The sequence below is a fragment of the Somniosus microcephalus genome, chromosome 27, assembly GCF_052327205.1.
Source record: "Somniosus microcephalus isolate GS21.2 chromosome 27, FLI_Smic_1.0, whole genome shotgun sequence".
NCBI lineage: Eukaryota > Metazoa > Chordata > Chondrichthyes > Squaliformes > Somniosidae > Somniosus > Somniosus microcephalus.
Window position 1 is genome coordinate 30384093 of NC_141013.1, and position 288358 is coordinate 30672450.

General features: G+C 45.8%; 1 protein-coding gene across 2 annotated transcripts; it reads left to right on the forward strand.

Annotated features, from left to right (window-relative positions):
- The first annotated feature begins 33477 nt into the window (after positions 1–33477).
- Positions 33478–158463, forward strand: LOC147100108 (uncharacterized). Of its 2 annotated transcripts, XM_085968818.1 has the most exons (5): positions 33478–33588; positions 58619–58707; positions 66925–67037; positions 94282–94500; positions 153057–158463. In XM_085968818.1, exon 5 carries the CDS (start codon positions 156908–156910, stop codon positions 157988–157990), a length of 1083 nt encoding a protein of 360 aa, XP_085824944.1. In that variant the 5' UTR covers positions 33478–33588; positions 58619–58707; positions 66925–67037; positions 94282–94500; positions 153057–156907; the 3' UTR covers positions 157991–158463. The 2 variants fall into 2 exon arrangements, with proteins under 2 accessions (XP_085824944.1, XP_085824945.1); XM_085968819.1 differs by lacking the exons at positions 33478–33588; positions 58619–58707; positions 66925–67037; positions 94282–94500 and adding an exon at positions 150244–150342.
- Positions 158464–288358: the final 129895 nt, after the last annotated feature.

The window sequence follows — 288358 nt, forward strand, 5'->3', positions numbered from 1 at the left end:
GAGGGGCCGAATGGCCTACTCCTGCTCCTATCTTCTATGTTTCTATACGCTGAAAACCGGCATTTTCAATCTGTCAAGAATCCACTTGACAGATCGGACGCCTGCCCTGGAGAAGGGCCTCTGCAGCGGGGGGAGGGGGAGAGTTCTGCTTTCTGCAGAACCTTCGCCCGCTGAAATCCCTTAAAAATCTTACGCCTGGTATAAGCAGCATAAGAGTTTTAAAAAGTTTTTTAAAAATTTCACTCATTTATAATTTTAAAATACTTTTAAAAAAGGTAAGTTTATTTTTAGCCCCGTAAAAAACTTTAATTATTTTTTTCAAAAAATTACATTTTTGTTTAAAATATTTAATTTAATGTAATTTTAACTCATTTTAAAAACATGATGGTTTTTTAAAAAATATATTTAATGTTTTAGTTTCTTTTTGGGGTGATCTCCATTCATATATTTGACAGGTCTGTCTGTCAAAAGTATGAAGGGAGATTCCTCTTCTCCCATTGGCTGGCCTGACCCACGTGATCCCAGGGACGCTTGCGAACCGCCTGCGCCCCTGGGATATCTGGGCCCTGCGCATTTCGACTGTGGAGAGGCCCAGCATCGGAAATGTCCGGACCTCGGGAGCCCTCAGTTAAGGGCGTAGATGTTTTTTCTGATAGGAGGCCTCCGCACGCATGAAATTACGGGCCCTTGTTGAAGAAAAGAAAAGCTTTCTCCTCAATACCGTCCGGTTTAGAATACAGGGGGTTAGATCTTGACTTTGTGCTATAGTGTAAAACAGGTGAGTCGGCAGCCCGTATTACAGCTCTCCCCGTTTTTTTACTTCCACTGACTTTCAACGAGGAGAGATGTAAAACAGGCTGCCAACTCACTGTCACCCGTTTTGCACTATTGCGCAAAGTTTACTCCAGGGACTTAAAAATTCCAGTCTGTTCCTACCACTCTCAGCCATCTGCGTTTTTGTCACATGACTTAAATTCACAATGTCTTGGTCAATTTCCTGAAGAGCAGTTAACTGTAAGGTGAGAAGGGCTGGAAAACCGATACAGCCCCTCATAAAACAATTTTCATTCCGATTAATAACGTTTCTTTTACCCATTTCTGTAATTGGACGATTTAACCAGAACAGAAGGAAGTTTTCAGATACCATTACTGCATAAATATTTGAGGTACTTTTGGTTTTAACAAGCATTTACGGTGTAACAGCGCAGCTAAATCATTTAGCCTGCCAGCTTCACTTTGTTTTAAACGCATTTTCGAATTCAGAAACTACAGCCGTGCTTTTGTCGCATGTGAAACCTGATCAAAATTCCACCTTAATAAACAGAAACAGTTCAGAGTAAGAGGATCCAGCATGACGGAAGCAGAAGTGAAAGAAAATGCAGGTGCTCAGGATTCCGTGTCAGAGGAATATTTTTTCAGTGTCCCAGGAGAGGAAAGGCGGGGCTACAAGGGTGTTTGACCCACTGAGTAGAAAGCCATAGGTTAGCAACAGCAAGCTCTTAATTCTTGTACAGGGAGTTTGAGAAATGTGTTATTGTACTCCAAGTTTAATTTACATGACAGCCAGACTTGCCTCAGCAGCTGCTTGTAGGAACTGAAACAGTTGCTGAATTTGTCCTCAAGGTACTTACTGAGGGTTTTAATATAGAATTGAATTGCGCTTATCTGAAATCTTTTTCGTTTGCTATTTCTATTGAATTGTATTATCTAGATGATGTTTGCATGTACTATGAAGTTCTTTAACCACTTTCATAATTAGCTGCTTCACTAAACTCTAACTCGTGGCCTGCCTGTATAAAGGCCGCATGTCCATTTTGAGCACTGACTCCAGGGCCAGTTCACTTGTGTCAGCTGTGGCTCATTAGGAGCGCTCTTGCCTCTGAGTCAGAAGGTTGTGGGTTTAAGTCCCACTCCAGAGACTTCAGCACAAAATCTCAGCAAGTACTGAGGGCGTGCTGCGTTGTTGGAGGGTCCGTCTTTCGGTTGAGATGTTAAACGGAAGCCCCGTCTGGCGGACATAAAAGATCCCATGGCACTATTCATAGAAGGCACAAGTAAGGAGTGTGAGGGAATACTCTCCACTTGCCTGGACAAGTGCAGCTGCAACAACACTCAAGAAGCTCGACACCATCCAGGACAAAGCAGCCCGCTTGATTTGCACTCCATTCACCACCTTCAACATTCTCTCCCTCCACCACCGATGTACCGTGGCTGCAGTGTGTACCATCTACAAGATGCACTGCAGCAACTCGCCAAGGCTTCTTCGGCAGCACCTCCCAAACCCGCTACTACTTCCACCTGGAAGGACAAGGGCAGCAGGTGCAAGGGAACACCACCACCTCCAAGTTCCCCTCCAAGTCACACTCCATCCTGACTGAGAAGTATATCGCCCATCCTGACTGAGAAGTATATCGCCGATCCTTCGTCGCTGAGTCAAAATCCAGGAACTCCCTATCTAACAGCACTGTGGGAGCACCTTTACCACATCGACTGCAGCAGTTCAAGGCGACGGCTCACCACCGCCTTCTCAAGGGCAACTAGGGATGGGCAATAAATGCTGGCCTTGCCAGCGACACCCAGATCCCATAAGCGAATAAAAAAAACTATTCATAGAAGAGCAGAGGAGTTCTCCCCAGTGTCCAAGACAATATTTATCCCTCAATCAACACCATTAAAACAGATTAACCGGTCGTTATCGCATTGCTGTTTGTGGGGCGTTGCTGTGCGCAAATTGGCTGCTGTGTTTCCTACATTACAACAGTGACTACACTTCAAAAAGTACTTAATTGGCTGTAAAGTGCTTTGGACATTCTGAGGTTGTGAAAGGCACTATATAAATGCAAGCCTTTCTTTTTCAAAAGCACAATACTATGGATGCTGGAAATCTGAAATAAAAACAGAAAATGCTGGGAACAGTCAGCAGGTCAGGCAGCATCTGTGGAAACAGAAACAGAGTTAATGGGCAGGATTTTCATTGGGCCGTGGAGGCGGGATTGGAGGCGTGTGGGGGGTTAAAATCCCAAAATCGGGGGGCACGAATCCATTCCGCCCCCAACCTGCCTCCATGCCAGTTTCAAAGGAGGTGGGTACCCGACCCGCACTAAGACCCACCTCTCCGATGCGGGAAGGGGATTAGTGCCAATTAACTGCCTGTTAACAGGTAGTTAATAGGCAGTTTTTAGCCTAATCCCTGTTTTCATTCTTGAAGTGTGGGATTCCCGACAGCTCCAAACCACGCCAAGTTAGCGAGGCGGGCCGTCAGGCTGAAGGGCTTGAAGGGGTCGACATGTCCGGTGTTCAGGTGAGTGCAGAGTGCAGAGTGCATGAGTGCAGAGGTAAGTGTGTTTGGTGTGTTCAAAGCGTTTAAAGTTTTACTTACCTTTACAGCCTTCCTTCCTTCTGGTCTCGGGAGCCCCTCATCTCACCGGCACAGAAAGCAAAATGGCTGCGATCTGACAAAAATTGCAGCATTCAGCTTTCTGTTCCGGAGAGATCTCTAAATCATCCTGAGAGGAAGGAATTAACTTAGAGTACAGATTGTCCGTGTTTGACAGCTTCAAACAGCTGTCAAACACTGATATTTCATCTGTCAAAAGGTCTTGACAGATGAAATATCAATCTGTGACGTCACCTGTTGCCGGGTGGCCCTTAATTGGCCTGCTGAGCCCGCTGGGCGGGCTCAACAAGGTCAATCAAGTCAAAATCGCGTGGGTTGGCTACAACTCGATGGAGGCGTGACTACAACCCCGAAAGTTGTAGTCCCGCCTCAATGAAAATCCAGCCCAATGTTTCAGGTCAATGAACTTTCATCAGAACTCGAAAAAGTTAGAGATGTAACAGGTTTTAAGCAAGTACAGAGGCAGGGAAAGGAGGGAGGGGAGGAAAGAACAAAAAGGCAGGTCTGTGATAGGATGGAAGGCAGGAGAGATTAAATGACAAAATGGATGATGTGCAAGGTGAAAGGAGATGGTAATGGGACAAGTAATGAAGCAAGAGATGGGTCTAGAGGAGGAGAAAATGGGAATGGCAGAATCATCAGCAACAGCTGGCGTCCGAAAAAATGGGGGTAGAGGTCATGATCTGAAATTGTTGAACTCAGAGTTGAGTCTGGAAGGCTGTAAAGTGCCAAATAGAAAGATGGGGTGCTGTTCCTCGAGCTTACATTGAGCTTCATTGGAACAGTGTAGGAGTCAAGGACAGAGAGGTCAGAGTGGGAGTGGGACAGAGAATTTAAATGACAGGTGGCCGGAATCTCAGCAGACAGAACCGAGGTGTTCTGCAAAGCTGCGCAACAATCTCCACTCCGACGATCCCCATCCTTCCGACCCCCTTGGATGATCCCTGGCCCCCGATCGCTCCAGCCTCTCCATCTGGCTGGCTGCGGGCAGGTGGGAAACAGCGAAGGAAAATGTTAATCAGGCCATGCCGTTAAATTTGCCTGAGGGAAACCCATTCTCCCGACTGCATTCCAGACCCCCGGCTTCCTACCTGTCTCCAAGTTAAAATTCCGGCCATTATTTCAGTACCACAACAGCAAGACATGCCAGAGAAGAGGTGAGAACATTAAAAGATGCAAATGGGCTTGAAACTGCACAAAATAATAAATATAAGCTGAATGATTACTCCCTCCGAGTATTCAGAAGGGAAGACATGAATAACATGTCCTCCCCGCAAGAAAGAATACAAAGGCATAATTCAAGGCTTTGATATAAATTAAATTGAATTCCTAAACAAGCTGAAAGGGCGTAAAAGAAATAAATCCACAGGGCTAGCTAAATGATATCCTAGAGTGTAGAAAGGCATGAACATGGATAAAGGCATCGATAGTCATCATGAAGGAGTGAATGGACACTGGTAAAGTACCAGTGGATTGGAAAACAGGCTAATGTGGTCCCCATATTCAAAAAAGGTAGCAAAACAGACAAGGGCAACTACAGATCCATTAATCTTACTTTAATTCCATGTTCAATCATGATCTTATGGAGGTATATAAGATAGTAAATGGCATGGAAAACATTAGCCTGGAATACTACTTTAAATTAATCAGTAGGAGAAGAACAGGGGCCTGCAGGTTCAAACTAGTATAAGGTAACTTTCAGAACGTTCTTGTTCATGCAGAGAGTGATCAACACTTGGCATGGATGCCCGAACAGAATGGTGGAGGCAAAAACCTTGGAATCATTTAAGAAACAACCAGATACAGCAACCGGGGAGAGCGTAGGCTTGTTCTGGACGGACGCAGAAAGATGGGCCGAATGCCCTTACTCATCCACAAGTATCTTGCGAGCTTGTGACTCGGCCCTTAAGCAAGAGGTGCTGTCAGTCACGTGTGTGTGTACCAGTTTGAAAAGTCAGGGTTAAGGATCAGCAATCGTCTAAGCTGATTAAAATCGCAATCCTTCATTTGATTATTTTGTTTGGGATGTGTGAGCCCAAACACAGAAGTTTTTTTGTGTGACTTACATATTTACCACAAAATTGCAGATGTCAGGTAGCCTGTAAGCTGGGACCAAAAGTGTACATTCTGACCTTTATGTATTGAGGATGAGCAATTGAATTCATTCTCATTTTTAATTTGAGTTTAAGACATTTAAAAATCAGATGGTCTGAATTTGAATTCAATAAGAGACCATTGTAAGTACACAGTGAGCAGGAATACACTTCCTGCATTGTCAGTGAACTTCTCCCATTAGATTTCAAGCAAAATCAGATGTATTCTCACCACGAGACCACCAGGGGTTTTCGACACACTCCCTCCCACTAGGCCACCAGCAACATCAGATGTATCCCTCTGCACATAACCACCTGAGAACTCTGAAAGTTCCCTTTCTGGACCACCAGCAAAACTAAAAGCCTTCCCCCACATTAAATCACCAGCCAAAATCAGATGTGCTCCTCTGTGTCAGACCGCAAGGGAACTCAGACTCTGGACCACCAGTATAATGGATGCAACTCTCTCCAATTAGGCTGCTGAAGGATTCAGAGAAAAATATGCGAGATTACAAGGGTAAATTTTATGGTTGCCAGATCAAAACATGCATTTGAATTTAGGGAAGCTGGGTGGAGATCCAACTCCCAAGATCCCCGACCATTGTGCATGCATTACACGTCGATAAAGCCGGCAATGAGGGGCAGGCACTAAATGCACTTCCAGGAAGTCAGCATTTACATGGGAATCGGCTATTGTTTGAATTCCAGTAAATGTGAAAGTGAACTTTTTTTTAATCTTTCACATTTGCTTGTTTTTTTTTTACTTTTCTGTCAGAGGTTTGAAAGTTTTCAGCTTACTCCAATTAAAATTTTAGAAATTTGGAGAAGGAAGAAAGGGATGAGGGAAAGGACGTGAGGCAGGTTAGTATGTTCTTATCAAGGGATATAGGAATCGGGCAGGAAGGTGGAGTTGAGGTTGAAGATCAGCCATGATCTTATTGAATGGCAGAACAGGCTTGAAGTGCCATATGGCCTACTCCTGCTCCTATTTCTTATGTTCTTAGTTCAGGTACACCTACCTGGGAATGTCTAAGGAAAACTCTCTTTGCAGGCTCCATATTGTCATGGAGGCAGTGACAGAGCTATGTCACCTGTTTGATTTTGACCTGTAGACCACCGCAGGGACTGCCAATGGTAGGGAAAGTCCCTTCGATCTTGAACTTTCCAAGCTAGCCTCATTCTGAGTTACCAATGGGGACATTGGCTATATCAGTCAACCGGCAGGTCACAGATATGTCAAGCAGGTGACTGATGCATTGTTTGGCTGGGCAAAAAAAAGGCAATCACTTTCCCCCACGGGAAGCTGACACGCGAATGATGCACCACCTGATTTTCTTCCCTTTGTAGGATTTTCCAATGCCCAGGGTATCATTGGCCAAGTGTCTGCCTATATCCTAAGTTGTGTGTGAGTTAGTGAATATGCATCATACAGGTAGGCTGTATTTTGAGCCTGCTTTGTGGGCTCATCTTTCCAGGTGGCTCTCTTCCAGTTTGAAGCGGCAGTAACGTGTACCCTGCTGCAGTATGAGCACGGATGTGAGGCTGGGAAACGGCTGATTTCTGAAGGCATGGTTCGCAACTTCAGGCTGAGTCTAGCAGGACGACCGGAAACTCTTAACAGCAAACTTAGTTTGCCATTTACTTGGTATAGTGAAATACTGTTCAACCTAACCTTGGCAGGCATCCTAAAGCTACTAAATTTCTTCTTGTATGTCGACACTTCCTCTGTACGTTTGAAACTGCATTTGCTCTGTGAGTCTTCTCTTGTCAAGCTGCACGGGCTAGATTTTACAAATTACTTATAATCAACAGAAAATCGTGCAACTCTGACAGCCCTCATTCATAAAATCTACCCCCAAATTTTTTCGATAGAGCGGTGCCCTGCGATTCTTCGGAGGGCAACTTTTCTTTGAAGCACCTCCTCCATCAGCACCTCCAAAAACACACTCTGAACAGGGAGCTGCTCTGCCTCTTTGTCCGGCCTAGGTCCTGTGCCCAGCAACAATGAAGCGGCTCCTTTAAATAGCAGCTGCAGTCTGTAAGTGGTTGCTTTACAAAACCCCTTAAGGTTGGCCCAGCGTTGATAATGGCTAAGCTCATTGCTCCATGGTCTTGCCGTTTCAGTGCCCATTATTGCAAAATTCACCCCAATTTCCTAAAATGTGTTTTTTTTTAAACTGATCTCCACACACTTAATTCCAGCTGGAGTCTCCTGATACCACACCCACGGCAGGAGGGAAACTCGGCAGTCTGGCTGCAAGCAATATTTTTGTTTGGCTGACTTGCCACGCAACACAGGATTCCATCTCGGCATCAATATTTTTTTATTGCTTTGGGGAAACTGCACGCCTTGAATATTAGTAGCACAGCAATATCATTGTAGGTGACCCCCCCCTTCTGACAACTGAAATCCAGGACACAAAGTTCACCTCACCAGTGCCCCGACTTTTCCAACGCTCAGAATACAGAATACTAATGCGTTTGTAGTTACTGCACACAAAGCACTTCTGGCTGAATCAGTGTAAGGCAGCAGAGGTGATGACAGTTTTAATACTATAAGCTGCTTTTATATTACACTAATGCCCATCGTGATTTTCATTCATTCTCGGGATATGGGCATTGCTGACAAGGCTGGTGTTTATTGCCCATCCCTAGTTGCCCTGAGAAGGTGGTGGTCCTGAACCTCTGACAGTAGTCTGATACAACTGGTGGCTTGCTAGACCACTTCAGAGGGCAGGTAAGAGTCAACCACGTTGGTGTGGGGCTGGAGTCACATATAGGCCAGACCGAGTACGGGCAGCAAGTTTCCTTCGCTGAGGGACACTAGTGAACCAGTTGGGACTTTTCCGACAATCCGACAGCTTCATGATCACTTTTACTGATGCCAGCTTTTTATTTCCAGATTATTACTTTTTGAAACTGAGTTCACATTCTCAAACTGTCGTGGTGGGATTTGAACTCACCTTCTCTGGATTACATAAGAATTAGGAGCAGGAGTAGGCCATACTGCTTCTCGAGCCTGCTCCGCCATTCAATAAGATCATGACTGATCTTCAACCTCAACTCCACTTTCCCGCCCGATCCCCATATCCCTTGATTCCCGAAGGGGGCAATTTTGTTAATGGGGGCGCGTTGGAGGCGGGGCTGCTGCTTATCGGGTCGATGTCCCGCCTCCATCGATTTGTGGCCAACCCACGCTATTTTCCCTTGATTGACATTGTTAAGCCTGCCCAGCGGGCTCAGCAGGCCAATTAAGGGAAAGCTGGTTGCAGAGAACGTCAACGTATGACGTTTCATCTGTCAAAAATATTTGACAGATGAATTGTCATCTTTTGACAGCTCTGTGAAGCTGTCAAACAGTGACATTCTCTGCAGTTTGATGAAGTCTTGAATTCAAGACCTCATCAAACTTCTTTCTTTTACAGAAATGAGATAGTTGTTGCATTGGAGAATGCAACGTCCATCTGTCATCTGCAACACGGAGGTCCGAGGCCTTCGGGCAGCCTGCACTTGTGAGGGCAAAAAGGGGATAATCCTATTTTCTGCCTGTTAACTGCCTGTTAACTACCTGTTAACAGGCAGTTAATAGGCTTTAATCCCTTCCCGCCTCCTGGCAAGATGGCATGGAGGCGGGTTGGGGGCGGAATTCTGCCATTTTCCCGCCTCCCCAGGGCTGGCAAAATCGCCCCCTTAGAGTTCAAAAAATCTATCTAAGGAGACAATTTAAGGAAATCTGTTCTTAGTCCAGGCTGCTGGATTACTAGCCCAGTAACATAACCAATATCAGCTGCAATCCAAAGGTAAACTTGATGAGATTTTCCAGGGTGGTAGCCAAGAGCTCCCAGTTTTCCACCAGCCTTGGCAAAACCTGGCCAGTTTATTTTCAGGTTGTAGCCGGTTACACAAGGAGTGGTGTCAGGAACCGGTGTCACTGGCGCAGGCCTTGCACAAGATTGAAGCAGCTATATTTGCGATGAGTCTTGAACATGGATGCTTTTTAGTATTCTTAAAATTTGCTCTCAGGATGTGGGCAACACTGGTGTTTTTTTTGCCTATCCCTACATGTGAGAAGGTGGGGTAATAAAAGTAGTGCTGGAGTCACGTGTAAAATATTAATGAACCAGGTAGAATTTAACATCAAACCAAGAACATTCTTTTTTTTGTCCCAACCCATAACGGGGTAATTTTAACCTAAGTCGGTGGCGGGAATCCCATGGGATCGGGTGGAACGCTGGTTTCAGAATCTGCCCAATATCATCTCTCTTGACTTCAGTGGAGAGTAAAATTGGGTGGTGTATAAAATCAGCATTGCACCCGATCTCGACAGTTTCCCGATGGGTGGGTGAGGTTAAAATTGCCCCCTTTAGTTCAATTTCACAACTTGTTATGATGAGATTTAAACTTAAGATCGAAACTTAAGATCGAAACTTATAAAATTCTAACAGGACTAGACAGACTAGATGCTGGAAGGATGTTCCCGATGGTCGGGGAGTCCAGAACCAGGGGTCACAGTCTAAGGATAAGGGTTAAGCCATTTAGGACTGAAATGAGGAGGAATTTCTTCACCCAGAGAGTGGTGAACCTGTGGAATTCTCTACCAAAGAAGGCAGTGGAGGCCAATTCATTAAATATGTTCAAGAAGGAGTTGGATATATTTCTTAAGGCTAAAGGGATCAAGGGATATGGGGAGAAGGCAGGGACAGGGTACTGAATTTGGATGATCAGCCATGATCTTATTGAATGGCGGAGCGGACTCGAGGGGCCGAATGGCCTACTCCTGCTCCTATCTTCTATGTTTCTATGTAACTCGCAACCTTTAAGCTGCTGGTCTGGCACCATCAACCACCACACTGCCAAACCTGCCAATGATCACTGATAATCTGCTTTAATTTAAAATGAGGGAGGATAGGTTCGGTGGCTGTTATGGTTTTATGTATTAGACCAATGCAATGTCAGCAGTGTCTCCTCTTCTTCTTAGGCAGTCCCTCGGAACCAAGGATGACTTGCTTCCACATTACAAATGAGTTCTCAGGTGACTGATGAGTCCAATGCGGGACCTACAGTCTCTGTCACAGGTGAGGCAGATGGTGGTTGAAGGGGCGGGTGGGTGGGGTACTTGGGTTAATGTGCGCTCCTTGCGCTGCCTGCGCTTGACTTCCGCTTGCTCCCGGCGAAGAGACTCGAGGTGTTCGGCGCCTTCCCGGATGCTTCTCCTCCACTTTGTGCGGTCTTGGGCCAGGGATTCACAGCTGTCGGTGAAGATGTTGCACTTTTTCAAGGAGGCTTTGAGGGTGTCCTTGAAGCGTTTTCTCTGCCCACCTGGGGCTCTCTTGCCCCAGCAGTGTGATGTTACATTCACGCATGGCAATAAAAGAAATGTTCTTTAACACTGGAATTTCGGACCATATGTTGGGACTCTGGTGTGTATACCCGCATCAAACATTACAATACACTATGGACAATTATATTCAGACAATGATCGTGGAAGTTTTCCTTAACATTTTCACTGTGCAGAACATTAGAAGACAAAGCTCTTTATGTCATTTGCTGGATTGTGTTGGCTATCACCCTGACTCCATTGAATAATCTACCTACACTAAAGTTTTAAATTTAAAAAATCACTACGCTGATGGGAAGGTTCTGCCATTTCTCAGAACTTTCATTGCTTAATCCCCCTGTGATAAATTTATATAAGTTTAAACCGGATGAAAGATGAATGACTAAGCCATGAGTAAATTAAGTCTGGTACAACAGAGTATAGGCCCAATTTTCTGGTTGGCATGCCGACTCCTGCCGGCAGGATTTGGGCATGTTGGGACCAGAAAATTGCGCGTCTGGCAATAACACGCAAACCGCTCACCCCCTTCGGCCCCCAAGAACTTTTGATGGGGTTTTATGTCCTTGTAATTCTGCATGAGACCTTTATTCGGCTTGTGTCCTCCGTGCAGATAAGGGGCTTTTAGTGTCCCAGAGCATTTTCCAATCATCGGGTGGAATTGCCACTCAGCAGTACTTCTACCCATTCACAGCAGGCCTTAAAGTTAAACTCCAAGTGGCAGGCAGCTGTTAATGGGACACAGACTATTTGATGTACATTTTTTTTACTTGGATTTTTGTCCTTTTTTTTGAAGCAAAACATGATGGATTTGGGGGGTTTTTTGTAGGCAAGCTGCCCAGTCATTGTTTCCAATGCCGCAGAGAAACCAATTGTGAAGAAACCCTTTCCAAGAATTCAGCAGAACAAGAACATCCTTAAAGAAGAAGGGATCTGCAAAGGTGTCTCATAAATTACCAATGTGCATACCACCTCAGAGAGCCCCAGGGCATCTAGCAGAAAGTTTCAGTCCTGTTCAGCAAGTAAATATGAAATTAATGCTGGGAATTGCTTTGATTGAGGCTATGGTTGCCAAAGCTCTCTATCACTGGGTTTTTTCTCATGTAATTTCATGGGTCTGTTGTAGGCTAATTGATAGAGATTGATTGCTGTGATTAGTCAACAGCTCCATTATCATTGTATCCAGGATGCTGGAAGGCGAACAAGATGGACGTTGGTCTTTTTTCGTCTAGCCATTCCTATGCTCCTGTGTTCCAGTGTCAGTATTTCACGCTTTATGTGGTAGAAGATGAAAGATATCAGTTACTGGCACCTTGCTCTGCACTGCGAGAAAAAACCTCTCTGGTATAAATGGAAATAAATTAAATCCAATGTATTGCCACAAGTGGTCAGTGTATGTTGTACTCGGTGTTTTTTACACATGTGTTTCCTTAGTAATAATAGGTGTTTGGCACGTTCTATATCCTAACCTTGTGCTTCTTCTAGGTTCTTCCCAAGTGACAGGAGTAAGTGAGGTGAGCCTTTTATGACTCAGGAGACTTTGTACTTTTTTATACTCGATCATGAGATGGTGTTGTGACTGGTGGCGCCATGTCTAATTCTAGGATGGTCGGCTGGCCGTGGCTGCTTTCTGGCATACTTGAAGGAGACGAGGAGGCTGGAGGGACCAGATGTGACATTGCTCCAAAGGCAGGAGCCTCACCTATCTCTCTATACCACCCCTGCCTAGGCTGCTGGACACCCCATCAGCATATCCTCTGATCTGCATGGCAGCAGACCTCAGGCGGCTGTGAGGTCAGTGAGACCGTGCACAATGGCTCTCTGTATCTGATCCCTCCAGCGTGTTGAAACTAGGCACGGCATTCCGTCTTCGACTGAAGCTCGGCAGTTCTACAGCAGCAGTCTGAGCATTTCTGAGCTTAGTATGTCAGGGTCATTTGCCTATGGGGCAGCCGAAGAGGACAGTGTCAACTTTTTTTGGAAACTGCATTTCATGGAGTGGGAGAGTTGAATCGATCACTCTACAATCGGTTCAATTTCCAGCGGACCTTACAGCCCATTCCCATAGCAACGTCGGATGTCGGGTACACAGGCGTTCCTGAAACCCAGTGCTGTTAGGGGACAAAATACCAGAAAGTATGTTGGAAGACATGTTCCCATCAGTTGCATGCTCGTTAAATACCCACGCCCATATTTGGACATCCATATTCGCCACCCCCATTACTTCTCTCGGGAAATTCTGGAGAGCAGCACCGAAGAATTTCCTGCCTGCTGTTTCACAATACATAATTCTGGGCTTAGTCAATGCAAGGCAGAGGATGTGGAGACTCCTACTCAGAGATTGCAAATCCCTACTGCACTACACCCCTCCCCAAAATATGCACTCCACAGATGATCATTTTCTCTTCATTCTGAGAACTTCATAATTGATACTGCCAAATTAGGTGCTGAATTTGGAATAGTTTGTACTCCAGACTCATACTTACAGGAAGCTGGTCTAATATTGGCAGAGCCTGTCTTGCTTGTAACTCTTCATAGCCACCAGCACTCGCCTTGAGTTAAACTCTTCAGGACAGGCCTGCAGAGATGGGGCAGAGTGACTGGACGAATTGTTATTCCTTCCTCTCATGATTTGTTACTTTCTATATTTTGATGAAGTACCCATGGCATTTACTTCAAGGTGAAAAATCTTGGAAGGGAATGTGTAGTCTAACAAAATTGGAAAAGGAGGAAAATTGAATTCATGACAGTTATAGACAATGTTCCTGCGAATCGTTTTTGGGTGCACGGCCCCTTTAAGGGGCGTTTTTGTCCTTAGAACACCGTTGAGCGGCCTGCGCGGGAGCTGCGTCCGCGCAGCTAAAGGGCAACATTGGTTATAGAGCAATTCTGGAATTCTGCAACACATTCTTATTAGAGCCAAGGGGGGAAAAAATTGAGTCGCACCCCCTTTGGGATGCTAACTTCGCCGGGGCGCTAACCCGCGGACGAAATTGAATGGTAGCACCCCAAGAGGGAAGCGGGGTGAGGGAATGTCGTGCCACAGTACTGCAGGCCTTCCTCCCCTTCTTAAAGGGGAACGGCCTTGTGCAGTGTGACCCGGGCCCCAGCTCGGCCACCAGGAATCGGAAAGCCGGCAAAAGAGCCCAGCCTGAAGAGAAGTGCCGGGCTCACATGAAGCGCAGCTGACACCCCGCGGTGGCGGCGGGGGGGGGGTGCTGCAGAGGAGGCCAGGGACAGCAGAGGGGGCAGGTGCTGGCAGGCGGCCAGCAACAAAAATGGCCACCTGGCATCTCGCCTTTAATTAGCGCCGCCCCAGCCACAGGTAGGCCCCCCTGACCCTGTCGGACATAACGTCCGGCGGTATGTCGGGGCGCTACCGAAGATCGTGGTCGGGGTGTGAGCGGAGCACTGCGCAGTGGCGCAGCGCCACAGGGCGCTAACGGTTACCGCTGTCGCTAACCTCCAGCTGAATTTTGCGGGAGGCATTGGCGCTAATGGGAGGCGCAAAGCAACCAAATTTTTCCCCCAAGGTCTTTCTCACTTATGATTCCAGGTACGGCAGGGTGAGGGAGGAGGGTGGGTTGGAAGTCGCACTTGTAAGGTACAACACTGTACCCCAATTCTGCAAACTATGCCCCCTTCTACTGGGAATGCAGTATAGTGGAGTCAGCTCTATAGTCATCACTGCTCCTGTTCACAGGTACAATCAATGGCTTCTGATAAAATTCCTATATTCTGAGATTGAAGGGGCAGATTTTTCTGTGTCATGGTGTAGCGACCGCTACGCAGTGCTTGCGCAATAGCACTGGGCCAAACTCCCATGATTCCCCAAGGCTGGCCTCGTTAAGTATTCACAGTGATTTCCTGGTTCAGAATAGGCCTGCCAGTGGGAGCTTACTATCAACGGTGACTGGAAAATTGCTTGCAGTTGTAATGATATCAGCAAATAGAGATGGTATTTGCCTGTTCGATTATGATGCCTTAACAGCATGTTTGCATGTATTGATTACTTATGCCTGACCAGCAGAGGTCATGTGAGAGACAAGCAGTTTAGTTTCAGTTTCATTCTAGATGCATCACTAGCATCGTGTCTCCTGTAAATGCTGTATAAAGAGTTGAACAGACTTAGATTAAAAGACATCTTCTTTCATAAATGTCTCGTCATTGAACCCACAAAGAAATCAATACAGCATTCGCAGCTCTTCAAGGGTTGCAGCTGCTATTTGATTGTTGCTGGGCAGAAATTTGAAAATGGCTGACCAATAGCATAAAAGTATCTCGATTTTCAGATACGGCTTCTGCAAGAAATGCAAAAAATTGTTGAGGCTGGGGGTCAATGGAAAATTTCAAAACTGAGATTGATAGATTTTTGTTCGGCAAGTGTTAGGGAACCCAGGCGGGTAGATGGAGTTACGATACAGATCAGCCATGATCTGATTGAATGGCGGAACAGGCTCGAGGGGCTGAATGACCTACTCCTGTTCCTATGTTCCTAAGGGTTACTCGGTTTTGGGGACCACGGCCCTTCTCCTAACAGGAAAACTCGGTTTTCCTTGGCAGGAGGTGGGAGACAGAGTTAATATGTGTGTCAGAGGTTATGGGAGTAGATGGGGATAAAAGGTTAATAGCCTTAAGAAGTATAGTCAGGTGAGGCTGGCCAATATTTCACAATACCAAATGACCCCCCTACCTCTCTTCTTGTAGGACAAGGTGGTGCATAACAAGTGAGTGAACCTTCAATTTGAACAAGCCTTGATCAACATCCTTGGGCTTAAATACTTTGAGGGAGTGTTTCAGGATAAAGCTGGAGATGTCCTTGAATCTCAGAGTTAATGCCATCCTTCCCTGTTGTTCGTCCACTCACTCACTCACAAACACATATATGTTCCATAGCACTGCCATGAGACACATTATTAGCTGTGTAAGCTCTGTTTGAAGGTTGTTTTGCTGTCCGTATTCAAACACACGTTTCTTTTTCACTTCTGTAGATGAAGCTCAAGAACCAGGTGCAGGTGTCAATGGCACCCAAGAAACCAACATATTATGGCACTCTGGGTCACTCACTCCTTCCGTAGCAAGCACCAGCACAGGTACACACATTCCAGGGTATTTAGAAAGTTTGTATACACTGCACTGGGTGATACAGGGCGCAGCAGCAGGTAGTGGTGGCAGAGCAAGAGAAGGAACCTGTTGGCCCAATGCCAACTCACCTCTTTGCTCGCCGTGGAGATTTAGACCTCATGGAGACAGCATTAGAAAGTGTGCCAAGCTGCCTGCAAGGTCTGGTGCTGACTGTGGAGGAGCTCACTACCCACGTGTTCAGTCGTGCATAACCACTTAACAACTGCAGTCCAGAATGGAGCACTGAGGCATTTGCAGCACAGTACCCGGTAACTGTGGTCCCAAGGTCAGTTGAGTATTTTTCATGAATGCGCAGGTCTGCTGCCACAGAGGTCTTGTGCTCCGATCTACAACAGAGTTACATATCTGGTTTGATTAGATGGCTTTACTGTCCTGATAGCAAATCAGTAGATAAGTTGAGGGTGTGCTCAGCAGTAAGGACAAGGATGGAGTAAATGTGAATGAGGCTGCTGTCTCTCAGGACAATGACAGATGTGGCCCACCCAATGATGAAAGATATGCCAGAAAGTGGGCAGACCAGTCAGCCACCACAATAGATATGATGGCTTCAGTTGCAGAACCACCTCATGACCCAGCACAAGAATGCACAGGACCACCTCAACCCAAGAGGCTCCCACCCACACCCAACAACTAGCTATCTCACTTACTCCTGACGTCAGAGAAGCACCTAAAAGGAGAACGAGGTTAGAATATAGATCAAACATACGCTATCACTGAGAGGAAATATTGGAGGAAAAAATACCAGCTACATATATGCTCCAAATAAAAGCTACTTCCTCTTTAAACACTGACCCTCATCATCTGTTTTTACAGGGCCTATCTGACCTCACAGTACATGCCCACTGCAAAATGGAATAATCACGCCTGCACTGATTGCCATCTCATTACCATTGAGTGTAATGTTAAGAGGAAGTGGGCCCATGTTTTATGCTTGAGCGCTTTATACTAGTCCAAAAGTGCAACTATAAGTTTGTGCACAATGGTTAGAGATCTGGCATGAAAAATCCCCACCTAATTCCCCTCCTCCACCCCCCCACCACCCTCCACCCCGCCCCCCCCACGACAGCCCATTCTATTCTAGTACTGCCAGCCACAACGATTAGAAAATCAACCTAAAATCTTTCTAATGCCGTTTGTCTTTAACATGTGTCATGACGAGCGTGCAACTTGATATCGTTCTTGGCAAGCACCACATGTAAACAGATTGTACAGTCAGCACATCCACTTAAAATAAAGGCATTCTGCATGCACCATAATTGAAATACTGTACGCAGCACGTAGTGCCAGGCAACCACTGCAAATATCACCGCTGAGCAATGTTAAGATTTATTCCATGTGATTTCTGTTATTGAGATAGTTTAATTCTCTTTGAAGCATCAGATTGTCATATTTACCTCGCGTTTCTCAAAGCTCTTCTACCATTAAGTACAACCAAAACATTGAAGCTTAAACTGAATACCCATCATTCTTGAATTTAAACACCCTCCAAATGACACCTAAAGTAAGAGCAGAGGAATTCGCTATGTTTTCTTCAGTCCGGTCAAATCGAGCTGCTCTGCAACTTTCGGGCCGGAATTTTCACCTTTGCGTCGGATTGCGTGCGTGCGGGGCGGCGTAGCGGGTCGGGAACGCGATGCTCTGAGCAACGGCTGCTCTGAGCGACTTTTTCTGAATGGCCCCAATTGAAAGAGTCACGTGCGTTTCCCGGCCCTATTAAATGGTGCGGGTCTGATGACATCATCGATGACTCGTTTCATATTTAAAGCAGCCTTGCACTGAACTCACTTGAAGGTTTCCAGAGGAGGTTGGAAGGTGTGAAAGAAAGGCCACAGTACAGCTAAAACTTTTCAAACATGGATAGCCTAAGGCAGAGGGCTGCACCCCGGTTCTCTGATTCTTCGCTGCATACTCTTGTGGAGGCTGTCAGAGCACGCAGGGAGGTCCTCTTGCCTGCTGACAGGCAAAGGAGACCTCCACAAGGAACAAAGAGAGTCTGGCTGGATATTGCTGAGGAGATCAGCAGCAGGGCTGTGGTGAGGAGGACCTGGATACAATGCAGGAAGGGCTTCAATGATCTCAAGAGGTCAGGAAAGGTGAGTGCAATGCCACACTCATCCTCATCCTGAAGTGCCTGTCAACACATTCCCATCACTCTGCCTTCCCAAGCCTACTCCTGCACACCATTTCTCACACCAACATACCTTGCACATCCACCCACCCCTCTCTATGTACATACTCACATCCCCCTCTGATATACCACCCTCATTGTATTGCAGTCATAGCAAGTAACACCACAGAAGGGGGCCATTTGGCATTGGCACCCCACTCCCTCATGGTCTCCCTCTACATATGTAACCCATCCATTCCTTGCACTCATTCCATCATGCTCACTCAAACTTCTCTTCTTTCCCTCCTTGCAGAAGAGAGCCCACAACAACTGGGAGAGGCAGAAAACCGGAAGTGGCCCTCCGGTGACTGTGCATCTCACAGCAGCAGAGGAGGCGACTCTGGAAATTTCAGGAGCTCGAGAGATGCTGGCGGTGGGATATGGAGAGAGGGGCACATCCCAGCAACGTGGTGACAGAATCACATCTCATAAAGCCACATGGCATACAACAGTCACTCATATTGTGACTGATGTCAGCAGCCAGTGAAATTTCATCATGTGCATAATGGTAACATTACCCATTCTTATTATAACACTTCTAATTCATCTCTTTACTCTCCCACAGGTCCATCAACTGCCCCCTACCACTGTCTAGCCGGAGAAGGAAGACTATTCCTCAGAGGAACCTGCACCGACTGAGGGTACAGTGTCAGCAGACCCAAGCGCATCCAGCACCAGCATAGATACTCACATCTTTGCCCCAAAGAGTAGAGTTATCACCTGGTGTCTTACAATTCACAAGTGAGCAAGGGCAGGTGGTGTTGACAGGGACAGCAGTGGAGACTCGCCAGTGGGCGCATGACGCTCCAAGCTCTGCTGAACTGCATGCAGAAGCTGAGCCTCGGGGGCTATCGAGCACAAGGGTAACCTTGGAGGGGCAGCAACAATTGCATGAGGCTCTGGCAGCTTTTGCAGCCGCGATGTCTCCAGATGTGCAGAGAATGGAGGAGTCCATCTCTAACATGAGCACCACCATGTCGCAGGTGATGACGACGATGTGCTCTTCTATGGAAAGGATGGCCACCTGCATGGAGCAGCAAATGCGCCAGTCCAACGAGAACGTGCTAGCTGTGGACAACAGATGGCAGGTGCTCGTAGACTTCCTCTCAAGGAGGGATGTAAACATTGACTTGGGCCTTCATCGCCCCACTGCTGTGCAGCAAGTTGCTCGCCAGCTCCTTGCTAGCAGGGAGGTGTGGGTGGCCCATGAGAGGGATGATGGTCAGAGGGGACATGGAAGTGGGGGCTCTTCTCAAAGTGCTCCCACTTCTCTCCCATTGCCTCCCACTCAGTCAGAGCCCCAGATGCTTCCTCGGATCGCGATGGCTGAATCTGCCCTTGCACAGTCACAGGAGGAGCAGACTTTAGCAGGACCATGACAGGCTCCAAAACCCAGAGGATATCTGCCAAGTGTCTAACCAGTCGCAGCAGGGAAGTGAGCAGCCTGCAACTAACTCTGCTGAAGCCACAGGGGTTGCACCTCGTAGAAGCGCTCGCAAAAGAAAAATGACACAAAAGTAGATGCACAAGGCTATGCACATGGGTGTATCAACAAATGTTAGTGCTAAGTTTCAGTTGTTTTGACTGAAACATAGAAACATAGGAGATAGGAGCAGGAGTAGGCCATTCGGCCCCTCGAGCCTGCTCCGCCATTCAATGAGATCATGGCTGATCATCCAAATTCAGTACTCTGTTCCTGCCTTCTCTCCAGATCCCTTGATCCCTTTAGCCTTAAGAAATATATCCAACTCCTTCTTGAATATATTTAATGAATTGGCCTCTACTGCCTTCTTTGGCAGAGAATTCCACAGGTTCACCACTCTCTGGGTGAAGAAATTCCTCCTCATCTCTGTCCTAAATGGCTTACCCCTTATCCTTAGACTGTGACCCCTGGTTCTGGACTCCCCGACCATCGGGAACATCCTTCCAGCATCTAGTCTGTCTAGTCCTGTTAGAATTTTATAAGTTTCGATGAGATCCCCTCTCATTCTTCTAAACTCCAGCGAGTACAAGCCTAATTGACCCAATTTCTCCTCATACGTCATTCCTGCCATCCCAGGTATCAGCCTGGTGAATCTTCGCTGCACTCCTTCCATGGCAAGAACATCCTTCCTCAGATAAGGCGACCAAAACTGCACACAATACTCAAAATGTGGCCTCACCAAGGCCCTGTACAACTGCAGCAAGACATCCTTGTTCCTGTACTCAAACCCTCTCACTACAAAGGCCAACATACCATTTGCCTTCTTAACAGCCTGCTGCACCTGCATGCTTACTTTCAGCGACTGGTGCACAAGGACGCCCAGGTCTTGTTGCACTTCCCCTTCTCCCAATCTATTGCCATTTAGATAATAATCTGCCTTCCTGTTTTTGACACCAAAGTGGATAACCTCACATTTATCCACGTTATATTGCATCTGCCATGCTTCTGCCCAATCACCCAACCTGTCCAAATGTACACATAAATGTTTTCTTTGCATCACTTTCGGGTCTTGTCCATTTTTACCTTAAATCATGGAAGTGGCTTTGTCACTTGGAGTGAATGGTGTCACATTATTTAACCTCGAGTATTGGGGCTTTGGGTGAGAGCAATGGATTGGTCATTGTAGAGTTGCTTTATGGTGTTGTTGGCGGAGGGAGCTCAGTAGGGAGCTGAATTGGAGCAAGTTAAGTAAATCTGGCCATGATCAGGCCATCCCAGTCCTCCCGGGCAGCAATGTGCGCCACTGCTAGTGGCATCAGCATCTCAGCTTCCTCTTCCTCCTCCTCCTCCTCCTCGTCTTCTACCTGCTCGTCCTCCTCCTCCTCTGAAGAGTCTGTGTGATGTGCGCCACGTTCCTCCTGCAGCTCCAATCCTCGCTGCTGTGCTATGTTGTGCAGCGCACAGCAGATGACTATGATTCTGGAGACCCTGGCTGGTGCTTACTCCAGATCTGTCAAGGTATCTGAAGTGCATCTTCAGCTTGCCTATTGCTTGCTCTATGACACATCTGGTGGAGATGTGGCTTTTATTATAACGCTCCTTGGCTTCAGAACTTGGCCTCCTCAGGGGTGTCATGAACCACGTCTTCAGTGGATAGCCCTTGTCTCCAAGCAGCCAGCCGGAAAGTCTGTTTGGAGGTGCGAAGAGCTGAGGGAGGATGGACTGGTGCAGCACGGAAGAATCATGACAGCTGCCAGGGAATCTGGTGCACACATGCATGATCATCTTTTTATGGTTGCAGACAAGCTGCACATTGAGTGGAAGCTTTTGTGGTTGACAAACACTCCTGGGTGATGATGGGGTGCCTTCATGGCCACATGTGTGCAGTTGATGATGCCCTGCACCTGTGAGAAGCCAACCAGAGCCGCAAAACTGAGCTCCTGCTCAGTAACACTGGCATCATCAGTGGCAAAGTTGATATAATTGGCTGACTTGTCAAACAGGGCATCGGTCACCTCGATGATGCATCTGTGGGTGGCCGACTGCGAGATCCTGCAAATGTCTGCTGCAGATCCCTGGAAGGAGCCTGCAGCGAAGAAGTTGAGAGCGGTGGTGACTTTGACAGCCATTGGCAAGAAGAGTCCACCAGGGCCTCTGGGCAGCAGGTCTTGTTCCAGCAAGCTACAAATGTCTGCAATGACTTGGTGCAATAGCCTGAGTCTCCTGAAGTACTGCTGTTTAGTCATGTTGAGGAAGCTTATCCTCTGCCTGTATACCCTGTGTTAGGGGTATTGCCTCCAGCGTGCTGCAGCCTTGTGGTGCCCCCCTCTCCCCTGTAGAGCATCAGGTCATTGAGGAGAAGGCTGCTGTTGTGGTTGCTGGTGCTGCTGCTGGTGTGGTTGGTGGTGGAGCTCATCTTGGTCCGATTCTGAGGACCAAGGTGAGACAGTATAAGTGGTACCCATGCTGATGTTGTAGATGGCAGGTCAAATAGCGATCAGAGGGCTAATCCCTCAATGTTGTGATAGTGACTAGCAATGTGCTGAGAGTGGCTTCCGAGGCTGCAGAAATGACCTGCAAACTCCAGAAACCTAAATCTGTGCACAAAATGGAGTCAGCAATAGTCTTTCCCTTAGGCAACTAATGAGGTGTAAGGTGTGTGTATTTATCTGCTATTTCCAGCTGTCAATTAATGCCCTCGCACAATGGCCACTGAACTTCCGCCTCCACTTCACAGGCGAGGTTCCTGAGCTGCGTGCTTCCCGTGCTCATGCCGTTAAAAACCCTGTTAAGGGTGTGATAACTCGCATTTAATGAGCTTAATTAGGGTGCCCACCTCTCCCGATTGGGTCCGTGGCACTCTGGGAAACGCGCCCGAGTTAAAGGCGCAAGAAGGTGGGATGACAGCAGGTTCCCGACACGCTGCCTATTTTCGCAACTTTTACAGCCAGCCCGCCTCCATTGAGGGGGCAAAGCCCATGATATCCCATCCATTAAAATTAACGGACGGAAAATTGCAGACTGTGCTACTGCATTGCCCTGCCCTTGGGAACTGCTCCTCACTAGGAGTGCGGGATTAGCCCTAGAGTCTCCTCATCAAGGCGTCCGAGTGTCTTTTAAGTGACTCCAAGGCTTTTGCCTCCTCTTACCCACCTGGAAGTCCATTCCAAGTGCTCATTATTCTTTGCATCAAGGACTTCCTGACATTAGGCCTAAATTTCCCTTTCACCAGTTTGTAGAGTTCAACGGTAATTGAAACATTGGTGATAATCCTCAATGAAATGAGGCACAAGGAGTCAGTCACTAAGCCACAAAAAGCCAAGGCTCAGGGGGGTTAGGACAAGGTAATGACTCACTATAAAAGATATTTCTCAGCTGATTAAGCTTATTCAGAGTCAGATGTCTGGAACACCAGTGGAGAAAGTATTCTTTCAAATACTTGCTTGTTTTGTCCTCATTAAACTGTAGCATCTTTATTTTAAATATTATTATAGTTGGTTGTCTGATGTTCGATACTGTCTTAGGCAGGATTAGGTATTACTGTTAATGCTGTTGGGAGTTAAGATGATAAATTTAGTTGGTATTAGTTTGAGAGCTGAGTTAGATTTGGGGCTAATGTTTCAGGTTCTGTTTTTAATTTTCGGAGGTAATATTTATGGAGAATTGTTAGAGTGCAGTTATAACTTTAAATAAACCATGGGGTAAATTCACTGATTCGACACATGCTCAAAGGGAGCACAGGTCAAAGTTAGGAATACAACACTCCCTTCAAGTGTAGCTCCCCGCTGGGAGTCTGGGATTGGTGAATTCACCCTTATATTTCAATAGGATTACATTTATAACTGAGAATGTACGCATATATTAAAATGTGAATGTGATTCACTGAATGACTTCTGTTGCAATTCACTTTGCTAAGAATTTTGAATAATGAAAATACAACAATGCAATGTTGAAATTACTGCAAGGGAGTTGGGGAAAAATTTGATAATTACTTCTTTTTTGTACTTGCGTCTCTAACTAAATACTGGGGCCATGCCAAAGGTCAAATGCAAACGAGGGTTAGTGAAGGGAAGGAAAAAGAACAATGAGCAAGTAACTGGGTCAAGAGGCAATATCCCTAATAATTCAAGTCTAGACAGTAATGAATAGTCTTATAATTTGCGTTTGATGACTTTATAATGTCTAACCTTTGCTACCACAATAAAAGCACCTGGTCCGTGCTGGACTTCCCATTTCCTCATGAGCAGAAGCAGCAGCAGCAGCTCTGTCCATTGTTCACGTAGGCTGACAATGTTTGCCTGTGGAACGAGAGCCAAATGCCTCACAATGCTCACATACAAAAAACTAATCCCCAGACAGCATTTCAAACAAGTGTTATTTTATTTACTCAGATTCATCTCTACAGGAAAGTAATGGTGGTTAATCCATACTCTAACACAATATTGATCTACATGCATGCCAGTATTAATCTGAGTGCATTTTATTCATACTAAGGTTATCAATAATTGTATTGTGCCTTTTAGAGGGCAGGGGGGTTGCTTTGGGAATGTTTACACACTAAGATGTGTTTCTTTAATGCAAATCTTTTCACTATGGTCCATTTAAGTGAAGCTTAATTTCTTTTCATTGCCAGTCACTTTTTTACCTAGATTTATTTAGTGTCAGAATTTAAAACATTTTAAGCATATAGGCCCCACATTTAGAGTTTGTGGTAGTGCCTACCCATTTATTTTAAGTAGATTAAATGCTTTCACAAATTATTCACCTAATTGCTAAAGGGAAGTCAGTGTAAACACTGCTCCAGAATCTTGTGTAGTTCTTAGGTGTCCTACGATTTAAATTCTGATTTAAAAGAAAAATAAATTGAGTTCTTATACTTCGGCATACTTGATATGCCCTCCTCTTAACTGCATATTCCAGATAAGCGTATATGACATTATGGGAGATTGGGCTTGCGTATAACAAAAGGGAACCTTCTAGAAGTACATAAGCTACTAAGTGCAATAGAAAAAATTAATCCTGAGCACTATTTCAAGTTAAACCAAGGCTGCAGAGCAAGTGGACATGGGTAAAAGCTGGCAAAAGGCAAGTTCAGGGCTGATGTCAGGAGGCACTTCACATGAAGCGAGCTTAATACCTGGAACAGTCCTGTGGGTAACAAAGACGGCTCATTGGGTGAGGCAAGTAAGGCAACTGACTCACCTGGGATCCTGCACAGACTGCCAGATGGAAAGTTGCAGGTATTTCAATCTAGATATATTTAAATTTATCGGCCACCCGCTTTTCTTTTCCCGACTTACCGTGGCAATGTGAAGGCGGATGTCCCGCTGGAAAGTTCCCGGCCCTGCTATTAAATTAAAGCCTGCTGGCCCGCCTGATTTTCTTTTCCTGACTAAAGGACAATGTGATGGAGGACTCCCCGCAGGAAAGTTCCCAGGATGGATTTATTGGTCACTGTACATTAGACAACCCTGAGCCTCATTTAGTTTACAAGGTTGGTGGTGGGATTCCACAGGAAGGGCCCGTTGCCATGGTAATGCACTGGCTTGGTTAGGCTATCAAAAAGGTCACCAGTCGCCACAGTTGGGGAAGGTAGTGGAGGGAAAAGCTCAGAAGTCATCCAAGAGGCAGTTGGATAATGTGATGGGGTAATTTATATTTCTATGGAACAATGAATCTTTGTTAGTTCACTGCTTACAACATTCACTACGATTGTGTGGTTTATCAGTATGCTGTTTCCTGTATGTGCTTCCCTCCATAAAACAATCTGATGTGAAAATATAATCCTTCAGTAAAAATTACATAAACTCCCATTCTTAGAAGTTAGAGAAAAAGATTGCAAAACGCAACAGAAGAAAGAAAGACTTGCATTTAGACAGCACCTTTCACAACCACCGGACGTCACAAAGCACTTTACAGCCAATGAAATACTTTTTGATGTGTAGTCACTGTTGCAATGTAGGAAACACGGCAGCCAATTTGCGCACAGCAAGCTCCCACAAACAGCAATGTGATAATGACCAGATAATCTGTTCTGGTGTTGTTGATTGAGGGATAAATATTGGCCAGGACACCAGGGATAACTCCCCTGCTCTTCTTCAAAATAGCGCCATGGAATCTTTTACGTCCACCTGAGAGAGCAGACGGGGCCTCAGTTTAACGTCTCATCCAAAAGGCAGCACCTCTGACTGTTCAGCAATCCCTTAGTGTGGCACTGGACTGTCAGCCTAAATTTTTGTGCTCAAATCTCCTGGAGTGGGACTTGAACCCACAACCTTCTGACGCAGAGGCGTGGCCACCCACTGAGCCACAGCTGACACTGTCAGCTAACTTCTTCAAGGTAAGTACAGATAAATTTTGCTTCTGCATTTTCCAGCCTGCAATCTCCCACTGCTTCACTTTTTAATTAATTAACAATAATTACCTTACAAGCATCACAAGTAACAGTTGGGTCTAGTCTTGTAGGCAGGCAAGTAGGATTCAGTTTGGAGTGAAGTAATGGGCATGGTAGCCTCCTGGTTATGGTGCTGGACTAGTAAACCAGAAGTTGTGTGTTTAAATCAAACCATAGGAAATTGTGAAATCAAATTGAATAAATCTGGTAATCTGTAGGTTAGCACCAGAAAAATAATCATGAAAAATTCTGGATTGTCATAAAAACTCATTATTGGCTTTCACGGAAGGAGCCTGCCACTCCCACCTGAGCTAGCCTACATGGGATTCCAGTCCCACACTAGGTAGTTGACTCTCAATGCCCTCAGGCAAATTGGGATGGCCAATAATTGCTGCGATGCCAGTGTTGCCCGCATTCCAAGAACAAATTCAAAAATAAATAAATAGAAGTCAAAATGTTAGATAAAACGAGTGGCAAAAAAATAGAAAGCAGGGAGTTAGGGGTAAAGGGTAGTTATTCAGATTACAGGACGGTAGAAAGTGGTGTTCCACAAGGATCAGTGCTGGGACCACTATTATTCATAACTTACATTAATGATTTGGACTTAGTAATAAATAATTCAAAATCAAAATTTGCAGATGATACCAAACTGGGAGGTACAACTAAAACTGAGGAAGAATGCAACATTATACAATAAGACATTAGGGCCTAGAAATTGGCCTGAGGCGCCCAAACGGCGCAAAGTTCGCCTGGATGCTGGAATTTGCGCCACGATCGCCGCATTAGTGATCGCCGCAAATTCAGTTGAAGTGCCCCTAGAGGGAGACGGGGCGCGGCTCGAGGCGCTCTGCGTCCCTCTTAGGGCGCTGAAAGTGAATTTCGCAGCACTACGTGCCGCAGCGCCACATGCTGCGGCACGGCACGCTGCGGTACTGCAGGCCTTCCTCCCATTGTTAAGGGGGAGGGGCCTGCAACAGCGCGAGCCCCGATCGCGAGTGCCGGCAAAAGAGCCCGGCACCAAGGAGAAGTGCCGGGCTCTTGGGAAACAGTCGGCAATGCCACGGGGGGGGGTCGGAGACCAGGAGGCCGGGGACGGAGGTGCTGGCAGGCGGCCGCCCCGTACCTCCACCTTAACTTGCGCCTCTGCCGGCGCAGCAAGGCCCCGTGAACCGGGCGCGGGTAGCGAACAGCGCTACAGCAGCGTTCGCTACCAAATATCGCGATCGGGGCGCGAATGGGGCGCTACGCACACCGATGACGTCATTGGTGGCGGCGCAGCGCAAAAGGCTAATGCCACCATTAGCGCCCCTGCTGAATATTGCGGGAGGCGCAGCCAGTGGCGCTACAGCCACTGACTGCCTCTTTAGGTGCTAACAGGTGGCGCTACTCACCCAATTTTTCCCCCTAGAAAACTTGCAGACTGGGCCGTTAGGTGGCAAATGAACTTTAACATAGATAATTGTGAGCTGATGCACTTTGGTAGGAAAAACAGAAACATCACCTACACCTTAGAAAATAAGAAACTGAATGGGGTAGAAGTGCAAAGGGATCGAGGGATACAGTTGAGCAAATCATTAAAAGCAGCATCGCAAGTCAGCAAAGCACTGGGATTTATTTCTAGGGGTATAGAAATCAAGAGTAGTGAAGTTACGTTAAACCTATATAGGACCCTGGTTCTGGTCTGCATACTATAAAAAGGTCATAGAAGCACTGGAGAAAGTGCAAAAAAGATTTACAAGGGTGGTACTAGAATTGAGAGATTACAGCTATCGGGAAAGATTGAACAGATTGGGGCTTTTTCCTTTAGAAAAGAGAAGACTTAAAGGAGACCTGATAGAGTTCTTTAAAATTATGAATGGGTTGGATGGGGTAGATGTGAAGAGAATGTTTCCATTTGTGGGATATCCAAAGCTAGGGGCCATAAATACAAGATAATTAATAATAAATCCAATAGGGAAATAAGGAGAAATGTCTTTACTCAGAGAGTGGTTAGAATGTGGAAGTGGTTGAGACAAATAGCTTAGATGCTTTCAAAAGGAAATTAGATGAGTATGTGAGAGAAAAGGGACTAGAAAGATCTGCTGAATGGCTGAGATGAGGTAGATGGAATGGGAGGAGACCCGTGTGGAGTATAACCACCAGCACAGACTGGTTGGGCCGTATGACCTGTTACTGTGCTGTATATTCTATGTAATATACAGTACTCTCACGTATTTGGAGGTATAGGTAGTATCCCAATGAGTTTCATCCACACTAGTATGCATAACAATATTTCATAATGCACTTATTAAACATATGGAGAACAATATATACTTTTGTAGCAACTGGAGTTAAGAAATTGCTTAAGTAGTCCAGCCACACATTTTACGTATGTAAACAGGTTTGAACCATTTCCACAAAGGTTGCATTTCAGATTGTGAGCTTTGTGGAGAAATCGAGACACAAGCGGTGAGTTTAACTTTGCCTGCATGGCGGAAACTGGGCGGGCAGGTGAAATGGCTGTACTGAGTGACCCACCCTTATCAATCCCGCTGCCTTCTCGCAGATTGCAATTTTAAATGCCTCTCCCCTGCTATTCTTCAAAATAATGCCATGGAATCTTTTACATACAACTAAGAGGGCAGATGGGGCCTCGGATTAACGTCACATCTAAAAGACGGCACCTCTGACAGTGCAGCACTCCTCTGGAATGTCAGCCGAGATTATGTGCTCAGGTCCCTGAAGTGGGACTTGAACCCACAACCTTCTGACTCAGAGGCAAGAGTGCTACTTCAGTAAGGCTTTTGACAAAGTCCCGCATGGGAGACTGGTCAAGAAGGTAAGAGCCCATGGGATCCAGGGCAATTTGGCACATTGGATCCAAAATTGGCTTAGTGGCAGGAGGCAGAGGGTGATGGTCGAAGGTTGTTTTTGTGGCTGGAAGCCTGTGTCCAGTGGTGTGCTGCAGGGATCGTTGCTGGGTCCCTTGCTGTTTGTAGTGTACATTAATGATTTAGATATGAATGTAGGGGGTATGATCAGTAAGTTCGCAGATGACACAAAAATTGGTGGAGTGGTAAATAGCAAGGAGGGAAGCCTCAGGCTAGAGGACGATATAGATGGGTTGGTCAGATGGGCAGAACAGTGGCAAATGGAATTTAACCCTGAAAAGTGTGAGGTGATGCATTTTGGGAGGACTAACAAGGCAAGGGAATACACAATGAATGGTATGATCCTAGGAAGGACAGAGGATCAGAGGGACTTTGCTGTGCATGTACATAGATCCCTAAAGGCAGCAGGACAGGTAGATAAGGTGGTTAAGAAGGCATATGGGATACTTGCCTTCATTAGCCAAGGCATAGAATATAAGAGCAGGGAGGTTATGATGGAGCTGTACAAAACGCTGGTTAGGCCACAGCTGGAATACTGTGTGCAGCTCTGGTCGGCACTCTATAGGAAGGATGTGATTGCATTAGAGAGGGTGCCGAGGAGATTCACCAGGATGTTACCTGGGCTGGAGCACTTCAGCTATGAAGAAAGACTGGACAGGCTGGGGTTGATTTCCTTAGAGCAGAGAAGGCTGAGGGGGGACCTGATTGAGGTGTACAAAATTATGAGGGGCATAGATAGGGTAGATAGAAAGGAACTTTTCCCCTTAGTAAAGGGGCCAATAACCAGGGGGCATAGCTTCAAGGTAAGGGGCAGGAGGTTTAGAGGGTATTTGAGGAAAAACTTTTTCACCCAGAGTGTGGTTGGAATCTGGAACTCACTGCCTGAAAGGAACCCTCACAACATTCGAGAATCATTTAGATGAGCACTTGAAATGCAATAGCATACAAGGCTACGGACCAAGTGCTGGAAAATGGGATTAGAATAGATAGGGCTTGATGGCCGGCGCGGACACGATGTGCCGAAGGGCCTCTTTCTGCACTCGATAACTCTATGGGGGAGAAATTCAGTATCGCCCCATTTGGGGCGCAATTATCGGGCGGGCGCAAAGATTAGCGCCTGTCGCTAATTATCGCCTCTGACAGCAAACTTGGCTTTTATCACCCCTGGAGGTGATTGGAGCGCTAAATCGGGTGCTACACACCTCTCTTAAGGCGCAAAGGCCGAGGAACAAGGCGCTACCTCACAGCGCTGGCGAAGCTCTTGTGATGTCAGTCAGCAATGGAACACCGACACAGTGGCACCAGCCAGTTCTTAAAGGGGAGTTCTGACGAAAGGTCATCGACTTGAAACGTTAACTCTGTTTCTCTCTTCTCAGATGCTGCTTGACCTGCTGAGTTTCTCCAGCATTTTTCAGTTTTTATCTTAAAGGGGAGGATTGATTTTGCACTCCATCCACATCCTGCTCATTGCAGCCTTGAATCTCGGCCTGAATCTCAGCCTGGAGAGACCTGTACATCAAATCTGCTGGAAAGAACAATGGAGAGAACCAGGGAAAGAGCTCAGAGTGCAGCCCCCACAGTCTCTTCTAAATCGATACAAGGAAGGGCAAATCAAAATCAACCTGCAAAGTGCTGCTCAGTACCCAAAACTCCTTCACACAGCGTTGAATCTCTCCAGAAGTTTCTCTCTCTCTCTCAGAATGCGTAGTGGTAAAATGTCACCGACAAAAAAAGGCAGGAAGCGGTCGCCTTTAAATAGCGCTCCCCTAGTCCCTTTCTGACAGCATAATGCTCCCCTCAACCTGTCGTTGCTAGTGGCAGGCGGTAAGGCAGGGGGCGCCACTCAATTTCCGGTCCGGGGCGCTAACAGGGTGTTGCGCACTCGACTGACATCACAATCTGCCGGCGCAGGAGATCGTGGCGGTAGTGTTTAGCGCCGCTGCAAAATATCTAGTTAATTTCGCGAGCGGTGCAAACATCGCAGCGCCCTCTTAAGGCGCTAACGGGAGGCGCAAACAACTGAATTTTTCCCCATGACTCTATGGGCAGGATTTTCATTGGGCCATGGAGGCAGGATTGGAGGCGTGTGGGGGGTTAAAATCGTGAAATCGGGGGGTAGTTAACAGGCAGTTTTTAGCCTAATCCCTATTTTTATTGCTGAAGTGTGGGACTCCCGACGGCTCCAAACCACGCCAAGAGGCGGACTGTCGGGCTGAAGGGCTTGGAGGGTTTGAGATGTCCGGTGTTCAGGTGAGTGATGTGTGCATGAGTGGAGAAGTAAGTGTGTTTGGTGTGTGTAAAGTGTTTAAAGAAGTTTAATTACCTTTACTTACCTTTACAGCCTTCCTTCCTTCAGGTCTCGGGAGTCCCTCATCTCACTGGCACAGAAAGCAGAATGGCCGCGAGCTGTCAAAAGTTGCAGCATTCAGCTTTCTGTTCTGGAGAGATCTCTAAAGCAGCCTGAGAGGAAAGAATTAACTTAGTGTACAGATTGTTTGTGTTTGACAGCTTCAAAGAGCTGTCAAACGCTGATATTTAATCTGCCAAAAGCTCTTGACAGATGAAATGTCAATCTGTGACATCACCTGTTGCCAGGTGGCCCTTAATTGGCCTGCTGAGCCTGCTGGGTGGGCTCAACAAGATCAATCAAGTGAAAATCGCATGGGTTGACCACAACTCGATGGAGACGGGACTACAACCCCAAAAGTTGTAGTCCCGCCTCCTACACGCCTCCAGTATCAAAATCCAGCCCTATGACTCTACCCACTGAAGGTTAAGGGGTGATCTGATCGAAGTTTTCAAGATATTAAGGAGAAGTGATAGGGTAGATAGAGAGAAACTATTTCTGCTGGTTGGGGATTCTAGGACTAGGGAACATAGTCTAAAAATTAGAGCCAGGCCTTTCAGGAGTGAAATTAGGAAACACTTCTACACACAAAGGGTGGTAGAAGTTTGGAACTCCCTTCAGCAACCAGCAATTGATGCTAGATCAATTCTTAATTTTAAATCTGAGATTGATTGCTTTTTGCTAAGAGATATAGGCCAAAGGCGGGTATAGGGAGTTGGGTCGCAGATCAGCCATGATCTCATTGAATGGCAGAACAGGCTCGAGGGGCTGAATGGCCTACTCCTGTTCCTATGAGCCAAAGAAACAGATCGGGGTCGATTTTCCTGGAGCTGTCAGGTGGGGTTTCAGGCATGTGGGGGTGAAAATCCCGAATTCGGGGGTCCCGACACCATCCCGCCCAAAACCCCGCTCCACGCAAGTTTCAGAGGCGGCGGGTACCCGCCCCGCACTGGGACCCGCCAACCCCAGGCGGGAAGGGATTAGTGCCAATTAACTGCCTGTTAACAGGTAGTTAACAGGCAGTTTTTAGCCTAATCCCTATTTTGAGGGGTGTCGTGTGGGATTCCCGACGGCTCCACACCACGCCAGGTTAGAGCAGGCGGGCCGTCGGGTTGAAGGAGTTGGAGGGGTCACGATGTCGGTGTTCAGGTGAGTGATGGGTGCAGGAGTGCAAAGGTAAGTGTGTTTGGTGTGTCTAAAGTGTGTAAAGAACTTTTACTTACCTGTATTTACCTTAACGGCCTTTCTTCCTGTAGGCGTCGGGAGCGTGTCACTCAGCCGGCACTTAAAGCTGAATGGCTGCGATCTGTGAAAAGTGACAGCCTTCAGCTTGAGTGCTGCTGAGAGTTCTAACTGAGTCTGCGTTGAAGGACTCATGTTAGAACTCAGACTGTCAGTGTTTGGCAGCTTCAAACAGCTGTGAAACACTGATATTTCATCTGTCAAGAACTCTTGACAGATGAAATTGCAGTCTGCGACGTCACCTGTTGCCGAGTGGCCCTTAATTGGCCTGCTGAGCCCGCTGGGCGGGCTCAACAAGGTCAATCAAGTTAAAATCGCGTGGGTTGGCCACAACTCGATGGAGGCGGGACTACAACCCGAAAGCTGTAGTCCCCTCTTCTTCCTGACAGCTTCGGGAAAATCGACCCCATCATCTCTGCAGTCCACTTTTTTGTGTATTCTTCTGAAAATACATGTTAAAAATATAAGAAAATACAACATTTAAGTGGTGGAAATAATTTTTCCAATGCAACTGGCAGACGATAAGATACCCTCTACTTGGATATCTAGATGACAGCAGGAGCAGCAGGTTTAAAGAGCATGACATGTGATGGAACATTGCAGAAATCATTACAGTAACACCCAGGAGAGTGAACATGCTGAAAGCTTTGTAGTACATAAAAACAGGAATTGAAAACTTATATGGTGAGGTAAAACAAACAGTGCTGGAACCATAAGTGAGAAGAATAAATAAATGTAACGTTGAACATGGAGACCTTTGCACTGTCTAGATCGCTGTGTTTTTATATTTTTTTCTGCTACCAGTGTACAACTGAGCTAAAGCAGCTTGTTACTACTCACCAAGGTGGTATGTTCATGCTAACTCCTGATTTAAGGAGGTTTTATTTCCTCTGGTAGTACCGGTTAAATCTGCCCATGTAAAATTCTGCTGTGCGCTATTTTAACACAGCTATTAAACCTGTTGCACGCAGTATTGGGGGGGAAGTTAAACCCCTCGTTGTCTTAGTTTCTTACCAACAGTTGAAAATAATATAGCAGAACCTCAGTTGTCTTCTCTGCAGAGTCTGGGGCACTTCATCGTACTGGCCACCACATGAACTTTACAAACAAAAAGGGATTCTTGAAGGTGCGCTAGAATGGGCTCTCGCAACATTCAGCTTTGGGACAGATATGTGGTGAGTGAATGTCTGTCGGGTTGCTAAGCCTGAGCTCTGTGTGAATTTTATTGCTGGCTACAATGAGCCAAAAAACTGAGGTGGACTTCCGTCACATTTATCCTGTTTAATATGGCAGCGTCTCAAAAGTCAGGAGATGGAACAAGAAGGAAAGGTCGGGATAATAATGCCCCGCACCTCACTAGCCTTTGATCATAACACCACGACCATTTGATGGACTGGGTTAATACAGTACCTGTCATTTATTCTATGGTGCTTAAGCACCGTCTAACGTGTCCCACACTGTCTGACCCAGCACAGGCTTTCAAATAAACTCACTCATGGATGGAGTTCCAAACAATTTGCCTTCATTTATTTCTCTCACAAGTGTCCGTGGATAATATGTCTTCAATATTAGTTGTAAAAATAAATGGGAGACCCAGAGAAAGTTTGTTATCTCAACAGATTGTAACTTTATCCTATGCTCTTGCAGTTATCACAATATTTCATTCAGTTTGAAATTTGTGCTAACTTTAGGCTGACTTTATTATTAGGCACAAGGTTTTAAACCTAAGTGGTTTATGGAGGATAACGTACAATACAGTACCGTCTTAAAGTTACAGACAGTGCAGTTTAATGAACACCATCTTCTGTCATCATGTTTTCAAGTTTTTCATCTATAATGCTCGATTACCCCGTCTCCAACCTCTTTCCTCTCCAAAGTCCTTTGAATGTGCTGTCACCTCCTAAATCCGCGCCCATCTTTTCCGCAACTTCATGTTTGACCCTTCCAATCAAGCTTCCGCCCCTGCCACAACACTGAAACGACCCGTATCAAAGTCACAAATGACATCCTGTGTGATTGTGGCCATGGTACACTATCCCTCCTCGACCTGTCTGCAGCCTTTGACCTGGTTGACCACCTTTCTCCTCCAATGCCTCTCCCCCGTTGTCCAGCTGGGTGGGACTGCCCTCGCCTGGTTCCATTCCTATCTACCCAATCGTAGCCAGAGAATCACCTACAAGGGTTTCTCTTCCTGCTCCCGCACCATTACCTCTGGAGTTCCCCAAGGATCTATCCTTGGCCCCCTCCTATTTCTCATCTACATGCTGCCCCTCGGTGACATCATCCGAAAACACAATGTCAGGTTCCACATGTACGCTGATGACACCCAGCTCTACCTCACCACCACCTCTCTCGGCCCCTCCACTGCCTCTGATTTGTCATGCTGCTTTGGTGACGTTCAGTACTGAAATTTCTCCAACTAAATATTGGAAAGACCGAAGCCATTTCCGTTGGTCCCCAACGCAAGGTAATTTCCCTAGCCACCAACTCCATCCCTCTGACTGGCCACTGTCTGAGGTTGAACCTGATTGTTCGCAGCCTTGGCATCCTATTTGACCCCAAGATGTGCTTCTGGCCACATACCTGTGGCATAACTAAGACGCCTGTTTCCACCTCCATAACATTGCCCATCTCCGCCCCGCCTCGGTTCATCGGTTGCTGAAACCCTCATCCATGCCTTTGTTACCTCTAGACTTGACAATGCTCACCTGTCTCACCGCCCATCTTCCACCCTCCATAAACTTGAGCTCATCCAAACCTCTGCTGCCCGTGTCCTAACTCGCACCAAGTTCCGTTCACCCATCACCCCCTGTGCTCGCTGGCCTACTTTGGCTCCCAGTCCAGCAACGCCTCAAATTTAAAATTCTCATCCTTGTTTACAAATCCCTCCATGGCCTCCCCCCTCCCTATCTCTGTAACCACCTCCAGTCCCACAACCCTCCGAAATCTCTGCACTCCTCCTATTCTGGCCTCTTGTGCATCCTTGATTTTAGATATCTCCACCATTGGCGGCCATGCCTTCAGATGCCCATGTCCTAAGCTCTGGAATTCCCTCCTTAAACATCCTGCCTCTCTGCTTCTCTCTTCTCCTTGAAGACACTCCTTAAAACCTACCTTTTTGACCAAGCATTTTGTCACCTGTCCTAATATCACCTATGTGGTTTAGTGTCAAATTTTGTTTGATAATGCTCCGGTGAAGCACCTTGGGATGTTTTATTACGTTAAAGGCGCTATATAAATATAAGTTGTTATTGATTTCAGTGCTTCTTGCAGTGGGCTATATTTTCTCTTTCCTTTGTTAAGTTTGGACGTATCTAAAAATGTTGTGCTTTACAGAAATAAAATGGTATCATATTGATTTTCTTCAAATCTACCCTGGGGTTGACATTCCCCTGCTCAATACCCTTACATCAGAGCCAATGACCTACCACCCCACTAAGCACAATGTAAAAGCAGCTAACGTGTGATCTTAAACCTGCCCACCTAAATACAGTGCCCTATATCATTTTAACCTTCATCAATGAATATTCTTCTAAAAACCTATTACCCATTGACGGAATTGAATTCCTTCTTGAGCCAATTCTACTGCTTTAAACTATGTTAATTTGGCACTAATTGGACCTAATTTGACAATCTTACTCCGAAAGCCAATAACTATTGATGGTCTGAGAAGTAGTAATGTTGCAGGGCTGGAGGAGGGGATGTTCCGAGGTTGAGTGCGAGTATATTGGATTCAATTTCTATCCTTCCCCTGTACTAACATTAATCTTGGTATAATGTTAATGGTATTATGAATGAATTTGTGTGATGAAGCTAAGGATTCCCCTTCTTCCCCCCCTCCCCGCTCCCCCCACCCCCCACCACAGTTTGGAAATAATAACCCTCGTGTTATTTTATGCAAATTTACACGTATGAAAATGACAAAAAGGTAGATTTTTCAATTGGAGTTCTTTAACGCCATGGCCGATTGGAAAATCTAGGCTTGAGTGTTTCAGGTCTGCTCGCTGTAGCAGAAATACATTTTCAAAACTGCAGATTCTGCAATGACAACACATGGTACAAATGACATATAGGGGGAAAAATTCAGTTGTTTGCGCCTCCTGTTAGTGCCTTAAGAGGGCGCTAATGGGGCGCTAAGCAATTAGTGCCTGGGCGTGGCGATGTTTGCGCCACTCGCGAAATTAACTAGACATTTTGCGGCGGCGCTAAACACTACCGCCACGATCTCCTGCGCCGGCAGATCGTGACGTCAGTCGAGTGCGCAATGCCCCGGTAGCGCCCCGGACCGGATGTTGAGTGGCGCCCCCTGCCTTACCGCCTGCTGGTAGCAACGACAGGTTGAGGGTTTTGCAGTCAGGAAGGGACTGGGGGAGCGCTATTTAAAGGCGACCACTTCCTGCCTTTTTTTGTTGGTGACATTTTCGCACCACGCATTCAGAGAGAGAGAAAGAGAGACTTCTGGAGAGATTCAACACTGTGTGAAGGAGTTTTGCATACTGAGCAGCACTTTGCAGGTTCATTTTGATTTGCCCTTCCTTGTATCTATTTAGAAGAGACTGTGGGGGCTGCACTCTGAGCTCTTTCCCTGGGTCTCTCCATTGTTCTTTTCAGCAGATTTGATGTACAGGTCTCTCCAGGCCGAGATTCAAGGCTGCAATGAGCAGGATGTGGATGGAGAGCAAGATCGACCCTCCCCTTTAAGATAAAAACAGAAAAATGCTGGTCAAGCAGCATCTGTGAAGAGAGAAACAGAGTTAATGTTTCAGGTCGATGACCTTTCGTCAGAACTCCCCTTTAAGAACTGGCCGGCGCCAGTGTGTCTGTGTTCCATTGCCGACTGACATCACATGAGCTTCGCCAGCGTTCTGAGGTAGCGCCTCGCTCCTCGGCCTTTGCGCCTTAAGACAGGTGTGAAGCGCCTGATTTAGCGCTCCAATTACCTCCAGGGGCGATAAAAGCCAAGTTTGCCGTCGGAGGTGATAATTAGCGCCAGGCGCTAAACTTTGCGCATGGCCGCTAATAGCGCCCCAAACGGGGCGATACTGAATTTTTCCCCCATAGTATGTAATGTAGTAGAAATGACTTTTTAAGAATTCTGGTCAGTTTATTAACTGAAGTACATCACTACAAAAGGAAATGATTCACACTCACCATTCCCACAAGCCTCCAAGCACTCGCAAACTAATGCCATATTTTAGCTCCAGAGGGACAAAGAGGACTCTCAAATGAACTTTGGTGCTAATTGTAAGTGTATCGATGTAAAACAACTATTACCAAGCACTGCATAAATGGTGGGCCTAGTTGAACAAAGAACCAAATTGCCATCGAATGGACAGAGCTGAACTGGGGCAATGGATCCTTTAGAAAAATGGTCCAGTAGTACATAATTGACTTTAGTATTTCTATCTTTAAAACAAAGACAATTGTTGTGTTTGCTACCAATTTTGATTTTAAATTGTACAAACATGAATTATCTAGAAGAATTAAAACTTTTTTTGGAGAGGAGAATTAACACCCTTAAAATGGAATGTGGTAGATTTGTTCCTGTGAAGTTGTAAATTGGTCAGAGTGTAATTGAACAATGCCAGATCATCATTTCTGAGTCATTTTCTCTGTTTATATTAACAGTTGGCAAAGGTTACACTTCAGTTAAGAGACTGCGTCCTATTGTTTAGTAATTCTAGTGTGGAAGAATTACTTGATTTTTCCCTAAGAGGGATTGATTTAATTAGGATTTCACCAGATGGCCTATTCTCTGCACTGCCAGTGACTCATTTTAGTAATGCCCCCTCCTTCCAATAACACTGTCTAAATAGGGTTAGTTGCCTAAACACATTCAACCTGCAGGCAAAGATGAGGAGGAAGATTGTGGAGAAGTCTGCTTGTGGGATACTGGGGGGAATTTAAACATGAAAGAGTGCGTGGGTTTGGGAGGTGGTGGGTGATTAAATGCGCTGAAATTGACGGCGCGTCAGGAAGCTGGCTCCATCCCGCTGACTTCCGCATTTCACTCAAGCGCGTTTGGCTGTGTGTGAGAAACCCCCTTGGGAGAGGCGGGTTACCAATTTAAAGCTATTAAGAGGTATTTAAGAGATAATTAACAGCTTTTTTAACAGGGGTTTAAACTTTCACTGTGGGCGCACGGGTTTCCCGGGCTTTCTGGATCTTGTCAGTGAAAGCAAGGCGAGAGCACTGTGGTAGTTGACAGGGCGGAAGAAATGGCAGGCAAAAAAACGTATAAGCACTGAGACCTCACACCTGCTTCCTTGTTCAGAGAGTTTGCTTTCAGTACTTTGCAGGTGATTTCTACAACTTTGGAGGTGGGTTCCAATAATTCGGCGGTGACTTTCACTACATTCCTATGGCCCTGTTCCTGGGACTAGGGACAGGGTCACTGGCAAGGCTTGGAAGCTAAGACAGAGCCAGGCCTGGTTAGTACCTGGAGGGGTGACCATCAGGGAAGACCAGGTGCAGAAGGTCACGGGAGGGGTGGTTGGTGAGAAGGTCACGGAAGGAGCCACGGGAGGAGCGGCTGGTGAGCAGGCCCGGGCGGTGGGCTGAAGATTGTCGGACAGGAGGAATGGTGGAAATGGAATGGCGGCGCGCACTGACGCAGCGGCTTCGCTTCTCCCAGTCATGAGAGCTTGCAAGATCACATTTCGTTGTTCATGTACTTGTGCAATGACATTAATTATTATTATTGGAGGTCACTCTCACTACTTTGGAGCTTTGTGCGTCTGATCTCCACTTTACATCTGTCGTATGTCAGATCAGCATGGGTGCCGCTTATGCCGTTTCACCTTGGACCTCAGATGAGCACCAGCAGCAACACCACCAGCAGCAACAGACCTGCCACTGCACAGGAGAGAGGGGATGAACACAGAGATGCAGCTTGCAGGAGGCGATACCCACAACACAGGGTATGCAGGCAGAGGATCAGCTTACTTGACGAGTCCGAACACCAGTGCCTCAGGAGGCTCAGGGTATGGCGCCAGGTCATGGCAGACATTTGCATCCTGCTGGAATAAGACCTGCTGCCAACTGGACCTGATGGTCACGCTTTACCAGTGGCTGTCAAAGTGTCCACCGCCCTCAACCTCTTCGCCTCCGGCTCCTTCCAGGAATCTGCAGGAGACATTTGCAGGATTTCACGGTCGGCCTGCCCACAAATGCATTGCACAGGTGACCAATGCCATCTTTGCCAGGGCAGGCTATTATGTACACTTTGCCACCGATTAAGCCAATCAGAGTGAGCGTGCGCTTGGGTTTTCAGCTCTGGCTGGCTTCTCACAGGTACAGGGCATCATCGACTGCACACATGTGACAATCACGGCATCCCTAGATCACCCAGGAGTGTTTGTGAACCGCTTCCACTCCATCAATGTGCAGCTCGTCAGTAATCACAAAAAGATCGTTATGCAGGTGTGTGCAAGATTCCCAGGAAGCTGCCATGATGCATTCGTCCTGCGCCAGTCCACTCTCCCTGATCTCTTCGCACCTCCGAGTAGACTTACTGGCTGGCTGCTTGGAGACAAAGGCTATCCACTTAAGACATGGCTGATGACACCAGTGAGGAGCCCAAGCAATGAGGCCCAAGAGCACTACAATCAAAGCCATATGATGATGAGATGTGTCACTGAGCAAGCAATCAGCATGCTGAAGATGCGCTTCAGGTGCCTCGACAGATCTGAAGGTGCCCTTCAGTACGCATCAGCCAGGGTCTCCAGAATGATCACGGTTTGCTGAGCTCTGCACAACAGCACAGTAACGAGGATTGGAGCTGCAGGACGAGCAAGGCACAGAGCATATTGCCTCTTCAGAGTAGGAAGATGAGGAGGAGGAGGAGGTGGAACAACATCATGTGGCCATGGCACTAGCAGCGGCGCACGTTGCTGTCCGGGATGGATCATCATGGCAAGATTTAGTTAGGTTGCACCACTGTACCCATCTGGCAGCCACATGCTGAACCCACTTGCGCACTCCCCTCCCCTCACTCCCCCAGCACAAAGCAGTCCTGCAATCAACAAAGCATCCCTTTCACAGACACCCATTGCTCAGTTTTAAGTCTTGTCTTACCTTTCATCAGAACTGAGAAGGCCAGCTGCCAGGCTGCAGACAAACATGGGCAAGACTTGAAAGTGGTGCAAAGAAATAATTTTATATGTGCCTCAAAACTTATACATTAATTTATCATTGTAGCATGTCTAACAAACCCATGTGAATACCCTTGTGCAACTACTAATCTTTCATCTTTTTTCTACAACTCCTACATTGTGCAACCCATGTGGCTTCAGCAACGGTAGAGGCAGGCTGCTCACGTCCCTCATCTGACTGCTGAGATGCTCTTGGCCGACGTTCTCTGGATTTTGGAGCCTGTGAGGGTCCCGCCAAAGACTGCTCCATCTGCACCTGTGCAGGGGCAGACTCGGCCATTGGGACACAAGGCAGTATGTGGGGCACTGACTGGGGGGTGGGGGGGCAACGGGTGAGAAGTGGAAGCGCTTTGAGCAGAGTGCCCCACTTCTGTGTCCCCCATCTCCGTGTTCCCCCTCATGGCCCACCCGCACTTCCCTGCTAGCAATCAGCCGGAGAGCACTTTGCTGCACATCAGTGAGGTGCTGAACGGCCAAGGCTAGGTTTTTATCTATCCTAGTTAAGGTGGCATTCAGCGTGTGCAAGCCATTGGCGAGAGCAAGCATGCACTTATTTGACTGCCACATTTGATGCTCCGTGCAGGTGGCCATGAATGAAACCTTCATAGCGAAGGCCTGTGACATCACGCCACTCATGATTGAGATGGACTCCTCCATTATCTCTGCAAGTGTGCACATTGCGGCTGGAAATCCTGCCAGAGCCTCAGACATTTTTTGCTGCTGCTCCAGAATTATCCTCTTTGTCGATGGCCCCCGGGGTCCAGCCTCTGCCTCCAGCTGAGCAGAGCTGGGAGCATCCTGTGCCCTCCAACGAGGACTCTCCACTGCTGTCCCTGTCTCCACCATCTGCTTCTGCTCACATGTGATGTCATGGTGTGGAGATGCCGGTGTTGGACTGGGGTGGACAAATGTAAGAAGTCACACAACACCAGGTTATAGTCCAACAGCTTTATTTGAAATCACAAGCTTTCGGAGCGCTCCTGACGAAGGAGCAGCGCTCCGAAAGCTTGTGATTTCAAACAAAGCTGTTGGACTATAACCTGGTGTGTGACTTCTTACATTTGTCCACATGTGATGTGTGAGATACCAGGTAACAACACAACTATCTGTCTTGCTGCTTCGACCGATGTGTGTGTATCTGTGCTGGTGCATGGTGTGCATGAGTCCTGTGACGGTGCTCCCTCAGAGTTAACTACCTCTTCTGAGGAGACATCTTCCTCCCTCTGGCTCCACCGCCTGTTGGACACTTGATGGGCCTGTGGGAGATTAAAGACATGAATTAGAACTGTCATGGTAAGAGTGTTTTAAGTTAACATTATGCACATGATCATATTTCACTGGCTGCTGACATCAAATCAACATGTGTGACAGTTGTATCCAATGTGGCTGTGTGATATTTAATTCTGTCACCAGTTAGCTGGGAGGTCTCCATCTCCCACCGCCAGGCATGCTGACACTTAGCTTATCTCAAGTGCATCCTTCTCTGCAGCTGTTAGCGTGGCGATGACTAGAGGGCCACCTCCGGTTCTCTGCCTGTCCCCGGTGTTCTGTGCTCTCTTCTCCTGCAAGGAAGGAAATAAGAGACCTTTGAGTGAGAGTCGTGCAATGAGTGGAACAAATGGATGGACAACATCTGTTGAGGGTGCAAATGCAGTGGCTGGGTTAAAATGCAACTGATAGATGTGCTGCTGCTATTGCTGGTTTCCCGCGTGCAACTGGACCTGCCCCTCCGCCCCCCACCCCACCCACTCCCAACAGCCACTCCCAACACATCGCCCAGTAAATATTCCAGACACTGTGTTATGTTTAAACTCATGGCAAACTCTGCAGGGTCGAATTTGTGAGGTAGACAATCTGAGCACGTTATACTGGGACAGCTGCTCATTTCCATTTCCCATTCCCATTCCAGGAAAAGGGGATTGAGTGCAGCTGTATTCAGATTAAATGGGGCTGTGAAATTCTATCCAGTTTACAGTGGAGGGAACTTGGATCCTAGATCTCTTTCCAAGCTGAATTTAATCTTCCACGGGGCTCCAACCAGACACCATCTGAGCACCTTCTGGCTTCAGTCCAGCCAGGATTTGCAGAACTATGCAGGCATGTGGCCGGATTGAGTCAGCACTTTGCTACTTTTGTTAATGTGTTGTCTCCGATCCAAGCACACGTTCTGCTAATTCTGCCCAAGCCATCGAAAAATCTTGCCAAACCTTGCCCAAGGACATCCAACGACCACAAAATGAAAGGGATTGTCCACCCAGCCTGGAGATGTTTTACAGCTGCCTGCAATGCCAAGTTGCCAGTAAGTATGTTATCAATTTTGAGTCTATTCCAAGTCTAAAGCACCCACTCTGAGCTGACCAATTGAGCATGTTACCAAGAAGGAGGTTAGAGCTCCTTAATTGAAGGATCTGCATATAGAATAAAAGGCAAAACTGAAGCCTTCCAATTACATTGTGTCGATCTTGGCATCCAAACACATAATGCATTCGCATGAGATTCCTTTGTTATTTTAGCAAAGGCATTAACCTATTTGAAATAAATTTTTAATACGTCTGTTAAAGAAAGAACTTGCATTTATATAGCAGCTTTCACAACCTCAGGGCGTCGCAAAGCGCTTTCAGCCAATGACGTACGTTTGAAGTGCTTTCACTGTTAAGATAGTGAACAAAGGCATTTCATACAAACTTGTTCAACATTCATATGCTTCTGTTTGTGCAGCATTATTTCAAGGCCTAAGTACATGAGGCAATATTTTGAAATGCAAATATTAAAAGTTTTCAACTACATTCCCGTATCACTTTGCATAAAATTAAGGAGTCAATAAGCGTATTGTAAAATAAAATAAGTGTGATTTACCAACTAGGCGAAACAAACATTTTCTAAGGTCCCATTGATTCCCAGAGGAAGCCAAGCATTATTCAAATCTGAAGCTAACATTGAGCCAAAAGAACATATCCATGAATGTTTTACCCGCGACATTGGTTGTAGACTGGCTTAAACATTTGTTCCTTCGGTCCTTTGCAACAGCTGTCCTGCATGAGTCAAGCATCTCCAAGAGTTTATTTGGCTGTTCACTGAAGTTACTGTGGAAATTTCTGTGTATTGTGGACAATGTTCCCTGTAAGCTGCACTTTGTTCCGGGTGGCCTGTTTCTTTTAATGCGCCGTCCCTTTAAATTTCTGCGCATGCACCGTGTTTACAATGGAAAAGCCGGTGAGCGGCTTGCGCGGGACCTTTGAGATTACTGCGCGGCCACGCACCTTAGCAGGAACATTGATTACAGATATCTCTGATGGAACCTAATGAGCAGTACGCACTGAAACTCTGATAACATCGGGTGAGCACAATTAGTGTATGCATGGCTATATCGAGAACAAAGTTTCATCCTACGGTTCGAATTGCTTCTTGCAATGATGCTAAATACAAATGCTATTATAATGTAGTTTGCTCAGTGTTGGTACCAACACCTGTCAGAACCATGAATGGTTCATGGTTCACAGTCTCAGGATAAGGGGTCGGCCATTGAGGACTGAGATGAGGAGAAATTTCTTCACTCAGAGTGTTGTGAATCTTTGGAATTCTCTACCCCAGATAGCTGTGAATGCTCAGTCGTTGAGTGTTTTCAAGACAGAGATCGATAGATTTTTGGATATTAAGGGAATAAAGGGATATGGGAATAGTGCGGGAAGGTGGAGTTGATGTAGAGATCTTATTGAACGGCAGAGCAGTCTCGAAGGGCTGAAAGGCCTACTCCTGCTGCTATTTCTTATATTCTTATTAGGGTAGAATAGCTGACAATGATCAATGTAATTAAGGAGTTAAATCTTTCCCTATTTTACTTGTTACATTTCTATTGCAGCAGAGGGCTTTTACTAATCTAATATTTAAAATCCTGGAAATGATTATTCAATGTTATCATGTAATTATTTTACACAGGCTTAATTAGTAATAACGATTTGTAGTATCTTTATATCATGACCCTTCAATTCTACTACAGGTGCAATTGACAGTATTGGTGCTAAAACTAAATAACATAACAGGTATATAAATATTCTCATAGAATATTTTTTTGTCTGTAACCAGTACAGAGTACAATTGGAGTAGGGTCCTTGTTGTGGTATTCTAGAGGGAATCTGGAACTGCATCTAACTTATGTTGTACCTGATTTGGGAGTGCTTGATCGTAGCAAAGAAGCAAATGTTTCACTTCCTCCAGCACTTTCTCTTATCTTAATGAGCATGAAATTCAAAAACCCAAAGAGGAACGGTTGACTTGTTTGGGCCTCTTTGTTTGGATGCCAGCCACGGCTCAGTAGTAGCACCTCCGTTTCTGAGTCAGAATGGGCGTGGGTTCAAGTCCCGCTCCAGAGACCTAAGCACATAATCTAGGTTGACTCTCCAGTGCGAATGCTGCACTATAGGAGGAGGTGTGCCACCTTTTGGATGAGACATTAAATTGAGGCCCTGTCTGCCCTTTCAGGTGGACGATAACGATCCCGTGGCATTATTTCGAAGATCAGCAGTGAAATTTCTCCTGGCGTCCTGGACAATGTGGCACTTTCTCTTACTACTGTTCGGACCTCGAGAAATACGAATTAGCTTAACAATGACAGACAAGGATGTGATCAATAAAATTGGTCTTTTAATCAGACTATAGTTCAAAATTCAAGTGTACATAGAAGCACCTTTGGCAATAAATTCAAAGAACTCCTGGCAATAAATATGCCGGCAACTTATCAATTCAAAGTATATAAACATGTCCCTTTAATGATTCAATTGTACATAAAAGTACCCCCTTTAACAATATCTAAGCCCATGTCCAATTTTCACACATACTCCTTCATTTCTGGGTGATCGGTCAAAGGAAACTATAAGTCGAAACATAAACTGGCTGGCCACTTTTCTCAATTCAATCTTCCTCCTGCTTTTTCTTCTCTGTTCTTCTTCTTATCTCTGAAAACTCCCGCCACTGGGTTATAAGGCCTCGTTGATCATAAATTACTCTCTGTCTCCCTTGGATAGGTCTGTCCCACTCCAAATCTTCCCTAATTGGAGTTCCATCCGCATGACAAATTCCTGTTCCTGTGAGCTGTATGTTCTCCCCTTCTTGTCCATGTGGCCTCTCAAACAAAGAACACATACTGACCGCCATTTTGTGTCTTCACTGTAAAGTCTGTGTGTTCTAATTGTAATTAATAACACACAGACTACAAGATTAAAGTTCAACAGGTCTTTACTGGTTGGAGGTCAGGACTATACTAAATACAATCTTACTACATACACAGTGCTTATATACCGGTGGTCACCACCAGTATTACGTATACAGCAGCCAGAGAAAGTAGTACATCTCTTAAGGTGGAACAGGCTTAAGTTCTCTTAAGGTGGAACAGGTTACATACACCACATTCACAAACAAAGAACACATACTGACCACCATTTTGTGTCTTCACAAACAAAGAACACACACTGACCACCATTTTGTGTCTTCACAAACAAAGAACACACACTGACCACCATTTTGTGTCTTCACAAACAAAGAACACGTACTGACCACCATTTTGTGTCTTCACAAATAAAGAACACACACTGACCACCATTTTGTGTCTTCACAAACAAAGAACACGTACTGACCACCATTTTGTGTCTTCACAAACAAAGAACACATACTGACCACCATTTTGTGTCTTCACAAACAAAGAACACATGCTGATTTCTTACATTTTAAATCCGTCTGTTATCATCTTACAATTCGTTCGCAATTTCGATCTCGGTTTTATTACACTTTTCAGAACCTTACAACAATATTTATCCCACAACCAACATTGCCAAAACAGATTATCCGATCATTATCGCATTGCTGTTTACCGCAAATTAGCTGCCGCGTTTCCTACGTTACAGCAGTGACGACACTTCACAAAGTACTTCATTGGCTGTAAAGCTCTTTAGGATGTCCTGAGGTTGTGAAAGGTGCTATATAAATGCTTTCTTTCAACCTCTGAAGCAGGTATTATAATATATATAGTTGGATACCAGCAAAACAAAATCCCAATCACCCGGAGGAAAATGAACAGTTTTGATTTCTGTGCCTGCTTCAACAACAGTGAAGATACAATGAGAATGGTGTGTTGCCTGAAGATAGTGAAAATTCAGTAGGATTTACTACTTACTGAAAATTTAGTAGGGTAAACTAATGAAAGGATTACCTCAGGATTTGTTAAATATTTAATGATGAGTTATCGCTATATTAAATGTCATTGTATTAATGAGACAAATCTTTGTGCTTGAATCCACCAACTTTGCAGTTGCTATCTGTTTTATTCTGCCTATGTGCTAAAGCCACTTATCTATACCTGAACCCTTGAAATACCGACTCCCCTGGACATTCTAAGTCTTGTTAATATTGCTTGTTAAATGGTTTTTTTTCTTGTTAGGATTGTGTTTGGGGTTATTACAATGGCCACTGCTGTGACCACCTCAGAGAGCTTTAGTCAGAGCTGTCTGATGCCAGAAATCAATAACCTTGTGATTTACGCCCTTTGACACCACTCAGTAAGGGCCATTGTCCACTGGAGGTGAAATGGCAATCAACAGTGAAAATTGTTTTAAATGACACGAGCACTTTTGAGCCAGTCATGTCCAATATCGTAGCCCAAGGGTCTCAGTCAGCCTGCAGCTTACAAGCAAGCTTGTCACCTGATTTGCATGCCTGCACTAAACTGTAGAAGAGAAACACAAAACAATTCGTGAATGAATCTGAAACATTATCCTGCGGGGCAAGGCCAGACTTATTATACTAAAACAATCAGTGCAGCGAAGGTAGGTCTTGACAGATGTACACTTTTGTGGTGCAGATCTATTACACTGGAAGCTGTCCTTTCAAAAATTGTAATGTAATGTACATGGGAAATCCCACGGAGCACTGAAAGTTAAGGCCCTGTCATCTACTGTATTACTTCGCTGACTTTACATCACAAATGCCATTCTCATTGCTTTTGTTCAAATTCTGGCTTACTTAATTTATCTAGATGGATTGAATGGCATTTTCTCAATCCCGCTTTCTTATGCTCTCCTTGTTCTAAAAGAATGAAGAGCGTCCCAGCCCTATTTCAAGCTTCCTGATACTTACTGACCCAGATCTCTTAAAATAGCTGAGCTGTTTTTAAGGTAGTGGAAAACTAGACATGATTATACCCATTTAAAGATACTTAATCATAAAATTACAGCATCTTACAGCACAGAAGGAGGCCATTCGGCCCGTCGTGCCTGTGCCCGTTCTTTGAAAGAGCTCTCCAATTATTCCCACTCCTGCTCTTTTCCCCAATGGCCCTGCAATTTTCTCCCCTTCAAGTGTTTATCCAATTCCCTTTAGAAAGTTACTATTGAATCTGCTTCCACCGCTCTTTCAGGCAGCGCATTCCAGATCAAAACAACTCGCTGGGTAAAAATAAATTCTCCTCATCTCGCCTCTGGCTCTTTTGCCGATTACCATAAATCGGTGCCCTCTGGTTACCAACCCTTCTGCCACTGGAAACAGTTTCTCCTTATTTACTCGAGCAAAACCCTTTATGATTTTGAACGCCTCTCTTTACATGTAAAATTTCTCTTTAAATATTATCAGTTAAACTTGGTTAACATTCAACAATAAGATCCGCTTCAATAAACACAGTTACGGTGGAGAACATGTGTGGACTGCAGCCCATACAGCAGCTGTTATTTTAATTCTAGTACTAGCCCCACCATCCCTTGTTAGCAAGAGCATTACATTTCTGTGGATTGCATATTTCAGTGCCCCAGAGTCGGAGCATGCAGAACCAGGATAATTTGACACATTCCATTAAGCTGGGCAACTCTTCAAAACTGACACTAAACCTCATATTTGGATTTACCAAACACAACTCATTTTGGTCAGGTAATTTCCACCAGTAGCTCGATTCGATCTGAGAGCACACGGTCAATTTAGTAAAAATCCAAACTACCGCTGCGGAATTAACACCGGAAATCCTACAGTTTACGCCGGCTCTTGCTGTATACAGACAGTGGCACTTATCATCTTGAGCCTGAATATGATTTTTTGCATACAGGCCGAGTTTGGAACCTGGCAAAAAGCTGACCAATGGCTTCAAAAAGGCTAATAGAGTCTCCACAAACTGACAACACAAAAACAGCCCTGTTTATAGGCCTTAAGACATGCGAAAACAAAGGGGGGAATTTTCCCAGCCCTGGGGAGGCGGGTATGGAGGCTGGACTGTCAGGAAAATGGCAGAAACTGGGAGCGGGTACCGAACTCGCTCCCAACCCACCTCTGTGCCATCTTCTCGGGAGGTGGGTCCCCAACTTGCGCAGGGCGGGCTTAACAAGGTCAATCAAGGGAAAATAGCATAGGTTGGCCGGACGTCATTGGGGGCGAGTAGTCCCGCCCCCAACGCGTCCCCATTGACAAAATCCAGCCCAAAGAGACTGAAAGTGCCTTCAGTGTCTAGGTCCTAAAATTTGGAAGTTCCTCCCTAAACTGCTTGCCCTCTCTCCCCTCCTTTAAGAGGTTCCTTGAAACCTACCTCTTTGACCGAGCTTTTGGTCACCTGTCCTAATATCTTCTTATGTGGCTCAGTGTCAAATTTTGTCTGCTAACGCTCCTGTGAAGTGCTTTGGGATGTTTTACTGTGCTAAAGGTGCTATATAAATGCAGGTTCTTGTTGTTGAAAGTGCACTGGGGCACTGAGTTGTCAGAACTTAACCTGCAGGTGTACTCAACGTTCCATCAACTTTACTGCAGGGGAAAGCCTAAAAACCTAAAAAGTGCCGTGTGCAGCAGTGGTGTATTTAGACATTACTGAAGGGGGAGGCGAGTCGTGAAAGCTTGAGGTTTATTTTCAATCAGCTCTGGGGACACGTCCTCCCCGAAAAGTTTGATTTTTAACTCTTTATCCGGTGCATTTCTGGCTGCAATTCTGCCTTTCAAGCCAATATATAATTTCTCCTGGAAGGAGTTGAGATATTTTAAGTATCAAAAGAAAATTAGCCGTAGGGATCTCAATACAAATTTACGGGGTCCCATTCCTTTCATTGCCAACCTAACCCGCAAACACATGATGTTAACCTACGAACTAGAACCTCTTGCAGCGCAATGGTCTCACCTGGCAGTGTATGCTACGTCCGCAAGATGAATAAAATAGCTGGATATTGCATTTGTCCCTGTTTTAAACCCGACTGCAGCCCAGAGGCAGTTGAGGGATTACCTGGGCTGAAGGTATACCGTTTAAACTCTTTCAAATCATTTTTGCTGAGCTTCAGAAGGGATGAGGGTGAGTCAGTAGCACCAAAATGAAACTTTAGAACAGGAATCTGTCTTTCCCTCTTTTTAGATGCTGATGGACTTGGCTTTAAAACCTTAAAACACGCAAGACTAGAAACTACTGCTGACAGTGGATGAATGCTTAACATTTATGGCATTCCATTCACCGCTATTATTATGAAGACATTTACTTATTTAAAATAAACAGCGTAATGCCTCAGTTAAAATAGCAAACAGCGTAATGCCATACTAACATATTAAATGTTTATCCGCCCCTATTGCTCTTTTGACCCTGTCTAAAAGGTTTATTTTCTTGTACTGGAAATAAACAGTCTTGCACATCGCAGTCATTAAACAAATAACTGAAGTGCAGGAACCGCCAAAGGGTGCTGAATTTTGCATTCTTAAGTAGGGCTGACTGCTTTTGACTCCAGATTGGAGTTTGCAATCTTATACTCTTATTGATTATTAATGTCACTCATCACATTTCCCCGTTGATGTTAACTACTCCAATACAGATGGTGTAGGGCTCCCTGCATGGTAACAAAGGGACCTCCACTACCAGCTCGTAAACAGACTGAAAACAGCTTTCAAAGTTACCAATCATCACTGGGCATTGGACTCACACATAGCAGACCAATGGTCCACATCGCACACCACAATAATATTGAGTGCAACGACAAGAATGTTCAAATCAAGCCAGTTAATACATTCACATGGTACGCATGGGGGTTAGAAAACAGGTTTACTCCCAATAGTAGCCCCGTTTGTTTTTTGATATGCAAAGCCCCAGAATATAGACACTGAGGCAAGTTCCCCTCTGGTTCCTGCCAGTGTAACTCCGACATGTTGAGGAGCAATTCAAACAGGGAGCTGTTCCACCAGGTTCATGTGACCTGTCTCCACTTGCAGAATCTGCCACTGGACATAATGTCAGTGTTGAATATGTCCATCAAAATATGCATGGCAGTATTAAATTAATGCCTTAATGATGGAACATAGGCAATTGAGCCACTCGAGCCTGTTCCACCATTCAATTAGATCACTGCTGATCTGTTCCTCAACTCCATTCACCCACCTTTCTCAGTCTTGAAAGCTCCAATTGTCCCAGTATCCACTGTTTTTTGGGGGAGGGAATTCCAGATTACCACTACCCTTGGTGTGAAAAAACGCTTCCTGATTGCATTCCTGAATGGCCTATCTCAAATTTTAAGTTTGTTCCCCCTTTTTCTGGATTTCCCCACCTGAAGAAATAGCTTCTCTGCGTCCTATTCTAGCGAATCCTTTTTACATTTCAAACACTTCAATAGATCGCCTCTCAACCTTCTAAACTCCAGGGAATACAAGCCAAGTTTATGCAACTGTCCTCATAACTTAACCCTTTAAGTCCTGGTCTAATTCTGATGACTCTGCGCTATAACCCCATCAAGGCTAATATATCTTTCCTGAGGTGTGATGCCCAAAACGGAACACAACACTCCAGACAGGGTCTGACCAAAGCTCAATACAGCTGAAACATAAGTTCCTTTCCTTTATATTCCAATCCCCTTGAGATAAAGACCAACATTCCAGTAGCCTTTTTGATTACTTTTGTACCTGTGTATTAGCTTTTATTGATGTTTGTACCTGGACATCCAAATCCCTTTGCTCCTTCACAGTTCTTAGTCTCTCTCCATTAAGAGGATAGTGTGATTTGTCTTTCTTGGATCGTGAAGTGAATGGCCTCACACCGTCCCACACTGTACACCATCTACCATTGTTTTGCCCCCTCACTTAATCTGTTGATGTCCCTTTATGACTTCCTGCTCACATTTATACAACTTACTGTGCTTCCTAACTTATTGTCATCTGCAAACTTGAATATACAACTCTCTATTTCTTGATCCAAATCATTGATAAATATGGTGACAAGCTCAGGCCCCAGTATAGATCCCTAGGGAAGACCACTTGTCACATCACACCAATTAAAGTACACTCCCTTTAGCCCGATTCTCTGTCTCCTACCTACCAACCAATTATTAACCCTTGTCACAAGGTTACCTCCAATTCCATGTTCTTTTATTTTTGCTAATAATTTCTTGTGCAGAACCTTATGGAATGCCTTCTGGAAGTCCAAATAGACAAGATCCATAGACCCTTCCCTTTCCACCATGTTAGTGACCTTAAAAAATTCAGCTGAATTAGGCAGGCATGGTCTACCCTTCATAAATCCAAAAGCAAAATACTACAGATGCTGGAAATCTGAAATGAAAACAGAAAATGCTGGAAACACTCAGCAGGTCAGGCAGCATCTGTGGAGAGAGAAACAGCGTTAACGGGTTGGATTTTTCAAACCTCGGCAGGTCCGTGGCGGGTTCCGACCCCACTGCTGGCTCCATCCCAGCCTCTGAAGTGAATATCCCGAGATTGGGCTTGTTAAGTCCGCCCAGCACGTTTCCCGGCCAATTAGAGGAAGCGGGTCTGGTGACATCATTTGATGACGCGTCATCAGCTGGTTTCCTTAAAGGGACCATGGCCAACTTTCTTTTGACATTTGTGCTGTCAGTGCAAACACTGACGAGCACTGCACAGAGATGCAGGACTGCACCCAGGCTCTTCCATTACTTCCTCCATATCCTCTTGAGCGTCAGGCTGTTTTCCAGGCACCCCGCTCCTCGGTGGTCGAGCAGGGCCCTGGTGTGCGCTGTGCTAGGCCCCTCCCCTTTACTCAGGGGAGGGAGGCCTGTAATACCGTGGCGCTGCTGCACGTAGCACCGTGATATTGAATGGTAGCGCCCCAGGAAGGTGGGGGAGCGCTTCCAGTAGTGCCCCGCCTCCTGCTTGGAGCGCTACTACTCAATTTACGGTGCAGGGGCGCTAACTTTTTCATTAGTGCCCCGGCTAAGTTATCGCCCCGAAGGGGGCGCGACCGAATTTTTCCCCCATTGTCTTTACTTGAACTTCTCCTAGTCTATGTGAAAATTTAAATCTCCCATTCTAACCACGTTGTTTCTGATACATGCTTTCCTGATCTCAGTATTTATCGATCACTCCACTACATCACTACTGTCAGGAGGTCTGTAGATAACTGCCACCAGAGTCTTGCCTCCTTTACTGTTCCTTAGTTCAGCTCATACTGAATTTCTTTCTTTCCACTGCTGTGATTTTGTCTTTTATCAATATTGCTAATCCTTCTCCTTTTGGAAGATTCTGTTGCCTGGAATATTTAGCTCCTAGTTATGCCCAGTTTGTAGCTAGGTCTCTAATGGCGAGTACATCATATCCTTTAAGCTGAATCTATGCTTCGATCTCATTTGTTTCCTTTCTTATGCTACGTGCACTTATATACGTAACTCTTATTTGAGTACAGTCCCCACTCTGCCCTGATGATGTATTTTCTCCACTTTTTGAGCTATCATATCTTTGGCTGCTGATGCACTTTACATTGCTATACAGGAAATGTAATGGCACAGAAATTTGGGTCGGAGGCTTCCCGCGGGTGCAAGCCCCCGACCTGCACTTACCTAGCGCGCCGGCCGTTGTGCTGTGGGCCCGCGTGGGATTCCGATCCTGGGCCTGCTCGAACTGCCGGCGCGCAGTGCTCGCATATCCCAGGGGCGCAGTTAGTTCGATGCGTCCCCTAGGATCACGTGGGCCATGGAGAGCCAATGGTAGCAGGGAATGCTTCATTCATAAGTTTGACAGGAAGAGCTGTCAAACCTATAAATACTATAAGCCCCAAAACATCACTAAAACCTCAAATAATTTTTTTTTAAAGTCACATTTTTAAAATAATAAACTATAAATTACATGAAATAACTATTTTAAACAATAATTTAAATTTTTGAAAAAATTAATTACATTTTCTAACAGGGCTAAAATAAACGTACCTTTCTTTAAAGTATTTAAAAATAATAAACCTGTGGAAAAAATGTTTTAATTTTAATTAATTCAGCACTTACCTTGTTAAAAGCAGGCCTTGCGACTGCTTTTTACATGTGTAACTCCTGGAGACTTACCCTACCGGGAAAACCTGGAAAAAAAACGTAAGTTCCATGCGCACACGCTGCCCCTCCGGCGCACGCATTCGACCTCTGAACCCCTTCTTTCAGGGGAACGGAAGTGCCGGTTTCCCGCGCATGCGCAGTGCATGCACGAAACCGGCACTTTTGTTGGGCCTACGCGTGAGTACCCCATGCGTACTCACGTGTTGGGACCCGAATTCCTGGGCCATTATGTTTTATTTTTCATAATTCCTGCTATATTTTTAACAGGTATATTTTATTACATCCTGTAACTTTTCCGTTCACTGAGTATTTATGTTATCTTTATCTCCTTTTGCACTCTGACCTTTGCTCTTATTCTCTCTTTTTCTTCTATTTAGATTATTATTTTTTAACCCAAACCCAACCCTTCCCTTTATTGGTTTAAATCCTTTCTACAGTCCTATTTACCCCTTCTTTAGGACCTTAGACCCAGCCTGGTTTAGGTGCAGTCCGTCCCAGATGTAAAGCTCCTTACTGTCCCAGTAGTGGTGCCAGCACCCCATGAAATGGAACCCCTCCTTACCACGCATTGACTTTTCTGATCCGTTTATCCCTATGACAATTAACACATAGCTCAGGTATTACCCTGGAGATTATCACCCCTGAGGTTCTGCTTTTTAATTTGGCACCTAGCTCCTTATACTCCCACAGCAGGACCTCCTCCCTATTCTTTCCTATGGCATTGGTTCCAACATGGATCACAGCAGCTGGCTCTTCCCCCTCTCCTTCCAAGTTCCTTTCCAGTCGATTCGAGATATCCCTTTCCGTGGCACTGGATAAGCATTGATCGCGACTACAGGGGTTACAATCTCTTGCCCTAATTATCGAATCCCCTATAACTACAACCTTTCTATTCTGCTGCTCTCCCACACCGCCCCCCCACCCCCCCCCTCAACCGCCCTTGGACTGCTTCCTGCTCCACGGTGCCTTGGTTAGCATTCTGGCCATTCTCCCCGCAGCCTTCTTCCTTATCCCCACAGGTAGCGAGTACATTGTACCTGTTGGACAGGACCAGTTTCTCCGATTCCGCCTTCCCTGCCTCCACTAGGCTCCCCTTACCCTGCTGACTGTGAGTCACAAACTCCTCTTCCTGCTCCTGTATCTCTGTTTGTGGTGTGAATGTACTCTGGAATAAACTATCCAGATGTTTCTCCCCCTCTCTCATGTGTCGGAGCGTCTCTAACTTGCTCTCCAAGTCAATGCCTCTAAGATGGAGTGACTCAAGACGTAAACGTTTCCTACAGGTGTGATCATCTGGGACAGTCTCACTGATCACAAATTCCCACATTCTGCAGTCCGGATGCACTGCCATTATCTACTCTATATCTATTTATTTATTTACAACAGTTATTTCTTTATCTCGAGCTGATTTGACTTTAATAGTAAATTATGATTATCAGATTAATGTAATTTGGTTTCTGTTAGTTACTGCTATTTTTCAGTTTAGTATATTTAGCCAATAACTGATAGCTTGATTTTTTCCCCCTTGCTTCTTATGTATTATGACAGACTCCAATCCTGCATTCTAACATATAAGATTCTGAGGGGGATTGACAGGGTAGATGCTGAGAGATTGTTTCCCCTGGCTGGAGAGTCTAGAACTAGGGAGCATAATCTCAGGATAAGGGGCCGGCATTTTAAGGCTGAGATGAGGAGGACACTGGATACTGCAAAGGCTATGGGCCCTGACAACATTCCGGCAATAGTACTGAAGACTTGTGCTCCAGAACTAGCTGCGCCCCTAGCCAAGCTGTTCCAGTACAGCTACAACACTGGCATCTACCCGGCAATGTGGAAAATTGCCCAAGTATGTCCTGTCTACAAAAAGCAGGACAAATCCGACCCGGCCAATTACCGTCCCATCAGTCTACTCTCAATCATCAGCAAAGTGATGGAAGGTGTCGTCGACAGTGCTATCAAGCGGCACTTACTCAGCAATAACCTGCTAACTGACGCCCAGTTCGGGTACCGCTAGGGCCACTCAGCTCCTGACCTCATTACAGCCTTGGTCCAAACATGGACAAAAGAGCTGAACTCAAGAGGTGAGGTGAGAGTGACTGCCCTTGACATCAAGGCAGCATTTGATCGAGTGTGGCATCAAGGAGCCCTAGCAAAACTGAAGTCAATGGGAATCAAGGGGAAAACTCTCCATTGGTTGGAATCATACCTAGCACAAAGGAAGTTGGCTGTGGTTGTTGGAGGTCATTCATCTCAATCACATGACATCACTGCAGGAGTTCCTCAGGGCAGTGTCCTAGGCCCAACCATCTTCAGCTGTTTCATCAATGACCTTCCCTCCATCATAAGGTCAGAAGTGGGGATGTTCGCTGATGATTGCACACTGTTCAGCACCATTCGAGACTCGTCAGATACTGACGCAGTCCGTGTCCATATGCAGCAAGACCTGGACAACATTCAGACTTGGGCTGACAAGTGGCAAGTAACATTCGCACCACACAAGTGGCAGGCAATGACCATCTCCAAAAAGCGAGACTCTAACCATCTCCCCTTGACATTCAATGGCATTACCATCGCTGAATCCCCCACTATCAACATCCTGGGGGTTACCATTGATCAGAAACTGAACTGGACCAGCCATATAAATACTATGGCTACAAGAGCAGGCCAGAGGCTGGGAATTCTGCGGCGAGTGTCTCGCCTCCTGACTCCCCAAAGCCTTTCCACCATCTACAAGGCACAAGTCAGGAGTGTGATGGAATACTCTCCACTTGCCTGGATGAGTGCAGCTCCAACAACACTCAAGAAGCTCGACACCATTCAGGATAAAGCAGCCCGCTTGATTGGCACTCCATCCACCACCTTCAACATTCACTCCCTCCACCACCGGCGCACTGTGGCTGCAGTGTGTACCATCTACAAGACGCACTGCAGCAACTCGCCAAAGCTCCTTCAACAGCACCTTCCAAACCCGCGACCTCTACCACTTAGAAGGACAAGGGCAGCAGACGCATGGGAACATCACCACCTCCAAGTTCCCCTCCAAGCCACACACCATCCTGACTTGGACCTGTATCGCCGTTCCTTCACTGTCGCTGGGCCAAAATCCTGGAACTCCCTTCCTAACAGCATTGTGGGTGTACCTACACCATATGGACTGCAGCGGTTCAAGAAGGCGGCTCACCACCATCTTCTTAAGGGCAATTATGGATGGGCACTAAATGCAGGCCTAGCCAGCCAGCGACGCCCACATCCCATCAATGAAAAAAAAAATTCTTCACTCAGAGGGTTGTGCATCTTTGGAATTCTCTGCCCCAAGGTGTTGTGGATGCTGAGTCGTTGAGTATATTCAAGGCTGAGATAGATAGACTTTTGGGCCTAGAAATTCAGTGGGCTGCGCCACCCGTTAGCGCCTTAAGAGGGCACTTAGTGGGTTTTACGCCACTGGCCACGCATCCCGCTAAATTTAGCGGGACGCTAATGGCGGCGCTAGCCGTTAGCGCTGCGCCGCTACCGATGACGTCATCGGTGTGCGCAGCGCCCCACTACCACCCCAATCGCGAAATTTAGTAGCGCCCCCTGCTTTAACGCCGGTCGCAATTTGCGACCGGCTCAGGGGGGCCTACCTGCAGCGGTAGAGGTGCTGAGGTGCGGGGCGGCCATTTTTTTTGCTGGCCGCCTGCCAACACCTCTCCGCACCGCCGTCCCCGGCCTCCTAAGCCCCCCCCCCCCCCCGCCGCCCCGCTGTGGAGTGCCGGCTTTGTCCCAAGAGCCCAGCACTTCTCCTTGGTGCCGAGCTCTTTTGCTGGCACTCGCGCTCTTTGAGTGAGCTGCAGCAGGCCCCTCCCATTTTAAGAAGGGAGGAAGGCCTGCAGTACCGCAGCGCGCGGTGCCGCAGCGTGTGGCGCTGCGGCACATTGCGCTGCGAACTTCAGTTGCAGCGCCCCAAGAGGGATGCGGGGCGCCTCGAGTAGCGCCGCGCTTCCCTCTGGGGTGCGCAAACTGAATTTGCGGCGGGCGGCCGCGACTTCTTCCGGGGCACTTCTTTTGGCGAGGCTGGCGCCAGTGAATTTCTAGCCCTTGGACTCCAGAGGAAGTGAGAGATATGGGGATAGGGCAGGAAAGTGCAGATGAGGTAGACGATCAGCCATGATCTTATTGACTGGCGGAGCGGGGCCGAATGGCCTACTCCTGCTCCTATTTCTTATGTTCTTATACAGACAACCTCCAGTCCCAATTAAAAGAGCCGAGTTTTCTTGTGAAACACTAACAAGCTGACACATGGGTTGAAAGACTAATATCATCTTAACATGCTGACACTTTGCATACATTTTGGTGAACAAATTTGAACAAAATTAAGAAAATGGAAACTCAGTGACAACCTACAGACTTGAGAGGTCTCACTATATAGTTAAATGTGTCCCCCAGCACTGGCATCACTTCTAGCTGCCAAATAATGAAAATATCTGGCAGAAATGCCTGGGAACCCAATCTGTGTGACATGAAGTGGCATGAAATCTCTGGCTCTGTTTTAAGAGTGATATTCATTCCTGTACACTGTGCATTTTATGATGTTCTGAATAACCAGGTTGCTGTGGTGACCTTTAGGAGGAGCTCAGAGCAATGGCACTAATTTTTCTCTTTGCCACCTTGCAGAGCATTGTTTCATTCCAAGAGATTCCCAGTGAATCTTAGTGTAAAAATTATTTGTTAGCTAACCAATTTAAGCCAGCTCCTTTATTTCCAATGAATTTTAGTTGTCCTTCTGTCATTCGCAGCCACAGTGGGATTGCACATTTTCATCTTGCCAAGCAACCTTTCTCATCTCGGAGCACAGCAGGAGATTTGTACAACCAGGTCCCACAGTGTAAGTCCATGCTGAAATAAAGATTATTGCTATGTTGCAAAGCCAGGTTATTGTTGAATGCCTGCAGGCTTGTTGATTTGCTGTTAAATTCTCATTGTTCCCCCAGGTCTACATTCCACTCATGTTACAAGTTTTTTTTTCTTACTGACTGGAGCTTTTTTAAACTGCCATGATTGCAGACTTCATCTTTTAAAATGTCAATTTTGCATCGACCGTTCAGTTTTCCAGCTACCTGATATGCTGAGTATCTCGGACTGTACAGTTTTAATTGCACAATAAACGTTTATTTACTAATGTGTTTTATACACTTACGTCTTACGGTTTCACAGAGAGGAAAAACTAAACTTTGCAAGCTGCAATGCCTCATTTTTATTTTTGATTGCACGACAACTCAAAAACCAATGGGTGCTCGAGAAAGATCAGGTTTACTTTGAAAGTGTAAGATTAGCAAATGCTGCAAATGCATTTAATTAGGAATCAATTGATTTATGCCATTCTTGGCCAAGGGCATGGTAACGCAGTGGACAGCAAATAGAAGATTATGTTGATTGTAAAGAACACGTTCAAATGTCTCCACCATCTGAAAAAGTGCTGTGAGAATAACCAATCTTACTTATCTTACTTATATAAAGTATGGGCAGTTCTATTAGCCATGGTTTCTCTATGTAATATATAATTGCACTATACAGTGCAGATATTTCAGTGCATGATGCATGCATTTCATTATATAGCGTGTGTGCTTTCACTGTATGATGCATGTGTGTGTACACTTTGAATTATAGAGGTCCCAAATAGTCCCTCATGTTGCTCCTAGTTGCCAGCCTCTATCTAGCCCTTGCGGATGTATTAGAATGAGTTAAAAGAGTCATGGACAATTTTTGCTCAAGTCAGTGATTTAGAAGTGTAAGGATTGTTGAAAATAGCACATGGGGGAAGGAGCTGCGACTGCTTTGTGATGCAATCCCTCCGGACTTCGAACACAACTGCAAATCTTTTCCCCCAACCCGCAGAATTCTTCTGTGACTCCCTAACTGAAAATAAGTCACAGTTGGAAAAACTCTGCAGCAACATTAAAGTCACAAACAGCTTGGCACAATCGTAACTCTTTTGAAAATTGGCTGCACTGTGATGTCATTAAAATAAAACTCTTTTTGGTGGGGGCTGGGGGGGTTTCAGGTTGACGGGTGACTTATTGCCATCGGAAATCATTTAATTTCCGCCACAGCTATTTTCTAAACCTGGTGGCTAGCTGCAAATTAAAATATGTAAATTAGACTAGATAATGTAGACCATGACAAGCTGTTTCACCTTGTCCAGAACAGTAGAACCAGAGGCCACGGCCTGCGCTTGAAGGGAGTAAATTCAAAACAAATCTGCGGAAACAATGGGCTGGATTTTCATTCAGAAGTCGGGAAGGAGACGGGACTACAACTTTCGGGTTTTAGTCCCGCCTCCATCGAGATGCGGCAAATCCACGCGATTTTCACTTGATTGACCTTGTTGAACCCACCCAGCGGGCTCAGCAGGCCAATTAAGGGCCACCTGGCAACAGGTGACGTCACAGACTGAAATTTCATCTGTCAAGACGTGTTGACAGATGAAATATCAGTGTTTCACAGCTGTTTAAAGCTGTCAAACACTGACAGTCTTACTTCTAACCTGAGTCCTTCAACGCAGACTCAGTTAGAAATCTCACCGGCACTGAAAGCTGCAGGCTGTCACTTTTGACAGCTCGCGGCCATTCTGCTTTCTGTGCCGGCTGAATGATGGACTCCCGAAGCCTAGAGGAAGGAAGGCTGTAAAGGTAATTTAAACTTCTTTACACACTTTAGACACACCAAACACACTTACCTTTGCACTCATGCACCCATCACTCACCTGAACACTGACATCTCGACCCCTCCAAGTCCTTCAACCCAACGGCCCGCCTCCTCTAACCTGGCGTGGTTTGGAGCCGTCGGGAATCCCACACGACACCCCTCAAAATAGGGATTAGGCTAAAAACTGCCTGTTAACAGGCAGTTAATTGGCACTAATCCCTTCCCGCCTCGGGTCAGCGGGTCCCAGTGCGGGGCCGGTACCCGCCTCCTTTGAAACTTACATGGAGGCAGGTTTTGGGCGGGATGGTGTCAGGACCCCCGAATTCGGGATTTTAACCCCCCGCAAGCCTAAAAGCCTGCCTCACGGCACACTGTAAATCAATCCCAATATTTGGAACAGGCTCCCCAGGGAGGTGGTGGAAGCAGATTGCATCGATTCATTCAAATGCAAATTAAATAGATTTCTTTCAGAAAATCACATTTTGAGATACAGTATACGAGTAGTTTGAGACACGACATATGGTAGGCGTAGCATGCTTGGGAGGAGCAGGTGACTTTGGACCTATGGTTCCCAAAGCTTTCGAACACTGGGATTTTCCTCACCTCATGCCTGGGTCTGTTGTAGACTAATTGATTGCCATGATTAGTCAACAACTCTATTATCGTTGCATCATGCAACTACCAGGATGGTAGAAGGTAAATTAGATGGACCTTGGCCTTTCTTCGTCCAGCAATTCCTATGTTCCTAAATGTTCTGCTAGAGAGATTGAGGTTTCTTAAGCACTAAATGTAGGCAGGAAGGGAACAAAAAAGACCATCTAGTTCCAACAATGGAGAAAAGTATTTTAAAAACTCTAAATTGGTGCCCCTCCTAATCCTAATTGCCTGGGTTCCTGGTGGCTTGTTTCACTGAAGACAAAACTGCAGCTGTGTCCAATGAAGTAAATCATGGACAGAAGGCTAGCTTGCATCAAGGACAGAAGGAAGTTTTTACTGTTGGGGAGAACTGTTGACTGCAGATGCACAATTCTCCTGCCGTTGATGGGACTCGCAAATGTCAAGGGTGCACCCGCTGGAATTCCAGTGTTATCAGGGACACACATTTTGTGGGTCTCGCAAGCTACTGTCGAATCAGCTGGTCTCCGCGCTGTGCTACTAAATACTCAAAGCCAGCTTCAAAGTTCTTGTGCTTTTCCTCATTGGCCTCCAACTGACCCAAGAGAAGTGGTGCCAACTAACAAATATAAATTAAGGAGAACAGTGGGTGGAGGTGTGTCCCAGCATTGCTCTATCAAAATTGGATGTGTAAGATAAAAGGAATATAGCACTAATCTGATTTGAGCATCATCAAATCACGGCTAGCTAGCAATTACCACTAGACTGGTAAACCATTACTGCCCTTGGGGGCAGCCATCAGTTATAGATGGTAAGGATGCTGATAGCCAAAATTAGGTCCCTTGATTTTTAAATTACTATGTTGAAATTCAGATCAACCAAATTGATTTTAAGCAGGTTTTACTGATACATAATCACTGTTAATCATACAGCAGTGAATCAAAATGGGTTTTTTTCAGGGAAAGAATTGATCTTAAGTTGGACTTTACATTAATGATCTTAATTGGGCTCCACAGAGTGCTTGCTGCAAATGATTAGCAATGGAACCACATTCTTTTCTAAAAACCCGACTTTAAAATATTGTCTGCAACGTTATATATAACTTACACAGCCAAGTCACTCCTGTTCCACATAACCACTTATCACTGGGTTCTCATGTGGGCAAAGGAGGAACAAAGCATTCCGTTTTGTATTTATTCATCTTTCCTAGTCCTGAAGTTACTGGGTTGATTTTTTTAATTTACTGGCTGGGAGTTAAGCATCACCCGGGTGGATTGCAGAGAGGGAAATCGTGTGAAGAGGATCACACGCATGCACCAGAATCCCCCTGATTTTCCTTCCATTAATTTAAATGGAAGGACAGTCAGACTGGTTCTGTAGTGTGTGTGATACTTTCCGCCGATTTACCTCATTCCTTAATGCCCAGCCGCCAATGACAAAAGTCTACCCCATTGTTCCAATAGTATTTATTAAGCTAAGCACATGTCTCATAGGTGACAATGTAAATGTGGACTCCATAGCTAAAGCCTTTATAGAAATTCAAATGTGAATGTCAAGCCCCCTTACAAGCTATAAAGCTCTCATTTCAAGCTCACACAGAGGGCAGAATTTTGCCAGCGCTCAGAGTGGGGGTTTGGAGGCGGATCAACTGTCAAAATCGAAATGATTGACAGCGGGTTGGGAACCCGCTGTGAACCCGCCTCCATGTAAGTTTCCAGAGTGTTGGGTCTGCGATTTCAGAACAGACCCGATACCAAGCGGCGGGAGAGGCATTTAAGATACTTAACCACTTGTTAACTGCGTGTTTACTACTATTTTGCTAGCCTTTTTCTATTTTACCACATTTTTAACGGAATTCACGTCGTTCGGAGATCACGTCAGGTAAGTAGGTTGGATTCTCTGGGCTGGATTTTCATTAGGCCGTGGAGGTGGGATTGGAGGCGTGTGGGGGTTTAAAATCCTGAAATCGGGGGTCCCTGGTGTAACCTGCCTCCTCAATGAAAATCCAGCCCTCTATGTCTCCCCATTGCTGTTAATAGGTGACAGCTGCAAAAGTGGCATGAAAGCTTCCATTTCACAGCTGTTCACTTTCCAATGTCAGAAGCTAGAGCCTTCATGACTTGGAAGAGACCTTTTAGCTGTATGCAGTCTGGAAGTGCAGGAGTAAATGCTCTATCCACTATCACCTCCTTGGAGCAAGCTCTCTCACCATTGACAGCTCGCTTCTGTCATCTCACCTTCAGCTGCCATCTATTCCAACAACATCGGGGCCCTTGAAAAAATCTCACCTTGGTCCTCAGAATCCCAACACAATCATCCCCAACACCAACATTACCAAGCACACCAACATCACCAACATCCACACCAACCTTCTCCGCAATCAACTGATGCTGCACTGGACACAGGGCATCAGCACCCGATAACATTGCTGCCCGGGATGCCAGCGATGGCCTCACCATGTCCAGATTTGCTTCACTTAACATTGTACACCCTGGCTGCCACATGATGCACCAGGTTGGCACTACCCCATACCAACACCATAAAGCAGCTCTACAATGCCCACGCTATTCCGTTCACACTCATCACCATTGCGGGGGTACCGTTATGTCTCACCATTCACTGCAACTCACTAAGCTACTTCCAAAGTGGACACAAATCTGTCCAAGAACGCAAAGTGTTCAAAATAAAGATTTCAATGTTTGACAGCACATTACCAGAAACTTCACAAGACCATTGGATAAACCACCCAAGTGCCTACCCTTGTGTGTTGTTAGTTGGTATGCTTGCATTAGAATGAGAGTGAGTGTGAGGGGTGGTTAGTGAGATGGGGAAGTGATAATGTAGATAGAGAGGGTGGGTGTGAGTAAGGCTGTGCAGGAGTAGGGTAGGAAAGGCAGAGTTATGGGGATGTGATGATTGACACAGCAGGACGAGATTGAGTGTGGCTTTGCAGTAACATTTCGTGATCTACTGAGATCATTGAAAGGTTTGCGCCACTGCAGCCTGGTCCTCCTGACGACATCCCTGCTTGTGCCCCCCTGCATATTGTGTAATCAGGCTGCGTTGTGTCCTGGGGAGGTCTCTTCCACCCATTGGAAGGAAGTGAACCTCCCTGTGTGCTGTGACTCCCTCCATAAGCATATGGAGGGAGTCATGGGAGAGCCTGGGTGCAGCTATGCACCTCTGTGCAGCTGTGCAGTGCTTGTCGGTGTTTGCAGCACCTCAATGCTGTAGAACACTGACAGCACAACTGTCAAAATGAATGTGACCATTATCCCTTTAAAGAAACTGGCTAATGACGTGTCATCAAATTTCGTGATCAGACCCGCTTCCTTTTAATTGGCCGGCAACCCCAAAGGGCGGGCTTAACAAGCCCAATTAACGGAAAATCCTTTTGACAGAGCGGCTGCAGCCGGGCGGGGACCAGAACCCACCAACCAGCTCTCCTGCCGTGAACCCGCCTCCGCTGGGAAAACCCAGCCCAGAGTTTTAACTTTTGGCAATGGTGTAAAACGGGCAACATCGGATTGACAGCCTGTCATTGTTGATGTTATACACCCCGCCCAATTTTCCTTTTCATTGACTTCAATGGGAAGAAAAATCAAGAAAGGTGTATTAGAGGCGACCGAGCTGATATCGCCCGTTTTAAACTATCTCCAAAGGTTAAAATTACCCCGAGTTTTGCACTGAAACACTTTCTGACCCTTTCAATTCTACCTTTCTCGACTCATGTCAAATCTGCCACAGTCCTTTTTCGAGCTTAAAGTTCCTCTCGGCAACAAAAATAGCACACATCATGCGTCTTAAGCATCACGCTAAAAGGTTGTTGTAAAAAAATACTGACAGGAATTTAATGCAGATGAGCTCACTACAAATAATATACAATAGATATTGAACCCTTTAAAAAGGCATTGTTCTCATGGCAAAGCATTTGGCAAGCTAATGTTTTGGTTTAGGAAGGGAAAGGAGCCAAAAGAGGCATATCTCATGATGATGTCGCATGCTAGTGTTCCAGCATCAGAACATAATAAATAGGAGCAGGGGCAGGAGTAGGCCATACGGCCCCTTGAACCTGCTCCGCCATTCAATAAGATCACGGCTGATCTTCTACATCAACGCCACTTTCCCGCCCGATCCCCATATCCCTTGATTACCTTAGTGCCCAAATTCTATCGATCTCATTCTTGAATATAGTCATCGACTGAGCATCCACAGCCCTCTGGGGTAGAGAATGCCAACGATTCACAACCCTCTGAGTGAAGAAATTTCTCCTCATCGTTCTAAATGGCCAACCCCTTATCCTGAGACTATGACCCCTAGTTCTAGCCTAGTTCTAGACTCTCCAGCCAGGGGAAACAGCCTCTCAGCGTCTACCCTGTCAAGCCCTTTAAGCATAATTAGTGTCACTGCGTTAGTTGTCTGTAAGCAGAAAAAATAATAATAATTTCTCAACTTTTTGTTCTTGACACCTTTTAATATCTGGGTTCCATAACCAAGCAAGGCATTGTCTTGCTTTAAAGTCTAGTTGCAATAAATCTGAAGCAATTATTTTGGAAGCCTCCTCAAACTTTGGTATGAAGACTACGGACGCAATGTTGTGATCCTGCATTGCCAGTGGGGAGCTTCGCCCGCCGGCAGTGTAGATGGAAATTTGGACTGCAAACTGCCCACGATCTGACCATTACCAGAAAATCAGCGGTACTGCCCCAAAAAATTCTGATTAAGTCCAGTTAGCTCAGGCAGCAAGGATCAGGAGGCTCAATTTCGGGGTCATGGGTTTGAACCTACAGCTGGGTGGTTGAGTTTTTGGATAGGTGCTCGATGAAGAGGAAGGTACAAGGCTATGGGGAAGGGAGTGGACTGCCCCGACAGAGAGCTGGCAGAATGGACTCCTTTTTGTGCTGTAAGCTTCTATAAAGACCATTGCATTTTTGACGGGAAAACTGGATTAATTTGAACTTGCCAGTGGGCATAACATGACCCTGTATAACTGAACGAAGTATGAATACATCTGACACAGTCATCACCAGCAAACCTTGCAGAGCTAAGCGTGGATAGTCTGACCCCTCATCATTTTTTTTCCCCAGGTTATCCCAGTCTCTAATAGCAGATTGAATTCATTCTCACACCTCCACTGGCTGAAGCCCATTTCCTGTGACATGTGACAAATACAGGTCACCTCACTTAGGAACAAGTCAGATAAGAGCTAGCTCCACTTAACAGCAAATTTGATCCACGAGTGAATTTATTTTGTTGCTAAATTAATTTCTTTGCTGGTAAACTCCTGTTAAGAGCAAGCAATTTCACTTATAAACATGTTTCTTTTTCATCTACTGCTCACTTCTCTAAAACAGGTGACCTTGCACCCTTTTTTCCCCTGCAGCGCACACCATTAATCACCCATTAATGACCCAGCCATATAAAAAGCCACAAAATGTATTAATTACTTATTCTTAAAAGGCAAGAAGAGGCTATTGTGTTATCTTAAATCTTTGGTGCTGACACATGCCGAGGCTTTTTCCAATGGCATGTCTGGTCGCTCATGCATTTTGTTTCACCTTTTAAAAGAAAAATTGCCGTGCTGCGTTTTCACGGGTTAAAAGCAAGTGATTTAGCTCCAATTTCACCGCCTACCAAATCGTGGAAAGTTAAGAGATGCTGAAAGTGGGAGTTCATGTTTGGAACAATTTTGAAAGCAAGTATTGTTGGAGAGTTCAACGTCCCCTTAAGAGTTTTAGGCTTCAAATCCGATGTGTAAAATAATACTTGTTTTTCTTGAAAGGTGGAAAAACCTTTCCTACACTACCACAGTGACTACACTTCAAGAAACAAAGTACATCATTGTCTGTAAAGTGCGTTGCGACGGCCTGAGGTCGTGAAAGGCTCTATAGAAATGTAAGTTCTTTTCTTTCTTTTGCTTTGTATCCTATTGGAGCCTGACTATGTCATGTATCTTCTGCTCTTGAGATTCTGGATGATCTGCTCTGGGCTTTCTGCCAGTGCCGTCCTTCAGGTAGCTGCTAGGAGGCGCATCTCAACGGTCTCATCATGAATTTACCTCGAATGTTGGGGGGCAAGCAGAGAAGGGAGGCCAGGTACCTCCCCAGAAAGGGACTGGTCAGGTCAAGGACACAGTGGCGGGGGATTGAAGTTACGACCCTGCATTCCCTAGTCCTTCACGTAGCAATCCCACACTCCCGCACCGTTCTGATCATTATCTTCCTGTTGCTGAATAAGCAGGGTTAATGGCAGAGAACCTGTTGCCAGCAGATCTCCGCATCAACGAGTAAGGGTGCATTACAGTCTGAGATCGGGCTCCAGCCAGGCAGATTTTACATTGCCTGGCTGGAATTCTAACCATCCCACCAGGAGGGAGCACGGTGTGTGCCTTGACACACAAATGTATAGAACTCTCTCCCGAAACCCAGAAATGTAAATGTTTAGAGAACGTCGAGGGGAGAATCCCCGCTTCCTGAACATTTAAACTGAGGGGGAGGTAGGTTTAAGTAGTGTGCAGGAGGTCGAACAAACCCTCTGAGCACTTTTTAAACCAGGTTTAAAGCCGCGCTGAATTTATAATGCGTTCACACCACAAGCTTGACATCAGTGCAATGCAGTTCTGGCTTTGCACCAATGCTAAACTAATGGGGCGTGAATCAGGAGTGCAAGCCCAAACTGACCCTGATTCCCTCCTCTGATCTGGAGTGAGATCAGACCCTGACTTCGCCAGCTTAGACTTGGTGTGAAGGGGAAATCACTTTACCCCAGTGTTAACACCTCTTAAAGTGACTGTATAAGCACATTTGTACAATCTTACTGTACCACTGATGTGCCTTCAATAACTCAAAGACAAGGAGTTTAAAGGATTCAACTAAGGCTTTTAATCACTAAGAACATTGCAGCATTACAGGTCTTCCCACATCGGGTTCGTCTGGTAGGAATGACTCATACAGCTCTTGAGACCTTTATATGGCAAAAGACAGGGGCGTAGCCAATACACACAATAGGAACAAAAGGGGGCAGTTCACACAATACAAGCAGGTAAAACACATGGGCTGATGAAGGCATATATTTCATCACAGTTAACACCTCTTAAAGTGACTGTATAAGCACATTTGTACAATCTTACTGTACCACATATGATGGAATTTCCACAGGATATAATGTCATTTCATGATCTCCCGTCCTCTCGGATATCATTGGAATTGATACAAGCACAACACTGATATCAGGCTGTGCTCTAACAGTATAAAGCAGTTTAACTGTCAGCTGTGTTTAAAAATTTCAAAACCAAAAGTAAATATTGATACAAATTTATTTTGCCTCGAAGACTTTAACTTATGGAATCAAAGACTACTGGGAAGATATTGAGACGTGTTCAATATTCAATGGGTAAAAATGACCTTCATACCTTCACTCAGAACTTCATTACTCATGAGTTACCAGGTCATGTGTAGAATATAAATGGTATTTCATGATTCTCCAGGAAGTATCCTCTATTATGTATTTCCTGAAGTTTAAAGTCAGATCAGGATTTTTTCAATGATCAAACTGAAGTCTTTATACACTGGGAGAAATTGAATTTCCACATAGGTTAGTGTCTTATTAATCAAAGGTACAAGTGCAAGTTGTAATCTATCACAATTTATTTTTTACTTATCCACAGTTACTTTCCCACAGTCTTTAATGCACAGTTTATACAAACTGCCCTTAAGATATTGAAAAGATCGGCATAATTGGATATTAGTACAATATATCAATAATATTGACAGTCTTTCATGTGACTGCGACATAATGACTGACAACTTGAGTGGCATAATTAGCCAACAGTGCATTCTAGGTCTAACGTCCTTAGATTACGTACTCAACTTCGAGTCCTGGAGTTGTGCTTGAACCCACAACCTTCTGGATCAGAGCCGGCGCTGGTGCCTCCCAAGGACAAGGAGTGCCATCACGAGAAATGGTGCTACCAGAGGTACAGTCTCCACCAGCAAATGGAAACAGTTGCCTCTGGCGACTATGTTTTCTTGGGGACTGTTAAGCTGAGCACTCAATATGCACTTAGAGGCTAGCAATGTGCTTTTCAAATTACTGCTGGCCCGTTTAGACACTTCTTGGGCTGTCCCCCCTCCCCCATATCAGGTAAGACCTATAGCCAGGATCTTAAAGTTACAATTTTGACCATTAATGGTGAGCGCAGTTGTTTGTGTGTTTCCCTGATGCTCTGCAACCTGCCCTGGACTTCAAACAGAGCAGACTACCAGGAGCCACAATGCATTGCAGAACTGCTTTGATATATAAAGTGACCATGAAACTGTTTATTGTGACTATTGCAATCAATAGTGGTCTTTATCTTACACCACATTAGAAAAGAAAGAAGATAGAAAGAACTTGCATTTTATAGCACCTTTCATGACCTCAGGGCATCCCAAAATGCTTTACAGGCATTGAAGTACTTTTGAAGTATAGTCACTGCTGTAACATAGGAAACACGGCAGCTAATTTGCGCACAGCAAGGTCCCACAAACAGCAATGAGATAATAACCAGATAATCTGTTTTAATGATGTTGTTTGAGAAATAAACATTGTCCAGGGAGAACTCCCCTGCTCTTCGTCAAAATAGTGCCCTGGGATCTTTTATGTCTACCTGAGCGAGCAGACGGGGCCTCAGTTTAACGTCTCATCCGAAAGACAGCACCTCCGACAGTGCAGCACTCCCTCAGCACTGCACTGGAGTAGTGTCAGCCTAGATTTTTGTGCTCAAGTCTCTGGAGCAGGATGTTGAACCTACAACCTTCTGACTCCGAGGCGAGAGTGCGCCCCACTGAGCCACGGCTGACACACTAGCTTCCGAATACTTCCATCCGAAAGAATAGATATCGGAAAATAGGATCCACATCCATCTTTGTGGACATTATGAAGCCTTAGCTTTGCTGGTACAATTAGTGGAATTGGAAAGGAAGAGGTTGTGCATGTTCTACATTTTAGAAACAGCTTAAAAATAAAGTTATGCCTAATATTTATAAAATGTACCACATCTGTGCTAATACTGATTGGGGGAAAAATTCAGTATTGCCCCATTTGGGGCGCAATTATCGGCCGGGCGCAAAGATTAGCGCCTGGCGCTAATTATCGCCTCCGACTGCAAACTTGGCTTTTATCGCCCCTGGAGTTGATTGGAGCGCTAAATCAGGCACTACACAACTGTCTTAAGGCGCAAAGGCCGAGGAGCGAGGCGCTACCTCAGTGCGCTGGCGAAGCTCATGTGATGTCAGTCAGCAATGGAACACAGACACAATGGCGCCGGCCAGTTCTTAAAGGGGAGGGTTGATCTTGCTCTTCATCCACATCCTGCTCATTGCAGCCTTGAATCTTGGCCTGGAGAGACCTGTACATCAAATCTGCTGGAAAGCACAATGGAGAGACCCAGGGAAAGAGCTCAGAGCGCAGTCCCCACAGTCTCTTCTAAATCGATACAAGGAAGGGCAAATCAAAATGAACCTGCAAAGTGCTGCTCAGTACCCAAAACTCCTTCACATAACGTTGAATCTCTCCAGAAGCCTCTCTCTCTCTCTCTCTCAGAATGCGTGGTGCAAAAATGTCACCAACAAAAAAAGGCAGGAAGCGGTCACCTTTAAATGGTGCTCCCCAGTCCCTTCCTGACTGCAAAACGTTCCCCTCAACCTGTCATTGCTAGCGGCAGGCGGTAAGGCAGGGGGCGCCACTCAATACCCGGTCTGGGGCACTACCGGGGCGTTGCGCACTCGATTGACGTCACGATCTGCCGGCGCAGGAGATTGTGGCAGTAGTGTTTAGCGCCGCCGCAAAATGTCTAGTTAATTCGTGAGTGGCTCAAACATCGCCGCGCCCGGGCGCTAGTTGCTTTGCGCCCTCTTAAGGTGCTAACGGGAGGTGCAAACCAACCAAATTTCCCCCCCATTATGTATTAAATGATAGTTGTATGTAATTTACATACATAAATAAAAACTTGTATTTATAGAGCACCTTATGTCTCTCAAGTGCTTCACATACAAGGAATTATTTTGAAGTGCAGTGACCATTATGTAGGCAATTGCAGCAGCCATTTTGAACTCAGCAGAGTGCTGCAGAGAGCATTGAGTCAACTTACTGGTTTTTGTGGTGATGTTGGTTGAGGGAAGAATGTTGGCCTAGACACTCGGGGTACGCCCTGCTCTTATTTGAATAGCCCCCTTGGATCATTAACATCCACCCAAACCACTGAAACAGGCTGACAGGTGTTTTAAGGTCTTATTTGAATGCCCGCACCTCCGATAACACAGTGCTTCCTCAGTACCTCACTGAAACGTTGGGTTATATGTTCAAGTCCTGGAATGAGGGTTGAACACACAACCTTTAGACTCAGTGGTAAGAAGACTGAGCCAAGCTGATGAAGTAAATGAAATTGCAAAGAAAGTTTTCCCTATAACTCAATAACGTACAACACTACATTCTAAAGATGAGTGACGTTAAAACTTATTGGGGGTCATTTTCCAAATGAATATCGGGAGAGATGTATAACAGGCGGCTGATCCGATATTGTCCATTTTACACTATCAGCCAAAGTCAATATTACGCCCACTGTCTGAAATTTTCAGTGATCGCTTTGCTAATCTGAGTATTTTTGAATGTACATTAAGAGTGATTGGGTGGGTCTATTCAGACCTGGTATCAAAAAGAGACAAATCTAGTTCCTTAGAATTAGTGTTAGAAGTTTAAATGGCTGACTGAGCAAGAGCAGTCTTCAAGAGGTCACCAGGGACCTGGGTGCATAAATACCACTAGACTGCTGAGGACTAGGAGATATTTTGTTACCATTAGACAAAGAGGGATCAAATGTTCCTCACACTGAAAAATCATAAGTTGTGTGTATTGCCACTCCCCCTCCCACCAGACTGTCAGGGACCTAGATTGCGTCCAACTAGATCACCAGTGTTTGGATGCAGATCTCACTTCCCACAGTCTTTGGGAGTTTATTCCTTCTGTTAGAACAACTGGGAACAAATGCAAACTATCTCAAAACCAAGAGGGATCAAATCAATACCCGCCACTAGCCCACCAGAAAAACCCCACCCACCATCGAAAAAGCACCAGCCAAGATATTGTTGGATCCAATGGAGAGCTGGAGACAGATACTTTCTGACCTAGCATGTAAGTCAAAATTTCAGAACCATAGCCACTCAATCACCATGGAAATTAGAAATGCAGACATTCATGCATGCATTTAATTCAGACCAGTTTAGAGTCTGAAAATCCTTTGGAGCTCATTTCTAGAACCAGTAGATGCTATTAAATAAAAGGTCTTGTGCCTCTTTCATGCTCAGCACATTTCAAAGAGCAACATTTTGTTATGGATGCAAAGCAATGTTTTTTTTAAGTAAACAAAGAGAAAGAAATCTGGTCATTTCCTGCTGGTTTTCTGGCCTTGGGGGAGAAGCCAGGCATTTAAAAGTAGCAGGCAATTGCCCCCACCCCCAATTGACTTCAGGTCGTGCCTATTTATACAAATGAGACCTTGAGGCTTTAAAGGGGCAGGCTGGATTACACACAGCTCCACTTAAGTGGCAGAATAAATGCATTGCGCATTAAATAGTGCAGCACTCTTGTGAAACAGCATATCCTCCAATTTAGCATAATGGGAGATCAGCTAGTATTTAACAAAGGCCTGAATCAAGAAGGACATCTCTCAAGAGGGGAAATCTTAAAGGAACACCTTTAATGTGCTTAGTTAACGTACTGCAGGTGTTAATACATTTTGAATTCCGTTCCACTTTTATGTTCCTCTTTGAATAGTTCGCTCATATGGGGAATTTGGAATGTGACTGGATTGATGGGAAAATCCTGACCATTTTGTTGTTTTTTTTTTAATCACCAGCACCATTTACGTTATTAGGGCAGCCTGAATTTTCATCCATGGTTTAAAAAAAACAAAACGGTTGTACTTTATCAGTCACAAGACATAAAACGGAATGGGAAACAGAGTTAACGTTTCAGGTCTGTGACCCTTCTCCCAGACCTGAAACGTTAACTCTGTTTCTCTCTCCACGGATGCTGCCTGGCCTGCTGAGTGTTGCCAGCACTTTCTGTTATTTCAGATTTCCAGCATCTGCAGTATTTTGCTGTTGTATAAAACGGAATGGTGCAGAGGAAAAGAAAAGCTCATTAGAAACATGAAATCAAATTTACATCTAATAAATAGAAATGCATTATTGACTGTACTTCATTCGGGAGGTTAAGATGGGCTCCTTTTTATTGATCCCTGAAATATAAGATTCTAATTCAAAGTACATATTCCGTTGCTGTTAGACTAGAAATGTCGGCGTTATTTTCATATGTTCGGGCTGCAATAAATATGAATTTCTAATTTGAATATTCATTCACAGATGTTTGAACATTGTTTATAAATATTCACAAACAAGTTCACTGCCATTCGCAGAGTCCACAATATCCACTGTACACTAATCAGAAGTGATGTTTCAATCTCTGCCTGCATAGAAACATCACAGATGGCCATGAGGAAATCTCCAGAATTGTTTCCACTATGATTAAACTGATCCCAAAATATACAACTATATTATTCTTATTAATACAGGGGAGCTAGTGGTTCATTTGGAATAATGTTATGTTTGAACATTATTTTAAAATGCTACTATCAGATGTACACTGAAAGCATATTACTAAAATCTTTCATCTGGTGAATGCCTTCTTTAATCCAGCTCTATTGTACTCCATTCACATACATCCCTTGTGTGTCCTTTTGTTTATTATCTTCTGTTGTGTGCATAGCTCACAGACTCAGCAATCAGTTTTAGAGGAAGTCCAATATCACTAGGTATACAGATTATGAAAAAAAAAACCTTATCAAATGAAGAATTGTGGAGAGGTCAGGAGCAGATAAACAAGAACATAGCACTTCTGAAGGTCAGGACCCCTGTAAGGTGCCTCTTGTTATGCCTGACCTTCAGATTTTCATCATCACTGCTCCTGACAACTTAATAATGTTGAGGTGCAGGATTCATTTTTCCCGTCGGAGAGCTGGTTTTGGCCGCCCTTTCCTGATTATTTCCCTGCACTCCCAGCTGCCCTTTACAGGCCAACCATAACTCCATCAATCTTGCTCTTCTCACCCTGCCCGTTCTCGGCTTCATGCTCTGCAGATAGATTTGACTTTTTTTTTTGTTGCATGAAGCAGCTGTCAGTATTTGCTGAGAAAATGGCCTCCCACTGTCTTAACATCATGCTGAGATTAGCTGGTTCAGTAGTGGAGCTTATGGCAGGCTGTTATCTGTCTGACTTCCTTAGTACCCTATCGGCAGGGCGAAAATCTATGGAGTTTCAGCTGTGGAGTTTATACATACAAGCGGTGACTGAGGGAGGGAGGGAAGGAGAAAGAAATAAAAGGGAGGAAAGAGAAATAGAAATGCGAACACAGATATTCACAAAGAGACAGAGAGAGAAAAGGAAAGGTGAGACTGACAGTGAGAGTTTGATTTTAATACTTATTGAGATCTAGCAACTAGAAGCATATTATTCTCACCGCAAAAAAACCCAGAAATGCACAGTGACCAAACAAATACAGATTTGTTGGGAGGGCAATTAGCAGGAATAAAGTGGGATGAGTTTGATTCACAGAGTTGATGATCTTTTGCGCCAGTGTTCTTGGCAGGACGCGTGCGAATGCAGTTTGCCCACTGAATGAGCACAATTTGTTACAAAGATTGCTGAAGTCACTGGAGAGGATAATGCGACTGGCACGTAACGACTAGAACCCCCCCCCCTCCACCCCCCACCCAATTAAGTCACTTTCGACTAATAAGATGATGCGCTGCCCTTTAGACATAGCCTTCACTGTTCCCGGCCTCCCACTTTATTATTAAACACAAGATCAGCCAGCTTAAAAATTAACCATATGGCACTGCTTGTAGTTCGTTGATTTAAGTCCAAACCAGGACATGATCTAATGGATGTGTCTGCAGAGGTGCTTGTACTGATGACACAAAATGTGCACAGCATTTCCCTCGCAGAGAGACATTTACCTTCAAAGAGTAACCGCACCAGATAAACATATCAAAATTTCACAGTTTTTTTTTCTACATTTCTCATCTTGCGCATTCTTTAAATTACTAAACAATTTCGGTATATTTAAACATAAAAGAGAATTGTAACAAACAGCCTAAATCCAGTCAAATGCTATTTGTTTAATCTATTGGGCCAGAATTTGCTGGGAATTAGCGTATAAATAAACCGGCAATTTGCGGCCAGGAAGAGATATGCCGTCAGTTGCGAATCGCTGCAAATTGTTGGATGGTTTGCTCCGCCATTAGCCTCGCGGAAACGGTAGCTCACTGTCAGCCTCCCCGTGTGTTTCAAGAAATTGCTGCAATTGCACTGTTAAAACAAATTAAACTCACCGCAGAAAGTTAGGGCTGGTACTTAACAATGTAAGGACCCTTTTAATGATGAGATTTATATTCCTGCAATGCCACTCAACCTCTCCAGCCCAGGAAGGGAACAATTGAAACTGTTGGAGTCTCATTCTTGCAAGTAGTACATTTTTAGAATTGTTTTCTTACTTTTAATTTCTGTCTCCTTTTTCTCTCAATTCACCCTATTGCCATCATTCCTCTGTTTCTTTCTCAATCCTTCAATATCATTGGCTAAGTCGATAGACTGAATTGAACTGAAAGTTAATTTAATGTTAGTGTTTTCACAGGTTGCAGATGAATGCAGAAGCTTTCCTTTTCCTCATTGTATTTTTTCCCCGTTATTTAAATGGCCCAGTATGATGTCTCATTCTCCTGCTAACTGCACAACCCAGCCTCTATCAAATATTTCCCCCAGCCTCGATCAAATACGAGTTTATACCAGCCCCTTTGAAGAGTTAACTTGTTCACTACTTTTGCTCCTTATCTGCAGGAAACCATCTTTCTCCACTCCTCACTTCACCCAATGACCTGACCAAGATTGTGAACTCATGGTGTGACGAATTGTAGGAATGAACGCTGTCCTATGTCACAGTGGATTCAACAGGCTAATATAGCATGGATTCTTATTGAACAATCAAAAGAACACTTAAGGGCCAAAACTCCGATCATGTGCTCCCTGCAAGGAATGGTCCTCATAGGGAATTTTGGTGCAGAAATCGCAGACCCACAGCTCCTGATTTTCCATCTATTCAAAAGGAGGGAAAATCAGGGGCTGTGGGACTGAAATGTCCTGACTAGTGCTCTCTGCCTGGGGCAATCAATTAGGGAATCAACCTCAAAATATGACTCTTGGGATCCAATCTATCCTATGCTCCAAGTAAACCATTGTATAATCACTCACCTGCCACGATTAGTCCAAATGCGTTATTTTGTGCCTAAATCTTTGGCCAATGGGAAAAACAAGCCCACCTGGAAAATCTATGGGGGTTCTCTGGCGGGAGATTGACTGAACCTGCAATGAAACAGCAAAAATGGCTGATTACACCCTTCTCCAAGGGTTCCATTGATCTCCTGCTGATGTTATGGCAGGAGATAGGGAGAACCCCACAAAAATTTAGGGTCCCTGCCCTACCTCTTGATCCTAGTCAGTCGGGCCATTTTTTCAGAAAAATAATATAAAACTGAAATTAACTACAAACTACATCAGCATCAATAAAAGTCAGAAATTCTTCTTCATCAACTTCATCGCCAACATCATCATTATGGTCTAACAACTCTCTGGTGTCCTAATCTGCTGCCTACAAATTCTGAACATCATGTTTAAACAGGCAAAGTTATATTACTGGAATGACAATTTGACGGTTTTATTGCTTTGACAAAAATGGCCACCAACGTTGCCTTGCACCCAAACAGAAATGGGGGATTTTTTTTCTTATTTCTGTGAGTTGGAGTTTAAAAAATATTATGGTCGCACAAAAATCTCTTCTTGTAAAAGATAAACAACTGGCTTTCTGAAAATTGAATTACAGATCCACAGACATTTTAAGAATTGGCCCAAGATGTCCGTTTCTTTAAAATAAAATACTTTCTTCCCCCTCAGTTTTACAGTCATTTTCTTTCTTTTAAGGTCCACTACTTCTCCACCATTTCCCACCGGAGAACCTCGGCAGGTAATTTGTTTTTGAGCCTCTAATCCATGTTACTATGTAGCAAATGCAAGGAGATTCCATGGCACCAACAGTCCTCTGATGCCATGCCCCTGTGGCCAATTTTCGTGTGTAAGCCTGGATAGTCAGTGCCTGTGGAATATTCAGCTGATGAATGGGCCACATCGTCCGCATGCCCGATACGAGACTCCCAAAGCAAGCGCTCTACTCGGAGCTCCGACACGGCAAGAGAGCTCCAGGTGGGCAGAGGAAATGCTTCAAGGACACCTCCCAATGTAACTAGGTAGCGACCAGGAGTGAAGCCCCAGTATATTTTATTTTTCCCTCCTTGGGATTCTGAGACTAATTTCAACGCCCCTAACTGAACCGACCATGACTGAGATCAGCTAGCTCAGTGCAGACCTGAGAATGAATGTGGAACTTTCCAAGTCAGCATGGCTCAGCACTCAACTGGGGAATTTACACAAGTCATCAAGGGAGCCCTTATCTTATTTTTTATTTGAGTAGAAGTATTCTTGAAGTCCTCAAGACATTAAAAAAACATTTTGGCATATTTCAGTTCACTGATGAAAAAAATGTTACATTAGATCTTCAGGGAACTGAAGGATATTGAGACACACACTTTCCGCTTATTGTACTGAGGCGTGAAGTATCGCGTGAGCACATAGAGGAAAATTGGGTAGGAAAGATTACACCTGCGTAACGGAGCCTGGCTGCTTTTCCATCCATTTAAGCGATGGACAGAATATCTGACAGGCTCTGTTATGGATATTTAATTCCACCACCCAATTTCCCTCATTACAACAGTGACTACACTCCAAAAGTACTTCATTGACTGTACAGCGCTTTGAGACGTCCGGTGGTCGTGAAAGGCGCTATATAAATACAAGTCTTTCTTTTCTTGTTTTTTCCATACGCTGTACCCAGGCAATGCCTTACAGCCAAGCGCAGTAAGAGTAAATCTCTGCTGCACAGTTGCTGAAAAGGGGCTCGCACACTAAAGTGATATTGTAAGGAAAATGTAATGCTGACGGTTCTAGTAAACAGTGAGTCTAGTTTTTGTCAGTGGGAAGGCACAAGTTCTCATTAAACCCCGGCATAAAACCTACTAGAGTAGAAATGATTGTCTTAGTGTACTTCGCTGTTAATACTCTTGTATTGCTATTCTAAGTGAGCGTGCATTAAAATAACAGAGGAATCTTGTATGAGCACATTAAGCTTTAGTATGATAATATTAGTGGTAATGGGAGTGAGTCTTTGGCGCAGTGATAGCATTCTCACCTCCGGGCTGAAAGGTGCAGGGTTTAAGCCCCACTCCAGACAGTCCTGGCGAGTGGAGTCGGAGCTCCGGCTTTGAATTCTGGGTTGACATCTAGCGGGGTACTTGTGTCCGGTGGGTGTGGGTGGCCCCCTCTCATCATATCATATAGTATGGGAGCCCATAAAACCCTCCTGCTGTATAGGACTAACCACCCTATCTGCTGGTATAAAGATGGTTACAGCCATGGAAGGAGCGTTAACACAGCCACTCAGACTGTTATTCAGCCTGCAAATCCTTCCCCAAAGGGAACAGTGAGAAGACACATAAAAGACTGACAATAATTTCTACCCCAGGGCACTCCACACTTGCACAGGGGCCATTCAGACTATCAACTGCTGAAACTAGTGTCACTGTACTGAATAGTTGCATAGGGTTAAAAAGAGCAGGTGGGACTAAATCATTCAGTAGTGCTATTTTCTTATTGAAGTTTGTCCCTCAAAAAAACATTTGTGAAACCATCAATACACAGGATGTCGTCCTAGCTCTCTCGTGTACAATTGAAACAGAAATACAGGTTTTGAAAAAAATCATTTTATGTGGGGCTGGGCACTTAGGTTAGCTCACTGCAGTTGTTGAACGTGGTCAGCCAAACAACACAGAGCGGCACTTACTACATTAACGCTCCATTTAAGAAGAGGGGAGTCCTCCTCGGTGTCCTGGACAATTATTTATCCCTCATTCAACATAACCAGAACAGATTATCTGGTCATTATCACACTGCTGTTTGTGGGATCTTGCTGTGCGTGAATTGGCTGCCGCGTTGCCCGCCTTACAACAGTGGCTCCACTTCAAAAATACGTCATTGGCTGTAAAGCCCTGTGGGTCATCCAGAGGTGGTGAAAGACGCTGTAGAAAAGCAATTCCTTTCTTTTCTTTTTTTCATATACCGTTTACAGGTACTTGTTCAAGGAACATTTTAGAAATCATACAATTCTACACAATTAGAATGCTTGCAATCCTGAAAGCAAACAAGTCCTTCAGTGCTGAATAAATGGAAATGTGTGTCTGGCTTAACCCAACGCTTTGCAAGCTACTAGTGTGGTAGGAGTGACGTTTACACACAGCGTCATTGTTACTCAAGTCTCAAAGTAATAGCAAAGAAAGCCTGTGGCTATATTAACTTGTGGTACAATTATCTTTTACGGCTCTGGTTGCACCTATTTCATGTCAGATTATTTGAAGGTCCCTTGATGTCTATTCAGGCCTGATTGAACCATGCTTTTCTTGTTAAGGAACATTGATTTATAGCAAACATATTGGCAGATTGATCAAGCACACTGTGATTTAGTGCCAAGTATATTTGAAACGGATCAAAAGTCGGATCTTTTTATGAGGTTGCCCCTATTGAATCCATTTGAAATTATATTTATTGTAAAATCACAAGAGGTCCCAACGACTGTCCTGTTATTATTGTTGTGGTGCGCAACACACTTGGTTCGATATCGGGAGCCAGCACCTGCAAGGAGCAACTGCAAAAGACCATACATAGCATAGGTTTTTTTTGGACTAATTTAGCTTAGTATGGGTTGATTTGGAGTTTCTCTATGGGTTTGCATCATTTCCTTAGCGACTAACTTTTGATGACCTACCTCCTTCTACCTTCTACCACATGTTGTCCCTGGGGCCATGCTATAACTCTTGTGAGACCATATCCCCTTGTGGCTTACACCCACCCATTTCAAGATTGCTCTGCCTTCCAAATAACTAAATGATATCAAAGGCAAATGTGTTAAAACACTCTAAAATCAACATTACATTAAGGATTGCCAGGGATTGCAGATCTGTCACTATCATTGATGGCACTGAGCTGCTTCCATGGTAGTGGCTTAGCTCCATCCCTGCAGGATAACAAAGATCTTTAATTAGGTTTGAATGTGAATTACAGTAACTGTTGATCCAAACTAACTACACCAACCAATATTATCTTATAGTTGATTCAATCTGAATTTAAAATACCTGCATCCTGTAGCGGACTTCAGTTTAGAAGGCAATGGTTTTTTTGGATTGAGTCTGCAATCCATTCATTTGACTCACAGTCTATCGTTACAACCAAATGGACACTAAACAAAGAAAGCTTTCAGCATATCATTCTATAAAACACAGTTACACTGAAAGAGACGCAATCATCCCTTGGTTAGGGCGCTGTTTTTTAATGACTTTACTCTATGAAGGGTAGAGTGGATTAATGTAGAAATGTCTTGGGGTCCTTTGCCATCCCAGGATCGATTTCGTTATTGGAAAATTTAAGAAAAAGGGACAAGCAGCTCAGTATTATGACATCACCACCAAGAGTTGCTATCACCGTCAAGCTCACCTGACTCGTGGTGTTGTGGATAGGTGCGAGTCTGTCAACGTCTTTAGGTGTCATTCCTGTAATTCTAATATTTGGGAAGCTAAAGACAAGGACAAATCGTGCTAATTGAAAGCAAGTGTCTATGTTTTACTCGACTGCAAGGTCATCTGGATATATCTTCTCCAAGGATTGGATTCTCATTGACCACAATCATCATCAGTAACCTTTTCCCCTCCCACCACCCTCCAACCAATCAACTGGACCACCAAGGTGGGCAGAGAGTAAGGCCACATACCCTGCCACTAGACCACCAGGACATGGACTAAAAATAGAGCAAAGAAACAAAAACTACATAAAAAGACACAAACAACTCCCAGTCCTGCAACTGCCATACCAGTGGGGAATGATGTGGCAGGACATGAAAAATAGCTACACATGCACAGAGGAACACAAGGGAAAGAGGAACACGAAAATGGTGTCATGCGTTTATTTTTAAAGTAACGGACATATTTCAGAGGAAATATTGTCTAAACTGGGTCAAATTCAGGTAAATTGGGAATAATCCAGGGGTAACCCAAATCAGCTTTGGGTTTGCAGTTTGATTCAGTTCTCACTCACTACAGGTAGTAATATTTTTTACATTGTGTCTATTGGAAGCAGCCTGCGCTGTATCAGGCATGCTATACTCATCTGGAATGGCTGCTGTGATAACAGACGACCTTAAATTTCAGTTGAGGTTTACTTTAATATTCAAATGTGTGATTATTTAATAAACAGAGGGACAAGGACTTGGTGAAAGTTAGTACCTCACAAATCGCTCCTTTGTAAATCACAGAAGAGCAATCCAAATACAATCTGCTTCCCTGCTCTCCCCACACCTCCCCAACCATGTGAGAAAGACTTGTAACAGAAAGCTTCATTTGTGTCAGCTGTGGCTCAGTTGATAGCACTCTTGCCTCTGAGTCATGAAGGTTGTGGGTTCAAGTCCCACTCCAGAGACTTGAGCATAAAATCCAGGCTGACACTCCAGTGCAGTACCGAGGGAACTGCACTGTCGGAGGTGCCGTCTTTCGGATGAGACGTTAAACTGAGGCCCCGTCTGCTCTCTCAGGTGGATGTAAAAGACCCCATTGCGCTATTTTGAAGAAGAGCAGGGGAGTTATCCCCGGTGTCCTGGCCAATATTTATCCCTCAACCAACAACACCAGAACAGATTATCTGGTCATTATCACATTGCTGTTTGTGGGAGCTTGCTGTGCGTAAATTGGCTGCCACGTTTCCTACATTACAACAGTGACTACACTTCAAAAGTACTTCATTGGCTATAAAGCACTTTGGGATGTCCGGTGGTCGTGAAAGCTGCTATATAAATGCAAGTCTTTCTTTCTTATGTTTGAGCTTTTAGTTATCTTGCACATTTAGTTTTGAAGAAATAGGTGGAATTTTTCATTGCTGGCTGAATTGATTGGAGTTGGGGAAGGAAAACGGTAAAGACCCAATTTTAACCTAACCCACCCGATGGGAAGAGGATTGGTTCGGGTTGGACGCCAGTTTTACACCCGACCGATTTTACGTTCATTGACTCCCACTGGACGAGACTTTAGGTTAAAATCGAGGTTTAACGAAGTGAATTTGCGTTACATCAGTTAGTGCAACCACTGGAGTTAGCAAGCAAAAGGGGACTAACCCTAAGTCCAGATTTAAATTGATCTTCATTGTTGAAACAATCAAATTCAGATCATTTCAACACTTTTGTCCATTTCTAAAAGGTGTATTTTCTTTAAGATAAGTGGGTCACAATCACAGTGGGACTGACTGCAGCACCATATATGTGTTTAAAGTGTGTGTTTTCAGTGCAGGATGGCAAGTTGTGATATTAAATGAGGTTTGTCCATACAGTGTCCAATGTTCCCGTACAGTAAGTGCCTGAGCTGAAGCCAGGCAATTCCCCACAGCAAAGAATAGCTGATCACCCTGGGTCACTCCCCTGGACCTTCTAGGGTACCTAAGGATGGCACGGGCAGAAGCCGATGGTTCTGTTTACAGCTCTTCTCTTCCTCTCTGCCAGGGGCCATACATAATGGGTGGGGGTGGCGGGGCGGGGTGGGCGGGGGTGGAGGAGCACACAGGCGAGGGGAAAAGGAAGAAGCAATAATAAAACGAATTACAGAAATAAATGCAAAATGTTGCCAATTACAGTTTGACAAGGGGCATATTTTTGAGGTGTAAATGCATTTTTTTATTGTGTTATGTATTTGACTCCTAATAGTCCATGGGCTGGATTTTCTCAGTGGAGACGTGCTGGAGGCGGAACTTCTGGTTTCCGGGTTTCTGTCCCGCCCCCAGCAATGTCTGACCTACCCACGCTATTTTCCCTTGATTGGCCTTGCTAAGCCCGCCCTGATAAATGACGTCAGCTTTTTTGACAGATGAATTGTCAGCGTTTGACAGCTTTGAGAAGCTGCCAAACACTGACAATCGTTGTTCTAAGGCGAGCCCTTGCACAAAGGCTCACCAAGGCCTCTCTCCTCAGCAGAAAGCAGATGGCTGCTGCATCTGAGAATGCAGCAGCCATTCTGTCATCTCTGTCGTTGAGATGAGGCACCTCTGGATCCTCAAAGGTTGAAGGCTGCAGAAAGAAACAAAGGTAAGGAAACTTTTTCCAACACTTTACACTCACCTCTCATACTTACCTCTCCACACTTGCACCCATTACTCACCTCTACAGCTGACATTTCGACCCCTCTCACCTCCGCAGACCCATTGCTCGCCTCGCTGACCCTGACGAGGTTCGCAGCCATCGGGAAGCCCGCAATTGCAGGCGTAAAATGGGGAAAAGCCTCAAAACTGCCTGTTAACTATCTGTTAACAGGCAGTTAATTGGCTCTAATCCCCTTCCCGCCTCGAGGAGACGGGTCCCTGTGCGACTCGGGGACTCGCCTCCCGGGAAGATGGCATGGAGGCGGGTTGGGAGCGGAGTCGGCATCCGCTCCCAATTTCTGCCATTTTCCCGGCAGTCCCGCCTCCATACCCGCCTCCCCAGGGCTGGCAAAATCCCCCATGGGTTTAAATGTCCAATAACTAGCAGTGTGATACTGGATTTGTATCAGATCCCAAGTGATCTAGCGAAAATGTATGTTTCAAAGACAATTTATTGGGAGTATAATGCTGATTAATCAGGTGCTTCCAGCAAGGTATGGTGCTCAAATGCAGCAATGGTTGGAATATCATAAGGTTAAACTATCTGGATTTACCGCCTATTAAATTGGAAATCATGTATTGTGGGCCTACAATTTCCAGACCAGTAATCGCTATGAGTACCACTCCTTGCTGGAAGCATCTGAATCAGCCCTTGTGTTAGCTCCTCAACAATCTAAAATAACAATGCCTCACAGTAGTATATCACCTTTAACATAATAAAACATCCCAAAACATTTTACAGAAGCAGAAATAACTATGAAATGGAGGAAGAAAATTTGAGGTGGGTGGAGATTGAAAACCAGATCAAAGATATGGGTTTTGGGGAGCCTTTTGGAGGAAGAGAGAGAAGTGGCTTTGGGAGAGTGTTCTGGAGTACATCGTCAAAATGGTTGACGGCAGTGCAGTTGAATGAGCGATGAATAGAAGAGAGGGGTGGGGGTTGCAAAGAAAGTCAGAATCAATAGATCGGTGGACATGTTCCGGAACATAGGGCTGAATGAGGTTGCAGGAGTAGGAAGGGGTGAAACGATGAAGGATTTGTAAATGAGGACAAAGATTTTGAAATTCATGTATAGACACCTGGCCTAGAAATTGGGTATAGCCCCGCCAGCACGTTTGCGCCGAAAATTTTGCGCCCGCCGCGGAGCCAGTTGTGCCCGCCCCATATTTACTTTCAGCGCCCCAAAGCGGAACCGGGCGCTGGTACAGGGTGTGTCCGCCCCGCTTGGGGCGCTGAAAGTGAATTTCAGCGCTCCCAGTCCCGCTGCGCCACCCGATGCGGTGCGGCAGGCTGCTGTACTGCAGGCCTCCCCCTTCTCTTAAGGGGGAGGTGCCTGCAACGGCCGGAGCCCCGATTGCAAGTGCCGGCAAAAGAGCCCGGCACAACGGAGAAGTGCCGGGCTCCACGGAAACCAGCCAGCAATGCCGCGGGGGGGGGGTGGGTGGAGGAGGCCGGGGAAGGAGGTGCGGGCAGGCGGCCGCCGAAAAAGCGGCCGCCCCGCACCTCCACCTTAACTTGCGCCACTAAGGCTGCAGTAAGGACCCGGTCTCCCGATGTTGTTAGCGCCCGCCACGGAAGAGGCGGCCGCTACTGAAGATGGGGATCGGCGTGGTTTCAGGCGGTACCGGGGCACTGCGCACACTGATGACGTCATCGGTGCCGGCGCAGCGCTACCGGCTAACGCCGATGTTAGGGCCCACCTAATTTCGGGCGCGACGCAACTTCCGGCGCAACCCACTCTTTTGCCCCTAATTGGGCGCAAACGCAACTGAATTTCTAGGCCAGGGAGCCATTGAGGGTTGGCAAGCCCAGAGGAATTGGGAAACAGAATGGGATTTTGGTGGCAGATTTTGGACAAGTTGAAAGTTGTAAAAGATAGAACTCAAGCGACCACTAAGGAGAGCAATAGTGTTAAACAGACAATAACAGATCGACCGACCATTGTACATCTCTCCAGATTTTCATTTCCATTGAACTCAATTGAAGGTGCATAATGGGCAACAGATCCGATATCACCCATTTTATACTACCACCAAACGTTGAAATTACCCCCAGTGAGTCCTGGATAAGCATGACAGTGGAAGTGGGGAGGAGGCAGGGCAGAGATGTGTGTCATTGCAGAGGTGCAAATAGGTGGTCTTATTGGTAGTGAAGATGTCACTTTTGAAGTTCAGCTTAGAGCCAAAGAGGACACTGAAGTCACACACCATTGATCTTAGTATGAGAGAGAGGGAGTTAGGTACAAAGTGCGGAGTTTGTTAACAATCAGCGCACTTCAAAAATAAATTGCAAAGTGATTTTGGATGTCTTGATGTAAAGGTGCTATGCAAATACAATTATTATTATAAGAAAAATATGATTAAGTACCACCATAGATAGCATATTTATATTTAAAGTGGGCTGTTGATGTTCAGGGAGGGACAATGAGATGAGCATGTGTTTGTGATATGTTTCATGCTGACATCACATATAAGGGCTTTTCTATGACATAATTACATTCTATGCAAATTACATCGTTGTGATGCAAATTAGGCAGTTACACAAAATAAGATTTTCCTTCTCATTTTTATGCCAATGATGCTCTTTTACATATATAAAAAAATCACAATCATATGCCTGGGGACATCATTTTGGGTTTGCACGCTCCATTAAAACTTCCATTATTTATTTTGTTTGCCATCATTCACAAATTTATTAGTAGTGTATTTTAATTTCATATAAAGATAAACCTCTGTGACCAATCCTGTTAGAAATATTACAAACTGATTTCATTTAATAAATACAAAAGGTTTCTTCCAGTGCCTGCAGGAGTAAAGTTGCGAAGGATATGTATAAACATTTTTATTTTATAGTAACCATATCTCTTTGACTCAATATATATTTACACAGTTTGTGTCTCCTTGCAATCTGATTGAGAACTGAAAAGACAATACATATGGGAAGACTAGCTGGCCTCTGAAAGGTTCTAAACCCTTGATTGCTGTCGTGGATGCAAGTTAGGAACTGTTCCGTGGTCACGGTATTTAGTTAAACGCCACAGAACAGTAAGTATTCTAACATATGTCATCATCAGTATATATTACGTAGCTTCTTTATTAGAATGAAACAAATTCATCTTGGTTAAAATCCTAATTAGATCTGAAATGAATAGAACAAACATATACATTAATAACAGAAGGCTTTCAGTTTGCACATCACCTTTAAGGATCCTGGTTTCAGTTACACAGACTGTAAGCACGCTGTCCTATGTGTCCGGGTGACGAGATGTATCTCTGTCACTGTAGGGTTTTAGTATGCAGGGAGCAAGTGTAAGGAGATAAAAGGAGAAATGTCTATCTTTCAGTCCCAGGCAATGCAGAATAAGTTATCAACGAACTAACATACAAGTCTGAATAGACCCTTTTGCCAGCAGTAAGATGTTATCCGTCTCGACATGTGAATTCCTCCCCGATGTCAATCCGTGAAAGTGCTGAAGAAAAATCTCTAATAAAATCAACCAGACATACCACTGGGCTATGGACAGCCCTCTCTCTTTCTATTTCTCTCTCTGTGTCTCACTATCTTACTTGATGTAAGGCCATTGAGATGTGTTAATTGTTAAGCCCCTGCTTAAAAACTTTGCACCGGTTCTCTTTTGTGCTTGGCTCCTCTCTTCATTGAAGCATGCAAATTCTTCAACTTACACCAGAATATTAAAAAGGGGGATATCACTTGTCATTGTGAAACCAGCAAATGCACTGGATAGTGGTGTCACGCTGAGAGAGTCCCCCTATTCTCTGCTTCTACCATACACAGTTCCACATGAATCTAATTATACTTTCCCTTAGAATTCAGGATGGTTACCATACAGTTTTAGATTTCAAATGCCGTTGTGGTTTATGCTTAGTTTGAGGAGGCATTTTCTTCTTATTTTAATAGTTTGCTATGTACATTCCCTTTTTTTTCCCCAAACTCCCTGGGCCCCAGTTGGGTCTGCTCCTGAGGTCTCAGTGTCAAATGTCAGGCCTTGTACTAAGCTGTCAAAGAGGAGAATAGGCTTAGATGATGGATGACTAGAGAGGCTGTAACCCAAACCTCTGTGCAACTGCTACCTACGAAAGCAGGCTACCCACAGTCCCTCCTCAAGGTCAGTGCACATACCATTACACCCACTGCTTTCTGCTTTGCAACAAGCCTCTACATTCATTGCTGCTTTCTTCTTATATCGGAAAATCCAGCCAAATTTTCAGCCACTTAATCTCAGTGAAAACATGGCTCTTTTTTTTCTCTTCTCCTGCACTTGTCACTTGGAGAATGAACGCATCAGAGGCAAGGAGCTGAAACTTTGCACAAGTCAGATGACAAGATTATTAATGGACTGAGCAATGTCATATCTAATTTCATGCATATTCATGCTGTAGCTGTGCAGATGGGACAGTGATTGTGAAAGTTTCATTCTGCGCAGTAAAAAATGAATTACATATATGTATATAGTATATTAATATTTAATTGAATTTATAACAGTGGTATGTTCAATGGACCATTTACATTGTTTCATTGAGCTACCTTATTTTTGGTCTCGTCTGTGACTATTCATATTGTATTATACATGATTACAGTTTGCATGTGCAGTCCATAATTCTATTATTGATAAAAACTTAACAATGTAATCAACTTATAAATAGATGAGCTTATAAATAGAGTGCAATTGGAGCCACAATGCTGGTGGTAAGTGACTTCATCTCCATTATTAGGGAACTCAAGCAATCAAAAATCGTTGAGCAAAAGCTATTCATATTTTTAATTGACTATATTGTGTTTTATTCTGTGAATCTGATACCTGTTTCAAACTGTAATGATATATACAGCACAATTCTTTAAGAATCATTGATAGACTCCAGAAGTTCATGAGACGACATTTAAAGCTGATTTTTGTTTTTATAAAACAAAGCTTGACGCATCATGAAGCCTTGTTTCAGGCATAGATTTCTTTCTCTTTTAGTCTATAATGGAGTCTAAATACCACTTATTTAATTTAATTAACGTTAATCACCAGTGTAAGGGTTTGGGGTTTTCTTTGATCTCATGTACAGGCAGTGATTTTTAAGCCCTGATAACATCTCTGCCTGTAACTTCTGGCAAGCATGCCCTTTCTTCCAAGGATCTTGGGTCAAATTAAAGGTTAATTAATTCAAATGGAACTTGTGATTAACAGATCAGCTGGCAACAGGTTTGAATCTGTGGCTGTGAGTATAAAATACAGCTCTTGTGTAATTCAAATGCCCTGTGTTCCAGCAGAGGCTCGATAAAGACCTTTAAAGGTCTGAAGGATTAACAAGGAGCAAGACTGGGGGGCACCAGAGGGCAGTAGAGGCCAAATCAGTTTAGGCGAGCAAAGGCTGGTCAGCTTATCACGAACTGCAGCTAAGGAGCCACCAAGTTGGACCTGAAAGTTTTCTATAGATGTGGAAATGTATGAATGCACAAGGGTCAAGGACTTACAAATAGCCAACTATTTGTAGAACGTTCCTTCCTTTTGATGGGGCGGAATGGGACGGGGTGGGGGTGGGGGGAGATAAAGAATGGTGTATGTATGTTATTCTCTTTACTGGTGTATGTAACGTACTTTTCAAAATTGACGCACTTCTTTTTCTTTTCTGAACAAGTGGGTCAAGATATATCATCCGATACGACTTACTGTATTGGAAATCCTGATTCGCAGTCACAGCAAGATTTTTTTTTCTGAAACCATAAGAACAAGTAATTTGTCCATTTTGAATGGACTGCTAAAAGAGACACTTTTGCACCATGCAAAATTGAGAAAGTTGATGTATTTTAAGGTACTTCTGTAAATGCAGTCAAAGCCTGCACAATATCGTGTTACAGTCACTGCTTCATTATGCATTGGGTTGGAGCAGTGCTTGGGAGGTCGGGGAGGGTGGGGTGCAGTGGAGAACGGAAATCTGCCCCTTCAAATGTGGAGACTTGGTGGGGGGGGAGGATTGTGCCGGCGCTCAGGGGGCGGGTTTGGAGGCGGGACTGCTGGCAAAATTGCAAAGATTGGCAGCGGATCCCGAACCTGCTGACAACCTGCCTCCATACAATCTTCCCAAGTGTCGGGTCCCCGATTTGCGCAGAGACCCGACACCTAGCAGCGGGAAGAGGATTATAGCCACTTAACTGCCTGTTAACAGATAGTTAATAGGCAGTTAAGAGGCTTTTTTCAATTTTGCCAGGTCGACTGCGGGCTGCCCGACGTCCAGACACCACACCAGGGTAAGTGTGGCGTGCTGTGGGTCGACTGTAATGTTTCTTCATTGATGACAGCTGCAGAAGTGGCATGAAGGATCCAATGGTGCACTGGTGAGTTTCAGAGTTAAGAAAATGTTGGGAAAATAATTTTTAATATATTGAGACTTTTCTGCAGGTAATGGCCCTGAAATTAGGATCGGGAGCTTGCCGCGCATGCAAGCCCCCGATGTGCACTTACCCGGCGCACTGACATTTCAATCCTGGCCCGCATTGCATTTCCTCTCACTGGCCCGCTTGAGGTCCTGCCGCGCTGTGCGTGCGTGACCCAGTGGCGTACTTAGTGCGATGAGCCGGCTGGGACCACGTGAGCACAGGGCAACCAATGGGAGGTTGCAAAAGTTCATTCATGAGTTTGATAGTGAGAGCTTTCAAACTCATGAAAACTCCTGGCCCCAAAACACTACTTAAATTTGAAAGAAAATTTAAAAAAACATTGCACTACTTAAATGAACCATAAATAACTGTAAAAACTATTATAAACAATAATTTTAAAATTTGAAAAAAATTATATAAAAAATCGGGGCTAAAACTAAACTTACCTTACTGTAAATTCTTTAAAAATAATAAACCTGTGGAAATTTTTTTTATAAATTGTATTAATAGACCACTTACCTGTAAAACTAAGTACTTATGTGTGGTTTTTCAATGCGTAAAAACCGGAGGCCTTTACACATGCGCAACTCTCTAAAAATAAAGGAAATCCAAGTCACACGCGCTGCCTGTGTAGTCGCACGCGTTCAGCCTCTTAACCCCTTGGGCCAGAGGAGAGGAAATGCCGGTTTTCCCCGCATGCGCTGTGCATGCTGAAAACCGGCAATTCCTCCGGGCACACGCGTGAGTACCCCGTCCGTACTCACGCGTTGGGAGAGGAATTACTGGACCATTAAGGTTTGAAGTGTATGTGTAGTCCACCTCATTGGGAGAACCTCTCTCACCAGTGGATTGAAGGTGGGCCTACAGCAGGGGTCACATACATCAATTTACCAGAGTATTTTTTTGCCTTATTGGCCCTGTTTTTTTTTGCCTTTCCCAGGATATTACATGGCTGCAGGAGTGGATGGGTGGGAGTTGTGTGGGAGGGAGAGGGAGATGGGGAGAGGGAGGGGGGGGCGGTTGGGGAAAGAGAAGAAGTGTTTCATTATGATGCTCTGGCCATCATGGCGTGGGCATGCTTAATGGACCAGCTGGTCTTTTCCTGTCCATCAATTTCGTATGTTACATATTACAGAAACACAAGCAGATTTCCATGCAGCTGAAACTAACTTTGGAAGAAAGGTAACTGTGGAGATTTCCAACTACTTTGTGCAACTGATTCCAGATAAACATATACTTGGCCCTAACATTATTCTAACTCAAGCTCCTATTGTCAGAGTTCACGTCCCAACCATGACACTTAAATGCAAAATCACAATCTGAGTACAAAATCTTGCACAATAATCTAGTTTTTAATGCTCAGCACACTAAATGCACTTAATCCACCAAGACAGGAGCAGATTCAGAACTCAAATTACTTTTGTGTAAAATGTATGGGGGTGAAATTGGGTGCCTTTGCGCCTCCCATTAGTGCCCCCAGGGGATGTTAACGGGGCACCAATGGCTTTGCGACCGGACGCGGCGCTGACAATGACTCCCGCCATATTCGGTGGGAGTTTTGCGGCGGCGCTACGGCATTGTGCCCCGATCTCCTTCACCCGGAGATCGTGACGTCATCGGAGTGCACATCAGCCCGAACCCGAAATTGACTTCCGCCCCCTGCAGCAGTGCCGGTCGAAAACACCGACAGCTGCAGGAGGCATGCATCGGGCGGCCGGCCGCTTCGGGGGAGATGATTGAAGGCGAGGTGGCCGAGGTAAGCGAGAAAAAAAACTTACCTTTGTCGTTCCAAGTTTTTTCGTGGGTTCCGGCCTGCGATCGCTCAGTCCAGCACTCTGCTTGAGACAGCCCAATAACATAGAAACATAGAAGATAGGAGCAGGAGTAGGCCATTCGACCCCTCGAGCCTGTTCCGCCATTTAATGAGATCATGGCTGATCATCCAAATTCAGTACCCTGTCCCTGCTTTCTCCCCATATCCCTTGATCCCTTTAGCATTAAGAAATATATCTAACTCCTTCTTGAATATATTTAATAAGGTGGCCTCAACTGCCTTCTGTGGTAGAGAATTCCACAGGTTCACCACTCTCTGGGTGAAGAAATTCCTCCTCATCTCTGTCCTAAATGGCTTACCCCTTATCCTTAGACTGTGACCCCTGGTTCTGGACTCCCCCGCCATCGGGAACATCCTTCCTGCATCTAGTCTGTCTAGTCCTGTTAGAATTTTATAAGTTTCAAAGAGATCCCCTCTCATTCTTCTAAACTCAAGTGAGTATAAGCCCAATCGACCCAATCTCTCCTCATACGTCATTCCTGCCATCCCAAGTATCAGTCTGGTGAATTTTTGCTGCACTCCCTCCATGGCAAGAACATCCTTCCTCAGAAAAGATGACCAAAACTGCACACAATACACAAGGTGTGGTCTCACCATGGCCCTGTACAACTGCAGCAAGACATCCTTACTCCTGTACTCAAATCCTCTCGCTATGAAGGCCAACATACCATTTGCCTTCTTAACCGCCTGCTGCACCTGCATGCTTACCTTCAGCGACTGGTGCACAAGGACACCCAGGTCTCATTGCACTTCCCCTTCTCCCAATCTATTGCCATTCAGATAATAATCTGTCTTCCTGTTTTTGCCACCAAAGTGGATAACCTTGCATTTATCCACATTATACTGCATCTGCCATGCATCTGCCCAATCACCCAATCTGTCCAAATCATACTGGAGTTTCTCTGCGTCCTCCTCACAGCACACACGCCCACCCAGCTTTGTGTCACCTGCAAACTTGGAGATATTACATCTAATTCCCTTGTCTAGATCATTAATATATATTGTGAATAGCTGGGGTCCTAGCACCAATCCCTGTGGTACCCCACTAGTCACTGCCTGCCACTCGGAAAAAGACCTGTTTATTCCAACTCTTTGCTTCCTGTCTGCCAACCAGTTCTCTATCCAAGTCAGTACCTTACCCCCAATCCCATGTGCTTTACCTTTGCACACCAATCTCTTGTGCGGGACCTTATCGAAAGCCTTCTGAAAGTCCAAATACACCACATCCACTGGTTCTCCTTTATCTATTCTACCAGTTACATCCTCAAAAAATTCCAGTAGATTAGTCAAGCATGATTTACCTTTTGTAAATCCATGTTGACTTTGTCCGACCCTGTCACTGTTTTCCAAGTGCTCTGCTATTACAACTTTTATAATGGACTCTAGCATTTTCCCCACTACCGATGTCAGGCTTACTTCCCCGTTTTCTCTCTACCACCTTTTTTAAATAGTGGGATTACATTAGCTACCCTCCAATCCATGGGAACTATTCCAGAGTCTATAGAATTTTGGAAGATGACCAGTAATGCATCTATTATTTCTAGGGCCACTTCCTTAAGTACCCTCGGATGTAGATTATCAGGCCCTGGGGATTTATCGGCCTTCAATGTCGTCAATTTCCCTAACACCATTTCCCTACGAATACTGATTTCATTCAATTCCTCCCTCTCATTAGACCCTATGTTCCCCAACATCTCTGGAAGGTTATTTGTGTCCTCCTTTTTGGAGACAGAACCAAAGTATGTATTTAATTGGTCTGCCATTTCTTTGTTCCCCATTATAAATTCCCCTGATTCTGACTGCAAGGTACTAATGCTTGACTTCACCAATCTTTTTCTCTTCATATATCTATAGAAGCTTTTACAGTCAGTTTTTATGTTCCCTGCAAGCTTACTTCCTATTCTATTTTCCCCTTCTTAATTAATCCCTTTGTCCTCCTTTGCTGAATCCTAAACTGCTCCCAGTCCTCAGGTTTGCTGCTTTTTCTGGCCAATTTATATGTCCTCTCCTTGGATCTTATGCTATCCCTAATTTCCCTTGTTAGCCACGGTTGAGTCACCTTTTTTGTTTTATTTTTATGCCAAATTCTGTAGTTCATCCATGCGATCTTTAAATGTTTGCCATTGCCTACCCACTGTCAACCCTTTAAGTAACATTCCCCAATCTATCCTAGCCAACTCGCGCCTCATACCATCGTAGTTTCCTTTATTTAAATTCAGGACCCGAGTCTCTGAGTCAACTACTTCACTCTCCATCTTAACAAGAGGAAATGCTGTACATCATGGATAGGGAGGCCATAGAGTGTGCCAGATATTAGGAAGTAGAATGCATGTGATATCTGTGGGTTTGTGATAACATTTTACTTCTGCTGCCATTTTACCCTGTATGAACTGTCGCTGAATCCTATCATGAAGCCCTCATGTCTCTGAAAGTCCCGCCTGAGCTCCACTCTTCAGGAAATCATTGTAACTTCTCTTCCTCGTTTCTCCTTCCAGATGTTCAACAGGTAGAATATACGGACCCGTGCACATCTGGAGGGGATCAGAGCGAGCCAGAGGAGAATGCGCTGGTGGCACAGAGCATAGTTGAGCAGGCGCGCCTGATGGGGGCACATGAGGAAGAATGTTTTGCTGGCTGGAGAGTCCGAAAATAGTCAGCTCGCATCTGAAAAGCCTGGGAAGCTACCGCTCATGGGTCTTGCATTTCAAAGATCGGTAAGCAATGGTGCAAGCATTGACCCGGGTTATCAGATAATGTGCTGCAGGTGGTGGCTTGGGTGGAGGATTCCAGTAGCGGCATGTGCAGTACATCGGAGAAAGGTTTAACAACTTTGCAGCTCCTGGGATATCTACAGCGAGGCCCCCATGACAGGGACCCCAAGGGCAGTCTGCGCTTCCTCCGTGAATGCTCAGACCGCTGGCAGGTCAGTGACCATTCAGAGCCAGTACTCGTGGCATGGCTGGAATGTACATGGATGATGGTGCTACATCTTAGGATAGCAGCACCTGCATGCCCTCTTGCCACCCCCTCCGGGTGGCAAGAGAGACAAAATGTACACAAGGCCAGGCTATCCATGAAACCGCACACACATAGACAGAGACGCACGCACATGCATGCACGCACACACAAATGGGACCCTGACGTCGTGTGTGTAGACATTGTTCTTGAAAGTTGATTACTTGGGAACTTCGTGAGTTGTTGAGTACAGAGAAAGCTCTGTGGATAAAATCACATTTATGGAAGGAATGGGGAAAATGCCTTTGACTCCTTGAATCTTCGGGAATCCTGCCATTCTGTGAAACTGCAGTGCCTTGGCATGGTGCCGCTGACTGCCCTTGGGGAGTGAGATAAAATGACTTGCTCTAGTAAGCAATGCACCCATGACTTGTTTAGTGCATCTGTGTGTAGCTGATTGGCTGAATTTTACACTGGCCCCTGTGGAATGACCTCCAGTATAAAAGTTAAAGGTGGTTGTAACCTTTACAAATGCTGGCAGTGGGGTGGCTGTGGCAAAGGTGGGATGTAGGTTAGATATGACATAACTCTGAGGTAGCTTCCTTTGTAACGTGGACCCTCCTCAAACACTGATTCTGGAGCAACTGGAGATAGGAGAGTCTATGGGCTGGATTTTCATTGGGCCGTGGAGGTGGGATTGGAGGCATGCGGGAGGTTTAAAATCCCGAAATCGGGGGTCCCGACCCCATCCCGCCCCCAACCCACCTCCATGCCAGTTTGAAAGGAGGCGGGTACCCGCCCCGCACTGGGACCCGCCTCCCTGAGGCGGGAAGGGGATTAGTGCCAATTAACTGCCTGTTAACAGGCAGTTTTTAGCCTAATCCCTATTTTCATTGTTGAAATGTGGGATTCCTGACGGCTCCAAACCACGGCAAGTTAGCGAGGCGGGCCGTCGGGATGAAGGGCTTGGAGGGGTCGAGATGTCCGGTGTTCAGGTGAGTGATGGGTGCATGAGTGCAGAGGTAAGTGTGTTTGGTCTGTGTAAAGTGTTTAAAGAAGTTCTACTAACCTTTACTTACCTTTACAGCCTTCCTTCCTTCAGGTCTCGGGAGTCCCTCATCTCACCGGCACAGAAAGCAGAATGGCCGCGAGCTGTCAAAATCTGCAGCCTCTGCTTTCTGTTCCAGGGAGATCTCTAAATCATCCTGAGAGGAAGGAATTAACCTGGAGTACAGATTGTCAGTGTTTAACAGCTTCAAACAGCTGTGAAACGCTGATATTTTATCTTTCAAAAGGTTTTGACAGGTGAAATTTCAATCTGTGACATCACCTGTTGCCGGGTGGCCCTTAATTGGCCTGCTGAGCCCGCTGGGCGGGCTCAACAAGGTCAATCAAGTTTAAATCACGTGGGTTGGCTAGAACTCAATGGAGACGGGACTACAACCCCAAAAGTTGTAATCCCGCCTCCTACTCGACTCCTCAATGAAAATCCAGCCCACTATCTGTATATTGTGATGTGGGTGTACTGGCAGGTGAGTGCTATAAACTTCCAGTGGTGCCTAGCCCCAATCTGGCATTCCTCTACTGCCCTTCATCCTCTTCTTCCAAAAAAATGCAATATACAGGAGAATTCCCAATAGGAAGCCCATTGTGCCCTGTATGAATTGTGATGAGGGGAAAGGATGGCAGCCTCAAAGCAAATGGCATAAAAATGACAAATAGGAAAATCAATGGCAGCAGGAAACAAATTAAAAATATGAATCATAAAATGGAGTCAGAAATAAGAGTCGATTTTTAGAAACATAGAAATTTAGGAGCAGGAGTCGGCCATTCAGCCCTTCGAGCCTGCTCCGCCATTCAATATGATCATGGCTGATCCTCTGGCCCCGATTTTCTGCCAGCCGTCGGGCGGCTTTTCAGGCAGCCGGGGGCCGAAAATTGCAAAAAAAAAGGGGTCGCGACCCCACACGCCTGATTCCCCGCCCCGTCCGACTTTCGGACCGCCATTTCTCTGCGATCCGCTTCAGCCCCGCCCGCCGTCGGAACACTAATGAGCAATTATTACCTTGTTTAAGTCGGTTTTCAGGGGCCGTTGCGATTTTGGGGCTTTCCCCACATCAAACACGCCTGCGGGGAACCCCGCTGATGAAACCTGGCGTGAAGCTTGCCGGCTTGCTTGCTCTCAGCTGCAGGTCATTCGGGAAAGCTGCGATTTAAAGGGACAGCATTTGTATGGTGAAGGACCTTGTTGCTGCAGGCTTGGGGCTACTTCTTCAAGGCTTAGGCACAGCTGTGGAAGGTTGGAACCTCACACACTTCTCCAATGTGATCTCCTGGGAAGCCCCTCTCGCCACCCTCACTCAGCGCTTCCTCAGCGGAGGCATCTACCAGAAGCAGGGGACGCCTTTTTTCCTTCCCTTCTTGCCATTAGACGATCTCCAGCAGCAGAGGCGGCAGCAGCAGAACCAGGAACAGCAGGATGAGCACCAGGAGCACCAGGCTGCTGCTCACTCACCTGAAGCTGCACAGGCCAGAAGGGGCCAGCGCTTGGAAGTGGCTTGAGAGCAACTTGCTGCGTTTTAGGGGGCCATGGGGACCCGTTTCTGCACTGGCAGTCCTACTCAGAAGGACTTCCATGAAGGTCTGGTTTCTCTGTTCAATAGATGGCCAACGCTCCTCAAGAGATGCCATTCTCTTATGAGCACTCACCATGTTTTTCGTACCCTGGCGAGTTATCTCCACCATGGAGGTTGCCAACCTTTCCATGGTGATGCGTTCATGCGCCAATGACTCCACAAAGGCGCTGCTCATGGTCGCTATGGACTCCTCCATTCGCTCCACACTCACATCGACCCTGGAGACAAAACCTGCCAGAGACTCCTGCATCTGTGCATGGAGATCCATCACCTCTTCCCTTGCGGATGGACCCAGAGGCAGAGGGTCGACATGCAGCGCAGCTGAGCTGAGTTGGTAGAGTCCTGCGCCCTCCGACGAGGACTCTCCACTACTGTCCCTGTCTCCAGAATCTGCTGAGGCTCACTTGTGAGCTGTGATACACCAGGTGACAACACTACTCTATGTCCCGAAGGTCCCCCCGAGGTGTGAGTGTCTGCGCTGGTGCTGGGTGCGCTTACTTCTGCTGACGCTGCGCCCTCAGAGGTTGGAGCTTCCTCTGAGGAGTCTGGCTGCACAGCCTCTTCCTCCTCCACAGTGAGGACGGGGGCTCTGGATGGTACTGTGGGGGAGTAAAGGAAGGAGTTAGAGATGTAATGCCAAGGTTCTTCTGGTGACTCCCAGCGAGTTGGCATCTACTGACACCTGCATCCATGCAGCATTGGTCTCAGTGGGAGGCCTCTTCCTCCCTGACCTAGGGAAGAGGACCTCCCTGTGGGCCCTAACCCCATCCAATAATGCCTGCAGTGAAGCCTTGTTGAATTTGGAGGCAGCTCGGGGTCTGGCACTGCCCACAGCTGCTGCAGGCTCCTCTGCCATCCTGTATGGTTCATTTGGAAGCCTTCAGAGGATGCAGTGCTTGCTATGGACCATGAAAGCACCACGAATGATGACATCATACTGTGGGGCTTTCTGACTAGAAATGGACAATTAGCAAGGCTGCCCACATGCTGGAAATTAATTGACCACTTGAGGGAAAATTGCGTGGAGCTGGCTGACACGTTTTTTTGTGTGTCAGAACCCCACATTCAGGGAAACCCGACCATTTCCCACACAATCCACAAAATCGGGCCCAGATCTCAATACCATATTCCTGCTCTCTCCCCATACCTCTTGATGCCTTTTGTGTCTAGAAATCTACCTATCTCCTTCTTAAGTAGTGACTTGGCCTCCACAGCCTTCTGTGGTAGAGAATTCCCAGGTTCACCTCTGAGTGAAGAAATTTCTCCTCACCTCCGTCCTAAATGTCCTACCCCATATCCTGAGACTGTGACCCCTCGTTCTAGACCCCCCAGCCAGGGGAAACATCCTCCCTGAATCCAGTCTGTCTAGCCCTGTCAGTATTTTATATATTTCAATGAGATACGGGGGGTGGGCGGGGGAGGGGGTGACGGTGGAACACGAGCCCAGTAGCAATGTAGGTGAACATTAGCCCCGTGTATGCTCTGATTCGACACGAGCAATGGCATAGGAGATCATTTCGTTTCTGGTAAAATCATACGCCCACTCTTTGCAAATTGCTTTACCCCTTCCGTCAAAATAATGAGCAGAGCAAATAGTGCTGCTCTGTTTCCAGTGTCGCTCACAGACAGTGATCAGATGATGCCTGGTGTAGGGTTGTATTCGTGTATCAATTTGCTGCTGATTCTGTTTTTGCAGCGATTGAAGTTGCTGCAATTTGAATTTCCGTAACGTGTCACTTTAGAAATGGACACAAGTTGGTATAACCAGCAAAGGAATGGTTCGTTTTATGAATCAGCCCACTTTGTGCACCTCTGGCTTAATTTGCAATTTGTATCGTTAGCGTCGGTATTCAGTCCAATAAACAGATCCACACATTCACTGGAATGCATTATGTCAGTACTCAGCAAACTCAGTGTGAAAGAATACCATGATGCGGTAGCATTTCTGCTGAATGTCTCAGCAATGGACGCATTTGAGCAAAATCCGATTGCAATTGCTTTGCTGAAATTTCAGAGCAAAATATTTTCAGGCCTGTCACAGCTTAGTGAGTAGAAAGGCTTTAGGTTTCAAATCACATAGAGGAGAATAGTTGAAGTGAAATACAAGGTGGTAACTGTTATCATATAAAACAAACATGAGAGAGGGATTTTTTGTGTGGCACTCAGCTTGCTTGCTGTAGTGGCTCTAAAATTCCTTTTAAAGATGAAGGTAGTGGTGTGTGACATTAAACAAAGAACATTATTGATTTTATCATCTTGGATCTTGAGTTATATCACATTTCGTGACAGGACTTGTGGTATCATGAACTTTTTTTTTTAGCAGTGTATTAGAAAAAAACTCACTGTTTTATACTTACTGTAAAGATTTGGTGGGTGTGCATTTAGTAGGTTTTCAAAAGGCTTTTTGTCATTAACAGAACTACTCTACAAAAGTGCAGAAAACCTCTGTGAATGTCATAGAACTTACAGCCATTTGGCCCAACAGTTCTATACAGTGTTTATGCTCCAAATGAGCCTCTTCCCACCCTACTTCATCTAACTCTATCAGTATATCCTTCTATTCCTTTCTCCCTCATATACCTATATAGCTTCCCCTTAAATGCATCTATGCTATTTGCCTGAACCACTCCATGTGGTGGCAAGTTTCACATTCTAACCACTCTCTGGGTAAAGAAGTTTCTCCTGAATTACTTCTTGGATTTATTAGTGACTATTTTATATTTATGACCCCTAGTTTTGGACTCCCCTCAAGTGGAAACTTCTTCTCTATGCCTACCCTATCGAACCCCATCATAATTGTTTTTTTAAAACTCTTATTCGGCCATCCCCTCAGCTTTCCCCTTTCTGGTATAGAATAGAATAGAATAGGCACCTTCCTGCATTGTGGTACGACGGTTCCAGTTCTGAGCAACTTTTATGTTGATTTTTCAGTTATTATCATTGTGCTTGATAGTTCTAAAAGTGCAGACAAGATAGGCAAACAAAAGGGCAGTTTGTTTTACTGCTCCTTCAGTTCTGAAGGTGTCAGGTCACTGGAGCCTAGAAATTACCGTTGGCGATATCAGCAGCTGAATGCATAACAGGTTCATGTGAAATTCCTTCCTCCGCTCATTTAAAGAGGCATTAACCCATTTTAAATAAATGGATTAAGTGGCATCCACTAATATCACTGACAGTAATATCTCGGCCTGTATGGCTGAAATATAGTTGCTCCAAACGCACAATTAAGATTTACTTCAATATGCAGCCTGACATATTAAATGTGTTATTGGTAGGAACCAAAGAATTACCTTGAAATTACAAATATGATTTAGGAACATCCTAATGACTTAATTGTGCTTTTAACAGCTATTAAGGATATTATTTGAATTTATTATATTCAAATATGTTGTCCCCTGACTTTCAGACGTTCTGTCTTGATAGCTCTAAGCAATATGATACAAATTAAACTCTCTGTTTAGGAAACGTGATTTTTTTTGTTCTAATTAAGCCAATGATTTCTAATCAATTGCAGATCCCAATTAATGGAAAGTTTTATTAATACCTTCACTTCTGTTGTAGCATTTTAATGGCCCTGGTAAGCTCTTTAAAGCGACACTAAAACAGTCAAACGCTGTTAATTTCTTTTTTCCCTGGATATTGAAAATAAACAGTAAGGTTCCAATGTGTTCAGCATCTGCTGGATTTGTGTACCATAGGGAGGCATCACTTTGCCGGCCAGATGCATGTTGATAATAATCTCAACAGGAAAGAATGGGAAGAGTGTTTTTACCCCTTTACTTAACTTATTTATGAGTGACCCAGTAATGTGCTGGTGACCTTGAGAACTTTAGTTGAAGCTGGAATTATGTGCTGCCACTTGCAGTCTTATTTGCAATGACTGACGAACACTTGCTGTTGGAAAGCTGAGGGAGTGTGTGTGTGTGTGTGTGTGAAAGAGGGGGGCTGTTATATCACAATCGGTTGGGGGTTGGGCAGCTACACTCCACTTACTGTTTATCATCTTTTTATCTTAACCTTTGAGCGTGATGTTGTGAACCAGAAATGCCTCTCCCTATTTTTATTTTTCATGCAGGAATACAGCAAAAACCTTTCAAGATGGCCACACCGAAAAAAAAAAACACAGCTTAAGGGAAAGAGGACTATTAAAATGTGCTAAAATACTGCAGGGTTAAAGTGACACTGTCCTCGTTCAACAATATCTGGCATTGATATAAATTGCATCTGTAGACATTATTGTGTCACTTGGACTGAACTTCACAGTACTGAAAACGTACTCATATTCTGGCTCTTCTTTACCCCTCCCCCCACCCTAACTCAAACAATAAAAGATTTTCCTGCAAAACAGAGCCCTTTTAAAGCAAAAACATTTGAAGGGCGTTAAAACTTTAGGAAACCCAGAGGGGTGCTTCACGTTGGTGCTGTGGGCACTCAGGAGGTAGTTAGATTTTAACATCTGTGCCCTGACTACACACACTGTCGAATTTATGATACAGAAACCATAGGAAAGGTTTAACGTGTGATTTGTGGGAGTATTAGCTGGGTGAAATCTGACATTAATACATTTGCTGTACGAGACATTTCACTATAGGCAAGCTTCTTTGAGATATTGATTCCGATCTAGCCCAGGAGTGTTATTTCTAATTGCTAATACAGGTCCTAAGTGAATTTAACTCTAACAGTATCAATCTGTCTTTCATTGGGTTAAAGTACGTGGCAGAAATCTGATCTAAACTTGACTAACTTGACAGTGATCCAGCAATCTTGTTGTGTTGCCCCATTTATAGTGTGCATAACACACTATGTATGAAACCCCACAGCTGTGTGCTGTAAACTGATATAAAATCTTACATTAGCCATGCACTTCATACCAAAACAAATTCACCAGTGTGGTCATTCAATATTACCGCACTACTCTCTGGCACGAATGTGGGTGACATTTTTTTCTCCACCCTCCTGTCACATGGGAGTCTGGCCGTTAAGCCTACATTGATGATATTAACACCAGTTAACCAATGCCAATATAGTCTTACAAGTGTATTTTTAAACCAGTTAAGTAAAAATACCAATTGAATCTTTTTTTTTGCGGCGCTAATCTACATTGCTCTGTAAATTCCAAAAGATTCTGCGACATACTCCATCAGCATGCTAAGCGCCTTGAGATATTTTACTACGTTAAAGGCGCTATATAAATCTAAAATAACAACAGAAAACACGCTGGAAAAACTTAGCAGGCCAGGCAACATCCGTGGAGAGAGAAACAGAGTCAACGTTTCAGGTCTGGGACCCTTCATCAGAACTCAGGCCTGCTGAGTTTTTCCAGCATTTTCTGTTGTTATTTCGGATTTCCAGCATCCGCAGTATTTTGCTATCGTATAAATCCAAGTTGTTGTTGTCACAGTCCAATCAGGACTCAATACAATTGAGGTTGCATATAATATGAGTATGTGTATCATTCTGATATATTTGAAGGCACTAATATTAACAAGTTTCACTCATGTTATGCCAAATGCAGTATGTACAACAAGTGCCATTTGTTTTCCATTATATAAGTGCCTTATTCTGAATAGACACATTGGGCCAGTATTTGCGATCGGAGGCTTCCCCCGGGCCGCCGACCTGCAAAACCTCTACGAAAGTACCTGGTGGCCCGGGAGGAATGGCGGCGTGCGCTCCTGGGCCTCTCTGGGTCCGCGCGGGCAGAGCCCCACGTATCCCAGGGACACCTGCGGTCCGTAGGCGCTCCTGGGATCACATGGGCCGGCTCAACCAATAAGAGAATCCCCATTCATACTTTTGGCAGGTCGGTACGTACAGAACTGTCAAAGTATGAATGGGGATCACTTAAAAATACGCCAACACATGAAATACATTTTTTAAAACATTACGGCCTAGAAATTGGGTTTTGGCTTAGCCAGGGCTTTAGCGCCGGAAGTTAGTGCTGGCGCTAAGTCCCCCTGCGCGCGCCAAAAATTCAGTAGCGCCGCGCCCAAACGGCTGCCGGCGCTACTGAAGGGTCTTAGCGCCTGGAAAAGGGCGCTAACTGCCGTTTAGCGCCGCAATTCCGGCGCTGCGGCACCCGATGCGGTGCAGCAGGCTGGGGAAGTGCAGGCCTCCTCCTTCCGTTAAGGAGGAGCTGCCTGCACCCGGCCGCGGCCCGCGCAAATCTGTTTAAAAATGAGCCCGGCACCTCGGACAAGTGCCGGGCTTGCATCTGTTCCGCGGGGGGGGAGAAGTCCGGGGAGGGAGCTGCGGGCAGGCGGCCGGCGGGAAAGCGGCCGGCCGCCGCGGGGCCTTTAATGCGCCGGCGCAAACACATGTTGGACTCTGTTGCCAGAGTCTTAGTTGCGGCTGCCACGGGCGAGGCGGCTGCAACTGAATTTCGGCGCTGGGGCCCGTCGGCATGGCAACCGGGACGCTGCGCACACCGATGATGTCATCGGTGCCGGCGCAGCGCTACCGGTGCAACGCCGCTTTAGGGCCCCAGGGAATTTTTCAACTGGCCATAACTCTGGCGCTAGTCCCTCTAGCGCCTCAAAAGCGGCGCTAAGGCTAGTGAATTTCTAGGCCTTAGTTGCGGCTGCCACGGGCGAGGCGGCCGCAACTGAATTTCGGCGCTGGGGCCCGTCGGCATGGCAACCGGGACGCTGCACACACCGATGACGTCATCGGTGCCGGCGCAGCGCTACCGGTGCAACGCCGCTTTAGGGCCCCAGGGAATTTTTCAACTGGCCATAACTCTGGCGCTAGTCCCTCTAGCGCCTCAAAAGCGGCGCTAAGGCTAGTGAATTTCTAGGCCTACATATTTTAAATTAATAAAAATTGCATTTAATTAAATATTTTAAACAATAGTAAAAATAAACTTACCTTTTAGAAGAATATTTTTCATTTATAAATGAGTGACAAAATTTTATTTTCCTATTTTTTTAAACTATGCTGGTAAAAGCAGGCCTTACGCCTGCTTTTACCAGGCGTATGAATCTGACATGCTTTCAGTGGGTGGAAGTTGTGCAAATATCGCAACTCTCCACCCGCAGAGGCCCATCTCCCGGGAATGCGGGGGATCTGTCAAGGAAATTCTTGACAGATCGCAAGTGCCGGGTTTCAGCGCCTGCGCTTCGCATGCCTAAGCTCGGAACTTGCGCGGCCGCTACGGGTGCCTGCGCACCTCGTACGCACCTCTGGGGGTCGCAAAATACGGCCCATTGTTTTCATATCTTCACACTCTTCCTTTGGAGAATACCATGAAGTGGTGTAAGGATTCACAATCCGATTAACAGTCTGACAAGCCGTGGCATGAACATTCTATCCATGGCCGTAATCATCTTTATATCAGCTGATAGGGTGGTTAGTCCTGTTCTGCAGGATGTTCCCACAATCCATATAATGAGTCATAGAGTCATAGAGTTTTACAGCACAGAAAGAGGCCCTTCGGCCCATCGTGTCCGCGCCGCCCATCCATCCCTGTCCAGTCTAATCCCATTTTCCAGCATTTGGTCCATAGCCTTGTATGCAATGGCATTTCAAGTGCTCATCCAAATGCTTCTTGAATGTTGTGAGGGTTCCTGCCTCTACCATCCTTTCAGGCATTGAGTTCCACATTCCAACCACCCTCTGGGTGAAAAAGTTCCTCCTCAAATCCCCTCTAAATCTCCTGCCCCTTACCCTGAATCTATGCCCCCTTGTTATTGACCCCCCTACTAAGGGGAAAAGTTCCTCTTTATCTACCCTATCTATGCCCCTCATCATTTTGTACACCTCAATCAGGTCCCCCCTCAGCCTTCTTTGCTCCAAGGAAAACAACCCCAACCTGTCCAGCCTCTCTTCATAGCTGAGGCGCTCCATCCCAGGTAACATCCTGGTGAATCTTCTCTGCACCCTCTCCAAAGCAATCACATCCTTCCTATAGTGAGGCGACCAGAACTGCACACAGTACTCCAGCTGTGGCCTCACCAGCGTTTTGTACAGCTCCATCATAACCTCCCTGCTCTTATATTCCATGCCTCGGCTAATGAAGGCAAGTATCCCATATGCCTTTTTAACCACCTTATCTACCTGTTCCGCTGCCTTCAGGGATCTATGTACATGTACACCAAGGTCCCTCTGACCCTCTGTACTTCCTAGGGTCCTACCACTCATTGTGTATTCCCTTACCTTATTTGTCCGTCCAAAATGCATCACCTCGCACTTTTCAGGGTTAAATTCCATTTGCCACTTTTCCGCCCATCTGACCAACCCGTTTATATCGTCCTGTAGCCTGAGGCTTTCCTCCTCGCAATTTACCACCCCACCAATTTTCGTGTCATCTGCGAACTTACTGATCATACCTTTTACATTCTCATCCAAGTCATTTATGTAGATCACAAACAACAAGGGACCCAGCACCGATCCCTGAGGTACCTCACTGGACACAGGCTTCCAGTCACAAAAGCAACCTTCGACCATCACCCTCTGCCTCCTGCCACTCAGCCAGTTTAGGATCCAACGCGCCAAGGTACCCTGGATCCCATGGGCTCTTACCTTCTTGACCAGTCTCCTATGTGGGACTTTGTCAAAAGCTTTACTGAAGTCCATGTAAACCACATCCACAGCATTTCCCTCATCCACCCCCCTAGTCACCCCCTCGAAAAATTCAATCAGATTTGTCAGACATGATTTACCCTTGACAAAGCCATGCTGACTATCCCCGATTAATCCTTGCCTCTCCAAGTGGAGACTAATTTTGTCCCTCAGAATTTTTTCCAATAATTTCCCTACCACAGATGTTAGGCTCACTGGCCTGTAATTCCCTGGTTTATCCCTGCTACCCTTCTTGAATAATGGTACTACGTTAGCTGTTCTCCAGTCCTCTGGTACATCCCCTGTGGCCAGAGAGGTTCTGAAAATTTGTGTCAGAGCCCCTGCAATCTCCTCCTTTGCCTCCCACAGCAGCCTGGGATACATCTCGTCCGGGCCTGGGGATTTATCCACTTTTTGGCCTGCTAAAACCGCTAGCACCTCCTCCCTCTCGATGCTAATATGTTCAAGTATGTCACAGTCCCCTTGCCCGATTTCTATGTCTGCATCGTCTTTCTCCATAGTGAACACAGATGCAAAAAATTCATTTAAAACCCCGCCTACATCATCTGGCTCTACACACAGATTGCCACTTTGGTCCCTAATGGGCCCTACCCTTTCCCTGGTTATCCTCTTGCCCTTAATATACTTATAAAACATCTTAGGATTTTCCTTTATTTTGCTCGCCAGTGTTATTTCATGGCCCCTCCTCGCCCTCCTAATTTCTTTTTTAAGTATGCCCCTGCACTTTTTATACTCCTCTAGGGCTTCTTCCGTCTTTAGTCTTTTGTAACTGCCAAAAGCCCCCCTTTTATTTCTAATGCATTTTTGTATATCCCTTGTCATCCAAGGTTCCCTTTGCTTGTTGGTCCCACCCTTGACCTTTACAGGAACATGTTGGCGTTGTACTCTCTCTATTTCCCTTCTGAAAGTCTCCCACTGTTTTGATGTGGATTTTCCTATAAGTAGCTGCTCCCAGTCCACTTTGGCCAGATCCTGCCTTATCATATTAAAATCGGCCCTCCCCCAATTTAGAACCCTTATTTCCGGGCCGTCTTTGTCTTTTTCCATGACCACCTTAAATCTCACCAAATTATGGTCACTGTCGCCAAAATGCTCTCCTACTGACGCTTCCACCACTTGCCCGGCTACATTCCCCAGAATTAGGTCCAGTACCGCCCCCTCTCTTGTAGGACTTTCTACATGTTGGCTCAAAAAGCTCTCCTGGATGCACTTTAAGAATTCTGCACCCTCTAAGCCTTTCACACTCTGACTATCCCAATTTATATTGGGGAAGTTGAAATCCCCCACTATTATTACCCTATTATTTTCACACTTTTCTGAGATTTGCCTACATATCTGTTCCTCTATCTCCCCCTGACTGTTTGGGGGCCTATAGTACACTCCCAGCAAAGTGCTTGCCCCCTTTTTGTTTTTAAGTTCTACCCATATGGCCTCATTAGAGGAACCCGCTAATATATCATCCCTCCTTACAGCAGTAATTGACTCCTTAATTAATATTGCAACACCCCCTCCCCTTTTACACCCCCCTCTGTCTCGCCTGAAGATTCTATACCCCGGAATATTGAGCTGCCAGTCCTGACCCTCCCTCAACCATGTCTCCGTGATAGCAACAATATCGTACTCCCATGTGTTCAACAACAACTTCAGTTCATCCACCTTATTTGCAAGACTCCTTGCATTAAAATAAATGCCTTCCAGCCCTGCCATATTCTCTTTTGCCTTCACATATTTGCTCTGCCTTCCCAGCTGACTTGTTTTTCCCTCTGTATTTGGCTGTAAATCACCCCCTACTATAGCTCCACTCTGTACCCCATCCCCCTGCCAAGTTAGTTTAAACCCCCCCCCAGCAGTGCTAGCAAACCTCCCCGCAAGGATATTGGGGGTGGGTGGTGGGAGACACCGGACGTGAGTATCCCATCAGAGCTCTGGTTTCCACTTGCCCAAGACTCTCTGGCGTGGAATACGAACCCACACTCTCTGACTTCGAGGCAGGAATTCTACCACTAAGACAAAAGCTGGCTCCATTAAACTTGGATGGAAAAAGCACAACCTGCGACTAAACAATACAGGAACCACGAACAGTTACAACCCAAGCAGATACAGGCCAGATGCTGAAAATGTCCGTTTGATTCTACACATGAGCAGGGATTGTAAAACAAGCATGGAGGAGAAAAGGTGACACCTGAGACATAATTTAAGGTCTTTTACTTGCAGAAGGGAAAAGATTTTACTGGTAAAGTAACATTTGATTTGCACCGTAAAAAGCAACTCTTTTCCACTCCAGTTGCCATGGTTGTTGTTGCGTTCCTATTTTCACACTCTTCTCTTACTTTGTTGAGCCCACATACACAAGCATTAACCATAGCGTTGGGACTGCTTAAAACAAATAACCCTAAATGAAAAACTAAATTTTTAAATATGCAGCAAAATGTGAGATATAATGATTAGATACCCAGGAACTGCAGTTATGTGGAGAGACTGGAGAAGCTGGGATTCTTCTCCTTAGGGCAGAGAAGGTTAAAAGGAGATTTAATAGAGGCATTCAAAATTATGAAGAGTTTTGATAGAGTAAATAGGGAGAAACTGTTTCCACTGGCAGAAGGGGCACAGATTTAAGGTAATTGGCAAAAGTTCCAGAGGCGACATGAGGAAAAATAAAAAAGATGCAGCGAGTTGTTATGATCTGGAACGCGCTGCCTGAAAGGGCGGTGGAAGCAGATTCAATAGTAGCTTTCTAAAGGGAATTGGATAAATACTTGAAGGGGAAAGATTTGCAGAGCTATGGGGAAAGGGCAGGGGTGAGGCTACTTGGATCGCTCTTTCAAAGAGCCAGCACAGGATGGGCCGAATGGCCTCCTTCTGTGCTGTATCATTCTATGATTCTACATGGTAAATAAATCACATTTCCCAAAATCCAACTCAATGGTCCTCGTCTTGATGTACTACAGTGAGGGGCAGGGTCTGTACCAGACATATGGGGGTCGATTTTAACTCAGCCGTGAGGCGGACTTTGAGGTGTGTGGGGGGTTAAAAATCACAAAAACTGGGGGTCGGGCCCACCCCCGCCTGGTTCCTGACCCCAAGCCATTTTAACCCAGGCGTGTCTGATGGTCCCGAATCAATCCCGCCTCCAACAGGTGGGACTGGTCTTAAGGCCCTTAATCAGCAATAATTGGCCTTCATAATCCCATTTTAACAGGCCCTTGCATTTTTAATCCTTTTCCCACGTAAAATACGCCTAGTGAGGATTACGCCTGTGAAACCTGGCGCGAGCACTATTGGCTTGCTGACTATCAGCTGCAGGTCAACCATTAAGGGGAGATTTGATCAGTCATCATTTGCAGGTGGCAGGACTTTGTTGTTTTAGGCCTGGGGCAACTTTTACCAGGCTTAACCACACCTGTGGAAGGTTGGAGCCTCACACACATCTCCAGTGTGAACCCCTGGGAAACCCCGCTTGCCACCTTCACTCAGCGCTTCCTCAGCGTAGGCATATACCAGAAGCATGGGAGCCATTTATTTCCTTCCCTTCTGGGCATTAGATGAGCTTGAACACCAGCCGCGGCACCAGCAGAACCAAGAACAACAGCAGCAGCAACAGGAGTGCCAGGCTGCTGCTCACCCACCTGAAGCTGCACAGGCCAGAAGGGGCCAGCGCTTGGAAGTGGCTTGAGAGCACATTGCTGCACATCATGGGGACCCGTATCTGCACTGGCAGTCCTACTCAGAAGGACTTTCATGAAGGTCTGGTTTCTCTGTTCAATAGATGCCCTTCGCTCCTCAAGAGATGTCATTCTATTATGAACACTCACCATGTTTTCCATACCCTGGCGACTTATCTCCTCCATGGAGGTTGCCATCCTTTCCATGGTGATGCGTTCATGCGCCAATGACTCCACAAAGGCTCTGCTCATGTTCACTATGGACTCCTCCATTCGCTCCACACTCACATCGACCCTGGAGACAAAACCTGCCAGAGACTCTTGCATCTGTTCCTGGAGTTCCAGCCCTGCTGATCTTATGGATGGACCCAGAGGCAGAGAGTCGACATGCAGCTGAGCCGAGCTGGCAGAGTCCTGCGCCCTCCAACTAGCACTCTCCACTGCTGTCCCTGTCTCCACAATCTGCTGATGCTCACTTGTGAGCTGTGATACACCAGGTGACAACACTACTCTATGTCCCGAAGGTCCCACCGAGGTGTGAGTGTCTGTGCTGGTGCTGGGTGCGCTGAATTCTGCTGATGCTGTGCCCTCAGAGGTTGCAGATTCCTCTGAGGAGTCTGGAAGCTCAGGCTCTTCCTCCTGGACAGTGGGGACGGGGGCTCTCGATGGTCCTGTGGGGGAGTAAAGGAAAAAGTTAGAGATGTGAGGTCAAGGTTACATGCACATTGCATATTGCAGGTGATCATAGGTCCATCTGTTATAGCTTCAGAATCATTATCAGCGACTCATGCAATGTCAATGAGAGAGATGGAAAACTATTCTGTCACCAGCTTGCTGTGATGCACCCGTTTGTCCGTCCCCCACTTGCGCCTCATCCTCCAGTCCTACGATCTCCAGGGCCGCCTCCTCCCAGGGGGTGAGGTGGGCTACTGATGGTGGCCCTCCTCCTGTCCTCGCTCATTCTCTTTCATTGTGAGCTCTCTTTTCCTGTAATGAGGGATGTAGTGTATGTACCTTTAAGGGGAGCACTACTTTTTACAGCTCCTGTATACTGTAGTACCGGCAGTGACCACACCTGTATATAAACCCTGAGTAGGGATCTGTACTTTAGTTTTAGAGTAACCTTCATCCAGCAAACACCTGTTGATTGTTCCTCTGCAGTCTCTGTCAATTTATTGAAGGACACCATACATCAAAATTCACGGATTTAACAGTGGCGACGAGTCGATTCGAACCTACCTGCAACTCTGTAGAATAAGGCTGATTCCACCAGTGCGGGCGTCGACCATCTGCAGAGGACTTGAACATCGCAGAGGAGGCTGTGGAGAGCTGGGCTTGGTTCCCCAGTCACGACGATCCAGCGCAGCGGTCTGGCAGCAGGTACAGCGCAGACCCTTCCCGGACGGCGGCGGCTGGAGCCGACCGATGGCACAGAAAAAGGCCGAGCAGCATCGACGGGGTAAGAGAGAGGGTAAAGCGCACAGGGCGCAGCCAGGGTTGAAGATCAAGTGGCGTCAACGAGAGAGGGGAAAACGCGCAGAGCGCGGCCGGGGTTTCAAGGGCTGAGCAGCGTCCACGGGGGAAGAAAGGAAGCATGGGAGACGCCATTTTGAGCCAGCGGAGAAGAAGGGAGAGCGCAGGAGATGCCATTTTTAGCCAGTCTAACCACACCCAGGGATGCCGAAGAGTGGCAGTGTCACAGCGTTCGACAATGAAGTCGAAGATTGGGCAACATATATAGAACGCGTAGAAGTGTACTGCAAGGTGAACGAAGTGCCAGATGCTAGGAAAGCACTGGTATTGTTGAATTCCATGGGTGCAAAACCATACGGCTTACTGCGAAACCTAGTAACCCCAGAGAAGCCAGTGGAAAAGGAGTTTGAAAGCATAGTGGCAGTCCTACAGGACCACTTAAACCCCACACCGCTGCTGATAGCAGAAAGATTTAAGTTCCACAAAAGGAACCAGCATAAAGACGAAAGTAATGCTGAGTATTTAACGGAACTGTGCAAACTATCGAAACACTGCCAGCTTGGAACGGGACTAGCAGATACTTTAAGGGACAAGTTTGTGTGTGGGCTTCAAAGTGAAGGAACCCAGAAATGGCTTCTATCAGAAAAGGATCTTACGCTGGACAAGGCTTTTTGCATAGCAGTATCACATGAAGCAGCCGCACGGGGCGCTGCAGAGATACAACGGAGACCGCAAGAATATGGCACAAATGAAATGTCATATGGAGCAGTGAAGTGTTATCGCTGCGGCAGAACAACACACAACCATAAGGATTGTTGGTTCGAGGACCAAGTGTGCAGACAGTGTGGAAAAGTAGGACACATAGCAAGTGTCTGCAGGTCGGGAAAGAAAACCAGCAGCAAGAAATCGCCACAGGAGAGGTACAAAAAGGTACATAAGGTGACGGAGAGTAGTTCAGACGAACAGAAAAGTGATACAGACTCTGGAAGCAAGGACCTGGGTTGTCTGAAACTACATCATGTAATCAAAATGGAGGATCACCAAACTATCTGGGTCACGCTCAAGATAGACGGAGTCCAAGTGAAAATGGAATTGGACACAGGATCAGCCCTTCAGCCCTAACAGTCATAAACCGGAGGGACTACAAACGGCTATTCTCACATATACCCTTGAGAGATACAGAGACGTACACGGGGCAAAAAGTCTACCCCAAAGGAAAAATAAGGGTGAACGTGAAATACAACGGCAAGGAAACACCAAAAATGGACCTATATGTATTGCCAGATGGAGGACCACCACTACTAGGGTGTGAATGGATCCGGAAGATACAGCTAGATTGGCATTCCATACAAGCACTGACTGTAGATGCCAAAGAGGATGACGACGTCACACCTGGACGACTGTCAAAAATGCTAACTGACGCACAAGAAGTGTTCCAGGAGGGACTCGGAACACTAAAAGGCATAACAGCAACGATCAAAATAGAGGAAAATGGAAGCCCAAAGTTTTTAAGGCCAGACCGGTACCTTATGCGATCCGCCCAGCCGTCAAAGCAGAGCTGGAAGGTTTGGAACGTTCAGGAATACTATCCAAAGTGGACTGGAGCGAGTGGGCTACACCCATCGTTCCTGTAATGAAGAGGTCATTGAGTAATACGCCTGGGGAACCAAAGAAGGTTCGCATCTGTGGGGACTTTAAGGTGACAGTGAACCCAGTCCTTCACACTGTACAATATCCGTTTCCGCGGATTGAAGATATTTTCGCCTCGCTATCTGGAGGGAAACGCTTCACTAAGATTGATCTGGCCCAGGCGTACCTGCAAATGGAGGTAGAAGAAGCCTCGAAACAGTACTTCACGATCAACACTCATAAAGGTCTCTACCAATACAACCGGCTGGTGTTCGGGGTAGCATCAGCTCCGGCTATTTGGCAAAGGGCAATGGATCAAGTCCTGCAAGGGATTCCAGGGACCCAGTGTTATTTGGACGACATCCTGGTCACGGACGAAAATGACAGTGATCACCTCGCCAACCTGGAGCAGGTGCTCACTAGATTGAAGGATTATGGGCTCCGAGCTAATCACCACAAATGCGAGTTTTTCCAGAAGCAGATCTCGTATTGTGGCCACATTATTGATGAAGAGGGGTTACATAAGTCCCCTGAAAAGATTGAGGCAGTAGTCAAGGCTCCAGCAGCGGAAAATGTGTCACAACTGAGGTCGTTCCTCGGGTTGGTGAACTACTACCATAAGTTCTTGCCGAATTTGTCTACAGTACGACACCCACTGAACACCCTACTGCAAACGGGGGTACCATGGAAGTGGAATGACGAATGTAAACGAGCTTTCCAGAAGTGCAAAGAATTGATCACATCAAAAGAGGTGTTGGCTCATTTCAACCCAGCACTACCAATTCGGCTGGTGTGTGATGCATCACCCTATGGTATTGGAGCGGTGCCGTCGCACAAATTCCCGGATGGCTTGGAGAGGCCAGTAGCCTTTGCGTCTCGGTCACTAACCTCAGCCGAGCGTAACTACGCCCAGATTGACAGGGAGGCCCTCAGCCTAGTGCGGGGAGTAAAAAAGTTCAACCACTATCTGCACGGGCAGATGTTCACCTTGCTGACTGACCACCAACCACTTGTCTCCATCTTTAATCCAAAGAAGGGCGTTCCGGTGATGACTGCGCAACGGCTACAAAGATGGTCCCTTTTTCTAGGGGTGCACCAATATGAAATCGAGTATAAGGGCACGAAACAGCATGGAAACGCTGATGGGCTATCACACCTGCCACTGCCTGCTGCGGAGGATGCACCAGCAGTGGATCCTGTCGAAATATTTCATTCGAGTATAATTGAATGCTTGCCAGTAACTAACGCTGGTATAGAGGAGACCCGAAATGACCCGACACTGTCTCGGGTATATGATTTGACGGTGAAGGGATGGCCAGCACATGGCGACTCACTGTTGCCAGCATTCTCATCCAGAAGAGAACAGCTGTCAGTATGTCAGGGGACCTTGATGTGTGGATCCCGAGTGGTAATTCCACCCAAGTTAAGGGAGAGAGTGCGCAATGAGCTTCACGAAGGCCATCTGGGAGGGGTGAAAATGAAAAGCCTTGCAAGGGCTTATGTGTGGTGGCCGGGGATCGATCAGCAAATCGAGGACCTGACAAAGAGCTGCTCAGGATGCCAGAAGGTCCAAAATGCACCACCACATGCCCCTCTACACCCATGGGAGTGGCCCTCATCTCCATGGCAACGGGTGCATATTGATTTTGCTGGTCCATTCATGGACTCAATGTTTTTAATAGCCGTGGATGCGCACTCGAAATGGCCTGAGGTGATCAAAATGTCCTCCACCACCACGGAGAAAACTATTGCAGTCCTACGGACCATATTTGCCAGGAACGGCTTGCCAGAGCAGATTTGCTCTGATAACGGACCACAGTTTGTGTCCGAAGAGTTTCGAAGATTTATGAGAAGGAATGGGGTAAGGCATTACACATCCGCCCCGTATCATCCAGCCACAAATGGATTGGCTGAGAGGTTCGTACAAACCTTTAAAAAAGCAGTAAGGGCCATGTGCGATGACGACATTCCACTGCAGCATAAGGTGGACAATTTCCTGTTAGCCTACAGAAATGCGACACATGCAGTCACCAACCAGACCCCGGCCATGATGTTCTTTAACCGAAGGTTGAGATCTTGTCTGGATTTGCTCAGACCAAATGTACGAAGAGATGTTGAGAATAAGCAATTCCAGCACATCAATGAGAAGCCGACAAGGAGCTTCAATGTAGGGCAACCAGTCTTGGCCCGCGACTACCGAACAGAGAAATGGCAACCAGGAACGATATGCACACGGCAGGGGCCACTAATGTACACAGTGGATGTTGGGGAGAACATTGTGAGACGCCATGTCGACCAGATCCTAGAGTCACAGGAACGAGTCAACCCCAGATCTCGCGTACCTGGTGATGAACCCGACATACAGGTAACATCTACCCCAGAAGCAGTAGCATCGGAAGCTGATGAACCAACCGACGACAGGGGGGCAGAATCGCCTCCGCACCAAGAGCAAGACACTCAGGAAAGGCGCTATCCAGAAATGATCAGGAAGCCGCCCAAAGACTGAATTTATAAATGGACTATTTGCAGTTAATGTTGCATGTTAAAAGTGTTAATTGCTAAATGAATGTTATGGTACTGTTAATCTAAAAGGGGAGGAATTGTAGTGTATGTACCTTTAAGGGGAGAACTACTTTTTACAGCTCCTGTATACTGTAGTACCGGCAGTGACCACACCTGTATATAAACCCTGAGTAGGGATCTGTACTTTAGTTTTAGAGTAGCCTTCATCCAGTAAACACCTGTTGGTTGTTCCTCTGCAGTCTCTGTCGATTTATTGAAGGACACCATACATCAAAATTCACGGATTTAACAAGGGAGACAAGTGGAGTTTGAGTGAGAATGAAGGAGTGTAGAGAATCCATATCATAGATGCTTAGAAGGAGACAAAGATGGAGTGAGGTGGCAAGACCAAGGGCCCTCCCTGTGTGTTGTCAGTTGTTTTCATAGCATCAGAGTGATAGGGAGTGTGAGGGCTGCATAGTCGAATAGTCAGGTGAATGTGAGCATAGAGAGAGAGGGAATGGGTAAGGGTGCATGAATGTCAGTGTCAAGTGGGATGTGGAGGAAGAGATTGCTAAAGCTGAGTGCTGGTGAGGAGAGGCAATGGAGATCAGATTGAGAGTGATGGGAACTTCATACTCACTTTTCCAGTGTGCTGAAGGTCATGAAATCTCTTCCTGCACTGAATCCAGGTTCTGCGGGTAGCCGATAAGGAGTTGACCTCCTCTGCCACTTGCAGCCACGCAGCCTTTGTCTGCTGGGGAGGCATCTTCCTCCCTGATGAAGGGAAGAGCACCTCCTTGTGAGCTCTTGCTCCCTCCACTAAAGCCTGCAGGGCAACGTTGTCAAAACGGGGTGCAGACCTCGGTCTTTCTCTTGCCATTCTGCTTCCAGCTCAGTGTATCAGCAAATGCCAAAAGGTTGGCAGCCTGCAGAAGAAGCTAGGCTTGTTGCAAACCCTAAATGCAGCAGCAATAATGACGTCATATTATGCGACTTTCTGACTGGAAATACTCATTTGCCAAGGGTTCCCACACGTTGGAAATCAATTGGCCAATTGAGTTAAAGTTGCATCAATCTCACACACCCATTTAGATTCGTGTGGGAAACACCAAATTGGGGGAACCCGACAATTCCCTGCACCTGAGTTAAAATCGGCCCCTTGGTACCCAGGTCAACATGCATTTTTAGGAAATAGTACAATTCAGATTCACTTGAAAAGTATCAGGAATGAGAGAACACCAAATGCTTTATACTATAAGTGGTTAGTAAGGCAGAGACTATAAATAATTTAAAAGGGACTTGGATAAGCATTTGAAAAGGGAGAATATTATAGGATACAGGGAACTGAAATTACAGTAGATAGCAGTTGAAGAGTTAGCAACGGTACAAGCACAATGGGCTGAATGGCCTCCTCTGTGCAGTAATTTATATGATTCTATATCTACTCATTTACCTAAAGTTGTTCTCCAGGCATGCGATTTTACTAAAAGCTGTTTTTGTTGCCCAAAAACATAACTGCCTAAAGATTACCAACTGTTCACTTATTAATTAATATTGGTATCATTTTTGTTTTCTTTTCATATATTTTCGCTTTTGTATTATATTCTGCACTCCTAACCTTCTCTGAGCACCTTTTAGACTTGTACGGCACCAACCTCTCTGTACCCGGCACCAACCTCTCTGTGATGGGGAGGCCATGTGCCCAGCAAGACAAAGCGATTGTTGGTGGTGGTGGTGGTGGTGATGGTGGTGGTGGCTAATAAAGAAAGGTCATATTTCGCTAGCTTTACCCCGAGCGTGTTCTCGCGACTTGGTTGGTCTTCCGTCCTGACGGTGGTTCCGCGCGCGTGCGCGAGCTCAGCCTGATGCAAAAACACCAAAAAACCCTTCTGTGCCTCACACAAAGTGGTGTGCCAATGGTCCGAGTTGTGTCGTTTGCATCGTATTGGACGGTCGGCCTGGTCGCGTGCCCGGCAAGGTGGGCTTTCGTTGTGTCGGCTTTTTTTGTACTGTTACACACGCGCACACACACCCGCGTCTGTTCCGAAGAGTCGTTCCCTGTCTTCGCTGACTTTGTTGGCTTGAGTTTCAGTCAGCCCTGTTCCTGGGACTAGGGACAGGGTCACTGGCAAGAGCTTGGAAGCTAAGCAGAGCCAGGCCTGGTTAGTACCTGGAGGGGTGACCACCAGGGAAAACCAGGTGCAGAAGGTCACGGAAGGAGCCCCGAGAAGGGGCGGTTAGTGAGAAGGTCACAGAAGGAGGAGCGGCTGGTGAGTAGGCCCGGGTGTTGGGCTGAAGATTGTCAGACAGGAGGAATGGTGGAAATGGAATGGCGGCGCGCACCGACGCAGCGGCTTTGCTTCTCCCAGTCATGGGAGCTTGCAAGATCACATTTTGTTGTTCATGTACTTGTGCAATGACAATAAAGTTGAATTATATTATTATTATTGTGTATACTTTCATCTTTGTGTTGTTTGAAAATACACCCCTGTAGTTTAACTGCATCTTAATATCACAATATTATAAGGTGTGCACTATACTTCTTATAGTACTTGTCTAAGACAATTGTATTGGATATTATGTAGTTGTCATTTCTGCTGTATCTCTCCAGATGTTAACACAGTCAGGACAAGTTTTATTTCAAAATACGATTAATTGACAGAGATCGACACCTACAACAACAAATGTGTCTCAAAACTTTATCGTATATTGAAGCATTAAAACCCTAGAGTCTTCTGTCCTGAAGGCTTTTTACCTTGATGGATAGCTGAAGACACGCAGGATTAAGTATTAGAGAACCATGTCGGGTCCTGTGAGAGGACTACATTTACCTGTAAATTCTGATCAAGCTCTGGCCTTGGTAGCGGATTTTTAAAAAAACATTTCATTCCTGGTGCAGAATTTAAACAGTCTGGACAGTTTGACAAACTGCTTCCTTCTTCTTGCCTTAACACCATTCTAGATCTCCTCCGAGTCCGTAACTTGTTGTAGGTTTTGATTAAAGCTGCTACTTACTGTAAAGTGTTAATTTTTTTTTAATGAATTCCGCATTGCAAACTGTTTCAGTTTGATCTTGTGGGTGCAGCTTCCACAAGATGTTGCTACAAGCACTCAAAAAAAAAACAGCCAATGCTCATTCTGCAAAAAATAACATTTCAAATAAGGTGAGCAGCGAGTCATCTGTCATCATAAATGCCAGTCTTATTAAATATTAGCTGAGAGATTGAGAATCATCAGTTTGGGAGCACCATATCCTTCGCATTCCACTGCCAGTTCATGAGTAAAACAAAACAAAGTGCGCAACATTTCATAAAATCTAACATGAGACTAGTGAAAGAAAAAAAAAGACTTGCATTTATATAGCGCCTTTCATGATCTCAGGACGCCCCAAAGCTCTTTCCAGAAATTGAAGTACTGTTGAAGCGGAGTCACTGTTGTAATGTAGGAAACACGGCAGCCAATTTGCGCACAGCAAGGTCCCACAAACAGCAATGAGATAATGACCAGTGAATCTGTTTTAGCTATGTTGGTTGAGGGATAAATATTGGCCAGGACACCGGGGATAACTCCCCTGCTCATCTTCGAAATAGTGCCATGGGATCTTTTACATCCACCTGAGAGAGCAGACGGGGCCTCGGTTTAACGTCTCATCCGAAAGGCGGCACCTCTGACAGTGCAGCATTCCCTCAGTATTGCACTGGAGTGTCAGCCTACATGCCAGAAAGGTGCCAGATCATCAGGGACTGAATTCTTTTCATCATTAAGGGTGGAGACGTCCCTTTCCATAAATTGATGTGTCAAGTTCGGGTTAGTTGCATCATATGCACGGCTGTCTTCAGTGAATTTTACTGTAAGTTTCAGATTGACTTAAAAGCTGAAGGCATTAGGAAATGGCCCATTACATTTAATGTAAAAGAGGATGGATGCAGCAGCTTTACTGGTCTATAGAGGCTGAACTGACAGGCAGTCATGTTAAGCCAACGGTTTGTTTTTTCTTACTGATCACAAATAGTGGCAACATGGTGGCATAGTGGTTAGCACTGTTGCCTCACAGCGCCAGGGACCCGGGTTCGAATCCGGCCTCAGGTGACTGTCTGTGTGGAGTTTGCACATTCTCCCCGTGTTTGCGTGGATTTCCTCCGGGTGCTCCGGTTTCCTCCCACAGTCCAAAGATGTGCGGGTTAGGATGATTGGCTATGATAAATTGACCCTTAGTGTTAGGGGGATTAAATACGTGGGGTTACGGGGATAGGGTGGGATATGTGTTGGTGTAGGGGTTACGGGGATCGGATGGGATATGTGTCGGTGCAGGCTCGATGGGCCGAAATGGCCTCTATCTGCACTGTGGGGTTTCTGTGAATCTGTGATTTCTGTGAAATAACAGGATGCTATTAAGATGATTATTAATATCAATGGCCCGTAATTTCCAATCAGAGGCTTCCTGCGTGCGGAGGCCTCCTATCGGAAAAAAATCTACGCCCTTACCTGAGGGCTCCCGAGGTGCGGCCATTTCCACTCCTGGGCCTCTCCACAGTCGAAATGCGCAGGGCCCAGGTATCCCAGGGGCGCAGGTGGTGCGCAAGCGTCCCTGGGATCACGTGGGCCAGGCGAGCCAATGAAAGAAGGGAATCCCCCTTCATACTTTTGAGAGATAGACCTGTCACAAGTATGAATGGAGAACCACTGAAAAAAGACACTAAAAATTTAAGTAAATTTTTTTTTTTAATCACATTTTTAAAATGAGTTAAAATTACATTAAATTAAATATTTTAAACAAAATGTAATTTTTGGAAAAAACTAAAGTTTTTACGGGGCTAAAAATAAACTTACCTTTTTTAAAAGTATTTTTAAATTATAAATGAGTGAAAACATTTTTTTTTTTACTTTTTTAAACTCTTATGCTGGTAAAAGCAGAGGATTCTTGACAGATTGGAAATTTTCAGTGCATCCGCTGTGCATGCCTGAAACCAGCATTTCCGATGGCCCTATGGGTGTACACACAGCTCGTACACACCCGTGGGCATTGGAATATCTGGCCCATTATGATTCTGACTTCAAGCAGACCATTTCGACCACTGGAGCTGAGCTTCCAACCTGCCACCCTACATTTACAGTGATTCTGGGGTCTGGAATAAGGGGACATTGATACAACAACAACATGTATTGACATAACACCTTTAATGTCGAGAAATGTCCCAAGGTGCTTCACAGGGGTGTGCATACAAGATTTAGGACAGTGATCACAGCAAGTTGTGTGGCGACATCATCCGAAAACACATCAGTTTCCACATGTACGCTGATGACACCCAGCTCTACCTCACCATCACCTCGCTCGACCCTTCCACTGTCTCTAAATTGTCAGACTGCTTGTCCGACATCCAGTACTGGATGAGCAGAAATTTCCTCCAACTAAATATCGGGAAGACTGTAGCCATTGTCTACGGTCCCCACCACAAACTCCGTTCCCGAGCCACCGGCTCCAACCTTCTCCCTGGCAACTGCCTGAGGCTGAACCAGCCTGTTCGCAACCTTGGTGTCGTATTTTGACCCTGAGATGAGCTTCCGACCACATATCTGCACCATCACTAAGGCCGCCTGCTTCAACCTCCATAACATGGCCCGACTCTGTCCCTGCCTCACCTCATCCGCTGCTGAAACCCTCGTCCATGCCTTTGTTACCTCTAGACTTCACTATTCCAATGCACTCCTGGCTGGCCTCGCACATTCTACCCTCCGTAAACTTGAGGTTATCCAAAACTTTGCTGCCTGTGTCCTAACTCGCACCAAGTCCCGTTCACCCATCACCCCTGTATATGGAAACAGAGCAGGCACACGGAATTAGGACTAAGGCTAATATGGATGATAAACACCAACACAGCCAAACAGCCTGTTTCTATTTTGTAATTTCTAAGTAATTCTATACAACTCAGTATTAACTGTCATTGAAACTGAGTTTTGCTAATCGTCAGCTTGGCTACTAGATTCCGCATACTGAAGTAAATAAGCACTCCATCTACGGCAGCCCCTCTGGCCATTGATTACAGATTCTCATTGGCTGTTGCTGTGGAGAAGCCCATGATCCAGACTAACTTGCCCTCCTGTCCACTGGCAGGTGAAAGCAGATTTAACAAGAAAAAGACATTTCCCCCCCAAAAAATTGCGCTCTTAAAAATGGACTAAAATTGGTGTCCAATCAGAATGATAGGCTACAATTACTTCATCAATTTTCCACCATTCGTAACTCTCCACTCACAATGCTCGTAAAATCAAATGAATTGAGAGAGTTTCGATAGTGGGTTTCCCAACACTAGTGTCCTGCAGTTATTTCAGGCAGTCCATAGGGCAATATAGTTAAGTTGAAATATTCTCCAGCTTGTGCACTAGAACCACTGGGGTATGAAGGTCACCCAGAAAGTCCAACAAGTCATGTGTGTTTGCTGGTAATAATTATTTCACCTTTGAAACCGACCCTGCGTTAAGCAGTGTGAGGTCATTCATGTCACAAGTAATAAATTGGACTCTGTTTTTCTAACAAATTTTCTTGCCTGATTTCTCCCTTCCCTTTCTCTCCTGAAGGCATTGACTGCTTGCTGGTGTCTGGCCACCCTTCAATAGTTTGTCCAAGTGGCCTATCTTCATGTGTGAACCAGGACTATGCATGTCTGCAGGCTAAGCCCATGCCATGCGTGAGCCTGTCGTCCAACATCCACACCCATCAACTTCATTTGATAGTGATCAGGACTGGGGAATCTTACTTTCCCTCTGCTTATCTCCGGATGCTCACTCCATATAGTAACCTGGGATGTTATGATTAAGGTTATCCACCAGGTGGTGCTGTAGCCAATGCTGCTACTAAGGTCAGAGGTTTGCGTCCTGTTAAGGTCAGAGGTTTGCTTCCTGCATAGGTCAGCACAAGGTGGAATGCCAGGATGCTGATGCAGGCTGTCTGTAAATGTGTTTCCCAGTAGTTAATAAAGTACTCGTGTTAATTCTAACATCTAGCCTCTTTGAGTTCCTTGTTCCACTTTCTGGATTTATCACATTTGGCGACGAGGCAACTAAAGGACCCTGCATAAAGAAGAAAAGTCTGCCGGGACGTTTAAACAACAAAATCACGAGCTAAAGTTAGCTACAAGCTGGAAGAGAGCATGGCTGCCACGGTAGGAACGGTTTCCGCTTTTGATATTCAAGCACAAACCTGGGAAGAATACTGTGACGTGTTGGGTTATTTTTTCGAAGCAAATGAAATAAATGATGCCGGAAAAAGGAAAGCCATTCTGCTTAGTTCAGTGGGAAGCCAAACCTACAGTTTGATGAAAAATCTGCTCAGTCCTGAAAAGCCTGGAGATAAATCATTTGTTGAATTAGTGGCTTTGCTAAAAGAACATTTCAACCCAAAGCCTAGTGAGATTGTACAGCGGTTCAAGTTTAATTCAAGGAACAGGAAAGAGGAAGAGAGCATAATGGACTATGTAGCGGTTTTGCGTAAATTAGCACAAGATTGCAATTATGGGAACAACTTGAAGGAAATGCTGCAAGATAGGCTAGTTTGTGGAATTATGGACAACCAAATGCAGCATAGATTATTATCCGAGACTGGGCTTACTTATGAAAAAGCATTGGAACTTGCTCAAGCCATAGAGACAGCGAACAGAGACGTAAAAGAAATACAGGGTTCAGACAGGGCTAATGCTATGCAAGTTGCAGGTCAGGTTGTTGTGCACAAGTTGAACATGCGTCAGAAACCACAATGTGAGCATGTGAAGGCATGTTATAGATGCAAGGGCGATCACCTGGCGAGTGAATGCCTGTTTCTGGAGGAAAAGTGCTACAAGTGTGGGAAACAAGGACACATAAAACGAGCTTGCAGGGCAAAATCACCTGTGGAGGAATCCAAACCAAAAGGGGGAGGACAGCAAAACCAAGGGAGAAAAGTGAAAAAACATGGAGCACACCACATCAGCGGGGAAGCTGAGGAAGAAGAGGACATGTTCATAATGTATGGCATGTTAGAGAACATTCCAAAAGTGGCTCCTATCACATTGCAACTGACAGTAAATGACTCTAAGGTGAACTTTGAAGTGGATACAGGGTGCGGCGTGACCATAATGAACAAGGCAGAGTACTCAAAATTGTGGAACCGTGCAAAAGTTCCAGAGTTAAAGCCTTGCTCCCTGCATCTTAAAACATATACAGGTGAACGAGTAGCGACATTAGGTACAGCTAAGGCAACTGTGCAACACAGGGACACAGTGGAACAGCTACCTGTAGTTATAGTATCGGGTACCGGACCAAACCTGTTAGGTCGGGGCTGGATAAAAGAACTTAAATTAGACTGGGGAGCAGTACATCAAATAGATGCCTTATGCCATGAAGCCAAAGGTAGAAGCTGAGCTTGACCGTCTATTGAGAGAGAACATACTGGAGCCGGTGAAATGTTCGGAATGGGCAGCTCCCATAGTACCTGTTTTAAAACCGGACAATTCGGTAAGACTCTGTGGAGACTATAAATTGACTGTCAATCGGGTGTCCAAGCTAGAGCAGTATCCTATTCCCAAAACAGAGGATCTCTTTGCAAACCTGGCTGGAGGAAAGAAATTCACAAAGTTGGATATGAGCCATGCCTACTTGCAGATTACACTGGATGATGAATCAAAGAAGTATGTCACCATAAATACACACAAGGGCTTGTTTACATATAACCGCTTACCGTTTGGTGTCTCATCTAGTCCAGCTATCTTCCAGAGGACAATCGAAGGTGTACTGCAAGGGATTCCACATGTTTCCATCTATCTGGATGACATTCTGGTGATGGGAAGAACCGACCAGGAGCATCTGAGCACTCTGAGAGAGGTACTACAGAGATTGGAGTGGGCAGGGTTACTGCTCAAGAGGAGTAAGTGCACTTTCCTGGGGAATGAGGCAGTGTTCCTGGGACACAGAGTGGACACCACCGGGCTCCATCCACTCAAGAAGAAGGTACAAGCACTGCAGGACGCCCCTGCTCCTACAAATGTGGCTGAGTTAAAAGCTTACCTGGGACTGCTGAACTATTATAACAAGTTTTTACCAAACTTGTCAACTGTGTCAGCACCTCTTCACAAACTACTGCGTAAGGAGACACAGTGGCAGTGGGGAGAGGAGCAGGGGGTTTCATTTGAACAGTCCAAGAAACTGATGCTGTCGTTGGATGTGCTGGTTCACTACAATGCAGAGAAAGACATCATTCTCTCTTGTGACGCTTCACCTTACGGGGTGGGGGCAGTTCTTTCACACTGCATGGAAGATGGAACTGAAAGACCAATAGGGTTTATGTCCCGAACTCTAACACCAGCGGAAAAAAACAAATCCCAGTTAGACAAAGAGGGGTTAGCAGTAATGTTTGGGTTACAGAGGTTCCACAAGTACATATATGGCAGGAAGTTCACCATATGCACTGATCATAAACCTCTTCTCTCTCTTTTCAACGAAATGAAAGCAGTTCCACAGATGGTGTCACCTCAGATCCAGAGGTGGGCCGTGACATTGAGGGCATATGAGTATGTCATCGTCTACAAGGCGCGCAAGTACCATGGGAACGCAGATGCCTTGAGCTGTCTTCCACTGCCAGGCACACCTATCTGTGCAGTTCCAGAGGACAGAGTTTTGATGTTGGAGGACACTGACACAGCACTTGTGACTGCAGAGCAAGTAAGAACATGAACAGGTAAAGATCCAGTACTGTCTAGAGTTCTGAGAATATGTGGTGAGGGGATGGCCACAGCATCTGGAAGGGGCTGACTTCACACCCTACAGTGTCAGGAAAACAGAGCTGAGTGTGCAGGATGGTTGCGTATTGTGGGGAGTACGAGTGATTATTCCACAGCCAGCACGACAGTCTATCCTAGAGCAACTACATCAGTGTCATCCTGGGGTCTCGCATATGAAAGCCTTGGCTAGGAGTTACTTGTGGTGGCCAAAGCTAGATGAGGAGATAGAAAATCTAGTCAAGACATGCAGCACTTGTCAGAAACACCGGAAGGCACCAGCAGCGGCTCCTCTCCACCCCTGGGAGTGGCCGGATAAACCATGGAGAAGATTGCACTTAGATTATGCGGGTCCATTCATGGGGAAGATGTTCCTCATAATCATTGATGCACATTCCAAATGGATGGATGTTTATCCTGTAAATTCTGCTTCCGCCACTACTACTATAGACTGCCTGCGTCGGAGCTTCAGTAATCAAGGGCTACCGGAGATCGTGGTGAGTGACAATGCCACTTGTTTTGTGAGTACAGAGACAAAAGAGTTCTTGAGAAAAAATGGCATAGTGCAGGTGACCTTGGCCCCATATCATCCGTCCTCAAATGGACTTGCGGAGAGAGCCGTACAAACATTTAAGGAGATGATGAAAAAAAGTGCAGACGGGAGTTTAGCAGCCAAAGTGTCACGGGTTCTGTTCAGCTACAGAATAACACCTCAATCCACCACAGGACTCTCTCCTGCTGAGATGTTATTAGGTCACAGACTACGCTCCACTCTTGACCTTGTCCACCCAGACCTAAAAAGGAAAATGGAAAACAGACAAAACAAACAAAAAGAGAACCATGACAAAAGAACAAAGAGCCGAAGTTTTGGAGAAGGAGATGCGATCCTTACCAGGAATTTCAGTTATGGACCAAAGTGGATTCCTGGCTTCATAGACTCAATGACAGGTCTCGTATCATACAAGGTCATGTTGGGAGATGGTAGGGTAGTACGCAGACATGTAGATCAGATACTTCCCAGACAAGGGGAAATTGAAATGAAGGTTCCAGATGCAATGACTGAAGACAGGGTTGCCCCCAGTTATCCAAGTGCATCGGTGGTGCCACCACCAGGGACAGAGATAATTCCACAGGAACCTATCCGTCAAGAGGAAACCATCGTTGCAGAGTCAGATACTCTGAGCACTGCTCAGGAGCAGCTGGTGGCTTCACCACAAACAAGCAGGGACTTTACTGTTAGACATTCACAAAGGGCTTGCAAGCCACCAGAGAGATTGATACTGAACTGTTAGATTCGTCAAGTATGGAACATGATGAATGGAGACTCCTTATGTGACCCTCAGGAATGTTTGTTTGTTAAGAAATTCATACTGAAATCTTAAGGGGGGAGGGATATAGTAATCTGGGATGTTATGATTAAGGTTATCCACCAGGTGGTACTGTAGCCAATGCTGCTACTAAGGTCAGAGGTTTGCTTCCTGTTAAGGTCAGAGGTTTGCTTCCTGCATAGGTCAGCACAAGGTGGAATGCCAGGATGCTGATGCAGGCTGTCTGTAAACGTGTTTCCCAGTTGTTAATAAAGTACTCGTGTTAATTCTAACATCTAGCCTCTTTGAGTTCCTTGTTCCACTTTCTGGATTTATCACACTCCATTTGCAGCTCCCTTGCCTGGGTGCCCAAGATAAGATCACCTCACTCGGCACAGATCAGACATCGAACCTGGGACCTTCCTGACTGTAGTGCTCACCTAGACATTGGATAAAGGCAATGAACCATTAGGAGGTGCCTTCTGGTCCTCGTTCTATTACTGCATGTAAATTGAACAAAGGCTGCTGACTCCATTAGTTATCTGTGCATCTTCAAGCCTTTGAAAACTAATGTGTGTAGAATTCAGAGGCAAAGAGGCGGAGATTAAAGCAATGAAAAACACTGCAGGTTACTTAATGATTTTTACCCCTGCCCTTATTTGAGATACAGGGATCACATTATGTACTTTCGTCTTTTTGGCATTGACTTCTTCCAGTCTCTGCAAGGAGCATCCTGTGATTAAGTGTCATCGGTATAATGTTGGCAACAGCAATTCCAGCGTGGATGATTTCGAAGATAGAAGTATAGGGTTCTTATTGCTATATTTCATTAAGAAACCACTATCTCTTCCAGTGCCGTTAACATTGATTAGCAGATTCTGCTCGTTCTACGCCAGGCTCGCTAGCATGACCGCTTGGCATAAAACATATTCAGAGGCTGTAAAGGAAACTCGGCATGTGAGGGGTTAATATGCATACAATAAAAATGCCCTGCCCTTACATAAACGTTCACTCCCAGCTGGAAACCTCAATACAACAATAGAAAAGCTTGGAGGAAATAATAAAAAATGTATCTTCATTCAACCCAGATGTTCCCGTTCTTTTTCCAAGAAATCCTTTTTATTTTGTGCCATTTTCTATAAGGAAATAAAGTATCGCACTATTTTTCTTCGCATTCAGACTAAGTCATTCAATTATATAATGAAGTAAAAATGGACTTCAATACTTATCTTATCGGCTTTCAAACAAATTACCTTCAAAGGTCAGGACAACTTAAACTGTTTTAGTACGATAGCAAAATACTGCAGATGCTGGAAATCCGAAATAACAACAGAAAATGCTGGAGAAACTCAGCAGGCCAGGCAACATCTGTGGAGAGAAATTATAGTCGGCGTTTTGGGTGAACCCTTTTTTTTTTTTAAAAAGTTTTTTTTTTTTTTAAAAAGGGTTCACCCGAAACGTCGACTATAGTTTCTCTCCACGGATGTTGCCTGACCTGCTGAGTTTTTCCAGCATTTTCTGTTGTTAAACTGTTTTATGTTTTCTTGAGGCAATTAGAAAATAAGGGCCCAGTAATTCCCGTCCCAACGTGTGAGTACGGACGGGGTACTCACGCGTGGGCCCGTTGGAAGTGCCGGATTTCAGCATGCGCAGCGCATGCGTGGGAAACCGGCATTTCCTCCAAGGGGTTCAGAGGTCCAACGCATGCGCGCAGGACTCTGCGCGCACGCGTTGAACTTCCTTCTTTTTGACAGGTTTGCCCGTGTGTAAGGGCCTGAACTTTTTAGAAATGAAAAAAGGAGACGTAAGGACCTGATTCTTTAAGGTAAGTGGTCTATTATTTAAAATTATAACAATTTTTCCACAGCTTTATTGTTTTTAAGGACTTTACAGTAAGGTAAGTTTATTTTTAGACCCGATTTCTTAAAAAATTATTTTTTTCAAAAATGTGATTAATTGTTTAAAATAGTTTTTTAAAGTTATTTATAGTTCATTTAATTAGTGGGATGTTTTTTAAAATTTTATTTAAAGTTTAAGTAGTGTTTTGGGCGCCCGTAGTTTTCATGAGTTTGACAGTTCTTACTATCAAACTCATGAATGAAGTTTTCCCTCCCCTGATTGGCTGCCCAGTGCTCACCTGATCCCAGCCGGCACATCGAACTAACTACGCTGCTGGATCAGGCAAGCACAGTGTGCCGACAGCTGAACCGGGCCAGTGACAGGAATTCCAAGCAGGCCCAGGCTTCAGCTGTCGGCGCGCCGGGTAAGTGCACATCGGGGGCTTGCATGCGCAGCAAGCCCCCGAACCTAATTTCTGGGCCATTATATGTTGGTATGCGGTTTCCTCTATTTTGACAAAGTTTAATTATCTTCTTTCAAACTAGCTCTCCATCTCTTTGCTTTAGAACAATTCTTTCTCACACTGTCCATGTGGGATCCTTTATCTTTGTAACCGAAACTTTACAAACAGCTTCAACTTACAGCAGCAACCGAACAACAAGGCACACCATGTCAAAACACCAAAAGGTCCTCAAAAGCTCACCTGATGGAACATATCTGGACAATGTCTTTGGGTTGGGCTTGTCAGAGATGGCAGCTAGGAGATGTTTACTTGGAAAATTTGGGTAGATGGATTCTAAACGGTGAGGAAATTATCTGGTCTGGTGAGAGACGGATTGAAGATCCCACAAACTTCGATTTTATTTCTGTGTACATTGAAACAAAAAACGATTTTTAGCTTCTTTCTCAATAATTTTCGTCATGACTGTGGCCCCTATTTTAACTCCAGGTGGATTCCCCGCTCAGGCCTGAGTTAAAATTACAGTCAGATCCCAATGATGTCATTGGGCCACAACATGCATATGTAGAGAAGGACCCTGTTGGCTCCGGACGTGTGTCCTTGCCGCCTGCTCAGGAGAGCAGGTTAAAATTGCCGATGTTGCGATCAAGACCAGTTTCTGACCGGTAAGAGCCAGGGCAATTTTAACTGCCCATCCGCCAGGTTTCTACTGAGCGAATAGGGTTAAAATCGCCCGTGTGAATTGTTCACAGTTCATTTTGAAATGATTATATAGTAATAAATAAATGATATTTGGTTCCATGCCAAACCTACTGACAACATGAAGCACTGTCAGGCACACAGATGCAATACCGAGGTCCTCTACATCGCCCTGACAACATCTCAAGCCCTGTGTGTGACTGGCAAATTACTACATTTAGTGCTGAAGTTGAGTGTAGCTTTATGCTTTAGGAATATGCCTGCTAGAAACTGTACTGCAAGTACTGGAAGCCTTGGAGCAGTCAGAGAGAGGAGTCAAATTTGAGGCATTTTAATAGGATGTCTTATTGACATCACTTGGTTACTAGAAGTTTCAAATTACAATCTAGCATGCTCGGAACATGAGGGGATATACATTTTTTTGTTAAGCTGCTTCAGTAGGGCATAGTGCCCAGCTTTTTCTTTCCATGTTCCCTGCCCTGTATAAACAGTTGCCGACAAGGAAATATGTGCGCTCCTTACAGCTGTGCACATGAACTGTGATACACAGATGCCATTAGATACTTCAGCGACACTCAGCCCATCTCTTGGTCTGGCCTTCTCCATCTCCGCTGCCTACCTTCATTGCCTCTCCTTATTAGCGATACAAAATAGGTTTCTGAGCCCAGATCAACAGAAGTGAGCCACATATAGACGGGCAAGGCCAGTGACCACAACCAAAGAGACCACTTGTTGGCAAGAGCCCTTCACTCACCTGACAAAGACAAAAGACATTGGTTCAATCCTTGCATCTACATTGCTTCCAGCACAAGCACAGCCCATGCCAAGAAACCTTAATGTATTCCGTTAGCACAAAGCCTGTAAGTAAAATGTATCCGGGCTTCATAAATCATAAATGTGAATGTGAACTCTGGTAAAAAGGGCAATTTTCTTCCATATTCCATGTTTTGCCATCAGAGGGCTTAAAATGCAGGTAGATACAAACAACACCTTGAGATAATTGGCTTAGTGGCAGGAGGCAGAGGGTGATGGTCGAAGGTTGTTTTTGTGACTGAAAGCCTGTGTCCAGTGGTGTACCGCAGTGATCGGTGCTGGGTCCCTTGCTGTTTGTAGTGTACATTAATGATTTAGATATGAATGTAGGAGGTATGATCAGTAAGTTTGCAGATGAAAAAATTGGTGGAGTGGTAAATGGCGAGGAGGGAAGCTACAGGACGATATAGACGGGTTGGTCAGATGGGCAGAACAGTGGCAAATGGAATTTAACCCTGAAAAGTGTGAGGTGATGCATTTTGGGAGGACTAACAAGGCAAGGGAATACACAATGAATGGTAGGACCCTAGGAAGGACAGAGGATCAGAGGGACCTAGGTGTGCATGTACATAGATCCCTGAAAGCAGCAGAACAGGTAGATAAGGTGGTTAAGAAGGCATATGGGATACTTGCCTTCATTAGCCGAGGCATAGAATATAAGAGCAGGGAAGTTATGATGGAGCTGTACAAAATGCTAGTTAGGCCACAGCTGGAATACTGTGTGCAGTTCTGGTCGCCACACTATAGGAAGGATGTGATTGCATTGGAGAGGGTGCAGAGGAGATTCACCAGGATGTTACCTGGGCTGGAGTACTTCAGCTATGAAGAGAGACTGGACAGGCTGGGGTTGTTTTCCTTAGAGCAGAGAAGGCTGAGGGGGGACCTGATTGAGGTGTACAAAATTATGAGGGGCATAGATAGGGTAGATAGAAAGGAACTTTTCCCCTTAGTAGAGGGGTCAATAACCAGGGGGCATAGTTTCAAGGTAAGGGGCAGGAGGTTTAGAGGGGATTTGAGGAAAAACTTTTTCACCCAGAGGGTAGTTGGAATCTGGAACTCACTGCCTGAAAGGGTGGTAGAGGCAGGAACCCTCACAACATTCAAGAAGCATTTAGATGAGCACTTGAAACGCCATAGCATACAAGGCTATGGACCAAGTGCTGGAAAATGGGATTAGAATAGACGGGGCTTGATGGCCGGCGCGGACACGATGGGCCGAAGGGCTTCTTTCTGTGCTGTATAACTCTATGACTCTATGGGCAGGAATTTAACTCAGGAGTCGGGTTGGAGGCGGGACTACAACTTTCGGGATTGTAGTCCCGCCTCCATCGAGATGCGGCCAATCCACGCGATTTTAACTTGATTGACCTTGTTGAGCCCGCCCAGCAGGCTCAGCAGGCCAATTAAGGGCCACCCGGCAACAGGTGACGTCACAGACTGAAATTTCATCTGTCAAGAGCTTTTGACAGATGAAATATCAGTGTTTCACAGCTGTTTGAAGCTGTCAAACACTGACAGTCTTACTTCTAACCTGAGTCTTTCTCCACAGACTCAGTTAGAAATCTCTCCTGCACAGTAAGCTGAAGGCTGTCACTTTTGACAGTTCGCAGCCATTCTGCTTTCTGTGCCGGTGAGATGAGGGACTCCTGGAACCTAAAGGAAGGAAGGCTGAAAAGGTATGTAAAACTTATTTAATCACCTTAGACACACCAAACGCACTTACCTTTGCACTCATGCACACATCACTCACCTGAACACCGACATCTCGACCCCTCCAAGTCCTTCAACCCGACGGCCCACCTCCTCTAACTTGGCGTGGTTTGGAGCCGTTGGGAATCCCACACTTCAACATCAAAAATAGTGATTAGGCTAAAAACTGCCTGTTAACAGGCAATTAAATGGCACTAATCCTTTCCCGCCTCGGATAGGCGGGTCCCAGTGCGGGGCGGGTACCCGCCTCCTTTGAAACTGGCATGGAGGCGGGTTTGGGTGCGGGAAGGGGTCGGGACCCCTGATTTCGGGATTTTAACCCCCCCCGCACGCTTCCAATCCTGACTCCACGGCACAATGAAAATCCTGCCCCATGACTCTATAATATAACACTTTTAACACAGAGAAATGTCCCAAGGTGCTTCACAAAGGTGTGAGAAAAATGGATGCTTAGTTAAAGGAGGAGAGATGAGAAGAGGTGACTGAAGATCTGATCCTGATCCCATCACTTCCTTGTGAGATTCCCTATATTAATGGGGGTCATTGAGACATTCTCCTCCTCCCCTTCCATGTTAACATGGGGGAAACAGTTATCCACCCAGCTGTATACCACAAGCGATTAAAATGAAAAGAATAACAATTAGGAAAATCCCCTCTGTTGCTGTAGCTTTGCCCAGAGATAGCTATCACTCCCTTTACACTTACTGTAATCGTAGGAAAGTAATAGCAGGATTTGTGTAATGATGTGCACAGTATGCCACTCTGCACAGATGCTGCACCTTATGTTAAAGGATCAAAATGGTATAAAATCTGTGTCATTGTAAGTTAACTCAAAGGATCCCATTTGGTCAGTTCAGCATCAGCTTGGCTCTGTTGGTAGCACTCTTGCCTGTGAGCCAGATGTTTATGGGTTTAAACTCCAGCATGGACTACAGCACATAATCTAGCTGACTCTTCAGTGCAGTACTGAGAGAGAGCTGCATTGTTGGAGTAATCATCTGTCGGATGAGACATTAAAGCAAGCACAGGCAGCCTGCTCAGATGCATGTAAGAGATCCCAAGATGTTATTTAAAGAGGAGAAAGGAAAATTGCTCTCTGGCCCCTTTAGGTAATCAAAACCAGGAGGTCACATTGACCTTGATTCATATTACACTCTTAGAACATAAGAACATAAGAAATAGGAGCAGGAGTCGGCCATTCAGCCCCTCGAGCCTGCTCCGCCATTCAGTAAGATCACGGCTGATCTGACCTTGGCCTCAACTCCACTTTTCTGCCTGTTCCCCATAACCCTCGACTCCCCTGTAGTTCAAAAATCTGTCAATCTCCGCCTTGAATACATTCACTGATTCAGCCTCCACAGCTCTCTGGGGTAGAGAATTCCAAAGATTCACGATCCTCTGAGAGAAGAAATTATTCCTCGCCTCCATCTTAAATGGGCGACCCCTTATTCGGAAACTATGCCCCCTAGTTCTAGATTCCCCCACGAGGGGAAACATCCTCCCTGCATCTACCCTGTCACGCCCCCTCATGTTTCAATAAGATCAACTCTCATTCTTCTAAGCTCCAATGATTATAGGCCCAACCTGCTCAACCTTTCCTCATAAGACAACCCCTTCATCTCCGGAATCAACCTCGTGAACCTTCTCTGAACTGCCTCCAATGCAAGTATATCGCTCTTTAAATAAGGAGACCAAAACTGTACACAGTACTCTAGGTGTGGTCTCGCCAACGCCCTGTACAGTTGTAGCAAGACTTCCCTACTTTTATATTCCATCCCCCTTGAAATAAAGGCCAACATTCCATTTACCTTCCTAATTACTTGCTGTACCTGCATGCTAACTTCTTGTGTTTCATGTACGAGGACCCCCAGATCCCTCTGTACCGCACCATTTTGTAGTCTCTCTCCATTTAAATAATATTTTGCTTTTCTATTCTTCCTACCAAAGTGGATAACCTCACATTTTCCCAGAAATGAGGTGATCTCTGCCCCAGCCTGAAACATCTCTCTTGAAAGAATTCAGTGAATCAGCATTCACCGCACGAGTTGGCAACCTGTTAGAATCGTAGGGCTGGATTTTAATTCAGGGGCGGGCTGGGGTCGTGTGATCCGCATTTCGTGTTATCCACCTGTAATGATATCAGCAAATAGAGATGGTATTTGCCTGTTCGATTATGATGCCTTAACAGCATGTTTGCAGGTATTGATTACTTATGCCTGACCAGCAGAGGTCATGTGAGAGAAGAGCAGTTTGGGTTTAGTTTCAGTTTCGTTCTAGATGCATCACAAGCATCGTGTCTCCTGTAAAAGCTGTATAAAAGAGTTGAACAAGCTTTAGATTAAAAGTCATTCTCTTTCATAAATGTCTCGTCATTGAACCCACAAAGAAATCAATACACCACCCGAATCTAAATCGATGTGGGAGATTGATGCGATTTTAACTTAATTGGCCAATTGAGTTCCAATGTGTGGGAACCCATGGCCAATGAGTTTTTCCAGTCGGAAATTCGCCCCTGATGACGTCATCATTGCTGCTGCATTTAAGATCTGCAACAAGCCTTGCTTCTTCTGCAGACTGCCAACCTTTTGGCCTTTCATGCTACAGGGACCTGGAGGCAGAATGACCAGCGAGAGACATAGGGCTGCTCCGAGGTTTGATGACGTTGCCTTGCAGGCTTTAGTTGAGGGAGCAAGAGCTCATAAAGAGGTGCTCTTCCCTAGGTCAGGGATCAAGACACCTCCCCAGCAGACCAAGGCTGTGTGGATCCAGGTGGCAGAGGAGGTCAACTCATTATCAGTAACCCGCAGAACCTGGATTCAGTGCAGGAAGAGATTTCATGACCTTCTGCGCACTGGAAAAGTGAGTATGAATTTCCCAAAACCCTCAATCTGATCCCCATCGCCTCTCCTCATCAGCACTCTGCTTTAGCAATCTCTTCCTCCACATCCCACTTGACACTGACATCCATGCACCCTTACCCATTCCCTCTCTCTCTATGGTCACATTCACCTAACTATTCAACTATACAGCCCTCACACTCCCTATCACTGTGATGCTATGAAAACAACTGACAACACACAGGGAGGGCCCTTGGTCTTGCCACCTCATTCCATCTTTGTCTCCTTCTAAGTATCTATGCTATGGAATCTCTACACTCACTCCTTCATTCTCACTCAACCTCCACTTGCCTCCCTCATTGCAGGAAAAGAGAGCTCACAATAAGCGAGAAAGAGCGAGGACAGCAGGAGGGCCACCCTCAGTAGCCCACCTCACCCCCTGGGAGGAGGCGGTCCTGGAGATCGTAGGAGTGGAGGACGATGCGCAAGTGGGGGATGGACAGAGGGGTGCATCACAGCAAGCTGGTGACAGAATAGTTTTCCATCTCTCTCATTGACATTGCATGAGTTGCTGATAATGATTCTGAAGCTCTAACAGATAGACTAATGATCATCTGCAATATGCAATGTGCATTTAACCTTGGCATCACATCTCTGACTCTTTTTCCTTTACTCCCTCACAGGACCATCGCAAGCTCCCATCCCCACTAGCCAGGAGGAACAGCATGAGCCTCAAGACTCCTCAGAGAAAGCTGCAACCTCTGAGGGCGCAGCGTCAGCAGAATTCAACGCACCCAGCACCAGCGCAGACACTCACACCTCGGGGGGACCTTCGGGACATAGAGTAGTGTTGTCACCTGGTGTATCACAGCTCACAAGTGAGCATCAGCAGATTGTGGAGACAGGGAAAGCAGTGGAGAGTCCTAGTCGGAGGGCGCAGGACTCTGCCAGCTCGGCTCAGCTGCATGTCGAACCTCTGCCTCTGGGTCCATCCATAAGATCAGCGGTGCTGGAACTCCAGGAACAGATGCAGGAGTCTCTGGCAGGTTTTGTCTCCAGGGTCGATGTGAGTATGGAGCAAATGGAAGAGTCCATTGCATACATGAGCAGAGCATTTGTGGAGTCATTGTGAACGCATCACCACGGAAAGGATGGCAACCTCCATGGAGGTGCTAAGTCGCCAGAGTGCAGAAAACATGGTGAGTGTTCAGAATAGAATGACATTTCTGGAGGAGCCAAGGTCATCTATTGAACAGAGAAACCAGATCTTCATGGAAGTCCTTCTGAGTAGGACTGACAGTGCAGATATGGGTCCCCATGGCCCCCCTGATGTGCAGCAAGGTGCTCTCAAGACACTTGCAAGTGCTGGGGGGGACCTGACCCATGAGAGGGAAGTTGGTGGCAGACATCAAGGAAGTGGGGGCTCCTCTCCAAGTGCTCACACTTCCATGCCACTGCAGAGCCCTTGGTCAGAGCCCCACCAGAGTCTACAGCCATCTGATATCAGCGTCTCAACCCCTGCACAGCCGCAGGAGCAGCAGACTGTTGCTGAGCCCTCACAGGTTCGCAACCCCAGAGGACACCCGCCAAAGGTGTCGAGACAGGAGCAGCAGGAAAGTGAGCAAGGGGCCTCCACATCTGCTGAAGCCACAGGGGAAGCACCACATAGGAGCACGCGTAAGAGAAAGATACTGCACAAATAGTCACAAGGGTAGTCACTTGGGTGAAATTTGATGTTTTCTGTGAAAAAGCCATCAGATGAATAATGTAAATAAAAAATCTGATAACTACTGCCGTAGTTGTGGCATGTGTCATTTCGCGAATGGGACTTTCACATTGAGGGCTTAGGGTTACTTGCAATTGTCAGTATGTTGGTCAAATTGCTAGGAATCCGCTGGTCCTTGGCCATTGTCGATGCTCAGGTAAGAAGCTACGAGGCAAAAGTGCTTGATTGGCAAGACTAAGCAAATCTGGCCAAGATGAGTGCATTCTTTGCATCCCGGGCAGCAATGTTCTCGCGTACTGCTGCCGCTGGTTGATGGGCCTCTGCAAGATGTTCGTTTTCGCTCTCCTCCTCCTCATCTGAGGAGGATATGTGAGGAGCCACTTGGTCCTCAGGAATCTGCAAGCCACGACGCTGTGCCATGTTGTGAAGTGCACAGCAAACCACGACGATTCTGGAGACCCTGGCTGCTGAGTACTGCAGGGCTCCACCTGATCCATCCAGGCATTTGAAGCGCATCTTCAGCATGCCGATGGTTTGCTCGATTATGGCTCTGGTGGACATGTGGCTGGAGTTGTAGCTCTCCTCAGCTTCGTTGGATGGTCTCCTCAACGGCGTCATTAGCCACGTCTTCAGGGGATAGCCCTTGTCTCCAAGTAGCCATCCGATAAGTTGGTCTGGCAGACTGACTAGCGGAGGCACACTAGACTGGCACAGTATGAAGGATTCATGGCAACTGCCAGGGTACTTGGCACAAACATGCAAAATTTCCCTCTTGTGGTCACACACCAGTTGAACGTTAAGGGAGTGGAAGCCCTTGCGGTTGACAAAAATACTTGGATTGCGATGGGGTGCCTTAAGGGCCACATGTGTGCAGTCAACGACACCCTGCACCCTTGGAAAGCCTGCCAGATGAGCTAATCCAACCGCACATGCCGTGATACTTGCTTGATCCTTGGTGAAATGGATGTGATTGTGTGTGATGGCAAAGAGGGCATCAGTTACCTGCGTGATGTAAGTGTGTGTGGCCGCCTGGGAGAGGCCGCTTGTTATGAATCTTATGATCCATGAAGAAAGACTCATGAAATAACACTGGACAGCCAGATGGTGGCGCCGTCCAAGGAGTATACATACTCGGGCGTGGGCCCAGCTATCCCAGGACATTTTGTAAACAGGAACTAGTGAAGTACAACTAGACCTCCATGTTTTGAAACAAGTTGATTAAAGCCTTGCTTTATACTCAAACCAAGTGTGTAGTGAGTCTTATTACGTCACCGCTGATGTCTGCTGCTGATCCCTGGAATGAGCCTGAGGCAAAAAAGTTGAGTGCGGTGGTGACTTTGACGGCCACTGGTAAGGGTTGTCCACCTGGTCCTCTGGGCTGCAGGTCTTGCTGCAGCATTGCGCAGATGTCACCCACCACCTCTCGCGAAAGTTGGAGCCGCCTTTGGCACTGCTGCTCAGACATGTTGACGTAGCTGACCCTGTGTCTGTAGACCCTGTTTGGAGGGTATCTCTTGTGCTGACGGGCTTCCATGCGCTGGCCCCTTCTGGCCTGTGCAGCTTCAGGTGGGTGAGCAGCAGCTTGGCGCTCCTGTTGTTGCTACTGCTGTTGGTGCTGCTGCTGTTGTTCTTGGTTCTGCTGGTGCTGCGGCTGGTCTTCATCCTCATCTAATATCCAGAAGGGAAGGAAATAAATGGCTCCCATGCTTCTGGTAGATGCCTCAGTTGAGGAAGTGCTCAGTGAAGGTGGCGAGAGGGGTTTCCCAGGAGGTCACACTGGAGATGTGTGTCAGGCTCCAAACTTCCACAGCTGTGGTTATGCCTTCTAAAAGTTCCCCCAGACCTGAGACTACAAAGTCCTGCCATCTGCAAATGATGGCTGATCAAATCTCCTCTTTAATGGTTGAGCTGCAGCTGATAGTCAGCAATCCAATTGTGCTCCCGCCAGGTTTCACCGTCGTGTTTCAGAACAGGTGTGTTTCATGTAGGAAAAGGGTTAATATCGCAAAGGCCTTTCAAAATGGCATTATAGAGGCAATTTACTGCTTGTTAAGGGCCTTAATGGCCTATCCCGCCTCTTGGAGGCGGAACGGAGATGGGACCATTCGACACGAATTAATGAAAATTGCTTGGAGGTGGGATGGAGGTGGGGTTGGGCCCACCTGCCAGTTTTTGCAATTTTAACCCCCCCCCACACACGCCTACAATCCCGCCTCCACGGCCCAATGAAAATCCTGCCCGCAGAGTGGAAAATTTGTCCTGTTAGTGTCAGCAGATGGCGCTAATGGGGTGCTAGAGCATTATCGCTGGGGCGAGGCAAATCAAGCGCCACACGGCAAATCCCGCCCCCCTCCCTGTAGCGCTGCCGGTAACAGTTGCCACCGGGAGCTTCAATGCCAGGTGGATCATCACGTCAGTGAGTGTGCAATGCTCACTGAGCGCCCGATCGGCGAAATTAATTGTCGCCACCTACCTTAATTCCTGGAGTAAACAGCGACAGGGAGAGTTGGCGTGAAGCAACAGGAAACCAGCTCCAGTGATAATGGGCCATATTTTCGATCCTTACCGGTACATACGAGGTGTGTACGCACCCATAGGGGCCACGCAAGTTCCGGGTTTAGGCCTGCAAAGCGCATGCGCTAAAACCCGGAACTTGCAGATCCTCCGCATCCCTGGGAGATGGGCCTCTGTGGGTGGAGAGTTGTGCTATTTGCCCAACTTCTGCCCGCTGAATACCTGTGAAATTCTTACACCTGGTAAAAGCACCACATCCCTATTATTCCGTCCCTGTCACAGGCCATATCACAGCACAAAGCTGAAATGAGACACACCACAAAAGAAGCCAAATTGAATTAATAAATTTATGAAAAATCAGTGAACACATATTTACAACTAAAATTTTAACTATTCACTCTTGTGCAATCCCTTAGTGCCTCTCGTTACTGTGCCTTTACCTACTCTAGTGCTCCTACGAAGTGTTGGCCCAGTGGCTGCAGCACGGCGGGTGGAAGGCTGCTGAGTGTCTGTGCGGGAGACTTCAGATGGCCTTGCAGGACGCCCTCGACCAGGTCTGGGCCTGGAAGGCCTGGCTGTAGACGGCACCACCTCAGCATGGGTGGAAGCAGTCTGGGCTGGCTGGATGACAGGCAGCAACAAGGGCAATGGTGGAGTGGCAGTGATGGGAGTAGGAATGCTGTCATCCTGAGAGAGGACAGCAGGTTCCTGCTCCACTGACCCACTGCCACTCCCCCGGGCCAGCACCTCAGCATCCCTAGAAATCTGTTGGAGCACAGATTACTGACCTGCTGCGACTCCGTGAAAGCCCCGGTAGACCCAGCCGTGATGGCAGCAGTCAGAGTTGCGTGGCATGAAGCTGAGACTGCATGAGAGCAGTCTGAGATTGAATGTCACCAAGCATAGACTGCATTACAGCACTAAGACATTGCGTCGCTTCCACCTGTGCTGCAATGGAAGCTGCCAGATCGGCCATCACACGCGGCATCAGGTCTGGCTTCGCCACAGTCTCTCTCGGAGTCTACCATACTTTGCAGACTGGAAATGATGGGCTCCATGGTGTGTGCAGAGCCTTGTGCAATGTTGGAGGCGGACTCCCCCATGCTCCTTACCATTGCCGATAATCTCTCGGGTACCCATGCCATTGCACCTATCATCTCCATGTGCATGCCCATCACCCTTCTTCCAAAAGCCTCCCCATCGAGGTCCTTATCTGAGTCCTGTGCAGCAGAAGTCATGCACGAACTCGCCCTCCAGGGAGCTGGCCCCCAAGCTACCCTTTCCCCCAGTACTTGCTGCAGCCCACTCGTCCCCGGTGCCTCACCCTGTGCAGATCCTGCCACTATACTAGCCTCTAAAGAACGTGTAGTGCCAGTATCTGAGCTGGTGCCTGCGGGTGAGACATGCAGTGACGCGGTGTGTTCTTCCTCCTCCTCTTCTCCTGCCTTGCTCTCTGTGGTGCCCTCAGGGACAGACTGCTCAGGCGCTTGCTCATTATCTTAAAGCATAAAGGCACAATAGTCGGGATAAGGTGAGGGGAGGGGGCAGGGAGGGAGAAATGCATGCATACAGCATGATTAGCTGGAAAATGCGAAACGTTTGTGGGGTGAGGGGAAAGTGGGATGTGAGAAGAAGGAGTAGGGATGAACATATCGTTGTTTTCCCCAAGGGGGCCAACGTCACCGGTGGCCACGGCACCCACCACCTGGTGCCCAATAATCTACAGCACTCTATTCTCCAGCGCAGAGTGTATTTGGGTGTCAGCTTGTCCTCTGCCTGTGTGCTCCTGCTCCCTCCTGTTGTGAGCCACCTTGGGCTGCAAGAGAAAGGAAAATGTGTGAGTGAGTGTGGAGCAATGTGTTTGGGTGATGTGCCTGCCATAGTTGAATAGCTGTCATTGTGTGCAAGGTGTGAGATGTGGGTGTGAATTTTGGTGGGTGAGTGCTGGGGGTGTGGTGCTTTGGGATTGTGTTAAGATTGTGGTACAGATGATGGTACGTAGCATTTGTTGAAGTATTCACTCACCCTGACCACCCAAATGAGGTCGTTAAATTTCTCCCTGCACTGTGTGTGGGTCCTGGGGACCAAAGTGCTGCCCAAGACCTGCTGGGCTACCTCCCTACACATGGTTCAGAAGACCTGCGGTGAGGGCCTCCTGCCCCTTGTCAGGTGGAGCACCGCCCTCTGTCTCTCCACAGCGAACACCAACGCTTCCAATGCTTGATCGCCGAATCTGCGGACTCTCTCCCTGGGGCGTGGATCTGCCATGAGTACAGCTGCTTCAGTCCTCCAGCTCCTTCGCCTTGACCCGCTGCTGCTTGCTGAGGCAGCTGCACAGCCAGCAATGCTGAGAATGAGGCTCTGCAGCATCAATGAACCTCCCCTTTAAGTACTGAAAAAAGCCTGTGACAATCATGACTTGTGATTAGACTGCATCTGATATTAGTCCACCCTTTGAGTGTAACACCAATGAGCTTGGGCTTTAAGACTTGAATTAGGACTCCAATCATTTTTCTGAGCATTGAGCACGAATTTTGCATGCAGTCTAAAACATTAGCGCCTGCCGCTAACTTTTCTACTGATACCGCCCATTCTTGGGCTGCAATGAATTTCTAGTCCATAGAATCATTGAAACCTCCAGCACAGAAGAAGGCCATTTGGCCCATCGTGCCTTTGCTGGCTCTTTCAAAGAGCAGTCATGCTTCGTCACACCCCCCGCTTTTTGTCCATAACCCTGCAACTTCCTCATCCTCAAGTAATTGTCCAACTCCCTTTTAAAATTATATATGGAATCAGCTTCCACCACCTTTTCAGGTAGAGCATTCTAGATCCCAACAATTAGTGGAAAAATTTCTCCTCAGCTCCCCTCTATATCTTTTCCAGTGATTTTAAATCTATGACCTTTGGTTATTGACCCACTCACCAGAGGGAACAGACTTATTCTATCAAAACCCCTCATCATCTTGGAAACTGCAGGTCCGCTATTCTCTGGGAAAAAGAAAAACCACGTAACATCTAACCTTGTCCTGCCCTGCAATTATGTGCAGTCCTCCACATTATTCGCTACAACCCCCAATTTAATGCCATCTGAAAATTTTGACACCAATTCCCTGAGTCCAAGGCCCCGATCTTGAGAGGGGTGGGTTGCGTTGCGGGGGGTGCAGGGGGTTTCTGGTGGGTAATCCCGGAAGTTCGGGTTTTCCTGCATGTGTAGTTTTTTTTTCTGTAGCTTCCCCGCCCGGAAGTCAGCCTGATTGACAGGCTTGGCTTCCGGTCAGGCGGAGAGCACTCTGGAGCGGACCACAGGAACAGGTAGGGAGTCTGCAGCTGCTACTGGGAGCATGAGGGTGTCTGATCCTTGATCCCAGGGAGGGAGTCCGATCCCGGGGGTGGGGGGTACGTTTCCAGTGGGGGGGGGGAGGGATCCGATCACCAATCCTGGCGGGTCCTTGTATGGGGTGGGGGGTCTTATGAGGGAGTGCTTGAGGGGCTGGGGGGAAGCACTCTTGCTCCTCCTGGTTCACAAGTAAAGGCACTAACATCTCCCCGAAGCTGCCGGATTTCCCGAGGCCTGGGAAACCCAGCCAGCCAGGATTAAACTTGCAAAGCAGGATAAAGCAAAGGCTGCCAGCCTCATTCAAATATTTAATTGGCCAATCTGCCTTCTGGGAGCGGGGTGGCTGCCTGTCCCTGTCCCACCTCCGTTAAACCGAGAAGTGGGCAGGTTGGAGGCGGTTTGGGGTCAGGTTTTGGATTTTTAAAGTTTTAACATCTCACCCAGCCCCAACCCACCCATTTTTAGGGGTTAAGATTCAGCCCCAACTCATTTATGTATATGGTAAACAACACTGGTTCCAGCACAGAGAGCTGCAGGACACCACTTCCCACTTTCTGCCAATCTGAGAAACTTCTCTTAACACCTTGGCTCTGTTTGCTCATTTGTAGCCATCTTTCAATCCAGACTGCGACCTGGGCCCTGACTCCACCTGCCCCGTCCTTTGTCATGAGTTTCTTATGTGGCACCTTATCGAAGACAGGAGCAACATGCAACTCTAACATCGATTTGAAATGCTAGCAGCCCTGATTTTAGCTCCAGGTTGATTCCCCTCTCCTGCCGGTGTTAAAATTACAGTTGGGTCTCAATGATGTCATCAAGCCGCAACATGCATATGTAAAGAAGGACCCTGCTGGCTCCGGGCACGAGACCTTGCTGCCTGCTCAGGAGAGCAGGTTAAAATTGCAGATGTTGCAATCATGGTGGCTTTCGGACAGGCAAGAGCCAGAGTGATTTTAACTGCCCACTGCCAGGTTTCTACTGAGCGAGTAGGGTTAAAATTGCCCCCAATTTGCTCCCACTTATTTTCAGCTATCTCCTCCCACTCACTTCCAACATTTGTGGTTACTTCACTCCCAGATTTCCTCCGAGTATTAATTGAATGTGCAATGTGAAATGATGGGATAGCTACAAAAACAATGTACAGTGTGACACCAGGATGACAAAATCCACAGGTTCAGTTAGTTTTGCTTAGCTCATCTCTGCTACAACAATTATTTTAGCTATTTTATTTTGACACAGCAATAAAATATATGATAATAAGTATAAAATGCTAGTGACAGTTATGACCTGTGGAGATTAGAGGACATGCAATGTCATCAACATTACTTCCAGGTCACAAAATAACTCACCAGATATTACTCATCATACATCTGGTATAACGGCCTCTCAAAGTGCTTTGCTCCATTGCTACTGCTGACTCCAAGCCCCTCTCACCGCAATCCCATGCTGTCTCTGCTGACTCAGGACATCTTTATCTGTGTTTCTAGCGTTCTGCATTTCTCCACTCCATCTTGATCTGCTTTTTACTGCTTTGTCTTCTGGGTCATGACCTCTTGTCTCTTGACTTCCCTGCAGCCTTTCTCTCTCTCTCGCTCTCTCTCGCTTTGGTTTTGCAAGCGAATGAAAAAAATGAGGGAATACGCAAATGAATGGGAGAAACATGACAATTTTTAGCAACAAAAAAAAACTAAATCTTAAGGACAAGAGTAACAAAAACAAAGAAAATGAAGAAAGATGTTAAATAAAAAGGTTTACAAACCAAGTAAAACAGTGAAAGCAGAGAAATAGAGAAGAAAGGAAACAAGAATAAACCCAAAAGGAATGAATAGTCTGAAGAAAAACTGAATAAATTGGAATAAATGTGACAGAAAAATATTGCCAAAACACTGAACAAAATATAAAACAGAAAATGGAAGGCAAAATAAAATGAAAGATGTAAAATGACAGTTGCAAAAAATTTAAGGAGAACTAAAGGTGACAGGAAAAAGAAAACATGAGAAACTTTGAAAAAAGCTGAGCAGACATCATCAGGACCCGATCTGCATATTTAAAGAAGGACCCCACTGCCTTCCTGCGGGTGTCCTGCTCGCCTGAAGGTTAATATCGGAACACGGCGGGAGTTAAAATCGGGCCTTCTAGTATCAGCAACTAATTCCAATGGTGGGAGAAAATGTTAAAAAAGTAAATGGGAAAGGTAAAAAGCATTGGAGCTGTGCTTGAATTAATGCAAGAAGTCTAACAAATAAGATGTGTGACCTGGAAGGTCTTGCAGGGGTTGATAGATTGGATGTAATTCGTATCACAGGGACTTGGTGGAATGATTCCAATCAATGGGATACATATCTGGAAGGATATACATTTTTTAGAAGAGATTGTATCAGGAGAAAAGGAGGTGGTGTGGCAGTATATATAAACTCCAGTATTGAGGCACATGTGAGAGAGGACATAAAAAAGGAAAGGGCAGACACAATCACTTTGGGTAGAATTAATAGATGGCCACAGAGGTAAACTATTGGCGGTATGCTATATACCCCAAGGCCAGGCTGAAATCCTTGATCTGGAACTGTGGGATGAGATACAGGTGACTGATAACGGATGGTTAAGAAGGCAAATGGCATGTTGGCCTTTGTAGCGAGAGGGTTCGAGTACAGGAACAAGGATGTCTTGCTGCAGTTGTACAGGGCCTTGGTGAGGCCACATCTTGAGTATTGTGTGCAGTTTTGGTCGCCTTATCTGAGGAAGGATGTTCTTGCCATGGAAGGAGTTCAGCGAAGATTCACCAGGCTGATACCTGGGATGGCAGGAATGACGTAGGAGGAGAGATTGGGTCGATTGGGCTTGTACTTGCTGGAGTTTAGAAGAATGAGAGGGGATCTCGTTGAAACTTATAGAAGTCTGACAGGACTGGACAGACTAGATGCAGGAAGGATGTTCCCAATGGTCGGGGAGTCCAGAACCAGGGGTCACAGTCTAAGGATAAGGGGTAGGCCATTTAGGACAGCAATGAGGAGGAATTTCTTCACCCAGAGAGTGGTGGACCTGTGGAATTCTCTACCACATAAGGCAGTAGAGGCCAATTCATTAAATATATTCAAGAAGGAGTTGGATATATTTCTTAAGGCTAAAGGGTTCAAGGGGTATGGGGAGAAGGCAGGGACAGGGTACTGAATTTGGATGATCAGCCATGATCGCATTGAATGGCGGAGCAGGCTTGAGGGGCCGAATGGCCTACTCCTGCTCCTATCTTCTATGTTTCTATGTTTCTATGACCAACTATAGTAGTTGGAAATTGCAACTTACCAGAAATTGACTGGGACAATAATGTCTCTGCTGGTAAGGAATGGAAGGGATTTCTAGAGTTAATGGAAAAATGTTTAATGCGTCTGTTTGTAAAAGAACAAACAAGGGGAGAAACATCCTTGTGACCAATAGGGATGATCAAATCTCCAACACAAAGGTGTTTGAGGCTTTAAGTGCCAGTGATCATAATGTGATCACATTTGACAATATAGTAAATGTGGAGGTTACTAAAACCCAAACAAAGTTGCCACATTTTAAGAGAACCAACTTTATGTGCTTGAGAAGTCTTGTCAGAGTGGTCCTGGAAGGTTTTGAATATGGCTAGAAGGCTGGAGGAACTTTTGCAGTTTCTTAGAGGAGGTGATTCTGAATGCAATGGACCAATGTGTATCCATGCAAAGCAAAGGTATTAAGCTTAAAAGACACTCCCAGCTGATTGAACAGGACTACCAAGCAACTCATAAGGAAGGGAAAAAAAGCAATTATGGCCATGAAGGAAAATGGTACGGAATTAAAACGGATTCAATACCAAAAGGCATGCCTAGTGCATAAAATGGGCATCAAAATGGCAAAGAAATGTTTCCATTAAACATGGCAAAAGAAGTGAAGGATAATAATGAGTTTTATTTTTAATTATATTAAGAGAAAATTAAAAATGAAAGATGGAGTGGGGCCACTGAAACTAAGATTGGATGAGGACGTGACAACTGATGTTACACAGGCTGCAAAAGTGATAAATAAGTTTTTTGCCTCCGTTTTTACCAAGGAAGAGGCAGGTAACTTATTTGATCAGAAAAAGGAACTAGAGAGTGTTCCAGAGGTAAGTTGCAACATTACTACCATGGTTGCCAAAGAGCTGTGCAACTTAAGGTAAATAAATCTCAGGTGCCAGATAAGATGCAACCAAGGGTTCTTAAGGAAATTTGGGAGAGATTGCAGGAACCCTGGCACAAATCTTCTAAAAATCATTGAATACTGGAAAGGTGCCTGGGGACTGGAGAAAGGCAGAAGTTACTCCTATTTTTAAAAAAGCTGGCAAAAGTGACCCAGAAAACTACAAGCCAGTGAGTTTGACATCCATTGTGGGTAAAGTTATGGAAACCCTTATTAAAGATAAGGTCCTGGAGCATCTGAATAGAAATAAAATCATAAAAGATAGCCAATATAGGTTTGTGAAGGGGAGGTCTTGCCAATCTAATTTGCTGGTATCTGTTGACAAAGGAACTTTTTAGAGGTAAGGCAGTGGATGTAATGTACTTGGATTTTAGTATAAGAATATAAGAACGTAAGAAATATGAGCAGGAGTAGGCCATACAGCCCCTCGGAACTGCTCCGCCATTCAGTAATGGCTGAACTTAACTGGACCAGCCACATACATACTGTGGCAACAAGAGCAGGTCAGAGGCTAGGTATTCTGCAGTGAGTATCTCACCTCCTGTTTCCCCAAAGCCATTCCACCATCTACAAGGCACAAGTAAGGAGTGTGATGGAATACTCTCCAATTGCCTAGATGAGTGCAGCTCCAATAACACTGAAGAAGCTCGACACCATCCAGGACAAAGCAGCCCGCTTCATTGGCACCCCATCCACCACCTTAAACATTCACTCCCTCCACCACCGGCGTGCCATGGCTGCAGTGTGTACCATCTACAAGATGTACAGCAGCAACTCGCCAAGGCTTCTTCGGCAGCACCTCCCAAACCTGCGACCTCTACCACCTAGAAGGACAAGGGCAGCAGGCACATGGGAACACCACCACCTCCAAGCTCCCCTCCAAGTCACACACCATCCTGACTTGGAAGTATATTACCGATCCTTCATCGTCGCTGGGTCAAAATCCTGGAACTCCCTACCTAACAGCACTGTGGGAGTACCATCACCACACGGACTGCAGCGGTTCAAGAAGGCGGCTCACCACCACCTTCTCAAGGGCAACTAGGGAAGGGCAATAAACGCTGGCCTTGCCAGCGACATCCTGATCCCATAAACGAAAAAAAAATCTTTGACCTCAACTCCACTTTCCCGCCCGATCTCCATACCTTGATTCTCTTAGAGTCCAAACATCTATCAATCTCAACCTTGAATATACTCAACGATTGAGCACCCACAGTCCTCTGGGATAGAGAATTCCAAAGATTCACAACCCTCTGAGTGAAGAAATTCCTCCTCATCTCAGTCCTAAATGGCCGAACCTTATCCTGAGACTATGCCCCCTAGTTCTAGACTCTCCAGCCAGGGTAAACAGCCTCTCAGCACGTACCCTGTCAAGCCCTCTCAGAATCTTATATGTAAGGCCTTTGATGCAGTTCCTCTGGAAAGGCTGGTACAGAAAATAAAGAAAGCGGATATCATTGGAAATGTTTTGTAATAGATACGTAATTGGTTGTCTGATAGAATCCAGAGGGTAGTGGTACAGGGACCATTATCAGCCAAGGGACATGTTACCAGTGGGGTCCCACAGGGGTCTGTTTTAGGACCTCTTTTGTTTAATATCTTCATAAATGATCTGGAGCTAGGAGTCACAAGCACACTGTCTAAAGCTAAAGATGATGCAAAGCTAATGAAGGTGGTAGTCTCCAAAACTGAACAGGATAAGCTACAGGAGGAATTAAATATACTTCAGAATTTGGCAGTTGAGAAATGCAAAGTGCTTCAAATTGGGACAAAAAATCCAGGAAGAGATTGTTACATAAATGGAAAGAAAATAACGTGCATGGAAAATGAAAGTGATCTAGGGGTCTTCATTGTCAACAAAATTGAACCTATCGCAACAATGCTCGGTGGCATTGAGTAAAGCAAATCAGATGTTGGGATGTACTAATCGTTCAATATTCAACCGAAATAGTGCCACTTTATAAATCATTGGTGCGACTGCACTTAGAATACTGTGTACATTTCTGGTCTCCACAGTGCAAAAAGGAATTTGCAGCTATCGAAAGTATATAGAAGACAGCAACCAGAATGATTGAGGAGATGGAGGGATTGGATTATGTAGAGCGATTATGTAAATTGGACATGCTCTCAACAACAACAACAACTTACATTTATATAGTGCATTTAACGTAGCAAAACGTCCCAAAGCGCTTAACAAGAGCGACATCCATAAAAACATTTTTGATACCGAGCCACAGAAGGAGATATCAGGACAGGTGACCAAAAGCTTGCTCAAAGAGGTAGGTTTTAAGGAGCATCTTAAAGGAGAAGAGAGAGGTAGAGAGGTTTAGGGAGGGAATTCCAGAGCTTAGGGCCAAGGCAGCTAAAACACGGATGCCAATGGTGGTGTGTTTAAAATCGGGGATACGCAAGAGGTCAGAATTGGAGGAGCGCAGAGATCTCGAAGGGTTGTAGGGCTGAAAAAGAGAAGGTTGAGAGGTGATATGATTGCTGTTTTTAGGATTCTAAAGAGACGAGATAATGTAGACCATGACAAGCTGTTTCACTTTGTCCAGAACAGTAGAAGCAGAGGACCTGGCCTGCGCTTGAAGCGGGGGTAAATTCAAAACGAATCTGCGGAAACAATATTTCAGTGAGCGAGTGATCAATCTATGCAACCGGATCTCTAGGGAAGCAGATTTGTATTGGTTTATTCAAATGCAAATTTGAAAGATTTCTTTCAGAAAATAATAATTTGGGATACAGTATATGAGTAATTTGAGACATGACATGTGGTAAGTGTAGCGTTCTTGGGAGGAACAGGTGACTTTGGAGCTATGGTTGGCCAAAACCCTCCACCACTGGGGTTTTCCTCGCCTCATGTCTGGGTCTGTCGTAGACCAATTGACAGAGATTGATTGCAATGATTAGTCAACAACTCCATTATTGTTGTATCATGCAACTGCTAGAATGTTAGAAGACAAACTAGATGGACCTTGGTCTTTTTTCGTCCAGCAATTCCTAAGTTCCTAACGTGTGAGCTACCTATTCCTTTATTGGAATGGAATTCAATTCAGTTCTTCTGACGTGTTTTTGAAGAAATGAGTTGAGCCTGTTTAAGGAGGCAATTTATATGTTACTAAAGGATCTCCTGCTCGTGGTAAATCAGAGGATACTCTGATGCTGTAAGGGAAGGAGCATTGTACCATGTGATGCACAATGTATTTTTCTGCTAGTACATGCTGTTGGGTATAATGCTGTCTTGACATCTGATCAAAATACCCAGGTCAATTAGAGGCCACACTGGATTTTTAAAAATACTTTACTTTAAGCGTGACACAGAAATTTGCAAGTGTAATAGTTTGATTCCTGAAGTGTGACAGCATGTCTCACAATGTTTAAATTTAAATCAAATCAGCCATCAGACTCTCAGTTGATTCTTAGGAGACTTATCTGATCAACGTACCCCACCATACTGCATTCCCTGTGTCTGAATTGAAGTTTTGCCCATCCATCCTTCTGTTTATTTATTTGAAAATATATATTGTGGATGCCTCTGTTTATTTCGAGAGACAAATGACCGTAACACTCCTTCATGGTCAAATCCTCGTCCCTCTGAAGTGAGTCTTGAGTCAGTACATAGCCAAGGGTGACCAGCCCTGCCTGTACTTCCTCAGACAATGCAAACATTGGGCCAGGATAAATAGATGTTCATTTTCTTATCACAACCTCCATGTGGGAATCCTTCATGAAGCAATTCTGTTTCTCGTCTTCATTATTGACCTGATGGATGTCATCACAAATGACATTGTTTGCTTTGCTGATGACATCACCCGCTACAAAGCAGTTAATTCTGCATCTGAAAGATGAGTGGTAGCTGAATCATTACAGGGAGATATGAACAGAATTGGACAGAAAGCAGACTAACGGTGTGTTATCTTCTGCACTGAGAGGAGTAAGTCATTAACCCTGTTATAAAGCTAGACTATGATGTTTCCCATCTACTTCCAATGGTTGAAAAGTCTCCACACTTGCAAAGATTCACCTCCTTCGCCATCTATGCTGTGGCAAAAAAATAAGAATGGAAAAACCTTCACAAAACTGAGAATAAAGAGGGTTTACTCACAAGCAGCAACCTTCATGCGCTACGAAGTCTATGCCTGCTCGGCTCTGCATATTGTAGCCCTGTTTGGAAGCATGCTTGATTCCAGGAACACAAGAGCTGTTGTAACTGTACCTCCATATTCTGCATCAATGCAACACATTTGCACAGAATACCAACAGTGAGTCTTCATGCTCCACTTGCCCCACTTGTGGAACACTCCACCAGATAGTGTCATTTCATGCAGCATTTTTCGTGGAAGGTTAAACACAGAGCTAGTCACCACTTGCTAAAGTAGGGCTGATGGAGTATCCAGTCAATTATGGAAAATCTGTCACTTGATTGTTGATATCGCTGTTCAAGTTCTCAAGTGCTTGTTTGTTCCCACGACCACCGGTGTACGTTTGGTGAGATGCCTGGCCATTTGTTTCCAGCTACACCCTGCTTTCTGCCAGCATAATTATCCACAAAACGAGCCACCAAGGTGGATCAACAGAGCAAGAAGTAGACTGTTTCCACACATGGCTTATCAGTTAATACACGTAATTCACCTTGGAGATCCAATACATTGAAATGTCTGGATCTCACACAATATCATGTTAGTCAAAACCCAAATGAATGAAAGAAAAATAAAGGGCAGAAATTCAGCTTGGGTGGTAATGCAAAATGAGCGGGATCGCTTTGATCGTCCATTATACTCCCTATCCGATATTTAATTCTATTGATGCCAATGGAACTGAATATCCAGTGGGAAGTATAACAGACGGTCAATGCAACACCGCCAATTCACCGCTACCATCCAAGACTAAGTTCTACCCCCAAAATCTTATAAATCACCCCTGCCACGTTGAAGATTGTAGGAATGTTAGCATCTACCCTTATTAGGTAAGAGTATCAAGGGCTATGGAGCAAAGTGGGGTAAATGGAGTTGAGGTACAGATCAGCCATGATCTAATTGAATGGCGGAATAGGCTCGAGGGGCTGAATGGCCTCCTCCTGTTCCTATGTTTGAGGTGTTGACTTTTGGATGAGATGTTACAGCAAGGCCAAATCTGCCCTCTCAGCTGGATGTACCCAGTAAAAGCTGCTTGAGTAGCACCATGCATTTTAACTCAGTTTTAGTCCCACTGATTTGACTAAAACATTCCAAACACAAGCATGCCAAAGAGAGCCAATCCAATCCTAAGACTCCATATCCTGTAGCTGAAGGGTCACGGGTTCAGAGTGCATGGAAACCACTTGCTGGTGGTAGTGGTAAATAACCTTCAGCTGCATTTCTTTGTGGCACAGTGCCTGATCATGTGTTCAACAGTTCAACTATACATACCTCCCATTCCCCTCCTCCATTCTATCTCCAGCAACAAAACTGGCCCCCAAGGGTAAATGAGATGAGTTATAAGGAAAGATGGGTGAAAAATCAACTTAAAACATAGGGGCCTGGAGTTTTCCCTAGGTTAAGAAGAACTCCTTTTGATAAACAATTTAAATAATCTGCCAGAAAGGGTAGCTGAGCCAAAACATTATTGTGCTTTCAAAGTACCGCTGGATGCGATAATGGGAGAGCGAGGGTAGAGGCATGAGATTAGTGGGGCCGACTTGCCTTTTTTCATCCTTTTTTCTGATGTTCTAATGTTTACCTCACTTTCAGCACCTTTCCCCTTATGATTTTAAGTTTATGAAAAAGGTGTTTCTTTTAAGAAAAAAAACTTGCTTGCATTTCTATAGCGCCTTTTGCAACCTCAGGATATCCCAAAGCGCTTTACAGCCAATGAAGTACTTTTGACGTGTAGTCACTGTTGTAGTGTGGGAAATGCGGCGTGTGGGAAATGCGGCAGCCAATTTTAGATCAGCTTTTTTTGCTCATCGGGCAGAGTAAGTCTAACACTGTCATCAGTTGCCTACTTAAATAAAATTATTCTCAAAAATTTCAACAGAAAGATAGAAAGAAGCAAAAGACTGCTAAAGCTAATGAGAGTTCTTTATGACTTTGATTTTTAAAAGGGGTACCGAGAGCAACAATAAGTCTTTAATTTGCTGGTATGTACTCAATAGATTTTTCTTAATCATTGGAATAACTCAGTGAAATTGCTCCAATATCACTACATTCACACGACAAAATAGCTACTGAGAGAAAAAATGACAGCGTCTGAGATAGGTAGATCTTTACAGTGGTGTTTTATTGAGTATTACAGAGATGCTGATTGTTTTTCACATATTATATAATGCTAGGAGTGTTGCTTTACTGATACTCCAGGAAATACTTGTAAATTAGCCAGTGATTTAATTGTGATCTAGTTGCCAAAACATTTTCCTTTCTGACATTTCTGAGGAATATTCTATTCGCATTGCCCCTGAACTATAAACACTGCTTCCAGCACTCGTCATCTGTCTTAATTCCATCTTACTCCAAATCAACATCCGGCCTGATAGAGTTTCAGGAAAAATGCACTGATGTGGCGTCTTAAAATTGTGCAAACATTTTATATGCGGAATAATCTGGCAGGTTGAGAACAGTAATGATGATTGCCCTATTCTTCATTTCAACTTTTTCTCCCTTTTTCTTGAAGGTAACAACTGACGATGCTAGGATGAGACTCTCTGATATTTTATCACAGTGACCATTTTCCACGTGAAAGCTGCACTAGACTGCATTGCTGGGCTGAGCGACCATGAGGAAAAAAAATGTCCAGTGTTAATTTGTGTGATACGTCTTTCAACAAAAGCAACAGAACATTGCAACGCTAGAGATTTGGAGTGTATCCATTTACTAAAGAATACTCATATATATCTGGAAATTCATGCTGCAAGAAGTTCATTTTTATGATTTATTAATGGAACATAACAAGGGGAAAACATTTCTTGGTCGCTATGTGTAGTAACATTGTAAATGCATTTGTGAAGCTATTTCCTCTTCATTATATCTAACAAAATTATAAACAGTTCCAATTTTGCCCAAAGTACTGAACAGCAAAAATCTTCACAAACAAGAGAAAGAAAGACTTGCATTTATGAGGGCTTTTATGATCTCAGGGTGTCCCATGGCACTTTACAACCAATGAAGTACTTTTGAAGCGCAATCACTGTTGTAATGTAGGAAACACAGCAGCCAATTTTGTGCACAGCAAGGTCCCACAAACAGCAATGTGATAATTACCAGACAATCTGTTGTCGGTGTTAGTTGAGGGATAAATGTTGGCCAGGACACTGGGAGAACCCCGCTGCTCCTCTTGCTTGTTCCTGCTCAGTGCTGTGGGATCTTTTACGTCCACCTGAAGGAGCAGGTTTAACCTTTCATCCAAAAGACGGCACCACCGACAGTGCAGCACTCCCTCAGTACTGCAGCGGAGTGTCAGCTAGATTATGTGCTCAAGTCTCATGGAGTGGGGCTTGAAGCCACCACCTTCTGACTCAGACCTGAGAATGTTACCCATTGAGCGACAGCGAATACATTTACAATATCGATACAGATTGGCCCATATTTTCCGATCCCTACGGGTGTGTATGGGCTGTGTACGCTCCCGTAGGGTCCTCGCAGGTGCCAGTTTCAGGCGTGCGAAGCGCATGTGCTGAAAACCGGCACTTCCGATCCTCTTGACAGATCGCACGCCTGCCCTGGAGAAGGGCCTTTGCGGGAGGAGAGTTCCGCTTTCTGCAGAACCTCCGCCCGCTGAAATCCCTTAAAAATCTTACGCCTGGTAAAAGCAGGCGTAAGGCCTGCTTTTACCAGCATAAGAGTTAAAAAAATACTTTTAAAAAAGGTTAAGTTTATTTTTAGCCCCGTAAAAAACTTTAATTATTTTTTTCAAAAAATTACATTTTTGTTTAAAATATTTAATTTCATGTAATTTTAACTCATTTTAAAAACGTGATTTAAAAAAAATGTATTTAATGTTGTAGTGTCTTTTTTCAGTGATCCCCATTCATACTTTTGACAGATCTAACTATCAAAAGTATGAATGGGGACTCCCTTTTCCCATTGGCTCGCCTGGCCCATGTGATCCCAGGGACGCTTGCAAACCGCCTGCGCCTCTGGGATACCTGGGCCCAGGAGAGGCCCAGGAGCGGAAGAGTCCGGACCTCAGGAGCCCTCAGGTAAGGGCGTAGATTTTTTCCCAATAGGAGGCCTCCGCACGCAGGAAGCCTCCGATCGGAAATTACGGGCCACAGTGACCAGGAAGATTCTAATCCCATTATCTGATATTGGTCTGTCACTACAGGGGAGATTCTGTGACCCAGCACTCCCTGAAAGTGGTAGCGCATGCTGTAAGGCATGAGCTTGCACCCTATGATTTCCAGCCTTTATATTTTCTGCTGTTTAATGTCTGTTTTACCTTCTTCAATGGGCAATTTAAGATCTTGCAAAATAATCTTCATGCGACTGAATTAATCTAATCCTGAAGACCTGCATGAACAGCTTCTTTACTTGGCCAAGCAGCTTCTAATAACATCAATTATAATCAGCTAAAACAATGTTAAAAGCAAGTGTATACTCACTTCATAACACCCCATTAAAATCACTGACATCCTCTCCATGTCAATACTACTTACTGCAGCTGTAGAGTTTCACAGTCTGTGCAGCGTTACACTGCTGACTTCCCCTAAGTGAGTTAGGTTGCGATTACAACTGTAGCATTGGAGCAAAGCAGTTTCACTTTGCATCATTACTACACTTACAGTATTTTATTAATTCATCCTCTGGATGTGGGCGTCGCTGGCAAGGCCAGCATTTATTGCCCATCCCTAGTTGCCCTCGAGAAGGTGGTGGTGGTCCTTCTTGAACCGCTGCAGTCCATGTGGTTAACGTATTCCCACAATGCTGTTAGGGGATTTTGACTCAGACACAACGAATGAACGGCAATATATGTCCAAGTCGGGATGGTGTGTGAATTGGAGGTGATGGTGAAAATGCAGCCTGAATCGTTCCTTCCCACTGGCCTCCACATCATTGCCACCGGGACTGAGCAGGAGTCAGCTTTGACAAATTTAAATGAAGCCTGGGAGTTAAAATGGCCCAGGCCTCATGATGGTTCACAGGCGAGCCTGTGGCTCACTGCAGCTCCACACGCCATGAATAGGCCGGCAGTCAAGATCTTGGCCTATAGTGTAAACGCGCCCTAAAATGCACCACGTGGTGTGAATCTGAGCTGTATACAGCAGGAAGCTCTCGGATGCAATTACTGCTCTGAGTACACCTCAGCCATTGGAGCAGAAGGCACGCTACACTTGGCTCCAGTGCCCCCAAACTAGGGAGTGGGGGGTGTAATGATATCAGCAAATAGAGATAGTATTTGCCTGTTCGATTATGATGCCTTAATTGCATGTATTGATTGCTTGTGCCTGACCAGCAGAGGGCATGTGACCGAGAGAAGCAAGGCAGTTAGTTTGGTTTCAGTTTCGTTCTAGATGCATCACTAGCATAATGGTGTCTCCTGAATGCTGTATAAAGAGTTGAACAGACTTTAGATTAAAACTCATCTTCTTTCATAAATGTCTCATCATTGAACCCACAAAGAAATCAATACATGGTGTCAGAAGTGGCTGAAAGAGATGAAGAGAAAAAATCTGCAGTTAAATCAGCTCTCCACAGATTAGCAAGCCAAAAGAGAACATCGTTACTTACCATTAGAGAATAGCTAACAAAGTGAAAAATGGAAGGTTTACTCCCACCGGCGATGCTTCAGTTGACAGGTAATGTGGCTGAAAATTGGAGGAGGTTCAAACAACGTGTGGTGTTGTATTTATCAGCAATCGGAGCTGACGAGAAAAGTAATAATAAGAAATCGTCAGTGTTCTTACATGTCGTGGGTGATGAAGCGCTGGAGGTGTATAATAATTTCACATTCGCTGCTGATGGAGACAAAATGAAGTTAGATAAAATAATGGAACAGTTTGAGGCCTACTGCATACCCAAACGTAACGTGACGTTTGAGAGTCACAGATTTTTCACATGTGTACAGAAAACGGGTGAGACTATTGATCAGTATGTGACTGAACTGAGAAACAGAAGCAAATCATGTGAATTTGGGGGACTGACAGGCTCGCTGATAAAAGACAGACTGGTGTGTGGTATTCCAGATAATGGTCTAAGGGAAAGACTGCTAAGAGAGCAAGATCTAGACCTGGGAAAAGCCATAGCACTGTGTAGGGCTACAGAGATTGTGAAGTTGCAGGCAAAGGAGCTGTTCAGTGACAGTAGCTGCAACGTGGATGCAGTGAGTAAGAACGGACACAAACCGTTTAACAAAAAGAGCGCCAATGTGAAAAAGAGGTGTGGCCAGCGAACGAAAATGAAAGGGACAATCGTAAGCCATGTAGTCGATGCGGTACACAGCATCCACCAAGAAAGTGTCCAGCATATGGTAAAACATGCAATATTTGCAACAAAAACAACCATTATGCCCATTGCTGTAAGAACCAAATGCAACAAAGCAAGGTCCATGCAGTAGATGAAAGCGAGATAGAGGAGTTCAATGTAGATGTTGTGTCTGAAAACAAAGAAGAAAAAAGAGACTGGATGTTGACACTAAAAGTGAATGACATACACATTCCATTTAAATTGGATACTGGAGCACAAGTTAATGTGATATCAGAGACTGATTTTAAGAAAATTAGACCCAGACCAAACTTACATGGAATAAAAGTGAAAGTGACAGGATTCTCAGGTACTGATATACCAGTGAAAGGAAGACGCATTGTCAAAGTGACACACAAGGACAGAGAGCACATGTTAGCATTAATCGTGGTGCCAAAGGATGTGCAAGCCATACTAGGTTTAAAAGCCTGTGAGAGACTGAACCTGGTAAAGAGAGTCCTCGTTGTGGAAAGCGAAGGAGAGACAGTCTATGATGAACTGAATGTTGCGTACACACCGGGTAAGCTGATGTATACAGCAGACACGTTGTCCAGAGCTGTTGACCCAGGAGAGCCCGCAAACACAGTGAAAAGACTGAAGTACAAGGCAAAAGACAGTGGAACTGACTTCTACCAGAGCATGCTTGTATACTGCACAACGCCGCTCGAGTGTGGTATGTCACCAGCCCAACTCCTGATGGGACATCGGCTAAGGTCAAACCTACCCATCCCGGAGAACCTCCTGAAAACAAAAGAGGGGGAGAAAGTGAGGAAGTTCAAAGAACAACAGAAAGAAAAGCAAAAGTACTACTATGACAGAGGAACACAAAACCTACCTGAACTCCACACTGGTGACCAAGTAAGGTTGAAAGACAAAACAAACACATGGACTCAGAAGGGAACTGTCCTGAGTGAAGTTCAACCAAGATCATACACCATTCAGACAGATGAGGGTGCTGTTCTGAGAAGAAATCGTCGAGATCTTCTCATGGGAACAGCCACAGCAGGTCAAGAGACTGATACTGTTGAACAACCTGATCACACAGCTGAGAACCAATCATCTGAGGCAACAACTCAGATTCAAGGACAATCAATCAGAAAATCCTCAAGACACGTGAAGCCTCCTGAGAGACTCATTGAGCAAATTTAAGGACTATTGTTATAGAAGGAAGTAATGTTACCTTATTCTTTCTTCAAGTTCTAGTGTATTTACATATTTCATGTGAACACACCAAGCAAGGTTAAAAAACCTTGATCATGATAATGATAATATAAGTTCATTAAGTGTTACAGTTAAAATGCAGATTAATACAAAGAAAACATGTTGTTAGTTAAAAGTAAAATACTTTTGTTTTAAGAAAAGGAGATGTAATGATATCAGCAAATAGAGATAGTATTTGCCTGTTCGATTATGATGCCTTAATTGCATGTATTGATTGCTTGTGCCTGACCAGCAGAGGGCATGTGACCGAGAGAAGCAAGGCAGTTAGTTTGGTTTCAGTTTCGTTCTAGATGCATCACTAGCATAATGGTGTCTCCTGAATGCTGTATAAAGAGTTGAACAGACTTTAGATTAAAACTCATCTTCTTTCATAAATGTCTCATCATTGAACCCACAAAGAAATCAATACAGGGGGAATAAGTCAGCTCTGGTTGCAGTGACCCCTCATGGAAAGCGAACATGTGAGGATGTCAAAGAAATACATAACTGTGTTTGGTTGTAATAGTAGACTGTTGTCACTATCCAGGTTCATGAATGACCACTTAGAGGACTGTCAGTACCCCAGAACGATCGTCACCATCAAGACACATGAGGTAATGGAAGAAAATCATAAAAACATAAGAAATAGGAGCATGAGTAGGCCATTTGGTCCTTCGGGCCTGCTCCACCATTCAATAAGATCATGGCTGGTCTTCTACCTTAACTCCACTTTCCCGCGCTATTTCCATATCCCTTGATTTCCTTAATAGCCAAAAATCTATCAATCTCTGTCTTTAATATACTCAACGACTGAGCTGCCACAGCCCTCTGGGGTAGAGAATTCCAAAGATTCACAATCCTTTGAGTGAAGAAATTTCTCCTCCTCTCAGTCCTAAATGGCCAAAGCCTTTTTCTGAGACTGTGACCCCTGGTTCTAGACTCCCCAGTCAAGGGAAACATCCTCCCTGCATCTACCCTGTCAAGCCCTGTAAGATTTTTATATGTTTCAATGAGATTACCTCTCATTCTTCTGAATTCCAGAGAATATAGGCCTAGGCTCCTCAATCTCTCCTTATAGGACAATCTCCCCATCCCAGGAATCAGTCTGGTGAACCTTCATTGCACCCCATCTAAGGCAAGTGTATCCAAAATCAGGGAAAAGATATTAAAATTTTGATTGTGTTCAAAATTTAATAATGATTCAGTAATATTCAAGAACTGCCATCATAGTTAAAGGAAATAAACTGAGCACCACTTTATTGGTATCACTTAATTTAAAGAAAGGTTATCTGGTGAGAAAAATTAACTTTACAATGTATATTGAGACTTTTACCATACCAGCGATTGTTTTATCATTTGGCTTCAATCTCTGTCAAAACAATCCGTGATGAGATTGTTAGCAAACATACCAATGCCTTCTTTTGAAATGCTGCCCAACTTTATTGTCATTGGCCCAGAAATTCCAGAACGGGGCTTGCAGCGCGTGCAAGCCCCGTATTTACACTTACCCCGCGCTACTGACGATTAGCTCCAGGGACGCCTGGACTTGGTGAATGAAAAAGAAGAATCCCGGGCAGCGTATGACGTCACGCCGCCCAGGAGTGCAGCCAGCGCGAAGCCAGGAGCGTGCAGTGTAAGTGAGACACGCCCCTTGAGGTCTCAGTTTCACTGGACACGCCCCCAATGTTTCTGTCAAGCTGCTAGGCATTTTTACATGCAAAGCAGCAGTTTAAATAGGTTTTTGGAAGTTTTTTGAAGATTTTGGTAACTTTTATAAACTTTTTAAAATGTTTACATTATTTTGAGTAATCTGAAGTAGTTTTAAAGAGAATTAAAGCAATTTAAAGACTTTTAAAAGCCCTAAAAGAATGTTTTTAATTCCATTTATTTATTTAGCAATGTCGTCGTCATACGTGTCTTCACACTGTTCCCTTTGGGGAACTGTATGAAGTGGTGGAAGGATTTATGGCCGTGATTAACGCTCATTCCGTGACCGTAACCATCTTTGAACCAGCCATTAGGGCGGTTAGTCCTATGGCGGGAGGGTTTTACGGGCTCCCACAAGCTATACAAGGAGGGGGGGCCACCCACACCCACGGACGCAAATATCCCACTGGATGTCAACCCAGAATTTAGAGCTGGAGCTCCGACTCCACTTGCCCGGACTGTCTGGAGCGGGGTTCGAAACCCTACCCTGATCTGGCCCAGCGGCGGGGATCCTACCGCTATGACAAAGGCCCAATCCGATTAGCAACGTGAAATGGCAGCATAGGGCTCCAGTCACGGGGAGGGAAAAGGCGCAGGAAACGTATGGGTGTCACCTTTTGTGCGGAGTGGGCCTTTTGCATAGCAGTAAGCATCCCCGCCGCTGGGCCAGAAGGAGTAGGGTTTTGAACCCCACTCCAGACAGTCCCGGCAAGTGGAGTCGGAGCTCCAACTTTAAATTCTGGGTGGACATCCAGCGGGATACTTGCGTCCGTGGGTGTTGGTGGCCCCCCCCCTCAGATGGGTTGTGGGAGCCCGTAAAACCCTCCCGCCATAGGACTAACCACCCTAATGGCTGGTTCAAAGATGGTTACGGTCACGGAATGAGCGTTAATCACGGCCATAAATCCTTCCACCACTTCATACAGTTCCCCAAAGGGAACAGTGTGAGGATACGTACGATGATGACCTCTTGCGCAATGCACCTCCTTGGACCCTCAGTCGCAGATGCGAGGGGGCAAGTCGTGCAATTGTTAAATTTTTCATTTTATTGACATGTAAAATGTTGGCCCAGTAATTCCCTTCCAACTGCGCGAGTACGGTCGGGGTACTTACGCATCTGGCCGGATGAAATGCCGGTTTTCAGCATGCACAGTGCTTTTGGGGAAAACCGGCATTTCCTGTCCTCTGAACGAAGGGGTTCAGAGGCAGAACACGTGCGACTGCACAGGCAGCGCGTGCGCAGTATAATTCGCCGCTTTCATTACTGCTTTCAGTGAGGTCAAGTCCTTACAACTTACACATGAAAAAAGCATGGGTACAGTTGCTCCAGAGGCTGCGGAGGAAGATATTTCTTATCGTGGAGCTTCTGAAAGTATGTATGTCTGTATATATTCCTTTGCGTGTTTTGTATATATTCCTTTACTTATGTGTATGAATGTATTATTTAATTATGACTTTCAGAGAAAGTAACTTATTTGAAAATCATAATTAAAAACATACATTCATACACATTAGTAAAGGAATATAAAACATACATACATATACGTAAAGGAATATATGTGGACATACATACATAACTCATTCTCACATTCCATTCACACAGCCACAATTGCTCCTTCTACCTACCGTTCTGAAAACCCTTTTTAAAAAAAAAAAAATTTTAACTTTAAAACTTACTTAAAATTTCTTAAAATAGCTTCCCTCCCTTTCCCAAACAAAAATATTGCATTTCAGAAGCTCCACGATAAAATGTTTCTTCCTCCGCAGCCAATGAACCACTTTACACTTGCTTTTTTTAAGTGTAATTTCTGAGGACTTACCCTCACGGATTTCATGAATGAAATCTACGAAGTTCACTGCGCAAGCGCTGCCTGTGCAGTCGCACGCGCTCGAGGTCTGGAAATGCCGGCGTTCCCCGCATGCGCTGTTCATGCTGAACGCCGGCATTTCCAACGGCCAGATGCGTGAGTACCCCGAGCGCACTCACGCCTTTGGCCGCGAATTTCTGGCCCATTATTTCATGGATAAAGATTTTTCTGGGCACCTGGAGTTCAACAAGGATTCTATCCTGAGACTTCAGTGGAGGGGGCAGGGGTTCTTGCTTAATAACCAAAGCAGAGAATGGTAAAGAGCAACATAAGGCACTTTGTTAGAGCTGTGTTCTTCTTATGTTCTCTCTCGTGGGCCTGGGATGTCCCCTTCATGTTAAAAACAACACAGAGGCTGTGAGCTAAGAAGTGGCTGCTATTCCTCCAGTGCTGTCTGCAGCTCAGCAAATAGCCGATAGAAGCTTGTCACTGTGGTGACAGTAGGATGACGGTATACATGACTGTCATTCAGAGTGGACTTGTACAGGTTGACAGCTGTACTCTCTCACACAGGGTGGCACAATAAACTATTCAAGTGTTACCTGTCAGCGCAACATACGGGCGGGTGGGTGGTCTTGCGGGGATTGTAGGGGGTGGGGGGTGTTCACTTACAAGATAATACAATGCTTGCTTCTTCCCTCCACCCACCCTGCAAGTTAATATTACTGTTACTGTAGAAGTAAGTAGCATTGGTTCATTACTCCGATAACCAAATGTGCCACATGCTGGTGCAGAAGACTGTTTTCTATATCTTTTCATTAAAAGTAGGTCAGAGCGATTGTGAGTGAAACTAACTGGATGTTTAAAATGGTATTAATTTGTGCGTGACTCAATTGGTAGCACTCGTGCCTCTGAGTCAGAATGTCATGGGTTCACAAGTCCACCCCAGAGTCTTGAGTACATAATCCAGGCTGACACTCCCAGTGCAGTCCTGAGGGAGCGCTGCACTGTTGGAGGTGCCATCTTTCGGATAAGATGTTAAACCGAGGCCCCGTCTTCAGGTGGATGTAAAAGATCTCAAGGAAGTCCGCATTTAAAGGGGAGGTCACATTTTTTCACTTTGATGTCTGGAGCCAGAGGGAGAATAATATTGGAGGTGTTTTTTTAATACATATTTGCGTATTTATTTTGGCTGCACTTTATTTTCATACAGCGTGCTCAATAAAGAGTCTGCTAGCTGCATGTACCTTGTACCTCTGCTCATCAGTGTCAGCTGTGTCTCAGTTGGTAGCAGACTCGCCTCGGAGTCAGAAGGTTGTGGGTTCGAGTCCCACTCCAGAGACTTGAGCACATAAAGCTAGGCTGACACTCCAGTGCTGAGTGAGTGCTGCACTGTCGGAGGTGCCGTCTTTCGGATGAGACGTTAAACCGAGGCCCCGTCTGTTCTCTCAGGAGGATGTAAAAGATCCCATGACACTATTTGAAGAAGAGAAGGGGGGTTCTCCCTGGAGTCCTGGGGCCAATATTTATCCCTCAACTAACATCACTAAAACAGATTATCTGGTCATTATCACTGCTGTTTGTGGGAGCTTGCTGTGTGCAATTTGGCTGCCACGTTTCCTACTTTACAACAGTGACTACACTCCAAAAGTACTTCATAGGCTGTAAAGTGCTTTGGGACGTCCTGAGGTTGTGAATGGTGCTATAGAAATGCAAGTCTTTCATTGTGATGAGCAATATTAATACGGCCTTTATTTGCAAAAATGTTTCACCATCATTTTGAAATGTTATGAATTGCAGAGAATTGCTCTGGGCTTTAGCACAGACATGTCCTTCTCTGCTACAGACGGTAATGCTGTTAACGTTCGAACACTGGGAGTAAGTCTGGAGTTTCTAATCATCTTTCAGGGCACAGCTTAAGGAACTGAACATTCTGAACTTTTCTCAGATGATATTCACAAACACGTAATCCTTGATACACAAAATGAAGGATAATCACCCATTATACACAAAAAATATACTTCATTCCATCAAATGTTGCATTCTTGTCAGAAGTACTACTTCTGTGCGTGTAAAAGTATTTCTTCTTTGTGCCAGAGAGTTGGTTTCCTTCACTGTTCCATAGATCTGAGGAAATGTTGTTTATCTATGGCTTTTAACAACTTTGAAATAGGACTTGAGGGTTAACCAAACATCCTCTGGGATTTTCAAATTGTCCTGTGAAACCCTATTAAGTCCAGAAAGATGTAGCAAAAAGGGATTTAATAAAGCCTCACAGGTTGATTTCAAAATATCACAGGCTTTGTGTCGAATTCTCCGGCCTATCTCGCACGATCTTGCCAGCCCTGGGGAGGCGGGTTTGGAGGCGGCACTGCCGGAAAAATGGCAGAATCTGGGAGCGGGTGCCCATCCCGCCCCCAACCCGCCTCCGTGCCATCTTCCCAGGAGGCAGGTAGCCGACCCGCGCCGGGTCCCGTCTCCTGGAAGCGGGAAGGGGATTACATCCACTTAACTGCCTGTTAACAGGTAGTTAACAGAGAGTTCAGAGGATTATCCCCATTTTTCCAACAGAGGCGCGGGCTTCCCGACGTCGGGAAACCCCGCCAGGGTCACCGAGGCAAGCAGTGGGACTGCGGGGGTGAGGGGTGCAAAAGTGCGCTGTGGAGGTAAGTGATGGGTGCAAGTGTGGAGAGGTAATTATGTGAGGTGAGTGAAAATGATAGAAAATGTTTACTTACCTTTGTTTCTTCCTGCATGCTTCAACAGTTGGGGATACGAAGAGTCTCGCATCTCACCGGCGGAGATGACAGATGGCTGCTGCATTCTCCGATGCAACAACCATCTAAGTTCTGCCAAAGAAGGAGGTTTGATGAGCCTTGAATACAAGAACTCATCAAACAACCTAGAATGTCAGTGTTTGACAGCTTCACAAAGCTGTCAAATGATGACAATTCATCTGTCAAAAATTTTTGACAGATGAAACATCATACGCTGACGTTCTCTGTAACCGGCTTTCCTTTAATTGGCCTGCTAAACCCGCTGGGCGAGCTTAACAAGGTCAATCAAGGGAAAATAGCGTGGGTTGGCCACAAGTCGATGGAGACAGAACAACGACCCGACAAGCAGCAGTCCCGCCTCCAACGCGCCCCCATTGGCAAAATTGCCCCCACTACCCCTGTGCTCGCTGAATTACATTGGCTCCCAGTCAACCAACTATTTGATTTTAAAAGTATCATCCTCATGTTCAAATCCCCACATGGCCTCACCCTTCCCTTTCTCTGTACCCTCCTCCAGCCCTACAAACCTCTGAGAACTCTTCATTCCTCCAACTCTGGCCTCCTATGCATCCCTTATTTCCTTCGTCCCACCATTGGCACCTGTGCCATCAGTCCTCTAGGCCCTAAACTCTGGAATACCCTCTTTGGCTCTCCACCACTCTCTTCCTTTAAGATGCTCCTTAAAACCTGCCGGTTTGACCAAGCTTTTGGTCACCTGTCCTAATGAATCCTTCTTTGGCTCGGTGTCAATGGCCGTGATTTTGCAGGCACTCAGAGGGAAGGTTTGGAGGCGGGTCATAGGTTAAATTCGATTTGATTGACGGCGGGTTCCGATCCCACTGTCAACCCACCTCCAAACAGTTTTCCCAAGTGTCGGGTACCCGATTTGCGCATGGACCCGACACCTAACGGCGGGAAGCGGATTAAAGGCAATTACCTGCCTATTAACAGGTACTTGCCAGTAGTTGTCAGCCTATTTTGGGATTTTGCCGCTTCTGGCTCAGGTTTCCAGACGTCCGGACACCAAGCCAGGTAAGTGTGGCATGTTGTGAGTCTGCTGTAATGTTTCTGGATTGATGACAGCTGCAGAAGTGGTGTGAAGGATCCAATGTTGCACATGGCGAGTCTCAGAGGAAAGAAAATGTTGGGTACTGCATTTTTAATACATTTACAGATTTCTTTAGCTTACAAGTTTTTAAATCCATGTCCAGTGCCACCTCCTTAGGAGAACCTCTCTCACCAGTGACAGATCGCTTCTGCCACCTCACCTGCAGCTGCCATCTATTCCAGCCTATGGAGGGTGTCATTGGAGAGCCTGGGTGCAAGAGGTCACCTTTGTGCAGTGATTGTCAGTGTTTGCAGCACCTCAATGCTGTCAAACACTGAGAAATCAACTGTCAAAATAAAATTGTATGTGGTCCCTTTAAGGAAACCGGCAGATGACGTGTCATCAAATGACGTCATCTAACCCACTTCCTGTTAATCGGCCGGCAAGCCCGCAGGGCGGGCTTAACAAGGTCAATCAAGGCAAAATCCCGTCTGTGGAGCAGAAGCAGCTGGGGGCGGGACTGGAAGCTGGACACCACCTGACCCGTACCCAACCCGCCTCCATTAATACAATCACGGCCAATGTTTTGTCTGATTACATTCCTGTGAAGCACCTTGGGATGTTTTACTATGTCGAAGGCGCTATTTAAAGGCAAGCTGTTGTTATTATTCTGGGCCACACCTTCTGTTAGATCCGTGGTTCAGTGGATAAATAATCACACGGATGCTGTACATTAACAAATAACAGGTCTTTACTGGAGGAGGATAATCGCTAGACTGGAGTACAGAGGCATGCGCACAGCTTATATACCGGCGTGGTCACTGCCGGTACTACAGTATACAGGAGCTGTAAAAAGTAGTTCTGACTTAAAGGCACATACACTACTATTCCTCCCTCTTTAGATTAATAATACCCCCTTAATATTCAAATAACAATTACATTTTACATGTACATTCAATAACAAAAGTCCATTTATAGATTCAGTCTTTGAGGCGGCTTCCTGACCCTTTCGGGATAGCGCCTTTCCAGAGGTTCTTGTTCTTGGTGCAGAGGCGATTCTGACCCCTTTTCATCGCGAAGTCCATCGGGTTCCACTGCTACTGGGTCTGAAGTAAGTGCTACCAGTATGTCGGTGTAGTGTATGTACCCGTCTACCTTTAAGAGAACTATTGTATGTAACCGTTCACCTTTAAGAGAACTACTTTAGGTGTGGCACTACTTTGTTTGGCTTCTGTATACTGTAATACCGACGGTGACCACACCAGTATATAAGTGTTGTGTCAGGATTTATTGGGCAGATTCGCCCTGACCTTCGAATAGTAAAGTCCTGTTTAAAGTTACTCTGGTAGTCTGTGTATTAATTAACTAAACAACCCATAGACTTTACAGTGGCGACGAGTCCGATCGTACCCTGCGGCAACAATACTTCCGAAGCAGTTAACGAGCGTCGAGAAGAGGCAACCGCCCTCGTCGTTCTGCTGGGAGAAAGCTCGAGGCTGCAGAACTAGAAAGGAGGAAGAATTTAGAGACAAAGACTTCCATCAGCAATAGGCACTGACTGCCCCTTCTGCCACGGTGAGGAGTGAGCCGATCAGCACGAGAAGCAAGGCGGCCACGGTGACTGTGAGTAAGGGAAAGTAAAAAGAATAACCGGAGGATAAGGGCGGTGCACTCGACCACGGTCGAGGGGGAAAGGAGCCGGACAGAAGTCGGGTCCAGAGGCGCTGAGACTGGGGCAGCGTGGAGCAAGGAAGCCGCGGTACAGACAGGCTGGGGGACGCAACGGCGTCGTGAGACAGCTAGACCGCGACCGGCGAAAAAGGCCGGGCAGCGACCGAAGCCACGAAGCGCTGCGACCGGGAACGTAGGCGCGGGAAGAGATAAACTCAGCCGCAGCCGGGGAGGGAAGCACCGGACTGCAAGAGGGCTGGGAGGCACGATTGGGAGCCGAGCAAGCGGGAGAGGCAGAGCCGACCAAGGGAGACTGAGCGAGAGCCAGTCCAGTGGCTGAAACTGTTCTCCGTCAACGGGGTGTACCCAGCGCCGGTAGAGCCGAGCGAGCGGGAGAGAGACAGAGCCCGAGCAAGGGAGACTGAGCGAGAGCCAGTCCAGCGGCTGAAACTGTTCTCCGTCAACGGGGTGTACCCAGCGCCGGTAGAGCCGAGCGAGCGTGAGAGAGACAGAGCCCGAGCAAGGGGAACTGAGCGAGAGCCAGCCCAGCGGCTGAAACTGTTCGCCGTCAACGGGGTGTACCCGTTGCCCTGCCGAGAAAAGGGAAAGCATTGAAGCTGACGCGCAGGCTGTGGACCTGAAAGCCAGCAGCCGTCGCCCGTGGGGAAAGTGTACCCCTCCCGCCAGGGAAGAAACGCGGGAAGCCGCCATTTTCGCGGGAACCGCCATCTTGGAAAAAAAAAAAAATTTTAAAGAAATAATTCGTGGTATTTATCAGGAAGAGAGGAAGATGCCTAAGCGTGGTAACATCAACGATTTTAATTCTGAGGTAGAAGACTGGGCCACGTATGTGGAACGCATTGAGATCTATTGTGAGGCCAATAAAATAGAAGAAGATGACAAAGCTATAACCTTGCTAAACTCGATGGGCGCGAAGACATACGGGCTCTTGAAGCATCTACTATCACCGGCTAAACCGGTGGATCAGACTTTCGATGATATTGTGGCTGTTCTGAAGGATCACTTGAAACCCACACCGTTGATGTTGGCGGAACGATTCAAATTCTATGCGAGAACGCAACGGAAAGACGAAAGCAACGCAGAATACTTGGTCGAACTGCGTAGACTAGCGAAATACTGCCAGTTTGGAGGGAATCTGACAGAGGCATTGCGAGACAAGTTCGTGTGCGGATTGGCAAAGGAAGGAACGCAAAAGCGACTACTCGAAGAGAACGACCTTACACTTGACAGGGCTGTCCTTATTGCAGCATCGCACGAAGCCGCAGCGAAGGGAACTGCGGAAATGCAGCTAAAGACAGCGGCACTCAGTGTGGATCAAATTACCTCGACAACAACAAAATGCTATCGTTGTGGGAAGACAACACACGACCAGAACCAATGCTGGTTTAAGAACCAGGAATGTAGAAAATGTGGCAAACTGGGTCACATAGCTAAGGTATGCCGGTCAGGGAAGAAGACCACCAACCAAAGGACCAACAACCAAAGGAAGCCATCACAGGAAAAGTACAACAAGGTACACAAGGTGGCTGAGAAGAGTTCAGACGAACGGAATTCGGACTCAGACCCAAACGGCCAGGAGCTGGGTAGTCTGAGAATTCACAATGTGAGTAAGGAAGCTGACCTACAAACTATCTGGGTCATGCTAAAAATAGCTGGAGTCCGAGTGAAAATGGAGTTGGACACTGGATCAGCTCTATCAGTCATAAATCGAAGGGATTACCACCAGCTATTCTCACATATACCCTTAAGAGATACCAAGTTCGTATTGCAGACATACATGGGGCATAAAGTATACCCCATGGGAAAGATAAGAGTCAAGGTGAGAGATAGGGGTAAAGAACACCCAAGAATGAACTTATACGTACTACCTGAGGGAGGACCACCACTTCTAGGACGGGAGTGGATCAAGAAAATAGACATGGAATGGCACTATCTAAAAGCCATAACGAGTGAGGACTCGGTGCAGACAATCAGCTCAGATTCTGAATCGGTTGACGATAAGACCAACCCAAATGTGAAAGACAAGGCTAAAATGGACTTGCCGACTAAGGTTGGAAAAACGAAGGCATGCAGAAAGGCTTATGCTCCAGAGAAGAACAAAGTTTCAGAACAGATCTCCACCGAACAACGACAACATAGTTTGACAGAGAATTCTGAGTCTGTTCAGTTTAAGGACATATCCATGACGGAAGAACACCGAGCTCGGACTCAACTTTATTTCAAATTACGACAACAATTAGAACAATTGAGTTACCGTCTCGTACAAGAGATGAAAACAATGAAAAAGTTCTATGACACCGAATGGGAGAATCTGGAAAGACAACAGAAGCAGCTAGCTCAAGCAGAGAGCGACCATAGAGCCATCGTGACCAATCACCGATCACATCTCCCTTATGATGTTCAGGAGTTAGAATATTTGCAGAAAGAAGCAAATGAAGAGGAATCTTCAGGAAGCCAGGATTTTATTCCAGTTCTTCTCTACGACTCCTTACAAGCAGAGTTTGAGAAGTTGAAGGAACAGTATGAACAGGCCCAGGCTACAATCCTGGAGGGGGTTAACTCGGCAACCTCCGAAAAGCTAGTTTCAGTGGAAGCATATGAGCAACTAAAGGTTGAACATGAGCAAGAAGTCCAAAGGCTGCAGGAAATTCTTGATGAGCTCAAGGCCAAGACAGACTCATCGGTAGAAGTTCCATCCATAGATGAGAAATTAGAGGTGAAAGACATGGCAGAACATGAAAGTCAAGATGTCCAAGAACTCATAAAAATATTGAAGGAAACCCAAGACAAATATGAGGCGGCAATGACCAAGGTTCAACAACTTGAAGAACAGATTCAACTGGGAATTCTTTCAGTGAAAGAAAAGGCAACTGTAAGAAACACAGAGACTGTAAGAATGGCCCCTGAACATGAGCTAGAGAGCATCAAGGCGCAACTTCTCCGAGCGCTTAAAGCCAAAGTACAAGAGGAAAAAAAGGTGAAAGCATTGGAGGAAAAGGTGGATGAAATGGAGAAGACTCTGATCCACAGGGTCCCCGTGGAAGAGTTAACGGTCAGCCAACTCCTTCATATGCTGAGAGACAAGACTCTGCAATGGGAACCATTTGAACACGAGCTTCAATCTTCAAAGGGAAGGGGTTCGGAGCTCTCAAAAGTTTGGGGAATAGTTGAGGTTGCAACACAGATTTTACGGGGCTGCCGAAAGTACGCTGAATCACGTCAATGTGAACTACAGAATGTTGAAACAGCTGCTCCAGTAGAAGGATTGAATAGCCCGATCAATCAATCCCCGATGGAAGGGGAAGTATTGGAATCACAAATGAGGTCATTAGTGAAGGATTGGCAGGAAACCCAGGAAGAGCGGGATGAATATGAACGCATGAAGAAGTCTCTTCAGGAAAGATGTCTAGGGAGGGAACAACAGTCGGCTAACGTCCAGTTGGGTAAGGAAGAAGTAGCAGGCCCTCTCGCTAGACTAGCTCAGGACGACACCGAATATTACCATGACCTGTTGAGTGACACGGAATATTACGATGACTTGGTCTGCCCAGCTTGTGATGAAAACTCCCAAAGTGCAGAAATCAGGATGAAACACTTAAAGTCTAAGGAACATAGGGAGATGGTGGCGCTACAGCTGGCAGCGGATAAGGGAGCCCCGAGAGTCTCCAAGAAGCAGAAAAGAAAAAGACGAAGCAGAAGACGATAACCATCTAAATCATTATCACTTCTATCAGATCATGCACGTGGGCCCTACGAAGGGGGCCAAATCAGTTGGAAAGTAGGAAAAATTACCAAGGCAGTCCAGCTGTTTGTAAAAGTCAGCACTGCTGGTTCAGCAGGACGGAAGTTCAAGCTGTTAAGCCAAGGGAAAGACTATTGGATGAGTCACGCTAGAAATGTGAACCGGCTACACCACAGAGATGTTGTTCGGACCGAGTCAAGACCAGAGACTGAATCTGTGAACTGTTCCCGCAGAGACTGAATCTGTGAACTGTTTCCTGCAGAGACTATATCTGTGAATTGTTTTACATGAAGTTGATTATATGTTATGTTTAATGGGGAATAAGTATGTTGTAAGCTAAAAAGGGAGGATTGTAGTGTATGTACCCGTCTACCTTTAAGAGAACTATTGTATGTAACCGTTCACCTTTAAGAGAACTATTTTAGGTGTGGCACTACTTTGTTTGGCTTCTGTATACTGTAATACCGACGGTGACCACACCAGTATATAAGTGTTGTGTCAGGATTTATTGGGCAGATTCGCCCTGACCTTCGAATAGTAAAGTCCTGTTTAAAGTTACTCTGGTAGTCTGTGTATTAATTAACTAAACAACCCACAGACTTTACAGTCGGGATCATCCCCAGGTCCTCGAGACATGGGGTTGGCGCATTCCTGTGATGCTAAGATCTGATCGATGTGGCGTCTCACAATGTTCTCCCCGACATCCACGGTGTACATTAATGGCCCCTGCCTTGTATATACCGTTCCGGGTTGCCACTTCTCTGTTCGATAGTCCCGGGCCAAGGCTGGTTGCCCTACATTGAAGCTCCTAGTCGGCTTCTCGTTGATGTGCTGGAATTATTTGTCCACAACATTTCTTCGCACATTTGGTCTGAGCAAGTCCAGACGAGATCTCAACCTTCGGTTAAAGAACATCATGGCCGGGGTTTGGTTGGTAACTGCATGTGTCGCGTTTCGGTAGGCGAATAAGAAATTGTCCAGCTTATGCTGTAGTGGAATTTCCTCATCGCACATGGCCTTTATCGCCTTCTTAAAGGTTTGTACGAACCTCTCAGCCAATCCATTGGTGGCTGGATGATACGGGGCGGATGTGTAATGCCTTACCCCATTCCTTTTCATGAATTTTTGGAACTCGTCGGACACAAACTGTGGTCCATTATCAGAGCAGATCTGCTCTGGCAAACCGTTTCTGGCAAATATGGTCCGTAGGACTGCAATCGTTTTCTCTGTAGTGGTTGAAGACATCTTTATCACCTCAGGCCACTTTGAATGAGCATCCACTGCTATTAAGAACATTGAGTCCCTGAATGGACCAGCGAAATCAATGTGCACCCGTTGCCATGGAGAGGAGGGCCACTCCCATGGGTGTAGAGGGGCATGTGGTGGTGCATTTTGGACCTTCTGGCATCCTAAGCAGCTCTTCGTTAGGTCTTCGATTTGTTGATCGATTCCCGGCCACCACACATAAGCCCTAGCAAGGCTTTTCATTTTCACTCCCCCCAGATGACCTTCATTTAGCACTCTCTCCCTTAACTTGGGTGGAATCACCACTCTGGCTCCACACATCACTGTCCCCTGGCATACTGACAGCTGTTCTCTTCTGGATGAGAATGCTCGCAACAGTGAGTCGCCATGTGTTGGCCATCCCCTCACCGTCAATTCATATACCCGTGACAGTGTCGGATCATTGCGGGTCTCCTCTATATCCGTGTTTGTTACTGGCAATCGTTCAATTATCGACGAATAAAATATCTCGATCGGGTCCACTGCTGGTGCTTCCTCCACCGTAGGCAGTGGCAGGCGCGATAGCCCATCAGTGTTCCCATGCTGTTTCGTGCCTTTATATTCTATTTCATATTGATTCGCCCCTAGAAACAGGGACCATCTTTGTAACCGCTGTGCAGTCATTACTGGCACGCCCTTCTTAGGATTAAAGATGGAGACAAGTGGTTGGTGGTCAGTCAGCAAGGTGAACTTCTGCCCATGCAGATAGTGGTTGAATTTTTTTACTCCCCATACTAGGCTGAGGGCCTCCCTGTCAATCTGGGCGTAGTTGCGCTCAGCTGAGGTTAGTGGCCGAGACGCAAAGGCTACTGGCCTCTCCAACCCGTCTGGGAATTTGTGCGACAGCCCCGCTCCAATGCCGTAGGGTGATGCATCACATGCCAAACGAATTGGTAGTGCTGGGTTGAAATGGGCCAACACCTCTTTTGATGTGATCAATTCTTTACCCTTCTGGAAAGCTCGTCTACGTTCGTCATCCCACTTCCATGGTACCCCTGTTTGCAGTAGGGTGTTCAGCGGGTGTAATACCGTAGACAAATTTGGTAAGAACTTGTGGTAATAGTTTACCAGCCCGAGGAACGACCTCAGTTGTGACACATTTTCCGGTGCTGGAGCCTTGACTACTGCCACAATCTTGTCAGGGGACTTGTGTAACCCCTCTTCATCGATGACGTGGCCGCAATACGAGATCTGTTTCTGGAAAAACTCGCACTTGTGGCGATTAGCTCGTAGCCCATATTCCTTTAATCTGGCGAGCACCTTCTCCAAGTTAGCGAGGTGATCACCGTCATTTTCGCCCGTGACCAAGATGTCGTCCAAATAACACTGGGTCCCTGGAATCCCTTGCAGGACCTGATCCATCGCCCTTTGCCAGATAGCTGGAGCCGAGGCTACTCCAAACACCAGCCGGTTGTATTGATAGAGACCTTTATGGGTGTTGATCGTAAGGTCATGTTTCGAAGCTTCTTCTACCTCCATTTGCAAGTACGCCTGGGCTAGATCAATTTTGGTGAAGCGTTTACCACCAGATAGCGAGGCGAAAATATCCTCAATTCGTGGAAGCGGACATTGCACCGTGTGAAGGACTGGGTTCACTGTCACCTTAAAATCCCCACAGATGCGGACCTTCTTTGGTTCCCCAGGCGTATTACTCAACGACCTCTTCATTACAGGAACGATGGGTGTAGCCCACTCGCTCCAGTCCACTTTGGACAGTACTCCTGAATGTTCCAACCCTTCCAGCTCTGCTTCAACCGCTGGTCTGATCGCATAAGGCGCTGGTCTGGCCTTCAGAAACTTTGGGCTTGCATTTTCCTCTATTTTAATTGTAGCTGTTATTCCTTTTAGTGTTCCTAGTCCCTCCTGGAACACTTCTTTTGCGTCAGTTAGCATTTTTGACAGTCGTCCAGGTGTGACGTCGTCATCCTTTTTGGCCTCAACCTTCAGTGCCTGTATGGAATGCCAATCTAATTGTATCTTTCGGATCCATTCACATCCTAGCAGTGGTGGTCCTCCATTTGGTAATACATATATATCCATTTTAGGTATTTCCTGACCTTTATATGTCACTTTCACCCTTATTTTCCCTTTGGGGTAGACTTTTTGCCCCGTATATGTCTTCAAGACAATCTCTGTAGCTTTCAAGGGTATGTGTGAAAATGGCCGCTTGTAGTCTCTTTGATTTATGACTGTTAGAGCTGACCCTGTGTCCAATTCCATTTCCACTTGGACTCTGTCTATCTTGAGTGTAACCCAGATAGTCTGGTGATCCTCCATTTTGGTTACATTATGTAGTTTCAGACAACCCAGCTCCTTGCTTCCAGAGTCTGTGTCACTTTTTTGTTCATCTGAACCACTGTCCATGACCTGGTGTACCTTTTTGTACTTCTCCTGTGGAGATTTCTTACTGTTGCTTTTCTTCCCAGACCTGCAGACTCTAGCTATGTGTCCTGCTTTCCCACACTGTCTGCACACTTGGTCCTTGAACCAACAATCTTTCTGGTCATGTGTTGTTCTGCCGCAGCGATAGCACTTCCCTGTTCCATAGGTCATTTCGTTGGTGCCATATTCTTGCGGTCTCCGTTGTATCTCTGCAGTGCCCCTTGCGGCTGCTTCGTGTGATACTGCCATACTGAAAGCTTTGTCCAGCGTAAGGTCCTTTTCTGATAGAAGCCATTTCTGGGTTCCTTCACTTTGTAGCCCACACACAAACTTGTCCCTTAACGTGTCTGCTAGTCCCGCTCCAAACTGGCAGTATTTCGATAGCTTGCGCAGTTCCGTTAGGTACTCAGCATTGCTTTCGCCTTTGTGTTGGTTCCTTTTATGGAACTTAAATCGTTCTGCTATCAGCAGCGGTGTGGGGTTTAAGTGGTCCTGTAGGATTTCTACTATGCTTTCAAAATTCTTGTTTACCGGCTTCTCTGGGGTTATTAGATTTCACAGTAACCCATAAGTTTTTGCACCCATGGAATTTAACAGAACCAGTGCTTTATTAGCATCTGGCACTTCATTCGCCCTGCAGTACACCTCAATACGTTCTACATATGTCGCCCAATCTTCGACTTCATTGTCGAACGTAGAGATACTGCCACTCTTCGGCATCCTTGGTTGTGCGTTAACTATCACCAATGGCGCCTCCCACGCTTCCCCTTCTTCTCCGCTGGCATAAAATGGCGTCTCCCGTGCTTTCCTTCCTTCCCGCGCTCGCCCGTCTTCTCCGCTGCGGCTTCGCAAAATGGCGTCTCCCGCGCTCTTCATTCTTCTCCGCGGCTCAATGGTGCCTCCCGCGCTCTCCCTGCTTCTCCGCAGCTCAATGGCGTCTCCCGCGCTCTCCCTGCTTCTCCGCGGCTCAATGGCGTCTCCCCTTGCTTCGCCCCGCGGACCCTGCTCAGCCCGTGATCCCTGGCTGTGCTCTGCGCGTTCTTCTCCTGATATTTGTCGACGCCGCTCAGTCTAGAACCCGGCTGTTTCTTACCCTCTCTCTCTCCGGTTTGCAGTATTTTCCCTCGGCGCCGCTCGGTGATCAACCCCCGGCTGCACCCTGCTCTCTTCACCCTCTTTCTTACCCCGTCGACACTGCTCGGCTCTCTCTCTCTGCCGTCGGTCGGCTCCAGCCGCCGCTGCTCAGGAAGGGTCTGCTCTGGACCTGTCGTCGGTCTCTTACTGCTCGTTGTGGCTGGGGAACCAAGCCCGGCTCTCCACAGCCACCCCAGCGAAGTTGGATCTCTGCCTGACTGCTGGGCGGTTGCTCGCGGTCGACGCCCGTGTTCCTGGACTCGACTATTTTTTTTTATGTTGCAGGTAGATTCGCATCGACACTCGTCACCACTGTTAGATCCGCGTTTCAGTCGATAAATAATCACACGGATGCTGTACATTAACAAATAACAGGTCTTTACTGGAGGAGGGTAATCGCTAGACTTGGGTACAGAGGCATGCGCACAGCTTATATACCGGTGTGGTCACTGCCGGTACCACAGTATACAGGAGCTGTAAAAAGTAGTTCTGACTTAAAGGCACATACACTACACCTTCCAGTCAGGTGTACAAGCCAGAGAGTTGCCTGTCATGCAGATCTACCAGTAACTGTTGGAAAGAAAGTTCCTCAGTTTGGGTGAACTGAGGAACTTCTAAATCGATGAAGTTTGACTATTTGTGAACTCAAACCAGATATCGATTACAGGTAGTCCAGTTTGTGAGTCTCTCTAGGTGAGCAGGGATCATATGTACAACCCCCTTCCTATCTAAAGTGCTAAGAAACACAGATACAGACTGGCACTTATATTTGTTTTATTTGCCTATGGGATCTGACCATCACTGGTAAGGCCAGCATTTATTGCCCATCCCTAGAGAAGGTGATGAACCACCTTCTTGAACCTCTGCAGTCCGTGTGGTGAAGGTACTCCCACAGTGCTGTTAGTTAGGGAGTTCACAAGTCCCCAGATGTTGGTGAGGAGGACTTTGCAGGGTTGACTGGGCTGGGTGTGCCGTTGCCGTGTCCGTCGCCGGTGCCGAGGTCGATGCCGGGTGGTCCGTCCGGTTTCATTCTTATTATTTTGTTTCGTAGTGGTTAGTTACAACTGAGTGACTTGCTAGGCCATTTCAGAGGGCAGTTAAGAGTCAACCACATTGCAGTGGGTCTGGAGTCACATATAGGCCAGACCAGGTAAGGACGGCAGATTTCCTTCCCTAAAGGGCATTAATGAACCAGGTGGGCTTTTACGACAATCCGATAGTTTCATGGTTACCATTACTGATACTGTAGGAATGGTCTAATTCCTATCAAGAGGCTGAGGTCGAATCAGGCGATCAATCAAAAGAAGTTTAATGTAAAACTAACTGAGTTTAACAGACAAATGCAAGAGAACTACAGATACAGGTCTTTACAGTTCGAAGGCTCCACGAGGACTGCTAGGGCGGTGCCGTGGACGGCGTCATGACGTCATCACGTTTTTCCCACCGTTGGAGGATCACGTGATTAACGGTATGACGTCATCGCGTTTGCCCGCGCTCTTAAAGGGACCGCGCTCTGTACATGCAAACAGTATATACAAAGATACAGGTTCAGGCTGTAGCTAACAGATTGTTAAAGGGAATTATGTACGGTTGTTCAGAGTCCCTTAGTGGCTCTGCCACAATACTAGCGTTTTATTCCAGATTTATTTAATTAACTGAATTTAAATTCCCCAGCTGCTGTGGTGGGATTTGAAATCACGTCTCTGGATCATTAGTCTAGGCCTCTGGATTACTCCTCTGGATTACTAGCCGAATTACATTACCACTATGCTACCGTTCCTATATTAGTAGATATTTCAATGTAGGAGTCTCTACTGCGACGATTAGCCCTAGAATATGCCAGTAAACATATGGCTGCATTCCTCAACCTATTGCTGGGAAAGGTGAGCAGATGTGTTTTAACAGCAAGGATCACATGCAGACAAAAATACACCAAAGACCCTATGCAGATATCTGTCATTGGATCAATTAGTCCAATTGGATGTGGATGGCAACTCTGAATTTAGGGTATCAAGGATTGTCCTCCACTCTCCTCCATTGACCTGCTGAAGCAAACTGAGCATATATCTCATCACTTGCAATAAATCCTCACCCACAATGATAGCAGGCAGCTATGCTGGGACACACAAAAGGCCTATGTGCTTAGAGAAATTTTTGTCCCTCTCTTTATGCCGAATGAGATTTTTAAAAGGAGAGGCCATCTGAATTTGAGTAGCTCCAACCTGGCTCAAGTTCAGGTCTTCTGAATACAAGCAAAATGACCAATTTTAGGTCGCCAAGTAAATCGGCAAGATGCACCAAGAATGCGCTGGACAGTGCGTCAGTTTTACTGAGGTGAAGATACACTCAAGTTTATGTGCCAACTCATTAGCTTAAGCCCGTAAAGTAAAATCTCCGATGAATCAGCACAATCAAGCAGCGTAATCGTGACTGGAATAAGACATCCTCCAGCATCACAAAGAGGAGTGGGAATGCCAGGAACTGAGCCATTCTTCAACTGACTGATATAATGCTCTCTGTCTTACTTTATAATTGGCTTCAATTGACTGCTTTGATCTGCCCTTGGTACATAAGACCAGCAGTCAATTGGAGCCGCACAGGTGTGTCCTGCTCTGCTGCAATTGACTGAAGTTAGACTAATTTAAAGTGAATTTGAAGACATTGAAAGTGATTACAGCGACAGCAGGAGAAACAGAACAGGGTCAGGCTTCAGTTGATTGCTGGTCACTGCAGGTACAGGTGATTAATGCTGGATTGATGTGACCATGGGTGCCTGTGCGCCCGAGTGCCTGGGCACAATGTGATGAAGACACCCAAACTCCCCCGAATGGGCACAATTGGTGGAACCTCGCCATGCCCACCTGGGGGCATGGCCAGTTTTGTGGGCGGGGTCTGCTTTGGGCGAATGGGCTTTTGAACCAGGGTAAAAGATCGCGGATACTTGGGCGTAAAGTATTTAAATCTTCTGCTAACTTTTGTCCTAATTAATGGCTTTTGTAGCGGTGAGAGATGTGTTACTAGGCCGCTGCCAATGTCACTCTATACTAGGAAGTGCTCAAAAGTGGCCTGGCCTGGAGTGACGTCTTCAGATTCGCTCTTCTGCCGTGAGGTAGATGATCTTTGCTGGTCAACCAGTCATGATGTGGTTGAGATCAGGTACTTGGCAAATGGGACAATACAGATACAAAAATACATGATACCATTTTGTATCCAACATGGTGGACATGCAAGATGACTACTTTTAATGATTCGTTTTAAGTTACAGCACCTTACTAAACATCATGTAAAACACACCTTTATTTACTTAAAAAACTTGCATTAAGAAACTGTAGGACAGCTCAAAACAGGCTACAGTCATTTGAAATTGTTTTGAGTTGGTAATAATTCAAGTTTGATCGGTATTAGTTCTTTGTAGGTACTATTCTTTGCCTCGTTCATGTTTTTAGTGAGCATTCTGCATTGGAAAATTAATCACTGATAAATCCATTAATCATTGATAAAACTGTTTGGCTTGTGACTGTAAGTACATGGACGTAGAGCAATTCTGATTAACATCGAACACTTTAACAGCTGTCAAAGTGACTCTGAGCATCAGAGCTCGGGACTGGCCTTAAACTGGCATTTTAAATATTAAAGAGGAATCGGAGTGTCCTTCAGTACAATACCCTGAAGGATGTCTTGCTGAGGGAGTGAACTCAAGCAGATTAATGTTTTTTCGATAGCTCAGAGTGAAGGGTTAAAATTGTTTACTCCAAGCTCCTTGGGTCAAGGACGTTTATTGTGTTTACGTGGGTGATGGTGCAAGCTAGAAGCACAGGTGCAGCTGATAACAGTGAGTGGCAACACAGAGAGGGAGATAAAGGAACAGGTGCAGGGAGGGCAGGGCTGTGCAGGGTATATAAGAGAGAGAGAACAAAATGTACTCGCACAACTGAAGGAATTGCAATTGGCACGAGCAGCTTTATTAAAAAGATAGTAGCCATGGTGTGGAGATGCCGGTGTTGGACTGGGGTGGACAAATGTAAGAAGTCACACAACACCAGGTTATAGTCCAACAGCTTTATTTGAAATCACAAGCTTTCGGAGCGCTGCTCCTTCACCTGACGAAGGAGCAGCGCTCCGAAAGCTTGTGATTTCAAATAAAGCTGTTGGACTATAACCTGGTGTTGTGTGACTGCTTACATTTATTAAAAAGAAGCATTGTTTGAATAGTTTCGGATAGAACAGCTGTAATGTATATACCTTTAAGGGAGGAACTACTTTTTACAGCTCATGTATACTGTAGTACCGGCAGTGACCACACCTGTATATAGCACTGAGTAGTAATCTGTACACGCAGTTCCACTGTGAGCCACGTTGAGTAAACACCTGTTGTACCCTTTCTCCTGCAGTCTGTGTCTAATTATACACAGACACGACATTGGCAACGAGGCAAGTTCGAACCTACCTGCAACTCTGCATCACCTCCCGGGGATTCATTCCTGGAGATCAGTGGATTGGAGGTCAAGGCCAGAGACTCAGGCGTCGACCACGGGCAACCACCCAGTCATCCAGCAGAGACTCGAGAATTGCGGGGGAGGCTGTCGAGAGCCAGGCTTGGCTTTCCAGTCAAGGTGGTCCAGCGAAACGGGCTGGCAACAGGTAGTGCGCAGACCCTTCCTGGACAGCGGTGGGCTAGAGCCGACCGAGCGGCACAGCAAAGGGCCGAGCAGCGTCGACGGGGGAGAGAGAGAGAGGGCAGAGCGCACAGGGTGCAGCTGGTGTTCAGGGGCCAAGCAGCGTCAAAGAGAGGGAGAGAGAGACGCGCAGAAACCCGCGAGGCGCCGCCATTGCCATGTGGACCGCCGAGAGTGGCGTTGGCAGCAGCGGGGGAGGAAGGAAAGCGCGGGAGACGCCATTTTAAGCCATTGGGAGACGCCATTTTAAACCACACCCAAAATGCCGAAGAGTGGCAATATCACCGCATTTGACAATGAAGTCGAAGATTGGATGACATATGTTGAACGAATAGAGGTGTACTGCAAGCCAAATGAGGTGTCAGATGACAAGAAAGTGTCGGTATTGTTAAATTTAATGGGTGCAAAGACGTATGGTTTATTACGAAATCTAGTAACCCCAACGAAGCCAATGGAAAAGAGTTTTGAAGACATAGGGCCAGAAATTCGTGACCAAATGCGTGAGTACGGTCTGGGTACTCACGCATCTGGCCGTTGGAAATGCCGGCGTTCAGCATGCACAGCGCATGCGGGGAACGCCGGCATTTCCAGTCCTCGGAACGAAGGGGTTCATAGGCACAGCGCGTGCGACTGCACAGGCAGCGCTTGCGCAGTGAACTTCGTCGATTTCATTCATGGATTCAGTGAGGGTAAGTCCTTACAAGTTACACTTGAAAAAAGCATGTGTAAAGTTGTTCCAAGGCTGCGGAGGAAGATATATTTTATCGTGGAGCTTCTGAAAGGCAATATTTTTGTTTGGGAAAGGGAGGGAAGTTATTTTAAGAAATTTTAAGTAAGTTTTAAAGTTTAAAATTTTTTTTTTTAAACGGGCTTTCAGAATGGTAGGTAGAAGGAGCAATTGTGGCTGTGTGAATTGAATGTGAAAATGAGTGTTCTAAAATGAGTAATGTAACATTTCCAGCACTTTTAAGAAAGAAACTTTTCATCAGTAATAAGTAATTATGTATGTATGTCCGCATATATTCCTTTACGTATATGTATGTATGTTTTATATTCCTTTACTTATGTGTATGAATGTATGTTTTTAATTATGATTTTCCAATAAGTTACTTTCTCTGAAAGTCATAATTAAATAATACATTCATACACAAAAGTAAAGGAATATATACATAACACGCAAAGGAATATATACAGACATACATACTTTCAGAAGCTCCACGATAAGAAATATCTTCCTCCGCAGCCTCTGGAGCAACTGTACCCATGCTTTTTTCATGTGTAAGTTGTAAGGACTTGACCTCACTGAAAGCATGAATGAAAGCGGCGAATTTTACTGCGCACGCGCTCTGCCTCTGAACCCCTTCGTTCAGAGGACAGGAAATGCCGGTTTTCCCCGCATGCGCTGTGCATGCTGAAAACCGGCATTTCCTCCAGCCAGACGCGTAAGTACCCTGACCGTACTCGCGCATTTGGAAGGGAATTACTGGGCCAACATTTTACATGTCAATAAAATGAAAAATTTAACAATTGCACGATTTGCCCCCTCGCATCTGCGACTGAGGGTCCAAGGAGGTGCATTGCGCAAGAGGTCATCGTCGTACGTATCCTCACACTGTTCCCTTTCGGGAACTGTATGAAGTGGTGGAAGGATTTATGGCCGTGATTAATGCTCATTCCGTGACCGTAACCATCTTTGAACCAGCCATTAGGGTGGTTAGTCCTATGGCGTGAGGGTTTTACGGGCTCCCACAACCCATCTGAGGGGGGGGCCACCCACACCCGCGGACGCAAGTATCCCGCTGGATGTCCACCCAGAATTTATAGTTGGAGCTCCGACTCCACTTGCCGGGACTGTCTGGAGTGGGGTTCGAAACCCTACTCCTTCTGGCCCAGCGGCGGGGATGCTTACTGCTACGCAAAAGGCCCACTCCGCACAAAAGGTGACGCCCATACGTTTCCTGCGCCTTTTCCCTCCCCGTGACTGGAGCCCTATGCTGCCACTTGAAAGACCAAGCTATCATCTGCCCTTTTTGCGGTGCCTTTGACTTCTCATTACCAATGATGAGCAGGCGCTGCGCCTCCACCTCCTTGAGGAGATTGCTGAGGTCATCATCAGTTCAATTGTGAGTTCTTTTAATGCCGTGAATTGTGCTCATTCCAGCCATTTCACGTTGCTAATTGGATTGGGCCTTTGGCATAGCGGTAGGATCCCCGCCGCTGGGCCAGATCAGGGTAGGGTTTCGAACCCCGCTCCAGACAGTCCCGGCAAGTGGAGTTGGAGCTCCGGCTCTAAATTCTGGGTTGACATCCAGTGGGATATTTGCGTCCGTGGGTGTGGGTGGCCTCCCCTCCTTGTATAGCTTGTGGGAGCCCGTAAAACCCTCCCGCCATAGGACTAACCGCCCTAATGGCTGGTTCAAAGATGGTTACGGTCACGGAATGAGCGTTAATCATGGCCATAAATCCTTCCACCACTTCATACAGTTCCCCAAAGGGAACAGTGTGAAGACACGTGTGACGACGACATTGCTAAATAAATAAATGGAATTAAAAAAATTCTTTTAGGGCTTTTAAAAGTCTTTAAGTTGCTTTAATTCTGTTTAAAACTACTTCAGGTTCTTCAAAATAATGTAAACGTTTTTAAAAGTTTATAAAAGTTACCAAAAGCTTCAAAAAACTTCCAAAAACCTATTTAAACTGCTGCTTTGCATGTAAAAATGCTTAGCAGCTTGGCAGAAACATTGGGGGCGTGTCCTGTTAAACTGAGACCTCAAGGGGCGTGTCTCAGTTGCACAGCGCGCTACAGGCTTCGCGCTGGCTGCACTCCTGGGCAGCGTGACGTCAGACGCTGCCCGGGAGTCAACATTTTAAAACAGCAATTCCAGGCGTCCCTGAAGCTCAACGGCCGGCGCGTCAGTTAAGTGCAGATCGGGGGCTTACACGCGCGGCAAGCCCCCGACTCGAATTTCTGGGCCATAGTAACGATACTACAGGAACATTTAAACCCCACACCGCTGCTGATAGCAGAAAGATTCAAGTTTCACAAACGGAACCAGCATAAGGATGAAAGCAATGCTGATTATTTAACAGAACTGCACAAACTATTGAAACACTGCCAGTTTGGAGCGGGACTGGCAGATACCTTAAGGGACAAGTTTGTGTGTGGGCTTCAAAGTGAAGGAACCCAGATACGGCTTTTATCTGAAAAGGACCTTATGCTGGAAAAGGCTTTCAGCATTGCGGTATCATATGAAGCAGCAGCACGGGGCGCTGCAGAGGTACAACAGAGACCGCAAGAATATGGCACAAACGAAATGTCATATGGAATAGAGAAGTGCTATCGCTGCGGCAGAACAACACACGACCAGAATGATTGCTGGTTCAAAGACAAAGTGTGCAGACAGTGTGGAAAAGTAGGACACATAGCATGAGTCTGCAGGTCGGAAAAGAAAGCCAGCAATAAGAAACCTACCAAAGAAAAGTACAAGAAGGTACATAAGATGACGGAGAATAGTTCAGATGAACAAAAGAGTGATAACGACTCCGAAAGCAGGGAACTGAGTTGTCTGAAACTACATAATGTGGTCACAACGGAGGATCACCGAACCATTTGGGTCACTCTCAAGAGAGCAGGAGTCCAGGTAAAGATGGAATTGGACACAGGATCAGCCCTAACAGTCATAAACCGACGGGACTATGAGCGGCTATTCTCACACATACCCTTGAGAGACATAAAAATTATTTTGAAGACGTACACGGGGCAAAAAGTCTACCCCAAAGGAAAAATAAGGGTGACCGTTATATATAACGGTAAGGAAACACCAAAACTAGACCTGTATGTATTGCAAGATGGAGGACCACCATTACTGGGACGTGAATGGATCCGGAAAATACAACTGGATTGGCATTCCATACAGGCACTGACTGTGGCTGACAAAAAGGATGACGACGTCACACCTGGGCGACTGTCAAAGATCCTAACTGACATGAAAGAAGTGTTCCAGCAAGGACTCAGAACACTAAAAGGCATGACAGCGATGATTAAAATTGAAGAAAACGCAAGCCCAAAATTTTTTAAGGCCAGACCGGTACCTTATGCGATCCGCCCAGCCGTCAAAGCAGAGCTGCAGAGTCTGGAACGTTCAGGTGTAATGTCCAAGGTAGACTGGAGCGAGTGGGCTACACCCATCATCCCTGTGACGAAAAAGTCATTGAGCAGCACGCCTGGGGAACCAAGGAAGGTTCGCATCTGTGGGGACTTTAAGGTAACAGTGAACCCGGTCCTTCACACCGTACAATATCCACTTCCGCGGATTGAAGATATTTTCGCCTCGCTATCTGGAGGGAAACGCTTCACTAAGATTGATCTGGCCCAGGCGTATCTGCAAATGGAGGTAGAAGAAGCATCAAAAAAATACCTCACAATCAACACCCATAAAGGTCTCTACCAATACAACCGGCTGGTATTCGGGGTAGCATCAGCTCCGGCTATTTGGCAGAGGGCAATGGAACAAGTCCTGCAAGGGATCCCAGGGACCCAGTGTTATTTGGACGACATCCTGGTCACGGGCGAAAATGACAGTGATCACCTTGCCAACCTGGAGCAGGTACTCACTAGATTGCAGGAATATGGGCTCCGAGCTAACCGCCCCAAATGCGAGTTTTTTAGAAAACAGATCTCGTATTGTGGCCACGTTATCGATAAAGAGGGGTTACATAAGTCCCCAGAGAAGATTGAGTCAGTAGTCAAGGCTCCAGCACCGGAACATGTGTCACAACTGAGGTCATTCCTTGGGCTGGTAAACTACTACCATAAGTTCTTGCCAAATTTGTCGACAATACTACACCCACTGAACACCCTACTGCAAACTGGCGTGCCATGGAAGTGGAGTGACGAATGTAGACGAGCTTTCCAGAAGAGCAAAACACTAATCACATCGAAAGAGGTATTGGCCCATTACAACCCGGCATTACCAATTCGGTTGGCATGTGATGCGTCACCCTACGGCATTGGAGCGATGCTGTCGCACAAATTCTCGGACGGCTCAGAGAGGCCAATAGCCTTTGCGTCACGATCACTAACCTCAGCCGAGCGTAACTACCCCCAGATTGACAGGGAGGCCCTCAGCCTTGTGTGGGGAGTGAAAAAGTTCAATCACTATCTGCACGGGCAGAAATTCACCTTGCTGACTGATCACCAGCCTCTTGTCTCCATTTTTAATCCGAAGAAGGGCGTTCCGGTGATGACTGCGCAATGACTACAAAGATGGTCACTTTTTCTAGGGGCGCACCACTATGAGATTGAATATAAGGGCACGAAACAGCATGGAAATGCTGATGGGCTATCACGCCTGCCACTGCCTACTGCGGAGGAAGCACCAGCAGTGGATCCTGTCGAAATATTCCATTCGACTATAGTTGAATACCTACCGGTAACTAACGCTTGTATCGAAAAGGAAACCCGAAATGACCCGACACTGTCTCGGGTATATGATTTGACAGTGAAGGGATGGCCAGCACATGGCGACTCACTGTTGCCAGCATTCTCGACAAGGAGAGAACAGCTGTCAGTGTGCCGGGGGACCTTGATGTGTGGATCCCGAGTGGTAATTCCACCCAAGTTATGTGATAGAGTGCTCAATGAGCTTCATGAGGGTCATCTGGGAGGGGTAAAAATGAAAAGCCTAGCCAGGGCTTATGTGTGGTGGCCGGGAATCGATAAACAAATCGAGGACCTGACCAAGAGCTGCTCAGGATGCCAGAGAGTCCAAAATGCACCACCACAGGCCCCTCTACACCCATGGGAGTGGCCCTCATCTCCGTGGCAACGGGTGCATATTGATTTTGCTGGTCCATTCATGGACTCAATGTTTTTAATAGCCGTGGATGCGCACTCGAAATGGCCTGAGGTCATCAAAATGTCCTCCACCACCACGGAGAAAACTATTGCAGTCCTATGGACCATTTTTGCCAGGAATGGCTTGCCAGAACAGATTTGCTCCGACAACGGACCACAGTTTGTGTCCGAAGAGTTCCGGAGGTTCTTGAAAAAGAATGAGGTAAGGCATTACACATCCACAAATGGATGGCTGAGAGGTTCGTACGAACCTTTAAGAAAGCAATAAAGGCTATGTACAATGACAACATTCCGCTGCAGCACAAGGTGGACAATTTCCTGTTCGCCTACCGGAATGCGACACATGCAGTCACCAACCAGGCCCCAGCCATGAAGTTCTTTAACCGAAGGTTAAGATCTCGCCTGGATTTGCTCAGACCAAACGTACGAAGAGATGTTGAGAGTAAGCAATTCCAGCACATCCATGAGAAGCCAACAAGGAGCTTCAATGTAGGGCAACCAGTCTTGGCCCGCGACTACCGAACAGAAAAATGGCAGCCAGGAACGATATGCACACGGCAGGGCCCACTAATGTACACAGTGGACGTTGGGGAGAGCATCGTGAGACGCCATGCTGACCAGATCCTAGAGTCACAGGAACAAGTCAACCCCATGCCTCGCCCATACGTACCTGGTGATGAACCCGACGTACAGGTCGCATCTACCCCAGAAACAGTAGCATCGGAAGCTGATGAACCAACCGACGACAGCGGGCCAGAATCGCCTCCGCACCAAGATCAAGACACTCGGGAAAGGCGCTATCCAGAAAGGATCAGGAAGCCTCCCCAAAGACTGAATATATAAATAGACTATTTTCAGCTAATGTTGCATGTTAAAAGTGTTAATTGTAATTAGTTTGATATTTAATTGTTAAATGAGTGTTATGGTACTGTTAATCTAAAAGGGGAGGAATTGTAATGTATATACCTTTAAGGGAGGAACTACTTTTTACAGCTCATGTATACTGTAGTACTGGCAGTGACCACACCTGTATATAGTACTGAGTAATAATCTGTACAGGCAGTTCCATTGTGAGCCACATTGAGTAAACACCTGTTGTACCGTTTCTCCTGCAGTCTGTGTCTTATTATACACAGACACTACAACAGCCATTTTGTTTTTAAAGTGAATTTGGAGCAAACAATTCGATTTAGTTTGCAGCTCTTGCTCAGCAGTGCTGTCTCCATGATTATTACTATTCTCTTTTTAAAACACTTGCCCCGTCAAAACTGTTTGGACTGCTGAAGTGCCACAAAATGATTTTGGAGTTTGGTATGGTTGAGAAAGGATCCTGGATAGCTTCTACAGTATGATTGTCACCTTGTTTGATTAAAATGTATGCACATAACCTTGAACTTTAGACTTGAGCTGAGGGAGGAAGAGAGAGAACAGGTTTTTTTTAGACGATCAAAGACAGCGACTGAACACTGTTGATGTTTTGCAAATATAAAATGCAAAATCAACAGATAAACATAGGTTGCAATATTATGCAGTGTGTTAACTTCGGGGCTGAAGATTCATTTCAATCAGACCCTAATCTAGAACTCAAATCAAAACCATAGACTTTTAATTAAAAAATTATGGATGAAAGCATGTTCTGTCACATCCCCATATAACTAGTCAATGCAAAGTGAAGTTTAAAACTCATTAATCTTCATTTTTAATGTTAAAATTTAACCAGCATTCAGACACAGCTGAGAAAAGCTGGCTGTGAAAAGTGAACATATGAACAAAGTTCCTGCAAAGTGAATATCACAGAATCATAGCATCATACAGCACAGAAGGAGGCCATTCAGCCCATTGTGCATGTGCCGGCTCTTTGAAAGAGCTCTCCAATCAGTCCCACTCTCCTGCTCTTCCCCCGGAGCCCTGCAACTTTTTCCACTTCAAATATTTATCCAATTCCCTTTTGAAAATTATTATTGAATCTGCTTCCACCGCCCTGTCTGGCAGTGCAATCCAGATCATAACAACTCGCTACACCATTTTTTTCCCCTCATGTCGCCTCTGGTTCTTTGGCCAATTACCTTAAGTAGGCTGATTGGAGGAAATGAAGAAATGAAAGACTTGCATTTATATAGCACCTTTCACGACCTCAGGACATCTCAAAACACTTTACAGCCATTGAAGTACTTTTGAAGTGTAGTCATTGTTGTAATGTGGGAAACGCGGCAGCCAATTTGTGCACAGCAAGGTCCCATAAACAACAATGTGATAATGACCAGATAATCTGTTTCATTGATGTTGGTTGAGGGATAAATATTGGCAAAGACACTGGGGGAGAACTCACCCGGCTCATCTTCAAAATAGTGCCGTGGCATCTTTTGCATCCACCTGAGTGAGCAGACAGGTCTTCAGGTTAACATCTCATCCAAAAGACGGCATCTCCATCAGTGCAGAACTCCCTCAGCGCTCCACTGGGAGCGCCAGCCTAGAATTTGTGCTCAAGTATCTGGCGTGGGACTTGAACCCACAACCTTCTGACTCTGAGGCGAGAGCGCTAAGTGAATAAGCCGATTGCTACAAAATGTTATTTTATCAGAATCTTCGCTCAAGGGGAATTCACGCAGTATCGACAGACTCATTTCATACTGGCACCTGGTGCTGCTTCAGGTAAGAGCCGGATGAAGTTGAAGATGACTATCTCCACGCACAACACACAGCCCAGCGGTGAGGGGCATCAGCTTCGGCGGAATGACACTTTTTGCACGTGCAGAAATGTTGAGAAAATCCTGCTTTGTGTCATGGCATTTAAAATAAGTGACCGAGGGGGGCAGAGACCTATCCCAATCCTACCATGACCTATTGCATTATGCATCGCAAATGCATCGAGTTGGTTTAGTTATTCATACAAGGCTCTGCGCAACCGGGCTGAGTAAACAGGAAACAAACAAAAGCGGAGAGTGGAATAATATTGCAGAAAAATACCACATTTTCATGAATGTTAAGTATGTAGAAAGTCAAGTCCCCTTCCGCCATGTCCAGTGCCGCAGACTTGGGACAGGTGTTGTCGGGAAGGGATTATCCATCATTAGCTCTTCACCCATTTTATGCCGCATGCAATCTTGCCTGTAAGGGGCTGAAGCACTTCCCCCCCAAAATGGGCGAGAGCCTTAACTTTAATGTGATTGATTAACGTAACATGTACAGGGGCACATGTGTTATTTCTTGGGTTTGCTTGTCAAGGATGTGTTGTGGGATCATTTCCCCCCCCACCCCCGCTATAAAACTGGCGATGAGAGTGAGGCGCATTCTGGTGTAGACCGACCTGCTTGGCAGCTCTCCGTTGATTAGGTTAAGAAGGCAAATGGTATGTTGGCCTTCGTAGCAAGAGGGTTCGAGTACAGGAGCAAGGATGTCTTGCTACAGTTGTACAGGGCCTTGGTGAGACCGCACCTTGAGTATTGTGTGCAGTTTTGGTCACCTTACCTGAGGAAGGACGTTCTTGCCATGGAGGGAGTGCAGCGAAGATTCACCAGGCTGATACCTGGGATGGCAGGAATGACGTATGAGGAGAGATTGTGTCGATTGGGCTTATACTCACTGGAGTTTAGAAGATTAAGAGGGGATCTCATCGAAACCTATAAAATTCTGTCAGGTCTGGACAGACTAGATGCAGGAAGGATGTTTCTGATGGCCGGGGAGTTCAGAACCAGGGGTCATAGTCTAAGGATAAGGGGTAAGCCATTTAGGACTGAAATGAGGAGGAATTTCTTCACCCAGAGAGTGGTGAACCTGTGGAATTCTCTGCCACAGAGGGCGGTGGAGGCTAGTTCATTAAATATATTCAAGAAAGAGTTGGATGTGTTTCTTGAGGCTAGAGGGATCAGGGGATATGGGGAGAAGGCAGGGACAGGGTACTGAATTTGGATGATCAGCCATGATCACATTGAATGGCGGAGCAGGCTCGAAGGGCCGAATGGCCTACCCCTGCTCCTATCTTCTATGTTTCTATGATCTGCCTCTTTCTCGCGTATTGGCATTCTGCCCCTAACGCAGCTGAAAAAAAAAACAAACACACACTTATGAAATCCTAAGTGACAGCAGAGAAAAAAAAATAGCAAAAAGGGAAGGGCTTCATTTAAGTATGATAATCACACTTCAATTTATTGTAACAGCTTCTCGTGCAATTTCTGTTAATTCATACTTTGTACGCAACATATGATCAGCAGAGATGTAATAAACAGGTCCTCCAAGTTGCTCGGAGGTGTGTTGGTAGGAAGTCAGCATTTAAAGGGGAGGTCACATTTTTTCACTTTGATGTCTGGAGCCAGAGGGAGAATAATATTGGAGGTGTTTTTTTAATACATATTGGCTGCACTTTACTTTCATACAGTGTGCTCAATAAAGATTCTGCTAGCTGCATGTACCTTGTTTCTGTGTTCATCAGTGTCAGCTGTGACTCAGTTAGTAGCATTTTCGCCTCGGAGTCAGAAGGTTGTGGGTTCAGGTCCCACTCCAGGAACTTGAACACATAAAGCTAAGCTGACACTCCAATGCAGTGCTGAGGGAGTGCTGCAGTGTCGGAGGTGCTGTCTTTCGGATGAGACGCTAAACCGAGGTCGCGTCTGCTCTGTCAGGAGGATGTAAAAGATCCCATGGCACTATTTCGAAGAAGAGCAGGGGAGTTATCCCCGGTGTCCTGGCCAATATTTATCCCTCAACCAGCAAAACAAAAATAGATTATCTGGTCATAGAAACATAGAAACATAGAAACATAGAAGATAGGAGCAGGAGTAGGCCATTCGGCCCCTCGAGCCTGCTCCGCCATTCAACGAGATCATGGCTGATCATCCAAACCCTAACACCCGGTCCCTACACCGACAGCCATCCCACCCAAGCCCTATCCCCGTAAACCCGTAACCCCACGTATTTAACCCCCCCTAACACTAAGGGCCAATTTTTATCATGGCCAATCAACCTAACCCGCACATCTTTGGACTGTGGGAGGAAACCGGAGCACCCGGAGGAAACCCACGCAAACACGGGGAGAATTATCATTATCACATAGCTGTTTGTGGGACCTTGCTGTGTGCAAATTGGCTGCCGCGTTTCCCACATTACAACAGTGACTCCACTTCAAAAGAACTTTATTGGCTGTAAAGCACTTTGAGACATTCGGTGGTCATGAAAGGCGCTATATAAATGCAAGTCTTTCTTTCATTTTTTCTTATCATTACTTTGTCTCCCTTGCTCAGTTGGCTCCTGGATACAGCAAATGTGGGTACAGTGGATTGCCTTGAAATAAAGTTATCAGGACTGCTGGCTGGGAAACAGGCAGTGACATGCACGATCCTGTGCGGATTTGCATAGGCAAGCCTGAAAGTGGTAGGCTTTCCAGTTCGTGAATGAGTAGCCATTGTGTGCAGTAGATCAGTGGGCTACACACGTGTCATCAATAATGTCCCCCTAACTTTACAGAATCCTGCCATTTGGAAAAAGTCCTATGCACTCTCAGAGTGTTGCGTTAGTCCATGTGAAAAGTGACATAATTGTTTGCTTTGGCAAACACGGCATCAGTCCCCCGCATCTGTGTTTTAAGGGTGTCACAGGTCTGCCCCACCTGTGACAGAGACTGTAGGTCCCGCATTGGACTCATCAGTCACCTGAGAACTCATTTTTAGTGTGGAAGCAAGTCATCCTCGGTTCCGAGGGACTGCCTAAGAACATCTGGGTACTCCAGCCTGATTCACCAATTGGATATCAGAGACCATGGCCCCGAACTTGACTGGGGCAGGTTTTCCGAGCTGGGGGGAGGAAATGTGGTCGGCAAACCCGGAAGTTCATGTTTTTTTTGCCTACATCAACAACAACTTGCATTTACAGTCATAAAACGTTCCAAGCCATGTTACAAGAATTCTAGCAGCCAAAATTAGACACATAGGGGGAAAAATTCAGTATCGCCCCATTTGGGGCGCCGTTATTGGCCATGTGCAAAGTTTAGCGCCTGGCGCTAATTATCGCCTCCGACAGCAAACTTGGCTTTTATCGCCCCTGGAGGTGATTGGAGCGCTAAATCAGGCACTTCACACCTGTCTTAAGGCACAAAGGCCGAGGAGCGAGGCGCTACCTCAGAGCGCTGGCGAAGCAAGGAAGGGAAAATCAAAATGAACCTGCAAAGTGCTGCTCAGTACCCAAAACTCCTTCACACAGCGTTGAATCTCTCCAGAAGTCTCTCTCTCTCTCTCAGAATGTGTGGCGCAAAAATGTCACCGACAAAAAAAGGCAGGAAGTGGTCACCTTTAAATAGCGCTCCCCTAGTCCCCTTCTGACAGCATAATGCTCCCCTCAACCTGTCATTGCTAGCGGCAGGCGGTAAGGCAGGGGGCGCCACTCAATATCCGGTCCGGGGCGCTAATGGGGCATTGCGCACTCGACTGACGTCGCAATCTGCTGGCGCAGGAGATCATGGCGGTAGTGTTTAGCACCGCCGAAAAATGTCTAGTTAATTTCGCGAGCGGCGCAAACATCGCTGCGCCCGGGCACTAGTTGCTTTGCGCCTCGTTAGTGCCCTCTTAAGGCACTAACGGGAGGCACAAACAACTGAATTTTTCCCCCATAATGAGATATTAGGACATGTGACCAAACATTTGGTCAAAGAGGTAGGTTTTAAGGAGCGACTTAAAGGGAGAGAGAGAGGTGGAGAAGCGGAGAGGTTTAGGGAGTGAATTCCAGAAAGTAGGGCCAGGTAGCTGAAAGCACGGCTGCCAATGGTGGAGCAAAGGAAATCGGGGACAGCCAAGATGTTAGATTAGGAGGAGCACAGAGATCTTGGTGGGCTGTAGGGCTGGAGGAGCTTACAGAGTCAGGGATGGGCGAGGCCATGGAGGGATTTGAAAACAAGAATGTTTCTTTCTCTTCCCAGCAGTTGGCCGGCCTCGCGTGATTTTTTGCAAGGAACTCCCACGGACCAGCCTAATCCAAGCTTGCTATGAAAAAGTCCCATGAGATCAGCAAAATGGGGTATTGGCAAGCACCAGGCTTTGTGGTGTCACCGTTAGAGACCCCCCACCATATCAAAAACTGTAACCTGAGGTTTTGGTTCTGATTTTGAACTTAGTAACATAATGGGAGGAAAAGGGAAAGGAATGAAAATAAATGGTTAATTAATTTAAATGTTGTTTTCAAATGCTTTCTTAGCCAATGTTTTTCAATGCGTTGTTAAACATCCTTTCCTGTGAGTAATGTGTCGATGTCATTCATCTAATTTCACAATATAATATGATGCTGAAACAAGTGGAAATGTTACATGGAAGTGACATTTATTTGAGTCCCAGTCTGTTTGCTAGTTTTTTGTTCCAGATATGCCATTGTCAAACTGGGGACTTTTATACCAGATTTATGCCAGTACAAAGTCGGTAGTGTAAATGGGGCAACTGTTTTATAAGCAAATGTCTGACATGTTATTGAACGCAGTTAAAAGATTTATAAAATACAAAGTGCAGCTGCCAAATAGGATGTAATGTAAAAGGTGATTATGAAATGTGGGCTGTAAACCTGATGAATGTGTAATCTGGACCAAGCGTGTTCACTTAACAAGAGTTTATTGTTAGACTTGTTATTAGTACAATGACTATGGATTGAATATGGTCTGGGGTTTTCAGAGTGATTGATTTAGATGTATACCTATCTGATGTTTGCAATAAATTAAAATGCTCATATTTCACTGGACTTAATATACTCATAATACATGACTGCATTATACTGGGTGATAGGTGCTGTCAGTGAAGTACAAGATAGTCATTTAAAGTTCAGAGGAAGTCATTAACCATGCACAAAAACTTGGGCAGTTTGTGAGTGTAAGAATGGCAAGATTGAATCATCTCAAACTCACTGCCACATATTTGCTCTTTATGATATGATGCTTACAGATTATAATTAAAAGCTTTGCGGATGGTATGCATCCGTGGGGCAAAAGATGTCCAGGTGGCAGAAAATGACTGACTGGCATAAAATGTTTATTAGTTCAAATGTCCCATTTACTCGAAGCCAACCATATTTAAAGACAGCCCCACCGACATCCAGTGGGTGTCCTTGCCGGCTACAATTTTAAATTGGTCAGTTTGCCAGATCAGGGCGGGAGCAGAGTGGGTAAGGCACCATTCCCTTTTAAGTTAAAATCAACCCCATTATTTCTTCCACAAGGGAACCTTGTGGGGCATGCCCATATTGCCCAGGACTGGGTACAGCCCCTTTTTTGAAATAGGTAAGATGTTCCCTGGTGTAAGTGCAGTAACTGGTTTTATTTCAGAATTCCCGTTGCTGTATTTGAAAGATTGCCAGGATTTACATATAAAATAAGTGAGGTTGGAGTGCTAATGAGCTTTGCTTTCTTTAAAATGAGATTCCCATATTTCAGATTTTGCTACAATGTACGACAGTGTGGATCGGGGGCTTATTTGTGGATGAGCTGCACCGCCTAGTTCAAAAAAAAGAAAGACTTGCATTTATATAACACCTTTCACGACCTCTGGACATCCCAACACGCTTTACAGCCAATAAAGTACTTTTGACGTGTAGTCACTGTTGTAATGTAGGAAACATGGCAGCCAATTTGCGCACAGCAAGCTCCCACAAACAGCAATGAGTTAATGACATTTTAGTGATGTTGATTGAGGGGCAAATATTGGTCAGAACACCAGGGAGAACTCCCCAGCTTGTCTTCGAAATAGTGACATGAGATCTTTTACGTCCACCTGAGAGGGCAGACGGGGCCTCGGTTTAACATCTCATCCAAAAGACGGAACTTCCAACAGTGCAGCACTCCCTCAGCACTGCACTGGAGTGTCAGCGTAGATTTTGTGCTCAAGTCCCTGAAGTAGACTTGAACCCACAACCTTCTGACTCAGAGGTGAGAGCGCTACCACTTAGCCACAGCTACCACGGTTATGCCCTGTAACTTGGAAAGCTGTTTTCAGTTTCTATGCGCATTCCTGGTAGAGGGCAGTGACCAGGGAGACAATGTACACGGTCCGCATCAGAGTGGTCAACATCTATTGGAAACATGAGAAGCGACATTAATAGGAAGCATATAATAGAGTGCAAACTCCAGACTGGAGGCCGAGGATCAGTTCTACTTCAAGGTATAGGTTTCAACCCCTCCCGCCTGATCTTACAAACCATGTCTTTCTTCACCTTAATTTTTTTTAATGATAGTTTTATTTCCAACACAAGGAAATAAACCCTTTGACAAAGTCAAAAGCGCAATAGAGGCTGGTAATTATAGTTGGCAATTTTGTAAATTAATTCTCAGGGTGTGGGCACTGCTGGCAAGGCTGGCATTTATTGCCCATCCCTAGGTGCCCTCAGAAGCCGGTGGTGGGCCTTCATGAACTGCCATTCTTTGTAGCAGTTTGATATAACTAAGTACTGTAGTATTTCAGAGGGCAGTGAAGAGTCAGCCATGTTGGTGTGGGACTGGAGTCGCATATAGACCAGACCATTTTTACGACATTCTGAGAGGTTCATAGTCACTTTATACTGAATTCAAATTGTCAACCTGCCCTGGTGGGATTTGAACTGACGGTTTTTGGATTATTAGTCCAGTAACACAACCATCACACTACCAATTTTGGGTCGGGCATTTTTCAGGCGTCCTCGGGGTGCCCGGCATTGCACCACAAAATTGCTCCTTTCTACCCAATTTCTACCCCGTAATGTTTGAAATGTTCACGCCGCATTGACGAGCATTTAAAACAGGGAAAGTACAGGTTAATGTTTCAGTGTTGTTCAGCGTTGTTCTTTAACAAATTCAGCTTTAAGATTTTGTCCCTGATGTCAATCCATTCATATATCTAAAAATAAAAACTGTTAATTTGAAATAGTTAAATCAGCAATGCCGAGTCGAAGTAATCCTTCCCCAACCTCTGGGGACTGGGATAGGAGCAGTTGCAATAGTCAGCCAGATTTATCTTGGGAATGTAGAATGCACTGCCAATTGTACTATAGGTAGGTGTTGTTAGAGGTTTCATTTCACAAATGAACATATGTATTTCGTGTTAGATTTGCAATTAAAGCAAATGGCTCCTGTAAAGTTGTATGGAAGTCTCTACAACTACTTTTATTTTGATATTTAAGCCAGCTGCAGCCCTACTGGTGAAATTATTCTTGACTTGAGAGGCAAATTTACAATGGACTCTAAAACGCCAGAGATACACCAAATGAAGACTCAAAAATTCGGTATGCCTCAAGTCCCGACTATCAAATAAATCTCAACCTTCAGACACAGATCCCCCTTCAGTCATTTCTAAAAGCTTCTCTGCTTCAAACTGTACTTTTGTTTCATTTAGTTCCCCCACCCCCTTGCAATAAAAGTGATCGACTGATGGTCTTAATTATCTTTCATTTCTGTCTCTGTTGCTCAATTCCGGTTACATTCCATAGAAAATATTCCCTTAGTTACAGCAGACTGGAGTCAGCCAGGATTCTGTAGAGTATTTGATCAGCTACGTGCAAACTTATTCCACTAACCTTCGATGCTCAGATGTTGGTTTGATAAGGTTGATATCTGCCATTCACTGTTTTAAAACAATAATACTTTCAAATTGCCTTTCCTTTAATATATTTAAGGGGAACTCTAAATGTTGCCCGTTGTTTGCTATTGTTAGTGATAAAGTAGATATGAGGATAAAATGGGCTATGTTTTGCTCTCCAATTCTTTTTTGCTAAAATCATGATCAAAGGGAAAAATAGCTCAACATTGCAATTCCATTCTATTAACGTTTAGTGGTGGTGTTGTGTCCAAGCAGTCAGGTTGCCACATGTGCAACATCACCTTGCCTTGTGTTGAGTGTAATTAACGGCCTGGGTAGGCCACACAGAGGAAATTTGGGCAGCTCTGTCACAGGCATGTGATTCTCCCTACCCAGTCTTCCTCTACGCATTCTGCCCAGGTGATTTGAGACATAGGTAGAGTCATACAGCACAGAAAGAGGCCCTGCGGCCCATCGTGTCCACGCCGGCCATCAAGCCCTGTCTATTCTAATCCCATTTTCCAGCACTTGGTCTGTAGCTTTGTATGCTATGGCGTTTTAAGTGCTCATCTAAATGCTTCTTGAATGTTGTGAGGGTTCCTGCCTCTACTACCCTTTCAGTCAGTGAGTTCCAGATTCCAACCACCCTCTGGGTGAGAAAGCTTTGCCTCAAATCCCCACTAAACCTCCTGCCCCTTACCTTGAAACTATGCCCCCTGGTTATTGACCCCTCTACTAAGGGGAAAAGTTCCTTTCTATCTACCCTATCTGTGCCCCTCATAATTTTGTACACCTCAATCAGGTCCCCCCTCATCCTTCTCTGCTCTAAGGAAAACAACCCCAGCCTGTCCAGTCTCTCTTCATAGCTGAAACGCTCCAGCCCAGGTAACATCCTGGTGAATCTCCTCTGCACCCTCTCCAATGCAATCACATCCTTCCTATAGTGTGGTGACTAGAACTGCACACGGTATTCCAGCTGTGGCCTAACTAGCGTTTTGTACAGCCCCATCATAACCTCCCTGCTCTTATATTCTATGCCTCGGATAATGAAGGCAAGTATCCCATATGCCTTTTTAACCACCTTATCTACCTGTCCTGCTGCCTTCAGGGATCTATGTACATGCACACCAAGGTCCCTCTGATCCTCTGTCCTCCCTAGGGTCCTACCATTCATTGTGTATTCCCTTGCCTTGTTAGTCCTCCCAAAATGCATCGCCTCACAATTTTCAGGGTTAAATTCCATTTGCCACTGTTCTGCCCATCTGACCAACCCGTTTATATCGTCCTGTAGCCTGAGGCTTCCCTCCTCGCTATTTACCACTCCACCAATTTTCATGTCATCTGCGAACTTACTGATCATACCTCCTACATTAAAATCTAAATCTCCTACATTTATATCTAAATATGTGTGTGTCCAAGCATTCAGGTTCTTCTTATTAGTCAGTCCCTCAGAACCAAAGATGACTTGCTTCCACATTAAAAATGAGTTCTCAGGTGACTGATGAGTCCAATGCGGGACCTACAGTCTCTGTCACAGGTGGGGCAGATGGTGGTTGAGGGGGCGAGGGGGCGGGGTGCTTGGGTTGACGTGCGCTCCTTCCGCTGTTTGCGCTTGGCTTCTGCTTGCTCCCGGTGAAGAGACTCGAGGTATTCGGCGCCTTCCCGGATGCTTCTCCTCCATTTTGTACGGTCTTGGGCCAGGGATTCCCAGGTGTCAGTGGGGATGTTGCACTTTTTCAAGGAGGCTTTGAGGGTGTCCTTGAAGCGGTTCCTCGGCCCACCTGGGGCTCTCTTGCCGTGTCGGAGCTCCGAGTAGAGTGCTTGTTTTGGGAGTCACGTATCGGGCATGCGGATGATGTGACCCATCCATCGGAGCTGACCGAGCATGGTCAAAGCTTCGATGCTGGGGATGTTGGCCTGAGCGAGAACACTGATGTTGGTGCGCCTATACTGCCAATGGATTTGCAGGATCTTGCGGAGGCAGCATTAATGGTACCTCTCCAGTACTTTGAGGTGTCTGTTGTACATGATCCATGTCTCTGAAGCATACAGGAGGGCGGGTATTACTACTGCTCTGTAGACCATGAGCTTGGTGCCGGGTTTGAGGTCCTCGTCTTCAAACACTTTCTTCCTCAGGCGACCGAAGGCTGCACTGGCACACTGAAGGCGGTGTTGGACTTCGTCATCGACGTCTGCCCTTGTTGTGTCCGAGCAGTCAGGTTGCCACATATGCAACATCACCTTGCCTTGTGTTGAGTGTAATTAATGGCCTGGGTAGGCCGCACAGAGGAAATTTGGGCGGCTCTGTCACGGGCATGTGATCCTCCCTACCCAATCTTCCTCTACGCATTCTGTCCAGGTGATTATTTACCATATCCCCAAGCGCAAAGAAGAGAAACCTGCTCCCAGATATCTTTTAATTTAGGTTTAGAAAGAAAGAAAGACTTGCATTTATATAGCGCCTTTCACGATCTCAGGACGTCCCAAAGCACTTTACAGCCAATGAAGTACTTTTTGAAGTGTAGTCGTTGAAATGTAAGAAATGCTGCAGCCAATTTACACACAGCAAGCTCCCACAAACAGCAATGAGATAGTGACCAGATAATCTGTATTTGGTGATGTTGGTTGAGGGATAAATATTGGCCAGGACACCGGGGTGAACTCCCCTGCTCTTCTTCAAAATCATGCCATGTGATCTATTACATCCACCTGAAAGGGCAGACTTGGTTTCATGTCTTATCCGAAAGACGACACCTCCGACAGTGCAGCACTCCCTCAGTACAGGACAATTCGAGTCCCTGCCTAACTTGAGACTGGCTGATGCCATTGCAATTTGCCTCGTCAACCCCATTTTAACAATTGGAGTGTGTTTCAGGTATTCGAACCACCTCTGATTGGGAGATCACCTAATTGGGGGCGAGGAAGTAGCATTTAAAGGCCTGCATCAGCTTAAAGGGCCAGTCATCATCTCAGTAGTTTTGCTGTACCATAGAAATGTCTCCATTTAAAATATCAGTGGGTATCAGCGACCAGGTGGCATCTGTGGAACCATATTTCAGTACAAGCAACTACCTTCAGGAGAGATGCGAACAAAATTGGGAATTTGAAAACAAAATCTGCTCTATTGTGAGGAAAATAAACATGTGCAGAGTTTGAAGATCAGAGCACTATGAGACCAATTGTAGCACCCGTATAGATGCCCTTGATGAGTTCAGTTAACTCAGCACAGACGAGCGATCAATTATAGGTCAAATATTACAATTGACTTGCGGCACTGCTGTTGTTGAAGTGCAAAATTGTTCTTATAAAAGCGTCTTCCCATGTCTTTTATCCCCACTTTTCCTACTTATAGGAAGGGGTAAGATGACATCTCGGGGGAGAAATTGGGTGAGTAGCGCCACTTGTTAGCGCCTAAAGAGGCAGGCAGTGGCTGTAGCGCCACTGGCTGCGCCTCCCGCGATATTGAGTTGGGGCGATAATGGTGGCGTTAGCCTTTTGCGCTGCGCAGCCACCGATGATGTCATTGGTGTGCGCAGCGCCCCATTCACGCCCCGTTCGCGATATTTGGTAGCGAATGGCGCAGTCGCGCCGTTCGCTACCCGCGCCCGGTTCACCCGCGCAAGTTAAGGTGGAGGTGCGGGACGGCCACCTTTTTCGGCAGCCGCCTGCCAGCACCTCCGTCCCCGGCCTCCTAAACCCCCCCCCTGCGGCATTGCCGGCTGTTTCCCGAGAGCCCGGCACTTCTCCTTGGTGCCGGGCTCGTTTGCCGGCACTCGCGAGCGGGGATCGCGCTGTTGCAGGCACCTCCCCCTTAACAGTGGGAGGAAGGCCTGCAGTACTGCAGCGTGCCGTGCTGCAGCGTGTGGCGCTGCGGCACGTTGCGCTGCACTATTCAGTTTCAGCGCCCTAAGAGGGCCTCGCCCCGTGTCCCTCGAGGGGCAATGAAACTGAATATCTGACGATCGCTGAAGCCTCAAACGCTGCGCTAAATCCTGCGCTCAGGCGATTTTTGCGCCACTTTGGCGCCCCAACCCAATTTCTAGGCCCTCATGCACTAACCATGTGACAGCCACTACTTTCAGCCATTGTGATAGGATAAACAATCTGCTATGAGGCACGGTTCAGTTTGGTGGGACTCATCCCTCATACTTGGACAAGGGGCAATTTTCAACGGCCGATCTTTTTGACTGCTCATTGGAAAATTTCCCCTCAGGATTCTGGTCCTTTATATAAATTGGTGGTGTGGTGCAAGAGCAACAGTGGTGAAGTTCTACAGCCTTTATGATGGCTTTTAATAGGTAAAGACAATGTGCTTCTGAAGCTCATGCAGTATATTTAGTAACCTGTTTTGCCCCCATGCTGAATCCAAGCATAAACATAACAATAAACTCTAATAAATAAAGCTTTACTTGCACTGCAAAACGATAACAGTGCTACAATGTGGTAAACCACTGTATTGTATATTGCCACCTCTGGGTGGCGCTGTGTATGGAGGCATGCCTCAGCTGACTCCACCCATCACTGTGTGGGTTTCGTTCAGACTTGTTCAGTCACTCACGAAGAAGCATGGTCTCTTCTTAGCTAATAAAAGCCTTATTCATCTCTTCTTTCGACTCATCATCTCTTCTTCGACTCATCACCTTTTATGAAGTAATTGATAAGCGTATCAATTTTATTAGCTAAAAGTTAAATGGCGACACCTGAGGAGCAACAACAGCAACGGATACAGCAGACATTGCTGAGAGCCCTCAGACCACCACGCCTGGACCTCGACCCTCAAGATGTGGGTGCATCAGCCAAGTTTGAACACTGGCTGAGCTGCTTTGAATCCTTCCTCGCAATCTCACAGGTTACAGAGGAGGATCACAAACTGAAAATTTTGACCGCCCAGGTGAGCCATCAAGTATATATGCTAATCCGGGACTCTAATACGTACGTGGCGGCCCTCGAGCTACTAAAAGGGCAATATACGCGCCCAGTGAACACAATTTACGCCCGACACCTCTTGGGATCCCGCAGGCAGCAACCGGGAGAATCGGTAGGGGCATTTGCACGGGCGCTACTGGCACTCTGCAGAGACTGCGATTGTAAAGCGGTAACGGCTGTGGAGCACACGCAGGGACTCGCCTGTGATGCCTTCGTCAGGGGCCTCCAGTCAGACCACACCCGGCAGAGACTGCTAGAAAGCAAGGAACCCGACCTGAAGACGGCCATTGCCCTTGCGCTCTCGTTAGAGGAGGCCCACCGAAACCTCGAGGCATACCCCCGTAACGGCGCCGAGACATGGCAATCGAAACCGTGGGACACGGGACCGCCGCCCCCGGCACCAACCGCTGCAGCGACCCAACCGAGACAGCAGCCTCCGGTAAGAACTGCTTCGATGCCCAGTAACCAGGCCCAAAAATGCTATTTCTGTGGCCAGTTAAAACATCCCAGAGCGCACTGCCCAGCTAAGACAGCTACCTGCTCGGGCTGCGGGAAGAAAGGCCATTACGCTAACGCCTGCAAGGGGAAGCCAGCCAGCAGCGCAGCGTGCGGGCCGTGGGAGCAGCCATCTTATCCGCCATTTTGTGTACCCCCGGCCGCATGGCATCCGCCGCCATCGTATCCAACGCACTCAACCGCCATTTCGTCACCGGAACCGACCACCGTCTCGGCGGATGACTATAGTGACTCACTAAGCCACATACTGGCCTCCGTGACGCTGGATCAAGGCCACCCTCACCATCTATCCAGCTCCATGATGGATATCGCGGTAAACGGCCGCGCCACCAGTTGCCTGATCGACAGCGGGAGCACAGAGAGTTTCGTCCACCCCGACACGGTACGTAGCCACTCCCTCACGATTCTGCCAACGCACCATCGCATTTCTATGGCGTCCAAGTCCCAGTCAATGGACATCAGCGGCTACTGTGTGGTGACCCTGTCAGTAGGGGGCACTGAATATCAAAAATTTAAACTGCTAGTCCTGCCCCGTCTTTGCGCTGCCGTCCTGCTAGGGTTGGATTTTCAGTGCCACCTTAAGAGTGTCACACTAGCATACGGTGGACCCCTCCCCCCACTCACAGTCTGCAACCAACAACTTTTAAATCGCCCGCTGCAAACCACCTGCAGCCTTTCCACATTAAAAGTCCCCCCCCCTCCCCTGTTCGCTAACCTCACCCGCGACTGTAAACCCATCGCTACCAAAAGCAGGCGGTACAGTGCCGGGGACAGAGCTTTTATCAGCTCTGAGGTGGAGCGGCTCTTGAAGGAGGGCATTATCGAAGGTAGCACTAGCCCCTGGCGAGCCCAGGTTGTAGTCGTTAAAACCACTGCAAAACGCCGCATGGTAATCGACTACAGCCAAACCATAAACCGGTACACCCAGCTGGACGCGTACCCCCTCCCTCGCATATCTGATATGGTCAATCAGATTGCGCAATACAAAGTATTCTCCACCATCGACCTTAAGTCAGCGTACCACCAGCTGCCCATCCGCCATGAGGACCGCCAGTATACTGCCTTCGAGGCAAACGGCCGCCTCTACCACTTCCTTAGGGTCCCCTTCGGCGTCACCAACGGGGTTTCGGTCTTCCAAAGGGAGATGGACCGAATGGTTGACCAGAACGCGCTGCGGGCAACCTTCCCCTATTTGGATAACGTCACCATCTGCGGCCACGACCAGCAGGACCACGACGTTAATCTAGCAAATTTCCTCCGTACGGCCCAACGGCTGAACCTAACGTACAATAAGGAAAAATGTATGTTTCACACCAAGCGCCTGGCCATCCTCGGCTGCGTGGTGGAGAACGGAGTCATCGGGCCCGACCCCGACAGAATGCGCCCCCTAATGGAGCTACCCCTTCCCCACTGCCAAAAAGCACTGAAGAGATGCCTGGGGTTTTTCTCCTACTACGCCCAGTGGGTGCCCCTCTATGCAGACAAAGCCAGGCCCCTCATCAAAGCCACCTCCTTCCCCCTGACACCAGAGGCGTGTGCAGCCTTCACTCTTATCAAGAACGATATCGCGAAGGCCGCAATGCACGCGGTGGATGAGTCCATCCCCTTCCAAGTGGAGAGCGATGCCTCCGACTTCGCCCTAGCCGCGACCCTTAACCAGGCGGGCAGACCCGTGGCCTTTTTCTCAAGGACCCTCCAGGGCCCCGAGACGAGACACTCCTCCGTCGAAAAGGAGGCCCAGGCTATTGTAGAAGCGGTGCGTCACTGGAGGCATTACCTGGCCGGGAAACGATTTACCCTGCTCACTGACCAGCGTTCAGTAGCTTTTATGTTTAATAATAAGCAGAGGGGTAAAATCAAGAACGACAAGATCTTGAGGTGGAGAATCGAACTCTCCACCTACAATTATGATATCTTGTATCGGCCAGGGAAACTCAATGAGCCCCCAGATGCCCTATCACGTGGTACATGCGCCAACGCGCAGAGTGATAGGCTGCAGTCCCTCCACAATGACCTCTGCCACCCGGGGGTCACCAGGTTTTTCCATTTTATCAAATCCCGTAACCTGCCCTACTCCATCGAGGAGGTCAGGACCATGACCAAGAGCTGCCAAATCTGCGCCGAGTGCAAACCGCACTTCTATAGGCCGGACAGAGCAAGCCTGATCAAGGCCACCCGCCCCTTCGAACGCCTGAGCGTCGATTTTAAAGGGCCCCTCCCCTCCGCTGACCGCAATGTGTACTTCCTCAACATAGTTGATGAGTACTCCCGTTTCCCCTTTGCCATCCCTTGCCCAGACATGACCAGTACCACGGTCATCAAGTGTCTGAATGACATCTTCGCTCTGTTCGGGTTCCCCAGCTATATACATAGCGACAGGGGCTCATCGTTCATGAGCGACGAACTTCGGCAGTACCTGCTAACAAGAGGTATCGCCACGAGCAGGACCACCAGTTACAACCCCCGGGGGAACGGCCAGGTGGAAAGGGAGAACGCGACGGTTTGGAAGGCAGTCCTCTTAGCACTAAAATCTAAGGGCCTTCCGACCTCCCGCTGGCAGGAGGTCCTCCCTGCAGCGCTTCACTCCATTCGGTCACTGCTTTGTACTGCCACTAATGCGACCCCTCATGAGAAAATGTTCGTTTTCCCCCGGAAGTCTACATCGGGAACCTCGCTACCGGCATGGTTGACTTCTCCTGGGCCCGTCCTACTGCGGAGGCACGTGAGGACGCATAAAACGGACCCCCTGGTCGAGCGGGTGCACCTCCTACACGCCAACCCCCAGTATGCCTGGGTGACATACCCAGACGGGCGGGAGGACACGGTCTCCATACGAGATCTCGCACCCTCGGGTACCCCTGAATTACCACCGTTATCCCCCTTACCACCGTTATCCCCCTTACCACTGTTATCCCCCACCACCCCTCCCAACCCAACCCCTGCAGACGGCATGCCAAAGCCCCAGGAATCTTCGCCAACCACCCAGACACCAGACCCGACGTCGGATGCTGCAACACCACCGCCGCCACCACGACGATCAGGACGTCAGACAAGGCCTCCTGATAGACTTAACTTGTAGTACCCTTCACCCCGCCGGACTTCACATTAAACAAGGGGTGAATGTGGTAAACCACTGTATTGTATATTGCCACCTCTGGGTGGCGCTGTGTATGGAGGCATGCCTCAGCTGACTCCACCCACCACTGTGTGGGTTTCGTTCAGACTTGTTCAGTCACTCACGAAGAAGCATGGTCTCTTCTTAGCTAATAAAAGCCTTATTCATCTCTTCTTTCGACTCATCATCTCTTCTTCGACTCATCACCTTTTATGAAGTAATTGATAAGCGTATCAGCTACATTAAATGGTTAAACTAGGTTTAGCTCGTCCACAGGTGCAAAATCAGATGCAATTTCTACCAAGGTGTTTTTCAGTGCAGTTCTGGTGCTGAATAATATTATGTAGAAGTAAAAATATTACACAACCATGCAATGGTTTTATCTTTTTCTGCAAATTGTTGAATATAAACCTAAAACATAGTTCTTAATATATTACAGATTTTGGTGCAATATCGATTTGATATTGACTCGGTGAGTTTCTTCAGTGAATACCTGAGGTATACAGACCAGGAAGGTTGTGCTAAGTTAGTTGATCTCACTTGGTGTCCCAGAATTGACTTCAGTGCCTGATTGAGGGAGGGAAAGATCAGCAAGGGTTTCCACTTCCCATCTCTGCTGCAAATGTATGTATGTGACATTGGATCATGTCGACTCAAGGCTCAGAGATGAATACTGACCATTTGGTCGAGGTAATTCAGGGTGGCCAGCACTTGAGGTACTGTACTTCAGCAAGGAGGGAATGCTTTCAGAAGAGGATGTGGGCAAAAAAACCAGTGGAGAAAATTGGTGAGAAGAGGGGGAAAAAACCTGACAAACTGTCCACAAAGGAGGAGACAAATAACCTCCCAGAGATGTCGGGAAACATAGGGTCTAATGAGAGGGAGGAACTGAAAGAAATCAGTATTTGTAGGGAAATGGTGTTAGGGACATTGATGGGATTGAAGGCCGATAAATCCCCAGGGCCTGATAATCTACATCCTAGGGTACTTAAGGAAGTGGCCCTAGAAATAGTAGATGCATTGCTGGTCATCTTCCAAAATTCGATAGACTCTGGAACAGTTCCCATGGATTGGAGGGTAGCTAATGTTACCCCTATTATGTCCATGTGTAATTGAGACACGGACTGCAGGAGTTGGTTACAACAGGTGTTTACTGAGTGGAGACAAAACTGGAACTACTATGCAACGTTACTACACAGGCTTATATACAGGGGTGGTCACTACTGGTACTGCAGTATATAGGGGCTGCAGAATATAGTTCCTTCTGCAAAGTACATACACTACAATTCCTCCCCTTTTAGCTAAACAGTGCATAACATTCGATTAATAATCAAATAACATATTTACAATTACAGTTGCTATATACATTAGCTGAAGTTAAGCAATTATAAGTTCAGTCTTTGAGGAGGCTTCCTGATTCTGTCTGGATAACGCCTCTTTGGGGTATCAGGTTCTTCTGGCAAAGTTGATTCGGGATCAACGTCGTTGTTTGGTTCGTCTGCTTCCAATATCACTGATTCTGAGGTAGATACAATTGGTACTTCGGTTTCATCACCAGGTGTATCGGATCGTGGTGTGGATTTGACGTTTTCCAGTGACTCTATAATCTGGTCAGCATGGCGTCTTACAATGCTCTCTCCAACATCCACGGTATACATTAGAGGTCCTTGCCGTGTGCAGATCGTTCCTGGCTGCCATTTCTCTGTGCAGTAGTCCCGGGCCAAAACTGGTTCACCTATCTTAAAACTCCTGGTCGGCCTTTCATTCATATTCTGAAACTGCCTGTTCTCCACATCTCTTCTGATGTTTGGCTTAACCAAATCCAAGCAGCATCGTAGTCTTCGATTGAAGAACATCATGGCTGGAGTTTGGTTGGTAACCGCATGTGTCGCATTCCGGTAGGCAAACAAGAAGTTATCCATCTTGTGTTGTAGGGGTGTGTCTTCATTACACATTGCCTTGATAGCCTTCTTAAATGTTTGAACGAACCTCTCAGCCAATCCATTGGTGGCTGGATGATATGGGGCGGATGTGCAAAGCTTAACACCATTGTTCTTTAAGAACCTCCGGAACTCTTCAGACACAAACTGCGGTCCATTGTCGGAGCAAATCTGTTCAGGCAGCCCATTTCTGGCGAATATGGTTCGTAAGACTGTGATAGTTTTTTCTGTGGTGGTTGAGGACATTTTTATTACCTCTGGCCACTTTGAATGTGCATCCACCGCAATTAAAAACATCGAGTCCATAAATGGACCAGCAAAATCAATGTGTACCCTTTGCCATGGAGATGAGGGCCACTCCCATGGATGTAGAGGGGCTTGTGGTGGGGCGTTTTGGACCTTCTGGCATCCTGTACAGCTCTTGGTCATCTCTTCGATTTCTCTATCGATTCCCAGCCACCACACAAACGCTCTGGCTAAGTTCTTCATTTTTACCCCTCCCAGATGACCCTCATGAAGCTCATTGAGCACTCTATCCTTCAATTTGGGTGGAATTACTACTCTGGATCCACACATCAAGGTTCCTCTGCACACTGACAGCTGTTCTCTTCTCGGCGAGAATGCTGGCAACAGTGGTTCGCCATGTGCTGGCCATCCCTTCACCGTTAAATCATAGACCCTGAAGAGTGTCGGGTCATTTCGTGTTTCCTTTTCTATGTTTGCATTCGTCACAGGTAGACATTCAACTATGGTCGAGTGGAATATCTCCACAGGATCCACTGCAGGTGCTTCTTCCGCCGTTGGCAACGGTAGGCGCGACAATCCATCAGCATTCCCATGCTGTTTAGTTCCTTTGTACTCGGTGTCATATTGGTGTGCCCCTAGGAAAAGGGACCACCTCTGTAGCCGTTGTGCTGTCATTATCGGGACGCCCTTCTGAGGGTTGAAAATGGAGACAAGAGGTTGATGATCCGTTAGTAGAGTAAATTTCTGACCGTGCAGGTAGTGATTGAACTTCTTCACCCCCCACACCAGGCTGAGGGCCTCTCTGTCAACCTGGACATAGTTACGCTCGGCTGAAGTTAACGAGCGTGACGCAAAAGCTATCGGCCTCTCTGAACCATCAAGGAATTTATGTGACAGTACCGCTCCAATGCCGTAGGGAGACGCATCACACGCCAGTCTTATCAGTAGTGATGGGTTGTAGTGAGCCAATACTTCTCTTGAAGTGATTAGGTCTTTACTCTTCTGAAAGGCCCGCTTACATTCATCACTCCATTTCCATGCTACTCCAGTTTGTAGTAGGGCATTCAGTGGGTGCAGAATTGTGGACAAATTCGGCAAAAACTTATGGTAGTAATTCACCAATCCGAGGAATGACCTCAGTTGCGACACATTTTCAGGTGCTGGAGCCTTAACTACCGTTTCAGTTTTGTCAGGGGACTTATCTAACCCCTCTTCATCAATCACGTGGCCATAATACGATATCTGTTTCTTTAAAAACTCACACTTCGGGCGATTGGCTCGTAGCCCATGTTCTCTTAGTCTAGTGAGCACCTGCTCTAGGTTGGCAAGGTGTTCACTGTCATTTTCACCTGTCACTAGGATGTCGTCCAAGTAACACTGAGTCCCCGGAATCCCTTGCAGGACTTGTTCCATCGCTCTTTGCCATATCGCCGGAGCTGATGCTACTCCGAATACCAGTCGATTATACTGGTAAAGACCTTTGTGAGTGTTTATCGTGAGATACTTCCTAGAGGATTCTTCAACCTCCATCTGCAAATATGCTTGTGCTAGATCAATTTTTGTAAAACGCTTCCCTCCAGATAGTGAGGCGAAAATATCTTCTATCCTCGGGAGAGGATACCGTACTGTGTGAAGGACTGGGTTCACCGTCACCTTGAAGTCCCCACAGATGCGAACCTTCCTTGGCTCCTCAGACTTATTGTTTAACGTTTTCTTCATGACAGGAACGATGGGTGTCGCCCACTCACTCCAGTCTACCTTAGATAACACGCCTGCATTCTCCAGGTTCTCCAGCTCTGCCTCGACGGCTGGGCGAATTGCATACGGTACCGGTCTTGCTTTGAAAAACTTGGGAATTGCATTCTCTTCTATTTTTATCGAGGCGGTTACGCCTTTAAGAGTTCCCAGTTCTTGTTGAAATACCTCTTTAGCGTTAGCCAAGATTTTTGACAATCGGCCAGGTGTGACATCGTCATCCTTTTTACCAGCCACAGTCAGTGCCTGAATGGAGTGCCAGTCTAAACTTATCTTTCTGATCCATTCACGTCCCAATAACGGTGGTCCACCATCTTGCAGTATGTACAGATACAATTTCTGTATTTCCTTGCCGTTGTATTCGACCGGCACCCTTATTTTCCCTCTGGGGTATACTTTCTGCCCCGTATATGTCTTCAAGACAATGGATGTCTCTTTCAAGGGTATGTGTGAGAATAGCCGCTCGTAGTCTCGTCGATTCATGACGGTCAGGGCTGATCCTGTATCCAATTCCATTTTGACTTGGGACCCTGCTATCGTGAGGGTGACCCAAATGGTTTGGTGATCCTCTATTGCGATTACGTTGTGAATTTTGAGACAGCTTAGTCTCTTGTTCCCGGATTCACTATCACTCTTCTGGTCTTCGGAACTACTGTCCGTCATCTTTTGTACTTTCCTGTACTGTTCCTTAGTAGCCTTTTTGTTGTCGTTAGTCTTCTTCCCAGACCTGGAAATTCGTGCAATGTGTCCCATCTTTCCGCATTGCCTGCATATTTTGTCCTTGGACCAGCAGTCCTTCTGGTCATGGGTTGTTCTGCCACAGCGATAACATTTTTCAAATCCCCGTGTCATTTCATGGGTGCCATATTCCTGTGGCTTTAGCTGTATTTCCGCAGCTCCCCTTGCTGCTGCTTCGTATGATACTGCCACGCTGAAAGCCTTACCTAGCGTCAGCTCTTTCTCTGAGAGTAACCTCTTCTGGGTTCCTTCACTCAGGAGTCCACAGACAAATTTGTCCTGTAGGGTATCTGCCAGTCCTGCTCCAAACTGGCAGTGCTTTGATAGCTTGCGTAGTTCCGTAAGGTAATCAGCATTGCTCTCATCTTTATGCTGATTTCTCTTGTGGAATTTAAATCTTTCTGCTATCAGCAGTGGTGTAGGATTTATGTGTTCTTGTAGGATATCAACAATTTCGTTAAAACTCTTCACCATCGGTTTGGCTGGAGTGATCAGGTTCCGCAATAGGCCGTACGTTCTTGCGCCCATTAAGTTTAGTAGTACCGATGCCTTTTTCTCATCGGCTACTTCATTTGCCTCACAATATACTTCGACTCTTTCCACATACGTGGTCCAGTCTTCTATTGCATTATCGAAGGCAGTGATATTGCCAGTCTTCGGCATCTTGGAAATCTAAGATGGCACCTCCCGCACTTTGCCTTCTTCCCCGATTGAACAAAATGGCGCCTCCCGCGCTTTGCCTTCTTCCCCGCTGGATTAAGATGGCGCCTCCCGCGCTTTCTGTCTTCTCCGCTGCTGCTAGCACTGTTGCTGGCATTTTTATGCCTTGATGGCGACGCCCTATGGTCTTCGCGCATTTCCCCCCCGCGCTGCTGCTAACGCCGCTCTCTGCGGTCCCTGTGGCAACTGCAGCTCCTCGCGGCTTTCTGCGCTTCTAATTTCCTTTATTTTCCCGTCGTCAGAGCAAACCCTACGGGACACTTTCCTCCCTCTTCTCGGGTCTGTACGCTGCCCGGCTTCGTAGCCCTGTGTGCTCCACCCTCTCTCTCTCTCTCTCTCCTCTTCCCGACAACGCTGCTCGGCCCCGTTGAAAAGCCACCCGATTGAGCTCTAGCCCGCCGCAGCCCAGGAAGGATCAGTGTACTACCTGCCACCAGCCCGATTAGCTGGAACACCATAGACAGGATAACCAAGCCCCGCTCTCGACAGCCTCTCCTGCAAATTTTCAACTCCGATGAATCAGAGGCGGTTGCCCACAGTCGACGCCCGTTTCTTCTGTTTGTTTTTTTCTTTTTTTTTCTTTCTTCCTTCTGCCTCGACCTCTAACAACTTCGCTTCAGGGATGGATCCCCATGAGGTGGTGCAGAACTGTAGGTAAGTTCGGATCTGCTCGTCGCCAGTATTATGTCCGTGTGTAATTGAGACACGGACTGCAGGAGTTGGTTACAACAGGTGTTTACTGAGTGGAGACAAAACTGGAACTACTATGCAAAGTTACTACACAGGCTTATATACAGGGGTGGTCACTACTGGTACTGCAGTATACAGGGGCTGCAGAATATAGTTCCTTCTGCAAAGTACATACACTACAACCCCACTATTCAAAAAAGGTGGTAGAGAGAAAACGGGGAATTACAGACCGGTAAGCCTGACATCAGTAGTGGGGAAAATGCTAGAGTCCATTATAAAAGATGTAATAGCAGAGCACTTGGAAAACAGTGACAGGATCGGACAAAGTCAACATGGATTTACAAAAGATAAATCGTGCTTGACTAATCTACTGGAATTTTTTGAGGCTGTAACTGGTAGAATAGATAAGGGAGAACCAGTGGATGTGGTGTATTTGGACTTTCAGAAGGCTTTCGATAAGGTCCCGCTTAAGAGATTAGTGTGTAAAGTTAAGGCACATGGGATTGGGGGCAAGGTACTGACTTGGATAGAGAACTGGTTGGCAGACAGGAAGCAAAGAGTTGGAATAAATGGCTCTTTTTCCAAGTGGCAGGCAGTGACTAGTGGGGTACCGCAGGGATCAGTCCTAGGACCCCAGCTATTCACAATGGGCCAGAAATTCGCGGCCAGAAGCGTGAGTACGGTTGGGGTACTCACGCATCTGGCCGTTGGAAATGCCGGCGTTCAGCAGGAACAGCGCATGCGGGGAACGCCGGCATTTCCAGACCCGAGGTCTATTCACAGCGCGTGCGACTGCACAGGCAGCGCTTGCGCAGTGAACTTTGTGGATTTCAATGATGGATTCAGTGAGGGTAAGTCCTTAGAAGTTACACTTGAAAAAAGCAAGTGTAAAGTTGTTCATTGGCTGCGGAGGAAGATATATTTTATCGTGGAGCTTCTGAAATGCAATATTTTTGTTTGGGAAAGGGAGGGAAGTTATTTTAAGAAATTTTAAGTAAGTTTTAAAGTTTAAATTTTTTTTTTTTTTAAAGGGTTTTCAGAACGGTAGGTAGAAGGAGCAATTGTGGCTGTGTGAATGGAATGTGAGAATGAGTTACGTATGTATGTCCACATATATTCCTTTACGTATATGTATGTATGTTTTATATTCCTTTACTAATGTGTATGAATGTATGTTTTTAATTATGACTTTCCAATAAGTTACTTTCTCTGAAAGTCATAATTAAATAATACATTCATACACATAAGTAAAGGAATATATACATAACACGCAAAGGAATATATACAGACATACACACTTTCAGAAGCTCCACGATAATAAATATCTTCCTCCGCAGCCTCTGGAGCAACTGTACCCATGCTTTTTTCATGTGTAAGTTGTAATGACTTGACCTCACTGAAAGCATTAATGAAAGCGGCGAATTATACTGCGCACGCGCTGCCTGTGCAGTCGCACGCGTTCTGCCTCTGAACCCCTTCGTTCAGAGGACAGGAAATGCCGGTTTTCCCCACATGCACTGTGCATGCTGAAAACCGGCATTTCATCCGGCCAGATGCTTAAGTACCCCGACCGTACTCGCGCATTTGGAAGGGAATTACTGGGCCAACATTTTACATGTCAATAAAATGAAAAATTTAACAATTGCACGACTTGCCCCCTCGCATCTGCGACTGAGGGTCCAAGGAGGTGCATTGCGCAAGAGGTCATCATCGTACGTATCCTCACACTGTTCCCTTTGGGGAACTGTATGAAGTGGTGGAAGGATTTATGGCCGTGATTAACGCTCATTTCGTGACCGTAACCATCTTTGAACCAGCCATTAGGGTGGTTAGTCCTATGGCGGGAGGGTTTTACGGGCTCCCACAACCCATCTGAGGGGGGGGGTGGCCACCAACACCCACGGACGCAAGTATCCCGCTGGATATCCACCCAGAATTTAAAGTTGGAGCTCCGACTCCACTTGCCAGGACTGTCTGGAGTGGGGTTCAAAACCCTACTCCTTCTGGCCCAGCGGCGGGGATGCTTACTGCTACGCAAAAGGCCCACTCCGCACAAAAGGTGACACCCATACGTTTCCTGCGCCTTTTCCCTCCCCGTGACTGGAGCCCTATGCTGCCATTTCACGTTGCTAATCGGATTGGGCCTTTGTCATAGCGGTAGGATCCCCGCCGCTGGGCCAGATCAGGGTAGGGTTTCGAACCCCGCTCCAGACAGTCCCGGCAAGTGGAGTCGGAGCTCCGGCTCTAAATTCTGGGTTGACATCCAGTGGGATATTTGCGTCCGTGGGTGTGGGTGGCCCCCCCTCCTTGTATAGCTTGTGGGAGCCCGTAAAACCCTCCCGCCATAGGACTAACCGCCCTAATGGCTGGTTCAAAGATGGTTACGGTCACGGAATGAGCGTTAATCATGGCCATAAATCCTTCCACCACTTCATACAGTTCCCCAAAGGGAACAGTGTGAAGACACGTATGACGACGACATTGCTAAATAAATAAATGGAATTAAAAAAATTCTTTTAGGGCTTTTAAAAGTCTTTAAATTGCTTTAATTCTCTTTACATTATTTTGAGTAATCTGAAGTAGTTTTAAACATTTTAAAAAGTTTATAAAAGTTACCAAAATCTTCAAAAAACTTCCAAAAACCTATTTAAACTGCTGCTTTGCATGTAAAAATGCTTAGCAGCTTGACAGAAACATTGGGGGCGTGTCCAGTGAAACTGAGACCTCAAGGGGCGTGTCTCACTTGCACTGCACGCTCCTGGCTTCGCGCTGGCTGCACTCCTGGGCGGCGTGACGTCATACGCTGCCCGGGATTCTTCTTTTTCAAACACCAAGTCCAGGTGTCCCTGGAGTTGATCGGCAGTAGCGCGGGGTAAGTGCATATACGGGGCTTGCACGCACGGCAAGCCCCGTTCACCAATTTCTGGCCCAATATATATAAATGATCTAGACGAGGGAACTAGATGTAATATCTCCAAGTTTGCAGACAACACAAAGCTGGGTGGGCGTGTGTGCTGTGAGGAGGATGCCGAGAAACTCCAGTATGATTTGGATAGGTTGGGTGATTGGGCAGAAGCATGGCAGATGCAGTATAATGTGGATAAATGCGAGGTTATCCACTTTGCTGGCAAAAACAGGAAGGCAGATTATTATCTGAACGGCAATAGATTGGGAGAAGGGGAAGTGCAACGAGACCTGGGTGTCCTTGTGCACCAGTTGCTGAAGGTAAGCATGCAGGTGCAGCAAGCAGTTAAGAAGGCAAATGGTATGTTGGCCTTCGTAGCGAGAGGGTTCGAGTACAGGAATAAGGATGTCTTGCTGCAGTTGTACAGGGCCTTGGTGAGACCACACCTTGAATATTGTGTGCAGTTTTGGTCACCTTATCTGAGGAAGGATGTTCTTGCCATGGAGGGAGTGCAGCGAAGATTCACCAGACTGATACCTGGGATGGCAGGAATGACGTATGAGGAGAGATTGGGTCGATTGGGCTTATACTCGCTGGAGTTTAGAAGAATGAGAGGTGATCTCATTGAAACTTATAAAATTCTAACGGGACTAGACAGACTAAATGCAGGAAGGATGTTCCCGATGGCCGGGGAGTCTAGTACCAGGGGTCACAGTCTAAGGATAAGGGGTAAGCTATTTAGGACAGAGATGAGGAGGAATTTCTTCACCCAGAGAGTGGTGAACCTGTGGAATTCTCTACCACAGAAGGCAGTGGAGGCCAATTCATTAAATATATTCAAGAAGGAGTTAGATATATTTCTTAAGGCTAAAGGAATCAAGGGATATGGGGAGAAGGCAGGGACAGGGTACTGAATTTGGATGATCAGCCATGATCTCATTGAATGGCGGAGCAGGCTCGAGGGGCCCAATTACCTACTCCTGTTCCTATCTTCTATGTTTCAATGTTACAGCAGTCCTCTAAAGAGTTAATGATAGTTGCTGATGTACACTGGAGAATATACAGAGACCCCTGTCTATAGTGATCACCTTGTGTCAATCCCAATAATAAATGAATGATGTAGGCTTCAAACTGTAATCTGGAGACCACCCTGTCTATAAAAACCAATTGAGGCCAGTCCCAAAGGTGGCCTTTATAGACAGGTTTCACTACTTATTGTATTGTGGCTATTTACCATCCAATGGACCAATACAATCAATGGTGAGCCATTGTCATTAACTTCTGGTTATTGTGTGGTATTTTTTCATTTTTATTTTGCAACATTTTGAAAAATGTGTGCAGTTTGAAGAAAAGCAATCCTTCCCTCTCAATTAGCAGGCCGTGCGTACGTATCTCGGTGATGCCTGTCACCACATCATGCTTTCCTTTATTGTCCGAGTTTCAGGAATTCGCAGACAGCCCACTGGACACTGTATCCCACATGAATTTTCTGTGCTGTCGGCTGGCCATGGAGCAGCAGTGATGCCATTCCACGTTCTGTCTGGAGAGGTCTGTGGAACAGCAGACAGGATCTGCAGCCAAGGCAGTCTCATCATGCCGGCTGGAGGGCAAAGTGTGGTCGGCAGCTTCACTGATAGCGAGAAATGGATGGGAAGGTATAAACAGGCAAAACTATTTTGTTTAATTGTAATGGATCTGCCTCTTGTAAACTTGGAAAGATGAATATAGTAGAACATTTTATCATATTAATATTATCATAATGCCTTCAGTTTTGAGCAGTGCACCTCAGGAAGGATATACAGGAAATTTTCAATTAACCGGCCCCTAAATAACCGGAAATGTCGGTTAACCGGCAAAATTCAGGAGTCGTTTTCAGGTAAGTTTTATAACTTTTATTACTTGCGCAGCAACAAATGGAGGAAGGCAAGGGTTTGGCTGCAGCTGTTGCTAAGCTACAGAGACGCTTGCAACTTGTGGACGTTGTTCTGAAGCTGTTGCTAAGCAATAGGGTTTGTTGCTTTATACGGAGCTCTGAGCTCCGTATCTTTTACTATAGCGTTCGGTTATCCGGAATTGTTGCTGAACCGGCACCACGTCGGTCCTGTCCATGCCGGATACCAGAAAGTTTCCTGTATTGGCCTGGGAGAGTGCACAGTGCAGATTCACCAGAATGATACCAGGGCTAAAAGGGCTAAATTATGAGGACAGGTTGCATAGACTAGGCGTGTATTCCTCAAGTATAGAAGATTAAGGGGTTTTCTAATTGAGGAGTTTAAGATGATTGAAGGTTTAGATAGGGTAGATAAAGGCATAGTGGTTAGCACTGTTGTCTCACAGCGCCAGGGACCCGGGTTCGAATCCGGCCTCGGGTGACTGTCTGTGTGGAGTTTGCACATTCTCCCCGTGTTTGCGTGGGTTTTCTCCGGGTGCTCCGGTTTCCTCCCACAGTCCAAAGATGTGCGGGTTAGGTTGATTGGCTATGATAAATTGACCCTTAGTGGTAGGGGGATTAAATACGTGGGGTTACGGGGATAGGGTGGGATATGTGTTGGTGTAGGGGTTACGGGGATCGGGTGGGATATGTGTCGGTGCAGGCTCGATGGGCCGAAATGGCCTCTATCTGCACTGGGGTTTCTGTGATCTGATCTGTGATCTGTGATCTGATTTCCTCTTGTGGGGAGTCTCAGAATTCGAGCTAGGCCATTCAGCGGTGATGTCAGGAAGCACTTCTTCATACAAAGGGTAGTGGAAATTTCTCCTCCCCAAAAGCTATTGAGGCTGGGTCAATTGAAAATTTTAAATTGAGCTTGATAGATTTTTGTTAGGTAAGGGTATCAAGGGATTCGGGAACCAAGGCAGGTAAATGGAGTTGAGATACAGATCAGCCATGACCTAATTAAATGGCAGAACAGGCTTGAGGGGCTGAATGGCCGACTCCTGTTCCTATGTTCCTATATAATATAGATTATGTAACTTGATTTATACTGCATAGGTAAGCTGAAAAAATGGGATCATAATGTGATTCCATGGTAGTCAAACAGCAATCATGGAATAAGAAAGAACTAGAATCAAAAAATCTTCAATCACCTCACTTGAGCTTTTCCAATGGGTCAGGCAGATCATTTTTAAACCAGAGAAACTGTTGTTTTCCAATTTTCACCTTTATCATAAGAAACATTAATGCAAACTGATCAGGTTTTCATGTGAAATTTTAGCGATTGAACTGAACTTCACCATAATAATCAAAAGTAATGGGATTACCACTAGCATACACAACATATACCCTCGAACTCAAGTGAACCTGCTTTCCTCAAACAATTCAGAATAAATTTGCTTGCGAACCTCCAACTGAGAACTGGACCCTTATTTATTTAATGGTGTTACCATAATATAAGTGTAACATTAAACCCACTCAACATTGGCCAACATTTAATATTCATGCCCCTTTCTTTATCTGGATCTGTGAGATATTTGTGTGTTAAATTGTGAACACGTGTGAACAAATGGATATGCACTATATAAAATACAAAAGCAAAATACTGCGGATGCTGGAAATCTGAAATAAAAACAGAAATTGCTGGAAATACTCAGCAGGTCAGGCAGCATCTGTGGAGAGAGAAACAGAGTCAATGTTTCAGGTCGATGACCCTTTGTCAGAACTGGAAAAAGCTGGAGATGGAACAGGTTTTTAAGCAAGTGTAGGGGCAGGGAAAGGGGGGAGGGGAGGAAAGAACAAAAGGGAAGGTCTGTGATTGGGTGGAAGGCAGGAGAGATTAAGAGACAAAAGGGATGATAATGCAAGGCAAAAGGAGATGGTAATGGGACAAGTTAAGAAACAAAAGATGACTCTAGATGAGGTGTAAATGGCAATGGCAGAATGATGGACAGCTGCCATGTGAGAGAGAGAAAAAAAACTATTGGACACCAATGCCCCTCCAGCATCTTCTTCCCCTTCACTTTCCTCTGCCCCCATCCCTTCTTCCAATCTCATCCCCTGCCGTATTTTCACTATCCCCGCTGACCTTTCCCTCTCCGATACCTCCCCCTGGACCATGACCCCACTAAATAGAAAAAAAATGGGGAAAAAAGACTGGGGCAGAGGTTATGGTCTGAAATTGTTGAACTCGATGTTGAGTCCAGAAGGCTGTAAAGTGCCTAATCGAAAGATGAGGTGCTGTTCCTCGAGCTTACGCTGAGCTTCATTGGAACAGTGTAAGAGGCTGAGGACAGAGAGGTCAGAGTGGGACAGGAGTGGAGAATTAAAGTGACAGGTGACTGGAAGCTCAAGGTCACCCATACGGACTGAACAGAGGTGTTCTGCAAAGCGGTCACCCAATCTGCGTTTGGTCTCACCAATGTAGAGGAGACCGCATCGTGAGCAGCGAATACAGTACATTAAATTGCAAGAAGTACAATTAAATCATTGTTTCACCTGAAAGGAGTGCACTATATATATTCCTGTTCTGTAAAAAAAAAACACGTATAAAGAATTGGATAAGGCATGATAGCTTATTACTCATGCTTAGCTAACAGGTTTCCCTTGAATATTTGCATTTGGGACATAAAACTTGTATCCTGGCACTTCCACGTAAAAAGGCCTTTTGTCAGCCACCAATTCCGACTTGGTAACAATTTGCTTATATGCAAATTTTAAATGCTGATTTTACAAATTATAAATGTACATAAATTTACATTTAGAACAAAAGAAAAGAAACGCCTTGCATTTATATAATGTCTTATCACAGCCCTGACACATCTCAAAGTGCAGCACTGCAACGCATTACTTTACAGTGCAGTGACTGTTGTTATGTAGCCAATCACTGGAGCCATTTTGTGCGCAGTATTTGTATTCAGAATACAGTATTCGTGGCAGGCAGGGCAATACTTCTGTTCTCTTTCTGTACCTTTAGTATTTGATGAACTTCAACACAACTCATCTCCTGACCTTGACCTATAAAGAAAAACAACAATAAGGGATTTGAAAGTAAAGTTATTTTTTTTACGCCCGGTTCACAGGGTTTTGCAGGCCCACTCGCAGTAGCTGACAATGCACTGACCTCAATACCCAACCCAATCTGTCTAAACACATATTGAATGCACATTGTCCCAGAGGTTAGCAATGTGATGCAGCTGTTTTCCACTACATGCAAATAGTCATGCATTCCAGCTGCTGCTGTCACCAGTGAAATCCATGCGGGGGTCTTTGCTACTTTCTTTTAAAACTGCCCTATTCTTTTTGATGACCCACACTGGCTACGTTTCAAACCTTTTTACCTCCTGGTGGTCAGATTTACATGTGTCTTCAAATGATGCCTGCATTTTCTACTGTAGGAAATCAAATGTTTTTTTGTCCTATAGCCTGAATTGGTAACCTCTTAATTGTGCCATAAAACTGTGAACCATTCAGCAAGACCCTTTGAATACATCAGCACATTGGGTTGCTTGGGGCCTAGCAACATGCCATAGCAACAGTGAGTGCACGTCTAACCTAGGGGCCTAATGATACACTGTAAAAATGACATTAGTTTGACTGCGTTTACTGGATATCATTCTGCCTTCTGCCTCTGTGGAAGTGAGTATTTGATTTTTTGAAAAGTTAGCTGTGCAATTAAAACATGTTAAAGGGTTCCAGTTTTCCAATGCTTGTATGCCATCAAAGGAATGCACGATGACTTAGCCATGACATAACCTGCCCATGACCTTGTTGATTGTAAGTTAAGCAATCAGGTTTTAATGCCGTGTATCCTTTATGGCTTTCAGTTACCTGCCTACTATAAATTGAACTTCATCCACAAGAGTGATAGTAAAGTTATTAAAGTGTACAGTCAGTGGAGTAGGTTTTGACTGTGCGACAGTGCAAAATGGGTGATAGTGAGCCGGCAGCCTGTTTTACATTTCTCCCCATTGCTATTTACGGTAACTTCAATGGAAATAAAAATCAGGAGAGATGTTAAACGGGCTGCTGACTTGTTAAAACCCATTTTACACTATGGCACAATGTCAAAATCATTGCTTTTCGGACAATAGCATATTTTTCAACTAATCAGATTTGATTAGACATTACAACCTAAATTTAATTAACGCAAACCACTATCTGTTAAAGTTCAAATGCAAGTATATAGGGCACAGAACAATTAAATTGTGCCATGCTATAATTTAACTACTACAATGCAAGCTCATGCAAGAGATAGGGGTGAATCAGCATTTACATATTACAAGCTTCTACAATCCAAATTGTCTCATCGTTCCCTTTCAATAAGTACAGTTCCATCTTTGTACCAAGTGATTCTGTAATAATAGTTCAAATGTAAATATTCTAAATTGAAATGATGGTAAAACTCACGCCTCCTTTCTGCTGGTCCAACACCAGCTGAACTCTGGGTTATTTTGAAAGTACTGTGATGCCAAATGATCCAAGTGAGCCTCTAAACTAAGCTGCAGGCCGTTGTTTTGGCCGTTACATACCGCGTATAGGAAGAAACTTCTTAGTGTGACATGGCAGGATGAATGCTGTGAAATTCTATACTGTACATAACACATATTGCTGCCCAAGTACTGCAATTTTGTATCTTAGAGGTAGTGAAATGCTGATACCTGAGCAGGTCTGAGTGATAACAAATCACCAGGCACCATGAATCCCTTACACTAATCATGTAACTTCAAACCGTCCTTCACAGGCATCCTGATGCGAAATACATGGGACTAACACCAGGGCAGGAATTCTAAAGTCCTCTTACATGGTTGAGCAGGTTTTCACCCCTTGGTCTGATGTAACTAAGTCTGCCGTGATTCCCAACCTGTGGGACAGAATTTAAGGTTGAGTTGGAGTAAGGAATTTCAAGTGTACATTTTTGCCACATAGATACATAACACTGCATTGTATTTAAATTCATCTTTTTTTTTAAAAAAAGCTTGCTCAGTGGTGCTGGCATAAATTGCTTTCTGTGCCTACACCAGGTGCAAAATGCATTCGCTTCAGTGCAGGCTTCCCTAGTGCCAATATCATGGGAATTAAACTGTGCCATAATGTATCTAAAACTGCTGCAAACTAAACATAGAAAAATAACTCTTTACACTGACCTGTTTTCTTCAATAATTTGTCATCATTATTAATTAACAACTTACTCTTGTTGACATATTTGGATGGTGCAGTTGGAAATGAATACTCACTACTTCCTCATCTTTGATGCAGTACAGATCTGACAATTAAAAAGTCTGCTCTGTCTTTCTCAGTATAAACAAGACAGGGCATAAATAAATAAGTACAGTATACACATTTCAGTCAGGAAAGGTAATTGTGTACTTGTATTTTTTTTTATGTGTTTAGAGTTCAAGTAGAGAAAGTAATTGAACCACATCATTCTTTTTATGGTCCTCTAATGCTTGTGTGCAAGCTATGCAAATCCACAGCAAGAAAGATTAGAGTTATGAAGAAAAGGAACTGAATGTCTGTGATGATTTAATACTTGGTTATTGACCGTAATGCATTAAGTGAACTATTTTGTGTATTGGTGTCAGAAATCTTAAACTACTACAACTGATGTTTTTATTTTGAAGTATTTTTTTTTAGATATCGGTTATTGGTTCCAGGTATGGATGGTGCAGAGTGGAGAATAATAGGAGGTGGTGAGTCAGGGCATGCAGCACAAGATTGGGAAATGAGCCAGAAGTCAATGGGGAATGAAAGAATGTGGAGGAAGACACTAAAGTCTGGTCCTACTAGGACAAGCTGTTTTTCTCTAGTTATAGCTGTGTGTGGACCTTTCATTATCAGAGGTTACAGTACAGTCCAAAATGATCAGCTCTCTCTCAATCTTACAAATAAATACAAAAAACGAACTTGTAACTGAGAAATCTGGACTCAGAATTTCTGATTTCTAACCTTTATGATATTAAAGAACAAAAAGCAACCCTTAAATCTAAGATGTCTCATTTTTATTTTTGCTTCCCCAGTACTCTCTCTGCCTTGTCACCTAAGTTTCACCACAATAGCAAAACGTGAAGTAAAATGAAAAGCATATGAGGAGATGTTATATGAAGGATCAGAAGATCATACAACTGCTCCAAGAAACCTAAATAATTTCAAAAATATTTTTTGTGGATGTGCTTCAGTTCTGGGGCTAGAGTGAGAGTACCAGCCGTATAAAGATTATCTAGATTATCAGCTCAAACAATGATTTGCTGTATTTGTATTTATTTAGAACCAATTCCCTCGGAATTCAGCACCCCTGAGAACGTTGTCTCAATTTGTGTTAATTCTGACCTAATTCAGTCTATCCAATTTAGTCTTCAATCTGAATCTAGCGTTAATTTGCAACTGTTCTGAATTCATCATCTTGGTGTGATAGAGTTTAACCCTTCGGCCTACTCGTTATTGTAGCATTTGTTATTAATCAGTCAGTGGCAAACTAGAAAGGACTTCAGAACTTGAAAACGAGCTTTTTATTGCTCAGTCACTTTGAACTAACCACGTGCAACTGTCAATCATATAAACACTCCCAGGTCAAAGGGAACAGTGAGAGAACTTCCTATGCTTTACCATGGATACAGTGTTACACCAATATCGATCCCGTTCTGATCCCATAAAAGCTCCGAAAAATAACATTGAAAGACAACACGAGTACAAAAATGGATTTCCCATTTTTTTTAATCACACTGATATTTTTTGCTAAATTGATCCACAGAATGAATTTCACCCCCCAAATTCTAGTTTTGATGAGGTTTTTTTTTCATGTTTTGGCTGCCTTTTTGTTTTTGCATTTCAAACCTATTCAGAAACGCTATCTATCAAGTCCCACTCCAGGGACTTGAGCACAAAAATCTAGGCTGTCACTCCAGTGCAGCGCTGAGGGAGTGTGGCACTGTCGGAGGTGCCGTCTTTTGAATGAGAAGTTAAACCGAGGCTCCGTCTGCTCTCTCAGGTGGATGTAAAAGATCCCATGGCACTATTTCAAAGAAGAGCAGGGGAGTTATCTCCAGTGTCCTGGCCAATATTTATCCCTCAGCCAAATATCACTAAAACCGATTATCTGGTAATTTTCACGTTGCTGTTTGTGGGAGCTTGCTATGCACAAATTGGCTGCTGCGTTTCCTACATTACAACGGTGGCTACACTTCAAAAGTACTTCATTGGCTGTAAAGTGCTTTGGGATGTCCTGAGGTCATGAAAGGCACTTTATAAATGCAAGTCTTTCTTTCTTTTCAATCATTCACAAAATGCCACACCATTCAGACCAAACATAAATATGCCAGTTCAGAACATAAGAAATAGGAGCATGAGTAGGCCATTTGGCCCCTCGAGCCTGCTCCGCTATTCAATAAGATCATGGCTGATCTGATCTTGGCCTCAACTCCACTTCCCTGCCCACTCCCCATAACCCTTGACTCCCCTATAGTTCAAGAACCTATCTCCACCTTAAATATATTCAATGGCCCAGCCTCCACAGCTCTCTGGGGTAGAGAATTCCAAAGATTCATGACTCTCTGAAAGAAGAAATTCCTCCTCATCTCTGTTTTAAATGGGCAACCACTTATCCGAATACTATGCCTCCTAGCTCTAGATTCCCCCACAAGGGGAAACATCCTCTCTGCATCTACCCTATCAAGCCCCCTCAGAATCTTATATGTTTCAATAAGATCACCTCTCATTCTTCTAAACTCCAGTGAGTATAGGCCCAACCTGCTCAACCTTTCTTCATAAGACAACCCCCTCATCTCAGGAATCAACCTAGTGAACCTTCTCTGAACTGCCTCCAATGCAAAAATATCCCTCCTTAAATAAGGAGACCAAAACTGTACGCAGTACTCCAGGTGTGGTCTCACCAACACCCTGTACAGTTGTAGCAAGACTTCCCTACTTTTATACTCCATCCCCCTTGCAATAAAGGCCAGCATTCCATTTGCCTTCCTAATTACGTGCTGTACCTGCATGCTAACTATTTGTGTTTCATGTACAAGGACCCCCAGATTCCTCTGTACTGCATATTTTGTTGTCTCTCTCCATTTAAATAATAATTTACTTTTTTATTCTTCCTACCAAAGTGGATAACCTCACATTTTCACACATTATACTCCATCTGCCAAATGTTTGCCCACTCACTTAACCTGTCTATATCCCTTTGCAGACTCTCTGGGCTCGATTTTCCAAGCCCCGAGGAGGCGGGTTTGGAGGTGGGAGTGGTGGGAAAATTGCAGAATCAGGGGGCAGGAACCCATCCCACCCCCAACCCACCTCCGTGCCAATGTCCCAGGAGGCGGGTACCCGACCTGTGCTGGGAGCTGCCTCCCCGAGGCGGGAAGGGGATTAGTGCCAATTAACTGCCTGTTAACAGGTAGTTAACAGGCAGTTTTATGCCTAATCCCTATTCTTAGCCCTGAAGTGTGGGCTGTCCGACGGCTCCGAACCACACCAAGTTAGCAAGGCGGACCGTCAGTCTGCAGGGGTTGGAGGGGGTCGAGATGTCCGTTGTGCAGGTGAGTGGTGGGTGCATGTGTGCAGAGGTAAGTGTGTGAGGTAAGTGTAAAGTGTTTTAATAAGTTACTTACCTTTACTTACATTTGGATAATCATAATTTAATAGAACAAAGGGGTTTATGAAGGGAAAGTCATGTTTGACAAATTTGCTGGAGTTCTTTGAGGAAGTAACATATAGGGTGGATAAAGGGGAACCAGTGGACGTAGTGTATTTAGACTTACAAAAGGCATTTGACAAGGTGCCACACAAAAGATTATTGCTTAAGATAAAAAATCACGGGATTGGGGGTAATATTCTGGCATGGATAGAGGATTGGCTATCTAACAGAAGGCAGAGAGTTGGGATAAATGGTTCATTCTCAGACTGGCAATCAGTAACTAGTGGTGTTCCGCAGGGGTCAGTGCTGGGTCCCCAACTCTTTACAATCTATATCAACGATTTGGAGGAGGGGACCGAGTGCAACATATCAAAGTTTGCAGATGATACTAAGATGGGAGGGAAAGTAGTGAGTGAGGAGGACATAAAAAACCTGCAAGGGGACATAGACAGGCTAAGTAAGTGGGCAGAGATTTGGCAGATGGAACACAATACTGGAAAGTGTGAGGTTATGCACTTCGGCAGGAAAAATCGTAGAGCAAGTTATTATCTTAATGGCAAGAAACTGGAAAGTACTGAAGTACAAAGGGATCTGGGGGTCCTGGTGCACAAAACTCAAAATGTTAGTATGCAAGTGCAGCAAGTGATTAAGAAGGCCAATGGAATGTTGGCTTTCATTGCTAGGGGGATAGAATATAAAAATAGGGAGGTATTGCTTCAGTTGTACAAGGTATTGGTGAGACCGCACCTGGAATACTGCGTACAGTTTTGGTGTCCATACTTAAGAAAGGACATACTTGCTCTCGAGTCAGTACAAAGAAGGTTCACTCGGTTAATCCCGGGGATGAGGGGATGGACATATGAGGAGAGGTTGAGTAGATTGGGACTCTACTCATTGGAGTTCAGAAGAATGAGAGGCGATCTTATTGAAACATATAAGATTGTGAAGGGGTTGGATCGGGTGGATGTGGGGAGGATGTTCCCGATGATGGGTGAAACTAGAACTAGGGGGCATAGTCTTAGAATAAGGGGCTGCTCTTTCAAAACTGAGATGAGGAGGAACTACTTCACTCAGAGGGTAGTAGGTCCATGGAATATGCTGCCCCAAAAAGCTGTAGAAGCTACATCATTACATAAATTTAAAACAGAAATAGACAGTTTCCTAGAAGTAAAGGGAATTAAGGGTTACGGGGAGCGGGCAGGAATTTGGACATGAGTCTAGGTTCGGATCGGTCATGGCCCTGTGGGTAGCGGAGCGGGCCCAGGGGCCGTGTAGCCTGATCCTGCTCCTATTTTGTGTGTCTAATTCTGTTAGATTCAGGAGATGGTTCTGTGATAGTAGATTGGCGGTTAGGATCAGATCAGCCATGATCTTATTGAATGGCGGAGCAGGCTCGAGGGGCCGATTGGCCTACTCCTGCTCCTATTTCTTATGTTCTTATGTTCTTATGTACTATGCCTCCTAGTTCTAGATTCCCCCACAAGGGGAAACATCCTCTCTGCATCTACCCTGTCGAGCCCCCTCAGAATCTTATATGTTTTAATAAGATCACCTCTCATTCTTCTAAACTCCAATGAGTATAGGCCCAACCTGCTCAACCTTTCTTCATAAGACAACCCCCTCATCTCAGGAATCAACCTCGTGAACCTTCTCTGAACTGCCTCTAATGCAAGAATATCCCTCCTTAAATAAGGAGACCAAAACTGTACGCAGTACTCCAGGTGTGGTCTCACCAACACCCTGTACAGTTGTAGCAAGACTTCCCTACTTTTATACTCCATCCCCCTAGCAATAAAGGCCAACATTCCATTTGCCTTCCTAATTACGTGCTGTACCTGCATGCTAACTTTTTGTGTTTCATGTACAAGGACCCCCAGATTCCTCTGTACTGCATATTTTGTTGTCTCTCTCCATTTAAATAATAATTTACTTTTTTATTCTTCCTACCAAAGTGGATAACCTCACATTTTCACACATTATACTCCATCTGCCAAATTTTTGCCCACTCACTTAACCTGTCTATATCCCTTTGCAGACTCTCTGGGCTCAATTTTCCAAGCCCCGAGGAGGCGGGTTTGGAGGTGGGAAAATTGCAGAATCAGGGGGCAGGAACCCATCCCGCCCCCAACCCGCCTCCGTGCCAATGTCCCAGGAGGCGGGTACCCGACCTGTGCTGGGAGCTGCCTCCCCGAGGCGGGAAGGGGATTAGTGCCAATTAACTGCCTGTTAACAGGTAGTTAACAGGCAGTTTTATGCCTAATCCCTATTCTTAGCCCTGAAGTGTGGGCTGTCCAACGGCTCCGAACCACGCCAAGTTAGCGAGGTGGACCGTCAGTCTGCAGGGGTTGGAGGGGGTCGAGATGTCCGTTGTGCAGGTGAGTGGTGGGTGCATGTGTGCAGAGGTAAGTGTGTAAGGTAAGTGTAAAGTGTTTTAATAAGTTACTTACCTTTACTTTCTCCTGCAGGCTTCCTTCCTTCAGTTCTCGGGAGTCCCTCAGCTCACCGGCACAGAAAGCAGAATGGCCGCTGAACTGTCAAAAGCTGCAGCCTCTGCTTTCTGGTCTGGAGAGATCTCTAACTGAGTCTGAGTAGACGGACTCAAGTTAGAAGACAGATTGTCAGTGATTGCCAGCTTCACAGAGCTGTCAAACGCTGATTTTTTATCTGTCAAAAGCTCTTGGCAGATGAAATGTCAATCGCTGACGTCACCAGTAACCAGGTGTCCCTTAATTGGCCTGCTGAGCCCGCTGGGCGGGCTTAACAAGGTCAATCAAGCAAAAATAGCGTGGGTTGGCCACAAGTCAATGGAGGCGGGACTACAACCCAAAAAGTGGGAGTCCCGCCTCCATCACGTCCCCATTGACAAAATCGAGCCCTTTGTGTCCTCCTCACAACTTGCTTTCCCACCTATCTTTGTATCATCAGCAAATTTGGCTACAGTACACTCGGTCCCTTCATCCATGTCATTAATATAGATTGTAAATAGTTGAGGCCCCAGCACTGATCCTTGTGGCACCCCACTAGTTACAGTTTGCCAACCTGAAAATGACCCATTTATCTCGACTCTTTGGGCTGGATTTTGTCAATGGGAACGCGTTGGGGGGCGGGACTGCAGGTTGTTGGGTTTCAGTCCCGTCCCCAACGATGTCCGACCAACCCGCGCTATTGTCTCTTGATTAACCTTGTTAAGCCTGCCCTGTGGGCAATTAAGGGAAAGCCGGTGAAAGAGGACGTCAGCGTATGACGTTTCATCTGTTGAAAATTTTTGACAGATGAATTGTCAGCATTTGACAGCTTTCAGAAGTGGTCAAACACTGACAATCTCTGGTCTATGGTGAGCCCTTGCACAAAGACTCACCAAGACCTCTCTCCTCAGCAGAAATCAGATGGCTGCTGCATCTGAGAATGCAGCAGCCATTCTGTCATCTCTGCCGTTGAGATCAGGCACCTCTGGATCCCCAAGGGTTGAAGCCTGCAGGAAGAAGCAAAGGTAAGTACATTTTTTCTAACACTTTACATTCACCTCTCATAATTACCTCTCCACACTTGCACCCATCACTCACCTCCACAGCGAACTTTTCGATCCCTCTCACCCCCGCAGACCCACTGCTTGCCTCACTGACCCTGGCGTGGTTCACAGCCATTGGGAAGCCCGCACTTGCAGGGGCAAAATGGGGATAAGCCTCAAAACTGCCTGTTAACTAGCTGTTTCAATAAGATCACCTCTCATTTTCTAAATTCCAATGAGTATAGGCCCAACCTGCTCAACCTTTCTTCATAAGTCAACTCATCTCAGGAATCAACCGAGTGAATTGTCTCAACTGCCTCCAATGCAAGTGTGGTATCTTGAGGTGGCCATAGATGGAGACAGACACAGGTTAACTCCTTAACATGGTTTAATCAACACTTGCACATAAAAGCTTCTGCCATGAGGCAGCAAAAACAAAGAGTACAACCAGTACAGATCAGACTTAACTCAGGAGAGCAATTGCCACAGCACCACCTGGTGGATCAGGTTACTCATAACCTCCCAGGTTACTACACTCCTCCCCCCTTAAGATTGCCGTATGCAATTCTTAAACAATAACCCTTACTGGGTACTACGTTTTAATTAACCAGTATGCTCTAACCATGGTTAACCCCTGACTAATTTAACAGGTTTGTATAAGTCTTTCTGGTTGCTTACGAATCCTTTGTGAACGTCTTAATTCCACTTGTGGTGGATTCTCAGATTCATTCACACTTGAGATTGGAGTAGTCTCTGATGTTGGTTTTACTCTGTCCCGCTGTGACCTGGCAGTACCAGTGTCCACTGGCACCTTATAAGCCGTGCTGGGTCCTGGAACAGCCTCCTCTACTGCCCTTTGTTCCATCTGAGGCAGTTCCCCCTGCTGCCGGCTGAAAAGCTGATCCACATGCCGACAAACCCCTCGACCATCCCCCTAGTAACACGGAGTATGACACAGGTCCTGTAATGTCCTGGATTAGTCCTGGTATCCATTTAGGTCCATAACTGAAATTCCGGGTGTACACAGAGTCCCCTATGGTGAAATGGCGAGCTTTAGTATGTTTGTCATGGTACGCTTTTTGGTTTGTTTGTTTTGTCTCAACCTTGCTTTTGAGATCTGGGTGTATCAGGTCTAACATGCACCGCAACTTTCTCCCCATCATCAACTCAGCCGGAGAAAGCCCCGTGGTAGCTTGGGGTGTTATACGATAACTAAACAAGGCTCTATTGAGCTTGGTCTCCAGGGTGTCACCTGAGCTCTTCCTCATGAGCTCCTTAAAAGTCTGTATGGCTTGCTCGGCTAACCCATTTGAGGCTGGGTGATATGGAGCCGAGGTAACATGTGTGATTCCATTCCTTACCATGAATTCTTTGCTCCCTTCACTAACAAAACACTGTGCATTGTCGGATACAGTTGGTAAATAAAGCGCCCTAGAGTATACCTGTAACTGGGGTATTGAATAAATTTTTAAATTAATTAAAGGAGTAAGTCATGGCAGGAGAGCTCAGACCCGTGTTCTGCTCCTCTTGCTCCATGTGGGAAATCAGGGACGCTGCCAGTGTCCCTGACGACCATGTGTGCAGGAAATGCATCCAGCTGCAGCTACTTGTAGACCGCATTGCGGCGCTCGAGCTGCGGGTGGATGAATTTTGGAGCATGCGCGATGCTGAGAGGGTCGTGGATAGCACGTTTAGTGAGTTGTTCACGCCTCAGGGTAGGGCTGCACAGGGGGTGACCATCAGGCGGAGCAACAGAGGCAGGCAGGAAGTGCAGGGAACCCCTGCGGACATCCCCCTTTCAAACAAGTATACCAAGTTGGATACTGTTGAGGGGGATGACTCACCAGGGGAAGGCAGCAGCAGCCAGCTTCCTGGCATCAGGGACGCTTCTGCTGCTCAGAAAGGGAGGAAAAAGAGTGGGAGAGCAATAGTGGTAGGGGATTCTATCGTAAGGGGAACAGATAGGCGTTTCTGTGGCCGCAAACGTGACTCCAGGATGGTTTGTTGCCTCCCTGGGGCCAGGGTCTGGGATGTCACTGAGCGGCTACAGGGCATTCTTAAGGGGGAGGGTGAGCAGGCAGAGGTCGTGGTCCACATTGGGACCAACGACATAGGAAGGAAGGGGGATGAGGTCCTGCATCAAGAATTTAGGGAGCTAGGTAACAGATTAAAGAGCAGGACCTCAAAGGTTGTAATCTCTGGATTACTCCCAGTGCCACGTGCTAGTGTGTATAGGAATGGGAGGATAGAGCAGATGAATGCGTGGCTAAAGAGTTGGTGTAGGGGGGAGGGTTTTACTTTCCTGGATCACTGGGCCTGCTTCTGGGAAAGGTGGGACTTGTACAAGTCGGACGGGTTGCACCTGAACCAGAGCGGGACAAATATCCTTGCGGGGAGGTTTGCTAGCACTGTTGGGGGGGGTTTAAACTAACTTGGCAGGGGGATGGGATACAGAGGGGAGCTGAAATAGGGGGGGATGTGCTGCCAATTATTGAGAAAAAAACAAGTCAGCTTGGTAGACAGGGCAAATATATAAGGGCAAGGCTGGATGGCATCTATTTTAATGCAAGGAGTCTTGCAAATAAGGTGGATGAACTGAAGGTGTTGATAAACACATGGGAGTATGATTTTGTTGCTATCACGGAGACATGGTTGAGGGAGGGGCAAGACTGGCAGCTCAATATTCCGGGGTACAGAATCTTCAGGCGAGACAGAGGGGGAGGTATAAGAGGAGGGGGTGTCGCAATATTAATTAAGGAGTCAATTACTGCAGTAAGGAGGGATGATATATTAGCAGCGTCCTCTAATGAGGCCATATGGGTGGAGCTTAAAAACAAAAAGGGGGCAAGCACTTTGCTGGGAGTGTACTATAGGCCTCCAAACAGTCAGGGGGAGATAGAGGAACAGATATGTAGGCAAATCTCAGAGAAATGTGCAAATAATAGGGTAATAATAATGGGGGATTTCAACTTCCCCAATATTAACTGGGATAGTCAGAGTGTGAAAGGCTCAGAGGGTGTAGAATTATTAAAGTGCATCCAGGAGAGCTTTTTGAGCCAGCATGTAGAAAGTCCTACAAGAGAGGGGGCGGTACTGGATCTAATTCTAGGGAATGTGGCCGGCCAAGTGGAAAAAGTGCTACAGGTAGACTATCCTTTATCCGAAAACCTCGGGACCAGCCGAGTTTCGGATAAAGGAGAATTTCAGATTTCGGAAGGTGGGTCGGCGGGGGTCCGTGGGGGGGTCGGCGGGGGTCTGCGGGGGGGGTCAGCGGGGGGGTCGTGCGCACGACTTACGCTGACGCTCAGCGTAAGTCAGTCGGGGTCAGCCGGGGTCGGGGCCGGCGGGGTACGCGGGGGGGTCGGCGGTTGTCGGTGCCGGCGGGGTCCGCGGGGGGGGTCGGCGGGGGGGATCGGCGGTTGTCGGGGCCGGGGGGGTCGGCGGTTGTCGGGGCTGGCGGGGTCGGCGGTTGTCGGGGCCGGCGGGGTCCGCGGGGGGGTCGGCGGGGGGGATCGGCGGTTGTCGGGGCCGGCGGGGTCCGCGGGGGGGTCGGCGGTTGTCGGGGCTGGCGGGGTCGGCGGTTGTCGGGGCCGGCGGGGTCCGCGGGGGGGTCGGCGGGGGGTCGTGCGCACGACTTACCCTTTATCCGAACTTCCGAAACCGGAACCCTCTAAAAACCGAAGGTTTTTTCGTTCGTACGCACGACTTACGCTGAACGAAAAAACCTTCGGTTTTTAGTGGGTTTCGGTTTTCGGAAGTCCGGATAAAGGGTAGTCTACCTGTAGTAGGTGAGCACTTTGGTGATAGTGACCATAATATGGTAAGATTTAAGGTGGTCATGGAAAAGGACAGGGATGGGCCGGAAATAAAGGTTCTAAATTGGGGGAAGGCCGATTTTAATAGGATAAGGCAGGATCTGGCCAAAATGGACTGGGATCAGCTACTTGTAGGAAAATCCGCATCGGAGCAATGGGAGGCTTTCAGAAGGGAGATTGAGATCATACAATGGCAACATGTTCCCGTAAAGGTCAAGAGTGGTTCCAAAAACCACAGGGAACCGTGGATGTCAGGGGATATACGAGAATGGATTAGGAAAAAAAGGAGGGCTTTTGGTAGATACAAAAGGCTAAAGACGGAGGAAGCCCTGGAGGAGTACAAAAAGTGCAGGGGGATACTTAAAAAAGAAATTAGGGGATCAAGGAGGGGCCATGAAATAACACTGGCGAGCAAAATAAAGGAAAATCCGAAGATGTTTTATAAGTATATTAAGGGTAAGAAGATAACTAGGGAAAAAATAGGGCCCATTAGGGACAAAAGTGGCAATCTGTGTGTGGAGCCGGAAGATGTAGGAGGGGTTCTAAATGAATTTTTTGCATCTGTTTTCACTATGGAGAAGGACGATGTAGACATAGAAATAGGGCGGGGGGACTGTGATATGCTCGAACATATTAACATCGAGAGGGAGGAGGTATTGGTGGTTTTAGCTGGCCTAAAAATGGATAAATCCCCAGGCCCAGATGAAATGTATCCCAGGCTGCTGTGTGAGGCAAAGGAGGAGATTGTGGGGGCTCTAACACATATATTCAGGACCTCTCTGGCCACAGGGGATGTGCCAGAGGACTGGAGAACCACTAATGTAGTACCATTATTCAAGAAGGGTAGTAGGGAAAAACCGGGGAACTACAGGCCAGTGAGCCTAACATCAGTGGTAGGAAAATTATTGGAAAAAATCCTGAGGGACAAAATTTGTCTCCACTTGGAGAGGCAAGGATTAATCAGGGATAGTCAACATGGCTTTGTCAAGGGAAGATCATGTCTGACTAATTTGATTGAATTTTTTGAGGAGGTGACTAGGTGTGTGGATGAGGGTAACGCAGTGGATGTGGTATACATGGATTTCAGTAAGGCCTTCGATAAAGTCCCGCACAGGAGACTGGTCAAGAAGGTAAGAGCCCATGGAATCCAGGGTGCCTTGGCACATTGGATACAAAACTGGCTTAGTGGCAGAAGGCAGAGGGTGATGGTCGAAGGTTGTTTTTGTGACTGGAAGCCTGTGGCCAGTGGGGTACCACAGGGATCGGTGCTGGGTCCCTTGCTGTTTGTGGTCTACATTAATGACTTGGATATGAATGTAAAGGGTATGATCAGTAAGTTCGCGGATGATACAAAAATTGGTAGGGTGGTAAATAGCGAGGAGGGTAGCCTCAGTCTGCAGGACGATATAGATGGGTTGGTCAGATGGGCGGAACAGTGGCAAATGGAATTTAACCCGGAAAAGTGCGAGGTGATGCACTTTGGGGGGACTAACAAGGCAAGGGAATACACAATGAATGGAAAGACCCTAGGCAAGACGGAGGGTCAGAGGGATCTGGGTGTGCAAGTACACAGATCCCTGAAGGCGGCGGAACAGGTGGATAAGGTGGTAAAAAAGGCATATGGGATACTTGCCTTCATTAGCCGAGGCATTGAATATAAGAGCAAGGAGGTTAGGATGGAGCTGTATAAAACACTGGTTAGGCCACAGCTGGAATACTGTGTGTAGTTCTGGTCGCCACACTACAGGAAGGATGTGATCGCGTTAGAGAGGGTGCAGAGGAGATTCACCAGGATGTTACCAGGGCTGGAGCGCTTCAGCTATGAAGAGAGACTGGGCAGATTGGGTTTGTTTTCCTTGGAGCAGAGGAGGCTGAGGGGGGACATGATTGAGGTGTACAAAATTATGAGGGGCATAGATAGGATGGATGCTGAGGAGCTTTTTCCCTTAGTAGAGGGGTCAATAACTAGGGGGCATAGATTCAAGGTAAAGGGCGGGAGGTTTAGAGGGGATTTGAGAAAGAACTTTTTCACCCAGAGGGTGGTTGGAGTCTGGAACTCACTGCCTGAAAGGGTTGTGGAGGCAGAAACCCTCACAACATTTAAGAAGCATTTGGATGAGCACTTGAAATGCCATAGCATACAAGGCTACGGGCCAAATGCTGGAATATGGGATTAGATTAGACAGGGCTTGATGGCCGGCGCGGACACGATGGGCCGAAGGGCCTCTATCCGTGCTGTATTACTCTATGACTCTATGACAATCATTTCTGGAATACCATGCGTGCTGAAGCTGTTCCTGAGACAATTCAGTGTGGCATCAGTCATTGCAGAGCTCACTGGATAAACGTCGATCCACTTTGACTGAGCGTCAACCAGCACCAAAAACATTTTGGCCATAAAAGGTCCCGCATAGTCTATGTGAATTCTCCTCCAGGGTTTGCTGGGCCACTCCCAGGGATGGAGTGGTGCCCCGGCAGGTGCTTTCCTCTGTTCCTGACATATAGTGCATGACTTTACCTTTGACTCAATTTCAGCATCCAAGTTAGGCCACCACAGGTAGCTCCTAGCCAGTCCTTTCATTCTAGTCATTCCTGGGTGCGATTGATGCAACTGTTCCATCAAAGTAGAGCGTCCCCACTCTGGGACTATGATGCGTGCTCCCCATATCACACATCCATCTTGGACACTGAGCTCGTGCTGTCTCTGTCTGTACGGCGCGAACTCCGGTCCCTCACGGTGATCTGGCCAGCCTTTCAACACATACTCACGGACCCTTGCCAGAACGGGGTCCTTGGCTGTCCAGCCCTGGATTTGTGCTGAAGTCATCAGGGGACTGATCTCCTGATCCAGCATCAGGACGTGCTCCTCAGGGGAAGTACTGTGAGGAGATTTTGAGAGGGGCAAGCGGCTGAGAGCATCCGCGTTCCCGTTTTCCTTGCCGGCTCTGTACGTGATCACATATTCATAGGCTCTTAGTATTACTGCCCATCTCATTATTCTCTGTGATGCCATTTGAGGCACCGCTTTCATCTCATTCAGTAAGCTAATAAGAGGCTTGTGGTCAGTACTGATTACAAACTTCCTCCCATATATGTACTTATGGAATTTCTTACTCCAAATATAATGGCCAACCCCTCTTTATCAAGCTGTGAATAGTTCTTTTCCGCAGCTGTGAGCGTGCGTGAAACAAACCCGATGGGCCTTTCCGCTCCATCTGGCATGCGGTGGGCCAACACTGCCCCCACTCCATAGGGTGATGCGTCGCAGGACATTATCAGCTCCTTCTTCTCGTCGTAATGCACTAACACCCTGCTGGACTGAAGTAGCTCCTTTGACTGCTGAAACGCTTTCGTTTGCTCTGGCCCCCAACGCCATGGCTCCTCCTTTCTCAGCAGTTTGTGCAGGGGTGCCAGCAGCATCGATAAGCTTGGAAGAAACCAGTTATAATAATTCAGGAGCCCTAGATAGGCTTTCAGTTCAGTCACTGAGGTGGGTGCCGGTGTATCCTGCACTGCCCGCACTTTCCCTGGTAATGGATGGAGGCCTGTGGCATCCACCCGATGTCCCAGGAATGTAACTTCCTTCTCCATGAAACTACACTTACTCCGTTTCAGGCATAGCCCCGCCTCTTCCAGCCGCTGTAGCACTTTGTCCAGTGTTTTTAAGTGATCCTGATCATCACTTCCTGTTAGCAGAATATCATCTAAGTACACGGCCACCTTTGGAATGCCCTGCAGAATGCCCTCCATAGTCCGTTGGAATATTGCTGAGCTAGAACTGACACCAAATGGTAACCTGGCATACGTGAACAGCCCCTTGTGCGTGTTCACCGTGACAAACGTTTTTGATTCTTCATCTAGCAATATCTGCTGATACGCATGACTCATGTCCAGTTTGCTGAATCTTTCTCCCCCAGCGAGCGATGTTAACATGTCCTCCATTCTCGGAATGGGGTACTGTTCCAGTGATGATACTCTGTTCACTGTTAACTTATAGTCACCACACACCCTTACGTTACTGCCAGGCTTCAATACCGGGACTATTCGTGCCGCCCAGTCTGAAAATTTCACTGGTTCTATTACTTTGTCCTTTAGCAGGCAATCTAGTTCCACCTCAACCTTGGTTTTCATTCCAAAAGGTACTGACCTTGGTTTAAAGAAACGAGGCGTGGCATCACTGGCTACATGAATCTTGGCTGTGGCTCCCCTTAAGGTGCCCAGTTCATCCTTGAACACTAACTCATGCTTCATCAGCACTTCTTGCAGTGCCTCTGTACTGTCCTCCATTTTATTCATTGCCTGCCAGTCCACACTCAACTCACTGATCCACCCTCGCCCTAACAGGTTTGGTCCTGACCCTGCTACCACTACCACCGTAAGCTCTTTGGTGACTCCTTTGTGTTCCATTTGTACTTCGGCCGCCCCCAAAATGTCCACCTTCTGTCCTGTGTAGGTTTTGAGACTAATGGGGCATGTACCTAGCTCTGGTACTTTTGCTTCCCCCCATAGCTTGGCGTACTCAGTCTGTGACATTATGGTTACACTACATCCGGTGTCAATCTCAAACTTTACTTGACCTCCGTTCACTATCAAATACTGAGTGAGAGGGGGTACGTTGGGCCTTGAAGTGTCTATACTGTATATAATGAAAACCTCCTCGCTAGACTCACGAGACTCTTCCTCTTGTATGTAATTTGCCCGCTTTGTGTACTTCTCCCTCCCCCCTTTAGCATGCTTTGCCCCTTTAGCACTGCTTCTCTCACTCACTGCCCTTTTACAGACTTTCTTTAAGTGCCCTATTTTTCCACAATTGTGGCACTTTGGCCTAGAAATTCAGTTTGGGCCCGCCTGCTCGCTTGCGCCCAGAAGTTACCGCTGCACGCGGAGCCACTTGCGCCCACCGGAAATTCAGTTTCAGCGCCCCACGTCGAAGCCGGCTGCTATTCAAGGGTTTCGGCGCCCCCGCTTGGGGTGCTGAAACTGAATATCGGCGCGCTAGGTGCCACAGCGCCACCCGCTGCGGAGCGGCAGGCTGCGGTACTGCAGGCCTTCCTCCCTCTCTTAAGGGGGAGGTGCCTGCAACAGCGAGATCGCCGCTCGCTAGTGCTGGCAAATGAGCCCGGCACCACGGAGAAGTGTCGGGCTCCCGGAAAACAGCCGGCAATGCCGCGGGGGGGGGGTGGAGGAGGCCGGGGAAGGAGGTGCGGGCAGGCGGCCGCCGAAAAAGCGGCCGGCCGCACCTCCGCTTTAACTCGCCCCACTAACGCTACAGTACGGCCCCGTTTTCTGATCGCTGTTTGCGGCCGCTGCGGAAGAGGCGGCCGCAACTCAATATGGCGGTCGGGCCGGTAGTGGGGCGGTAGCGGGGCACTGCGCACACCGATGACGTCATCGGTGGTGGCGCAGCGCTACTGGCTAACGCCGCCATTACCGCAGCGCTGAATATCGGCGAAAGCTCAGCAAGTGGCGCAAAAGCCCTCTTTGGGCGAAAACTGGGCGCAAAGCCTACTGAATTTCTAGCCCTTTGTCTTTGCAAACCTGCAGTCCTTTGCATAATGGCTCGTCCCGCCACATCGGTAGCAATCCCCAACCCCGACTAGTGGACTTTTCACGCCAGCTTCCATCTTGAAAACAGCTCCTCCCACTGGTTTACTCCATTTCTCCTTGCTCATACTGTTTAAGTCCTTAATGTCCTTGTTAGCCATCTCCATGGCTTGTGCTTTTTTAAGTGCCGTCTCAAACGTTAATCCTTCTTCTGACAGCAACCTTTGCTGTATACTGTCGTCGTTAACTCTGCATACTAGTCTGTCCCTTAACATGACTGTGAGCGCATTTCCAAAATTGCAGTCCTGTGCGAGCTTCCGAAGCTCCTCCACATACTCAGTAACGCTTTCTTCCGGCCTCCTAATCCTCGAATTGAATTTCCATCTCTGTACTATTTCACTAGGTTTCGGATTGAAAAGATTCTTTAGTAGACTCACCAACTCATCAAAAGATTTTTCTCCTGGCCGCTCCGGGCTCAGCAGATTCCTCATCCATGTATAGGTTTGCGCTCCCACACAACTCAGTAAAATGGCCCTTTTCTTTTCAGCACTGTCCACCTCGTTTGCCATAAAGAAATGGCCTAGTATTTCACAATACTCCTCCCAAGACTGCGACTTGCTGTCAAAAGGTGCCACGGAGCCTACCGTCCCTGCCATCCTTGGAGTCCGGTCACTTCAGCCAAAAAATCAAACTCCGTTTCGACTCCCGCGGCCTAGCCTCGTGCTTTTCCGACTAGTTTGCTAACCAACCCGAGCACCTCTTCCGAATACTCCAAAACTCTTCCGTCCTTTATTCTCGTCGCCATATGTGGCATCTTGAGGTGGCCATAGATGGAGACATACACAGGTTAACTCCTTAACATGGTTTAATCAACACTTGCACATAAAAGCTTCTGCCATGAGGCAGCAAAAACAAAGAGTACAACCAGTACAGATCAGACTTAACTCAGGAGTGCAATTGCCACAGCACCACCTGGTGGATCAGGTTACTCATAACCTCCCAGGTTACTACAGCAAGTATATCCTTCCTTAAATAAGGAGAGCAAAACTGTACGCAGTACTCAAGGTGTGGTCTCACCAATACCCTGTACATTTGTAGCAGGACTTCCCTGCTTTTATACTCCAACCCCCTTGCAATAAAGGCCAACATTCCATTTGCCTTTTTGATTACTTGCTGCACCTGCATGCTAACTTTTTGTGTTTCATGCACAAGGACCCCCAGATCCCTCTGAACTGTAGCATTTTGTAATCTCTCTCCATTTAAATTTATTTTTCCTGCCAAAGTGAATAACCTCACACTTTCCCACTTTCCCACATTATACTCCATCTGTCAAGTGTCTGCCTACTCACTTAGCCTGTCTATATCCCTTTGCAGATTAGTCCTCTGCACAACTTGCTTTCCCACCCATCTTTGTATCATCTGCAAACTTGGCTACATTACACTCGGTCCCTTCATCCAAGTCATTAATGTAGATTGTAAACAGTTGAGGCCCCAGCACCGATCCCTGTGGCACCCCACCGGAAAATTATCCATTTATCCCGACTCTGCGTTCTGTTAGTTAGCCAATTCTCTAACCATGCTAATATATTACCCCCAACTCCGTGAGCTCCTAGCTTATGCAGTAACCTTTTATGCGGCACCTTATCGAATGCCTTCTGGAAATCCAAATACACCACATCCACTGGCTCACCCTTATCCACCCGCTCGTTACATCCTCAAAGAACTCCAGCAAATTTGTTAAACATGATTTCCCTTTCATAAAACCATGCTGACTCTGCTTGACTGCACTCTGATCTTCCAAATGCCCTGCTACTGCTTCCTTAATGAAGGACTCCAGCATTTTCACAACAACAGATGTTAGGCTAACTGGTCTATAGTTTCCTGCAAAGGGATATAGACAGGTTAAGTGAGTGGGCAAAAATTTGGCAGATGGAGTATAATGTGTGAAAATGTGAGGTTATCCACTTTGGTAGGAAGAATAAAAAAGTAAATTATTATTTAAATGGAGAGAGACTACAAAATATGCAGTACAGAGGAATCTGGGGGTTCTTGTACATGAAACACAAAAAGTTAGCATGCAAGTACAGCAAGTAATTAGGAAGGCAAATGGAATGCTGGCCTTTATTGCTAGGGGGATGGAGTATAAAAGTAGGGAAGTCTTGCTACAATTGTACAGGGTGTTGGCGAGACCACACCTGGAGTACTGCGTACAGTTTTGGTCTCCTTATTTAAGGAGGGATATTCTTGCATTGGAGGCAGTTCAGGGAAGGTTCACGAGGTTGATTCCCGAGATGAGGGGGTTGTCTTATGAGGAAAGGTTGAGCAGGTTGGGCCTATACTCAATGGAGTTTAGAAGAATCAGAGGTGATCTTATTGAAACATAAGATACTGAGGGGGCTCGATAAGGTAGATGCAGGGAGGATGTTTCCCCTCATGGGGAAATCTAGAACTCGGGGGCATAGTTTCAGAATAAAGGGTCGAATTTTAGAACTGAGATGAGGAGGAATTTGTTCTCTCAGAGGGTTGTAAATCTGTGGAATTCTCTGCCGCAGAGAGCCGTGGAGGCTGGGTCATTAAATACATTTAAGGTGGAGATAGACAGATTTTTACAAGGTAAGGGAGTGAAGGATTATGGGGAGCGGGCAGGGAAGTGGCTTGGAGCCCAAGATCAGCCATGATCTTATTGAATGGCGGAGCAGGCTCGAGGGGCCAAGTGGCCTATTCCTGCTCCTATTTCTTATGTTCTTATGAAATATCTCCTTAAATGTCTGCCACTGCTTATCTACTGTCTTACCCTTTCACCTATTTTCCCAGTCAACTTTAGCTAACTTTGTCTTCATACCTTTGTAATTGCCTTTATTTAAGTTCAGAACTGAGGAAGGATCCCAACTAAAGCATTAAACTCTCTTTCTCTCTCAGAAACTGATTGACTTGCTGCGTATTTCCAGTATTCTTGGTTTCTATTTCAGCTTTCCTGCATTTGTGGCTCTTTCTGCCCCTGCACGTTAAGGGTAAATTTTGTTCAAGCCTAGATATCATTTAATTCCAGTTAAAGCTAAAACTGTAGCTGAAAGTCAGTGGTAAAACCAGGGCTATGTTCTATTACTAAGCTGAAGCAGAAACGGATCAAAAGCATTGCTTGTCTTCAGATTCATTTTTTTTTACTGTTAAATGTTTTTTTAAACACTATCCAATCAGAAATACACAACAAATGACTGGTGGCAGTAGACTAACTGAGCAATGTTTCATCAGAATTCTGATGAAACATGACGGCAATAAAATAATTGCATAAGTTATTTATTGTCCATTTCTGCCTGGCTTATTAAAGTATGGGAATTTTAATAAAGACATATAGTAAAAGTGATAGAAGGATATTTTAATAATGTGGCCAGAAGTCAAACATAAAATATTTCATTCTCCAGCACAGTCATCTCAACCCTAAAATGAGGGAAAAAATAAAATTTTAAACTCAAACTAATTGTACCATGTTCTTTTCCCTCCAGCATTTGTATTGATTGATCAACCCAAGCTGTTCACAAGGGTCCCCAGCATTTCTGTATGTTCAGTTGCTCTTACAATGCAGTTGCAAATTATCTTTAATTATAATTATTTATTGGCATTGTAAGAGAAACTGAAAATATAGAGAAACCTTGTTTAAACGTTTTAGACCATTCTGTATGAGGTGCACTTTTGTCAGGAAGGTACTTAAGTTTCTTAATCAGCAAAAAAGCAGAAGAGGAGACAATTAAAGTTGGAATTTCTATTTCCATTTTGTTTTGGTTTCCCTGATGATGATGTATATACCATTTTATTCACCTTGGGTCTATACCACCGGGAGTGTTCACTTAATGTTGGTCCCTACAAATAAAATGTCAGATTTGTAAATAAACTTGTTGCAGATTGAGACAAAATTGGTGCATTGTTTCTGTGTCACAATCCAGAAACCTAATGAGTTTGTCCTGAAGCTGGAGGTCTGTTCGCATTATCCTTCGTTTCACAGTACCATCCCACCTGGAGAGAACCTCCTGCTCGTAACATTGCTTCTGTGCATTTTACTAATGGGAATTTTTATCATTAGCAGGGTTATGGGTAAGACCATTACCATAACTCAACTCCACGTGAACTCCTCCTTTTTAAGCAGACCTTTTTCACTTGTCCTTTTTCTTCCATCCCTTGGCACTTTAGTCACTGAATTAAGTACCACATTCTCATTCATCAGTGCATCAGCACAGAGAATCCTCTTCTACTCTACTGGCCCGTGTTCAGGGGCCTGCCTAAGATCAGTCAGTTGCATCTGCAAGTAACCTTCTGGATTGGTCTGACAATACCATTCATACCCCCAAATATCAGTGACATAAATATATAGTGCTCTGCTGAGGCAGTCTAGTGGGCACATCTTGCTCTCTTGTCCACTCTGAATTCCTGTGGGATCCAGATGATGGCAGCCAATATACTTACTCCTGGTATCATGATTGTCTTTGCTTTGGATGCACTAAGCATGGATGATTTGACCTTATGCCTAACCTTATGCAGGTTTAGGAAATCAAGTATCAGGATTTGAACTCTCAGCAAACCAGTCATACTGTGCAGTCAAAGATTGTGGGCGTCTCCTCAGGCCTCAGAAGGGCAACATAGACACGCATGCATCTGTTCCTTTCTAGAAGGCCATTCTTGTTTGTAACAGGAGAATGTTATTGTAGGGGAGACCTGTGCTCTTCAGAATTAACCAGCTCATCAAAATGTGTAGTCTTGGCAAAGCCATATTTTAGCTCAGGAACTAAGCTAACTTAGGCATCACTCAGTTATTAGATTTAACTACACATAACTATTGCATACAAGTGGGGAAGCAGTCAGTTTGGGCTTTTCATTTGTCCTTTTAGGCATTTCAAATTTTTATTTTTAGCAATTTGCTTCACTATTTCCTCTCCTTGAATCTCTTTTTGTGCTGTGTTCCTCTGCCAGCTGTGAGCACAGCCCACAAGATAAAAATAAAAAGCTGCAAATGCTGGAAATATGAAATTAAAACCAACAGTGTTGGAAATACATTATAGGCCTGTCAGCATCTGTAAGGAGAAAAGACGTGTCAGTGTTTCAGGTGTAGCCGGCACAGACACAATGGGCCAAATGGCCTCCTTCTGTGCCCTAGATGTCTATGATTCTATGATCCGGACTCAGTTAATACTTGGACTATTGTCTGGTCTGCCTGTTTTGCTTCATGTAAGAAGTTGGGCTGTGGGCCCAGGTGGCTTCATAAGATAAATCAGTGGTGAGGAGCCAAGCTCAGAGGGAATGTGGGTCAAAGAATCAGAACAACAATATGGTAGTCTTCTGCCCAACACATGCTCCCTATGAGGAACATGGGATTACCTCAGGTTATGAATTAAATGGACTTGGTGACTCTATTGACAGCATTAATGGGCAGCACGGTGGCATAGTGGTTAGCACTGTTGCCTCACAGCACCAGGGACCCGGGTTCGAATCCGGCCTCGGGTGACTGTCTGTGTGGAGTTTGCACATTCTCCCCGTGTTTGCGTGGGTTTTCTCCGGGTGCTCCGGTTTCCTCCCACAGTCCAAAGATGTGTAGGTTAGGTTGATTGGCTATGATAAATTGACCCTTAGTGTTAGGGGGATTAAATACGCGGGGATAGGGTGGGATATGTGTTGGTGTAGGGGTTACGGGGAACGGGTGGGATATGTGTCGGTGCAGGCTCGATGGGCCGAAATGGCCTCTATCTGCACTGTGGGGTTTCTGTGATTAACAGATAGGTATCTATGTTCCCTAATATCTACCTTTTCAGGATTGATGACACTTTGATGTCTCTTGGATTATGAGATCCCACCTAGCTGGGAAGTAAAAACAAGTATCTAACGTTCCCCGTCCTATTGTTTCGCCTATCAACAGTCGAAGGTCCCACAGTCTAAGATGTGCATTTGCATTTCCGTACAAATTTATTTGGACAAGTCTTTCTCGATCAAGAAAATCAGTGTGCAATTTATTGCCTGTCCTGCAAATCTTAATCTTACATGATGTGGCTGGAATACAACGTGGATTAAATCTATTCTTATTAGTGTTGGTATCAATGGGCCTCACTCAGTTAAACGTACATCAGCTACTCGCATTGTCAGGTTGAGATTGTGGGGTAGAAATTCGTCTGGGCCCATTTTCAAACCCAGACAAGCAACCTGGGGGCTTCATCTAAATGTTCCGGGCAAGCTGCTGATGCCTGTTGCGTTCCATAGGCAGCTCACCCTTCAGGAGGATTGATCATTAAACTGTTTGCTTCACTTGCAGTGGCCTTAGGTATGTTGCGGGGGGGGGGGGGAAAGATAGCGGCAGGGGGTCGGGGGGGGGGCATTCATAGCCAGCAACAGCCTACAGGAGTGCTGTGAAGTCGGGAGGAATATTCCAATTCCTCATGGCTGCACATTAAAATTTGTAAGTATAATGTTACTTATCTTTTCAGGTGGCCACTTGCTGGACCATATCCACGCCAGCAAAATCCGAACAGATCAGGCCCTGTGTCTACTCCGCTCAGGGCAGCCCAGCTTCTCTGAGGGGTTCTAAAACAGGTGGGGGGCCCCTCACAAACATAGGTAAGGGGCTAATGTCTGTTTTAGACAGCCACCCGGATGCCTGAAAATTGCCCAAAACAAGATGGCATCAGACGTTTTTCAGGCTTCCTTTGGGCACAGGTCCTAGCACTCCGGCAAAATTGGTCAAATTCATTCCCCCCCCCACCAATCTTCCACCTGGAAAACAGTAGCAATGGTGATCGATTTCTACTCCTGTAACTCTGCACAGTTGGTCCACATTTCAAACTTTTCACAAGAAAGTCCAAACATTAGGAGGGACCTTGACTTGTAAAATTGCAGTAGTGCAAGCCATAAAATCCCAAAGTTTATCATTGCATTGTTAGGGAAGTCAGATTTATCACAACTTTGTGCCTATATTTCGCTTTAAAATTATAAATTACCTTTCCACGTTCCTCCAAGGCCTTTGATAGGGAGCATCTCTTTCTTTATTGTTAGCACTTATCCTTGCATTCTTGAGATCCTGTTTGACGTAAGAAAACTACTAGGCACTTGGTCTAAGCATTAAACAAAGTTTTAATCAACTGTTTTACAACATGGAGGTCTAGTTGTGTCCTTCACTAGTTCCTGTTAAGAATGTCCTGCACAAGCTGGGCCCGTGCCCGAGTATTTATACTCTCCCTGGACAGCACCACCCGCAGGCCGCTCAGTATTATTTCATAATTCTTTCTTTCATAAATGACTGATTCATGTCACTGTTTATCCTAGGATAGAAGTCCAACAGATGCAAGAAGCTTTGGGGGAAAAACTCGGTTGGTTTGCGCCTCCCATTAGCACCTTAAGAGGGTGCTAATGGGGTGCAAAGCAATTAGCGCCCGTGCGCAGCGATGTTTGCACCACTCACGACATTTTGCGGCAGCGCTAAACACTACCACCATGATCTCCTGCGCCCGCAGATTGTGACGTCAGTCGAGTGTGCAACATCCCGGTAGCACCCCAGACCGGATATTGAGTGGCGCCCCCTGTCTTACCGCCTGCCGCTAGCAACGACAGGTTGAGGGGAGCATTTTGCAGTCGGGAAGAGACTGGAGGAGCACTATTTAAAGGCGACCGCTTCCTGTCTTTTATTGTCAGCAAAATTTTTGCACCACGCATTCTGACTGAGAGAGAGAGAGAGAGAGACTTCTGGAGAGATTCAAAGCTGTGTTGAGGAGTTTTGGGTACTGAGCAGCACTTTGCAGGTTCTTTCTTATTTGATCTTCCTTGCATCGATTTAAAAGAGAATATGGGGGCTGCACTCTGAGCTCTTTCCCTGGGCCTCTCCTTTGTTCTTTCCAGCAGATTTGATGTACAGGTCTCGCCAGGCCGAGATTCAAGGCTGCAATGAGCAGGGTGTGGATGGAGAGAAGATCGACCCTGCACTTTAAGAACTGGCCTTCGCCAGTATGTCTGTGTTCCATTGCTGACTGACATGACATGAGCTTTGCCAGCGCTCTGAGGTAGCGCCTCGCTCCTCAGCGTTAGCGCCTTAAGAGGGGCGTGAAGTGCCTGATTTAGCGCTCCAATCACCTCCAGGGGTGATCTAGAAGCCAAGTTTGCAGTCGGAGGCGATAATTAGCGCCAGGCACTAAACTTTGCGCCCGGCCGATAACGGCGCCCCAAACGAGGCGATACCGAATTTCTCCCCTTTTTTCTTGAACAGAAAAAAAAACTTGGCACCAGGATATGCAACTCTGCCAGGATCTGGCTTGGAGATCTGCCTGTATGACAACTCTCCTTTCCGGTGATAAACTTATGTTTCGGTATCGCTGGAACATAATCCAATTTTTTGCAGAGGGGATGAATTTTGAACCCATTGTCAGTGCTGTAAAATAGGTCACTTTCCATGTCTGCCTCTTCAGTCAGCATCAGGTGCAGATATAGCTCCAAAGTAAAGTCCTCTTTACTCTGACTCAACAATGTGCTTTCACCTGAACCTCTGAAAAATAATCTGTATTTAGATATTTTCTCCTTACTAATAATGAGAATTCTTCCACTTCATATACCAGGTTATGAATTTTCTGAGATTGATTACCAGTTAGTGCTAAATTAGTATACTTTTCAGCTAAAGGCCTGTGCCTATAACCCAGAAACTGGGTTGCGACTGGCCGAGCTCATTTCACATAGAATCCTCATCATCATCAGTAGATGGAAGAGACTGCCATCCAGTTTTGGATGGATTTGAACTCAGCTCTCAGAGGTGAAAGTTTAGTGCCCAACCCATTGTATCATTCGGTCACCTAAAAACATTGCAGTTTCAATATTTTTGTCACACCTTTAAAATGGTTCATGTGAAAAGTTATCTTCAAACTTGGCTTTTAGATATTTCCTTTGTCTCTCCTGATGGACAAACCACTGTTATTAAGCAATTACTATTTTTTCTATTACGTGGTACATTCACCAACAAAACCAAAGTCCTTTTGTATTAATGCAACTTACTATTGCAAGCTGCCCATTCTGAAAAATCTAACGTACTCCATTTGTTGCACAGCTCTCAACTGCCCTGTTTTAATTGGGGTACCCATTAAGCAATGGTGCTGAGAATAAAGCAGGGACATGCAAGACTCCAAAAGATTTGCTGGTGTCACAGAACCTAGTGCTGATGTGAATTCTGATTAAAGGGTTTGATTGGGTAGCTAAAGAGAAACTCTTTCCTCTGGTGGGGGAGTCCAGAACAAGGGGCATAACCTCAAGCTTAGAGCTAGGCAGTTCAGGGATGATGTCAGGATGCACTTCTTCACATAAAGGGCAGTAGACATCTGGAACTCTCTCCCCCAAAAAGCTGTTGAGGCTAGGTCAATTGAAAATTAAAAAACTGAGATCGATAGATTTTTGTTAGGCATGGGTATTAAGGGTTACGGAACCAAGGCGGGTAAATGGACTTAAGATGCAGATCAGCCATGATCTAATTGAATAGTGGAACAGCCTATTCTCTGGAGTTTAGAAAAATGAGAGGTGATCTTATAGAAACGAATAAGATTCTGTGAAGGTTTGACAGGTGTGATAAATCCATGTAGTGAGGCAAGGAACTCGAAGAGGCGAGGTATGAGGATTAAGACGAGTACTTTATTGAACGACTGCGAGACAACCAGGCAGGCCTGCTTCCAGGCATTGCACCTTTGCTGACCTTAGAAGGAAGCTAACCCCTGACCTTAACAGGAAGCAACCCCTGACCTTAGCAGCAGCATTGACTACAGCACCACCTGGTGGATAACCTTAATCATAACATAGAAACATAGAAGATAGGAGCAGGAGTAGGCCATTCGGCCCTTCGAGCCTGCTCCGCCATTCAACGAGATCATGGCTGATCATCCAAACCCTAGCACCCGGTCCCTACACCGACAGCCATCCCACCCAAGCCCTATCCCCGTAACCCCATAACCCCACGTATTTAATCCCCCCTAACACTAAGGGCCAATTTTTATCATGGCCAATCAACCTAACCCGCACATCTTTGGACTGTGGGAGGAAACCGGAGCACCCGGAGGAAACCCACGCAAACACGGGGAGAATGTGCAAACTCCACACAGACAGTCACCCGAGGCCGGATTTGAACCCGGTCCCTGGTGCTGTGAGGCAACAGTGCTAACCACTATGCCACCGTGCTGCCAGATTACTATATCCCTCCCCCCTTAAGATTTCAGTATGAATTTCTTAACAAACAACCATTCCTAAGGGTCACATAAGAAGTCTCCATTCACCATGTTCCATACTTGATGAATCTAACAGGTCAGTATCAATCTCTCTGGTGGCTTGCGAGCCCTTTGTGAACGTCTGACGGTAAAGTCCCTGCTTGTTTGTGGTGAAGCCACCAGCTGCTCCTGAGCAGTGCTCGGAGTATCTGACTCTGCAATGATGGTTTCCTCTTGATGAATGGGTTCCTGTGGAATTGTCCCTGTCCCTGGTGGTGGCACCACAGAGGCACTTGGATAACTGGGGGCAACCCTGTCCTCAGCCATTGCATCTGGAACCTTCATTTCAATTTCCCCTTGTCTGGTAAGTATCTGATCTACATGTCTGCGTACTACCCTGCCATCACCCAACATGACCTTGTATGATACGGGACCGGTCATTGAGTCTATGAAGCCAGGAATCCACTTGGGTCCATAACTGAAATTCCTGGTAAGGACCGCATCTCCTTCTCCAAAACTTCGGCTCTTTGTTCTTTTGTCATGGTTCTCTTTTTGTTTGTTTTGTCTGTTTTCCATTTTCCTTTTTAGGTCTGGGTGGACAAGGTCAAGAGTGGAGCGTAGTCTATGACCAATAACATCTCAGCAGTAGAGAGTCCTGTGGTGGATTGAGGCGTTATTCTGTAGCTGAACAGAACCCGTGACACTTTGGCTGCTAAACTCCCTTCTGCACTTTTTTTCATCATCTCTTTAAATGTTTGTACAGCTCTCTCTGCAAGTCCATTTGAGGACGGATGATATGGGGCCGAGGTCACCTGCACTATGCCATTTTTTCTCAAGAACTCTTTTGTCTCTGTACTCACAAAACAAGTGGCATTGTCACTTACCACGAATTCCGGTAGCCCTTGATTACTGAAGCTCCGACGCAGGCAGTCTATAGTAGTAGTGGCGGAAGCAGAATTTACAGGATAAACATCCATCCATTTGGAATGTGCATCAATGATTATGAGGAACATCTTCCCCATGAATGGACCCGCATAATCTAAGTGCAATCTTCTCCATGGTTTATCTGGCCACTCCCAGGGGTGGAGAGGAGCTGCTGCTGGTGCCTTCCGGTGTTCCTGACAAGTGCTGCATGTCTTGACTAGATTTTCTATCTCCTCATCTAGCTTTGGCCACCACAAGTAACTCCTAGCCAAGGCTTTCATACGCGAAACCCCAGGATGACACTGATGTAGTTGCTCTAGGATAGACTGTCATGCTGGCTGTGGAATAATCACTCGTGCTCCCCACAACACGCAACCATCCTGCACACTCAGCTCTGTTTTCCTGACACTGTAGGGTGTGAAGTCAGCCCCTTCCGGATGCTGTGGCCATCCCCTCACCACATATTCTCGAACTCTAGACAGTACTGGATCTTTACCTGTCCATGTTCTTACTTGCTCTGCAATCACAAGTGCTGTGTCAGTGTCCTCCAACATCAACACTCTGTCCTCTGGAGCTGCACGGATAGGTGTGCCTGGCAGTGGAAGACGACTCAAGGCATCTGCGTTCCCATGGTACTTGCCCGCCTTGTAGATGATGACATAATCATATGCCCTCAACGTCACAGCCCACCTCTGGATCCGGGGTGACACCATCTGTGGAACTGCTTTCATTACATTGAAAAGAGAGATAAGAGGTTTATGATCGGTGCATATGGTGAACTTCCTGCCATATATTTACTTGTGGAACCTCTGTAACCCAAATATTACTGCCAACCCCTCTTTGTCTAACTGGGAATAGTTTTTTTCCGCTGGTGTTAGAGTTCGGGACATAAACCCTATTGGTCTTTCAGTTCCATCTTCCATGCAGTGTGAAAGAACTGCCCCCACCCCGTAAGGTGAAGCGTCACAAGAGAGAATGATGTCTTTCTCTGCATTGTAGTGAACCAGCACATCCGACGACAGCATCAGTTTCTTGGACTGTTCAGATGAAACCCCCTGCTCCTCTCCCCACTGCCACTGTGTCTCCTTGCACAGTAGTTTGTGAAGAGGTGTTAACACAGTTGACAAGTTTGGTAAAAACCTGTTATAATAGTTCAGCAGTCCCAGGTAAGCTTTTAACTCAGCCACATTTGTAGGAGCAGGGGCGTCCTGCAGTGCTTGTACCTTCTCCTTGAGTGGATGGAGCCCAGTGGCGTCCATTCTGTGTCCCAGGAACACTGCCTCATTCCCCAGGAAAGTGCACTTACTCCTCTTGAGCCGGAACCCTGCCCTCTCCAATCTCTGTAGTACCTCTCTCAGAGTGCTCAGATGCTCCTGGTCGGTTCTTCCCGTCACCAGAATGTCATCCAGATAGATGGAAACATGTGGAATCCCTTGCAGTACACCTTCGATTGTCCTCTGGAAGATAGCTGGACTAGATGAGACACCAAATGGTAAGTGGTTATATGTAAACAAGCCCTTGTGTGTATTTATGATGACATACTTCTTTGATTCGTCATCCAGTGTAATCTGCAAGTAGGAATGACTCATATCCAACTTTGTGAATTTCTTTCCTCCAGCCAGGGTTGCAAAGAGATCTTTTGTTTTGGGAATAGGATACTGCTCTAGTTTGGACACCCGATTGACTGTCAATTTATAGTCTCCACAGAGTCTTACCGAATTGTCCGGTTTTAAAACAGGTACTATGGGAGCTGCCCATTCCGAACATTTCACTGGCTCCAGTATGTTCTCTCTGAATAGACGGTCAAGCTCAGCCTCTACCTTTGGCTTCATGGCATAAGGCACAGGTCGTTGTTTATAAAACCTTGGCGGTGCCTCCTTGTCTACATAAATCTTAGCTGGGGGGCCATTAAATGTGCCAAGTTCCTCCTTGAACACATTCTCATGTTCACTCAACACTTCTTGCAAAGTCAACTGTTTGCCCGCATCTATTTGATGTACTGCTCCCCAGTCTAATTTAAGTTCTTTTATCCAGCCCCGACCTAACAGGTTTGGTCCGGTATCCGATACTATAACTACAGGTAGCTGTTCCACTGTGTCCCTTAGCTGTACCTAATGTCGCTACTCGTTCACCTGTATATGTTTTAAGATGCAGGGAGCAAGGCTTTAACTCTGGAACTTTTGCACGTTCCACAATTTTGAGTACTCTGCCTTGTTCATTATGGTCATGCCGCACCCTGTATCCACTTCAAAGTTCACCTTAGAGTCATTTACTGTCAGTTGCAATTTGATAGGAGCCACTTTTGGAATGTTCTCTAACATGCCATACATTATGAACATGTCCTCTTCTTCCTCAGCTTCCCCACTGATGTGGTGTGCTCCATGTTTTTTCACTTCTCTCCCTTGGTTTTGCTGTCCTCCCCCTTTTGGTTTGGATTCCTCCACAGGTGATTTTGCCCTGCAAGCTCATTTTATGTGTCCTTGTTTCCCACACTTGTAGCACTTTTCCTCCAGAAACCGGCATTCACTCGCCAGGTGATTGCCCTTGCATCTATAACATGCCTTCACATGCTCACGTTGTGGTTTCTGATGCATGTTCAACTTGTGCACAACATCCTGACCTGCAACTTGCGTAGCATTAGCCCTGTCTGAACCTTGTATTTCTTTTACATCTGGTTCACTGTCTCTATGGCTTGAGCAAGTTCCAATGCTTTTTCATAAGTAAGCCCAGTCTCGGATAATAATCTGCACTGCATTCGGTCGTCCATTATTCCACAAACTAGCCTATCTCTCAGCATTTCCTTCAGGTTGTTCCCATAATTGCAATCTTGTGCCAATTTACGCAACACCATTACATAGTCCATTACACTCTCTTCCTCTTTCCTGCTCCTTGAATTAAACTTGAACCGCTGTACAATCTCACTAGGCTTAGGGTTGAAATGTTCTTTTAGCAAAGCCACTAATTCAACAAATGATTTGTCTCCAGGCTTTTCAGGACTGAGCAGGTTCTTCATCAAACTTTAGGTTTGGCTTCCCACTGAACTAAGCAGAATGGCTTTCCTTTTTCCGGCATCATTTATTTCATTTGCTTTGAAAAAATAACCCAACACTTCACAGTATTCCTCCCAGGTTTGTGCTTGAATATCAAAAGTGGAGACCGTTCCTACCGTGGCAGCCATGCTCTCTTCCAACTGGTAGCTAACTGCAGCTTGTGATTTTGTTGTTTAAACATCCTGGCAGACTTCTCTTATTCAGGGTCCTGTTTTACCTCATCGCCAAATGTGATAAATCCATGTAGTGAGGCAAGGAACTCGAAGAGGCGAGGTATGAGGATTAAGATGAGTACTTTATTGAACGACTGCGAGACAACCAGGCAGGCCTGCTTCCAGGCATTGCACCTTTGCTGACCTTAGCAGGAAGCTAACCCCTGACCTTAACAGGAAGCAACCCCTGACCTTAGCAGCAGCATTGGCTACAGCACCACCTGGTGGATAACCTTAATCATAACATCCCAGATTACTATAACAGGGTAGATGCTGACAGGCTGTTTCCCTTGGCTGGAGAGTCTAGAACTAAAGAGCATAGCCTCAGGATAAGGGGTCGGCCATTTAGGACTGAGATGAGGAGAAATTTATTCACTCAGTGTGTTGGTAATCTTTGGAGTTCTCTACCTCAGAGGGCTGTGGATGCTCAATCATTGGGTATATTCAAGACTCAGATCAGTAGATTTTTGGGCCGCAATTTTGTCGGCACTCAGCGGACGGGCTGGGTGGCGGGTCAGCTGTGAAATTTTAAATGATTGACAGCGGGTCGGGAACCCGCTGTTAAAACGCACACACCTGCATTTCCAGATGTCAAGTCTGCCAGCGCTGAGCAGACCCGGGGGACCCAATTCAAATCATTAGTGGATTGTTTACAGCCACTTAACAATGCTTTTTTTTCCTAGTTTTTTGAATTTGACAGGTCGCCCATCGGTTTCCCGCTATGCCTAGACCTCGTCTGTGAAGCTGAGGTGGGAGGTCACTTGCCCTTGAATCAGCTGATGAGTTGACAGCTTCAAATGTCAAGTCAAAGCTCCAAGCTGATTGAGAAATCTTTCTTTAACCATTAGCATTTCGTGCATTTCCACTACAGATTCACCATGCTGCAAGTCTTTATACAAGTCTCCATCCAATCTGACCTCATTACCTCTCTCACCATTGACAGATCACTTCTGTCATCTCTACTTCACCTGCCATCTATTCCATCAGCATGGATGCATTTTATACACTCTCACTTTGGTCCTCAGAATCTGACCACGATCAGCCCCAACACCAGCATCACCAGGCACACCAGCAGCACCAACAACCACACCAACCTTCTCTGCAGTCACCTGATGCTGCACAGGACAGAGGGCATCAGCACCCGAGCACATTGCTGCCCGGCATGCCAGGGATGGCCTCACCATGGCAACATTTACTTCACTTGGCGCTGCACACCCTGGCTGCCAAATGATGCGCCAAGTTTGGCACCACCCCACACCAACAACATAAAGCATCCCTACAATGCCCAAGCCATTCCTTTCAAACTCATCACCATTGCAGGGGGGACCGCTATGCCTCACAATTCACTGCAACTCACTAAGCCACTTCCAAAGGTGCACACAAATCTGTCCAAGAATGCAAAGTGTTGAAAGTAAAGGTTTCGATGTTTGACAGCTCATTAACAGAAACTTCACATGAACATTGGCTAAAACACACAAGTGCCTACCCTTGTGTGTTGTTAGTTGGTATGATTGGTCTAGGATGAGGGTGAGTATGAATGGTGGCTAGTGAGGTGGGGAAGTGATAATGTAGATAGAGAGGGATGGGTGGAGGTGCAAGGTAAGTTGGTGTGAGTAAGGATGTGCAGGAGTAGGGTAGGGAAGGCAGAGTGATGGGGATGTGATGAGTGGCACAGCAGGATGAAGTTGAGTGTGGCTTTGCAGTAATGTTTTGTGATCTACTGAGATCATTGAAAGGTTTGTGCCACTGCAGCCTGGTCCTCCTGACGACATCCCTGCTTGTGCCCTCCTGTGCAATGTGCAACCAGGCTGCGTTGGTCTCCTGGGGAGGTCTCTTCCGCCCATTGGAAGGGAAGGGAACCTTCCTGCGTGCTGTGACTCCCTCCATAAGCTTATAGAGGGAGTCATGGGAGAGCCTGGGTGCAGCCGTGCACCTCTGTGCAGTGCTTGTCAGTGTTTGCAGCACCTCAATGCTGTAGAACACCGACAGCACAAATATCAAAGTAAATTTGCACATGGTCCCTTTAAGGAAACCGGCTGATGACGCTTCATCAAATGACGTCATCAGACCCGCATCCTTCAGTTTGCCAGGATACTCGCTGGGCGGGCTTAACAAGCCCAATCAGGGGAAAGTCATGTTGGAGGCTGGGATTGAGACAGGAGCAGGGCTGGGACCCGCCACTGATGTCGCCCACCACGGACCCGCCGGGGTAGGGAAAATCATGGCCTTGGACTCTAAAGGAATCAAGGGATATGGGGATCAGGCGGGAAAGTAGAGTTGAGGTCGAAGATCAGCCATGATCTTATTGAATGGCGGAGCAGGCTCGAGGAACCATATGGCCTACTCCTGCTATTATTTCTTATGTTCTTAACAGGCTTGAAGGGCTGAATGGCCTACTTCTGTTCCTTTGTTCCTGTTCAGTTAAGGTAGGATTTGTTAGCTTCCCAAGCTACCAACAGCTTGCCTTTAATACACTAAAACGTAGTCAAATTTATGACTGTGGGGGTCAGTATTTAAATGCCATTAATTTGCAGTTGCATTTCTTGGGCTGGAACTTGCCATCTTTATCGTCATTCGTCATTCATGTTGAACTGGGGCCCATAAAGCTTGGATCTGGTCCAATCTGTTGAACTGGCAAACAAACCTGATTCTTCTAAGTTTTGAGGCCCAGTTTACTGCATATCATCCAACATGGACAAACGAGCGGATTTGGATGTTTCAAATTATAGACAACAGCATAAAACACAGCCTAAATCCTGCCTGAATTCTCTAAATAGCAAACATCCCTGTTAAATATTTTCTGTGCCCAAGCCGTGAACAGGGAAGAGATTAAAGAGATCCTGTATGATCATGAAAGCTGCTATTACCTATAGAAATACCGATGTCATTTGCATAGCTTTCTTTCTTCCTTTGCAATGATTCACATTGGGAACCATGGATGCAGAATTGCAGATGTTCTTATGCGTAGTGACATTATAACACGTTCTCTTCAAATGCATTTACGATTGAGCAGTTCTTCCTATGACCCTCCTCCTTCCTGTTGATTGGCCATGTGTCAATAATGAAATAATTTATTTTAGAAACAGCATTATACACTTTTGAATTGATATTTTCATTTTTCCCAGTACTGTATAACTGCATTTTATTTTTCTTATTTTTCGTTCACGGGATGTGGGCATCTCTGGCTAGACCAGCATTTCTTGCCCATCCCTAATTGCCTTTGAGTGGCTTGCTGGGCCATTTCAGAGGGGCAGTTAAGAGTCAGCCACATTGCTGTGGGTCTGGAGTTACATATAGGCCAGACCGGGTAAGGACAGCAGATTTCCTTCCCTAAAGGACATTAGTGAACCAGCTGGGTTTTTATGTCAATCAGGTAGTGTCTTCGTGTCTTTATGTCTTCATTGTTGATCTAAACCTCAAAAAAAGGTTTTTTCCTAGTTATCGATGATTATTGTATCTGTGTGTTTTGACTCAAAGATGTTTTAGAAAGAACATTTAAATCTTGTGTGGGATGTAATTCCCTGATGCTTAAGGCCACCAGCAAGTATTGATCCCCTCAGTGTCTCAGCACTGACAACAAATCTACAGACCATTTGACTTAAGTACAGATGAATGAGTGGAACTTGAAAGACAAGGAGCTAAAGCTGCAAAGTTCTTACAAGCAACAAATCATTTTTTTTTCACTCCTTTGAGCCACACTTTGTAGACTGGCCTTCATTTTGCCTGCACTCAGCCCTTGGTGCTGAGAGGCATGGGTGAGCTGACAGCAATGGGATCAGAATTACTGGCACAGAATAAATCTGGTCTATGGATTACCGTGGAGGATTGGCCAGGAAGGCATTGAAGGACATAATCGCAGTCTTTGAAAGAGATATCACTGGGCGCCACCACTGAAGGGAATCGTTGACACCATCAAAGACAACAGACAGAATTATTTTGTCCTCAGAACTGCACCGTACCATGGATTCATGTTGGATTCATGTTTGAGCTAAAACTTTCCTCACGTTTCTCTTTGTGTCCTTAAGACTGGGCTAAAATAAATTCAATGGCCTCCACTTGTCACAGGCGATCAGAGTTTATCATCTGCTCTGATTAGTTAAAACAGAGCCTTTCGACCTGACAGTTTGTGTCGCGACCCAGCACATTTAATTAGTTGGAAGTTATGCTGCTGCATTAGGTCTGGCTGGAAAGTCAAAATTCCAAATCGGCGATCAAGCCAGCTTCAGATTTATTTCCGTGTCAGGACACAGTCTTGTACCACTTGGTTTGCAAACTGCAACCACGGAGCGAACCTATTAAACTTTCATTTTAAAGTTCAGAATGTTCCGATGGATCACCTTTAATTTTCATTAGCATTAAAAATTTAACTTGGATGCGTATTAAGTGTATAAGAGCAGTGCTCGGCATCTGACAGTGGTGCAGAGTTGGCAGTGCAACTCCGTGTTGCCAGCTTGTACCACTCTAATAGCGACAGCATTAGCACCAACTTCCTCTACTGAGGTTATTAGTTCAGTACAGAGAGTAAGTGATTTGCTGGCTCATAGATGGGCTGTTCATTTATGCAATTCCTTTTATCTGTTCCAGTTTCCCGACTTTCTTTTCCCAGATATTCTCAGACATTGAAACTTATAAAATTCTAACAGGACTAGACAGACTAGATGCAGGAAGGATGTTCCCGATGGCACGGGAGTCCAGAACCAGGGGTCACAGTCTAAGGATAAGGGGTAAACCATTTAGGACAGAGATGAGGAGGAATTTCTTCACCCAGAGAGTGGTGAACCTGTGGAATTCTCTACCACACAAGGCAGTTGAGGCCAATTCATTAAATATATTCAAGAAGGAGTTAGATATATTTCTTAAGGTTAAAGGGATCAAGGGATATGGGGAGAAGGCAGGGACAGGGTACTGAATTTGGATGATCAGCCATGATCTCATTGAATGGCGGAGCGGGCTCGAGGGGCCGAATGGCCTACTCCTGCTCCTATCTTCTATGTTTCTATGTTTCTACATCCACCTCCAAAAAAAATAAGAAACTGCTTTGCTCCCGTTTCTAAGGACAAAGAGGTATCCCCAAAGATCCTGGATAACTGAGGTTTTAAATGGTTTAATATTAACTTGCAGCGTTATAAAACAATCCTTCCCATTGAAATTACTCAAAATTTAAAATTGAGAGCAGCACATTTTCTAGCCAGCTCTGCTATTTTTTAATTATAGCTTCATATTTTATTTTATCTACGGTTTATTATATTCTCTAGGGAAGGACGCACTGAGTGTTGTACTGGTTACTGTATAGAAATATAAGGGCTAATTTTGTTAGCTGAACTTCTTAAATGCAAACGCCAGTGTTAACCTCAGTTTAGAAGGCTAGTTACCAAGATAATATGGCATATTATGCAGCATGCAGGTCTACAGGAGTGCATTACAATTATAGGCACCAGCTCCGAAACATCGCCCGTCTCCACCATTGCCTCAGCTCATCCGCTGCTGAAACCCTCATCCATGCCTTTGTTACCACTAGACTTGACTATTCCAATGCACTCCTGGCTGGCCTCCCACATTCCACCCTATGTAAACTTGAGGTCATCCAAAACTCGGCTGCCCGTGTCCTAACTCGCAACGAGTCCCGTTCGTCCATCGCCCCTGTGCTCGCTGACCTACATTGACACCTGGTTAAGCAGCGCCTCGATTTCAAAATTCTCATACTTGTTTTCAAATCCCTCCATGGCCTCGCCCCTCCCTATCTCTGTAATCTCCTTCAGCCCCACAACCCCCCAAGCTATCTGCACTCCTCTAATTCTGCCCTCTTGAGGTCACTCAACCTTTGGTGGCCGTGCCTTCTGTTGCCTAGATCCTAAGTCCTGGAATTCCCTCCCTAAACCTCTCCGCCTCGCTACCTCTCTTTCCTCCTTTAAGACGCTCCTTAAAGCCTACCTCTTTGACCAAGCTTTTGGCCACCTGCCCTAATTTATCCTTATGTGGATCGGTGTCAGTTTTTTGTCTTTAAATACTCCTGTGCAATGCCTTGGGACGTAACTACATTAAAGGCGCTATATAAATACAAGTTGTTGTTGTTGATGCAGAAGGCAAGTGTGTAAAATAACTGGAGGTTGCCTGAATTTCAGTAAACCTAAGCAAAGTAGACATTAAATTAACTTGCATCGTGTGTGTTATAAATCTCATCATCATGAAGAAACGACTCATGAAATAACACTGGACGGCCAGCTGGTGGCGTCGTCCAAGGAGTATAAATACTCGGGCGTGGGCCCAGCTTGCTCAGGGACATTTTGTAAGACAGGAACTAGTGAAGTACAACTAGACCTCCATGTTTTGAAACATGATTAAAGCCTTGCTTTATACTCAAACCAAGTGCGTAGTGAGTTTTATTACGTCAGTGTGCATGCGGCCATATATTCCTCTGCCTCAAATTGTTATCAAAGTTCACTTGCAAGTGTTTCAAGCACGCGTTTGCAGATGTGCATAGGCTGCCTGATGTGGTTTGTGAGGAAAGCGCATATGCCTGGCGTGCCCGGCAGTGAGCATCCATTCAGGACAAGGCTGCACTAACGAGCCTTCTTACACATCCAAGGCAGCTCGTGACCTGTGGAAATCTTTAATGCAGCTCTGGCCCTTTAACACAACGGGTGAGCATTGCAGATGGACTTCACTGAAGGAGATCTTGAAATGGTACTGGCTGGCATCTATCCAAGGCGAGAGCAGCTGTCCGGGGTTAGGAACTGGAGACGAAGGAAAGAAAGAAAGAAAGGTTGCTGTGTGGAAAGTGATCATGGAAAATATCAACACACAATTCATCACAAGAAAAAGTTGGCAAGAGATAAGGAAGAAGCTCTGTGACTTGGGGAAGGTCACAAAGGTCAGTGAATATTATAAGCAACTAACAGGCTAAATAAAGAAAAACCTACATTTATATTGGGCCTTTTACAACCTCAGGATTTCCCAAAGCTCTTTACAGTCAATGAAGCAATTTTGAAGTGTGGTCACCTTCTGTAATGTAGGAAACGTGGCAGCCAATTTGTGCACAGCAAAGCCCTCAAACAGCAATGTGATAATGACCAGATAATCTGTTTTAATGATGATGGCTGAGGGATAAATATTGGCCAGGACACCAAGGGGGAACTCCCCTGCTCTTCTTTGAATAGTGCCATGAGATCTTTTACATCCACCTGAGAGAGCAGATGGGGCCTCGGTTTAATGTCTCATCCCAAAGTTGGCACCTCGAACAGTCCAGCGCTCCCTCAGCACTGCACTGGAGTGTCAGCCTAGATTCTGTGTTCAAGTCTCTGCAATGTGATAATGAACAAAAAATCTGTTTTAGTGATGATGGCTGATGGATAAATATTGGCCAGGACACCAGGGGGGATCTCACCTGCTCGTCTTCCAAATAGCGCCATGGGATCCTTTACGTCCACCTGAGAGGGCAGCACGGTGGCATAGTGGTTAGCACTGTTGCCTCACAGCGCCAGGGACCCGGGTTCAAATCTGGCCTCGGGTGACTGTCTGTGTGGAGTTTGCACATTCTCCCCGTGTTTGTGTGGGTTTTCTCCGGGTGCTCCGGTTTCCTCCCACAGTCCAAAGATGTGCGGGTTAGGTTGATTGGCCATGATTAAAATTGACCCTTAGTGTTAGGGGGGATTAAATACGTGGGGTTACGGGGATAGGGCTTGGGTGGGATGGCTGTCGGTGTAGGGACCGGGTGCTAGGGTTTGGATGATCAGCCATGATCTCGTTGAATGGCGGAGCAGGCTCGAAGGGCCGAATGGCCTACTCCTGCTCCTATCTTCTATGTTTCTACGAGGCCTCGTTTTAACGTCTCATCTGGATGACAGCACCTCCGACAGTGCTACACTCCCTCAGTACTGGCACTGGAGTGTCAGCCTAGATTTTGTGCTCAAATTCCTGGAGTCGGACTTAAACCCACAACCTTCTGATTCAAGAGGCGAGAGTGCTACCACTGAGCCACAGCTAACACCTAAAGGATAACGAGTCGGCTGGCTTCACATGTGTAGTAGCGACACGTATTCAAATAAAACTTAAAGGCAAATATTGCTTACAGCTCACAATATTCATGAGGAATTCATAGAAGTCTTAGTGATGAAGAAAGAAAGATGATGTAGCAGCGAAATAACTGCAATTTTTTGTGCAATTTGTTCTCAGGAGACTTTGGCAAGGCTGCATTTATTGTCTATCCCGAGATTCCCTGAGAAATAACCTGAGTGAGCCGCTAGGCTACTTCAGAGGGTAGTCAGCATTAACCATGTAGTGTGGCACTGGAGTCACATGGTTGGGGGTGGTCAGATCCCCTCCTTGAAGGAGATTAGTGAACCAGTTGGGATTTTCCAAAAATCTAGAAGCTTCCGTGTCATTTTCTGCTGCTAGCCCACAGATTACCAGATTTATTGAATTCCCTTTGACAACTTGCCCTGGTGGAGTTTAGAATTCATGATTTCTGGGTTGCGAGGCTAGGACCACTTTGTTACGCTATTGTAACCATTCATGCTCTAAGAACATGAGAACGTAAAAACATAAGAAATAGGAGCAGTGTGGTGGTTGATGGTGCTAGACCAGCAGCTTAAAGGTTGCGAGTTACATATAGAAACATAGAAGGTAGGAGCAGGAGTAGGCCATTCGGCCCCTCGAGTCCGCTCCGCCATTCAATAAGATCATGGCTGATCTCAACTCCACTTTTCTGCCTGTTCCCCATAACCCTTGACTTCCCTGTAGTTCAAAAATCTGTCTAACTCAGCCTTGAATATATTCAATGACCCGGCCTCCACAGCTGCCTGGAGTAGAGAATTCGAAAGATTCATGACCCTCAGAGAAGAAATGAGTAAGGAGTCACAAGAGCAGCCAAATGACACTGAGGTCCGTGACTGCTGTGCAGCAGCACTAAAGTCTGTACAAATGGCTTTTCATGAGACCTTCAAAAGCACATGGACTTCAGCAACTCAGGCAAAAGACATGCCTGGTACTGATGAAGGCACATCAGGGATAGTCACTCAAGCATTCATTAGTAATATGGCAATGCCTCTCCTCCGTGGCCTTAACTGAGCCTTTGCTTCAGCAAACCAGATGTTTATTCAATAACAACACTACTTTTAGGAACCTCAATGTACTCTTACTCTGCTTCTATAGGGGGTTCATCAGTTCATCAAAGCAGTTTATTAGCAATGGCTTCACCACATATTTCGCATTCATACTTCAACTCTTCCTCCCCCTTCAAACCATTGATTCATGTACCTGAACAAATCGCACATACTGCCTGAAAACCTTGCATTCACGTGCATTTGTTTCATATTGCCACTGCATACCATTTGCACATACAGAGGAAGGTAGCTCTGATGATTGACATATGTGTTCTGGATTATTGCTTGGTGCTCGAATGGCTATATGTGTGCAGTCAATTATGTCCTGCACCTTAGGGAAGTTTGCAAGGCAATAAAAGTGCAGCTGTCTCTGTTGCTGATGTTAGGGTGGCTAATGAAGTTGATGTACCTCGTTGCATGGCAAAGCAGCACGTCAGTCACATCCTTAATGTAGCGATTGACCGCATAGCAAGTTACCTCTGATTTGTCTCCTGTGGGTGCCTGGAATGTACCAGTGGTATAAACATTTAAGGTAGTCCTGACCTTCGCTCCCACTGAAAAGGCAGTGTCAATACCTGAGTGCAGTTGCAGATCACTGTAAAGCAGGTGACAGAGTTGACTCACAGCATCCTTGCTAAGCCCGAGCCTCATGAGGCGTTGTTTCTCCATCAGCTCCTGACAGCTTCACCTTGAATGGTTACGCCTCATCCTTGTGTCGTTTTTAATGACTATACTGCACCTCCCATGCCCTGCGTGCTTCCTCTCTGTAGTCTACTCCATCTGCTGCAGTACAAATGATAACTGATTACCATACCCCACCACGTTTGCAAAAGAAATCAGCAGTTAAACAATGTTTGCAAGAGTGCTGTGCTCTCAACTGCAGAATTAGCACTTCTTGCTCCTACTGAACTCTAGGTTAGAACATACTTAACAACTCCATTTACTTTTAGATTGCACTCGGAGAAAGTGTGCATGTTTTTCTTGATAGTAACTCTTTGTAATGCTTAAGAAGCCATTAACAAGGTGTTTTTCTCTCTTGTGTGTCCATTAGCTCCGTGTCAGCACTTTAACACTCAGAGGAATGCGGGAGATCGCACTATAAATAATGGTTTCCATCAGGTCACTTGTAATGCCCACATCATTGTGTTTTTTAGCACACATCTAATGATTCTAGATATGTTACACCCAGAGTAAAATATCACTCCAGAAACCATTGTAAAGGAAATTGTACTACAGAGAAAAATGGATTGAATATTTATCAAACATAGGGAGAAGTTGAAATTTCCCACATTACATTTTTTATTCGTTCTCAGGATGTGGACAACTCTGGCAAGGCCGGCATTTATTGCTCATCCTTGGTTGCCCTGAGAAGGTGGTGGTGGGCCTTCTTGAACCGCTGCTGTCCTTGCTGTGAGGATATTCCCACAATGCTGTTAGGTAGGGAATTCCAGGATATTGACCCAACAATTCATGAAGGAACGGTGATATATGGCTAAGTCAAGATGTGTGACTTGGAGGGGAACCTGTAGGTAATGGTACTCGCAGAACATTTCACCTCTTGTTCTCCTCGATGGTGCAAGGAAGGGAGATGCTATCGAAGTAACCGTGGTGAACTGCTGCAGTGCATACTGTAGATCATACATACATAAACCACAGTGAGCTGGTGATGGAGGAGGTGGATAATTAGTCCAGTGAGAGGGACACCTGTTACGTCCGTGTAATAATAAGAAAAGGACTGCAGAGAACGATCAACAGGTGTTCACTCAACGTGGTTCAAACTGCAACTGACTGTACAGATCACTACTCAGGGTTTATATACAGGTGTGGTCACTGCCGGTACTACAGGATACAGGAGCTGTAAAAAGTAGTTCTCCCCCTTAAAGGTACATACATTACAATTCCTCCCCTTTTAGATTAACAGTACCATAACACTCATCTAACAATTAAATATCAAACTAAGTACAATTAACACTTTTAACATGCAACATTAACTGAAAATAGTCTATTTATAAATTCAGTCTTTGGGGAGGCTTCCTGATTCTTTCTGGATAACGCCTTTCCCGAGTGTCTCGCTCTTGGTGCGGAGGCGATTCTAACACCCTGTCGTCAGTTGATTCATCAGCTTCCAATGCTATTGTTTCTGAGGTAGATGCGACCTGTACATCGGGTTCCTCACCAGGTACGTATGGCCGAGACATGGGGTTGACTCGTTCCTGTGACTCTAGGATCTGGTCAGCATGGCGTCTCACAATGTTCTCCCCAACATCCACTGTGTACATTAGTGGCCCCTGCCGTGTGCATATTGTTTCTGGTTGCCATTTCTCTGTTCGGTAGTCACGAGCCAAGACTGGTTGCCCTATATTGAAGCTCCTTGCCGGCATCTCATTGATGTGCTGGAATTGCTTACTCTCAACATCTCTTCGTACATTTGGTCTGAGCAAATCCAGACGAGATCTCAACCTTAGGTTAAAGAACATCATGGCCGGGGCCTGGTTGGTGACTGCATGTGTCGCATTTCTGTAGGCTAACAGGAAATTGTCCACCTTATGCTGCAGTGGAATGTTGTCATCGCACATGGCCTTTACTGCTTTTGTAAAGGTTTGTACGAACCTCTCAGCCAATCCATTTGTGGCTGGATGATACGGGGCGGATGTGTAATGCCTTACCCCATTCCTTTTCATAAATCTTCGAAACTCTTCGGACACAAACTGTGGTCCGTTATCAGAGCAAATCTGCTCTAGCATGCCGTTCCTGGCAAAAATGGTCCGTAGGACTGCAATAGTTTTCTCCGTGGTGGTGGAGGACATTTTGATCACCTCAGGCCATTTTGAGTGCGCATCCACGGCTATTAAAAACATTGAGTCCATGAATGGACCAGCAAAATCAATATGCACCCGTTGCCATGGAGATGAGGGCCACTCCCATGGGTGTAGAGGGGCATGTGGTGGTGCATTTTGGACCTTCTGGCATCCTGAGCAGCTCTTTGTCAGGTCCTCGATTTGCTGATCGATCCCCAGCCACCACACATAAGCCCTAGCAAGGTTTTTCATTTTCACCCCATCCCAGATGACCTTCGTGAAGCTCATTGAGCACTCTCTCCCTTAACTTGGGTGGAATTACCACTCGGGATCCACACATCAAGGTCCCCTGGCATACTGACAGCTGTTCTCTTCTGGATGAAAATGCTGGCAACAGTGAGTCGCCATGTGCTGGCCATCCTTTCACCGTCAAATCATATACCCGAGACAGTGTCGGGTCATTTTGGGTCTCCTTCTCAATACCAGCGTTAGTTACTGGCAAGCATTCAATTATAGTCGAATGAAATATTTCAACAGGATCCACTGCTGGTGCTTCCTCCGCAGTAGGCAGTGGCAGGCGTGATAGCCCACCAGCGTTTCCATGCTGTTTCGTGCCCTTATACTCGATTTCATATTGGTGCGCCCCTAGAAAAAGGGACCATCTTTGTAGCCGTTGCGCAGTCATCACCGGAACGCCCTTCTTTGGATTAAAGATGGAGACAAATGGTTGGTGGTCAGTCAGCAAGGTGAACTTCTGCCCGTGCAGATAGTGATTGAACTTTTTCACTCCCCACACTAGGCTGATGGCCTCCCTGTCAATCTGGGCGTAGTTACACTCGGCTGAGGTTAGTGACCGAGACGCAAAGGCTACTGGCCTCTCCGAGCCATCTGGGAATTTGTGCGACAGCACCGCTCCAATGCCATAGGGTGTTGCATCACACACCAACCGAATTGGTAATGCTGGGTTGAAATGAGCCAACACCTCTTTTGATGTGATCAATGCTTTGCTCTTCTGGAAAGCTCGTTTACATTCGTCACTCCACTTCCATGGTACCCCCGTTTGCAGTAGGGTGTTCAGTGGGTGTAGTATGGTAGACAAATTCGGCAAGAACTTATGGTAGTAGTTCACCAGCCCGAGGAACGACCTCAGTTGTGACACATTTTCCGGTGCTGGAGCCTTGACTACTGCCTCAATCTTTTCAGGGGTCTTATGTAACCCCTCTTTATCAATAATGTGGCCACAATACGAGATCTGCTTCTGGAAAAACTCGCATTTGTGGCGATTAGCTCGGAGCCCATATTCCTTCAATCTAGTGAGCACTTGCTCCAGGTTGGCGAGGTGATCACTGTCATTTTTGCCCGTGACCAGGATGTCGTCCAAATAACACTGGGTCCCTGGAATCCCTTGCAGGACTTGTTCCATTGCCCTTTGCCAAATAGCCGGAGCTGATGCTACCCTGAACACCAGCCTGCTGTATTGGTGTTGATCGTGAGGTACTGTTTCGAGGCTTCTTCTACCTCCATTTGCAGGTACGCCTGGGCCAGATCAATCTTAGTGAAGTGTTTCCCTCCAGATAGCGAGGCGAAAATATCTTCAATCCGCGGAAGCGGATATTGTACAGTGTGAAGGACTGGGTTCACTGTCACCTTAAAGTCCCCACAGATGCGAACACTCTTTGGTTCCCCAGGCGTATTACTCAATGACCTCTTCATTACAGGAACGATGGGTGTAGCCCACTTGCTCCAGTCCACTTTGGACAGTACTCCTGAACATTCCAAACCTTCCAGCTCTGCTTCGACGGCTGGGCGGATCGCATAAGGTACCGGTCTGGCCTTAAAAACGTAGGGCTTGCATTTTCCTCTATTTTGATCATCGCTGTTATGCCTTTTAGTGTTCCGAGTCCCTGCTGGAACACTTCTTGTGCGTCAGTTAGCATTTTTGACATTCGTCCAGGTGTGACGTCATCATCCTTTTTGGTATCTACAGTCAGTGCTTGTATGGAATGCCAATCTAGCTGTATCTTCCGGATCCATTCACGTCCTAGTAGTGGTGGTCCTCCATCTGGCAATACATATAGGTCCATTTTTGGTGTTTCCTTGCCGTTATATATAACGTTCACCCTTATTTTTCCTTTGGGGTAGACTTTTTGCCCTGTGTACGTCTTCAAGACAATCTTTGTATCTCTCAAGGACATATGTGAGAATAGCTGCTTGTAGTCCCTTCGGTTTATGACTGTTAGGGCTGATCCTGTGTCCAATTCCATTTTCACTTGGACTCCTGCTATCTTGAGCGTGACCCAGATAGTTTGGTGATCCTCAGTTTTGATCACATTATGTAGTTTCAGACAACCCAGCTCCTTGCTTCCGGAGTCTGTATCACTCTTCTGTTTGTCTGAACTACTCTCCGTCACCTTATGTACCTTCTTGTACTTCTCCTGTGGCGATTTCTTGCTGCTGGTTTTCTTTCCCGACCTGCAGACTCTTGCTATGTGTCCTACTTTTCCACACTGTCTGCACACTTTGTCCTTGAACCAGCAATCATTATGGTCGTGTGTTGTTCTGCCGCAGCGATAGCACTTCACTGTTCCGTATGACATTTCATTTGTGCCATATTCTTGCGGTCTCCGTTGTATCTCTGCAGCGCCCCGTGCTGCTGGTTCGTGTGATACTGCAATGCTGAAAGCCTTGTCCAGCATAAGATCCTTTTCTGATAGAAGCCATTTCTGGGTTCCTTCACTTTGGATCCCACACACAAACTTGTCCCTTAAAGTATCTGCTAGTCCCGTTCCAAACTGGCAGTGTTTCGATAGCTTGCGCAGTTCCATTAAATACTCAGCATTACTTTCATCTTTATGCTGGTTCCTTTTTTGAAACTTAAATATTTCTGCTATCAGCAGCGGTGTGGGCTTTAAGTGGTCCTGTAGGATTGACACTATGTTTTCAAAATCCTTTTCTACTGACTTCTCTGGGGTTACTAGGTTTCGTAGTAAGTCATACGTTTTTGCACCCATTGAATTCAACAATACCAGCGCTTTCTTGTCATCTGGCACTTCATTCGCCTTGCAGTATACTTCTATGCGTTCGACATATGTCGCCCAATCTTCGACTTCATTGTCGAATGCTGTGATACTGCCACTCTTCGGCATTTTTGGGTGTGGTTAGACTGGCTTAAAATGGCGTCTCCCGCGCTTTCCTTTCTTCCCTGCTGCGGCTTAAAATGGCATCTCCCGCGCTGCTGCCAACGCCGCTCTCGGCGGTCCTCGTGGCAAATGGCGACGCCCTGTGGGTTTCGTGCGCTGCTCCTGAGCTGCTGCCAATGCCGCTCTCTGCAGTCCTCGTGGCAATGGCAGCGCCTCGCGTTTTCCTGCGCGCCTCTCTCCCCCATTGACGCTGCTCGGCCCTTGAACACCTGCTGCACTCTGCCCGTTTTCCTGCGCGCCTCTTTCCCCCATTGACCCTGCTCGGCCCTTGAACACCGGCTGCACTCTGTGCGTTTTCCTGCGCGCCTCTTTCCCCTGTTGACGCTGCTTGGCCCTTAAACACCAGCTGCGCTCTGCTCTCTCTCGCCTCTCTCCCCCGTCGATGCTGCTCGGCCTTTTTCTGTGCCGCTCGGTCGGCTCTAGCCACCGCTGTGCGGGAAGGGTCTGCGCAGTACCTGTTGCCAGCACGTTTCGCTGGACCACCGTGACTGGAAAGCCAAGCCTGGCTCTCGACAGCCTCCCCTGCGATGCTCAAATCTCCGCTGGATGACTGGGCGGTTGCCCGTGGTCGACGCCCGTGCTTCTGGACTCGACCTTCTTCCACTGTTCTCCAGGAGCGAATCCCTGGGAGGTGATGCAGAGTTGCAGGTAGGTTCGAATCTGCTCGTCGCCAATGTTACGTCCGTGTAATAATAAGAGAAGGACTGCAGAGAACGATCAACAGGTGTTTACTCAACGTGGTTCAAACTGCAACTGACTGTACAGATCACTACTCAGGGTTTATATACAGGTGTGGTCACTGCCGGTACTACAGGATATGGTGCCAAACCTCTTGAGTGTTGTTATGGCTGTATATGAGATCCTTGGCCTTATAAATACAGGTATAGAGTACAAAAGCAAGGCAGTTATGCTAAAGCTTTATAAATCACTGGTTAGGTCTCAGCTGGAGTAATTGTCCAAATCCGGGCACCAAACTTTAGGAAGGATGTCAAGGCCTTGGAGAGGGTGCTGAGGAGACTTGCCAGAATGAAGGACTTCAGTTATGTGGAGAGACTAGAGAAGCTGGGATTGTTCTCCTTAGAGCAAAGGTTAAGGGGAGATTTAATGAAAGTGTTTTAAATTATGAGGGGTTTTGGCAGAGTAGATAAGGAGAAACCCTTTCCACTGGCAGGTGGGTCAGTAACCAGAGGACAAGGATTTAAGATAATTGGCAAAAGAGCCAGAGGGGAGAAGAGATTTTTTTTATGCAGCGATTTGTTATGATCTGGAATGCACTGCTTGAAAGGGCGGTGGAAGCAGATTCAATAATGCCTTTCAAATGGGAATTGGATATAAACTTGAAAAGGAAAAATTTGCAGGGCCATGTGGTAAGAGCGGGGGAGCGGGACTAATTTGATTGCTCTTTCAAAGGGTCGGTACAGGCACAATGGGCCAAATGAACTCCTTATGTGCTATAAAATCCTAGGTTTCGATGATAGTCTCTTTCCTGTTCTTATAGCCATGGTGTTGATATGACTGGTCAAAGATGTTGATGGTAGTGGGCTTGGTGATGGTGGAGCCGTTGAAAGTCAAGGGCAGTTAGTTGAGGTTTCTTTTGTTTGAGATGGTCATTATCTGGCACTTCTGTGTTGTGAATGTTGCCTTTTCAGCCCAAGCTTGGATGTTATCCAGGTCCTGCTATAGGCTGTCATGAGCTGCTTCATTATCGACAAAGTTGTGAAGATAGCTGAACACAGTGGACTCTTCAGAGAACAGTTCCTCTCCTGACCTTATGATAGAGGAAAAATGAGGTATCTGAAAATGCTTGAGCCAAGGATGCTTCCCTGAGGAACTCCTAATATGATGTCCTGGGGCTGTGATAACTGGCCTCCGATAAGTACAACCATCTAACCTTGCATCAACAACAACTTTCATTTATATAGCACCTTTAATGTATTAAAATGTCCCAAGGCACTTCACAGGAACGTTATCAAACAAAATTTGACACCAAGCCACATAAGGAGCTATTAGGACAGGTGATCAAAAGTTTGGTCAAAGAGGTAGGTTTTAAGGAGTGTGTTAATGGCAGAAGAGAGGTAGAGAGGCGGAGAGGTTTAGGAAGGGAACTCCAGAGCTTAGGGCCTAGGTAGCTGAAAGCATGGCTGTCAATGGTGGAGCAATTAAAATCTGGAATGCGCAAGAGGCTGGAATTGGAGGAACATAGAGATTACGGAGTGTTGTGGAGCTGGAGGTGGTTACAGAGATAGAGATCAGGTATGATCTAGCCACAGGATGGCTTTCTCTTTGACTGCCATTGACTTCAGTTTTGCTCAGGCTCCTTGGTGCCAAACATGGTCGGATGATGCCTTGATTTCAAGGGGAGCTATTCTCACATCTCCGCTGATATTCAGCTCTTGCATCCGTGTCTGGTTCATTACGGATCCCAAACAGTATGTTGGTGAGCAGGTTATAGGTGAGTAGGTGTTGCTTGATAGCCCTACTAATAACTCCTTCCATTACTTTACTGATGTTTGGGAGGAGACTGGAAGGACAGTAATTGCCAGGTTAGATTTGTCCTTTTTTTTGTGGTTACAACATAGCAAGGCAATCTTCCTCATTGTCGGGTGGATGCCCATGTCATAGTTCTACTGGAACAACTTAGTTAGGGAGCAATTAGTTCTGGTGCAAAGATCTTCAGCACTACAGCCTGGATATTGTAAGGGCCCACGTCCTTTGCTGTGCCTTGTCCACTCAGCTAATTCTTGATGTCATGTGAGGTGAACCAAATTTGCTGGATGCCAGTATCTATGATGGTGGGCACCTTAGGAGGAGGTCAAGTAGAATCATTCACTCAGCACTCTTGCCTGAAGACACTTGCAAACACTTTTGCCTTGACTCATTTACTCATGTGCTGGGCTCCACCATGGTGGAGGATGGGGATGTTGATGGAGCTTCCTCCTCCTGTTAGTTGCCAGGTTGGCCGCCACCATTCTCGAGTGTTTTGGTCAATTTGCTCTGATCCATTTATTGTAGGGCTGCTGGGCTGTGCCTGTAGCCTGCTGTTATGGGTATTTACTATGCAGGTAGCCCTGTGTTGCAGCTTCACTAGATTCATACATAATTCGAAGGTATGCCTGGTGCTGCTCCTGGCATGCCCTCCTACACTCAGTATTGCACCAGGTTGGTCTCTTGGTTTGATAGTGATCAAGGAGTGAGAACGTGCTAAGCCATCATGTAACAGATTCTGTTGGTATACAATTCTACTACCGCTGTTGTCCCACAGCAATTCACGGATGCCCAGTTTTGGGCTGCTAGATCTGTCCTTAGTCTGTTCCACTTAGCACAGTGGAAGAGCCACTCTGCACGATGGAGGGTGTCATCATGGTGGTTAAAAGTGCTATTGTTGAGATACCGCGGCAAACGTGGGAGTCGAGACCAGAGTTGATGGAACACAACTGCTTTAATTCACATCATGGCAAAGAGAGAGCTTGAAAAGCCCGCGCAACCACTTAAATACTCCCCAGACAGGAAGTGCTCCCGGCAGCCTGTCCCTGCGGGAAACAAGTTGCCGGAGGAAAGGGCCCCCGGCTGGGGGCGGCTGCTGCCGGCAGTGCGCCTGCGTAAACTGTCCGTGCCGCCATGAGCGGATTATGTCCAATGGTGGCGTGTCGCCACACTATATAATTACAAGTTGTTACGACATATCATCAAACCTTCACATCAATAACACATGATCAGCTCTGATATCCTACTTAATAGCACAGTGACATCCTACTCAGTACATAATATAGTACAGTGATATCACACTAAACATCACACAACTTGGATGAAAATTATTTCTAATCTCTTCATTCCTTAGCGCTTAAGATCTTATAGCCATATGTTGTATTAATCATTATAAACCTTGTTATATTGCCAAAATTAAAACACTTTAACCTTCAAGTTGTTATTCTCTTCCAGGAAGACACAAAGTAGATAAAATATTGCAGATGATAAAGTATTGTGTTTGACTGTGCTATGAAAGGCCTGCGAGAAGCCACCTGGCATTCAGTTCTTCTACAAGAGCTAGAGACTAACATTGGATTCATTGCTTCACTATTTGTTCAAGTATTTGCAAAGTGTCTACTTGAAATAATCCTCATACCTGCACAAAACACTGCAATCCTAAATAGATCACTTCTAGCGACTTATCCTTCACTGAAGTAATCTTTTCCCTTTCACTCTAACCTTAGCTATACAGAAGTATTACTTTCCCTTATAATACAGCGAACACCATTTATGGGTATAACTATTCCCCCAGTTTCCTAACCCTTGAAAACTGAGAAAAGCAAGTACCATAGGGTATCATTCGTTTTAGTACTTTTTTTCTAATATTATACTTTCAGGTACAAAATTACCATTGCAACTTATAACACACAAACCAGAACATGGACACAAATGTAAAACTGGTGGAATTCACATTGTACTGTACAAGGACAGCAGACGTCCTGGTGCCCTAAATACTTAGAAGCATGGCTGCAAAGAAGGGGTAAAACAGAAGGCAGCATGAAGGCACAGAGGTAGGCTTTCTTATTAAAGAAATCGTTAGAATCAAATAGAATCATGAGGATGGAAACTCCATGGGTGATATCCAAAGGAGATGCAGCAGGTCTGGGAAGAAATTGCGAATGATAATCTATCCACTGTAATCAGACAGAATCAACAGGATTGCTTCCTTGGAGGAGTAAAGAAAAGGGTTAAAGGGAATCTGGACAAAATTAAAATAACACATCTTGTGGTATGGGCGTTGGACCAGACACATCAACGATGGATTTATTTGTCATTACAAACGTCACTGGAGTCAAAGACCCAATGTAGGAATTGTTGATTTAGAAACTGAGGATCATGTTAGTAACGTAAGTGGAAAAAGATAGGCAATTAATATTTTAACAAACAAGTACACTTAATAACATCTGTGAACACGTATATCAGTAAATAGATTACTAGAACTGTCACAAGGCAGCAAGATAATAGCAATGTTTAAGTTAATGCACCAATGCATCAACATGTGCCTTCATAGCAATTGTCTGTAAAAGCATGCACATTTCTACTAACATGCTTTGGGCTAGCAATTGGGCCGTGTTACACCTGTAAAAAGGCTGCAATGAGGCCCAATTTCAAGCACCAATGTCCTGCGCCCCAAGGAAGCCTGAAAAACCACCAACCTTTGCAGGCATCCCTTGTGGCCACCTGAAACAAGCGTTAGGTCCCTTGCTTATATAAATGAGGGGCTTCATGCCAGTTTTAGGTCCTGGCGCTGTCTTAGAAAACATTGTGGCCTGTAATGATTTATTTACCTCTTAAAGATACAAAACACTTTTGATTTGGACATTGATTGCAGTCAGTTCTAATAGATTATTGTAATGTGTAATTGTTCATTGTAATAAATATGGATTTTATTTTAGGCACAGCCTTTTTTTGGTAGTCTACCCTGTCACATTGAGCATGATCTTTTGGTCATGGGCAATGCAAATTTTACAGATGACAGCTTGACATTGATAGCAACACCGCTTGAAAAAGGTCCTCTGTGATGCGCTTTAGCTACAGTATAACCACCTGATCCAGTGAATTTTTTTTAAACTTAAAGTATAGAAATAACTCAGATAATCCCTCTGCTGCCTTGGGAGTTCTAAAGATAGGACAGAGTTGGCTATCCCATTAGTTTTCTATTACCAAACACTTACATGCAATGGGAGCTGGTGAGAAATGTCCGTGTATTAGTGTATAGATGACAGAGGTCTTGCTTTCCCCCACTAATCACCAATGGGCAGTATAACCCACAACTGTTAGCTTCCATCTCTCAAAAATCTGCCTGATACTGCATTGCTTCGTACAGTATGAGTAATGTTGAAAATTATCAGGTAAGGTGGAACCTATGAGGATGGGAAGCTTCTGTACACACAGCACTTTTTCATCCAATCTGAACCAACATCAGTGCACTTGCAAAATCATCCAGTCTAGAGCAGCATTATTAATTTTTTTAAACAAAATCTTGTTTCGAGACCGAAGGCAAATTCCGAGTGTACATTTTGATCCACTAAAGTTCTTTCAGGGTCTATACCAGTCCCAGACCTATACACCTCGATTAATAATGTTTACTAACACATCCTGTTGAATGTTTATGATGACATTAAGTGATTTGTCAGTTTTAGTTTACTTGTTGTAGTATTTTGGGGCTTTTTCGGGAGTATTTTACAATTGTGAGGCAATCCAAATGTGGAGCTAACTCTCATTGGTGCTTTTTCTCTCTCATTGATAACAACGGTCAGTGCGCATCCCAGATCTGCTCTGTCTAGGACGAGCGGTTCGATACTCTCTATGTAAAATGTGCGAGCTGCCTGTGGAGGCACGACAGGTGCCGATGGCTTGTGGAAAAATTATTAGTGAGGTCTGAGGCCCAATTTCGGGCCAGTTTCAGATCTGACGGTTGGGACGTGCGCTATCTTCGCAGCACCGATTCTGGGCCCATTTTTGGGCCCAGACAACTTTCCACCCTTTTGTGTTTCAGAAAGTGGTATTGAGTTCATGTCAGTGCAATGTTCAGTCTTGTATCCCTTATTCAGGAATGGGTTGAGTAGATCTGGTGCTGCCTCATTGTCTTAGTCAGAACCCGTGATGAATCTTTGTTAAACGTGATGTGATGACTTTTATCTTCATCCAATGTATATATAACACCATATAACCATGATCTGGCTGTCACATCAACTTCTTGTCCTTTCATTTCAGCTTTATCTTGTACTTTGTGGGATTTGGGTTATTATCTACCTGTAAAGAGGTCCTCTCTTGTTATTAGGTGCTGAATCTGATGATCCCTTTGTGCAGCAGTTTTTGAAGATTCGGAAGTAGGGAATTGCCATAATACCACAACATTCCTGTTTGCTGTTGCTGTTCAGGCAGGTGTTTCGAGGAAACTAAATATAATTACCTAATCCCTCGATCAATGCAAGAGTTACCTGTGAGGTCTCGATGAACATAAAGGACTCTGATAGCTGTGCTGTCTGAAATGAACTACAAGCACAGAAGCTGAACACAGCTGTCATGCTCATTCCTATTGGCAAGGCAAGATTGGAGGGAACTCAGCCTCTTCTAAATCCTGGCATAGATCCTAAGAGCATGGTGGCATAGTGGTTAGCACTGTTGCCTCACAGCGCCAGGGACCTGGGTTCGAATCCGGCCTCGGGTGACTGTCTGTGTGGAGTTTGCACATTCTCCCCGTGTTTGCGTGGGTTTTCTCCGGGTGCTCCGGTTTCCTCCCACAGTCCAAAGATGTGCGGGTTAGGTTGATTGGCTATGATAAATTGACCCTTAGTGTTAGGGGGATTAAATACGTGGGGTTACGGGGATAGGGTGGGATATGTGTTGGTGTTGGGGTTACGGGGATCGGGTGGGATATGTGTCGGTGCAGGCTCGATGGGCCGAATTGGCCTCTATCTGCACTGTGGGGTTTCTGTGATTCTGTGATATGTGCTTATCTAATCTATATCTCTGTTGTAAAAAGTGTGCCTGAAAATCACAGAAGGAAGCTGATAGAGCAAGGGTGAAGGATATAGCCAAGATTCACCTGCTCCTGCTTAATGTTCACACCCCATTAATTATTTTTTTTATTCGTTTGTGGGACATGGGTGTCACTGGCAAGGCCAGCATTTATTGCCCATCCCTAATTGCCCTTGAAAAGGTGGTGGTGAGCCGCCTTCTTGAACCGCTGCAGTCCATGTGGTGAAGGTACTCCCACATGTTAGATAGGGAGTTCCAGGATTTTGACCCAGTGATGATGAAGGAACGGCGATATATTTCTAAGTCAGGATGGTGTGTGACTTGGAGGGGAACTTGCAGGTGGTGGTGTTCCCATGCGCCTGCTGCCCTTGTCCTTCTAGGTGGAAGAGATCGCGGGTTTGGGAGATGCTGCTGAAGAAGCCTTGGCGAGTTGCTGCAGTGCATCTTGTAGATAGTACACACTGCAGCCGCAGTACGTCGGTGGTGGAGGGAGTGAATGTTTAAGGTGGTGGATGGAGTGCCAATCAAGTGGCCTGCTTTGTCCTGGATGGTGTCGAGCTTCTTGTTAGGTGAATCCCCGATTGACTGACGAACAGTTAGGCAGATTTGCGTAACAAAGTCACGAGTGAAGAAACTATGTCATTGTGCTTACAAATGAAGTGAGACAAGGCAATTGTGTTGCTAACCCTATAAGTGAAGATGAACTTAACAGCCTCAGTTATGGTGCAATTGTCAAACATGTTAAGAGCTGTTAAGGTTAAAAAAAACTCTTTAGTTATTTGTTTTTCTCCTTTATACAATGACCCTGAACTTCCTCATGGCAGTGGTTCCATCATAGGTACGTTGCGGGTGTGGGAGGGGGAGGGGGACCTTTTCCCTCTTTTGTGATACTATTTTCTTTTTTCAGGAACATAGGAATAATAGGAATAGGCCATTCAGCCCCTCGAGCTTAGATCATGACTGATCTGCACCTCAACTCCATATCCTTTGATACACTTACCATACAAAAATCTATCTATCTCAAGTCTTGAAAGCGCCAAATGACCCAGCATCCACAGCCATTTTGGGGGAGAGAGTTCGAGATCTCTACTACCCTTTGTGTGAAGGATACCCTTTTCCAGGTTCATTATCATATTCAAGGTGGGCTTCCCAGCACTATTATTGAGAGTTTGCCTTTTCTTCAGGTGGGAAACCAGTGCCACAGCAGCTTTTAACTGGCTTAAACAGCTTAAAGGGGCAGGTACTGATATAATAGCAGGAGTAAGGACTTTGAAGGAGGCAACAGTTATTTAGTACTGAATGAAGGAGGCCAACCAACGGAATGGTCCATGCACAATAAAAAGAGGTGGTCTTGGCACAAAGCCACCTCCACCAACTCCTGCTTAGCAACATCAAGGAGAAATAGGGGATTAGGACCGAAAGGGCACTTAAGGGGAAATATGGTGGCAAAAAAAACTGTCAGAAGGCACAGTAAACTCTATAAATTAAAAAGTTGTTAGCACAGATGTTATAAGCGCAGAGTGGTTTTTGGCAAGGTGGGAGAATGCCTTGGAGAATAGCTTGCAAATTGTTTTCAAAATGGTAGATATGGGAGTTGTGTGGGAGAGCCAAATGTTTTTATATGAATGAATTGTAGCTTCTTCATGGTGACTGGACTGTTTCTGCAGAGGCCACAGGTAGTACTTAAGAAAATGTTTCCCTTACGAGCTGTGCCCACAGATGTTTTGCAGCTGGCAAAGGGTTCTCCTGTGTAACCTCTTCCTGCCTCATCACCCAGCTGGTCTGTGCTTTCCTTCTTCCTCTGAGCAGAAATCAGGAGTCCCCTTTGAGCAGCAAAATAAGCAGCATTCAGCACACCAAATAATACAATATGCCTGGCTGGACTGGTCGGCAGAGCTCCTCAGGTCTATCAAGGCACCTGAAGCGTGACTACAGAATACCAACTGTGAACTCTATAATAATTGTGGTTACACCTCGAGCCTCATTACAGGAAACTCTTTTTTATCCGGCACCGACGGGACCGGCGTAGTGCCGGTTGATCAAAAAGTCCGGATTACAGAGAGGTATACTTACTAAGGTACGAGAGCCCCGTACATGGCCACAGATCCAGGCGTCCCTGTTGTATGGCAACAGGTGCAGGAACCCCGGTTACACGGCCACAGATCCAGGCGTCCCTGTTGCATGGCAACAGGTGCAGGAACCCCGGTTACACGGCCATAGATCCAGGAACCCCAGTTACACGGCCACAATATGAAGTAAAACTTACCTGAACCTACTCCTGAATTTTGCTGGTTAAGAGAGATTTACAGTTATTTAGGTGCCAGTAAAAAGAGAGTTTCCTGTATATAGGTGTTCACCTGGGGCCCGAGGCAACTGTACCAGGACCAAGAGCTGTTTCAGAGGGTAGTCCCAATCTCCAAGGAGCCATCAGAAACATGCCCATCAGTAGCAAACAGTGCTGGTATGGTGGACTGCCTCAAAATGAAAGAATCGTGGCTGGTTCCTTGATAGCGAGGATTTTCATCCTTTAATAGATATTTGCGATCCCTAACTAATTGAACATTCATTGGGTGAAACCCTTTCTTGTTGGACAAGTTACATTGCATTGTGGAAAGGGGGTATGTATAACCCCTGCCTCCATTTTTCATGCTGTATGATTTTGCCATTCCCATTTGCAACATTTTATCTTGCCTGCCTCTTACAAAAGCACAGTATATTCCTTCAATTCTTTCCTCCCCTCCCACCCCCACACCCCTGTCTCTGCACCTGCTTAATATCTGTTACATCTCCAGCTTTTTCCAGTTCTGATGAAGGGTCCCAGACCTGAAACGTTAACTCTGTTTCTCTCTCCACGGATGCTGCCTGGCCTGCTGAGTGTTTCCAGCGTTTTCTGTTGTTATTTCAGATTTCCAGCATCCGCAGTATTTTGCTATTGTATATGTATGACGATGTGTGTTCAGTCAATGACATCCTGCCATTCTATAAACGTGCACAGCCACTCATGCTGATGAACAATGTCCATAGGGAAGGGTATGTACTGGCCAACTAATGATACTCTGGCATAGAAGTTGAGGGCCATGGTGACTTTTATAGGCATTGGCAATGCCACCCTGAAAACGCCCAAAAGTGGCAGGTAAAATGCAAAAAATTCTAGGCCAATGTTTTAGAATGTGTTAAAACATTACTTATGATCCAGTTAGAAACTGAAGAATGTTATTGAAGATTTTTAGCGAAATTAGCAGAATCATACTTAGTTATAGCTCTGAGTTGTGAACTTTCAGGTTGCTATGCGGGTGTGATGCACTATGTTTCCACATAATTTATTAAATGGAAAATGAGACTGAATACTGTATCATTCATAAGTTACACTATATGTATATGTATTAAAAATAGTTTTATATATGCTGCCTAATGGAATAACTGGGCTGTTGGATCTTTCATGTGTTTAAAATAGCCACTTTGTTTTTAAAGTCATGTGGTACCAGGCTGGGACTTCCCTAAAGACCTCCAAAAATGGAATCACTTGTGGAAAAAATGTAAGCAATCGTGAAATAAATTGAACCTACAATACACCCTTAATGCTGAATCAAGAACAGCAACACAGTAGTCCCATAAATATTTATTAGCAACTGAAAGCCTAATGGAAAATGTAATCCCTCCCAAAACCAAAGTTTCACATTTAAGAACACATGGTTCATGAATTGTTTAAGTTCTTACTACTTTACGAAAGAGTCCGTCATTTACTTTTGATTTCATGACCCATATTCTAAAGTTTTAGCAAATATCTCTGATAGCCTGTCCTTTTGCAATCTTTTTGTGAGAAGTATCAATGTTGACTAAGTACCACAGAGCTAATTTTTGAAAGGTTTGCCATTTGCAACAGCATTGCAAGCTCAGTGCATTTTCAGCTAAATGTTTCTAAGCCTAGTGACAAACTTTTCTAAGGTGTTTTATTGCATCTCGAGTGATATTTTTGGCTTCATTCTCCCTCATATTCTTCCCTGCTTCACAATTTGCAATCTAATCTTTTCCTAGAAATTATTGTTTTACAAATAACGAATCCCAATCCATTTCAAATGATATCTCGGTTTGTGAAGGACACTTTATTTCAGGTCAACATAAGACAAGAAAACAAATTGGTCTAGTTGGACACAGAAATAGCCGCAGAGGTAGTGGCATTATAACACATTGAAGGAGAAAGATACTCCCCAGACATGCCACCCATGGAAGGCCCAGTCTGATATACATGTTATGCCATTGTACTGCTACAAAAACATAACTGTGGGGAGCTCCAACATTGAGAGGCCAGAAGCTATTTACGCCAATCACTGGAACTACTTCATGAACATTTTATATTATGGTCATCTTTTATGCAGATGATCAGCAGAATAGGTATGACTCAATCATCTATATCAAAGTATTGTATATTAACTTGCTCACCCAGGGATTGGTAAGGAAAGCTGCTCACTGCATTTCCTTCCCCTTGCATCACATGCATTACAATGAAGTTGAGATTTGCCAACATCCTGAAAGCACACATGTACACCTAGAGGGCAAACACACCAACCAAACCCATCAAAATGCTTTTCTATATGGAGAAAGAAAGCCTTACATTTACATGGTGCCTTTCACAACCTCAGGATGTCCTAAAGCGCTTTACAGCCAACTAAATACATTTTGAAGTGCAGCCACTGTTGTAATGTAGGAAACGTGGCAGTCAGTTTACCCACAGCAAGATCCCACAAAAAACAACGCGATTATGACTAGATAATCTGTTTTGGTGATGTTGGTTAAGGGATAAATATTAGCCAGGGCACCAGGAAGAGCTCCCCTGCTCTTTGAAATAGTGCCATGGGATTATTTACATCCATCTGAGAGGGCAGTTTAATGCTTATCTGAAACACAGCACCTCTGACAGTGCAGCACTCCTTCAATGCTGCACTGGAGCGTCAGCCTAGATTTTGTGCTCAAGTCTCTGGAGTGTGGACTTGAACCCACAACCTTCTGATTCGTGAGGCAAGCTTGCTGCCAACTGAGCCACGGCTGGCGCCAAGTGAACATCTAAGCGAGATTAAAAAGTACTTTGATGTATGTAATGATATCAGCAAATAGTGATGTTATTTGCCTGTTTGATTATCATGCCTTACCAGCATAGCTGCATGTATTGATTACTTATGCCTGACCAGCAGAGGTCATGTGACAGAGACAAGCAGTTTGGTTTAGTTTCAGTTTCTTTCAAGATGGATTTCTAACATGATGTCTCCTGTAAATGCTGTTGAACTGAGTTGAACAAACTTTGGATTAAAAGACATTCTCTTTCATAAATGTCTCATCATTGAACCCACAAAGAAATCAATACATGGTGTCAGAAGTGACTGAAAGAGATGAAGAGAAAAAATCTGAAGTTAAATCAGCTCTCCACAGATTAGCAAGCCAAAAGAGAACATCGTTACTTACCATTAGAGAATAGCTAACAAAGTGAAAAATGGAAGGTTTACTCCCACCGGCAAAGCTTCAGTTGACAGGTAATGTGGCTGAAAATTGGAGAAGGTTCAAGCAACATGTGGGGTTGTATTTATCAGCAATCGGAGCTGACGAGAAAAGTAATAAAAGGAAATCGTCACTGTTCTTACATGTCGTGGGTGATGAAGCGCTGGAGGTGTATAATAACTTCACATTCGCTGCTGATGGAGACAAAATGAAGCTAGATAAAATAATGGAACAGTTTGAGGCCTACTGCATACTTAAACGTAACGTGATGTTTGAGAGGCACAGATTTTTCACGTGTACAGAAAACGGGTGAGACTATTGATCAGTATGTGACTGAACTGAGAAACAGCAGTAAATCGTGTGAATTTGAGGGACTGACAGACTCGCTGATAAAAGACAGACTGGTGTGTGGTATTCCGGATAATGGTCTAAGGGAAAGACTGCTAAGAGAGCAAGATCTAGACCTGGGAAAAGCCATAGCACTGTGTAGGGCTACAGAGACTGTGAAGTTGCAGGCAAAGGAGCTGTTCAGTGACAGTAGCTGCAACGTGGATGCAGTGAGAAAGAACGGATACAAACCGTTTAACAAAAAGAGCGCCAATGCGAAAAAAGAGGCATGGCCAGCGAACAAAAATGAAAGGGGCAATCGAAAGTCATGTAGTCGATGCGGTACACAGCATACACCAAAAAAGTGTCCAGCATATGGTAAAACATGCAATAGTTGCAACACAAACAACCATTATGCCCGTTGCTGTAAGAACCAAGCGCAACAAAGCAAGGTCCATACAGTAGATGAAAGCGAGATAGAGGAGTTCAATGTAGATGTTGTGTCTGAAAACAAAGAAGAAAAAAGAGACTGGATGTTGACACTAAAAGTGAATGACATACACATTCCATTTAAATTGGATACTGGAGCACAAGTTAATGTGATATCAGAGACTGATTTTAAGAAAATTAGACCCAGACCAAAGATACATAGAATAAAAGTGAAAGTGACAGGATACTCAGGTACTGATATACCAGTGAAAGGAAGATGCATTGTCAAAGTAACACACAAGGACAGAGAGCACACGCTAGCATTAATCGTGGTGCCAAAGGATGTACAAGCCATACTAGGTTTAAAAGCCTGTGAGAGACTGAACCTGGTAAAGAGAGTCCTCGTTGTGGAAAGCGAAGGAGAGACAGTCTATGATGAACTGAATGTTGCGTACACACCGGGTAAGCTGATGTATACAGCAGACACGTTGTCCAGAGCTGTTGACCCAGGAGAGCCCGCAAACACAGTGAAAAGACGGATGTACAAGGCAAAAGACAGTGGAACTGACTTCTACCAGAGCATGCTTGTATACCGCACAACGCCGCTCGAGTGTGGTAAGTCACCAGCCCAACTCCTTATGGGACGTCGGCTAAGGTCAAACCTACCCATCCCAGAGAACCTCCTGAAAACAAAAGAGGGGGAGAAAGTGAGGAAGTTCAAAGAGCAACAGAAAGAAAAGCAAAAGTACTACTATGACAGAGGAACACAAAACCTACCTGAACTCCACACTGATGACCAAGTAAGGTTGAAAGACAAAACAAACACATGGACTCAGAAGGGAACTGTCCTGAGTGAAGTTCAACCAAGATCATACACCATTCAGACAGATGAGGGTGCTGTTCTGAGAAGAAATCGTCGAGATCTTCTCATGGGACCAGCCACAGCAGGTCAAGAGACTGATACTGGTGAACAACCTGATCACACAGCTGAGAACCAATCATCTGAGGCAACAACTCAGATTCAAGGACAATCAATCAGAAAATTCTCAAGACACGTGAAGCCTCCTGAGAGACTCATTGAGCAAATTTAAGGACTATTGTTATAGAAGGAAGTAATGTTATCTTATTCTTTCTTCAAGTTCTAGTGTATTTACATATTTCATGTGAACACACCAAGCAAGGTTAAAAAACCTTGATCATGATAATGATAATGTAAGTTCATTAAGTGTTACAGTTAAAATGCAGATTAATACAAAGAAAACATGTTGTTAGTTAAAAGTAAAATACTTTTGTTTTAAGAAAAGGAGATGTAATGATATCAGCAAATAGTGATGTTATTTGCCTGTTTGATTATCATGCCTTACCAGCATAGTTGCATGTATTGATTACTTATGCCTGACCAGCAGAGGGCATGTGACAGAGACAAGCAGTTTGGTTTAGTTTCAGTTTCTTTCAAGATGGATTTCTAACATGATGTCTCCTGTAAATGCTGTTGAACTGAGTTGAACAAACTTTGGATTAAAAGACATTCTCTTTCATAAATGTCTCATCATTGAACCCACAAAGAAATCAATACAATGTACACTTGAAGTGCTGTAAACTGCAAGGCTACGGACCAAGAGCTGGAAAGTGGGATTAGGCTGGATAGCTCTTTTTCAACCAGCGCAGACACGATGGGCCGAATGGCCTCCTTCTGTGCCATAAATTTCTATGATGCTAAATGGGGGTGGGTTTTTACGCCCGAGTGGGCTTACATGCAGCTGCTGGCAGAACGCGCCAACCGGCCGCCCATTACTCCCGATGGGAGGCCCGCTCCATTTTGAGGGCTAGGTGTCATTAGCATTGGGATGGCAGGCTGTAGCCGGAAATCTGTGGCCTGCGGCAGCCCACTGGGTCCGGTTTGCTGCAATTTTGAACGGCCTGGCCAGAAGAAGGTGGCTCCATGGGAGGGGGTGGGCCCTATGTCTGAGGGGCTGGGGTTGCCAGTGCGGCAGCGGCCTTTCCTGGTTTTGCAGAGCCTAGAGCAGCACTCTTGCTTATTCCGGCACCACATAAATAAAGAGGAACTCACCCTTATGATCCTTTTTGCTCAAGTCTGGTATGGTAGCGTCGTGGTTATGTTGCTGGACTATTAATTCATGAGGCCTGGACGAATGAGCTGGTGACACAAGTTCAGAATCCCACCATGGCAGCTGGGGAATTTAAATTCAATTAATTAAATAAATAATCTAGAATAAAAAGCTCATATCAGTAATGGTGACCATGAAACTACCGGATTGTCATTAAAAATCCATCTGGTTCACTAGTGTCCTTTAGGGAAGGAAATCTGCTGCCCTTACCTGGTCTGGCCTATATGTGATGCCAGACCCACAGGTTGACTCTTAACTACCCTCTGAAATGGCAGCACACCGCCACCTTCTCAAGGACAGTTAGGGATGGGCAACGAATGCTGGGCTTGCCAGCAATGCCTTGCCAGCAATGTTGGAGACCAATTATCCCAGCCCCAGGACATCGTTGCAGAAGTTTCTCAGGACAGTGTCCTCGGCCCAACTATCTTCAGCTGCTTTATCATTGATCTTTCCTCCATCAGAAGGTCAGAAGTGGGAATGCTTGCTGATGATTGCACAGTGTTCAGTTCGATTCGCAAATCCTCAGATAATGAAGCAGTCCATGCCCGCATGCAGCAAGACCTGGATAATATTCAGGCTTGGTCTAATAAATGGCAAGTAACATTTGCGCCACACAAGTGCTAGGCAATGACTATCACCAACAAGTGAGAGCCTAACCACAGCCCCTTGACATTCAATGGCATTACCATTGTCGAATCCCCCACCAACAATGTCCTGGAGTCACCAGTGACCAAAAACTTAACTGAACCAGCCACATAAATACTGTGGCAACAAGAGCAGGTCAGAGGCTAGGTATTCTGCGGCAAGTGTCTCACCTCCTGACTCCCCAAAGCCTTTCCACCACCTACAAAGCACAAGTCAGAAGTGTGATGGAATAGTCTCCACTTGCCTGGATGAGTGCAGCTCCAACAACACTCAAGAAGCTCGACACCATCCAGGACAAAGCAGCTCACTTAATTTGCATCCCATCCACCAACTTAAACATTCAATCCCTCCACCACTGGCGCTCCGTGTCTGCAGTGTGTACCATCTACAAGATGCATTGCAGCAATTCACCAAGGCTTCTTCGACAGCACCTCCCAAACCCACAACCTCTACCACCTAGAAGGACAAGGGCAGCAGACGCATGGGAACACCACCACCTCCAAGTTCCCCTCCAAATCACACATCATCCTGACTTGGAAATAGATCGCCGTTCCTTCATCGTCACTGGGTCAAAATCCTGGATCCCTCCCTAACAGCACTGTGGGAGTACCATCACCACACAGACTGCAGCGGTTCAAAAAGGCAGCTCACCACCACCTTCTCAAGGACAACTAGGGATGGGCAATAAATGCTGGCCTTGCCAGTGATGCCCATATCCCATGAATGAATAATAAAAAACAAATGTCATGAGTCTTGCACTCTACCAAGTATCAGCCTGGCTAAGAAATTTACAATATATTTCTCTTGTGTTGAATATCACACTATATTATCTTCATTAAAGATGGAACTTGTTTAGACCAGGGCACCCCCAACAACCTTATGTTTGGATAGTAGTCTGCATTTTTTGCAAATGATTAAAAAATAACTTCTTACATTACACAATATAATTTACCAAACCAAGCAAAGGGGACTAAAAACATCAGAGCACTCATAGTAAGTCTTTCCTACCAAAATGTTCAGTATCTACTTTTCTAAACAGCAGAGACTGATAGTCTAATGATGCCGCAGTTTGCACTGTGACATGAATCAACTGAGCGGCCTGCGGGTGGCGCTGTCCAGGGAGAGTATAAATACTCAGGCACGGGCCCAGCTTGCACAGCACATTCTTAACAGGAACTAGTGAAGGACACAACTAGACCTCCATGTTGTAAAACAGTTGATTAAAGCTTTGTTTAACGCTTAGACCAAGTGCCTAGTGATTTTCTTATGTCACACTGCATAAACAATCTCATAGATATCATTACATCTCCTCCTTCAAAATGAAGGACTACGGGGGAGAAATTCCCCATGAGGGCTGTTTGGGGCGCTAAGTGAAAAAAGTTTGGAAAGTTAGCGCCAGATGCTAACCTTTTCAAACATTTGTTAAATTCCCTCTTTTTGCTCCAAGAGGGAAGTGGAGCGCTAAATGAAACGCTCCATTTGCCTCTTGAAGTGCAAGAGGTGGGGAATGTCCCGATCCGGGGCGATGTGCTCAGTAGCGCCATGTGTGGCCACGTGCGGCACTGCCGCGTTGCAGGGGCTCCTCGCTGCATTAAAGGGAAGGGCCCCACGCTGCGAGCTCTGCAGGTTTCATTGTAGATTTCTGGGCCACTGGGGAGCAGCAGTGCCGCGCGATCAGCCCCGGTGCTCATGCAGAGTGCTGGGCTGAGCGATCGCGGCACGGATGGTGGCCTTTAAGTTGCACCCAACAAGCGGCCGGCCTCAGTGTTCACGACCCCTGCAGCAGTCAGTAACATCGCCTGGCGCTGCTGCGGGGGCGCGAGTGCGAATCTTTCTCCCGAGGCGCTACCGGGGCACTGCGCCCAGAGATGACGTCATGATCTCCGGGCGCAGGAGATCGGGACGATACCCAGTAGCACCACCACTAACCTCCCGCGGAATTTCGGTTATCGCCTCGGGGGGGGGGGGGAAGCCACTTACGCCCCGTTAGCGCTGCCTCCCAGCGGAGGTGCAAACAAGGGGAATTTCATCCCCTATAAGTGAAACTTTCATGTAGTTTTGAACTAAAGTTATTCAACATCTGAAGTAGTGCACTGTAAACTTTAAAGTTACAATCTTATAAAGTAATAATCTACCACAAACATTTCAAAGCTTTCCATTCACATTGGAAGATCCAGGCTAGCTTATCCCAACCCTCTCACCCCGCAACGGTGGGAAACAGAGGCTTCAGATGCAAATCAGGCCTTGCTATTAAAGTCGGCAGGGCCTGCAGGAAGCCCGTTCTCCTGGGTTTCCTGCCCGCTTCAGAGTCCTCCCGCCCCCAACCCGCCTTCCCCGTGAAAATCTAGCCCAAAGATCTTTACCTCTGCCTTAGTGAAGGTTGACTTCCCGTACCTGTGTCTTTGGAGGTACTGCAGAGATGGTTGTTAGAATGCCATATTTACTTCATCTACATGACCCACATAATCTGTTAACTGTATCCTTGTGAAATATCTGATTGGTTGTTAATTCACTTAGTTGTTGAATCACGGTGGCATTTTTCAAAATTAGCACCCAAGTGATTACCATCTAGCAATGAATCCTGAATCTTAAAATTCTCTTCACAACCATTGTGCTGAATTATGTTCAATCCAGTCTAAATAGCATGCTTCATAAACAATGCGATCTGAAAATAAATCAACTTAAAAATGCTTACATCTTACCGAGGCCCACTATCAAATGCATACAGGTAGAACGTTGTGCTTGCAAGCTAATGATCCAGAATGGAGCTTGTTCATGAATATCCTGACAAAAAATAAAATAAGCTCCAGAACTTGCTGACTGTGTTTTTGATGTGCTCGTTACTCAGAATGGGGAGAGATGTTTGTTTGAATTCATAACATCCTTTTCTCACATGCCTTTTATGTGCCTACATTGAAATTAGTAACAAACTAGAAACATTCCTGTTTGACGTCCTGTAATTATTTACTACCATTAATTTTCCTTTTGGAAGTTATTTACATTTTATTGCCACATGGATAATCCAGCTTGAAAATCAGGCTGAGTATTGCACAACAATAGAATTTGCGTTAATAAGAAGCCTTTATCATGTTGGCGATACATTAGAGTAAGAGGCGAATTAGCTTTGTCAAACCTTTAGCTTTGCATTTCAGGTTCAACATGATACTGGAGACATTAAGTATTGGTCTTTTTACTAAAATCACAGTCATTTACAATCAAATCCTTATTGTACCTATAGGATATTTAACACATTTTTCTATAGAACTGTGTGCTTCTTTTGAGTACTATGATGGATCTCAAGATCATTCAGGAGGTACATTTCCCTTTGGTTCCTATTTTCAGTGAGCAAGTAGATGTGAGTATGAAGTGGGGAAGAACACTCTTTTGAACTCATGGGGTAGATTTTCCCGAACCTGTCGGGAAGAAGGCGGGACTTCCCCTTTCGGGTTTTTGACCCGCCTACTTCGACGTCCGGCCAATCCGTGCGATTTTCCCTTGATTAACCTTGTTGAGCCCGCCCAGCGGGCTCAGCAGGCCAATTAAGGGCCACCCAGCAACAGGTGATGTCACAGACTGCAATTTCATCTGTCAAGAGTTTTTGACAGATGAAATATCAGTGTCTCACAGCTGTTTGAAGCTGTCAAACACTGACAGTCTGAGTTCTACCATGAGTCATTCTGCACAGACTCAGTTAGAACTCTCACCGGCACTCAAAGCTGAAGGCTGTCACTTTTGACAGATCGCAGCCGTTCAGCTTTCAGTTCCGGCTGAGTGATGGGCTCCCGACGGCTACAGGAAGAAAGGCTGTTAAGGTAAGTACAGGTAAGTAAAAGTTCTTTACACACTTTAGACACACCAAACACACTTACCTTTACACTCATGCACCCATCACTCACCTGAGCACTGACATCGCGACCCCTCCAGCTCCTTCAACCCGACGGCCCGCCTGCTCTAACCTGGCGTGGTTTGGAGCCGTCGGGAATCCCACACAAAACCCCTCAAAATAGGGATTAGGCTAAAAACTGCCTGTTAACTACCTGTTAACAGGCAGTTAATTGGCACTAATCCCTTCCCGCCTGGTTTCGGCGGGTCCCAGTGCGGGGCAGGTACCCGCCGCCCCTGAAACTTATGTGGGGCGGGGTTTTGGGCGGGATGGTGTCGGGACCCCCAAATTTGGGATTTCCCCCCCCCCCCCACATGCCTGAAACCCCGCCTGACAGCTCCACGAAAATCTAGCCCTAAGTCACAAACAAAGCTGTTTGGCATCTGCAGTGGTTCAAGTAGAATGTTAATGTATGTGGATAGACAGACTGTGGAATAGACAAATCTAATTCTTCTAATTGCTGAGCCGGTAAAGGAAGATGTTTCCAAGAAGATAGAAAATACATTGGCATTAGTACCCATCTCACAAGACTTAAGAGCTGACTTCAAAGACCTGGCTGTAACATGAGTAAGTGGCTATGAAATGACAGCATAGATAATTCAGGTGTTGAGTTTTGACTGAAGATGCGAACTCCACAGTCAACTTGGAATCGCACTACCCACATACATTGCACTGCGTAGTTTTACAAAAGGCTGTTCATCAAAAAGTCCTGACAATAATCAGGCTATCGGAAATACATTAATCCCTTGTGAACTGATTCTATCTATATTGTCCTTCTGTAACTTGCAGTGTCTCACTGTTTCTTTGT

Bases quoted from the DNA above. Each gene is read 5' to 3' on its own strand.
- LOC147100108 (XM_085968818.1), top strand. From the start codon at position 156,908: ATGCAACAAAGCAAGGTCCATGCAGTAGATGAAAGCGAGATAGAGGAG.